This window comes from Argentina silus, assembly GCF_951799395.1.
Source record: "Argentina silus genome assembly, chromosome: 7".
NCBI classification, from domain to species: Eukaryota; Metazoa; Chordata; class Actinopteri; order Argentiniformes; family Argentinidae; genus Argentina; species Argentina silus.
In genome coordinates, this window is record NC_139661.1 from 994,600 (window position 1) to 1,282,957 (window position 288,358).

Below are 288,358 nucleotides of genomic sequence, written 5' to 3' on the forward strand. Positions count from 1 at the left end.
CCAAGATAAACTCCGATCGTTTCCATTGAAATTGATTTGGGTTCCTTGTTTTGTGAGGAACTCATTTTTATTCATTTTTCCGCTGGGAAACCTGTCTTTTTTCGCCTCAAACAGTGGACCTCTCCCGCGTATTCTCTTTGATCGTGTTATAGAGGGCGCTGTTTTGAATAATTCCAAAGTTGCGCTCATGCGTCCGCTACGTTCCACGGTAAAGTCCGATCGTTTCCATTGAAATGGTTTTGGGTTCTTTGTTTTGTTAGGAACACTAGGATATTTCATTTTTATTTCGTTTTTATTCCTCTGGGAACCCTGTCTTTTTTCGCCTCAAACAGTGGACCTCTACCGCGTTTTCTCTTGATCGTGTTAGAGCGGGCGCTGTTTTGAATAATTCCAAAGCCGCGCTCATACGTCCGCCACGTTCCAAGGTAAACTCCGATCGTTTCCATTGGAATGGTTTTGGGTTCCTTGTTTTGTGAGGAACTCATTTTTATTCATTTTTCCGCTGGGAAACCTGTCTTTTTTCGCCTCAAACAGTGGACCTCTCCCGCGTATTCTCTTTGATCGTGTTATAGAGGTCGCTGTCTTGAATAATTCCAAAGCCGCGCTCATGCGTCCGCTACGTTCCACGGTAAAGTCCGATGTTTCCATTGAAATGGTTTTGGGTTCTTTGTTTTGTGAGGAACACTGGGATATTTCATTTTTATTTCGTTTTTATTCCTCTGGGAACCCTGTCTTTTTTCGCCTCAAACAATGGACCTCTCCCGCCGTATTGTCTTTGATCGTGTTAGAGCGGGCGCTGTTTTGAATCATTCCAAAGCCTCGCTCATGCGTCCGCTACGTTCCAAGGTAAAGTCCGATGTTTCCATTGAAATGGTTTTGGGTTCTTTGTTTTGTTAGGAACACTGGGATATTTCATTTTTATTTCGTTTTTATTCCTCTGGGAACATTGTCTTTTTTCGCCTCAAACAGTGGACCTCTCCCGCGTATTCTCTTTGATGTTGTTAGAGCGGGCGCTGTTTTGAATAATTCCAAAGCCGCGCTCATACGTCCGCTACGTTCCAAGGTAAACTCCGATCGTTTCCATTGAAATGGTTTTGGGTTCCTTGTTTTGTGAGGAACTCATTTTTATTCATTTTTCCGCTGGGAACCCTGTCTTTTTTCGCCTCAAACAGTGGACCTCTCCCGCGTATTCTCTTTGATCGTGTTATAGAGGGCGCTGTTTTGAATAATTCCAAAGCCGCGCTCATACGTCCGCTACGTTCCACGGTAAAGTCCGATCGTTTCCATTGAAATAGTTTTGGGTTTTTTGTTTTGTTAGGAACACTGGGATATTTCATTTTTATTTCGTTTTTATTCCTCTGGGAACCCTGTTTTTTTTCGCCTCAAACAGTGGACCTCTACCGCGTATTCTCTTTGATCGTGTTAGAGCGGGCGCTGTTTTGAATAATTCCAAAGCCGCGCTCATACGTCCGCTACGTTCCAAGGTAAACTCCAATCGTTTCCATTGATATGGTTTTCGGTTCCTTGTTTTGTGAGGCACTCATTTTTCTTCATTTTTCCGCTGGGAACCCTGTCTTTTTTCGCCTCAAACAGTGGACCTCTCCTGCGTATTCTCTTTGATCGTGTTACAGCGGGCGCTGTTTTGAATAATTCCAAAGCCGCGCTCATACGTCCGCTATTGTTCTTGATGCAGGTTAACCTCGAAAAGCTCAGTTCACACACATATGTCGTGGAAAAGGGTAACAGTATGTCAACGACACTACTTGACACTATCGGTTATTCCTTTTCCAATGATATCCAAAATGTATCCAATGTCATATCTTGAAATTTCATCCTTATTGTACGATCTTCTTTCATCTCTGCCAGTTGCTCCTGTGCCTGCATTGGCAGGTCGGCTGCGCTCTCCAAAGCGCACGAATTCCAAGGGTCACGGACCCAGTCAAAACCAGCAAAGGTCTCAGCTGGAAAATACTTATTAAATCTCTCGTCAAGGGTTTGCAGATGCTGAGAGATTTTCCTTTTTACCTTGCATTTTAGAATTAAGTTCATTGAGGTGCTTAAATATATCGGCCAGGTATGCGAGTTTCGCGCACCATTGCGCATCTGCAATGAACTCTTTATATGCAGAATTCTCTCCCGCTAGAAACACTCTGACTTCTTCTCTTAACTCGTACAGTCGGTCCAAGCACTTTCCGCGTGAGAGCCAGCGGACATCCGTGTGCAGCAACAAGCTCTGATGCTCGGCTCCCATTTCCTCGCATTGAATGGAAAAAAGACGGGACTTTAACGGTCGCGCCTTTATGAAATTAACTATGTCCACTGCCCTGTCCAGTACATCTGAAATATATTTCGGTAAATTCTTGGCAACCAGTGCCTCCCTGTGAAGGAAACAATGCGTTGTCCGAACATTTTGGTTTTGCGCTCTGATCCTGCTGATGAAACCTTTGACATTGCCGGTCATCGCAACAGCGATCGGTGCACACTGATACAATTTTTCCAACTTAGACCTCCCTGTTCAAGGTACTCTGTTGTGACACGGTATATTTCCTCTCCCGTTGTTTTGTGCGGCAAACACTTGCAAAATAAAAAATTCTCACGAATTTCTCCTCCGTCAATAAATCTCACAAATCCCAAAAGTTGTGCGTGACCACTCACGTCTGTTGATTCATCAACTTGCAGAGAGAATTTCCCACATAGCCTTATTTTCTCTAAGACCACGTCTTCTATGTCTGCCGACATGTCATTTATACGCCTTCCAATGGTAGAGTTCGAAAGTGGTACCTTTGCGATCTCTTTAGCTGCTTGTGGGCCTATCATTTTGTTTACAATAGCCGTGCAGTCTGGCATTATTACTGATTTGGCAATGGTGTGAGGCTTTTTAGCCTTAGCTATTATTTCGGCTACCAGATAGCTAGCCTCCAGTGCATTGTTTGAGACTTTCGCACACTTGAACATCACCTGCTCCTGTCGGCTGTGTTCGCTTTTCAAACGAACAAAGTATTCCCTACTTTGGTTGGCATGTGATGGGTGATTGGTTGTCAGATGTCTTTTCAACTTGCTGGGTACCATTGCCTGGTTGGACAATTTCATACCACATAACAGGCACAGGGGGAGAGGACATGACAGCTCTCCAGTGAAGATGAATCCAAACGTGAGGTAATTGTCATCATACTGTCGTTTCTTCATCTTGCTGGAGGTGCCTACCTCCTTCACTGACTGACCACACGATGACGATGTTGAGGGCTCAGATTCATATATATCAGACTGTGGAGCTTTTCTTTTCAAAAACTTGTCCATGCTGCTGGCTAATTAACCGCTGCACAACGGTATGACAACTCATCCGATATCGCGCGCTGTAAATAAAAGTATTTGCCTACGTCATGCAGCCTACTTTCCAAACACTGATTGCAGCGTCGGTAGGCTACTAGAAAATTAATCCGAACTATTTTCTCTGATGTGTGCCTCGATTTACTTAACTGTATGATACAGCTAAAAGAAAGATTCCAAAATGATGCATTCATTTATTTCAATTTCACTATATTAGCCTAGTGTCAGCCACGTTTCTGCGGCACCCCTAAGGATGCCAGACGGCACCCAAGGGTGCCGCGGCACCCCTGTTGAGAAACACTGCATTTGGCTACACTCCCAGCTCTCCACTTTGCACCCTATTATGACGTTTTTAATGATTCATCTCGAAACAAAACAATTTCTAAGGCGTATCTTTCACCGTAGTTTTGTCAAAATTGGGCCAATCAGTGTAATTTCGTACATGTCCTATCTGCATGGCAAGACCCATCATTCATCCAACTTTCATCAAAACTGTCCCAGTGGTTTTGGAGAAAAAGCGTGCGAAAACATACGAACGGACTGTAACGGGGTAGTATGGTGTGGAGGCAAGTGCAGGAAGGATGCAGGAGTCAAGGTTTGCAATAATCAAAAAAACATAGGTACTTTACTTGGAAACTCAGGTAACGCCGTACATCCAGTGGTGAAAGCTCAAGACAGAACAAACAGACGCCTTTATCCAAAGCGACTTACAGCAAATACATTTGTTTAAGTAAGTGAATCATCTATCCATCAGTCATCATAAGATAAAGTAATCAATGCTCAGACCAGGGGCCATTGGCAGTCACAATGCTAGAAGAAGATTTTGAAACTTGTACAGGGGGGTAGTGGGGGTGAAGAGGTCTCTAGGGTTAGGGTTAGGGTTAGTACAGGGGGTAGTGGGGGTGAATAGATCTTTAGGAGGGACTGTTAAGAGATGGGATTTCAATCTACGGCGGAAGATTGGTAGTGACTCTGTCATGACAGCAGTGGGAAGCTCGTTCCACCAGCGGGGCGCCAGGACAGTGAAAAGCTGCATCCACGTAGAGGCGGCAGTGCCAGGCGGCCAGCCGAGGTGGAAGAACGGAGTGATCGTGCAGGGGTTTGAGGGTAACCATTGCTTGCAAGTAGGGAGGGGCTGTTCCCTTTGCCGCCCGGTAGGCGAGCACCAGGATCTTAAATCAGGAATAGATGTCAAAATAAAAGTCCCCCCAAACTATACATTTTTCTGTCAGAATTCGGCTTGCAACCCATAATTGGTCTTTGCCCCGCTATCACAATTTTGTAATTAACTGAATTATGATAAATACTTACTTGAATGAAATGTGCTTTGGATGGAGCTCTCGGACTGAAAGATTGATGAACAATACATGGAGGGCCAGCATGTTCAACATTTATGAAAACCGAGCAAGTCGCCTTAATGTTCATTGTTATAAGTATAATTGTAGGCTAAGGGCCATTACAATACACTTATATAAGGGTCAAAATTAATTGTTCATAACAAACATATAAAGCATGTATCGCCCCTACAGTATAAAGTGACGTGCAAAGCAATACTCATGATTAGCATATTGTGGGGGGACATGCAGCGTTCGGCCTGTAGAGGGAGCTACAGGACCGTGGCCAGGGTTATGTCGGCGAGGCTCCGTTGCACACCTGTTGCAAATGAAGCCTCGTTGACTAAATGGTTTAAGATGTGTGTGCCTCTGTTTGGGAAAGGATGGGGACTGGAAAGTCGCTGAGTGTTTTGAGGAGGCTGGAAAGCCAACGAACTAATACAACGAACGAACTATAACTACTGACTTTATGAATAAACGGGACCTTTCCCTCACCGACACGCTGCGTCTGCCTCTCTGTGTACACGGACATTGTTACATTGGCGCCCAACGTGGGGCACAGAGATGGAGGCGTTAAGCACGGCCATCGGAAAGATGGCCCGCATATTGAAACAGAGGCACACACATCTTAAACCATTTAGTCAACGAGGCTTCATTTGCAACAGGTGTGCAACGGAGCCTCGCCGACATAACCCTGGCCACGGTCCTGTAGCTCCCTCTACAGGCCGAACGCTGCATGTCCCCCCACACATATCTATAGGGGTTTTTGGATACCACATTAAAGTGACTTAAAATTCTATCGATGAATACTTAAAAAAACTGAGGGGAATTTGGCGTGAGACTACAGGGGGCAGGTAAGTTTAAAAAAGGGTGTAGTAAGAGTTAATAAATACCACCAGAAAAAAGTTTTTATTTTTAACATGCCATGATAAAAGAAAACACCAGGGCTCACTTTGAGACACAGTAAACAGATGCAGGAAACAACTCAAACAAATAATTCTCAAAGGGTACAGGGCACGAAGTTCCGGCTGGTTTTAGATAAATTATACGTCATCAACGAATTCTTCAGGGATCCCAGGATAATGATCTGGTTGTGAGTAACCCTGCCATACTGTGACTGCAGCCAATTCCAAAGTACACAACACTTCTCTCTATCTTTCTAGCGCTAAAGGAGCCTTGTTTACACTTCATTCTTTATTTACAGCATTGTGATTCCAGACTGAATAACGGGGACCAGAAAGGCCAGTGGCAGTAGCCGGGATGTAGCTAATACAGATACAGGCTACCGCAAACTACCCAAATGTCCTTCTGCATGTCGGGGGGTGTGTGGGCACGAAATCAACCACAGCATAGAAAGGCCCTCATTGTTTGGCCTCATTAGGCTCAGGAGGTTTAAGACAGAAACGAAATAGAGCTTCGGAAAGGACCATTATCATGACATCCAGAAAAGAAGACAAACGTAAACATATTTAGTGAATTTAAGCTACAATAATTGTTTGGCTTAATGTTTCAGACATCAGACTGTAGTGTTCATGTTTGTGTTTGTGTTTGTGTTTGTGTTTGTAGGTCCAAGACATCCCTGCAGAGGGCTCCTGTGAGGGAACCCCTCAAGGTTTTCTTTGGGGTGACAGTGGACACCATACTCCAGGCTCTGGATGACAAAGAGTAAAGTTCTTTAACACAGGCTCTGCCACCAGTGGAGCAGATTTGGTGACGTCATCGCCCCTCGAGGAGCCTCGGCAGGAAGTCAAATCTAAAAGCATAACAAGAGCAGGATACTTTGTTTCATTTGAAAACAGTAACATTTTGTAAAAGCAGAATATTCTGTAGTCATCCAACCGAACGTAGAAACCCTCTCTCTGAGCAAGTGTTCCCAGCAACTTAGGGCTGGATGTGACTCCCAAACTCCTTGATGAGAGCACCACGGAAGTCATTGGGGGGATACTGACTACTTTTCAATTAATGGCAAAAGTGGAGTCTGAGTCCTATCGGGAGGAGGTCTTCTAAGGAATCCCTCGCGGCTGGTGTTTTGTTTTTGTAGAGGATGTGCTATCCCAGCTCAGGATTTTCACACCCTCAAACAGCCCCTCCCCCTCTGAGGAAATGCTTGCTAGTTCTCAATCCTCTTACAGATTGTCCCCTGAACTCGGTGAAAAGCTGACTTATACCAGCACCAAACTCCAAAGCAAAACCACTGCCCCCTCGAGTCCAGCTATTGATAGACTCTAGCGAGGGGTTTAAAACTAAGGCCACTAAGTCTGTGAGCGAGGTGCTTCTTAGATCTCCCAGAGATGTATCCGCCCATGTCTTGACCAATAGGTCTGAGCCCTCAATCCGTCTGCCCAGCCAAACCAGTCTGAGCCCCCTGGTTGTGGAACGTGAGGCCTCAGAAATCATGGAGATGTTCGCCTCTGATTTTAAGGCGGTTTCACAGTCAGCTTGGCCTGGTAAAATGATCAAATCTTTACCCGCCGCTATCAGTCTCTTTAAGAGACTACAGGATGGGGCGCTTAGTGGCGTAGCACACTAATGCGCATACCACATAATCGCAAGGTTCCTGGTTCGATTCCGACCCTCGACATATCTTGCATGTCATCCCTCCTCTCTCTCACCCATCCTTCCTGTCAACCTCTACTGTCTCTATCCCAATAAAGCAGAAATGCCCTAAAAACTAATTTAAAAAAAAGGATAAGCTTAGAGGGTTTCATGAGTGGGTTATGGCTCAGGATTGGGTCCCACTTCAGGGAGAGGAGTCTCTGGCATTGGCAGAAGTTAATGCTGCCTCTGTTTTAAATTCAAATGCAAAGTCCCCTCAGTCTAGCATGAGCCAGCCTATTCTCTCAGGGGTGGGGTCAGGGGTCATGAGGGGTCAGAGGTCCGTAGGGGGCGTAGCGAGCCTCTCAGAGGGTCCTCCCAGGTCAGTCAGGTGTTCCTGGACACCCAGACCAAAGAGGTGGTCCGGTCCGCAGGCTTGTGGTGTTGGCTACGTCTGATGTGTCAAAGGAGGAGAGGTCCTCCTCTGTGTCAGTGACATGGTCAAATGAATCCCTGGTGATCTCATGATTTGTAGAGTGTATTATTGGCTGGCTCGAGGACATCTCCTCCTCCGAGTCGATGTCATCGGAGAGTGTGAATGTCACTCCAAATGAGGTCATTAGAGAGCTGACGTCCTATAGGTTTAAGAGGAGGGTGCTTAGACTCTGAGTCCCTCAGCAGTGGAGTCAGCCGCTCCCATTTGGACCTTTTACAAGGTTTCTCCACCACGTCCACTGCCAGCACAGACTGCGACAGCGGATATTTTTGGCACCATTGTTGGTGGTGTAAAAGGCCTTTTCCAGAGAGGCGAGTCTCCTACCCCTGCTGGGCCCACAGATTTGTCCTGCTGGGCAGCTTTAGAGACCCGGAGGCCTCGGAGAGTGGGGTTAGTGTGTCTGAGATGGATATTTGGTCCATGGCACAAAGGCTATACAAGAATCTGCAGCATAAGTTGAGCGATTTTCTGTCTTTGCGTAAGCGGCCCCAGCCCAAAACCCAAATAGCAATGTTAGCGCAGGCCAAGAAAAGCATTAGCCAGATCCTGGGTGTAGTTCAGGATGAAATATCCAAGTCAGACCTGTTGAATAGGACAGGGGAGCTCTCTGGGTTATATGGCTTGGTGGGAACTATGCTGGAGAAATACTCCTATATTTACAGCTTAAAGCCACCAGAGGGTGGTACCACTACATGATTGTGTGGGTCCATGCATTAAGGGTTAAACATAGAGCATTTACCATTACTCACCAATAGGTGGCAGTAGATCCATTCTGACCCTGCCACAGTGAGCCTCACACACATAACACTGGTATATACAGTAGAACCACAGTCAAGGAGGTTGGTAATCTTCATGCCTCACGTCACGCAGGATGTATGTGGTATGAGATGAGGTAACATTAACATTGAACAGTCTAAAGAGCAAACAGAAGAAGAAACTTTGTGGGCTTGCAAAGTCTTTTTTGGAAGTAGAAAGAGTAGTGGAAAAGGTTTAAAGATGTTTCGAGAGATACATAGATAGATAGATAGATAGATAGATAGATAGATAGATAGATAGATAGACAGATAGATAGATAGATAGATAGATAGATAGATAGATAGATAGATAGATAGATAGATAGATAGATAGATAGATAAACAGATAGACAGATAGATAGATAGATTTGCTGGGTAGTTGAAAGAAAGTGAGAGTCATATTATGGTAGCGGATAATGTTAGAGATTTGGTTTGGTTGGTTGGTTGAATGGTGGAATGTTAGATAGATAGATAGGTTACTTTCTTGAGTGGTTGAGAGTGGTAGAGTTGGTTGGTTAACTGGATGAGAGTTTTTGGAGTTACAAAAAGTGTAATAGTTTTAAAGATTTAATGGTTATCAGAAAGATTTTATCTGGGTTGATGATGATTTTCTGGGTAGTTGAAAGAAAGTGAGATAGGTTGGTTAACTGGATGGATGAATGGATAAATAAAAGAGTTGATGGATAGATGAGAGAGGGGAGGTATAGAAATATCAAAACAATTAAGAGGTTAATCAATATGGGTTATACTGAGTGAAGCAGTCATGATTGGTGAAAGGATGATGGCCAGGTAGTTGAAATGTTAGATAGATATAAGGTTGGAAAGATAGAACGTTAGATAGATAGTATGTTAGAAGGTCCTACATAGAATGAATTGCATCTTTTGGTTTCCATAGACCTCTATGTTAGAAAGTGCACTTTCAAGTTTGTAACGTTTAAAAAGTTTAATAGGTATCAAAACCAAAAGTCAAAGCAATGCGATTTAAACCTCTCTGCACGTTGGATTGGTGGGAATAGCTTAAAAGTTGTAGGAGAAGTAGTAGGTGGAAGAATTGGAATAGTAATAATAAGAAGTATGTCAAACAACAATAGTTGGACTCGCTGAAGCAAGCCCACCTAATTATAATAGAAACCTGTGTATTAATATGGTAATTGGTGAAATGTTAGATGAATGTTTTGAAGAACAATAGTTGGACCTGCTTAAGCAAGCCTACCTAATAAGTATGTTGAAGAACAATAGTTGGACTTGCTGAAGCAAACCCACCTAATTATAATAGAAACCTGTGTATTATTATGGTAATTGGTGAAATAAGTATAGCTAGCTATAACTGTAACGGTTTAGCAGAAAAGAAGAGCAGTTTTTACGTGGTCGAAGGAGAAACAGTATCAGATGTATTGTTTATAAGAAACCCATTCCACAGTGTTAGATTAAGTTCCATGGAAAAGGGACTGGGGGTTAGAACTGACTTTTGTCATGGCCAAAAAAATTCAGAAGGGGTGGCTATATTATTTAAAAACAACTTTGATCCTAAAATAGATTGTTAGGTAGGTGGATCCTCTTGACGATGCTGTTGGACATTAAACAGATTTGGCTTGTTAATCTATATGGTCCAAATAATGATGATTCACACTTATTTGAGAATATCTATAACACTCTATTGAGCTCACAAGCAACAAATTATCCTGTTATTATGGTCGGGGACTACAATACAGTTTTAAGTACATCAATGAACCGTAAAGGAAATCATACTGTAAATTATCACCCTCTCGCGCTCAAGGAGATCACAACTATTATGGATGCATTAGAACTAGTTGATATGGAGATTTAAAAACCCTGACTTGGTGAGATACACACGGAGGAGGCTAAATCAAGCTAGTCGTCTTGACTATTTCCTTGTGTTTTTCTCTTTCGCACCAAAAGTTTAAAAGATGTTGATAGGTGACAGAAAGCGATGGGGATACTGGACATTTTTATCAAAATCTTTTGAATGACAGTATCTTCTTAACTAGGACAAAATAATTTATAACTGACTTTTTCTTACATAATGTTGTGTGTACAATTATGGGGTGTGTCCATCTCATGTTTATGTATGCAATTGTTGATGTATACCTTTCCCTATCCGGTGTGTGCTCAGTACCGTGTTTGACATACTGATGGCTTGCGTCTTGCTCTACATTGCGGTGGATCCTATCCCGTAGTGTTGGAGCTAGCAGCCTTGTTGTATTGTGGTACACGTTGTTATTATCAGTAAACCGGAGATAAACAGAACAACGGGTTGTCGTGCATATCCTTCGTCTCCTGTGAGTATTCTTATATCAAGACCAGAAGATCCTGACAGCTATTGGATAAAGCTACCTTTATTTGCTAGGCTACAGTATAAGAGAATAATAACTCATCATCATCATCATAACCCAAAGCACGAGAATAATATAGCTACAGCTGATCCTCTTATTGTGTGGGACACTTTCATTCAGTTCAATACTCATAATTAAAACAAAAACAATTCTGATTAAAAGAGCTTATAACAGAAATAGAGAAACTAACAGGACAAGTGGATTTTAACTGTTCCTACAAAGGCAGCAAACTATCAACAAGAGGGTCTGATCTTGCTATTAATAAAACAGGATCCGGGTGGTCAGTATAAAGACCCAGTCTATTTAAAAAAACCTCCAGGCCCCTTACCCTACAGTGGTGTGATGCAAAAATCCTGGCAACATGTATAGCATACAGAATTAAGAAGGTCTTACCAGATATTATTCATCATGATCTGACAGGATTTCTGCATGGACGATACATTGGAGATAACATACGAACATTATGAAACATCACCAGTCCTGGTCTTCATAGCGGATTTCAAAAAGGCTTTTGAGAAAGTGCGATTAGAATTTATTTATAAATGCCTTGACTTCTTTAATTATGGAGAATCTCTTATAAAATGGGTTAAAGTGATGTATAGCAACCCCAGGTGGAAAATAATTAATAATGGATACTTCTCAGAGAATATTGAACTGTCAAGAGGTGTTAAACGAAGGTTGTCCGTTGTCACCATATTTGTTTGTTATGGCCATCGAAACACTAGCAACTATAATCAGATCCAATAATATGATCAAGGGGTTAGATATGCAGGGCTTGAGCACACAACTGTAAATGTAATATAATATATATAATATATGCCATTTAGCTGACGCTTTTATCCAAAGCTACTTACACTGCAGTGAGTGCATACATTTTTCAGTATATATGGTCCCAGTGGATGATTCAAGCTTTTTCTTCAGTCCACAATCACAGCTAGGTCTTATTAAGGACTTGGACAACTTCTCGAGTATCTTGGACAACTTCTTGAGTATCTCCACCTAATTATGAAAAATGTACTATACTACATATTGGATGGCTGAAAGATAGAAAGTTTGATAGAAAGTGCAGTTTACTATAGTTAGCAAAAGACATACTTGGTATTCAGATGAAGTGCCGTCCAATGAGTTTGGAGGCATTTGCTTGTACTTGGGCTGACAAGATATTTCTGTACACTTCACAATTCATCCTGCTGCTGCCGTCAGCAGTTACATCATCAAAGAAGACAAGTGAGCCAGTTCCAGTGGAAGCCATACATGCCCAAGCCATAACACCACCTCCACCATATTTCACAGATGAGGTGGTATGCTGTGGATATTGGGCAGTTCCTTTATAGTAATGTAGTTATTTTTGCTACCTTATATTATCTTTGGCCAATATGATTTGTTGTTTCCATAGGAGGAGCTACAGCTACCAAAGAGCTAGTGGAGATCTCCTCTGGGCAGACCATGGGGAACGTTTCATGGGAGAGCAAAGGGTCCAAGGCAAAAGGGCATAGCCTATACTCAGTCTTGTTAATTTTGTTTGTTTTATTTCTGTTGTGTTACCCTTCACTGTAAATATTCTCATCTGGGACTGGGACTCCACATTTGTGAAACATATTTTAATCTCATAATTATCTCAGCGACACTTTATCATGAGTCGATATATTGCAACATATGTCATATCTAATAGTGCGTGATTTGCATAGCTGAAATATGGAAGTGCCTCAATGCATAAATGTATTTTATCCAGCAGATGTCAGTGTTTGCCTAGGATTTAGTGCGTGGATCCTAACATACTTGGATCCAGAATGCCATGAAGGAGCAGTACAGGGACTGGGGACGAGGTTGTGTTGTTTGGATGTGGAGGATTAAAGATGGCCACCAGCAGAAGGAGCAGGAGCAGTAACCACTTTGGGATTATGGCATCATTTGTTATATATGGATGAAAAGAGGGCAAAGAAGGCGCTATCGATATTTTACAGATTAAACATCTACTATTTGCCAGGAATATTCTAATATAACACACGTTTATTGGTAAGTTGAGACTGATATCCAAATACATTGCTATCTACGTTAGCATTATGCTAGCTCGTAAACCGAACCCTTTTCTGTGCTCGCGCTAGCTATCTTTGCCGAAGACTAGTACTCTTTTTAGCAAGTTAGCTATGCGAGCCAGACACACATCTCATAGCTTGCAAGCTCGCTACCTGCAGAAGAGAAAATATATGGCTAACTATAACCAGCAACATTCTATGCACACTCGTCCTGTTTACAGGGCTAAGATATACCCAGCCAGCTCATTTTCTATCAAGGCTCTATCGTGTCTGCCTCGCTCATTGAGTTTCCTGAATAACAGACAAATGTAAGATCAATGAATATGTTTTGCTTGAGGACAATTTCAACCCTATTGGCTAGCTAGCTATATATCCATGGGTGTGTGCAGTTAGCTAGCTCGCACAAATCTGTTCAACAGCGGCAACGGGTGTCACGGACTGCAGCTAGCAGACTAGCTTTGGTTATTGTTGTGATGCGATGACCGCTGTGCCTTCTGCTGAATTTTCACTCCTCGGTTTTGTTTCTAAACTGATTTGGTGTCGTTCCTCCTTGAACACAGCATCATCTTAGGTGATATGTGGTACTGGCTATTGTTCATGCCGAAATACCTTAATTTGCTTTGCAAATGCTCAAATCATCTTCAACATCAGGTATTGGATATCAGATTGGTTATTTCGAAACCATGTTGAAATGATAAACAATGCTTCGTAAATCGTTTCTAGTTAGTGTCTAGAGAACGAGGGTTAGTCAAATTGTGTGAAACTTCACATTATTATACGAACCAAATACCCTATCCTTGTTCTGCACGATCTGTCATTTGTGCAATCAACCCATTACAATTATTAACTGATTGCAATCCTGTTATATGAGTCTAAAGTAAACAAACACTAGACTTATGTGCAAGACCTATTTGCTTTCCTCTGGCACAGCACAATACCAGCTTGGTGAGGACTGACATGCTCTCCTGCCCTTGTGACAGTTTTGATTGAGCTATGGGTCTCATTGTCCTCCAATAATAATAATGATAATTTATTACATTTATACAGCGCATTTCAATATACAAGAATAATCTCAAAGTGCATAAAATAAAAAACAACATAGAAAAATTGTTAAAACAAACAAAAACAAAAAACCCCAACAAAAAAACCCTGAAACAAATATATATATGACCATATCATACAAGCAGCAATAAAAGTCTTGTAGGAAGGGTAGGCCAGCCGATAAAGATGCGTCTTAAGGCCTTCTTTAAAAGCCCCAGCAGTCTGAACAGCCCTCAGATTGTCAGGAAGAGAGTTCCAAAGGCGTGGTGCATGGGAGGAAAAGGCACCATTGTGGGGAGCCTGGTTCTGGGTGTATGAAGAAGTTTGGCGTGGCTTGACCGTAGGGTGCGTGGAGGTTCATAGGGGGGAGAGTAGATCCGACAGGTAGGCAGGTCCGATGACATTTAGGGTTTTGTAGACCAGGAGGAGAATTTTAAAGTCAATTCGTTGAGCGACAGGTAGCCAATGGAGGTCAGCAAGGATGGGGGTGATGTGGGCAGACTTTTTGTTTTGTGTCAGAATCCATATACACACATTGTCCCAAGTAATTCAATTAGCATCTCATTCAGCCATAGTCAATGCAAGGAAGAGGCATGCAGACACTAGACCGGGTTAAGATCTGCTGGGCTATAACCAGTTTTAAATGCATTGCTCTTTACAGTGATAAGCCTTCAAATATCTCACTTTATAGAGAGTATGGGAAGTTATTGCCTATAGGTGTCTGGTTTTTCTCGTTTGTGTCCACTTGTTTTTGTCAAAGTGTGCCATCTTCATGAAGGCCAATAAGATACAATCACTCCATGCCCTCTCACTTAAGCTGTAACTACTGTCATTGATGATGTAAACAACTAAAGTGGTGGTTTGCTGTTTCAGGACCACTGATGCACTAGTGCTCATTTTGTGATGCAATTTGTGTTTGGCCTGAGATTACTTTAACTTGATTTAGCTTGTCTTCTGTTTTACACCTCACTGGAATAGCGTTGTTAGCCCAAGTATTGTTTTTGCCAACGCCTTTGGGTTAGGTCATCATCTGGCGTCTCCTTTTTAATTTTCTTCTGCAAGTAATTTTATGCATGATACACTGTGGCATGCAATCAGTGTCTGGTTTGAATGAAATTACTGCATAAATCAAGACAACAGTGTGTAGTAGGCTACACTACAGCAATACCAAAAGCAGTAGGCCTATAGTTCTCATAGGGTAGTACACGATTGTTGAAATTTGAACCACAGAAACATCCCTTGAATCAACCCAAAGTAAACATGGCCACCAAAGGTTGGATACCAGGTCCCCAACCAGAAACTTCTCAACGATTAGCCTCTATTTGTTAAGAGTTGTGAATGTTCTGCACAGATTAATCACAAGGGTCCCCTCCAGGGCTTCCTGCCCCAGCACCCCTTCGGTCTTCCCTGTGCCTCTCCAAGTGCTGGTATCAGCTGCCAGTGTGAGAGTGACAGCTGATTACCACTAATCAGAGAAGCTGCAGTCTGCAGCTCCAAGAACCTCACTTTGAATTTACAAAAAGAGGAAACTGAATGGCGGCCATTTCAAAACTCAGAAAGCCCGGCCTCAAATCATAATCATGAATACAATTATTCACACAATTTGTTTGTCTGTATGATTAGGCTACTAAGCAAAAAATTGGTGTACTTTCGCGCAATTTAGGACAACCTGGATAATATCATTTTAGCAGGTGCCTAAGAGGTAGGCTAATTCAAACATAATTTGCTTCCTGCAGACTTCAAGGTAATGGCTCGGTTTGACCAAAGAAATCTATGCAACAGTAATTGAAGTAGACAGCTTGAGATGAACTCAACTTTGTATTAAACATCAATGTTGGTCAGTTGGGCTATGGTTTGTCATGAGTTTTACAGTTGAATTCTAAATTACTTTACACAGGAAGGCTAAATAAATGTGGCTTGGATTTTATACAGTGCATAGAATTAAAGTGTCAGGTGTAAGCTACTGAAGGCTAGATACATCCTATAGGCCTAGCCTTTCTCTACCACATAGCGATATTGTAGAGCTCTCCTTACAAAGCTAATTACAGCATGTCTTGAGGATGACTGTAAAAAAATATACTAATAAATGAATTTTTAATGTTGCCTGCAGTAGGTAGTAGGAAGATGTCCTCTGTCATCAAACCCAGATGGTGTGTTTCTCTCCTGGTGTGATGGAGGCCACCCCAGCCCCCATACCCCACCCCAGCCCCCGTACCCCCCCACGTGGTGAAGCTGGTGACAGTAGGGATGGACTGTGCCAGTCCCTGCAGGCCGCCCTGTATGCTGCTGGCACACAAAGCCCTTGGCACCGCCAGCACAGAGCCATGCCCCCGTACTTTCTCCTGTTCTGCTTTCACAAATGCTTTTGTAAACGGAGATTGCAAACTGTTTTCATTATTGTTTTTTAACAAGAACCAGTTAGCGGAGTCGTCTTGGTTGGTGGAATATTTCTCTCTCAGGGGTGACATCTTGAGATGCTGGCAGGGCATCGGGAGAACAGTAGGTATGGAAATGTTTTTATTTTATTTGTGATGAGCCTGTCTCCGCGGTGACCTAGGTTTGTTTACTGCTTAGTGAGCTGTCCATTGAAGATTTATTTACAGAGACGGTCGCGATGAAATGGCTTTTCAGTGTCTGTGTAACAGGAATTGTCGAGGACATTTTTGCAACAAGTGTGGCAGGGTTGGATTAGGGTTAGATGAAATGTATGATGGGATGGTTGACGCATTTTCCTATTCACACAACATTACTGCATGACACAGCCAGAATAACCTCGTGGTCGACTGCTTTTGCTATTTCTGAATAACTAATGAATAGTCATACACATGAAACTTTTAAATAGAAGATCTATTTATTTATTCAACAGAAAGCAAGAACTTCTGGCATAAAATAAAGCGCATGCAACATAAATATAACGTTTTAATAAATACGCAAATAAAATGACAATAGGCAGCTGCAGCTTGATATGTAACCTATAGCATGTCCTTTGATGAACGCCCCAATGAAGGTCTGTTGACTGAAACATAAATGTGAAGTAGTAAGAAAGCCAGTGTGCTCAAGATTTGTGCTTTTCTACGTTTATGCATTTACTCTGAGCACCTGGAGTAAACTAAGGTGTGCAAACTTTTCTGAAACACTCCTTCTAAAATAACAGAAAAATAGGCTACACAGTATTTTTTGCAGTATGTTTTATGTGTTTGTATTAAAAGTACTGTACTGCATACCAGTCCTTATGAACAAAAGCAGCACTGTGAGAGTGAAACCTGAAGCATTCAAATGTTGATGCTGATCTCCTGTGTATGCATACAGTATATGTATCTTTTTGCCTTGACTGATTATCAAGAAAAATATCAAAATTTGTTGTAACTGTTGTGTGCCATAACTCATATTTTCTTGCACACTGTTAATATTTTGAGGATATTGCTGTAAAGAGATGATGAAAGATGATATCGGAAAAGTAGATACGAGAATATGAATAAATGAATAAAAAGATTATATAATAATACAAAATGAAAATAAAAAAAGGCTTTACATTTGGAACTGTTAGGTCAAAATGTTAAACAGGCTAAATGCCTCAAAATGGCCTCTCTTTGGGAGGAGAGGGAGACTTGATTGATTGATAGACAGGTAAGGTAGCAAAATAATTGCTAATAATCGTTCGTTTCAGGAGTGTCCTGCTTTTGGGTAAAGTATATGAAAATTACAATTAAAAAATTCTAAAATCTGGTTTTGACGGTTGTTTTATTTTTTCATATTCATAGTTATAATCAATGGTCACTGTGTAACCGTCAGAGCTCTAAAAAAGGCTCAGGCTTTTTCTTGGAGACAGGCTTAGACAAATAAGAGTAGGAATAAACACATTACTTAACACTAACCTCCATCCTGCAGAACCATATTTAATGCATAGTGTATTTGGCAACATATTTCTGCATCTGTATTCTTCACAGCCACACACTATCTTTCTTTAAACAGATCAACGTTTTCCCTCAAATGTTGGAATTGTGACCGTGTCAATATAATATCAACCCCTTTCTATACAACAAACCAAAACAAAGATCTACCTTTGCCAGCTGTGAGTCAGTGGTTTTGTTCCAGGCAGAGTGCATCACGTTAGAATTCCGTTGCATTGACAAGCACGAGGGGTCGTGGGACAAGTCATTGATTAATTTATTTTGAGAATAAAGTGCATAGCCGAGTGCGCATTTGTTAGCTGATATTCTTTGTAAGTTATGGGTTTCATCAAATTTTTGATCAGCAATTGGGAAACCATTGCTTCCTAAAAGAGCACAAAAGCAGTACACTTCCAGCTCACTTTGAAAAGCAAGTCAGGTAAAGTGCTGTTTTTGTTAAAGGTCCAGTATATAACATTTGTGCTTTCTAAAAGCTTCATAATGGCTGTAATGACTATGTTTAATCGGTAGTGATCAGGGAATGAGATCTCTTGAAAAAAATATTTCATTTACGAATGCTGCTTTGGTCCAGAAAAAGCACTTTCTAAAATTAAGTGTCCTATCTGACACTCGGTTTGCATATAAACATGTTCTTACTGCCAGGGGTGTTCTAGGGGAGAGACTCAGAGTTTTGCCTTTCTGTCTCTGGTGCCTACCTCGTCGAAATGCGTGTGCATGCAGAAACACAAGAGCTAATGTCCAACACTGCAAGTCCATTTCGGGGGGAGGTGGGTTTATAATATAATAATAATAATAATAATAATTAGGTAGAATGTTGTTATTAATGTACGGTATTAATCATGATTAAGTGCTTTCTTAGACCCACAACTAAAGGCTACAAATGCCCAGGTTCTCTGAAGGAGATGAGGGATACCCCCCACTATGGGACACGTACCTTTCATTGAATCACGCCTGGTACAGGCTGGTGATGCTTGCAAGTGACGCCATTTTATCCAACCATTGTTCATGAGCTCAGTGTGAGAGGGGCAATGAGGTGAGGGGTCTCCCACATCTCCTTCCGAAAACCTGGGTTACTGTTGTAACTTTTAGTTCTCTTTCAGTCGACTCGTTTCGACCACTCACTATGGGATCCTATAAAACGCCCCGATTGCCTGGTGCAACTGGAAACCTGTACGGATACAATGCTGTACCCCTTCTACATTACGCAGTCTCCAAACCAGTGCTAAGGACGGTATGCGCCATGGAAGGCACAGTCACGTCCAGGCTGTAGAACTTTTGAAAGGTATTAGGAGAAACCCAGCTGGCAGCAGCACATATCTCAGAAACTGAGACACCCTTGAACAGGGCCCAGGACGCTGCCACAGGAGGCTGCTATCCCCTAGAATTGTAAGCCTCAACAATTGTTGTTGTGTAGACAACACCTTACCCCTGGCAGGGTTCGCAAAGCAGGCGAACAACTAGTGAATGATGCCGTCCTGTCCATGTAGAGCAGGCACACTGGACAGAGGGTGTTCAAACGCTCCTGTTCTGGTGAGGAAAAGGGCGGGGAATGGAAAGGGAGCAGTAGTAGAGGATGGCATCATTTCCCCAAAGTATAGACTCTTAACTTTCCTCTGACACCCAATTTGATATGCTCTGATGTATTTTATGTTTTGGTCCTCATGGATCCTTTTACCTGGAACTGCCCGTATACAATTAAGTCTATACATACAAGTAATTTGTTGATTATATTGCACACAATATTGTGCCCTCCTCCTTTCAATGGGCTATGCACCTTTACACACACACACACACACACACACACAGGTGATTTTATGATGTAACACGCTTTGGTGGCAGCAATGACTATAAAATAATTATAAAATATTTCACTCCAAAAGTGTGATTTTAAAATTCTAACATGTAAAAAAACAAAACAATTATTGAGGGAAAATCTGGGAAGGGGGGGATGTTGCTTTCACAGTGGCAAAGTTATTAAATTATAAAAAAAAGGCAAAGTGTGAAAACAGGCAAAGGCACTCTAGTGTTAAATCATTAGCTTAATATTAAAGTATTTCTCTATAGTGATAATGCAGGTGTGAGTCCATATGCTCCATCTAAGATTGTATTCAGGCCCACAGATTCAAATGTCATAACTGTTTATGCCTAAAGGGATAATATTTATGGTTTCTATGAAGTAGGTTAGGCGTGTGTGGCTGCCTCAGGTACATGACGTGGAATGTTAATGTGTTGATAGAAACATGATTATGATGGAAGTCAGACTGGATGTAGTGTGACACCCCAGGCCTTCTTGACTTCCAATGAGGGACCTGTCATCTCTGATTGAGTCCTGACTTATTTGGCATGAGATGATTTCCTGTACTGGCTCTTACAAGTGTACATGTGTTATACACATCGGCGAGTTAAAGGACTGGATGCTATATTTAGCAGCAAGGAGCTGTATTATTTGTTCCTACCTGCATTTGAGATGTCTGTAATGTAGGGTTAATCTTAATGAGTTATTAACCCCAAAAGGATTATCATAGCTGCTTATTGTAAAGGTGCTGTTTACTCAACCTGACCAATTGCTTGGGTTGAAATATCTCCTCCATTGTTGACACCCAGCAAGTCTGTTCTGAATTTACATATTTTGTCACCAGTTATTTTTTTGCGGTGTTCCCAGCCTCTACCAACCCCTGAACTGTCAGAGAAGTGACTGCTTTGTGTGATTACATCACTGAATGTACTCCAGAGGAACCAAACAAGCCTTTGAAGAGTGTTTTCCAGGGCACTGCCTTCATCTCAAAGGAGTTTGTGCTAACTCTGCTATTTCAGACACTCATTGAAGCTGGCGTCCCTCTAAGAGAATGCTGTGAAAAGACTGGAGGGCAAAAAAGCTGAGCTACACTTGGTTGAGGAGTCAACTTTCCAACAACTCTTTTGTCTTGTTCACTTCCTATTCTTAAGCCTATTCCTGGACCAAGTCGTTGGCTTACATAATGAGTGACACTGTTGGACATTGTCAATTGATTTCATTTTACAGAATTGATTGATTTGTATTTTGCTGTTGATTGTATTTTCATGGAGTGAACAACAAAGCCTCTTAATTCAGGACATGGATTTTATAGTTCTCCTCCAGGCTGGTACAGTTGACTGTGGATTAGCAATCCTGAAAATGTTTGCAATAACCACTAATTTAAATGTCATCTCTAGATCAATTAAACCAAAAAACTAAACAATTATTTCCATCCCTTTCTCTAGCACTGTGGCTGCTACTACAGTATGCTTATCGAAAGTTGGTTGCGATGATTGTCATGTACTATTGTTTCACTTGCTTAAGGCCTTACAAATTTGATTAACAAAACCAAAAACTACAGATTTCATATTTTGTAGCTCAGCTAGCTTACAGCGTTGAAGGCAAGACACACTGGTTGGCTGAAGTCTGACTGAGGTCTTAAAGGGGCAGTGTTGTATTTTAGGAAAGACAGAAGTACAACTTATTTCACAATTTGGCTACACATGAATATGCTTTATAGGTTTCAGGTCAAACATGGCCGATGTTTAAATAGCAGCATTTTCATTAAAGCCACAGTCTTGTTATTGTTTATTCATGATAAACAATGACAAGATTGATAAACAATTGATGTTTATCCATCGAAGCTGGATATTCGTACACTTGGTAGACTTTGATCGTTTTTTTGTTGTTGTTTTTTAGCTCACTTGCCTCACTTTTCTATAAATGAAATTTGTTAAACAATTAATCAAGTTTGCGTGGCCTTATTTACTCACTGTATATCGCTCTGGATTTGAGCTTCTACTAAATTACTTGAATGTAAAAATGTAAGTAATTCCTCAATGATGGTATTGTGTGAATCTTGCCTTTGACAAATACGTGCACAGTTGTATTGTTATCATCACAGGCTATATTGGTAATATTCTAGTCGTTCAAGCAGAAGTTGGCATACAGACCTAGCCTATACTTATTGTAGATGACAGTAGAGCATGCAGTAGCTTGACAGTAGTAACCACATGGTCCATATAGAGTACTCACAGACAACAGCTGAGACCACTGACCAGGAAACAAAGACACAGATATTTTTTATACCTGTCTTTCAACCATCAGTATTTAAATGAAGTTGTTTATAACAAAGAACCAATCAGACATCTTATCAGTTTCAGTCAACTGACAAATGAGTATTCAAACAACATTCTAAGAGCCACTCAAAATCAAAGCGAGTGAATTCACAATAGCCATCTGGCCCGTCGGGAGAAGGGATCTCAAGAAGGGGGTCAGATTTGGTGTCTCTCCCTTCACTTTCATTCCAAAATGTTCTCCATATGTTTTCCCAATACGTAAACTGCAGCCATAAAGAATATCTGATATATGCTTCTATCCAGGCTATGTATCACTTTCAAAAGCTAGCAAAGATCCATTGAGACCCTCATAACAATTACAAGGCTTTAACAAAGTGGTTTCCACAAGTCACATTATGTCTATTGTCTGCCTGGGAGGCTTCAACAATAACTCAGGAACCTAGTACATCGAGGTGGATATTTTTAGCCAGGAAACCGCTTCTGCTTTTGGCCTCGGGTTTCTCCTCTCCAAACAAAGTGTTGCTGGTCTGGTCTTTTCAGTATCGTCTGGTTGTCTGTGGTTCTTCTTTGTTTTAGGATCTGTTTCACCCCAACAGATGTAGCCGTCTTTTCTGCTGATGGCATGACGAGGCCTACAACTTGTTGGTTGTATAACCCTGCTGGTGTGCTTGCTCTGCAAAATGTGTGTCAGTATGTGGACCTTGTGTGGTGTTGTGATTTCTGTGTCCAACGCCCAACAGAGAATTTTGTTTACTTATGAAACCACTGTTTGGTTGGAATTGATGCTATGATGTGACCTTGTTTGCATTATGAAATGGGACGAGTCATTTTGGAGTATAGCGCCAAAGCGATGATGCTCTTGTTTAGGCAGAAGGGGAAGGATATTGGTCGTGGAAATACCAGATTTTGCTGCAATGTGCTGAGAATAGACCTTTTTGATAGTTAGGAATTTGGGGCTGTGCAGTGTTCCCTTGATCTTGCTTTGTTAACAGAGGAGATTTGTGAAAATATGTGGGTCTCGGCACACGTTTATGTCATGTATATTTTCATGTTATGAGGCAGCCATAACCCAGTTGTTGCTCTACTGAGTGATTTGGCTTTTGAACTTGTCCTTAAGTGGCCTTTTCTTGTACTCCCTGCTGCTTATCTAGACATATGGTTTTAGTAAATTGTCATGATAAACAATGGAGTCATTGAATGTCCCTATCACATCCAGTAAAAACATTCCAGGTCAGCCTATGAAAGTTCAGTTTTCATGTTGCTGCTTGTCAGGATATGAGCCGTTTTCTGGCTTAGACATGAACACAAACACCAGACGTAGCCTCTTTAGGCTTCTTTCCAAACCAGTTTGGTACCCTACTGAGTCATCGACTATAAACATTGTCATCGCTTTATTAATAATCTTTAACATCATGTTCGTCAACTACTTCTTATCACATTTTGCAGGCCCTGGTACTATTTTGTTGTCCTCAAATAAATAGGCTTAGTAAAGACTCTGTTTATCTCAGACAAGCAGAGCTATTGGTTAGAAATAGGAACGTTGCTGAGAGTTGCATTGTTCTCTCTTGCAGTAAAACAACAGATCTCAGCCAATGGAGCGTCATAAATATGGGACCTGACCCACTCCGGTCTTGTATAGTGTAGCCTAACCTTAGACCAAACTCCCACCTACAAAGCATTTTTATGGCTTTAGCCTAACCTCTGTGTACAGTTTCCATTTACTTCAATGGAGATCTATGTGAAAGTTGCAATTTGTGTATTTCAAACAAAGATTTGCCCTGAGTGAACCCACTAAAACTTTATTTATCATCAGTGATCACATTGCAATTGCATGTGATGGAGTCTTGATATTGTGGGCTTGGTCTTGATTACGTCATGGTTTCAACACACTGCGTAATGGTCTGGTCTTGGTCTCTGCGTACTGGTCTTTCTAGTCTCTCAACTCATGTGGTCAAGATGCACCACAGTACTTTTTTTTGTCAGAGTGAATACAACACAAATAACACAACACAAACAGTTGTTTGGGATAGCACAACACAAACTGTTCCAGGGCACTTTGCTGTATGGGGATGCAACAGCTAGTTTAAGGAAAATTAAGTTTGTACGTTTTAGATGGTTGATCTTAGATAGATAGATAGATAGATAGACAGGTAGGTACTTTATTGATCCCTGAGGGGAAATAAGGTGTTACAGCAGCTCACATCACAAACAACAACAACAAAATAAAGTGCAACAAAATAAAATACAATGGAAAATCTGTATTGTCCAGAGTGACACCGAGGACAGAACCAGCTTTCCTAATAAGCTTATTCAGCCTCTTGGTGTCACCTTCCTTGATGCTGCCCCTCCAGCATACCTCCGTGTACAGCACTGCACTGGCCACAACTGACTGGTTCTGCACACGCCAAAGGACCTGAGCCTCCTCAGGAAATAAAGCCGGCTATAGCCCCTCTTGTACAGGACATCTGTGTTACCAGTTCAGTCCAGTTTATTGTCCAGGTGCACCCCCAGGTACTTATAGCTCTGGACCACCTCCACGTCCTCTCCCTGGATGGAAACAGGAGACAGCGGGACCCTAGTCCTCCTAAAGTCTACCACCATCTCCTTTGTCTTGCTGATGTTGAGTAGCAGGCAGTTCTGCTCATACCACTCAACAAAAGTGTCCACCAGTCCTCGGTACTTGGTCTCCTGGCCTCCACTGACACATCCCACAATAGCAGAATCGTCCGAGAGCTTCTGCAGGTGACAAGTATCTGTGTTGTGCCTGAAGTCCAAGGTATAGAGGGTGAAGAGGAAGGGAGCCAGAACTGCCCCCTGGGGGGAGCCAGTGCTGCTCACCACCCAGTCCGACACACTCTCTGCAGTCATAAAACTGTGGCCTGTTGGTCAGTTGTTCATAATCCAGGAAACAATGGGGGAGTCCACCTGCATTCTCAGCAGCTTATCTGCAAGTAATAAGGGCTGTATGGTGTTAAATGCACTGGAGAAGTAAAAAAACATTACCCTCACAGTGCTGCCAGCCTTATCTAAATGGGAGTGAGCTCTGTGTAGCAGGTAGATGATGGCATTATCCACACCAATGTCTTTGCCTGGTAGGCAAACTGCAGGAGGTCCAAGGATGTCTTCAACAGGGGCCTCAAGTGTGCTAGCACCAGTCTTTCCATGGTCTTCCTGATGTGGGATGTCAAGGCTACCGGTCTATAGGCATTCAAAGGGTTCCTTTTCTTTGGTACCGGTACCAGGCAAGATGTTTTCCACATTGATGGGACCTTTTCCAGACTGAGGCTCAGGTTAAAGAGGTACTGGAGTATTCCACACAGCTGGTCCATGCAGACTTTGAGCACCCTTGGGCTCACACCATCAGGGCCCGCAGCCTTCCTGGTGCGGAGTTTCCCCAGCTCTCTCTTCACCTGAGCCGTATTGATGAAGACACTGGAGCGGGGGGTGATGGGGGGGGGGGGGGGGGGGTCGTTGGCTATGGCAGTGTTTCGAGGGTCAGAATAATGGGGGGCACTGAAGAGTTGTAAAGTGAGGAAATGGTGGGGCTGGAGGAGGATGGGTACTGGATGGGACAAAGGGGTAGGTGAGAGGTGTGAATGACAGAATTGGTCCAGACAGGGCAGGGGGAGGGGAGAGGGGTTTGGTCCGGTAGCTGAGCAGGGCTGGAAGAGCTGGGGGGAGGAGAAGGAGAAGGAGGACGGAGTGGGGAGTCGTTGGTGGAGCTAGGGGGAGGGAGAGAATGAGCCCCCGAGTCAAACTTGTTGAAGAACTGGTTCAGCTCGTTGGCCCTGTCCAGGCTGTCTTCTTGTTGTTGAGGAGGGCCTTTAGGTCACTTGTAATCCAAGGCTTGTTGTTGGGAACACACTGCACCCTCCTAGTAGGTACAGTGTTCTCCACATAGAAGTTAATGTAGTCTGAGATGCAATGTGAAAGACCATCAATGTCCTCCCCATGTGACTCACAGAGAACTTCTCAGTCCGTTGTCTCAAAACAGTCCTGCAGAGCATCATCAGCCTCCTGTGTCCATCTCTTCACAGTCCTAGTGGTCACAGAGTGCTGCTGGACTAGAGGCTCATACATGGGCTTGAGGTGGACTAGGTTGTGCTCCGATCTGCCCGGGTGGGGGGAGGGATGAGTGCTGTAGAGATGTAGGCGTCCTTCACATTAGCATATAACAGGTCTAGTGTTTTTGTCAGGGTGAAATGGTTAAAATCCGTGGAGATTGCAATGAATGCACTGGGGTGCTGGGTCTGTAGTCTCGTGATAACAGCATGCAAAGTCTCACACGCTGCCTCCACATCGGCAGAGGGGGATCTATGCAACCACAACAATAACATGTGAGAACTCACGTGGCAAATAATATGGGCGAAGTCCTACGGCCAAAAGTTTGATGTCCGGGCTACAAACACTTTCCTTCACGTGAATATGGCCAGGATTGCACCATCTGTTGTTGACAAATACAGCAACTCCTCCACCTTGCTTTTTGCCACACTGATGGTGAATCCTGTCCTCTCGCACTGTCTGAAAGCCCTCAATGGTGGTGTTTGTGTCGGGAATAACCTCCTGCAGCCATGTCTCTGTAAAACACATAAGCCTGCATTCACGGTATTCCCTCTGTCCTCTCGCCAGTGCCGTAAACTCCTCCAACTTATTGCTCAGAGATCTCACGTTGCCCATGATGATAGCAGGAAGATACGGTATATATCTCCTTTTCTTCATCCGTCGCTTCACCCGCTCTCTGCTTCCTTATGCCGTCTCCTTATTTCCTCCGGTACTGTGGGACGCTCGCCAACAACCATTGCCAGCTGAGCCAAGGCGATCAGCTGTTCTCGAAAGTAAACAGTAGCGGTCCCGCAGCATGCAAATCCACCAGGAATAAAAACAGTCCCCATGAGTATAAACAGTATAAAAACGACTATAAACTACTATAAATAACTAAAAAAGACAGAGCTGCTGAAACAGGCAGCCAGCTCTACCGGCGCCGGAAGGTAGACTCAAAGTGTGGTCTGCGTTTTGTTTGTTCACATTTTAACTGGTCTTCGTCTAATTGTCATGGTTGTTACAGTGGGCCTTGGTCCAAATAGCAGTATTATGCTAGATTTAAGTGTACAGGGTATTTCAAACGTGTAAAGAAAATGGGAGCTTCAGATTTTGTCAACAGGCTTGCAGATTATAACAGTAAATTTGAGAGTGCAATAGAACAAGATTCAAGACAGGCTGTTCTCTTCTTTATTCTTGACAATTCCATGGTAACAGAATGACCCTAGGACTAAATGTTTCACTTTCAAACGTATGCCAAACAGAAACCTCTGACAGCAAACTTGAACAAACTATACAACTCTATACCCGAGGACTACTTCTAACAATTCCATTTGAAAATGAAAAAAAAACACTTTACTTAAGAAGGTAGAAATATAATATTAACACTTATTATAATATACATTCTCATTATGGCTATAGTGTATGATTTTATCAACTTATACAGTGCCCTGCATAAGTAATGGGACAGTGCATCATTGTATCTTCTTTTAGCTCTACACTCCAATCAAACAATTACTATCAGGTTAAAGTAGAGAGTGTCAGCTTTTGTTTGATGGCATTTGTGTACATATTGGTTTCACCACTCAGAAATGATAACCCTTTTTATACATAGTCCCCCTATTTCAGAGAACCAGTTGTGTTGGAAAATTGGCTTGAAAGGTGCTTCTGGTTAGTCAGGTGTGTTCCGTCACATCGGAGGAAGCCATTATTGGGCGTGTATGGCTGCAACTGGAACTGGCTCACTTGACTTCCTTGATGATGTAACTGCTGATGGCAGCAGCAGAAGGAATTCCGAAGTGTACAGAAACATTTTGTCTGCTAAAGTACGTGCAATGCTTCCAATCTCATTGGACGGCGCTTCATCATACAGCAAGACAATGACCCCAAACATACTGCCATAGCAACCTTTTCCAGGGCCAAAAAGTAGAAAGTTCTAGAGTGGCCAAGTCAATCTCCAGATTTAAATCCAATTGAACATGCATTTCATTTGCTGAAGAGGGAACTTAAGGCAAAAAGACCTCCAAACAAACAACAACTGAAGATTGCTGCAGTACAGGCCTGGCAGAGCATCACAAGAGAATATACCCAGCAGGTGGGGTGAGGTGGGGTCAATGGGTTGCAGACTTCAGGCAGTTATTGCATGCAAAGGATTGACGACCAAATACCAACATGAGTGCTTTATTTTGACAATAGGATTTGTTTTGTATGATGTATTTTCCAATACTTTTGGAGCCCAGCTGGAGACGGACCAGTAAGAGAGCAGGAAAGATCATCGCTGATCCTTCCCATCCTGGTCACCACCTCTTCTATAGACTTCCATCCGGCAAAAGGTTTCGATCTATCAAGACCAAAACCTCACGCCACATGAACAGTTTTTTCCCCATGGCAGTGGGGCTCACAAACAAGCTCCCTGCCTCTCACTGACTTTGGGACTCCCCCCCCCCCCACCCCACCATGTCACACACACACACACACACACACATTTATTATTGCTATTTTGTAAATTTTTTGTTCATATTTTGCTTATATATTGTTTTTTGTAAATTGTTTCTTCTGTCACATGCACCAGCCTCACCAAGTCAATTTCCCGTATGTGCAAATATACTTGGCCAAATAAAATAATTCTGATTCTGATTTCCCTCACAATAATGGGATTAGCTGCCTACATAATCACTAACAAAAGCACGTACAGTCAAGGCTATGTAACAAAAGTTGATAGGAGTGTGCCAGGACAGACTGCAAACTGAACAGCAGGCTCTTAAATGCTACAGAGCTAGTGTTAAAGACCATGAAGTGGGAATAATCTGCACACTTCCTCCAGAGGGAAGAAGGGATTCTGCACTGTATGGTAGTCAATGTCTTTACTGTCCTGGTAGCTACTCCTTTCAGAGAAGATTCAAAGTAAACCATCAGTCCTGCTTAACTGCAAGCTTCCGCAGTCCAGCTCAGCCAAGTGTGGAGTGTTCAATGTGCAGTTCAGTGCTATTGCTTTAAATTGGCTTCAGATGTGTTTAAAACAAAAACAAAAAATGGTTTCATCAAAAGTGTCTGGGGCACTAGAGCCTCAATGTTGGATTCAGAGCTTCTTGTTCATACCATTTAAGGATTGTCCATTTTCATGGGCAGTAGCCTATTTATCTTAGTTTTCTGAAAAATAAAAGTTTGTTTATTTTACCACAGTTAAAACATTAACATTAATAAGCGTACACAGTACTCAGTACTCAGAGGAAACACAGGCTACTTATACAGGGGGCAAGAAGTGTTGTGTGATGTTTTGTGTATGTTTAATGTATTTTACATATTGGAAACATAGAAGACACATGAAAATAGAAATATATCTGAAGCAGAAGTTAACTTTTTCTCTATTCAGTGTATTTACTAGGCTAAAACCTCAATAACAAAGAACCACTATCTTTGCATTCTATGCCCTAAATTCAGAACAGGAAGCCGAGATCAAAATTGTGACTGACTAAAAAAGAAATACAGTGCGTAAGTAATGGGATAGTGAAGTGAAGATAGTGATTTTTTTTTTCTTCTTTTGGCTCTACACTCCAAAAGTTTGGGTTTGGGTTAGTTTGAAATCAAACAATTACTATAAGGTTAAAGAATAGATTTTCAGCTTTTATTTGATGGTATTTGTATACATATTGTTTTAACCATTCAGAAATTACACCACTTTTTATACATAGTACCCCTATTTCAGGGTCCCCAAAAGTAATGGGACAGATTTATGAAATGTCCAAATTAAGCACTCATGTTTAGTATTTGGTCGACAATCCTTTGCATGCAATAACTGCCTGAAGTCTGCGACCCATTGACCCCACCAGACGCTGGGTATCTCTTCAGTTGTTTGTTTTGAGGTATTTTTGCCTAAAGTCTTATCAGGAAATGAAATGCATGTTCAATTGGATTTAAATGTGAAGATTGACTTGGCCAGTCAAGACCTTTCCACTTTTGCCCCTGAAAAAATCCCTAGTTGCTATGGCAGTATGTTTTTGGTCATTGTCTTACGTATGATGAAGCACCATCCGATGAATTTGGAGGCTTGAGCAGACAAGATGTTTCTGTACACTTCAGAATACATTCTGCTGCTGCCATCAGCAATTACAATCATCAATAAAGACAAGTGAGCCAGTTCTAATGGCAGCTATATATTCCCAAACCTAACACCCCCTTCACTATGTTTCACAGATGAGGTTGTATGCTGTAAATTTTGGGCAGATCCTTTTTTCTCCGAACGTTCCCCTTGCAATGACTTTGGTACATGATAAGATTAATCTTATCTGTCCACAAGATCTTTTTCCAGACCTCTGCAGGCTTTTTAGGTACTTGTTAGCAAACTGTCACCTGACCGATGAATACCGTGGGGACCTTGGATCTTTGTTAAAGTCCCATACAGTGCACCATTACTCCCTATTTGTGTGCAAAGCCCTACTGCATAAGCTCCCATCTTACCTCACCTCATCATTGAAGTAGCATCAGTTACCAAACTTGTTCTCAGGGTTGGTTAACTCTTGATGTTCCTTGGGTCTACACCGAATTGGGTAAATCCGCTTTTAGTTTTGGTACACCTCACTCCTGCACTACATTACAGTTGGTTGTCAAGGCAATTTAGGTGTTGATTGACTACCGTTGGTGAATGATGTTTCTCTTGATAGAACATAATATTGTGCTCTTATATTATGTATTGATTTCTGTATTTTACTATGTTGTATTTTTGTATGTGTTGTTTTATAATTGTATTGAGTTTTAGTGTGTTTCCGCTGTATAAATGTAAAAAGACTGGGCAATGATTCTTAAATTTACAGAAGCCAAATTATTTCCTCAAAAAGAAATATAAGTGTTGATATTAGTTGACCGTGATCTATACTTGAACATTAATGAAGTGTGATGCTTTTTCTAGAAGATGTTTTCTTAGACACTTTCCCATTTGTTTGACCACAAGTCAAAGCCTTTTCTTATCGCTGTTGTTATGGTCGAATATGGTTGAGAAATTTATTTCTGATTTCATTTCCCATAAATATATACTCTTAGCTTTAATTTGGCGCCCAATGTGATATGCTCCGATGAATTTCACATTTTGAACCTCATGGTTCCTTTTACAAGGAACTGCCCTTAAGTGGTATCAAACATTCATAACGCCTTATCTTGGTGTCTTGGGGTTGAGACGAATGAATAGCGCGTGGCCATTTCCAGGTTCTAGTCATATAGGCCGAATCTACTATTTAGTGTGAGGATTAGATCAAATTGTGTACAATAGTATTTTTCGGCATGTATTGTAATCTAAGATCATCTTAGACCACAGTATGATGATGAAGCATGTTCTCTACCTTCTACACAGCAAGGCCAAAGACTAGTAAGTGGATAATATCCGAATATCATTCTCTCCCCTTCCCAGGGCTGGCTTTGGCCTGACGAAGCCGCTCAAGATGAACATGGTGAAGAGGATCATGGGCCGGCCACGGCAGGAGGAGTGCAGTCCCCAGGACAACGCGCTGGGCCTGATGCACCTGCGCCGCCTCTTCTCCGAGCTCTGCCACCCACCCCGACACATGACCCAGAAGGAGCAGGAGGAGAAGCTGTACATGATGCTGCCCGTCTTCAACAGGGTGAGGGTTTCCGAGATTGTTGATTGATAATGCAAGTATACAATTAAAGTAGGGGTGTAACGGTTTACGAAAGCCACAGTTCAGTTCATACCTCGATTTTCGGGTCACGGTTCGGTTTGTACTATACTCAATATAGTATTCTTATAAACTTTCAACTGGTGATCATTTTTATAAATGCAATACATTGAGTATAGCTACCACAAATCCAACAATACAGGCACACTACAAGGTTCTGTCAGTGGAATTAACATGCCAACTCTGAGCACATGCCCCGTCCATAACCTAATAATCATATTATCAGTCATTTCAGGAAAGGTAGCCTGTTGAAATCCATTCATGTCAAAACTTGAACTTTAAACTTGCTTTATTTTTTTGTCTTTCATTCAGTTAAATGGGCAATCTGTAATAAATGTTTATTCTGTCATATTGGCAAACAAAGTGCAACCCCTCCTGAGGAGAGGAGCAGAGGAGGGGAACAGGTGACAATGCACCAGTTAGAAGCCCATCTTACTTACAATAGCATAAAAAACAATGTGATATAGTATCTACAGATGGAGCCAAATAGATTGCATGGAAATTTCTGTGGACCACTGCAGCGCTACTCAAATAGCTGGGAAGCTCTGCAGAGCTTAAACACATGAGATTATTTAAAACTCCTCCTTTCGTGCCAAGGTGTACTTCTGTTTGCATCCACCAGAAGTCTTTTTTTTTACGGTACAGAAATGAGCATGCATAGATGCAATTGTATTGCATTTAATTAATTGTCTAAGCACAAGGTTTTCCTTGCATTTGTTGGTTGCCTCTTGCACAGCATTCTATGGAACAGTAAAAGTTAGCTGTCATTAATATTATTCTGTAGGCTATAATATATAAAACTCACTAATGTTAATCTGTAAACAAATTACATTTTCACAGTCTTACTGCTATATCCAGAGAGTCATTTATAGTTACCTACAGTCTGTATTTCTTCGCCCCTGTCCAACGTGTCGGCTCCGTTCCCCTAAAACAGCCATTCATTCCGCTCCCAAGCGGTACAATATGGGGTCGTAGTAATGAGCACACCTCCCGTTGCATTTGAATTTAAATTGGCCTGCCTTATCACCATCGATAGGGTAATAGTATGACCAGGATGAAAAACGCTCAGAGCAAAGATAAAATGCAACCCAATAAAAGCCTCTAGTTTTTTATCTGAATGTAAACTTTTGAGCACAAATCACAGCATGAGCACAAATCACGAAACGCCAGAATATTACAGAAAAAACGGACTGCCGATATAGGAACGGAATGTTCACATTTGAATTTCAGGTAAAGTATGGTAGTGGGATACAAACTCGATCATTGCATTAGTTCTAAGAAACCGGCCCAAGCATGACTTACTAGCGCCATCTAGCAACAACTTACAAAACGTGCACAAGGTCAGTTTTAGTTTGCCTCAATTCACATTCACTGCGACCCTCCGCAGAGGCACGATTGAAGCGCGCATGATTGCCCCATCGTCACACAATATATTTGGCTTCATCTGTATCTGCCAATTCTCTGTACAACAAAAACAACAAGGTAACAGTGGGAAATGACGTGAATGTTCACACAAAGGAGCAAAATAGTCTGGCACCTGTCTGTCATTTGAAATGGCAAGCACAAAGACATCATCCTTAGTACGCTGTGCAATTTATCACGTTGTATGGATTAGTTAACAGGTAGCCCATACCAAAAAATAAATAGTTAACTGAAAATAGAAAAATTCTTAAAGATGCATTACAGAACTTTTGTCAGTAATTCTTTATCAAATTTGAGCTTGAATGTTGACCGTATGGTTTATGATATAATGTTAATCGATTTCTTAGCTCATTAGACCACAAAATCTTTTGTTTAAGGCTAAGAAACTTTTGAAACACAGTATAAGCTTTTGCTTAGGGGAACCTGTTAAGACTGTGATTCGCACAGTTCCAATGATCAGTGGAGCAGTGTGGGGGGTAGACTTACAGTGCCTTCGGAAAGTATTCAGACCCCCTTCACTTTTTCCACATTTTGTTGTGTTATAGACTCAATTTAAAATGGATTAAATTAAATAATTTGCCATCAATCCACACACAATACCCCAGAATGACAAAGCGAAAACACATTTTTTGAAATTTCAGGAAATGTATTAAAATTTAAAGATAGAAATACCTCATGTACGTAAGTATTCAGACCCTTTGCTGTGACTCTCTTAAAATTAGCTAAAATGCAAAAATGTCATCAACAAATCACTTAATAAAGATCATTCTGTGCTTTGTAGTAAAACCAAATAAATATATTTCCAGCCACTTTCTTTGCTGCATCACTTGAATTCATTGTTGCAAACACAATTATGGATATGAGAGACATTATTTTCCATTAAGGGATTCTTTTTGGCCACTTGGTTATAGACCAGTTTTGTAGAGTGACTGAGATGATGTTGTCCCATCGACTGCTTTTTCCTCTCCACCGTTCAACTTTGTAGATTTTTGTAAGTCTCCCCAGGCCTCAGGGTTGCGTTGATTCCTATGCAAATCAGAGTGAAAAAGTGAAGGGATCTGAATACTTTCTGAAGGCACTGTAAGTATTCTGTATGTGGATTGATGGCAAATTCTTTTAATATAATCCATTTTAAATTGAGTCTATAACACAACAAAATATCGAAAAAGTGAAGGGGTCTGAATACTTTCCGAAGGCATTGTATATAGACTAGTTTTATATTATTCTCCTCTTCCAATATTACCATGGATTGAATAAGTGGAATTTGAAGACTTTCAGGTTGATTCTAACAACCATCTTTTTAGGTTGTGCGTAAAGGCTCCCCAAACATATTTTTTATGAAGTAGGTATGGATATTTTCCTATAATCTACAGTAAAATGTAAAGATATTCTCCTATTTAGATTTTATACCCTATGCATGGTTGCATGATTTAATTATTCTGAAGTTGCAATTGATACAGAGAGCGAAGGCAATTGATGTATGCAACATTGGCCATCCAATGTTTTAGGCAATATAGCTGACAGAATTTAGTAGCCTAATGTGTATTTTGTGAATACACTAGGCCTAATTCCACATATTTGTAGAGGATGACAGCAGTGGTCGTGTACTTATGTTACGAAAGCATGAAAATGCGATGTACATCGCTAGTTACTGTGATTTGGAGTCACGTTTAGAAGCATTTTTTTAATGTTTTAATTTATTTATTCAGGGAGACAGGTGTCTTTTGTGGGTGTGCCCTGATTACAAAACAACATCTTGTCTGATCACCACTAGGTTGCCATAAAAGCAATGATGTGAGGATAAATGGGAGTTTTAAAAGAACTGCTTTATATACAAATAAAATCCAATGATAAGCCCTTATCAAAGTCAAAGAATCCCAATCCAAATCTTGATACAAAAGACAATGGTGGTTGTGGAAACTATCCCTGGAGATTAACTGCAGAGCAGAGTGATAAACTGAGTAACGGTTTGAGAATTCATATGCAATGTTAGGTTTGCTCAGCTGCAGGTAAGTATCCATTTTGTTTCAATGGAAATGTGACTGGCTCATCTGGCTGCATAACTGAACAATCTATTTTGTGTGTACATTTACAAGTTAAATAAATGCTACACCTTCAACCACAAAAGTCCTTACCTAGTTTTAAAGTAATGTTACTAAGAAATTAACTGGAGAAAAACCTAAAGTTACAAGTAGTCATGCTGGTTTGAGGGTGAAAGTCAGACCTAATGTGTTTCTGACATCATCGATAGTTTGCTACTCCCTGCTTGTCCCAAGTCCTCAGAATCACCCTCGATGGTGGAAACACAACATACAAAAACCCCCACCAGTGCTTTCACCCCAAAAAAGCATTAGGGGACCCACCTAGCTCAAGAGCTCCCTCATAGGTTGGAAGTTCTAAATAGTAACTTTAATTTACTTTCTCCACAGTTTACATGTTTTTGGATCCATTCCATTCATGAAGCACTACCCTAACCATTTGGATTGGTACAATGATCTCTGAGCCAGACAAAAACTGTCAGTTGCATGTGCTCAGCATACTCTGTGGGAACTAATAGGGTGTCTGAGTGTGTTAATATTACAGCAAATGCAAACAGATAACTAATGGCTAACGACTTAAACTCATTGTAGGCCTACTGTAGGTAGGGGTTTAATAGGTACAGGTTGACATTTCAGTGGGGTACGTCTTATAAGTCCTGTCGCTGCAGAAATGTTACGGTGCGCTGCCAAATGCCACCACAACGAGCTGTGAAGGATGGGATATGCCTCTTGCACTTGCAAATGTCCAAGTTTGTTTACATTTGTCAGCGTGCATTTCACATAGCGCACAAACAATAACCACCATCAGATTATTTTCATCTTCTGGAAAGTGTTTTAGTCAATTATTTTTTATCACTAACGAGCTCACGTTTAAATTATGAATTGTAATCACGTGAGGGGGTGCTGCCTAAAATGTTGCAAGGGGGTGAAGGGGGGGCTTTGTTGCATATCAAAATAAGCAATTCTGTTAAATAAGCAATTCTGGTGTCTTTTGACGGGAGAATAACGTAGTGGTTAGTGTGAGTGAAAAGCATGAAATGATCGGATCTCAGGTTTATGACACAAGGCCTACAAACAGCTCTCTGCAGGCGCCTATTGTCACCGCGCACCGCCTCGTATTTTGGTTATTTGTCCCGATTCTGCCACCCCACAGCACGCTCACAAAGCAAAGACCGTTTAACACTAGCATTAACACTTACTCTGCTCAAATACTTGAGGGATGTACTGCATAAAGAGACGTACTGTAGGAAGTCTATTTCGCGAGAAGGAATAGTACGAGTTATGCAGTATGGGTTCGCTGTAATCAGTAGTGGACCGGTCGATCTGTCAGTTGACACCCCCCCCCCCCCCCCCCCCCATTCACCCATTCTCCTTGTCAAAAGTCACCAGAATTGCTTGTTATATTTATTGTTAATTTGACATTAATTTGTTGGATATCCAATACAGGCAAAATTTAAGAAAGTCAAACGACTGTATACAAGCTATACCAACCTTTTTAGTCTACCGAGGCTATGACGAAGAGAATGGTTTGCCTTCTCACAGGCGAGGAGCAGCAGATGAGAAAGCCTCGTCACCCATAGTACGGAGGCTGGTTCTGGGAACAGTGAGGAGGCCAGAGTCAGCGGAGCGGAGGGAGCGGGTAGGGCATTATGGCATGAGGAGCTCAGACAGATAGGCTTGGGCAGAGCCATGTAGGGCCTTATAAGTGAGGAGCAGGACTTTGAAGTCAATCCTTTGATGGACAGGTAGCCATGGGAGGTCCTGGAGTACAGGGGTGATGTGATGGCAGGTGGGGGTGGATGTGAGGAGACGGGCAGCAGAGTTTTGTACATGTTGTAGTCTTAATCTGTCAGTGCCCGTTTAACTACTTATTAATTTGGCCTGGCCTAATAAACGCAGAGTAGAATTGCTTGTCAAGCTTGTTGATGATAAAATCGATATCTTATGTTTACTTGTGGGCTTGTACCTAATGATACAGGTAGTACCCGCAAACTTTTACACCCCTAATTTAAAGTCAAAGGATAACACATGAAAACATAGCCTAACACGAGCCTACATTCATTTTCATTCTTTCACTGTTGCATGTTGGAGAGAGGGCTGTCTGTCTCTACCGGTTTGAGCTGCCCTGGTTGTGAAGAGTTCTCGTTAAAGTGGAGTACCTTACTGAGAGACTCTTGACATGTCAGCTAATTGCTCAGCAATGGTGATGATTCACCCACTGGTGGCATAATCAAATTCAGAATTCACACACTTAAGATATAGTGCTAAGCAGTAGCATGTGTTAAGTCTGATAACATCCATGTTTGACTCGTTTTTGGAAACGGTCAGACAGTGGTCTGGGGTTGTAAATGAAACGATGCTTGGTTCAGTGCATCTTTTTCTTTTAGGTGATTAGTTTGTAGAGACCAAAGGGGCATTTTGATTATACTTCATGAAACAAAGTCATGATACAAATGTAAACACCTGGAGTATTTAATTGTAAGCCAGATTCAGACTCTAGAGTGGATGTCTTGAGTTGAAGGTTTGCAGTTGCAACCTTTTTTTCTCCTCTAGTCTTCAGGGTCTGTTTGTGCCGATAATGCACAAGCCCTTATGGCCTCTGGAAGCTTGAATGTGTTTGTATGTACACGTGTTTGTGACTGAGTTACCTTCCTTTGTGCTGCAGGTATTTGGGAACGCTCCCCCCAGCACAATGACAGAGAAGTTCTCCGACCTGCTGCAGTTCACCCCCCAGGTGTCCCGGCTCATGGTGACGGAGATCAGACGGAGAGCATCCAACAAATCCACAGGTAGGCTATGTGTGGCCCATCTGTCTTATAGCACTCTGCTATATGACCACTGTATTTAAATCTGTAGGTAATCACACCTCACACTGGATCCAAAGAACTCCAGAACAGTGTTGAACATTGATGAAAATCATCGATTGGACAGAGATTCCAGCCAGTCACTGAATAAATGAAGTCATGAAAACCAGCTGACACTGCCGCTTGCATTTTCCATAATTAGGGATAACTACAGACTATATTCTTGCTGATGGAAAATGTGTGCAACATTATCAAAATGACAAGTAGTTTCATAGGCTACATATTTTTAAACAATTGTGAAACTTAACACAAAGATTATTGTTGTTGCACTCTCATATCGGGTTCTGTTGATATGATAGGGGAAATATCTGTGTCAGCCTAGAATTGTTTGATATGTGCATTTTCTAATACATACTAGACTTTATTACAACAACACTAAAGCGTTAGTTATGTCCAGCTCACTCCTCCTTGAGCACTACAGTACACAATAATGTCATATACAGTGCCCTGTGTAAGTAATGGGACAGTGAAGCCTATTTTCTTCTTTTGGCTTCTACACTCCAAACAATTACTATGAGGTTAAAAGGGATTCTCAGCTTTTATTTGATGGTATTGGTGTACATATTGGTTTCACCATTCAAACTTTTTTAGACATAGTCCCTTTTTGTTAGGCCACCAAAAGTGATGTACACACCTCCACTCCTCCGCTCTAAGCCTTTTGTAATGTATGTAAATCAAAGTGTTTTATAATGAACAGCATACAATCACATTTTTATTGTGGGAATCCTTAGGCTGCATTTTACATTTTTGACATTTAAAAGACTGTTATATGTTTTATTCAAAGCGACTTACAAACATGTACATTTGTCTAAAGTAAATGAATCATCTATACATCAGCCATCATAAGAAAAAAATCTATGCTAGGACCAGGTGCCATTGGCAGTCACAATGCTAGAGGACTGAAGGATTATTTTTTATATATTTTTTTTTTTGTTTCATTCATTTGTCAGGGAAGATGCCAAGATTGGCCTACAGTATTCAATGGATTTAATAAAAAAAAAAAAAAAGGATTTTCCTTCTGTTCCGTCCATCTTGTATTTCCTAAGCTGTTGCGTGTCGATTTACAAAAAAGAGTGGTGCCATTTCGGACGGTATTAGCTTAATAAAATATGACCACAATTTAATTTGCAAAAGGCTATATGGTGTGAGATCTGTCCGTTAACTGATCATCAGAGACGGGGGAGAGGGAAGGCTATCAACAGTATCTTGGCCCTTGGTGTGTGGCCTGCAATTATTATGACGCTGGGTGACAATTGCTGGTAGTTGTGTGGCTGGTATAGGCTAACTGTAATCAGTAAGTAAGCAGTCATTTTGATATCCTGTCATTCATATTATTGTGTAGGCGATAATATATAAAACTCACAAATGTGCATTTTGACATGAATAAACGGGTTTTGATACAATCCAGTGCTACACTGTTAAAAAACATCCTGGGGAGAACTCTGAAATTTGTTCATTTGTGCATTTAAAATGATTTTTTACGCAACGCAGCTTGGAAGTGCAGGCTTACAAGTAGCCTAACCAGTGTGATATCTACCAGAGCGCAAGTTGCTAAGGAGTGAGCTAAAATAGAGGGATTTATAGATAAATTCGTCATCATCAAGGCCCAGTAGTAACTCAAGGCCCAGAGTATTGGGGACATCAGCCAGCTTGATCTGATCCTGTATACCAAAAAATAATCCAGACCATTCTGATCCAGATTAAGAGTGACGGGGAAAACAATCCGAAGACATTGCCGCCAGAGCCCAGTATTGAACTCCCAGACCCTCCTCATTATTATTACGCCACAGGTTTAGCTGAAACGTTAACACTGAGTATATAGGGGGCATGCTCTTACAGAATTTCAGTCAATGTACAAATGAAGTACAGTGCCTTTAGTCAGTATTCACCCCCTGGACTTTTTCCACATTTTGTTGTGTTACAAGATTTAATAGATTTTCTTTTGTCACTGATCTACACAAAATACCACATAATGTCAGTTAATATTATTTTTTAGAAATGTTTACTCATTAAATAAAAATGAAAAGCTGATATGTCTTGTCAATAAGTATTTTCCCCTTTGCTATAACACTCCTAAAATTTGCTCAAATGCAAAAGTGTCAACAAGTCACTCAATAAGTTGAATTGAGTCCATCTGAGTGCAAGGATAATATTTCATTTGATTTCAGAATGAATATCTGTTTTTATAGGGTCTCTGATTTGCATAGGAATCATTGACACACTGTGTAAAAATGACTGTTCATATGTGAGGTACAAACTGGGTCATAAGCTCCAGGCTTGTAAACAAAGTGGGTAAATGTGGCCCTCTTACTCATCTTCTCCCATGTTTATGCATCTTTGACTCATCTATCTATCTATCTGTGTGTGTGTGTGTTTACACAGAGGCTGCCAGTAGAGCCATAGTCCAGTTTCTGGAGGTCAACCAGAGTGAGGAGGCAAGCCGAGGATGGATGCTGCTCACCACCATCAACCTGCTAGCCTCTTCTGGCCAGGTGTGTGTTTCTCTGTGTTTGTGTGTTTCTCTGTGTTTGTGTTTCTCATGTTTTAAAGCAGTTACATGTGAAAAGAATCCCAGTCAGTGAAGAACAGACATGTAACCTTCATCTCACCCGTATTTCAAAACTTGATTGCTTCTTATAAGCCAGGAGACACCATCAATATTTATTTAATATGGTTTGCATGGTGGAGCCTAAGAGTCGACGGCCACCGAAAGAAGAAGCGATTTTTTTTTTATACAGAAGGGCATGTACAGTTACACCAATTATGTCTGTCATTATGTTATATTCAATCGGTTCAATTCTTAAGTCCTGACTAAACACAGCCATCTATTTCAATGATTACACTGTTACACAAAGGTCAACAAGTGGAGGTCTCCAGACTCACTCTGGCTACCTTGGTCAGTAATGAGGCCTGGGCCTTCTAGTCTTAACCACTTGTTTTTGTCCTGATGCATTCCTCTAACTGGGAAGAAATTCTTTGAACTTCATTTCAATTTCATTGGAAGTCTTCAGGGGAGAGCTGCAGGTTGCCTTTCTTGCTTGAATGCAGATTAGAAATGCACTCTTGTCGACATGGAGCCTTTCCTTGCTTGCTTGGTGAATCTAAAAGGCTGTGTCCTTCCCCTCTCTCTTGGTCTGTCCCTATATCTTGTTAGTATGGCAATAAATCCCACATTTGGCATAGCCAAATCTTGATGGGACCAAATATGTAGGCTTATTTCCTTAACCTAATATGCTTATATACTTAAATACTTTTTGCACTCATCTGAAGTGGCTTCGCAATGCCTACAGCTAACCAATGGTGATTTAGCACACCAAGTGTGTTAATGGTTTTACATTTAATGCAAGAATTCTGCCCAAAAATTATGATTTAAAGGGATGTTCCATTCTAATTACATTGTATAGTTGTCTAGCAAAACTCAATTAGTCAAAGTAGTATGCCACCCCAGTGTTTTTTTATCATATATTTAGATTATCTCCCATTCTGTCTGAATCAATCATATTTAAAACATGTCCATGGAGTCCAAACACTCAAACTGAACTCTGAAATACTTTACCACGGGCAATGTAAAATATGTCAGTTTTAGTCATGTTCTCTTCTGTTTCAAATATACTCAATACATCAGACTTATTTCCTGACAAATGCGCAAGTAGACCTCTGGTCTTGTCGACATTATCGGCCCATTACTTTGCCTCGGGCGTGCAATACGATCAGAGAGAAACTGATCAAGCAAAACTTGCCTATTGGATTGGAACTTCTTGCAATAAAATGTGATTAATTGTTTAACGTATGCTCCGCTTCACTTAAAAAAAAGAAGAAAGAAATTATTAATAATAGACCTATGGTTAATGCATCGTTTTCTGATCGGGCCAGTTCAAGTTGGAATAGATGTGGAATGCATCAACTTTGGCTTCTCAACCTTCTCTCTTGGAGCGTTCCAGATTTTCTTGGTAGTTACTGTATCTGGTGTTTATGACACAATCATGTGGTAACAATGGTTATCTTCTGGTACCTATTTCAAATAGGCTTGGGCCAGTATTATACTTCTCAAACCGGTATACCGTCCCTCCGAAATACCCATGTTATACGGTAATACCTTTTAGCAGACTTTCAACATGACTCATTCTTTGGCCATTGTTATCAGCCCAAAAGTATGATTTATGACCTCCTCCACCCCATCCCCTCAGACAAGAGTTATTGATCATGCCTTGTGATGCTTGTGTGCAAGTTTAATTTGGAAGATGTTTATTAAACAACAATTGCTATAATGGCAAAATATAGGTGGAGATGGTATTGACAGAAATAAACTGGTATAAGCTTAAATATGTTATTCACCCAGTAATACCTTATACACTTAAAAGTATAAATGTAACTATTATGTAATTATTATGCAAATGAGTGATTTCTAAATACATGCCACAATGTTAAGTGTTGTAGAACCACTTCTGTCTGTGTCTATCTGTGTCTCTGGGCTGTGACTGGGGGAATGGATCTGTATTCCCTGCTCCACCATTTCAGACAGCAAAACAAAGGGCCCCCTGGCACCCACCCTCCCACGTGACGTCAGAGCAACAACAGAGCGCTCTCTTCTTTCTCACTCGCTTGCTCTCTTTCTCTCTCTCTCTCTTTCTCTCTTTCTCTTTCTTAACAGATGCCCTTCATGCTCCACATTCCCAATGCACTCTCTTCTGTTCAGCCTCTGACACATTTTACATCTCCCCGCCCTCTCTCTCTCTCTCCCTCTCTCTCTGTCTCTGTCTGGGGAAAAAATATCAGAAGCCTGTATACACACACAGCCAGATAGAGACACACACACAGTACAATCTATATTTAAGAGAACCCCTTCCCCCTTCCCCTCCATCACTCTCTGTGACTGACCCACCAGTCAGGTGGAATCTCTCTTGTGTCAGCCACTCTAATTGAGTGCTGAAATAACCTTGACCTCAGCCACATAGGGGTCCACACACACATACGTCATTGAGGGAATGGAGAGGAAGCTGATCTTGATGCTGTTGCTCATGATGGTTTCTCTTTCTAAATGACTTGTATTTTAAATGTAGTCTAGTGGTTTGTAGTGAGATGTTTAAGTACATATTGAAGAATTCAGTCTTATTCATCAGGTTGATGAAATTATTCAACTGTCCAAGTTGAAACAGAAGGACATAAATGTCCTCTTGATTTCAGCATCCAGTGTACGTTTCTTGCATCTCGCTACCACTGGCTTTAATGTCTAGCTTTGCGAGGGCCTTTTTGATTCCTTGTGACTTGGTCAGCCATGATTGCCTCCCCACAGCCTTCCTCCTTCTCCATGCCTCACTCACTGCTCATCAGCTGAGCTCAGGGAAACAATAGTTTTTTCCCCCCTTAATCTGTGTGCCACACACAGTCTCTCTCACTCTCGCACACACACACACACACACACACACACACACACACACACACACACACACACACACACACACACACACACACACCTGAGGCCTAACCCATGAATGAATAACATCACACCTAGTTTGACCAAGGGAGGGAATGACTATTAAAACTTGTTTTTAGGAAACAGCAGGAGTGGTACCTGATACCTAGAGCAGTCACGTATGACCAAGATTAAGACAATTCTGAGAAGTAAGCCCTTTTAGTCTAACCAAATAGTAGCCTAATTTCTTGATAAAACAACTGTACAATAAGCAACCCCCACGCATTATGTAGTGCCCCTCCTTGTGTGAATTGGTGACAATTCTAAAGCATATGACAGAAAAGTTACTAGAATGTGTAGTGCTTTGCGTTCATTCACATTTCAAGGCAGTCCACGGATTTGATGTAGGCTGAAAAGTAACCAAAGCTTGTTGTGCATTTTCAAAACTCCTCATGGATCTCTATGTCAAGATGCATCATTCACCCAAGTTTCATAAATGGCAAATCAGTGTAATTTTATAAATGCCACATCTGTATGGCAAGATGCATAGTCCAAGATGGTGCCTCGTATGGCTGCAATCGGATCTGCTCCTGCTCAACGTTGCTTTTACTTACTATTTTGCTACTTATTATTGCTTTTTGTGAGCAGCACGTTGCTGCGTCTATTTCCTATGACTGACAAGTTGTGCTGGACATAAGATCCATTTTTACTCACCATAATTTTGACCTACTGCACACGGATCCCGTGGCTGCATCTCTCTCTGACCTACAGGGCCTTTGTTTACCTGGTGGGTGCCAGCAAAAGAAACGCCGCAGGGGACAGAGGGCTGGTGTCATGGTCAGAGTGAGACGCCGCAAGAAGCCTTGGGTTAATTTATGAGATCCATGCTCTGTTAAAAGCACGGACCAACGCATTTAATTCCAGCGATTTCGATGAGGACAAGAAATCCAGAATCAAACTGCATAAGGCCTACATACGATTACAGACTACAAACAGAAAGCTGACGGCTTGGGTAACGATGCTGCGCTACCATACGCGCTTAACAAGTTCTATGCTTGGTTCGATGGCAAGTTCTATGCTCGGTTCGAACACTGAGCCCCCCATCAATGCTTCCACTGCTCGCGAGGACAATGTGCTAGCAATTAACGCGGCCGACGTAAGGAAGGCTTTTAAGCGCATCAGCACCCGCAAAGCTGCCAGACGGCATAAGTCTATAATCCCCACCTGTTTCAAAGCACCCACTATCATCCCAGTCCCCAAGAAGAACAAGCTAACCTGTCTCAATGACTACCGCCCCGTTGCACTCACCGAGAAGCTGGGTAAGTTGCACATCAACTCATCATTACCTGCCACTCTAGACCCTCTTCAGTTAGCATACCGCCCCAATAGATCCACAGATGACGCCATCGCCTATGCCCTGCACAATGCCCTATCCCACCTGGACAAGAGGGACACCTACGTGAGAATGCTGTTCATCGACTACAGCTCAGCATTCAACACCATTGACCCCTCCAAGCTCATCACCAAGCTCAGGCACCCTGGTCTCAACACCTCCCTGTGTAATTGGATCCTGGACTTCCTGACATGTAGACCCAAGGTAGTGAAGGTAGGGCAGCATCACCTCAACCACTCTGACTTGCAACACAGGCCCCCCCCCCCCCCCCCCCGTGCTCAGCCCCCTGCTGTACTCGTTGTTCACCTATGACTGTGTGGCCATGCACAGTTCCAACTCCATCATAAAGTTTGCTGATGATGTCAGCCTACAGGGATGAGGTAAGAGTCCTGACGGACTGGTGCCAGCACAAAAACCTCTCCCTGAACATCAGTAAAACTAAAGAGCTGATCATGGACTTCAGGAAGAAAAAGGGGGGGGACCACACCCCCATCCACATTGGCGGGGCTGCAGTGGAGAGAGTCAGCAGCAGCAAGTTCCTTGGTGTCCACATCACCGAGGACTTAACATGGTCACAACCACTCACTCTGTGATCAAGATGGCATGCCAGCGCCTGTTTTTCCTCAGGCGGCTGAGGAATGGTATGGACCCCCAGACCCTTACAAACTTCTACAGATGCACCACAGAGAGTATCCTGACCGGCAGATTCACCGCCTGGTATGGCAGCTGCACCGCCCGGTATGGCAGCTGCACCGCCCTTGACCGTAAGGCTCTTCAGAGGGTGGTGAAAACGGCCCAGTACATCACGGGCCGCAAGCTACCTGCCATTCAGGACCTCTACTCTGAGAGGTGCAAGAGGAAGGCTGGCAGATCATCAGGGACCCCAACCATGCCCCTGCTCAACTGACCCCCCCCCCCCATCAGAAGACATCGGAAGCCATTTTATTCCTTTATTGTTGACTTGTTGCTGACTGTTGTCATTGAGCAAGGAGCAAGATCCCAAAGCATTTTACTGTCAATTATGGCTGTATGTGATGTACATGACAAATAAAAATGTATTTGATTTGAAAATGCATCATTCACCCAAGTTCAGTGACCTCACCTCACTGTGTTCTTCAGAGGATGTAACTGAACTCATTAAGCTGTCCAAGGTTTCTTTACATGCCCGTAGAAAAGTCAATATGTCTGGATGACTCAGGTGACTTGAAGGTTGTTGTTGTTGGAGCTTTGTGTGTGTGCCTGTGTGCATGCATGCTTATTATGTTTATATTTATTATGACATTTGGATTCAAATGAAACATCATGCAACCTGCTGTTTATCTTTGCAGTTAGGATTCTGATCCATCTTTGGAACTGTCTATGACCTGACGTGTGTGTGTATGTGTGTGTGTGCGCGTGCGCATTCTCTCTCGCATATCTGCAGAAAACGGTGGACTGCATGACGACCATGTCGGTGCCGTCCACGCTGGTGAAGTGTCTGTACCTGTTCTTTGACCTGCCCCACATGCCCGACGTGCCGGGGGCCACGCAGACCCAGCCAGAGCTGCCCCTGGCCGACCGCCGTGCCCTGCTGCAGAAGGTCTTCGTACAGGTCAGTCAGGACCTCCTGCTGCTCTCTTCTACTCCTCCTCTTGTTGTTTTATTTTTATTATTATTATTATTATTATTTATTTACCAATCTGAACTGGCCAGCCTATCCATTTGGCTAGAAAGCTGTGTTTAGCTAACTAGCTTGTTATGCATCAGCTCTAGCTAGGCCTACTGTATAACACAAAGTCAAACAATTACTATGAGGTTAAAGTAGAGATTCTCATCTTTAATCAAATTTTTGCTTTTTTAAAAAAAAAATGTTATTTTATTTTATATAAATACTGTCCATGGAAATAAGATTGTCATTTAATATCTCTAAATGATTTTCGTTTTTTTTAATCTCTATTGGAGCCCATGTAGTTCTCCTGTATATCGGTTCTCTGCTTGCATCCTCTCCATCTTCCTCTCCCTCGCTGTCCCAAGCTCAGTCTATCCGTATTTCTCTTGAACCTTCCTTTTCTCCATCTCTCCCCCTTTATCTGTCTAGCACTCTTTCTCTCTATGTCTCTTGCTTTCTCACTCACTCTGTTGCCCCCTCTTCCCCTCTCTTGCTGGTCATGTCTCTCAAGTTGTTTATTTCTGCATGCGTTACAGCCTTATGTGGTCCCTTCACCAAATGGTTATTGTGGACATGATCACAACCCCCCCCCCCCCCCCTCTAACCCTAACCCCAGATCCTGGTGAAGCTGTGCAGCTTTGTGTCCCCGGCGGAGGAGCTGGCCCTGAAGGACGACCTGCAGCTGCTGTTCAGCGCCATCACCTCCTGGTGCCCACCCCACAATCTTCCCTGGAGGAAGAGCGCCGGCGAGGTGCTCACCACCATCTCCCGCCACGGCCTCAGCGTTAACGTAGTCAAGTACATCCACGGTAAGTGTGTGGAGTGGTGTGTGTATGTGTGTGTGTGACAGCTGAAACAAACACACACAAACAGTGTCTGGTTAACAAAGTGTCTAAAAATACATTGTTGTCGTCAGACCAGGAAATAATAAGGACTGCTTTTATTCTCGCACCATATGATACTTTACTTCATATTGGTATGAAGTAGTGGTGGTCAGCTCCAAATTCTTCATAACTGCACTCTCATTTCCTACTTCCTGTGTAACATTTACAGTCCATGGGTTCACTCAATTCCTTACAACCCCCTCTCATAACGTCTCCACAGAGAAAGAATGCCTGGCCACGTGTATCCAGAACATGCAGCAGTCAGACGACCTCTCACCTCTGGAGATAGTAGAAATGTTCGCTGGTCTCTCCTGCTTCCTGAAAGACTCGAGCGATGTATCTCAGGCGCTGCTGGACGACTTCCGCATGTGTCAGGGATATACCTTCCTCTGTGATCTCACACTCAGGTGTGTGTATGTGTGTGTTAGCAACTCTGTCCTAAAGGGCGGCAATGTACTGTATGCTGGTTTTCATTCTCACCATGTAATCAGACTTCAGATACCAGGTGTGTGATATATCATTTAATGTGTTAAGTTAGTGTACAGTATGATAGTATGATAATTGATTGTGTACAGTGTGTGTGTATAGAGCATTATGAACCCGCATTCCTACTTTGTCCCCCAGATTGGAGCAGGCCAAAGAGGACGACTCCAAAGACTCGCTGAAGGACCTGGTCAACCTGGTGACCTGTCTGACCACCTACGGTGTGTGTGAACTCAAACCAGCTGGACTCACCACTGGAGCGCCCTTCCTCCTGCCCGGCTTTGTCCTCCCCCAGCCCTCTGGGAAAGGTCAGTCCTCCAAGGGTTATCAGGAGCTCCAAGTTTTGAAAATACCCTCAAGACATTGTTAACAAAAAGCTGTGTTTCTGCTTGGTTTGAGAGTTACATACATAATGTATACTCAAATGGATAGTTAGTTTATTGTTAATTCAATATGACTGCATATTCAGTTCTAGGTATTTGTAGGCTACTTCAATCTGCATATCTAGCAAAAACAAACATTAATACCCCTTATTATTCAATACAAAACACTTTTCTTATTGCCTCATCCAGATGTCGTGGTAGAAGATAGATAGTCACGTTAGCCAAAACTAAACTAAAAATAGCTTCTTCAAATTCATACCTGAAATATTCACTAGCAACAGTACAAACCAACCTTTTAATGGTTTGATTGGAAGTTCATTGTTTGTTCATGATGATGAAGAACTGCTAGCCAGCCTCAGCTTCAGCTGGGCTCAGAGTGTCTGCCGGCAGTGCCCGGTACGCACATTTGGAATGGATAGCAGGTCAGGGTGGCGAGAACTTACAATTCTCCAGGGGAATCAGCCAAAAAGGCTTCTGGGACAATAGAACTGTAATTCACACACATGGACAGTGCACAAACACAAACTGTACCGCATCCCTGCCACTAAGGCCTGAACCTCTGGTAAGCCTCACACCACCAATGTGTTAAAAATCGAACCCATGGTATGTGGAAGTGTCATGCGAGTGTGTGTTGACCCATGGGCTGGAACAAAGAAGTGACACATTGTATGTTGACCTGGTGCAGTGAACTAGGAAATGTAGTTGTCTGGGTGAAGCATCAGGGCTATAATTTGAGCCTTCAGTTGAATTCTGACCTGGTTTTGAAACCTCACCCTACTGTAGACCTTTTGTTGCAATTTTTCTGGTATTGAAGTAATTTACCAGGTTTCATTAAAAACGGGCAATTCCACACACTTCCACCCATGCACATACACTTAGAAAAGCTTAAAACATATGGTAGAAAAATACATTACACAGTATAAAAAATAGTCAGTCTAAGTGACAATGCTAAAGTGCAACATGAGTATAAGGGAAGTTCAAGCACAAGGCTAAGTTGAGTTCATAGAGCGCACAGCCACCGGGTAGGTGCTGTTACAGCGTGCTGTTTATATTTTAATAGCCCTCAGCTGAGGCCGTTTGCTGGGTGGGAATGTTTGGATGAAGTCTTCAAAGCCTTACGGTGCGTGTGTGTCATTCAGTGAGGGCAGATGGCGACCGGTGAGCTCCACTTTCTCTAGACACTTCCTGTTGTGGGCAGTTGTATTTGCCATACCACATTGTGATTGAGACGGTGACACGGTTCAGTAGAAGTGAGTCATTGACACCTGGGACGCACCAAATATCCTTAAGAAGTACAGTTTTTTGGTGGGAATTTTTAATTATTGCACAGATGTTAAGATGCTAACCCTATTTCATGATGCTTGAAATGGTGGTACCAAGATACCTATCGCACTGTATAATGGGACATTACACGCACAACTTCAATCACTAATATCTTTTGACTAGCCAGCCTACAGGTATCTCTACTCTTGTCTGGTCAAGGGATGCTAAGCTGTCTAAAAGTTTCTGCAACTAGTCTGGATGTGTGTATTAACGTGAGAAGTCAGAGTATGTGGACGGTGTTGGGTGTACATGGTCCTGGGGAGAGACAGAGAAAACTGCTTACCCGGGTCCAGGAACAGCTCAAGTGAGGTGTCTGTGCTGGCCAGCCCCAGCGGATCGTCGATGTTCAGATGGAGACAAATAATAAATCATAACCCCAAAAGAATTCAATAACAAAACGAACATTCAAATTTCCCAGGAGCTCGTGTGGACTGTGTCTGTCCACACAGAATCTTCCCTTCCTGGGGCATCACACTGACGTCTTAAACATTTTGTCATAGCCATTCCCACCCTGGGTCCTGGCCGCACTGGTTTTGGTTTTGGACCCCATCACTAGCATTGCTAGTAAAGGCTACAAAGAGGCGACTGCTGTTTTGTCAGTAAACAAAACACTGGTGTAAAAACTGATTGAAAGGAGATTTCGCTAGTGGTAAATTTAACTTATTGCGAAAACATGATCCAACTCTGTTCAGAAAAGGAACAAATTAATCTCCAGTTCCATGGTTGAAAAGTAGTGGTTTTAGTAGTCAGATGTAACATGGACAACAACACTACAACTTGGCCGTCAGCTGTTTTTCTTGGCATATATTTATCATGATATTTTAGCCTCATAATGGCTTCGTTGACTTTCATTGATGTCTCTTTGGTCCTAATTTTGACAACCACCAATAGCAGACTCCAAAGGCAAATGCAAAGCCTAGAATCAATACTAGACATTGACAGCTCTCTTATGCCTGCACAAATCATGTGACAGAACAATCCAGAAATACCTGTCAAGCCAATTTTCCAGTACTTTTGGTGCCCTAAAATAGGAACACTATGTATAAAAAGGGTTGTAATTTCTAAATGGTGAAACCAATCTGAAAAAGGGAAACATTGAATTAAAGCTGGGAATCTACTTTAACCTCATGATTGCATTGCAAATAATGTTTGATTTCAAATCCAAACTGTTGGGAGTATAAAGCTACAAGAAGACAAAATGCTTCCAAAACTGTACTCAATTTCCAAAAACATACCAAAATGCACTGCGAAAAGCATTCTTAAAATATACCCCCTGCAGCCAACCACTGTTTCCAGTAATGGTTACTTTCTTCACAAGAGTAAACAAACCTGTGTTCTGCAGTCCATGCTGATATGGTTGATTGGAATACTCAGCCAAGCTGCTTACGAAAAAAAATAAGAATGTCTCTGACTCAATTTATGGATACAAGCTAGCCATGTTAACTGGTGAAATAAATGATTGGTAAATAATATCTTACTGTGTGACTCCTTATTCCGATAAACTCTCGTCACATCCTTTTCGTTAGCTACTGTGCAAATTGTCTGCAGTCCAAAGAGCGTTACTTTGCTAAATTAAGCTACTTTAGTATGCACTCCAGTAACAGCAAACGCCAATAAACAAGTTTGTTTTGTTAATTTATGTATATATAGTGCCCTGCATAAGTACTGGGACAGTGAAGCATTTTTTCTATATTTGGCTCTACATTTCAAAAGTTTGGATTTTAAATAAAACAATTATTGTGAGGTTAAAGTATATATTCTCAGCTTTTATTTTATGATATTTGTCTACATGGGTCATAACATAAATTGTGTTACATACGACCGATCCATGTGGGGGACAGTACAATCTAATGATAAACCAAAGTCGAAGAATCCCAACCCACAGACTGATACAAAAGACAATGGTGAGTGCATAAACTGTCCCGAGAAATAAATCACAGAGCAGAGGGATTGATTCATTTTTCAACATGCATTGAAAGGACAGTTTCTCATCTTGTTCAATTTGGGCTCCTTTCAGGGTATAAATATGTAGATCACTTTAAACAATATAACAGGATCTAGAGAAAAAACATAAACATAATTTTGTCCGAATTTAGCACCAGCTTAAGACGGACAAGCGGCCTGCTGAGTTGAGAACGCAGTCGTAGAGAACAGTATCATCAGCATTAAGATGTTATTTACAATTGGACAAACCAACATAATTTATGTTTTGCCAGGAATGATGGTTGTTGATAATGTAGTCAGTAAATGTGCTGAAACTGGATAATGCTACTGCAGCAGAGTGGGAACTTCTCACACCCTAACATTTGTGTTCAATGGCCTTGACCCCCATTGCAGGATTTATCATTCAACAGTTTGTTTTGGAAAATGTACTTTTCCTGGCTGTTGATGTGTTTATTGTTTTGTCTGTCATCATCTCTCCAGGCCACACGGTGCGCAACATCCAGGCCTTCTCCGTCCTTCAGAACGCCTTCCTGCGCGCCAAGACCAGCCGCCTCGCCCGCACCCTACTGGATGCCATCGGCAACATATACACTGCCGATCCTGCCAACTACTTCATCCTCGAGGCCCAGCACACACTCTCGCAGTTCGCTGAAAAAGTCGGCAAACTCCCTGAGGCTCAGACCAAATACTTTGAGCTCCTTGAGTTTGTGGTTTTCAGCCTCAACTACGTGCCATGTAAGGAGCTATTTAGCGTTAGCGTGTTGCTAAAGTCGAGCACGTCTTACGCGTGCAGCATCACAGCCACACGGACTCTGTTGAAGTTCAGTCGACACGACACAGTGTTCAGTGACGTGCTGAGAGAAGTGGGACTGCTGGAGGTGCTTGTAAATCTTCTACACAAGTACGCTGCGCTGCTTAAGGACCCCGCTACACAACAGCAACAGCAAGCACTGTCCCAAAACCATGAGCAAGGTGAGTACCCAGGGTGTCCTTTTGGTGTAGTATGCAGACATACAGTACATGTTACGCCTTGCCAGGTGCCGGATTGAGTAACCAGCTCCATGAAAATGTAATGTACCTCTATGCTCCCTAAGTGATATTTATGTTCTGATAAATACCTAATCAGTTAATTTATTCAATTTCAAGTTTTGACTTGGAGACAACATAATTTAGAAACGGTTACCAGAACCCAATGCTGTTTAATCAGAAAAGATAATGTCCAAGAAACGTTTAGCCAACATGTTACACAGCACTTATATTAGCGAGCTCCCCACCCTCAAGACAGTTTTCGCCAACATAATACACAACACTTATATTAACTATTTGAAAATATCCAAATGGGGAAAATCTATCAGGATTTTTGTCTTGAATCAGACTACTGTACATTTTGACGAAGCCACTGCGCCTTGTGGGTCAAACTGCTGTTCGTACATTTTAGAAAAACACTTGTTAGAGAATGTTCAGGTCGTTTTCAGGTTGGAAGAATGAGGGTTGGAAGAATTTACCAACTGTCAAAAGGACACAAATGTTCACTTCCGTTATATATATTCAGTTTGTCCTTTAGTACAGTAATAATCCAAAGGGCAGAGAGTCAAAGGATGCACTTGTGTAGCTAATTCGTCAGGTATTCTTCCTTTTTTTGTATGATTGACTCTTCGTAAGATGTTGACAGACCTGCTCTAGTGCTAGCTAACCACTTCTCTGAGGACGTGAGGGTTGGAAAGGGCGAGTGAATTATAAAGAGTATTTGATTAAAACCTTGTGTTGTAAGTATTTTCGTTCTCAGACCATTATTATGACTGTTCGGCAATAGCTGTCGATAACTGCCTGTCATCTTTCACTCCAACAAAAGGAGCAAGGAACAAGAGGCCTCACCGAAATGCAAATACAAAGTATGTGAGAACCAATCAATACGCCCGCTAAGATGCTGACTCGAATATATGGGCCATTTAACATGGGAGTTAATGAGGGTGAGGAAAGTAGGGTTACCAGATCAGTGGATGCAGCGCTCGCGTGTACCACGCTGGTCTGCATGTCAGCCAGGCAACTCAATTGCTACAATGACACTGTGAAAGAGCTTTGCAGACTGAAATTAATGATGGGGTTATTTGCTTCATCTTATTGCTAATAGCTCCTCAAAGAGGCTGTCAAAATCCTCAAATCCTCAACACAAACAATGGTAATCATAGACTGAGACGTGTGAATGGAATAGAGGCTTTTCAAGATGATGCTCACATTGTTCTCTCTCGCTCTCTCTCTCTCCCCCCTCTTACCCTAACAATCTCCCTTTCACCTCTTTCTCTGTGTCGCTTTCTTTTTCTGTCTCGCTCCCCTTCTCTCCGCCCCCTTTTCTCTTTCTCTCTCTCTCTCTAGGTGACTCAAAGAACAACACAGTAGCAGAGGAACAGAAACAGTTGGCGTGGTTGGTGATGGAGACACTGACTGTCCTCCTGCAAGGCTCCAACACTAATGCAGGTTTGTCACACACACACACACACACCTAGTCTGGATTAACCAACCCCTAATCCCAGACAGAATCATTAAAACCTTGCAGTTATATTTCAACTACATTTTCAACTACAAATCTCTGGTTAGAACTGGAGTAAAATATATGACACACAGACTTGACTCGACTCCTTGGCCAAAGGTTATGCAAATTAAATCTTCTGTTATGAACCATTAGCACTGACATAACGTCCAAATCTCTCTCTCCTTTTTGTTTGCTTAACCCCGATTTTTTCTTTATCTTGGGTTAAGGCCAAACTGTCTGGGCTGCTTTTCCTTCTCTCTCTCTCTCTGTTTGAGGGAGAGAAAGAGGGAATGGCATGTATCCACCAGGGACCCAGGCAGGCTGAGTTCGTGGTTTCCTTTCTGCTGTCACTCCTGATTAGGTGACTCTGGCCAGTACAGTGAACTGGGAGGTCCACATGAGAACGGACATTTCTTTCTCTATTTCTGTTCACCTGTCTCCTCTTCTTCCTTCTCCTCTATCCTTTCCTATTTCTCCCTTCTTCCTCACTGTTTTTCTCTGTCTTTCTCCCCCTCTCTCACTGCCATAAGGAATTATACAACCCCTATACTCCTCTCAGAAAGTGCCAAGTCACTGGCATCCATTTGTGCACTGTAATAGAGGCCAGTCTAATTGTGATGAGTCAGTGTTCTCCAACAGTCAGCTAGAGAAAGAGCAGAGAGCCTCTAAAACCTCGTCATCACTACTTCTCTGGCCTGCCAAACACAGTTGTCATTGATATTAATTTACATGTTTAGTTTGAACACAGCATAAATATACCCTGATGCAGTTTGGAATACATGTATGCCATTTTGCATTTGTACATTTCTGTAATGATTGTTCATCATTTGTATGATCCCCCCCAATGGTTTATCCCTCCTTCCCCCCTCCATTCTTCCTCTCCTAGGTCTGTTCAGAGAGTTTGGTGGCGCTCGATGCGTCCACAACATTGTGAAGTACCGTCAGTGTCGGGAGCACGCCCTGATGATCATCCAGCAGCTGGTGCTGTCGCCCAGCGGGGAGGATGACATGGGAACACTACTAGGCTTGATGCACTCTGCCCCCTCGACAGAGCTACAGCTCAAAACGGACATACTACGGGTGAGACGCGCGCGCGAGCACACATATACGCACGCACACATATACGCACACACACACGCACACACACACACATATACACACACACACACACACACATACAGCCCCCTCTACACAGCTACAGCTCAAAATGCCTCAAATACATTTTTTAAAGGTTATTTTTTTTAAAGGTTATTTTTTTTAAAGGTTATTTTACAGAAGTTTTATTGGACAGAGACAGTAGAGAAAGGCAGGAAGTAAGGATGAGTGAATATGTCAGCAGGGCATGGGCCGGATTCGAACCCATGCCGACATGGGCATATGTGTGCACTGTAGGCCGTGGTGCTAGACCGAAAACAGAAAACTGTTATCCAATAAACAACAGGCAGGCACCATTCCGAAAAATATTAAACATTTATTTGACAAATATAGGCCTATAAACATAACAACAACAATCATGACAACGCATAGGAAATGTCCCAACGAGGGTTCTAAACGTAAAAGTACTGCACTCAACAAGGTTGACCACTGTATTAGGCTTAACATTTACAGTAGTGCAGCTACCTCTATGTTATCTGAAATCTGCTATAGGACTAAATATAACTAGCTGGCTGTGTGTGAATATTTTCTGGTAGTGTCAAACAAAGAGGTGACATCTAAGATCACTGCTCCAGATCAATGAAAAAGTTGGAGACATGGCACAATCTTATGGTAGGCCTTGCTGCAGTAACTACAGGCTAATTATTACTGTCTGAACTTCTGAATTCTGAAGTAGGCTACATTGGCTTGTTGCTGACTTCACCTGTCATTCAACTAGCTAAAGTTAGTGATAATTCAGTGCCACAGGCAGTGAGTAGTAATCACACTGCTGGCTGAGGATGTCTCCCTCCAGGTGCATATCTTATTGATGCATAATAGTGCCCGTCTGGTATACAAGAGGGGTTAGGGTTAGTAAGCCAATGGATCTCAAGTATGAAGACAGCGGGAGAAAAATACCATCTTTTCTGAGTCGGTATGTTTGTGGCTGCCCAACCTGAAGTTTTCAAAAGGGCTCCTGGACGGTCAAAAAAAAAAGACAATTAACCTTCACATGAATATCCCAAACCATAGCTGGTATTACCACACATGGATGCAGTGTAGGTCATAGCTGTCCACCCGCATGGATATTGGTGGGGGAGGGGAGATGAAGAGGATTTCCCTTGTTTGCAGTTGTACTGTTGGAACTCATGTGTCATTCTTAAAATATCCACTGTGTGCTGAGATGAGCATTATTTTTGTCGGGCAGAAATCATTTCTCAGCAGACCAATTTATCTCTACTTTCTTCTCAAGTCTTTCCTCCTCCAGTATTTTCCACCCTCTCTCTATATGGGCCATATTAAGCTGTGCTCTGCTCCCCTCTTGCATAACTGCAGCCAGAGAACAGATGAATATGGCCCAGAGAGTGTGGAAAGATAAGATAGGATGGTACACTATTGATCCCCAAAAGGAAAATGATATATCACTAGCTAATAGCTAATGCTAATTGTGCTCTGTAGGCCCCTAGAAGCTCAATCATTTTACAAGGTCCTCAAATCCACCTTATCCTCCTGCATATAACACACTGTGTAATCTCCTCTCTTCTCCTCCCTCTCTCCTCCCCTCAGGCCCTGCTGGCAGTGCTGCGTGAGAGTCATCGTACGCGCACTGTCTTCCGTAAGGTGGGCGGCTTCGTCTATGTCACATCGCTGCTGGTGGCAATGGAGCGCTCCTTGTGCCAGCCGCCGCGCCATGGCTGGGAGCGGGCCAACCAGAACCAGGTGTTTGAGTTGCTGCACACCGTCTTCTGCACGCTAACGGCCGCTATGCGCTACGAACCCGCCAACTCCCATTTCTTCCGCACCGAGATCCAGTACGAGAAGCTGGCCGACGCCGTCAGGTACGGTAGAGAACATTGTCTATAAATGTTGACTTATTGTTGTTTTGTTTCTTGCTGTTATGAAAAGTAAACGCATCATAAACAAAGGTGTTCATCTTAGATTGTGCAAAAGATTCTGCAAAAGATGTCAATAACTATACTCAGACCCAACTCTGTACGTCACACAGACATTCATGGGTACTGTCGTTCATCACATGACCTATCTGACCGACAGACCCATGTAAAGAGCTAACAAAGCAAAGCATGGTAATAACTTTGATGACCCCCCAGGTTGCTAGGGTGTTTCTCGGAGGCCAAGAAGGTGGGTCCGACGGGGGTGTTCCCCTCCAACGCCCAGCCCTTCCAGAGGCTGCTGGAGGACGAGGCGGCCCCGGGGGGATGTGCCGGAGACAGCGTCTGCCCCACCCTCAAACACTGCAGCAAGCTCTTCATCTACCTGTACAAGATGGCCACCGACTCTTTCGATAGGTCAGTTGGTGATGTACACAGGGATAGGAGGGGGGAGAGATGGTCTCCCGATTCCGAAATCAATGGTGGTTTCGGAGGCTTTTTTTAACGTTTTCCATGCTAATCAAGCACACAATGACACTTGAATTAGCACTTGGCAGTATAGTTCACAGTCGCAGAGAGTTCCTCACAATACATCTTTTCAGAGACACACAAACAACAGCTTTTTAGCTAAGACTCGCATTGCAGCCCACACTCAATGACATTCTGACATGGCGTACTATAACTGACACACATGCATGTGCTGTAGCTGTAGCCGGTTGGTAGTGCTAGCTATGCTCTGAGCCTCTTCTTTCAGCCTTCTGACTAACAGATTCTCTTCCTCTTTTCTCTCTCTGTCTTTCTCTTCAAACCTTTGGCATTGCCTGGCTGTGTGTTTGGGGGTTTGGTCCGGTCTGCGTGTGTGTGTGTGTGTGCGTCCTGATTTGTCCCTGTGTGTGTTTGTGTGTGTGTGTGTGTGTGTGTGTGTGTGTGCACGTGCAGTCGTGCGGAGCAGGTGCCCCCCTGCCTGACTCACGAGACCTCCCTGCCCTCCCCCTGGGGCACGCCAGCGCTCGCCAGAAAGAGGTAGCTACTGCACTGCACTTCTCTCCTTGTCCCCCACTCCTCCTCTTGTCATGCTTCTCGTCCTCTTCACATCCTCCTCTTACTGTATGTCAACTATTACTGCTATGTCATGCTCCTACCAGCCGCCAAACCCCTCATCCCCCGAAGGCACCAAACTGCAAACTCCCCTTCCGCAAATTCTGCTGACGCTTTCCTTTAAGCCTCTCACTTCTCCAAGCTCTGTGGGGGGGAAAGCAGCAGCCCGTAATTTGCATCCCATCAACGTGGCTATTTTGTGTAATTGCTTGAATAGAGGGCTTGGGTGGATCTCTTGTCTATATTCCCAAAGCAAGGAAAGGAGAAACTTTGTGGAAGGGTAAACAATGCTAGAAGTGAACACAACGTTAGGAGATCTCTGAAGGGTGAGGAATGCTGATTCAGGGACTGATTCTTTAAGCGTTTGCACCATAATGCAAATTAAATCTAAAAATCAGAACAAAAGGGTAAAGATAAAGGTTAGGAGAAGGATATAGACAAATAAAGACAGTTTCATGTTCCGTTTGTGCGTATACTTAACAGGTGCAAAACGCTTAATGTCTTCAGTCTGGTGATGAGCAGGAGTCAGCAGAGCAAGGGAAAGAATTCAAAGTTAGGAATTTGGATTATATAAGGAAAGACCTGATTAACAAAAACTACAGATTTCATATTTTGTAGGTCAACTAGCTTACACTTGTGTTTAGTGCTGTTCAATGCAAGAAAGACACACTGGCTCACTGAGGTCTGACTGAGGTCTTAAAACGGCAATGTTATATTTTAGGAAAGACAGAAGTACAACTTATTTCATCATTTGGCTCCAATTGAATATGCTTTATAGGTTTCAGGTCAAACATGGCATATGTTTAAATAGCAGCATTTTAATTTAAATAATGTATACTATATAGGCCTACCTCTGGATTTGGATAAATATGACTTATAAATAGCATAATGAGGTAATTACAATTGTCTCACCTTCCCATAACCAAAACACCAATAACTTAAGCTAAGATTTCTTTGGTTCCCCAAATTCATTAATGTTAATGTATTTAATAGACTGAAATAATATTTTTCATTCTTTTCTTTATCCGTCTAAGCTGGATATTCGTACACTCAATACACTTGATGCTGTTCTTGTATTTTTCTTTTTTTCCGCTTGCTTGCCTCAATTTTCTGAATTGCCTAACTTTTCAAATCAAGTTTGTATGGCTTAATGCTTAATATCGCTTGAGTTTAGGCTGTCCTGCTGCTTTCTTTTTGCTCTGGTTGTTCCATCCTCCCTCACCAAAAGGACGACATACAGTGCACTGTGTAAGTAATGGGACAGTGAAACATTTTCTCTTCTTTTGGCTCTACACTCCAAAAAGTTGGAATTTAAATCAAATAATTACTAGGAGGTAGATATTCTCACCTTTTTTTGATGGTATTTATATGGTTCCATTACATTCACTAACGTCACTAGAGAGCTTTCAATGTCTAGTATTGATTCTAGAGTTTGTGTTTGCCTTTGCAGTCTGCTTATTCATGTCTGTCAACATGAGGACGTCAATGAAAGTCAGGGAAGCCATTATAAGGCTGAAATATGCAAACAAATCTATCAGAAATATAGCCAAAACAATCTACAACCTTCAACCTACCGAAATCATTTGGAAAATCATTAAAAGCACTGATGAGCTCAGAAATTGCAAATGGCCTGGTATGCCAAGGAGGATTTCTACAGTGGATGACCGAAGAATGCTCACCATGATTAAGAAAAGACCCAAAACGGCTGTCCTACAGATCAGGAACACTCTCCAGGAGGTAGGCGTGAATGTGTCAGAGACTACTATCTGCAGAAGACTTCACCAGAACTACAGAGGCTACACTGCAATGTGCAAACCACGAGTTAGCCACAAAAACAGGACGGCCTGGTTATGGTTTGCTAAAAAATATCTCAAAGAGCTTGCAGAGTTATGGAAAAAGGTATTGTGGACAGATGAGACAAAGATTAACATGTGCCAGAGTGATTGCAAGTGTGGAGAAAATAAGGAACTGCCCAATATCCACAGCATACCACCTCATCTGTGAAATGTGGTGGAGGGGGGTGTATGGCTTCCACTGGAACTGTCTCACTTGTCGTCAATGATGATGTAACTGCCGACAGCAGCAGCAGAATGAAGTGTATATATAAAACATACTGCCATAGCAACTAGGGAGTTTTTCAAAGCCAAAAAGTAGAAAGTTGTTGATTGGCCAAGTCAATCTCCAGACTTAAATCCTATTGAACTTGCATTTAATTTGCTTTAACTTCCTCAAAACAAACAACTGAAATTGGCTGCAGTACAGGCCTGGCAGAGCATCACCTGAGGAGACACCCAGTGTCTGATGGGGTCAATGGGTCGCAGACAAAGGATTGTCAACCAAATGTTAAACATGAATGCTTAATTTGGACATTTGATAAATCTATCCCATCACTTTTGGTGGCCTTTAGACTATGTCTAAAAAGTGTTGTAATTTCTGAATGGTGAAACCAATATATACACACACACTGATGGTGTCTGTGTGTATGTATATATATATATATATATATATACAGTGGGGGAAATAATTATTTGATCCCCTGCTGATTTTGTTAGTTTGCCCGATTACAAAGAAATGAGCGGTCTATAATTTTTATGGTACTTTTAGTAATAGAGACAGAATATCAACAAAGAAGTCCAGAAAAAACACATTATATAAAGTTATAAATTCATTTGTATTTGATCGAAGGAAATAAGTATTTGATCCCCAAGCAAAACATGACTTAGTACTTGGTGGAGAAACCCTTGCTGGCAAGCACAGAAGTCAGACGTTTCTTATAGTTGGTCACCAGGTTTGTACACATCTCAGGAGGGATTTTGGTCCACTCCTCTTTACAGATCCTCTCCAAATCCTGAAGGTTTCAAGGCTTTTGCTTGGCAACTCGAAGCTTCAGCTCCCTCCACAAATTTTCGATAGGATTAAGGTCTGGAGACTAGCTAGGCCACTCCATGACCTTAGTGTGCTTCTTCTTGAGCCACTCCTTTGTTGCCTTGGCTGTATGTTTTGGGTCATTGTCATGCTGGAAGACCCATCCACGACCCATCCTCAGTGCTCTGGCCGTCCATTGGCCCCTCAATGCAGTGAAGTCGTCCTGTACCCTTAGCAGAGAAACAACCCCAAAGCATAATGTTTCCACCTCCGTGTTTGACGGTGGGGATGGTGTTCTTGGGATTGTAGCATTCAGCATTTCTCTCCCTCCAAACACAAAGAGTCGAATTTATACCAAAGAGTTCAATTTTGGTCTCATCTGACCACATCACCTTCTCCCAAGCCTTCTCTGAATCATTTAGGTGTTCATTGGCAAACTTCAGATGGGCCTGTACATGTGCCTTCTTGAGCAGGGGGACCTTGCGGGCACTGCAGGATTTCAATCCGTTACGGTGTAGTGTGTTACCAATGGTTTTCTTGGTGACTGTGGTCCCAGTTGCCTTGAGATCATTACCAAGCTCCTCCCGTGTAGTTCTGGGCTGATCCCTCACCCTTCTCATGATCATCCTTACCCCACGAGGCAAGATCTTGCATGGAGCTCCAGGCCGAGGGCGATTGATGGTTATTTTGTATTTCTTCCATTTTCTAATAATTGCACCAACCTTTATCTCCTTCTCACCAAGCTTCTTGCTGATGGTCTTGTAGCCCATTCCAGCCTTGTGCAGGTCTTCAACTCTTACCCTGATGTCCTTTGAATGTTCTTTGGTCTTGCCCATGGTGGTGGAGAGGTTGGAATGGAAGAGATTGATTCTATTGACAGGTGTCTTTTATACCCATAACAAGCAGAGATTAGGAGTACTTTTCCTAAAGTGACAGGACTAATCTGTGTGCCTCATGGGAATATAACCGGTCTGTATGAGCCAGAATTCTTGTTGGTTTGTCGGGGATCAAATACTTATTTCCTTCGATCAAATGCAAATTAATTAATAACTTTATATAACGTGTTTTTTCTGGACTTCTTTGTTGATATTCTGTCTCTATTTGTTAAACTAAAAGTACCATAAAAATTATAGACCGCTCATTTCTTTGTAATCGGGCAAACTAACAAAATCAGCAGGGGATCAAATAATTATTTCCCCCACTGTATATATATATATATATATATATATATATATATATATGTGTGTATGTGTATATATATATGTATTTATATATATATACACACACACACACACACACACTATATATATATACATACATACACACTCACCATATATATATATATATATATATATATACATACATACACACTCACCGGCCACTTTATTAGGTGCACCTTGCTAGTACCGGGTTGGAACCCCTTTTGCCTTCAGAACTGCCTTAATTCTTTGTGGCATAGATTCAACAAGGTGCTGGAAACATTCCTCAGAGATTTTGGTCCATATTGACATGATAGCATTACGCAGTCGCTGCAGATTTGTTGACTGCACATCCATGATGCGAATCTCCCATTCCACCACATCCCAAAGGTGCTCTATTGCAGTATTTTTCAACCTTTTTTGAGCCACGGCACATTTTTTACATTGAAAGAATCTTGCGGCACACCACCAACCAAAAATGTTACAAAATGACACTCTGTAGCCTGATACAATAATATCCGTAGACTCATCAAGTTGCAACGCAAATTTCCTACTGATGCGTATCTTTCCCAAAACATGACTTTCGATGTCTGTAGACATGTCATCAATACGCCTGGCAATTGTGTTATCTGAGAGCGGGACTTTAGCTATGTCTTTAACCGCGTCAGGGCCGAGCATCTCGTTGACAATGGCTTTGCAGGCAGGTAGTATTAATGTCTCCGCCACAGAGTGGGAATTTTTTGATTTAGCTCAGCAACTAGGTAACTAGCTTTGAGTGCTTTCTCATTTACCTTTGTGGTTTTTCCTCATAAAAGTTGCCTGTTTCTCTGTGTTTTCACGCAGGCGAACAAAATAGTCCATCGGCTTGTTTTGAAGCGACGGGTTTTTCGTTTGGAGATGGCGTTTAAGCTTGCTTGGCACCATGGCGCTGTTGAACAGCTTCTCGCCACACACCAAGCATAATGGAGTCGGTGTCGTCTCATCCCCGGTGAAAGTAAATCCGAACGAAAGATAGCTTTCGCTGTATTGCCTCAAGCTCACCGTCTTTGCGTTCTTATTACCACCACTCATACTAGGGCCTTCACCTGGGTCAGAATCTTGTCCAGGGCCCAGTTCGGAGTTTGCATTTTTCCTTTTTAAAAACTTCTCCATCACTGTCACCACGACCTGTCGCATGCGTCACTAATTATCTTGTCTCTAAGAAGGAACGAGGCAATTAGCTACCTGCTGCCACCCGGACGAATATTACATTACTCTGCCAGTCACTATATTACAGCACAGACACTCGACAATGGCATATTATTTGCAGATAATAATTAATAAATGTTAATTAAAAAAAAGTGAAATTGGATAATTTCTCACGGCACACCCAACGATCTCTCACGGCACACTAGTGTGCCGCGGCACAGCGGTTGGGAAACGCTGCTCTATTGGATTGAGATCTGGTGACTGTGGAGGCCATTGGAGTACAGTGAACTCATTGTCATGTTCAAGAAACCAGTTTGAGATGATGCGAGCTTTGTGACATGGCGCGTTATCCTGCTGGAAGTAGCCATCAGAAGATGGGTACACTGTGGTCATATAGGGATGGACATGGTCAGCAACAATACTCAGGTAGGCTGTGGCCTTTAAACAATGCTTAATTGGTACTAAGGGGCCCAAAGTATGCCAAGAAAATATCCCCCACACCATTACACCACCACCACCAGCTTGAACTGTTGATACAAGGCAGGATGGATCCATGCTTTCATGTTGTTTATGCCAAATTCTGACCCTACCATCTGAATGTCGCAGCAGAAATCGAGACTCATCAGACCAGGCAACGTTTTTGCAATCTTCTATTGTCCAATTTTGGTGAGCCCGTGCGAATTGTAGCCTCACTTTCCTGTTCTTAGCTGACAGGAGTGGCACCCGGTGTGGTCTTCTGCTGCTGGAGCCCATCTGCTTCAAGGTTCGACGTGTTGTGCGTTCAGAGATAGTTTTCTGCATACCTTGGTTGTAACGAGTGGTTATTTGAGTTACTGTTGCCTTTCTATCATCTCGAACCAATCTGGCCATTCTCCTCTGACCTCTGGCATCAACAAGGCATTTTCGCCCAGAGAACTGCCGCTCACTGGATATTTTCTCTTTTTCGGACCATTCTCTGTAAACCCTAGAGATGGTTGTGCGTGAAAATCCCAGTAGATCAGCAGTTTCTGAAATACTCAGACCAGCCCGTCTGGCACCAACAACCATGCCACGTTCAGTCACTTAAATCACCTTTCTTCCCCATTCTGATGCTCAGTTTGAACTTCAGCAGGTCGTCTTGACCATGTCTCCATGCCTAAATGCATTGAGTTGCTGCCATGTGATTGGCTGATTAGATATTTGTGTTAACGAGCAGTTGAACAGGTGTACCTAATAAAGTGGCCTGTGAGTGTGTGTGTGTGTGTGTGTGTATATATATATATATATATATATATATATATATATATATATATATACACCATCAGTATCAAGCTGAGAATCTCTACTTTAACCTCATAGTAATTTGATTTCTGTCTGCTTCACTGTCCCATTACTTACACTGTGCACTGTAGCACCCTCTTAATAGATAGATAATCTTTTGCTCGGGGTACACTGCGTTTGGGGAAGGTTAAACTGTGGGGACTGTAGAAGTGCCTTGAGGATAAACTTTGAATAACATGTTAATGATGTGACAGGTCAGGTGGTTAAGAAGTTAGTCCAGTTACGATATCTACATAGATTTTACTTTGAAATGTTTGCATTTTTGTTGTTCTGTAGATTTTCTTCCCATCTCTGTTAACCAACCTGCGAAACCTCTTTCCAAACTACCAACCCACAAACTCACGGTTGACACTCTTTTTTAGATCTGATGAATTAACTCAAATTATTCAATACCCCTTTTCCCTCCCTCCGTCCACCCATAGACAAACCAAAGTCTTTACATTCCCAGTTCACTGAGTAGAACAACGTTCGAGAATACTGTACTTGAACCTGTACCTTGAATTATTCCTCTTGATCATTGACCGTTTTGATCCTCTCACCATTCAGACATGGCTACCAGGGAACGTCCGGTCCTCCAGCACCTGTCAAAGCCCTGACTGACCTCAAGCTTCACCTGGCCAACCCCACTCAGTACTCCTCCTCCGATGACAGTGTTGTCATCCACCCGGGGGCTGGCCTGGCCATGCTGGACCTGCTGGCATCCGTCAGCTCTGACAGCCAACCAGAAGTAAGCAAAATGCAGGAAACACCGCCCCACTTTTCGGTGTCCTCTGTCTGGGCTGTAGGAGGTGTGAATGGTTAGGTGTTTACCTAAACATCTCCTCTTTCACAATCACCACACAGAATGCCACGACTCAGATTTAGGTGAAATGGTATATAGTTCGTATGAAGGGCAAAAGCAGAGATTTGGCTATGGGTGCGCAGCCTGCAGTGCAACCTCCACTATTTCCCTGTAGCTTCATCATAATGTATGGTAAAAGTTTATAAATCACTTAAATAACTTCAAGTTGAAGCCAGTCCAACCAAGGTGCATCAATGTTAATGTGCAAGAGGTCACCTACTCAGTCACCTCTTTCTCAATGATCTGACTCGCCAAAGGCCAAACTTAACAAATTTCATCTTCATCCTTCATCCTCTAGCATGCTCTGGACCTCCAGCTTGCCGTAGCCAACATTCTACAGCTCCTGGTGCACTCAGAAAGGAATCAGCAGATTCTGTGTGAGGCGGGCCTGCACTCTCGCCTGCTGCAGCGTTGCAGTCAGGCCCTGGGCAATGAGGACCACCCCCTCCACCCACCGCTGCAGAGGATGTTTGAGAGGCTGGCCTCGCAAGCCCTGCAGCCCATGGCCCTCAGGTGAGAGAAGGTTATCAATGGTATATAGAAGGCTTATATACACACACGCACACACACACACACACACACACACAAACCCTTCAGTAGGCTGTATCAAAATCACGCTTTATCAAAAGTACTACTTACAAGTCCCACAAAATCAAGTGATTGTACCATATACACTCATTGTTTTAGGTGAGAGTACCTGCATACCAGATGTGGCATGTCAATACAAGTCCATTTACCTACAGATGGTCCAAAATGATGACCTCATTATAAATGTGATTTCACCAGCGCAAACAAAGCCTATTGCCGGGGCTTAAACCTCTGATGCGTTATCCTGACGACTAAGGGTGTGAACATGTACTTGAGAACATCTGGACTCATAATTAATTAGGGAAAATTATTTTTCATTATTATTATTATTTTTTATAACAAAAGCTTTGTCTAAGCCTTGTGTGGCACTACTTTGACCTGGCAGATGAGGGAGAATGTGCCTTTTTTCCTCAGCTGTGAGCGCACGAAAGGGAGAGGGGAAAGGCTGGAGCGCTCACTCACACAAGCACACACACAACATTGCGCTGGAAGAGTAAGGAAGAGAGATCTGTTCATTTTCTGTTTGTTTTTTCAATTTTGTTATGGATGATAAAGTTGGTGAGGTCACTGTAGCCAGTTTGTGTTTTTTTTACCAGTCACCAGGTAAAAAAATTGCTCACTTTCCAGCTAAATTTGCTTGCTTGTACACAATAAGAAAATTGACGATTATTCGTGTAGGGGACAAGATGATTTTTTAGCAGGCCACTTTAGCAAGTTCCCTGCTTGGCTCGTCAACTGGATGGAGGTTGTAGAGACTTGGGGGACTAGAGAATAGCAGTAGTTTGTCTTCCTTGGTTGGTGCCTTTCATATGAAAATAAGGCTGTAGACCTCCTGTCAACACACATGTATGTAAAACCTTCTCTCTCTCCTACTTGATCTCTTGTCAGTCTTTTTTCTTTAACTTAACCCCGCTCTCACCCCCCCCCCCCCCCCCTTAAATCTTTTTTCTTGTTCTCTCTGTTCCTCTTCTTTCTGTTACTCCCTCTCCCTTGCTGCCTCTCTCTCACCCTTGCCCTTTCTCTCTTTGCCGCTCTCTCTTTCTCTCCTCTCTGTCACTCACCATAGAAACGTGTCACGCGCTTGGCAAGCCAGTAGTCTCCCTCACTCACACTGTCAACATTGAAAGCACTTAAATGCAAAGTTCCCATTGTTGTTTTGTTAGCAGTAGCTTAAGTTAGCTGAAGTTAGTGGTGGCTATTTAAATAAATCTGAACCACTGAGTACAGTATCTCCTGGCCTCCGGGTAAGGAACCATCTGACTATAAGGTGTAAAATAGCTCAGTGTGTGTGTGTGTGTATATATATATATATATATATATATATATATATATATATATATATATATATATAGGCACAATACAAACAATAAACAATATTTACAGAAAAAGCATGCCATCGGAGTAAAACAACAAACAGTAGTTCCTATGCAATACTATCTATTGTGTTAATAGCCCCTGGTCAGATGACCAGTAACCTTGATGAGTTACTGTAAAGCTCACTAAGGGCGGAATACTAAATCATGTTAGGCAGACTTGATTTGCACACTTCTGTCTCCAGCAGATCCTAACTTCACATACTTAATTCATTTTCAGTCAGATGTACTGTTGGGATGGAGTTGACCAAAAACAGAGGGCTTTCACATTGATAGATCAGATAAGTGCATCCTAACTCCATTCTAACACCATTTCCCCCGCTACCCTAGTTCATGTGAAAAATATATCTAGCCTACAGGTAAAGCATGGCAAAGCAGCTAAATATAGATATAGCTACGTACGAAGATCTATAGAAGTATATGTTTTTCCGGTCTTTTCTTGTGGTAGTGTAGGCCTGTGTGTATCAGTGAGATGGTTTTGCCCCATCGTATCATTGAGGAGGCGTGTGCAGCTCCTCAGACTTTCCTGCGCCAGTTTATCTGCATCAGCACCAGTCTCACTGGGACAGTATCTTGTTTTTGGCTTTACAGTCAATAAGGAAAGACACACAGTTGTCATTCATGTTGGCAGAAACAACACTAAGCTGCATGAATCAGAGGTGCTGAGGAGAATTTTGCAGTGCTTATTGACAGGTTGCAGAGCTCAGGAAAGCATGCTTTCGTCTCCGGGCCAATACCAACTGTGGCATGGAAACATTCAGCGACCTATTGCACTTGCATACCTGGCTGGAATCCTACTGCTCTTTGAAAAATCTGGAGAATATTGACAACATTAATCTTTATTGGATGGGCTACATCCAAATGGAAGAGGAGCTGGCATCTTGTCCGGCAATATCAGAGACAACATGATACTGGCCTAAATGGTAACTGGCCATTCTCTTTCACCATAAGCTGATTCCTCGTTTCAGACAGACCAAATAGTGTGTCTGTAAACAACCTTGTATTAGTACCAATCCGAGTTACAGTCGTTCTGTAGTACAGAGACATGCTAGTGAGGTGGATGCTCCTAGCGTGGTGCATGTTTCTTGTTCACACCTTCCACCATGATGGATATGTTAACATTGCAAGACTACTGTACTGTAGCTTGCTGTATGAGTTGTTTCAAACGTGCTGCGTTTTGTATAGTATCATTGCCTTGGTAGGCTAAAAGGTTTGTACAGTAGCTTAACTTTAAAGTGGTGATAAGAGCTGTGAAGGATGTTTGAAAAGAGAATGGTTGTTGCGCCATATGCGTATGCACTGCGGCGCGTTTTGAGCCATATAGCCTCTGGAGGCTAAAAAAGTTTGTTCTAGCTTGTAAAGCTTAACATTATCTTATCTTTCAAATTTTGCCTGTATTGGATATCTGACAAATGTATTCAGCCCAACACACCAGCAGTCGCCACAAAAAATTACTGACAGATCGACTGGTCCACTACTGATTACAGCTAACCCCTAGTGCATGACTTGTAGTATTATTCCTTCTCATGAAATAGTTTTTCTACAGTACGTCCCTTCCCCCAAGTATTTGAGCGGAGTGGGAGTGGGAGTGGGAGTGTTAAACACTTTTTGCTTTGTGAGCGTGCTGTGGGGTGGCGGAATCGGGACAAATAGCCAAAATACGAGGTGGTGTAGATACTGTAGATTGCAGAGCATGATTGGATGAGTTGGGATTGACATACTGATAAATATATATCAGAGCTGGTTATAGGCCTTGTGTCAAACCTGAGATCCGATCATATCATGCTTTTCACTCACACTAACCACTACGTTATTCTCCCAGCTGAAGTCACCAGAATTGGTGTCACCAGCTTGTTTAGACACTCACTGTAGCCCCATCACATCTTTTTCTGTCCTTGATGCTGTTTATTAGCTTCAAAACATGGTGTTACAGTAAAACTGCAATTTGATTACAATTCACAATTCATCACATTATGTGTGAGCTCATTAGTGATAACAAATTATTGACTAAAACACTTTCCAGAAGATGAAAATAATCTAATAGTGGTTATTGTTTGTGCGCGCTGTGAAATGCGCCCTGACAAATGTAAACAAACATAGATGTTTGCAAGTGCAATAGGCATATCCCATCCTTCGCAGCTCTTGTCACCACCTTGTGGTGGCTTTTGGCAGCACTTCACACTGTGAAATTTCTGTTTCTATTAAACCCCTACCTACTGTACTACAATTACTATGGGGTCAAAGTAGAGATTCTCAGTTTTAATTCAATGAGGGGTATTTTTTTGATTGGTTTCACCATTTAGAAAGTCAATCTTCAGATTTAAATCCAATTGAACATTTCATTTCATTTCCTGCTAAGATTTTAGGCAACAACTGAAGATAGCTGCAGTACAGGCCTGGCAGAGCATCACCAGAGAATATACCCAGCATCTGGTGGGGTCAATGGGGGTTGCAGACTTCAGGCAGTTATAGCATGCAAAGGATTGTTGAACAAATACTAAACATGAGTACTTTATTTGGATATTATATGACTTTTTCCAATACTTTTGGACCCCTGAAATAGGGGGAATATGTTTTAAAAATATTGTACTTTCTAAATGGTGAAACCTATTTGAAAGAAAAAAACATTGAATTAAAGCTGAGAATCTCTACTCTGACCCCAGAGTAATTGTTTGATTTCAAATCCAAACTGTTGTAGTCTAGAGCTAAAAGAAAATGCTTCCTCTTTCCAAAACATATGGAGGGCACTGTAGATTATGAAAGCAAGTATACAACCATCCATAGAGTTACACATTATGTGTTAACATTGGAGATACAACTCTCTAGAATCACATTTTAAAAACATTGATGATTACTAGTTATTACTGGAGTATACTTGCATCACAGCAGAGATTTGTCGGGAGAAGCTGAGAGGGAGAACCGCAGAGTTCCATTGATCAGTTGGGCTATCATGCATGGAGGGTAGCCTTACATATGCCTATTGTATGCTTGTTTATATTATCTCCCCTCACAACTTTCCGGATGACAACCATCTTTTTAGTTTGTGCATAAAGGCTCTCCAGACATATTTTCTATGAAGTAGTTATGCATATTTTCCTGTAATCTGTACAGTATATAATGTTTAAGATATTCTCCTATTTGATTTCATACCCTATCAAAGACATGCACAGTTGCATGATTTCATCAGTAATTGGCACAGAGCGTGGAGGCGATCATATGCAACATTGGTCATTCTATGTTTTAGGGAATATAGCGTACATCATTTCATAATGAGAGTATACGCTAGGCCTACTTCCATATATGTTGTAGAGGATGTACTGTTGGTATGAGGGATTTTCCCCGACAACTGCTATGCCGGTTATGATTAAATAAGTGTCTATTTTTGCCAATTGGTAATTATTGAACATGGAATGGATAATTGTCCCACTCCCCTTAACAACCCTCTTAACACTCCACTTTACTGCCTATATTTGTGCAAAGTTTGTGTTGGTCGTGGCAGATGCACTTTACACCAAATTACCAAAACAGCCTTTGCACAAGGTTTTAGTGGTGCACAGCGGAAGCAAATTGTGGCCCTTTTATTTTTTTAATTGGGGCCTATAGTGTGACTAATTCTTACGGTATGTATTAGCTACGGTATGTATTAGCTAGTAAATATTCTACATTTTGGCAGAGAAACTAGCTAGCTTACATTAGCAGAAAAAAAGATATCCATCTGATTCAGATGGATATCTAGCTGAAGACTCATTACACAAGATATTTGTGTCAGGGTAAATGAAAACTTACCAGGCATGAAATGTCCATTACTGTTTTATAATTAAGCGGTCAGACACAAATCTCATCAATTGAGAAAACGGTCGGTTGTGATGGAATATTGAGCGACCTCAGCTGCGAGGCTCCTCCCACTAACTCTGTTTGCACAATGCACGAGACGAGCTGCTCTGGCTAGAGTGGGACTTCCATCAGTCAAACATGCTGTCCATAGACAGAATAGATATATTATACAGTGCCACCAGATGTCTTGGCTGTGGTGCCAGTCACTAGTGCATGTTACTGATTATGATAATAAGTGATAATGTAGGTTGCAAAGAAAATGAAAGTCCCAACTTCAAAATGATGATTTTTTAAAATGATATTTTACATACATTTTGAAAGTGCAAATAATGCTTATTTCTAGCGGTATATAAGATGTATAGTGTATAATAGATGTATAATATCATCATTACTTGCTTTCTCATGGACTGACATTAATACCTTGAGGACAACTAATTATATTGAATGATATTACGTTATGCCAACCCTCTCTACTGGTTAGCATTAATTTATAATAAAATCCAACATCACTGTCATCAACCATTACCAGCATGACCAGCCAACATTCAGCTGGTCAACCAGCTTAACCTCATTACCAGTTTGACTAGCCAACATTTAGCTGGTCAACCAGACACTGATCACCTTTGACCAGCTAACATTCAAATGATTCAGCAGGGTTGTAATTGTATTTATATATGGACAGGGTGCACCTGCAAAATAAACTTTGGTCTGTGTTAATTCACTTGATAAATAAAGGTTAAATATTTAAAAAGAAATTCCTCCAATTATTCCTACCATTATTGGGTTTTAGTATTGTTGAATTTCACTGCAGATAAGTTTCAACAAATATTGTGCAGAGTATGTTGAATTAAAGGTGCATGTTCTTAGAGGTCAGAGCCGACACTTTCAACTGCAAATGAGAATATGTCCTCAGTGAACTTACCTGGTAAAATAAAGGTTACATAAATACATAAAAATGTTGTTGACCAAAAACATGAAGACATTTTCAATTCATTTTGGGCTTTCAAAAACTGCATGGAAATTTCACATATTTTGCTAGTATCTCCCATATACTGAGATGAGCGATTGTGTAGTCAGCGTTAGAATATTAATAATCTCGAAACTCAGAAACACATCTCTCGATTTAAATTTTGCCGACAAAGGAAGCAAAATGTGGGAACGGAAGTTGTCAGCAAGTCTTCACCCCCCTAAACTTTCCTCTGTTTTATCACTCACGATGACCCTCCTTCCGTCCGTGCCCTCTTGTATACAACCTGAAATGCACGAGATATAAATAAATAAACTTAACTTTTAATAAAATAACTTTGATAATTTAAAAATTATCAGTGTATTGTACTGAATGCAACAATGACCCATTATAGTCTGGTATCACACACACACACACAGTACATACACACTTTACACACAACCACGCACACACCGTACATACAACCATGCACATATACGATGGTGAGGCATTGTGAATGACCATGCATGTGTTCTTTCCTCAGGGAGTTCTTGCGTCTGGGGAACCCATTGAACTGTGGTGCCTGGGATAAGAAGCTGCTCAAACAGTATCGCGTTCACAAACCCAGCTCTCTCAGCTACGAGGCCGAGATGAGAAGTAAGTAATTTTTTACTTAGGAATGCCTAAGAATGTTTAAGAGACGTTTAAGACCGCTTGAGAACGTTTTTACCGTACAGTAAGTTTCATTGTCTCAGCTGTTTTAATGACCCTTCTATTTCAGGACATTAGATGCAAAATGAATGGTTTTCTGACAGTAAGTGCTTTAGGCTAAAAGGTGATAGAAACATACTGCTGCTGCACATCCAGACTTGTGAATTGGATGGTCACTAAGGACAGATTAATATAATACAGGGCTCCAGTCTAAACATTTATATATTTTGGAGTCAGATATAACGTAACTTGCGTTAGTAGGTCATGTGACCTCTAGCATGTAAAGTCCGCTTTATCATGTCCATAACCGTATTAAGTTTATTCTTTATCCCTATCCCGTCCAGTCTCTGTTTGTCAAGTCTTTACATCACTCCTCATCAACTCATGGCAGATCTGTCATCATACGTAGTAGGTCCTATAGGACGCAACTTTAAAGCATTCAAACTGCAGCATAAATGAGGCAATTTGTCTCTGGCTAATATCCAGTCTCAGTAGGGAGAGAGAGGTCACAGTGTAATTTAGAGACTAATGTTACAGCTCAATAGGTATCACTAAATTACACAAAATTACCTTTCTAAACATTAACTTAACAATAAGGCCAATAACAATAATTATAAAATTAAAATAAATCGCTCTAATGCAAGTTAACTACAGCGTTCACACTACAACAATAGTTGTAATAGTGAATGTATAATTTCACATGGAGCATCAGTCATATGAAATGACAACGAGAGGGCTGAATGAATATTAAACATGCTGTGTTATAAAAACAGGTTAATGAGAACTCTCAGCAGCACTTTTTGCAGCTCGTACCCAGTGCGACCAACACATTCGCACAGCAAAGTCAAATGGTCGCAACATGCCACCAAATGGTAGTATCCCTGCAATATCATAGTCATTTACAAAGTACAGAGACACTTTGGGGGAATTGCCTCAGGTGAAACCGCTAAAAAGCATTAATTGTGATGAGTTGGTAGGTCATCTATTTTGATGAAATTCAGAGATAGTTCAACAACCTCTTGAATAAGGCAGATGAGGTTTCCAATTTACAACTCAAGCACAAGAATAAAAACACAACATCTAAGCAGAACAGGAAGCCAAAAGTGCAAGCCATAGGCTCTGAGCAGCACAAAAAGATATTTGTATCCCCTTGTTCATTTCTTGTAAATTGCCAGTCTAATGAAAGAACAGGGAGCACTGAGTATGTGAAACTAATGGTATCGTCTGACTCAAGGCCCATTTCCACTAGGGCCTATAACTCTCAACTGCAACTAAAGCAGGAGTGCCCAACCTTTTTTGACCCAAGATCTACTTTTCAAGTCACCAACCTCCCGAGATCTACTAGTCCAGTGTCAACATCGCAAACCCACACACATCGTTTCCAGCCTGCAGTAACTAACCTCACAACACTTTTTCTTGTTGTCACACAACCACTAGACATCACATCACAAACCCTCCCTCTCTCAAACACACACACACAGACAAATTCCTCTCACACAGTTGCCAGTTTGCACAGTGTGCTGTAGCACAAACCCGCTCTATCTCTCACACACACACGCCAATCTGCATGATGAGCAATAGCCATAACTGACCTTAATATGAACCAAACAGAAAAATAAACCAGATACAAAACAGGTAGATCTCTGTGTTACGACTCCAGATGAAAACTCGTCTACATCTAGGGGCGGTAGAGGAGTCGCAACAAAAAGGTAGTACATCAGACTTATTGTAGGAATTAAACAACCACAAACCACAATTCAACTATGTACAGTTATTTATTTCCTCAGGGAAAACACAACACAAGACACACGCCAAGGAGAAAAGGGAACTACGAGCGGTGCCAAAGCAAAGAAATCATAAACAAAAGTGATGTCCTAAACTAGTGCAATAGTAAGCTATACTATCAGGGCTATGCTAAAGTGCTATGCTACACTAGACTAGAACATACATGGGGCGGCACCCACTCCTAACCTGGTGAATTGTAACAGAGGTGAGCCTACGTGTTGGAAATGTAAACCCATGGGTCTCTTACCTATTCACCTTACCCCTATGGCGTACAATTAACAGACAGACAAATTATGAGAAAAACAATAAGTAAACAATGACGTAATATATAACAAAAGAAAACTAGATGTAAACAAGTACGTCGGAGGTTTCGATCAACCAGGCAACAGCGAGTCGACAGCAAACACAAGACTACGGTGAAAATGGGTTGACTCCCGAGGGGAAGTCCAGCGGAGCTTTTAAATGACACGGACAGCCCTCTGATTGGTCAGGAACAGTGATGAGTGATGGGGACGAATGGCCAATTGCTGACGGACACCTGAATGTAGAGTGACAGGGTAAGGGAAAAACAGAAGGAAACACAAAACACAACAAGGATACACACACATGTAGGAGTGGGAACGTAACACTCTGAGTTTGAAAAAAGGAAATCACTTCCTACCTTAGTGGGAGACCTGGCACTGGGAGGAGGAGGCTAGCTTCTCGTAGTCAGGAGTGTAGGAGCTGGTTGCAAGGCGTAGGCAGGCTGCAAGGTGGTCATCAGTCATTGTTGATCTGTACTTGGACTTCATGATTTTCATGTGCGAGAAAGCAGACTCGCACAAATAAGTTGATCCAAAAAGAGCTGTCAGGTTCAAGGCACATCTTCTGAGATTGGGATACTTCTCCTCCACCAGAACACTACATGCTCTCCAGGTTGAGCGGATGTTGATCTGGCTTTGATCTCAATGTAATTTTGCAATGTCAAAATCTCATCCTCAAGAGTGGAGCTTTCCAAGTCGAAAAGTGATTTGACTTTGTCGGCAATGTCACCAACATCAATACTTGCACCAAATGGATAACACATATAGCTGGCTACAGGCTCGATGGATGCAAAGTCAGTAAAACGCCTCTCAAACTCTGACGAGATGCTCTGAACATGCTCCTCATAACGTGCACTGTCAAGCTGTGTCACACCTTTACCTTGACGTTGTAGTTCTGCTTGCATGTGAGGGAAGTTGCGCAGGTTACCACGCTGCAGCCTGCTTGACATCAGCTGTAGCTTGCTTTTAAACGTGTTCACTGAACTCATCATGTTGACTACATCTTTATCCTTACCCTGCAGCTCTAAATTCAATTCATTGAGCTCGCCAGTGAGATCAGTGAGGAAAGATAAATCTAAAAGCCACTGGTGGTCCTCTAGCTTTGTATGGTAATCCACATGTTTTGAAAGCTTCAGGAAGTCCTTGATTTCAGGCAACAGCTCCGTAAATCTGGCCAAAAATTTACCTCTGCTTAACCACCTAACATCCGTGTGAAGCAGCAGGTCTGTGCTCAGCATCATTCTCCTCCAAGTGAGCACGGAAAAGCCTTCTCTGCAGACTCCTGGCCCGAACTCAACACACAATCTTCATTGCAATATCCATCACTTCTTTCATATTTGAAATCTTTCCACACAACGCTTGCTGGTGAATTATACAATGATAATTCAGGATATCTGGGAAAGATTCACTTTCTTTGCACAGTGCAATGAACCCACTGGTGCGGCCCATCATAGCAGGCGCCCCATCAGTTGTGATGGAGATCAGCTTGAAGAGCGGCAGTTTTGTCTCGCTAACAAATCCCATGAAAGCATTAAACATATCCTCACCTCTGGTGTGTCCTTTTAATGGCAAAATGGTGAGTAGCTCTTCCTTGGCGCTCATGTCTTCAAAAACCATCCTGATGAAAACACAATTGTGCCACATCCACCATATCAGTCGACTCGTCAAATTGGAGGGAAAAGCACTCACGCGTCAATATCCTTCCTCAGTTGCTCCTCCACGTCCACAGCCATTCCCTCACATCGCCTTGTAGTCGTATTGCGGGAGAGTTGCACTTCTTTAATGGCCTTCACGATCTCTGTTTTATTTTTAAAGTCGGCAAAAAGGCTATCCGCTGCCTCGAGAAAGGCTTCCTTCACAATATCGCCGTCTTTGAATGGCTTCTTGTGTTTAGCAAGGACGTGACTGACGCGATAGGAAGCAATAGTTGCGGCCTTTGGTGAAGATTGACTGCCGTGCTGCTAGCTCTGCTTTCAAATCCCGCACTTTTGTGGCGCGTAAAGGCGTTTTTGCAGGGAAATCCCTCTCGTAGCTCCCGTGTACCGTTTTAAAATGCCGCTCCAGATTCCCTTTCTTTGCCAACGCCACCGTTGCATTGCAGATCAAACAAACAGGCTTTGAATGAGAATAAACAAAAAAATAATCTTCCTCCCATTCAGGGTGAAAATGGTAGGTCTTGGCTCGTTTTACCTCAGACATGTTAAAGTTTTACCTCAGACACGTAACCGCTCTGATCGCTAGCTGCTAGCTACTGTTGACAGCTGTCAACTTACTATCATGCATGTCACGCGCTACAGTAGGTTAAACGTGACCTACTTTTTTCATTTTTTTAATACTTTTTTTGTGGACGTGTTTAAGAGACTGATAGGGTGCGCAGGCACTCATGATAGGCTGTAGTGTACATTTAATACAAAATATAACACACACACACCCACAAAACAAAACATATCCAACAACGCATAACTACTGTGGGAAAACGTGTTCTTTATTTGAAGGAGAAGACAAACTACTTCTTAATTTTAGCTATTTATTTATATGTCAAAATTCTAGACTTGTACAAGGACCACCTTTGGCGAAGAAAATCACAGTCAGCAAGCTGTTAATCTGTAACCAACCTTCCAAAAATGGATGCATTCAAACAGTCAAACAAGGCATTTTACAGTAAACAGAATGATTGTGATTGGCTATTTGGTTGGGGAGGAGCCGCGGTTTAGACTTGGCTCTCCTCTCGTTGGTGCTTTAGGCTGGTCCTGGTCCTGGTCCCAGCCCCTGACACTCGATCCGTTCCAGGTAGAGATATCGCCGGTCCGTTCCCTCTGGGGAACGAGTTGACCTGCTGAAGAAAACATACACCTACTCTGATTTGTTCTTTCCTACCCTAGTATTTTTCCATTACATCATTCTTATGTTATGTGTGTGTTGCAGCATCTATCTTGATGACCTGACCCTTACCTCTTCATGTATTAATCCAAGTACCATGGAACTAATGCTTGATTCATCTCATTTAATGCTTGATTCATCTCAACAGGCCATCACATTAGTAAATTTCAGATGATTAAAAAACATATAAATTCAATTGATTTGCATATGGAATATCAAATACAATTAGTAAATTTAATCACCCTAAATAAAGAACTGAATAGCTTTATTTACTCGTCTGCTATTGAGCATTATGATGCAACTGTTTTTATAAAAATAATTTCTAACAAAACCCTCCTTTCACACCTTTTAAGGTGTGAACCAAAAATAAACTGTTTTTTATAAAAAATTCTCAACAAAACCCTCCTTTCACACCCCTTAAGGTGTGAACTAAACCTTTACCACAGGAGTCTTGGGTGTTGCGGTCTCAGGCTCTGCCTCCACCTGCCGTACCTGGTTAGACAAAACTCGAGACAAGTTAGTCAATGCATTCATGTAGTCATTGCAATTTATGTGCCAAATGTCTAAGGACGGCAGGTGGCCTCCATGTCTTGGAGGACCTGGCATTTGAGCGACCTGTCAACAACTCATGGGGCGTTAGATGTGTTTTGCTGTTTGATGAGTTCCTCATTAACATCAGTGCTAGGGGAAGTGCATCTAGCCAATGTTAATCTTGTGTCGTGGCATACTGGTTGGGAATGAGTTCATTCCTTAGCCATTTTACTTCAGTGCTGGCTGTCTCTTTTTTACAGGGAGTGGCTTCCACCCACTTAGTGAGCCTATCCACCATTACCAGTAGGTATCTGTAGCCTTTCACTCTGTTGTCTGCACCCATATCTGATGTCCTTGAATGGTGCGTCTGGTACTGGGAACTTTCCCATGGGACACTTGTAGACCATCTTTGGGTCGTGGTCATTGCATGTGTCACATTCTGTCATATAGTTTTCCACCATGCTGGTCATGTGTGGATGAATTTTGATTTTAATCAAATTAGTGTCAATCAGCGGCCTGTATAGATGGGGTCAAGCAGTAGTTCCAAAACTTGAACACTATATGGAGCTAATCAGTAATTGCTGAACATAAACATTAAATGGAGCTTAATCATTAATTACTGAACATGAACACTAGTTGGAGCTAATCAATAATTGCTAAACATGAACATTAAATGGAGCTAATCAATAAAGCTGAACTTGAACACTAGATGAAGCCAAAACACTAGTTGCTCTGCTTTAAGGAAGTAACGAGACAAAGAAAACTTTTCAGGGTGGGGCCGGCCTCCCACTTACTGAACAACCACAACAACAGTAGAGCGAACGCTCGCACAATTTTTATAACAGTTTACACCAACATGTTTTCATCAGTATGTCACTTTCTTTTACTTTCAAACACAATTACTCTCCAAACGCTCTCACCTCCCTCAGCTTCAATGCTTTACTTACTCACACAACCTGGTCCCATACGCTCTCCACTCACAACAAGATTAACTCTAACACACAAGTCCTGATAAAACAATATAATTTATCAGGACTTTAACCTGAATGGGACTTTAACCCAAAACAAAAAATTTACAGGGACTTTAACCCTGAGGGCCTCTAACCCAGAACAATAGAATTTACAGGGACTTTAACCCTGAGGGCCTCCAACCCAGAACAATAGAATTTACAGGGACTCTAACCCTGAGGGCCTCCAACCCAGAACAATAGAATTTACAGGGACTCTAACCCTGAGGGCCTCCAACCCAGAACAATAGAATTTACAGGGACTCTAACCCTGAGGGCCTCCAACCCAGAACAATAGAATTTACAGGGACTCTAACCCTGAGGGCCTCCAACCCAGAACAATAGAATTTACAGGGACTCTAACCCTGAGGGCCTCCAACCCAGAACAATAGAATTTACAGGGACTTTAACCCTGAGGGCCTCCAACCCATTTATCAGGACTTTAACCTGAAAGGACTTGAACCTAAAACAAAAGATTTACAGGGACTTTAACCCTGAGGGCCTCTAACCCATTTATCAGGACTTTAACCTGAAAGGACTTGAACCTAAAACAAAAAATTTACAGGGACTTTAACCCTGAGGGCCTCTAACCCATTTATCAGGACTTTAACCTGAAAGGACTTGAACCTAAAACAAAAAATTTACAGGGACTTTAACCCTGAGGGCCTCTAACCCATTTATCAGGACTTTAACCTGAAAGGACTTGAACCTAAAACAAAAAATTTACAGGGACTTTAACCCTGAGGGCCTCTAACCCATTTATCAGGACTTTAACCTGAAAGGACTTGAACCTAAAACAAAAAATTTACAGGGACTTTAACCCTGAGGGCCTCTAACCCATTTATCAGGACTTTAACCTGAAAGGACTTGAACCTAAAACAAAAAATTTACAGGGACTTTAACCCTGAGGGCCTCTAACCCATTTATCAGGACTTTAACCTGAAAGGACTTGAACCTAAAACAAAAAATTTACAGGGACTTTAACCCTGAGGGCCTCTAACCCATTTATCAGGACTTTAACCTGAAAGGACTTGAACCTAAAACAAAAAATGTACAGGGACTTTAACCCTGAACAATAGAATTCTGACATATATTACTTTGATTGTTAAATTTTCATTAACGGTTTCATTACGTATACATAGATTTGTAAATTTGGTAGTTGGTTTACTCTTACCTCCTCCACACTCACAGTCTACAGTATTCAAAGTTAACTATGCAGAATTCGGTTTATAACAACAGGTTTCTGCTTACCTTTTTGTTTTTGGCGCCTCTGTGAGTGTTGAGGGGTTACAAGAAAACAACTCCGTCTGGCTTCCGTCTCCCGGACTTCGCCGTCGGTTCAATTCGGTCCAATTTCTTCTCTTCAAATCACGTCGGGACGTCACCAAATTTGTGGGAAAACGTGTTCTTTATTTGAAGGAGAAGACAAACTACTTCTTAATTTTAGCTATTTATTTATATGTCAAAATTCTAGACTTGTACAAGGACCACCTTTGGCGAAGAAAATCACAGTCAGCAAGCTGTTAATCTGTAACCAACCTTCCAAAAATGGATGCATTCAAACAGTCAAACAAGGCATTTTACAGTAAACAGAATGATTGTGATTGGCTATTTGGTTGGGGAGGAGCCGCGGTTTAGACTTGGCTCTCCTCTCGTTGGTGCTTTAGGCTGGTCCTGGTCCTGGTCCCAGCCCCTGACACTCGATCCGTTCCAGGTAGAGATATCGCCGGTCCGTTCCCTCTGGGGAACGAGTTGACCTGCTGAAGAAAACATACACCTACTCTGATTTGTTCTTTCCTACCCTAGTATTTTTCCATTACATCATTCTTATGTTATGTGTGTGTTGCAGCATCTATCTTGATGACCTGACCCTTACCTCTTCATGTATTAATCCAAGTACCATGGAACTAATGCTTGATTCATCTCATTTAATGCTTGATTCATCTCAACAGGCCATCACATTAGTAAATTTCAGATGATTAAAAAACATATAAATTCAATTGATTTGCATATGGAATATCAAATACAATTAGTAAATTTAATCACCCTAAATAAAGAACTGAATAGCTTTATTTACTCGTCTGCTATTGAGCATTATGATGCAACTGTTTTTATAAAAATAATTTCTAACACTACAACAAAACAAAACATACAGTTACACATAAAAAAAACTTTTTTTTTTTTCTTTTTTTCCTACACCCCTCGCTATCGACTTGGGATCAGTCCGCGGTCTACCAGTAGACCGCGATCGACTGGTTGGGCACTCCTGAACTAAAGCAATCAACTACAAATCTTTGGCGAGCATTCATTTGAACATTCAATTACGCGTTGTCGTTTACACCTCACAAACAGATGATAATTCTGAGAATTCTATTTAGTTAATTGCATGCTTTCCAAAGGTAATCTCTGACTATTCAGTTGCTTTTTTCACGTGTCTGTTTGTTTGTAGTCTTACTCCGAATCATAAGGGCATATATATACATAAAAAGCCAATTCAAATAGCAATTTCTTGGAAAATCTAAAATCAAAACTCTTGAAATGTCCCAATAGCCTAATCTATTGAATAAAATGTTGAAGCTGATGAATTGGACTGAAAATATACACTCAGACTATATACAGTGGGGGAAATAATTATTTGATCCCCTGCTGATTTTGTTAGTTTGCCCGATCACAAAGAAATGAGCGGCCTATAATTTTTATGGTACTTTTAGTTGAACAAATAGAGACAGAATATCAACAAAGAAGTCCAGAAAAAACACATGATATAAAATTATAAATTAATTTGCATTTGATCGAAGGAAATAAGTATTTGATCCCCAAGCAAAACATGACTTAGTACTTGGTGGAGAAACCCTTGCTGGCAAGCACAGAAGTCAGACGTTTCTTATAGTTGGTCACCAGGTTTGTACACATCTCAGGAGGGATTTTGGTCCACTCCTCTTTACAGATCCTCTCCAAATCCTGAAGGTTTTCAAGGCTTTTGCTTGGCAACTCGAAGCTTCAGCACCCTCCACAAATTTTCTATAGGATTAAGGTCTGGAGACTAGCTAGGCCACTCCATGACCTTAGTGTGCTTCTTCTTGAGCCACTCCTTTGTTGCCTTGGCCGTATGTTTTGGGTCATTGTCATGCTGGAAGACCCATCCACGACCCATCCTCAGTGCTCTGGCTGAGGGAAGGAGGTTCTCGTCCAAGATCTTACGGTACATGGCCCCGTCCATTGGCCCCTCAATGCAGTGAAGTCGTCCTGCACCCTTAGCAGAGAAACAACCCCAAAGCATAATGTTTCCACCTCCGTGTTTGACGGTGGGGATGGTGTTCTTGGGATTGTAGCATTCAGCATTTCTCTCCCTCCAAACACGAAGAGTCAAATTTATGCCAAAGAGTTCAATTTTGGTCTCATCTGACCACATCACCTTCTCCCAAGCCTTCTCTGAATCATTTAGGTGTTCATTGGCAAACTTCAGATGGGCCTGTACATGTGCCTTCTTGAGCAGGGGGACCTTGCGGGCACTGCAGGATTTCAATCCATTACGGTGTAGTGTGTTACCAATGGTTTTCTTGGTGACTGTGGTCCCAGCTGCCTTGAGATCATTACCAAGCTCCTCCCGTGTAGTTCTGGGCTGATCCCTCACCCTTCTCATGATCATCCTTACCCCACGAGGCAAGATCTTGCATGGAGCTCCAGGCCGAGGGCGATTGATGGTTATTTTGTATTTCTTCCATTTTCTAATAATTGCACCAACAGTTATCTCCTTCTCACCAAGCTTCTTGCTGATGGTCTTGTAGCCCATTCCAGCCTTGTGCAGGTCTACAACTCTTACCCTGATGTCCTTTGAATGTTCTTTGGTCTTGCCCATGGTGGTGGAGAGGTTGGAATGGAAGAGATTGATTCTATTGACAGGTGTCTTTTATACCCATAACAAGCAGAGATTAGGAGTACTTTTCCTAATGTGACAGGACTAATCTGTGTGCCTCATGGGCATATAACCGGTCTGTATGAGCCAGAATTCTTGCTGGTTTGTAGGGGATCAAATACTTATTTCCTTCGAACAAATGCAAATGAATTTATAACTTTATATAATGTGTTTTTTCTGGACTTCTTTGTTGATATTCTGTCTCTATTTGTTCAACTAAAAGTACCATAAAAATTATAGACCGCTCATTTCTTTGTAATCGGGCAAACTAACAAAATCAGCAGGGGATCAAATAATTATTTCCCCCACTGTATATATATATATATATATATATATATATATATATATATATATATATATATATATATATATATATATATATAATCACCCACTAATCAACTTTTGACAGTTGGCAAGGTCAAACTGTGTATGTGACTCATCAGAGAGGCAGAAAGCATTACAAGTTATTGTGCATTATTTCTAGGAGGCTTGATTGCCTGTCTTATAAATCATTCTTCTCTTTAGTCTCCCTATTTATAAAACAAACTCAAAGCTTACCTGCTTTCCAAATTGAAACAGCCTCTATGCGCGCATGCAACCTTTGGTGGAATGCAATGTTTTATCGTTGAAGACGCATAAAAAAATCTCAACGATATATTGTCATAGTACATCCTGTTTTTCTAGTTATGGTTGTAGTGTGAACACTGTAGTTAACTTGCATTAGACAAATTGCCTCATTTACGCTGCAGTTTGAATGCTTTAAAGTTGCGTCCTATAGGACCTACTACGTATGATGACAGATCTGCCATGACTTGATGAGGAGTGATGTAAAGACTTGACAAACAGAGACTGGACGGGATAGGGATAAAGAATTGTACATATATCCCCTAATAAACTTCATACGGTTATGGACATGATAAATCGGACTCTACATGCTAGAGGTCACATGACCTACTAACGCAAGTTAACATTACATTATATCTGATTCCAAAAGACATAAAATGATTAATCGTGATTGATAATGATTCACTCATCCCTGATCCTAGATTTAGAGTAAGAATCGCAATTTGCTATGACCATGCATAAGTTCCAAGAAATAGTGAGGAGTTTATGCATTGTACAATACCTGATGTTGATGATTCTATGTGTTGTCAACTATGCACATAAACATTAAACCTGGTCATGAGAATGTCATGCTGTTTTAACAGAACTGTTTGCATATTACATTGAGGCAAATAGGAAGAATGAGAATTGCGTATTACACCAAAACAACCAATTTAATCGTTCAAAGAAACATACAAAATAAACAAACTGTTGTAAATGAATTAAAGTTTAAACATAAGTCTAAAGCTATGTGTGTCAAGGACACACATGACATGGTTCTTACCAGGATTTTTGAATAGCATAACGCTGGGTTGCATTATCAAAACCTGACTCGCATTTCTTCATGTCAAAATGCGCAAGAAATACTGCTAAAACGCTGAATTCACAGAGGAACATCATAACGCTTTCGTTATCATTACTTTACATGTTTACATAGTAGGGTGGCAAAGTTCACAGCGTGCAGGAGATGCCCGCAGGCCTAAACCAAAGCTAAAATAATGGTTTTTACTTAAATACATTACCCAACAATCAAGCAGTCCAGCAATACAATACAATGGCATTTACCAACAGGCGAGGCACGATGTCCACCAGGCATGCCCATTCAACTGTCAATAAGTGTTCTGGGCTGAGAGAGGGAGACATTGATAACCACTCCCAAATGGAAGATCAAAGATCAAACAGCACTGTCATTGTGTCAGACATGTAAACACAGGTAAATAGTAAAAAAGTGGTAAAAAGTTCTGTTCCCACACACAAGCACATGACTAAATGAAATGTCTCCACCAAATTCGTTTACAATTGGTTAAAGCCTTATGGTGGACACCTTACTTCAACCTATCTAACGCTGTGATAATTGTGGTAGATACTTGCTGGGATGGAACATATTGGTGGTGGTACTATTCAAGATACTCAAAGAATAAAGCTTTTGTTAGTGCTTCATCTTATAGTCCTTTTCAACTGGTATTTCCCAGCTATTTTTTTTAAGAAACCATGTGGTAAGAATAGGTACATTCTGGTATTAAGGCTAATTCAAAGCATTTAACTCCAATTGGCACCAAATGGTACATAATGGTGTCTGTTTTCTTGAATCCCCCTGAAGAAAAAAGAAAATACCAGGTCTGTAATACTGGACTGTAATATAAAGCATAATCAAATCTCTCACACCAAACCATGTTATTCCTCTCCTCTCCTGTCTGCCCAAACAGACAGCATGACCATGTCCATGGAGGGCTTCGGGCCGGACAGCGTGTTCACCATGGCAGGAGAGGACAACGGCCAGTACCGCATCAGCCGCAGCCTGGTGCGCTCTGCGGAGGGCAGCACTGTGCCCCTCACCCGGGTCAAGTGCTTGGTCTCCATGACTACGCCCCACGACATCCGCCTGCACGGCTCGGCCGTCACGCCCGCCTTCGTGGAGTTTGATACCTCGCTGGAAGGCTTTGGGTGAGTCGCAGTGATTACATTTAGTTTTTTGAATAGCCTAATCAAAGATCCATACACCCTAATTTTTGCTGGCTTTCTTGGAGTGAGAGACAAGCTCAAATCATCATTTTTACTGTAGTCTTTGTCATGTTTTTTCTTGGGGTAGGTTATTATGGGGGAGTACTGAAAAAATGCCACTAACCGCAGATTCTCCAAACACCTTTTAGTACTGTAGCTGGGTATAAATGCTGGTCTCTCCAATACATGTAGGCCTCCTATAATCACAGTTTTACGGTACCGGTCAGACAGTGCTGCCAACAGATTGGCTATCTAGAAACACCAGATGCATAACACAAAACCTTTTTAACTATGCAAATCCCATTTTGGACAGATGAGACACAATCTACTGGAATATAAAATACGTTTAGCATAGTTTTTTTAAGCTAGTGAAATGTAGCTTGTCCCTTTTTTTTTTTTTTTTTTACCTTCTAGCATACAGCATACTTTGGAACATCTGCCAATGTTTCTCAGCATCGAGGGTTTTTCACAGCCTACTGTTGAGACGTCTATACACATGCGCTTTTTTCCTGCATGTTATGTCCTCCTAAAGGGTTTCTGGGTACCACTGACAGGCCCATTGAGAGTGTGTTGTGCCTTGTAGGATTCCAGGCAGTCGTCTTGGGTTACGCTGGGGGACCCCCTTCCACACTTTCCTTTTTCCACAGACATTTACACACACACACACACACACAGAACAGTCTTGGTCTGATCCACAAAAAGATTTTGCACACACAAAACCGTTTGATGCTAACAGTTTGAGTATTTTTATTATGCATGAAGAAATAAAGGAATGAATAATTGAGTAAAGATTAACAGTCAAGACAACAATGAAAAAAAATTGCATTGGTCACTTTGACAGGGAAAATGAATAATCTGAAAAAGACAGGAGAACTGCTGTTAGTGTGATAGGAAATTCTCTCTTCCAAAAAAAGATTGTCTGTGATGTGTGTTGGAATAGTTCATTCTAATTGGATGCTTAGGATATCAATAATCATTGAAGACAAATTGTTGGGATTGTTGACACTGACAATCCATATGGTGGTGAAATAAATAACAAGTATCTTTTGACGCAAATGTTTGCATTCGGCAACTGTTTTCCATTTGAAATCTACAAAAATATGTCATTATTATGTGTGCAGTTGTACATTTTGTGCTTGCCACAACTTTGATGAATGTTGAAAAGTACTCTGCTCTGCTGAGTACTGGCTGTCCATTAGTTCAACTTGACAGCCCTGGAACAAGTGGAAAAAGAGGTCAGCTAAATATCAATGTTTCTTTCAAGTCTAGTTTCACGTTTCTTCTGCCATCCTTTCATCATTCTGCTTATTTAGGTTTTCCTCTTTCTAAGTATAGCAAAACAGAGAACCATATTTGCTGGTTACTATGTAAGAAAAGGATGAGAATTATGAAATGTGAACTGTTCCTTTAACACTCTCACTATTAGCACCGTCTGTCCATTCTTCATCACTCTCATTTTCTTTGATCCCAATATCAAGCCAAATCACAGGTAATTTGGCTGTTTGTCAGTGAAAGAGCAGCGCAGAGCAGAATGACTGATTGTAGCAGCAGGTGTGTTTTAAGTTGGTAGATACTTGCTGGGATTGCCTGGACTTGCTGGGATTGCCTGGACATTGTCTTATTGTTATCCACCCCGGTGAGCTGCTCTGCGCCTCTGCATTGTAACATCATAGCGCGTCATCTGACAAATAACCATTGTAAACCATAGCATATTACCTCATTGACAGGGTGCGCATTGGGGAGTTTCAAATGACACTCATAGGCCCTGAAGCTTGTGGTGATTGGTTGCATACATGTTCTATAGCCTATCCACATTTATTGATATTGTTATATCATTTGTCAAAAATGTGTTTTTATATGTTTTTGTATTGTATGGATCCTCTCTCTTGTGGCACTGTCAACTCTAGTCCTGGGGAACCACAGGCTTTAACTTTTCCCAGCCAACGACCATAGCATCTGATTCAACTAATCAAAAGATAATTGGACGGGTGCGTGTGTGTGTTGCATTTCTGATCCCCTCACCGTTTCCCCCAAAGCTGTTTTAGAATAGAACATGGCGTCTCAGATGACAGCACAGCACTGTCCCACTTTTGTTCGCCACAAAATACAGAAAGATGCACATGAGATTGCATGGGCGCGCACACACGCTCTCCCCACATCTGTCACATGAAATATTAATGCCCGAGCCCCAATTAGGACACACACACACACACACACACACACACACACACAGCCACAGGAGAGGAGTGGGTTTGGAAAACAGGGAAGCTATCTGTTGGGGTGGGTTCTTACAGAGGGAAGATGGAGAGGCTTATGTGGCATTCACATATTTGTTGTCCTCAACCAAACCAGCCCCATGTTTGCAGTTGTATTATGGGAGTAGTGCATGTCAGCGTTTGTGTGTGTGCGTATATCGTATTGTAATTTTAGGGTTTTTTATTATTATTATTCTGCCGTTTGCCATATTTCGCAAGAACCGGCTTCTGAAAAATGTTCTAATTGGGCAATATCAAAGTCAAAATGAATACTGCAATACTGCAAATCAAAATGAACACTGTATTTCATGTAGCCAAATTCAAACACAAGGTCACTTTGTTCAATTCACATGAAAGTTGCTATGCTTGTTTTTGTTTTATGTTGAAATGGGCTAAAACATTTGACACCCATCTTCATATTTTTTGGTCCTACAGACAACTTTTCTCCCAGTGGAGAGAAGAAAATTCAGCTTTATTTGATGGTATTTGTGTATATATTGGTTTGTTTCACCACTTTAATTTACAACACCTTTTATACGTAGTCCCCCTATTTCAGGGCACCAAAAGTAATGGGGATTCATAAAATGACCAAATTAGGCACTCATGTTTAGTACTTAGTCGACAATCCTTTGCATGCAATAACTGCCTGTAGTCTGCGAACCATTCACCCCACCAGACACTGGGTATCTTCTCTGGTGATGCTCTTTTTGACTTAAATGTTATCTTCACGAAGTTAAATGAATATTCAATTGGAATTAAATCTAAAGATTGACTGGGCCAGTCAAGAACACTTTTTGACCTTGAAAAAGTCCCTAGTTGCTATGGTAGAATGTTTTGGGTCATTGTCTTACTATATGAAGAAGCGCCACCCAAAAAATTTGGAAGCATTTGCTTGTACTTGAGCAGACAATATGTTTCTGTACACTTCAGAATACATTCTCCTGCTGCTGCCGTCAGCAGTTATATCAATTGTTAAGTGTATAGAGCCAAAAGAAGAAAAAATGATTTACTGTCCCATTACTTACGCAGGACACTGTATGTTCTTCTTCTTCTTCCCCTCATAGCTGTCTGTTCCTGCCCAGCCTGGCGCCTCACAACACTCCCTCCAACAACGCCAACACGTCAGGAGTCAGCGACGGGGCCGTGGTCAGTGGGATGGGAGCAGGTCAGTGTCCTGTCCAGCCACCATGACTGTGTTTAGCACAGTACAGTTGGACTGTCGTGAGTCGCTATTTGTTCAGAGCAGATGTTTTTAGTGCTGATAAAAGTAGAGGTACAATGCTACGAAATGCTTAGTGGTTTTTGAGGGGTCTACAGTCCATCCACAGTTCAGTCCCAGTGTCAGTAGCCCCCTTCTCAGTTCACAGTCTAAATCCTGACCAAATCCATATCCCTAGCCTTTATTCAATGTCCACAGTTTTAGTCCACACTCTACAAGGCAACCCTGATCTTGGGTCATCTCTGTGTTTCCCCCACTAATGGGTAATGTCAGAATTTGGAGAAAGTGAGTTGATCCAAGATCTGTGCCTGCAGCACCCTGGAGCTTCTGCCCAGCTCTAGCCACAGTTTACACTCTCTGACTCCGAGCCCTAACTCTTAGCCCTCTCTCCTTCTCCTCCCTATGTAGTATTAATGAAGCACTGCAGGGCTGCTGCCTCTCTCTCTCTCTCTGTCTCTCTGTCTCTCAGTCTCCCTCTCACATGCTGCTGTCGTCGTCGTCATCATTGTCGTCGTCCCCTTCCCCTCCCCTCCCAGAGACTCCAAGTTCTCTCTGATATACAATGGGGGAAATAATTATTTGATCCCCTGCTGATTTTGTTAGTTTGCCCGATTACAAAGAAATGAGCGGTCTATAATTTTTATGGTACTTTTATTTTAACAAATAGAGACAGAATATCAACAAAGAAGTCCAGAAAAAACACATTATATAAAGTTATAAATTCATTTGCATTTGATCGAAGGAAATAAGTATTTGATCCCCAAGCAAAACATGACTTAGTCCTTGGTGGAGAAACCCTTGCTGGCAAGCACAGAAGTCAGGTTTGCACACATCTCAGGAGGGATTTTGGTCCACTCCTCTTTACAGATCCTCTCCAAATCCTGAAGGTTTCAAGGCTTTTGCTTGGCAACTCGAAGCTTCAGCTCCCTCCACAAATTTTCTATAGGATTAAGGTCTGGAGACTAGCTAGGCCACTCCATGACCTTAGTGTGCTTCTTCTTGAGCCACTCCTTTGTTGCCTTGGCTGTATGTTTTGGGTCATTGTCATCCACGACCCATCCTCAGTGCTCTGGCTGAGGGAAGGAGGTTCTCGTCCAAGATCTTATGGTACATGGCCCCATCCATTGGCCCCTCAATGCGGTGAAGTCGTCCTGTACCCTTAGCAGAGAAACAACCCCAAAGCATAATGTTTCCACCTCCGTGTTTGACGGTGGGGATGGTGTTCTTGGGATTGTAGCATTCAGCATTTCTCTCCCTCCAAACACGAAGAGTCAAATTTATGCCAAAGAGTTCAATTTTGGTCTCATCTGACCACATCACCTTCTCCCAAGCCTTCTCTGAATTATTTAGGTGTTCATTGGCAAACTTCAGATGGGCCTGTACATGTGCCTTCTTGAGCAGGGGGACCTTGCGGGCACTGCAGGATTTCAATCCGTTACGGTGTAGTGTGTTACCAATGGTTTTCTTGGTGACTGTGGTCCCAGCTGCCTTGAGATCATTACCAAGCTTCTCCCGTGTAGTTCTGGGCTGATCCCTCACCCTTCTCATGATCATCCTTACCCCACGAGGCAAGATCTTGCATGGAGCTCCAGGCCGAGGGTGATTGATGGTTATTTTGTATTTCTTCCATTTTCTAATAATTGCACCAACAGTTGTCTCCTTCTCACCAAGCTTCTTGCTGATGGTCTTGTAGCCCATTCCAGCCTTGTGCAGGTCTTCAACTCTTACCCTGATGTCCTTTGAATGTTCTTTGGTCTTGCCCATGGTGGTGGAGAGGTTGGAATGGAAGAGATTGATTCTATTGACAGGTGTCTTTTATACCCATAACAAGCAGAGATTAGGAGTACTTTTCCTAAAGTGACAGGACTAATCTGTGTGCCTCATGGCCATATAACCGGTTTGTATGAGCCAGAATTCTTGCTGGTTTGTAGGGGATCAAATACTTATTTCCTTCGATCAAATGCAAATTAATTTATAACTTTATATAATGTGTTTTTTCTGGACTTCTTTGTTGATATTCTGTCTATTTGTTCAACTAAAAGCTTCGAGTTGCCAAGCAAAAGCCTTGAAACCTTCAGGATTTGGAGAGGATCTGTAAAGAGGAGTGGACCAAAATCCCTCCTGAGATGTGTGCAAACCTGACTTCTGTGCTTGCCAGCAAGGGTTTCTCCACCAAGGACTAAGTCATGTTTTGCTTGGGGATCAAATACTTATTTCCTTCGATCAAATGCAAATTAATTTATAACTTTATATAATGTGTTTTTTCTGGACTACTTTGTTGATATTCTGTCTCTATTTGTTCAACTAAAACTCCATAAATATTATAGACCGCTCATTTCTTTGTAATCGGGCAAACTAACAAAATCAGCAGGGGATCAAATAATTATTTCCCCCACTGTGTGTGTGTGTGTGTATATATATATATATATATATATATATATATATATATATATATATATATATATATATACACATACATACATACACACACACACACATACATACATATATCTATATCTACACATATATATATGTATATGTATATATGTGTGTATATATATATATATATATATATATATATATCTCACCGGCCACTTTATTAGGTACACCTGTTCAACTGCTCGGTAACGTAAATATCTAATCAGCCAATTACATGGCAGCAACTCAATGCATTTAGGCATGTAGACATGGTCAAGACGACCTGCTGAAGTTCAAACCAAGCATCAGAATGGGGAAGAAAGGTGATTTTAGTGACTTTGATCGTGGCATGGTTGTTGGTGCCAGACGGGCTGGTCTGAGTATTTCAGAAACTGCTGATCTACTGGGATTTTCACGCACAATATATATATATATACACACAGTATATCCTGCCCAGATCCGATTATTTGTATACAGTGTGTAACTGGTTCTGTGACTCTCGGACCACATAATAGTGGAGAGTAGTTCAGTGAACAGATTGTGCATGACATCATCATGGCTCATACATGGTTTCAATGGAGCACTTCCTCTTCCGACCCTAGTGGAAAATGATAACGGCCGTCAATGAACAAGAGCCGCAACGTGAATAACGCATATTCTCCCAGGAGACCAAAACTCAGATCCAGTTGTCATACGTGCTGTGTCCAATTCATGAACTCTGTTGGGCCAAAGGGTATCAAAGAATAGCTCATAACATGTAAGTATGTGACATCATCAGGTCTCATTCATGTCTGACCTGAAAACCCAGACCCATTCAGGACCTGTTGTCCTCATCTCACACAAGACATTGTGTTGATTTACAGTCAAAATGAGCAGTTAAGGGTGCATTTTTTTTTTTTTTTTGCTGATACGGACTGCCATAACCCTCCGTTGGAGTGAACAATAGGTTTTGTGTTACATTCAAAAGAATATGTTATGTTGTCTTACGTCCTCCAACTTACGTTGTTTATGTCCTCCTCATTCTGTCTTTAGGAAACAATGGGTTCTTACAATGGGTTCTGACAATGGGTTCTTACACTGGGTACAATGTTACAGTAGCATTGACATCCCTCAATGATGAATGTCTAATGGTTGGGCTCTGAGTATTAGCAAAGCTTTTTTTCAGAACAGCTCCTGGAGGCTAGGACTAGGGATATAGTAGTTTTATATGATGAATAGCATATACCCACCGATATATCAGACTAGTAGTGTTAGCATCATAGGTGTTTTGAGTTTCTCCACCATTTTTACCACTACATCCCTTGCTTGGAGTAAGTAGGAATACAGTATGGCGACTGTAACAGGGCTGATTCTCAAAGATGCTATAGATATTTACCCACCTGTTACCATACTCAAGCGTCTTTAGCATCACCGCTTTCAGTTTCTCCACCTTTTTTTTTATACCACGACCGCAACACCATAACAGTGCTGTTTACTACAACAGTAAATGCATCATTAAGCTATCCTGAGGATGTAAATTAATCTCACCCACCCCTCCTCCTCTCCCACAGGCGAGCGTCTGTTCCCCCCTCCCTCAGGCCTGAGCTACTCCACCTGGTTCTGTGTGGAGCGTTTCAGCACAGCCCCCCACAACCACCCTGTGCGGCTGCTGACAGTGGTCCGCAGGGCCACCTCCTCAGAGCAGCACTACGTGTGTCTGGCCGTGGTACTGTCTGCCAAGGACCGGTCTCTCACAGTATCCACTAAAGAGGAGCTTCTGCAGAGCTACGGTGGGACACACACACACACACACACACACACACACACACACTTGTGTATGTTCATATGCTTACACACACACAAAATCCATGCAAAATGCAGATGCAGTATTGCTTCTCTTTTAACCTATGAGAGATTTGCAATGGTAATGAAGTAATGAAGGACAAATTGAAGAATATTCTCTCTTGCTACCTCCTTTCCCTTAAACCTCCCAGGATTAACATCTTTACATAATTCAGCCATGGGGTGTCCTCCAATTAAATAATTGAGTTCAAAACATTCACACAGCGACACATTCTGACGGTCTTACACCAAATGTACCACAGCACATATAGCCAGCCATCAGTCACCCAAACCGTCCGGAAACCCTATTGCCAACATTTCTATTTCTGTAACATTTGCACAATGTTTCCCCTTCCTCAGTGGACGACTTCAGTGAGGAGTCATCCTTCTATGAGATCCTGCCGTGCTGCGCGCGCTTCCGCTGTGGGGACCTGATCGCAGAGGGCCAGTGGCACCATCTGGTGTTGGTGATGAGTAAAGGCATGCTGAAGAACAGCATGGCCACACTCTATATCGACGGCCAGCTGGTCAGCACTGTCAAGGTAAGGGAAGGAGCAGATCCTGAACACATACAGTATACACACCTACATGTATGTACTACACACACACACAAACGCACAGACACACCAGCCTACATTTCAGCACTGTCATGGTAAAGGGGGGTTGTAATGTAATTTTATTTATGACAAGCCTTGATACAGGAAACCTTATTCACTGAAATGCAGATACTGTACCGTGTGTCAGAAAAAACCGAGGGATTACCTTTAAACCAAAAAAAATGTTTTATGCAAAGCTATTCAGTATGTGCAATTGCAAGGCCTTTCATTATGAAAGCCAAAGAAAACTACATGCTTTTTTAGTGTATGTGCGTGTGCATGCGTTTGTGTGTGCTGTTACGCTTGTGTGAAGGGTGATACTGCTGCACCTGTGTTTAACCCCCTAGTCCTACTCGGTGATCTTAACACCTGAGAGGCTGTGCCCTGAAGACAAGGGTAGATGTAGTGTCAGTGGTAGATGTAAGTACAGCTATGACAAAAACAGCCATCTGTTATAACGGCAAGGTGCCAAGGGAGGCTAGTGGTGAATACAGCATCACAGTGATTGCCTATTGCGGTTGTGTCACATGTGGTTTCGTTACTTAGATTACCTCGAGATAAGAGAGAGTGAAACAGTCAGTCGACCACAAATCTCTCCTCCCACAAACCACTTCCCCTCACCGCTGCTGATAAGGAGCTTTCATTTCCTGTGTGACACTGTGTATGTGCCCAGTCCTCTGACCTAACACTCTCTCCCTCTCCCCACCTCTTTCCTTCCACCGCTTCTCTGTCCTTCCCCCACAGCTTCACTACGTCCACAGCGCACCTGGAGGTTCAGGGTCCACCAACCCCCCGGTAGTGAGTACGGTGTACAGCTACGTGGGCACGCCACCTGCCCAGCGCCAGCTCTCCTCCCTGGTGTGGCGGCTGGGCCCCACCCACTTCCTGGAGGAGGTGCTGCCCGCCGCCAGCATAGGACCCATCTACGAACTTGGTCCCAACTACGTGGGCAGCTTCCAGGCCGTCTACCTGCCCTGTGAGTCCCCCTGACAACTCTCTCCTCAGACTGGGAGTGTAAAGTGTGACATTCTGAAAAAGTTATTTATGTATGTGTCGTATTCACATTTACATTTACATTTATGGCATTTAGCAGACGCCTTTATCCAAAGCGATGTACAACAATACATTTGTTTAAGTAAGTGAATCATCTATCCAACAGTCATCATAAGACAAAGTAATCAATGCTCACACCAGGGGCCATTGGCAGTAAAAAAAAGAATTTAATAAGTATATTTTATTAGCAGGAGATAACTTGTTGTACAGGGGGGTAGCAGGGGAGAAGAGGTCTCGGGGTTAGGGTTAATATAGGGGGGGTAGTGAGGGTGACGCGGTCTTTTAAGATGTAAGGGACTGTTAAGATGTAGCTTGAAGAGATGGGTTTTCAATCTACGGTGGAAGATCGGAAGTGACTCTGCAGTCCTGACCGTTGTGGGAAGCTCATTCCACCAGCGGGGCGCCAGGACAGTGAACAGCCGTGACCGAGTAGCACGGCCACTGCATCCACGTAGAGGTGGTGGTGCCAGGCGGGCAGCTGAGGTGGACGAGCGGAGTAATCTTGCAGGGATTTGGGGGCTAACCATTGCTTGCAAGTAGGGAGGGGCTGTTCCCTTTGCCGCCCGGTAGGCAAGCACCAGGGTCTTGAATTTGATGCGAGCTGCTACAAATTAATTAAGACAAATGGAATGCTCCCTATGTTTCATATGTATATTGTATCTTCTGTGTCCTTAGAAATATGTCTTTGAAAACATCCTATCGTCGTTATCAAAAACATGACCTGATAGGACTATTTTTGGAGAGTTGTTGCTAGATGCTTACAACATTGAAGAAAACCTGAAGGAAAAACTGAATTATGTACCAGAAGTGTGTTCTATAAAAAAATAGTCGATGAAGGCATTAGGTATCTGATTGGTTTTACGTGTGGCGAGGCGTCTCTCATTTCAAACCGGTTTCCACCCCTTTGTAGCTACCATCTGCAAAGAATTTCGTCTCAATGAGGTTAGGTGAAGGATATGTAATTGTATGTATCACATGTAAAACAAAATGTATTATCTGATTTATAATTTGCTGTTTCCTTTAAAATGGCGTGAGAGGCTTAACAAGGTTGGTATTTACTTAATGGTATTGACTGCACTGCAGAGGCTGATTCTTTTTTACGTCTCTCTCTCTCCAAGGTAAGGACACCAAAGCTGAGGCTGTCCTTCCATCTCCAGTAGCCCTGGTCCCTGAGGAGAAGGTGTCCTTCAGCCTCTATGCTCTCTCTGTGTCTTCCCTGACTGTGGCCAAGATAAGGAAGGTCTACAACAAGCTGGACAGCAAGGCCATCGCCAAACAGGTTAGTCTATCCTAGAAGACAGCAAGGCCATCGCCAAACAGGTTAGCCTAGCCTACTGTAGCCTAGAAGACTGCAAGGCCATCGCCAAACAGGTTAGCCTATCCTAGAAGACAGCAAGGCCATCGCCAAACAGGTTAGCCTAGCCTACTGTAGCCTAGAAGACAGCAAGGCCATCGCCAAACAGGTTAGCCTAACCTAGCCGGGTAGACCATAAGGCTATCTGCAAACAGGTTAGCCTACACACACAAACATTCAAGAAGACACATAAGGTTACGCACACACACACGTTCAAAGATACATATGTATGAGTGCCTGTCAAGTCATTTCCCAGGTGAACCCTCCCACCTCCCTCCCAGCCGGTGAGTGGTACTATAGGCCATCACTGTAGAGAACAGTAGTGCAGCAGTTGTGTAGTTCTGCAAGAGTAACTCATCTATGGGTCAGAGTAAATCTTAGTGAATGTAAAAGAGGCCAGCTAATTTTTCACATTTTTCATGAAGGTGAATTCTCCTGCTCTCTGTTACTGATAGCACTGGTATGTAAATCAGGGATGTGCATATCTCTCACACAGCCTTGATACTGATATTTACAATAGTTATTTTCTCCTACCTCAGCGAGCTATGAGCTTTGAGTGGCGAGGGTCAGATCAGAACCGATACTAAGCTCATGGACAAAAAAGGTTTTGTATATTAGTGTATTCGTAGTTCCTTGTGCCCATTCACTTAAATGTTATCACTCTCTCTCCCATCCAGTCTGAGACAGGAGATCGATCTATTAGAACATAACTACACCTAAACATTCTACACCTATGTTTCCTCTCTGAAAGAATGTCTTCTTGTTTTCGTTTGTCTTGTCTTCGTTTTTGAAGTTGGATTTGACCTCTTCTTTGCTCTCTCTGCAGTTGGCTGTATCCTCACATGAAAACGCCACACCGGTCAAGCTCATCCACAATGCAGCTGGTCACCTCAATGGCCCGGCACGCACCATAGGAGCTGCAGTCATTGGTTACCTGGGTAAGAGCCTCAAACAATATAGAAGCTGCATCAGAGTTATTCATCTGTGATTCAGTGACTAGCACAGAGGCTGAGTTTAGTGAGGTATATTGTGGGGAGGGAGAAATGACGGTAAGGTCTGGTCAGGAAACTTTGGTCAGTCAGTCCGACAATTATTTAGCAACAATAACACTCATCCTCATCATTGATAGAACCTGAGTGTCAAGCTTTTGCAGATAATCACAACTAAACTCTCTCATAGATAATTCAAATTACGTTCTGTCCCTTTAATCTACCTTTCCTCAGGTGTGCGTGCATTTGTACCCAAGCCTGTGGCCACCAACCTGCAGTACGTGGGAGGGGCGGCCGCCATCTTAGGCCTTGTCGCCATGGCGTCAGATGTAGAGGGGCTCTACGCGGCCGTGAAGGCACTGGTGTGCGTCGTCAAGAGCAACCCGCTGGCTAGCAAAGAGATGGAGCGCATCAAAGGCTACCAGGTGAAACCTCTGTTCCCATAATGCAGACTTTCAACGCTGTTCCTTATTTCATTTTTGTCTCAAATAAGTTGAACAGCTGCCTCTTACTTACACAGGTGGTGTTTTTTTCTAGTTCTATTCTGGAACATGACTTTGGAAATTTTTTATTAAAAAATACTTTAACGCTGAAAGTATCAGAATGTTGTCAAGCTTAGAAGATGAAAGTGGAGATCCTTTTTAAAATGTAACATAGTAATTCATGCAACTTAAAAAAAAGTTTAAATAGTATCAAATTCTGGATTGAAGTTATTTCAGTAGAGTCAGTCTTAAAATATGAAAAAGTGGAAACATTTTGAAATGTCCCAATTCAGAAGGAATAGCAATGAATGGGATTTCAGGCGAATATCAAGTAAAGCTCAAAAAGTATAAATAGTATGAATCATCTGAATGGAAGTTCCTTATTTGCAGTCAGTATACACAGAGATAGAGAGAGAGATCGATAGGATGGACCTTGGATAGTTTAGTGGAGTGGGTAGAGAGTTGGTTAAGTGGTTGAGAGTGGTTTCAGTGGGGTAGAATTGGTTGCCAAGAGAGTGCATTATTGTGTAATCTGTACTGTTGGTCTCCTGCTATTTTTATTGAAGAGTTCTGAAAGTCTCATGGCAGTTGCAGTAATGAATGGTTCTCAGAATGTTGGCCTAGGGATGTTAATGTTAGGGCATGCATAGCTGTCACAAGAACTGTCGAACTTGTCTTAATTGATGATGTTACTGCTGTCAGCAGTGACCGAATGTATTCTGAAATGTACAGAAACATCTTGTCTGCTCGAGTACAAGCAAATGCCTCCAAATTCATTGGATGGCACTTCATCATACAGTAAGACAATGACCCCAAACATACTGCCATAGCAACTAGGGAGTTTTTCAGGGCCAAAAAGCGGAAGGTTTTTTACTGGCCAAGTCAATCTTCAGATTTAAATCAAATTGAACATGCATTACATTTCCTGATGAAATTTTAGGCAAAGAGACCTCAAAACGAACACCTGCTTGGGGTCGTACTACCTTCTCGATCAACTGAGCCACACACAAAACCAAATGTTCTAAGACAATGGTCTTACCTTTGGCCGTTGTCAAGTGTTTCTCAGCTGATGAAGAAGGGTTCAGTCCACTCCGGGGTATCCGCGTCACAGCAGCAATTGAAGGAATCACATTTTTCACTTGAATTAAGGAACATGAGACTGACATCAGTGTATCAATAATTTCAATCAATCAATGAATCATTTGTTAACATTCATATAAAAATCAAATGAGTATTACAATACACCACTCACCAAAACTTGCAAGGACAGAGCAACAACATACTATAGGTGAATAGAACAGTTGTTTACTGTAAGGCCCCGCTCCCAAAAACTTGCTGACCAAGAGCTCAACAATATCCTTCTTATATGCTCATATCTCTCCCTGGGGGCGCCACAGTTGTTTAATTTCCCCATATGTTATGTTCTCAAAACATGGCTTCCGACGTACAATGCTCTACTTAGTTATACATCACACAGACAACATTAGATGTCCCTGAGTATTCCCAGAGGCACAAAAATGTGATATACGTCGACCCATCTGTTACGTAAGTTGGTCACAGTACTGAGAGTTCTGACTGAGAGTTCCATGGGGGTTCAGAAAGGAGAGGCTCACAGGACTAATTCCTGAGATCCAGATTCCTTCATGACCCTCCCTTCTTATTAGTTTCCTTTTTTGTTTCTTATTAGTTTCCTTAATTGCTAAGTTCCAGTTTTAAGTCAAGTTTCGTTTTTAACACCATGTTAACTAATGTTTTTTGAGTTACAACAAGTTGGATAGTTTCCAAAGGTAATATAATTATTTGATAATTTTGAGTTTTCTGCACATTTTACAGTTGGATTGGTGTGAATAGCTTAAAAGGTGTAAGAACAGCAGTGGTTCAAAAATGGCATCTTTTGGTTTCCATAGATCTCTGTTAAAATGTGCACTTTTTAAGTTTTTATAGTTTAAAAAGTATTTAAGTATGAGCAAGAACAATAGTTGGTCTTACTGAAGCAAGCCCACTCATACAATATGTAGGGGTTTAATAGGTCCAAGCCGACACTTCAGCAGGGTCTAAGTCCCGCCACTGCAGAAATTTCATGGTGTGAAGTGCTGCCAAAAGCCACCACAAGGTGGTGACGAGCTGTGAAGGATGGGATATGTGTCTTGCACTTCAAAACATCCATGTTTGTTTACATTTGTCAGCACACATTTCACAGCGCGCACAAACAATAACATCATCGGATAATCATCGGATTATTTAAATTTTCTGGAAAGTGTTTTAGTCAATTATTTTGATCACTAATGAGTTGACACGTAATGTGCTAAATTATGAATTGTAATCGCTACAGCACAAACGGATAATGCATTTATTTTGTATAGAACTTATAGATGGATAAATTGTCACGCCTTTTTTTTTATAAACATACACATATATATATATATATGTTGACACAGGTCCGTTTGCTACAGTTGTCATAGAGAACAACTATCAGTCGGCTAAATCTTGATTTTCGTTAAAATATGGAACAAATAAAATAATGTAATATAATCTTGTTTTGTTCACATATTATTCATCATAATGCCATTTGCTATTTGGGAGGAGCGCACCGGCATACAAAAAAATGCACCTCTAGTTTTGGACACGCTCTGCTGTATCCCCCTCTCTCCCGCTCTCTTGCTTGATCGCGACTGTGTGAGCGAGTCCCCTCTCCCTCCCCCTCCCATTGTGATACCTATAACTGCTCTGCTTTGATTGTTAATCTGAAACGATCAAGTGATTGCGAAAGGCTATCTTATTATGATGAGTACAACCTTCAATTGTTTATACATATCACGTGTCCAATACAATGTATGCACAAATAACAAAAAGAAAAGATTTGTCAGCAGTAATTGAAAATATGTGAATAAGACTGTGAATAAAAAATCACAAACCTGTCAGTGATCTTTTTGTTGATAAAAGTGGCGACTGCCAGTGTTTTGGGCTCAATAAATTCATCGGACATCCAAGTTAAACTATACAAGCTAGACCAAACTTTTTTTGCCTACCAAGGCTATATGGATCAAAAGGCAGCGCAAACATTCTTCACAGCTCTTATCACCACCATAAAGTGAAGCCACTCTATAAAGCTAGACCAAACTACCCTACCGAGGCTATGATACTGTACAAAACGCAGCACGTTTGAAACAACTCAAGCTACAGGTCCATCATGCTCAACGATGCCCCCTGGTGGTTGTTTTGCGAGGTGAATGACCAAAAAAATAAACATGCGTCATTGGAATGTCAACAGTTGTACTTACTGATGCAAACCCACTTGCTATAGTCCTTGCAAACGTAGTTATGTAGAACCGTGATGTAACAGAGTTTGTTGTTGTGACTCTGCTCTAGCTGTTGGCCATGCTGCTGAAGAAGAAGCGCTCTCTATTGAACAGTCATATCCTCCACCTGACCTTCTCCCTGGTGGGCACGGTGGACAGCGGCCACGAGACCTCCATTATCCCCAACTCCACCGCGTTCCAGGACCTGCTCTGTGACTTTGAGGTGAGGCTTGGTCTAATGGACTTAAGTGTAACTGCTCCAAACAGAGCCAAGATGGCATCTCTGGAGCCAAAACCATATTATTGAGCACGGTGCGGCATTGAGGGGGTCAGTTTTCTATTAGCTAACGCCTGTCACATGGTTTATGGAGTCTAAATAGTTCCTTTACATTATACCAATGGAGCATGTTCCTAAGCAGCCATGTTTGCCTGGCTAAGCCAGTCTGACAGTATTGCTAACTTAAACTCACTTGACTTTCAAAGTTAAAAAATCCAATCCAAACCAAAGGCATATCCGAGATGGGAGGAAAAGATTACACTGTAGAGTTGACCCATGCACTCTGCCATCTTACTGTATGTCGGAGAGCAGTGAATCGTTCGCTCTTTTTCACTACAATATCTTTGATGAAGGTGCTGTTTTCAATACCTTTATGAGAGTAGAACAAGTATTTTCATCAAAGAATCAAAGAAATAAGGGCTTATTTACTGTATTGTTTGTGTAAACAAATGATGTATAGCTCCAAATCATGTTTTGAAGAGAAATGCTACTCAAGGAATTCCTTGAGTACAATAAATCATAAAAATCTGGTGCTATTTGCGTTTTAAAATGCATTTTCACAATAGTTTATATTTTATTGATGATCCTTCTTTCATAAGTCACTGATAGATGCTTTAAGACTAGCCAATCATTTGAATGTAGCCACTCTCACATATGCTACCACTCTGGTATTGAGTATGTAGCATCAAGACATTTTCTGACAGTTTTCTGCCTCTCTCAGGTTTGGCTCCATGCACCCTATGAGCTGCATTTGTCTCTGTTTGAGCATTTCATCGAGCTCCTCACTGAGTCTAGGTAAGTGCTGGAGTTTACGTACCTATTAACCCCATTAAAATGAATTAAGTTTGTACCCCCACTAGTGAACTGGTATTATTACTGTATTATTGATAAAAACAAGGGGTTTTGGAAGGAGGTTCTTAAATGTTGACTTTGTAGCCATAAGGCCTTTTTCAAGAAAACTGCGTGTAGTGTGCTGTATGCTTTCTAAGTGTATACAAACTGTCTCTACCCTTCCTCCCTTCCCCCGTTCACAGTGAGGCAGCCAAGAACGCCAAGCTCCTGCGGGAGTTCCAGCTGATCCCCAAGCTGCTACTGACCCTGAGAGACACGTCCCTGTCCCAGCCCACCATCGCTGCCATCAGCAATGTGCTCAGCCTGCTGCTGCAGGGCTTCCCCAACCCCTACGACCTGCTCCGGTAAGACCACCAAAGACCCTCACCACAGATGCATGCAGGAGACATGCATCTGAAATATTTGTGTATTTATTTTTAAAGGATTTTTTTTTATTTTTTTTTACCTTTAATGCTGTCCTTGAGCTTTGAAATTAAGCAAAGCTTAATTATTCAAAGCTTATCTCCATGATAGAGTAATGGAGGTAATTGTGTTTTTCTTTTACTGAACAAATCCTTAGTTTTGTTTTTTTCAGACCCAGTTTTGAGTTTTTTCAGACCCATTTGTATCAATGCCTTTGTCGATCAATCACGTAAGCTTGTATCATTCATAGGAGACAACATCTGTCTACAGCCCCAATTAACCCAGACCCAGTTTTCCTTGCGTGAAAATTGAGCAGTGGTTATGACTGCCCAAGGAGACCTCACATAACACGTCTCGAAAATTTCTTAAAATGTTGACACTCATTGCAATAGTTATGCAATGTTGCATTTTTTCATCTGTCTATGGTTTTTTAATGGGAAAAAAGTCTCTCTTTATTTTAAGATATAGTTAACACTCTCATATGTGTGATGAAGAGATCCGGATGAGTTGTCATTCATCCTATGAGGCACAAACATATTATTTTCCATGAAAGTGTGATTACAGTCCTTAATGTCTAATGTTGCGTATATGCAACATTTTAATTTCAAGTGACTATACTTTTTTTTTTTTTTTTTTTTTTTTCTTTTTTTAACAAAATGTATTCTTGCATCTCTGGACATCTTATGAGCATTTTACATCGATTGAATTTCAGACACTCACCCCTTTGACCACGTACAAGACTCTTTCAGAGGAGCAGAATTTCTTTGTTTACAGACTTGTGATTTCCACCTTTTTTCAGAGAAAACTTCCTTCTGTGAATTGATCGCGTACAGACATTTTACCAGGTGTTTATGCAACATCGGGTGTTAAAGGGTTAAATCTCCTTGTGGTTCACCTATGGGTCTTTGCTTTCTTTTTTGCAGGTTTGGCCAGTTCATCTCCTCCACTCTGCCTACATTTGCTGTGTGTGAGAAGTTTGTGGTCATGGAGATCAACAATGAGGAGAAGATAGATGGAGGTAACATACTGCAGACAGAGAACACATCTTGATATTTAGGCCACTTAAAGCTCAAATGTAAGTTGACTATAGTTACTGTATTATATTATCTGTGGACAGTACAGTAGTATTCTGTGTTTCCAGGGAACGATGATGACTTTGGTGGTCTCCTCTCAGCCAATCTCATCCTGCTGAGAAACCGACTGCTGGATATCCTGCTCAAACTGCTCTTCACCTCCAAAGAGAAGTGCACAGTTAACGCACAGTAAGTCTACGTACATCTCTGGTACTTCCACCACATATCAATGTACTTCAACTTCAGAGGGACTTTTTAATAGTTCTGTATTTATATGCACTGCATCCAAAAATGCATCCCATTTTAACCCTAAATGAACACCTGCCACCGGCCAAATGCAGGTACATTGTGCTGTTGATGGGTAAATCTGTCAATCTTACCAGGGCTTTTGAATACTTCAGTTTTAAAGCAGTCCCACTGGTGCAAGCCACAATTACACAGACTGATAAAGTTCTCAGAGGTGTGCCTGCCTCCCTCCAGCTGACTGTCACTGCTGCTACCGACCATATATAGAGCATAGGCCTGACCACATTCTGCCACATTCTCACACTAAAACACTTTTACTGACTTTTAAACAAAGCCCCAAGTCCATGAACTTTCTTATTTACAATCATATAATGCAATTAAAATAAGCATTCAAGTAAAAGCAAGTACACACAACATTGTGAGATAGACCACATGCAGGGAAAGTAGCTGTATTTTGATACAGGGATAGGCACAAGACTTGAACAAACGATTGATAAACGAGTTTGATAATGACTGGAGGGCCTAATGGAGTACTTTTCAATGGGACAGGATTCAGGTGTTTTTTATGTGTGATTTTATTTATTCTAACCCTTCATTTTGGTGCAAGCTGGTACTAGATCATCACTTTGGGAACCTCAATATGCAAATTTATATCAGGCCTTCACAGTTTGAGCCTCTGGCTCCCCCGCCCCCCATGTCACCTTACTGGTGCGTATGTCGCCCCCTGCAGGGCTTGCGATGAGTTGGTGCGCACGCTGGGCTTCGACTGGCTGCTGATGTTCATGGAGGAGCACCTGCACTCCAGCAGCGTGACCGCCGCCCTCTGGATCCTGGTGGTGCTGCTCAGCAACCAAGCCATCCCCAGCCGCTTCAAGGAGGGCCTGACCGGAGGGGGCTGGCTGGACCACACTGACTCTGTGCTCACCAACAAGATAGGCACTGTGCTGGGTGAGTGTCTGGAAATGACAGACAGAATGAAGCCATGTCTTGGATATGCTGACTGCTGTGTCCTTTGATTGACTTCAATCCACCTTTCTCTTCTGCCCAATTTCCCCTTTCTCTCTCATTCCTTTTCTCTCCCCCCTTTTTTTCCTGACTGTAATTCTCCCTTTGTTCACTCCTACCTATCTCTTGCTCCTCTCTTCGTTGCTGGCATATCTCACTCTTTCATCTATTGTACCGCCCTTCCTTTCCTCTCCTTTTCACTTGTACTCTTGATTCTCGCCACCTCTGCTCCTCAACTCTTGCTTCCACTCATATCTATTCCCTCTCCTCCCCTGTACCCCCCTTCCCTCGCCTCTTCTCAGGGTTCAACGTAGGCCGCAGTGCCGGAGGCCGCTCCACAGTGCGGGAGATAAACCGAGACGCGTGCCACTTCCCAGGTTTCCCCGTGCTGCAGACTCTCCTGCCCAAGCACACCAACGTGCCTGAACTCTATTTCCTGCTTATGGCGCTGTTCCTGCAGCAGCCTGTCACAGAGCTGCCAGACAGCCTGCAGGTACATGTTAGTACACAAGCCTTTTTTCATTCTACTAAACTTTCCGGAATATTCATCCTGTACTTTTTAGCTCACTTTTCAGTTTACTAACCGCTCTTGCTGAAGGTGTGTATACAGTAATAGTTACATGGTCGTATACAGTAGCCCCTTTTCCTTGCTAATCTACCATTTGACCTATTTATCCCTAATAAAGGTGCATGCTAGTCCTGTATACAACCCCACCCCCCCCCCCCCTTAGGAGGTGCATGCTAGTTAGTACCATATATATCCACTACATGCCTTTCATTGTGTGTGTGTGTGTGTGTGCGTGACTATGTATTACCCTACCCTATCTCTCTGTCCCTCTCAGTTTGACCTGGACTCTATCTGGACGTTCATCTTTGGCGTGCCGGCTTCCAGCGGCACGGTGGTGGGCTCCATCCACAGTGTGTGCACCGAAGCTGCCTTCCTCCTGCTGGCCATGCTGCGCAGCATGCTCAACCTGGTGAGTGAGGATGAGGAGCAGGTGGAGAATGTAGCCCTCATGGCTGTTTCATGGTAGTTAATAGGATCCCACTGCTACCACCAAGTGTTGGTGCATTATGATTACTGATGTCACGATTGTAGAATTTTGAACTTCGATACCAGTTCAGTATCACGATATTCGGTACCGATATAATACCACAACAGAGGAAAAAAAGCCTGATCAACAACTACAGTAGCCTGAATTATATTTATATTATTATTATTTATATATTTAGTTTAATTGATGGCTACATACATGGGGAAACTCAAAGTAAATATAGAGCCCTGTGCAAATGGGACAGTGAAGTGTTTTTTTCTTCTTTTGCCTCTGTACTCCAAAATCTTGAAATCAAACAATTACTATGAGGTTAAAGTATCGGTTTCAGCTTTTATATGATGGTATTAGTGTACATATTGGTTTCACCATTTAAAAATTAAAACCTGTTTTATACATAGTCCCCCTATTTCAGGGCACCAAAAGTAATGGGGCAGATTCATATAATGTCCAAATTAAGCACTCATGTTTAAGTATTTGGTCGACAATCCTTTGCATGTTATAACTGCCTGAAGTCTGTGACCCATTGATCCCACCTGACGCTGGGTATTTTCCCTGATGATGCTCTGCCAGGCCTGTACTGCAGCCATCTTCAGTTGTTGTTTGTTCTGAGGTCTTTTTGCCTAAAATCGTATGATCAGGAAATTAAATTCATGTTCAATTGGATTTAAATCTGAATATTGATTTGGCCAGTCAAGAACTTTCCACTTTTTGATTCTGAAAAACTCCCTTTTGGGGTCATTGTCTTACTGTATGATGAAGTGCCGTCCAATGAGTTTGGAGGCATTTGCTTGTACTTGATTCATGTACACATTCTGCTGCCGTCAGCAGTTACATCATCAATTAAGACAGGTAAGCCAGTTCTAATGGCAGCTGTTCATGCCAAAATCATAACCCCCCCCCCCTCCCCCGAACCATGAGTACCATGAGTACATGATAATATTCATCTCATATGTCTACAAGACCTTTTTCCAGACTTCTGCAGGCTTTTTATGTACTTTTTAGCAAACTGTAACCTGACCATCCTTTTTGAGGATAACTAGTGGTTTGCAACTTACAGTGAAGTGTCTGTAGTTTGTCTGGTGACATATTCTGCAGATGGTAGTCTCAGACACATTCACGCCTACTTCCTGGAGAGTGTTCCTGAACTGTGGGACAGTTGTTTTGGGGGTTTTCTTAATTATCGTGGGCATTCTTCGGTCATTCACTGTAGAAATCTTCCTTGGCCTACCAGCCCATGATTGCTGAGCTCACCAGTGCTTTTTTTGGCACTGTATGTGTACTCTTTATAGCACTACACTAGTTACAATATATACTTTTATTTTATTTTTTTTACGTTAAGGTACTGGTATACCACTTCAACATAATGCTGTCCACTTCTGACACAAAGATTATGTTTTTTATAACTTTTATAAGAAAGCTATCTGCACCCTACTTCCACCACCATCCCACTTCTACCACCAAATGTGTGTTGATTTGAAAAAACATCAGTGCAAAGCTCACAATCATTGCTCAGTCACAGTTGAAAGAGTATTGTTATCACAGCTATTCAAACCTATTGAACTGTCTCTTTGTGTATCATGGTTGTGTGTCCCCAGCCCTGGCAGTCTGAGGAGGAGGGTTCCTGGCTGAGAGAGTACCCCGTCACACTGATGCAGTTCTTCCGGTACCTCTACCACAACGTGCCTGACCTGGCACCCATGTGGCACAGCCCAGAGTTCCTGTGTGCCCTGGCTGCCAGTGTCTTCCCCTTCAACATCAGGCCCTACTCTGAGATGGTATGCCCATTGTCTCTGTGTGTGTGTGTGTGTGTGTATGTGTGTGTGCGTGCGGAAAAACAAACACACATACTCAACTATTTTCTTGTTAGATTATAACTTTTATGAAATAATTGAAATATGATTGAATTTGATTATTTATTCATTAGTTCATTATCTGATTAAAAATAAATGTTATTTAATGATGTTTCGATGTTTTGGAAAGAAATGTTTTAATGTGAAAAAATTAGTAATGGTGTTATGTGTAGGTGAGGTGTGTAAGGCATGTTGTCAATTCTGCATACAATGACTTCTATTCCTGAAACTAGACATACAGAGCTACTTACTGAACATTTTATCTGTGATTTTATCTTTGACATTTTGACCCAAATGGTCACACCTTTTGCCCCCTCATTTAAGGAATGACCCATATGTAGTTTGTCTAGCTTTACTTGAAGGCCTCCTCCTCCCTCCCTTCAGGTGAGTGACCTGGATGATGAGGCTGGCTCTCCCACCGAGGAGTTCAAAGCCTTCGCCGCCGATACAGGTATGAACCGCAGCCAATCAGAATACTGTAACGTTGGCTCCAAGACCTACCTGACCAATCACCCTGCCAAGAAGTACGTGTTTGACTTCATGAGGGTTCTGATCATGGACAATCTGTGCATAACCCCGGCCAGCAAGCAGACTCCCATCATAGACCTGCTGCTAGAGGTAAGACTGGAAGAATGTTAATAACCTTTAGCTGTTATCTGTTGTGAGTATTTCAGTGTCAATTCACCTTCATGTGGACAAAAACTTGGACTTGATTATTGATAATTTCTCCTTTCAGCTAAGGATTTCTCTTTCCTTTGAGAAATCAGGAGACTGCTTGACCACTCAATTTAGTCCATTAAATATTCAATGGATCTTAGCCTACATTTTTGTGTAAAATCCATTGATAATTATTTAACTTCTTTTTAGCAGGGGTGTCCCACTGAGACCAAGGACTCTCTTTCAGGGGAGCTATGCTTGCTTACATTAAAAGCATTCAATCAATCAAATACATTTTTACAAATGTCTCAAAGTGCTTTACAATGAGAACAATACTAAACAATATAAACAATAAACAGTCAATACACATACACTCCTCAGATGACAGATCTTTTATCAAGGTCTTAAACCGACTGAGTCACAAGATGATCGAGTTTGAGCACGTTTTGAAAGTTATTCCAGGTATTAGGGGCACAAAAACGAAAGGCCGATTTGATGGAACATGTGGAACTTTAAGGGTTAGCTGAGCTTGGGACCTGGCCCGGTACTCTGAAAAGTGTGTCTGCCATAAAAGCAACTATGTGAGTTAAAATGGGAGTTTTATATTAACTACTTTATAAACAAATAAAAACCAATGATAGGCCCTTCTTGAAGTTAAAGACTCCCAACCCACCCAGACTGACTAAAAGACAATGGTGGTTGCACCATCCCACGTATGAAGAATAGTGGTAGCTGCATCATGTTATGGGTATTCTTGTCACCTGCAGGGACTGGGATGTTTGTCAGGATCAAGAGAAAATTATGAAAATGATTTTCACTTTGACATTATGGGGTATTTTGTGTAGACCAGTGACAAAAAGATGTAAATTAAATCTAAATGTGAACCTTAACAGCTGCGTGTGTCTCTCTCTGTCCAGGCATCTCCTGAGCGCTCCACTAGGACCCAGCAGAAAGAGTTCCAGTCGTACATTCTTGACAGCGTCATGGAGCACCTGCTGGCTGCTGACGTCCTGTTAGGTGAGGCCTGGAGCTCAACACAGCACCTGCTCTTTATTCATCTACACCCACTGAGCACTTTATTAGGAACACTATACTCACACTGGGTAGGGCCTCCCTTTGCTCTCAAAACAGCCTGAATTATTTGTGGCATTGATTCCACAAGATGTTGTAAACATTTCTTTCAGATTCTGGTCCATGATTACATCACGCAATTCCTGCAGATTTTTCATGTGCACTTTCAAGCTGTTTTACATTTACATTTCTGGCATTTAGCAGACGCCTTTATCCAAAGCGACTTACAACAAATACATTTGTTTAAGTAAGTGAATCATCTGTCCAACAGTCATCATAAGACAAAGTAATCAATGCTCACACCAGGGGCCATTGGCAGTCGTAATGCCAGAAGGCATTTTTTATTTTTTATTAATAGGAGAAAATTTGTACAGGAGGGAAGTGGGGTTTAAGAGGTCTCAAGGGTTGGGGTTAGGGTTAGTACAGGGAGGGTAGTGGGGGTGAAGAGGTCTTAGGAAGGACTGTTAAGATGTAGCCTGAAGAGATGGGTTTTCAATCTACGGCGGAAGATCGGTAGTGACACTGCAGTCCTGACAGTGGTGGGAAGCTCATTCCACCAGCGGGGCGCCAGGACAGTGAAAAGCCGTGACCGAGTGGCGCGGCATCCACGTAGAGGCGGCGGTGCCAGGCGGGCAGCCGAGGTGGAAGAGCAAAGTGATCGTGCAGGGGTTTGGGGACTACCTTTGCTTGCAAGTAGGGAGGGGCTCTTCCCTTTACCGCCCTGTAGGTGAGCACCAGGGTCTTGAATCTGATGCGAGCTGCTACTGGGAGCCAGTGGAGGGTGCGGAGAAGGGGCGTGACATGGGAGAATTTGGGGAGGTTGAACACCAGACGAGCAGCAGCGTTGAGCTGCAGAGGTCTGATGGCGGAGGCGGGGAGTCCGGCCAAGAGTGCGTTGCAGTAGTCAAGGCAAGAGATTACAAGTGTTTGGACCAAAAGTTGTGCTGCTTCTCTGGTGAGGAATGGGCGTATCCTTCTGATGTTGTAGAGGAAGAATCTACAGGAGCGTGCTGTCGCCGTGATGTTCACCGCACAGGATAAGTGGTTGTCAAGGATCACCCCAAGGTTCTTGGCTGTATGGGAGAAGTTTTGGAGAGGGCAGACTTTCCCTGGGAGGAAAAGCAGCTCAGTCTTGTCAATTTTGAGCTTGAGGTGGTGGGCTGACATCCAAGCAGAAATGTCAGCAAGACATGCCAAGACACGTGTTGCCACCTGTGAGTCAGAAGGGGGGGAAAGAGAGAAAAAGTTGAGTGTCATCTGCGTAGGTGTGGTAGGAGAAACCATGTGAAGAAATTACAGAGCCGAGAGATTTGGTATAGAGAGAGAACAGTAAAGGCCCAAGAACAGAGCCCTGGGGGACACCAGTGGTTAGGGCTCTCCACGTCACCTGGTAGGAGCGACCGGCCAGGTAGGATGCAAACCAGGAGAGTGCAGAGCCAGAGATGCCCAATTCTGAGAGGGTGGAGCGAAGGATCGGGTGGTTTACTGTGTTGAATGCAGCGGACAGGTCCAGAAGAATTAGAACAGAGGAGAGGGAGGAAGCTCGAGCGGAGTGGAGGGCCTCTGTGACAGCGAGGAGAGCAGTTTCAGTTGAGTGCCCAGCTTTAAAGCCGAATTGGTGAGGGTCGAGGAAGTTGTTCGGAAGGAGGTAGTTAGACAGTTGGTTAGAGACAGCACGTTCAAGGGTTTTAGATAAGAAGGAGAGAAGGGATACCGGTCTGTAGTTATGGACAGCAGACAGGTCAAGAGTTGGTTTCTTGAGAAGAGGCTTGACTCTGGCTGTCTTGAAGGCAGCTGGGACAGATCCTGTGGATAGAGAGGAATTGATTAAAGTGGTAAGGAACGGAAGGAGGTCTTTGGAGATGGACTGGAGAGGGGGGAGAGGGTAGGATCGAGGGGGCAGGTGGTTGCCCGCTTGGATGTGACCAGTTTTAGAACATCGTCAGGGGAGAGGGGGGAGAAATCTGATAAACCAGAGACTGGGTGTTGCACAGTGGGTTTGGGAGGAAAGGTAGCATTGTTGGTGAGAGGTAGAGGGACGGAGCTGCTAATGTCATCAACCTTCTTTTCAAAGTAGGTGACAAAGTCATCGGCAGATGACAAAGATGACAAAGTCTGATGCAGATGAGGTATAGTTGAGGAGGAGAGAGAGATAAGGGTCAGATTTTCTCCATTTCCTCTCAGCTGCCCGGAGCCCTATTCTTCAAGCTTGCAGGGTTTCAGACAGCCAGGGAACATGAGGAGTGGATGATGCCAGCTTTGAGATCTGTGGACAGAGAGAGTCGAAGGATGAGGAGAGAGAGGACAGGAGGGTGTAGGAAGCTGCATCAGTGGAAAGAAGAGAGAAGGATTCAGAGGGTAGGGCGGATAAGACAGAGGAAGAGAGAGCAGTGAGTGAGAGGGTGCGCAGGTTGCGACGAGAGGATACAGTGTGGGTAGAGACTGGCTGGGAGGGTGAGCATTTGAGAGGGAGGGAGAAGGATACGAAATGATGATCAGAAACCGGAAGAGGGGTAACAGTGAGGTTTGAGGTATGGGAGGATCTTGTGAAGACAAGGTCGAGCTGGTTGCCCGCCTTATGAGTGGGAGGAGAGTGGGACAGGGTGAGGCCGAAGGAGGAGAGAGCTCGAGTGCTCCAGACGAGTGAAGCTTCTTCGACTGGATGTTGAAGTCACCCAGTAGTGTGAGCGGTGTGCCGTCCTCAGGGAAGAAGCTGAGAAGGACATCCATCTCATCTAAGAAGTGGCCAAGCTGACCTGAAGGACTATAGATAACAACAATGTGAAGTTTGACAGGGGAGGTGATAGAAACAGCATGGAATTCAAAGGTGGAAATGGACAGGTGTGGCAGGGGAAGGACATTATGTGACCACTTAGGCGAGATGAGGAGTCATGTTCCTCCTTCTTGACCAGAGAGTCTAGGGGAATGAGTAAAGGAGTAGGCATCAGAGAGGGCTGCCGGAGTAGCTGTGTTATCCGGTGTAATCCATGTCTCTTTGAGAGCAAGGAAATGGAGAGACATGAAGCAGGCATAGGCTGAGATAGCCTCTGCTTTCCGGACCGCAGACTGGCAGTTCCAAGGTCCTCCCGTGACAGTGAGGTCGTGGTCAGTTGAGCATGGTGGGTAAATTAGATTGGAAGGGTTGCGGTTGGAGGTGTAGCGTTGATGTGTCCTCCTGATGGATGAAATAACAGGAATGGGGAGAAAGCACATTGTGATTTTTTTGCCGGTATAGAGGGAGAGGGTTTGTGGGAAAAGTAGGATATAGGTAGGCTCAATACACTCTAAGACTAAGAAATTATCAAAATAGAATTAAAATACTTAGTAGTATGGCCTTCCTCTCAGGCCTTCCTCGATGGACTCCACAGATAGACTCCTTCGTCGTAGTGTCAGGAGGCTGTCACAGAGGTTGTCGCTCTGCGATCATCACGATATAAATGCAGATTCTGTGATTGCTGATGACTAGCAGGGTAGCAACCCCTCCCACCTGACGATCAGTTAACGACCAGACAGGTTTCACCACTCACTCAATCCCAAATGTATTAGTCCTGGTCCAGGGTGAGCAGGAGTTAAATACCTGGCAGGATAGTGTTTAGGCCCTCCCACTGGAGATTGACAGCACTTCACAGCTATTGACTTTAAACAGATGGCTTTCAATAGAAACTACTTATCAGAGCTTAAGGCAGGATAGCCACAACAAAACAAACAACTCAACAGCACTTTGATTAGAACAAGATTAAACTAACTTACTCAGACTGGAGAACAGGCTTCACCACTCACTCAGTCCCAAATTTATTGCTATGAATCTCCCATTCTATCACATCCCAAAGGTGTTCTATTGGATTCAGATCCGGTGACTGGGAAAGTCAATGAAGAACACTGAACTCATTGTCATGTTCATGAAGCCAGTTTGAGACGACCTTTGCATGGTGTATTATCATGCTGGAAGTAGCCATTAGAAGATGGGTAAATTGTGGCCATGAAGGGATGCACATGGTCAGCAACAATACTCAATTAGGCTGTGGCATTCAAGCGATGATTGATTGGTATTAACGGGCCCAAAGTGTACCAAGAAAACATTCACCACACCATTACACCATCTCCACCATGAGAAGGTGTACAGGTGTTCCTAATATAGTGTTCAGTGAGTGTATATCTGCCTGTATTAGAACTGTCATCTTCTCATTTGAAAGCATAACAAGCTATTCTACATTGACACAGTGAGCAAGCCCATTGATGATTGCATAATATGTCCATACATAACATGTCCATACATAATATGTTCATGATATGTGAACAAGAGGAGTGCAGCGGTAGCACTAACAATAAGGATACATTCAAGAGATCTTTTTCTTTTCATAAACACTCTACGGCCATTAATTTAATTCATTAATTGTTGCCAAAAGAGTCCACAAAATGGCATAACTAATACATTATTTTCGTTAAATAACATTTAACAAAAATTTAGGTTAATAAATTGAGGTGAATTTGTAATTTCAGGGGACTATCCTTTTTATATTTGACGCATTTGAATGAACCATTTAATGTAATAACAGGTTAAGTCTAGATACTTTTTCACCCCTTTATTTATAAAAATTTGTCTTATATTAATAGTGTAGTAAACATGCATTAGAATGTGTTATGCATTGTAAATGCATTACTCAATGGTTTATACATGTTAATTCTCTCTCTCTCTCTCTCTCCCTCCCTCCCTTATCCAGGCGAGGACGCGTCTCTGCCTATCACCAGCGGGGGGAGCTACCAGATCCTGGTGAACAATGTATTCTACTTCACCCAGCGCGTGGTGGACAAGCTATGGCAGGGCATGTTCAACAAGGAGTCCAAAATGGTGGTGGAGTTCATTGTACAGCTCATAAGCCAGGTGAGGCCAGCAAGCCATACTGACAATAGAGGAACACATCAATCACAGAGGGTGGTGTAGCGATGGTGCTCCCGCCTCTCACATAGGGGGCACGTGTTTGAATTCATCCATTTCTCTACTGTGATCCCTACAATTCAAAGGTGACAATCACAGTTTCAAACGCTCTTAATTAAGGATGAAGGAGAGGACTTTTGGTGTCTTTCTACCTTTTACTCCTACCATCTTTTTCAACAGCAAACGTCTGCTTAGCTTTTGTACAACCAGCTAGTTGACCCACACTCTGCATCACTCTTTTTGTCCTCAAGGAAAATTGACCAGAAGGTCGACCAAGTCTTTCTTAAAAAAGGAGATTTGACCTCAATGAGACCAAGTTTAATTGCCATTTTGTATGTATTTAAAATAAATATAAACCTGGGTATATAAATAAAAGACATAGCATTCACATTAACATTATGTCTTGCAATGCAGTATATGTGCAGTATGATGGCACACAGAAGGATTTCCTTGTTCTCAAATCCCTCGTTTTCCGGTTAACATCTTTGTTCATCAGCCTTGGTTGGGAACATTAATTGTCACTTTGTTTTCTCATCCAGCTCACAGGCGAGACAGAAGGATCTGTGCGTAGCCTATATAAGAAGCAACATTACAGTAGATTACACTACAGTAGAGTTAGCTTCAGCTAACAAGCAAATATAGATCAAGTTATGATCAAATGACCCACACTGCCACTCACTCAATATAGCCAATAGAGACCCAGAATTAAATGTATGCCATGATGTGCTTTAGAACTGAATACAGGCTGTGTGCATGCGTGCCATGTATGTACTTTCCTCAGGGGCTTCCCTTTAGTGGTCACATATTCGTATTTAGTTACTTAGAATTTCTATGAAACACTTACATTGAAATTAAATAGAACAACTATAACCCTTACCCTTCCAGTCTCAGACCATCTTTTCAGTCATGAATGCTAGGAGGTAAACTAAGGTTTTGACGTCTTTTTATGTTATTTCTTGTGGACCTTGTATACTGTGGCTCACATACTATTTTCCAGAAAAGCAGTGCACCTTTATTTTAGCCATGAACTGGATATCTTTGCCCTCATACAATGACCCCTAGAACGCCTTAACTCCAGTCAACCCCCTTGCTCAAAGCAAGCTTCTGGTTGCAACTATGTGTAACAGAGTTGAGATGGCTCACTCCTCAACTTCAAATACCCCCACCCGATAGTGTAGCTGATTTACATCGGGTATTTGAGGAGACGGTCACGTGTGTTGGCAAACCAGAGGTCGCAAGTTCTAGGCTCGGTCAGAGCAAATGGAATTGCGGGGTTACTGTTTGCAGCAACTTGACGTCTGTTTCACATATTTCCCCTTTCAGTCCGAAAGAAACATTACAATCACACTCCTAAAGAGCGACTTATCCCTGCTCTACCCCCTGGCCCAAACAAAGCTGAAACCACATTACGTCTTTAGGCATAGACCATAAGACTCCCACTAGGCCATCACTCTCTCACAAGCGGACTTAACTACCTTGCTCAAACAAAGCCTCTTTCGGCAACCACATTTTCCCTTTCTCTCCTTTCAGTCCAAGAGGCGGTCCCAAGGCTTGTCCCTGGACTCCATCTACCACTGTCTGAACCGCACGGTCCTCTACCAGCTCTCTCGACCACACAAGACCGTGCCACAGCAGGTGGCTCTGCTGGACTCGCTGCGTGTGCTGACGGTCAACCGCAACCTGGTGCTGGGACCAGGCAACCACGACCAGGAGTTTGTCGCCTGCCTGGCTCACTGCTTCATCAACCTGCACGTTGGAAGGTAGGTTTAGGCCAAGTGTGTGTCAGTGGGGGGTTGGGGTTAAAGTGGGGTGGTAGTTGCATTGTTTGCCCTTTGGTCCATGCGCCTATGACTGTATGTGTCGGCTTCTTGGGTGAGTGTGTTTGAGGGCAGTGTGTTGGTGTAGTTGTGAGTTTAAGCATGTGCATGTTTTTTTTTTTCCTTTCTATATGTTATGTGAACGGTTTAGTTTCAAAATGTCCCTGAAGTGAATCAAACCCACAAACCTAGCAGATACTTTAGCCCCAGAGGAGATGGGGCTATTTTAAGTGTAGAGACTGTCAGAGTTTGCGTGGACATGGCTGAGTCGTGAAGTGTGTGCGTGTGCGTGCATGTGTGTGCTCGATTTGCATGTAGTCAAGGCTCAGTAACCATGCTGACTCAAATACACACCGCTGTCACAGTGACTGTGAAATGTTCCCTTGCTGAGAGAGAGTTCACATTGCAACTGAACCATATAATGATATGAATGAAGTTTTTGTGAATATGTATGAGATATGTTGGAATGGTATCACTAAATGATATTACATGGTTTTGAATTGCGCAGTTATTAGTCAAAACATGACAAGACCGCAATCCATTTAATATCCAATATTCACCAGATCACCAGATATTAAATCATCCACTTAAATATCTTAAAGGCCCACTCCAATGATATGTCAACTTTTCAAGCTGTGAATTGAAGCCTTGTGCTTATCATGATGTTCTACACTATGATGATTTTCATCAGAGACAGTGTCCTCAAGCCAAAAGTCTCACGCCATGCCATAAGTTTGATTAATGGGAGGAATTGTCTGCTACTAAAGTGATGGGATTCTATAAGATTTAAACAGGGCCTAAGATGTCAGCACAGTGTTGGGGAAGCTACTCAGAAAATGCAGTTAACTAAATTACCAATTACCTTACAATTGAAGAAGTTAAACTATACCAAAGCTACCCTTGAGATAAATATAGTTTGTCAAACTAAAGCTACTTTGAAAAAGTAGTTCAATAGATCGAAACCACTTTATGAAATTATAAAAAATTAAGAAACAACAGATCACTCTGGAGTCAAATGTTAACAGGATGTTTAATTTATTACACAAAGAGGCAAATTGTTGAAACACTTTGTAGAACTTGTTTCTAGGCCAATAACAACATGTTGTCCTTATCTGACACTGAAATGCTGCTCACATGCAACACACAGACCTGTGTTGAATTTGAAGAATAAGTATTTGTAGACTAGACAAAGTCTTTGTCTTTTCCGGTAACTGCAATGTATCCATTTCCTAAAATTGTGATGGATGTATCCACATAATGATGATGATAATAATAATAATAATAATAATAATAAAAGCGATTTCTATATATCTATATACTATATATATACTATATCTAAAATAACCTAGTTTCCTTTGTCCCAGGGTAGGTCCACCAAAGCCATGGCCCCAGGTCAGGGTAGGTACACCAAAGGCCATGGCCCCAGGTCAGGGTAGGTCCACCAAGGTCATGGCCCCAGGTCAGGTGGTCCTCAGATATGGAAACACAGAAGTCTGAGACTTTAGGCCAAGCACTGATGTTAAAAGTGACAGTGGAAGTGCACACTAAAGCTGCTGTGCTGCTGCTTCATAGAACAAGATTGGGGGTGGGCCTTTCTGACTCATTATAATCTGCATGTTCAGCCCCCTCTGCTCTCAACTATGACTTCAAAGGGGTCGAGCTCCATGCCAATGGTGAAGCCAGCTTTCTACACCAGCTTGTTGACACCCAACACACAATAGCATACTGTAAATAAAGACACTGGCCATAAAACTGTGTGTGTGTGTCCCTCTACTACAGCAGTGTGGAGGGCTTTGGTCTGGAGGCGGAGGCTCGAATGACAACCTGGCACATCATGATGCCCGCCGAGAATGAGTCTGACGCAGTCCACAGCCAAGATGTCAGCGAAGGTAACATACACTGTGTGTGTGTGTGTGTGTGTGTGTGTGTGTGTGTGTGTGTGTGTGTGTGTGTGTGTGTGTGTGTGTGTGTGTGTGTGTGAATTTTGGTTTTGTTTGAGGAAGATCTTCGACAGTGGCCAGCCCTTACACAGGGCTACGCATGTGACTTCATTTAGCTACTAGCTAAAGACTGTAGTAGAATACAGACTCACAATTAAAAGAGATACACTGGTGTGCTGCATAGTAGATTTTTTTATGATACGTGTCTGTGTGTGTGTTCTCTCCCTAGGTCGCCAGCTCCTGCTGAAGGCGGTGAATCGTGTGTGGACAGAGCTAATGCACAGTAAAAGACAGATGTTGGAGGATATCTTTAAAGTGTCCCTGCCCACCAATGATAGAGGACACGTGGACATCGCCACTGCACGCCCTGCCCTGGAGGAGCCTGCCTTGAAGAGCTGGCAGAACCACCTGGGTAAGCACAGACACACACGTGCACAATTATACACATACTCACCAGAGCTGCCCTAGCCTCGTTCCGAGACAATTTCGCCCAAATGTGCAAAAGGTCTGGTGGTCCAATGAGTAAACTTGGCCTTCATTAATAGAAAGAGCATCGAAAACGGACGGCGCATAGCTATTGGCTTTACTCCCCTGCACCCCACCCCCCCCAGTAAATTCACTCCCACTAAGGCCAGGTTTGAGTCGTTGTTATTCCAGGCTTGCATGTGCTGTGTGCAATAGCCTGGGGACGAGGTAACAGCTGCACAAACCTCCTGCATGAGCCGTATCTTAAATTTCTATTGATACAAAGATATACACACACACACACACACAGACACACGGAACAGCTGGCAAAGAACAGCCTCATGAGCTCTCTCTCCTTCCCTCAGTTCATGAGAAGAAGTGTATCAGTCGAGGGGAGGGGGTGGCCCCGGCCACCCAGTCTAAGCTCTCCAGGGTCAGCAGTGGCTTTGGCCTGTCCAAGCTGACGGGGGCACGACGCGGCAAGAAGGAGAACAGCCTCAACAAGAACAACCTGTCCGCACAGGTACAACACACACACACACACACACCATTTTACAACAGGGTTAGGTAAACTTCTTGTTATTTCAGGCACAGATACACATACTGTATATTTTATGAAATTCAGTTAATAAATATAAAACACCTGCATTGCAAAAATATATATGTATATTTGTATTTTCTAAGTTATGACATATGCATCTGAGTACTACATCTGAATTAACTTTGTCTGTCAAAACTGTATGTAACTGTATGATCAATGGAATGGAATGTAGATAGTGATGTGTGTAGATGATATAATCATAAACACTTGAAAAAGAGACCCTGGTCTCAAAGTGCTTTCCCCTTTATCAATAAATGATACAACAACAAAGTAAATGTATGCCTAACTCTCTCTACTCTCTCCACCAATAGGAAACATTCCAGTGGATGTTCACCCACATAGCTGTGGTCCGAGACCTTGTGGCCATGCAATACAAAGAATATCAAGAGGTAAGGAATGCAGAGTGACATTTATTTCTTAGTATGAGGCTCTCATTGAGAGTGACGTTACATGTACAGCCCAAGTATGTCCAAGTCACTTGAAATTATAACCACTGTAAAGAGATCCTTATTTACTACCAACTTAGACCTGATCTCAGCAAGACATAATTATAGGCAGCAAGAAACCAAATGATTTATAGCTACAGATACGTCTATTGATTATTTGTTATAAGTCCTTTATAAACCGTTAACATGCAGTTATAACTCATTCGTTTAAATAGTTTGATAGCTAAATAATTAGCTTACTTAGTTCAAGTGTCTAACGAACACTATAAATAATGAGTTGAATATGATTGTTTGGTTTATACATGATTTCCACCTTTCACACTAGAAGCCTGGACCCTTATTACTAATGAAAGTATCCAGAGTGAGGTCTGGAGATGTCAATGTGTTGGAGTTAGTGTGACAGTGTAATCATTGAATTAGATCAATACCATGAAAAATAATAATTCATTTGAATTTAAAATTTTAAAGAACTTACGTATTGAAAATAACCTATTGACATAGGCTTTGTACTAGGGCTGGGCGATATGGCCAAAAAATCATATTGTGATTATTTTGCTAGATATTGCGATTTCACTTGCGATATGATAAACAAACACATTGGTCAATATTCAACACCTCACAGTTCCTTGTGACATAGTTAAAAGCACAAGTTTGCCAACTTCTAAGATCGTAGGATTAAATACACCATAATGTCATAATAACTGAAACCAATTAGGCTGTTTCCAGCAGGAGTTTATTTAACTGAACAGTTGCCATCATCTGGAATTAACATAATGTGACATGAATACATTTAAAACATAATTGAAAATAAATAAATAGAAAAAGTGTTTACTCAAAGCCTCTTTGCCTCTTACTAAGAAAACCAGCATGTGCACCTTTGCCTTTTTCAAGCATGAACGGTGACATGTCACCACACTTCCTCCCGTATTAAATACCCTCTCTGACGGTGAGCTGGTTGCAGGTATGCAGAGATATTTTCGCGCAAGCTTGCTCAGTCTTGGGAAGTTTATCTGGTGGAGTTTTCCACTAAGCCAGAGAATCTTCCTCACTGTCAATGGATGGGGAAAGCAGATAGCCTCCTCAAGTTGCAGAGAGGAATCTGATGCTGGGGTGGCTCTTGAAGAAGTAGCCCAATGACTTCTTTGCCTTTTTTGCTTGGGGTGGATCTGTGTTTTCGGGCCCAATATTTGTGGTGCTCACAGAAGGCCTCATCTCCTACAACAAAGATAGTCATTTCATCACCTGATCACCATCAGCATTCTGTAGCCACTCCAAGGCTGCGTTTGCATCAAATGTCTTTCCAGCCTTTGTGGATTGCATCTGACAAAGCCTCTGGCTAACTCCATCACACCTGAGCTGACTGACTATGTATGAACGATACACCTGCACCTGCTCATCTAATCAATCGCACTTCATTGTATCTTCTGATCTCTGCGTCCCACTACCATGATACATCACCACACACCCAGCATAGGCATCTCTAGAGAGAAACCGAACTAGTGAATGTCAATAAAAACAAAAAAACGTGTCTGACTTCACAGGCTGCGTGTGCGCTGTGCAGGCTTCTATTCACATAATATAACTGGTATTGACTTTCTGTATGTGTGCAACTCATTAAGGTTGAAATGGGTAAGCCATTCATAACTGTAAGGTCACTTTAAATTCACCATGATGAGGGTTAAAGCTTTTGTTAGCTTTAAGTGCAGATGTTAATCGCGCTTCAGGACGTGACTTGGTGCTTTCAGATTTTTTTCTGTGTGATTTTGTAAATGTAACAACACTATTATGTTAAAAACAGACATTTCGGGAAAGAGGAGGGCATGGGTTTCACAACGGCAGAATTATTTTTTTATTATATTATATATTTTTTATTAATGTACTCAAAACTCCCCACTTTTTAATCCCCCCCCCCCTAACCCTAACCCCCGGCAGAGACAGCAGAACTCTCTGAAGTATGTGACGGAGGAGTGGGCATCCATTGAGTATGAGCTCCTGCGGGAGAGGGGCCTGTGGGGCCCCCCCATTGGCTCCCACCTGGACAAGTTCCTGCTTGAGATGACCGAGGGGCCCTGCCGCATGAGGAAGAAAATGGTTCGCAACGACATGTTCTACATCCACTACCCCTATGTGCCGGAGCCCGAGCCCAACACCACCTCAGCACAGGTACTGGACCAGTGTGTGGAGGACAGTATGGGGGCAGTAATGTCCCTGGTTAAACCTCTTAACCAGCAAATATTCATACACAGTGTGTTTAAAAGGTTCATACTTCCGCAACGGTGGTCTACCTCAATGTCGCTGCTGCAGCAGATGTGAAGATATGCTGCCAAAAGCCACCACAAAGTGGTGACGAGCTGTGAAGGATGTTTGAAAAGAGAAAGTTTGCCTTAGATAATCAGATAGATTGGCAAGATCAAGTTTATTATAGCAACTCATGAATTACAGAGATGAAGACTGGAAATAATATCTGGGTTTTTTAAAATATGTTTTTAGGGCATTTCTGTTTTATTGGGATGGAGACCATAGGAATTGACAGGAAGGGTGGGAGAGAGAGGAGGGATGACATGCAAGACGTGTCGAGGGTCGGAATCGAACCAGGAACCTTGCGATGATGTGGTATGTGCATTAGTGTGCTACGCCACTAAGCACCTTAAATATCAGGTTATTTTAACTAGAACCAAGCCAATGGCACCAACTCCTATCTACTTTCATATCGTCATCACGCATTCTCTCACAGCGCAGAAAAGTGGGTGAAATGTTTTCGAGCAATCTGACATGAATAAGCGGGAGTCGCGAGACAGGAGTAATTTATGTTTCAGTGGGATTGAGACTGGATAGAAAAGTAGCCTACATTGAAACCGTCATAATAGGGTGTGAACGTCAGCCTTCTTTCGTCCACTCAATGTAAAACACTGCTCAATCAAAGACCTTTCTATCATCACTGGCGACATGACTTCATATTTGGGGTATATTAAATAAAAGTGTACCAGCCGGTGATAACTGACAAATCCACTATTGACAGTTGAAGTTCATTTTTTATACTTTTTGACATGTCATTGTAGATAGTCGGTAGTCAGCTTTCCAATAAAGTCTGCATGGATTTACTGTGTAGGCTATGTCTAGCCTATGTGGAACTAGCCATCAACTACAGAAGCCACTACTGTATATGCCGAAAGCATTTTGTTTGCTTAACATGTGGCTAAATTGGCCACAACGTCGCTGTAGCATGTCCCAAAAAATATTGAGTGATCGAATGTGTCATAAATCTGGCAATTTTTCATTGTGAATTCATGTGTAGAGAGGCCAATGCCATATATCAGATAATAGTGGCTAGACAGATTGTCATGCTTTTGTTTGTTAATGGGAAACGATTTGAGCTTGTTGGAAGCGGAGCTCAAGCATTACTTACGCAGGGCACTGTATATGCATACAGTACTATTCCATCTTGCATATGTTTTTCCGCAGTGAGACGGTCGAAAATGCTATGTAATCTTGTAATTACTTAACCCCCCCGACCCCCCCTTTCCATCTTCTACAGAAGCCAGTGCGCTACCGTAGGGCTATCAGCTATGACAGTAAGGATTACTACATGCGTCTGCTATCTGGTAACCCTGGCATGTACCAGCACTCTATAGAACAGAACACTGAGGGAGAGACGACCCCACACGAGCCTGAGCATGGCGAAGACACCATCGCCAGGGTCAAAGGTATAAATCATAATAATGCATACACACACTCACACACCATTTGTCCACTTGCATACTGTACATACACATGTGGTACATCAGCCAGTATTTTGGTTCAAATCCTCTCACCCTTGCTACAAAGCTATGGTCATTTTAATTTAAAAAAAAACTGCAATCTTTTTGTGGCTTTGCAGAGCTGTTGCAATTCTGACATGCATGTTCTCCTCTCTCCCCTCTGTTCTCCGCTATCTCTCTACTCACAGGCTTGGTGAAGGCCCCTCTGAAGCGTTCCCGCTCCACAGCGGATGGTGCTGACGAGGACAGTCAGGATCTGCTCCAGGAGCAGCTGCTGGAGTCAGGAGGACTGGACGAAGAGCAGAGGACCGACAACACCACCCTGCTCCGCTTGCTGGAGGAGGGAGAGAAGGTCAGAGGACGCAATTATAGAAGTATAGGATACTCAAACTCTTGTACAATTAATAAGGCCCTGTGGTGAGATTCCAGAAAGCTTTGTACTATTAAGATAATTTGAAGTCATGTGTTGGAAATGAATGCTCACAATACTATGTGTCACAAATGCTTTCAGGAAACTCTGTACACTTATCCACTGGGGTACAATACAATTACTGTAAAAAAAAAAAAAAAGACATGGGAATAGAAATTGGACTTTGTCTGGTTATGTCTGTTTTTAGCAGTGTTCAATCTGTACATGCAAACCATTTTAAATGAGGCCTTGCAGCTGAAACATTGATCAAGTAAATAAACAATTATTTAATAACCACTATGTCCACCCCCAGATCCAGCATATGTACCGATGCGCCAGAGTCCAGGGTCTGGACACTAGTGAGGGGCTGCTGCTGTTTGGGAAGGAGCACTTCTACGTCATTGACGGCTTCACCATGACTGTCACCCGTGAGATCAGAGACATTGAGACGCTTCCTGCCAAGTGAGTCTCAATCTTTTGTTCTCCCTCCTTTCAGGTAACTCTGTGTTATGCATGACTCAAGGGTTTTAAGGACATAATGCTATTTTTTCTTGTGTGCCAATTTGGGGTGGTTGGTAGAGGTAGAAATCGGAGGACGAGATCATTGTAATACATGGAATGAAAACACGTGTGTTTGATTCATTCCAAACCATGTATTACAATGAGCCTGTCCTCTGATTTCTACCAATGTGCCTACCTATATGAATCAAATAAGCACTACATGTTCCAGTACAGTAACTTTTCATACATCATTATACATTTGAGTAATTGTCAGCAATTCACACAAGGAGGGTTGCAACATCATTGGTTGGGGACAACATGTTTACTGTACACTTGTTCACCACTGGTACTGCAGTTTCAGTGTAATATGTCACCATTCACCACTTACTGCACTATCACTGTAGTACATCATTCACTACTGTGACTTCAGTATCACTATATGACATAATTTACCACAGTTTTTTTATCTTTACACTAAGAAGATATGGCAGCACAGACCGCTGTACAGCCATAGAATTCTGTGTAAAGATGAGAAGTCGTCCAAACGCTGTCCTAAAAACGTTGCTCTGAACCACCTCACCACCGAGAACCAGAGACACCTTTTATAGTGGCATTTTGTCAGTGGAAATGAAAGATGCTACAGTGCAGCTTTAAATGTCATGGGTAACCAATGTGCGCAGAGTTCACATTCTATCAGCTGTGGGTGCGTGTCGATGGGCTAACATTTGGGCCAACAGTTTGCTACATCGTTCTTCTGTTATACGGCACCATCTAGTTTGACCTCCAAACCTTGTCTGTCCCCAGTATGCACGAGACCATCATCCCTAGAGGAGCACGGCAGGGTCAGAGCCAGTTGAAGAGGACCTGCAGCATCTTCGCCTATGAGGACATCAAGGAGGTGCACAAGAGACGCTACCTGCTACAGGTGAGCACAGAGATGGAGAACCATCCATTTAATAGTCTGTCAAAGCTATTGTGGTGTTGTCTTTATGCTGACACTGACACTTGACTTATTTGACGTGAGAATTAATGATGAATGATTTTAAAGTCAAATTTGCTATCAGTGAACCTTCTTTCATGCTTCATCTGTAGCTGATTATGTCCCGCAAGTTAGCTAGATCCTATGTCAGTCTTAACGTCCACTCTAGCTTCATGTAAAGGGTTTTTCTCTCTCACCAGCCCATGGCAGTGGAGGTGTTCTCAGGAGATGGGAGGAACTACCTGTTGGCATTCCAGAAAGGAGTCCGCAACAAAGTCTACCAGAGGTACGCTACATCGATTTTGTCTTCCCTTTATTCATGTAATCAATTAAGAAATACAGAGGACATGAACAAACATGAACATGGCATCCAAACTGAGAGCTTCACATACCACAGCTCCCCTGTTTATCATGACAGTGATGACACCTCTCAATTTGGCCTTGTGTCTCTCTTTCCCTCTGTGTCTCCAGGTTCTTAGCTGTGGTTCCCTCACTGGCAGACAGCTCAGAGTCTGTCTCAGGCCAGCGGCCTAACACCAGCGTGGAACAGGGGTAGGTCCTCCTATTCCATGCTCACTAAAATGACTTACTAAAATAAGCAGACTTGGGTTTAAATAGTGCTTAAAATCATTTCACATACTTGGCTGTGCTTGATTGAGTTTTCCTGTCCAATGGAACCAATGGAATATTCCCAGAAATGCAGACCCGGCCCATCTGGCACTCCAGGCAGACTCAAGCAAATGCTCTTTTCAAAAGTATTTGAAAGCATCTCAAAGCATCTGCTTTTCGACCCAGGTCAGACAGTAAGTCCTCTGTTCTCTCTACTCAAACTCTGTTATACTTCTATTCCCTGTCTTCAATCAGGTCTGGCCTGCTAAGCACTCTGGTGGGTGAGAAATCTGTTACCCAGAGATGGGAGGTAGGTACCATCTACACTCCAATGCTATAACTATCAAATGTCTTCTCATGTTACCATAGTTTTACATTTTCTGTCCTAAAGGTGTCTCATCTCACTATTTTGTCCTCTCTTCCCTGCCAAAGCGAGGAGAGATCAGTAACTTCCAGTACCTAATGCATCTGAACACGCTGGCGGGGCGCTCCTACAACGACCTGATGCAGTACCCTGTCTTCCCCTGGATCCTGGCTGACTATGACTCAGAGGTAACAATCACAGGACTCCTAATCATGCAATAATATGTTTACTGGTGCAAGTGAAATCTATCAAGGCAAAATAACGCAGATAATCCTGCTTAGAGTATTGCTGCTTGTAAATTAAAAATAATAATAATTTTGACTGAAAGTCTTCAACCAAAATGATAAGAATGAAATAAAGTGTTGACGTGTTCTCGTCCACAGGAACTGGACTTAAACAACCCCAAGGCATTCCGTAACCTGGCCAAGCCCATGGGTGCTCAGACGGACAACAGGCTGACCCAGTACAAGAAGAGGTTCAAGGACTGGGAGGACCCCAGTGGTAAGACCATCCTCTTGCTTGATATGTTAGAAGACAACCCTTATCTGTAGGAGAGATATCATATACCCTGATTCTCTCTTTTTGCATTCTTGACAATGCGTGGGTGGGGACAATGTGTAGTACATGTCCTAGATGCACGCGTCAGAATACATGAACAAGCCATGCTTTCTTCTGACAGGCTGCTGTCTGATGTCTTGATGGGAGGGAGTGGGGTTTGGTGGGGATATTTTGATTATCATTCAATTAAATGTTATTTAATGTATATATTTTCCGGCAGCTGTTGTACATTTTTGATATTTATACTATTGATAATGACACTGATGATTTATACATTTAGCTTAGCAGTATTGATTGAGTAGGCCTACACATGCTAATGATTTAATCGCCACCAGTGCGTTATTTAGTAAGACGATGATGGGATACGGCATGATGAATATGGTGTTGATTATGATTACTGACACTTTGTATAAAAAGGGTTGTTTATAATGGTGAAACCAATATAAAATTAAATACCCTTAAATAAAAGCTCACAATCTGTAATTTAACCTCCTCATATTCACTGTTTTCACTTCTTCACGGTCTAAATACTTACTAGGTCTATTTCTTATTGCTAGAGTGTTAACATGTGCTTGTCTCTCTCTCTGTTTCTTTATTAGGTGAAACCCCAGCATATCACTATGGCACACACTACTCCTCTGCCATGATTGTGGCTTCCTACCTGGTCAGAATGGAGCCCTTCACACAGATCTTCCTCAGGTTACAGGTATGACTCTACTTCTCTCTATGGCAGCTTCACAACTGCAAACATAGAGAATGGTGGAACCCAGGAAGCAAAAAAAAAAGGCAAAATGCCAGGAGGAATTTAACGCAAAGAAATGGTACAGAAAAGTACTTGGCTTTGTGAATCGCCTAAGTGTTGAACATTGTCATCTTTTAGCACTTTTTGCATTTTTTTAGTACAAGTGGACACTCTGGGCTTCAATTTTCTTGGGCAATGAAGCAAAAACCTTTCAACTCAGAATACACTACAGCATGTTTTTTATTGTACCTTGTCAATCAAAAACGTGATTATTCGACCAGTAAACAGTCTAAAAATGAATTGCACAACATGCAAATGCTACTTGCATTTTTCATAACTATTGGATTATGTCTCATCGCATCTTATAGAAATATAAGAAATATTATATATCGATTTCCTCATGCAAATTCTAGCCCTATTTCTGCACCTAAAGGCTGCCATAGCTTAATATTCTTTCCTAACAACTTACTACATCTTTTCCTTAAAGTTAGTAGGCCTGTTTTATTTAACCACAGAAAAGAAGCTTCAGAGGTATTTTTTTAAACAAGTGAGAGGCATGTGATAGGATGTGTTGTTTTTCTCTGGACAAATGTATTCTTACCTCCTTTCCTTAATTTTTCCTTTTGATTTACAATTTTCTTTTATTTCCAACTGTTACAGCGTCCTGTGTAATTATTGGGACAGTGATGTATGTTTTCCTCTTTTGGCTCTATACACCAATAGCACCTTAAATAAAAGTTGATAGTCTGTACTGCCTCATAGTAACTGTTTTAAATCAACTTAAAGTATAGAGTCAAAATAAGAAAAAATGCTTCACCCAATAATTACAGGGCTGCAAACAGATAAAGACGACCTAAGGTGTGTGTGTGTGCGCGTGTGATAATGCCTATTTTTGTGTCTGTTTGTGTCATCTCTCCCTCTGCCCCACAGGGAGGTCACTTTGACCTGGCTGACAGGATGTTCCACAGCGTGCGTGAGGCCTGGCTCTCCGCCTCCAAACACAACATGGCCGACGTCAAGGAACTTATCCCTGAGTTCTTCTACCTCCCTGAGTTCATGCTTAACTCCAACAACTTTGACTTAGGTCAGGACAGCACCAGCTCTGCACTCTTGTTTTTTTCTGACTTACGTCACTATTTATTCTTTATTCATGTATGTTCTATCCATTCAGCTTGTTTGGATGAGCTTGGAATAGATACAGTATGTATGCATATAGTAAGGATGCATATACTTGATAGCTTATACTTGCAATGTAATACAACTCAATAATGTTGAATGACCAGATAAAAAGCTCAATGCTTAAATTTTCAATGCAAAGTACATATTATCCCTTAAAGGTCCAGTATGTAATATTCAAGCTTTCTAAATACTTCCAAATGGTTGTAATGACTATGTTTAATCGATTGTTGCGATTTGGAACTTCTGAACTGAATTTCGCCGTGATGGCCAGAGATGGCAGATTTCCGACAAACATACTCCTCCTTTAATTGACAATAATTCATAGTATTCCTATGACATGTAAGTGAGCTTCTTCAAGGTCAAGTTCACCAATGTCGCAGCTAGTGCCATAGTGAGTGACACATCTTTGGCAAAACTATTGACTGTATATCAATTGTGTATTTTTTTTGTTCCATATTAACAAAAACTGATCAACGGCTAAATGAATAAACTAGTTTCCTACAAATACAGTGGTGAAAAGACTTGCGCGACTCTAAATACTATGAATTCTTTATAGTATCAAATTAACTTCTATTTTGACATCTGTTACATTATCATAAGACGCTTTAGAGAGAAAATATTTTTCCTTATTGTTTCCTTGACTTCTTTTCACCCTAACAGGTGCTAAACAGAACGGCACCAGGCTAGGAGACGTGATCCTGCCTCCATGGGCCAAAGGAGACCCCCGAGAGTTCATCAGAGTTCACCGACAGGTGGGAAATACTCCACATTGTGTACAATAATCCGTGTGTGTGTGAGAGACAGACAGACAGACAGACAGAGTTTGGCCTATTTGCTTTGTGTTTATGTCCATAGAGTACATGTCTTTCTTTACCAGGTTGGTGGTGTCTGTTGAATTTACATTTTCCTTCAATTTAAATGATGCTCTGAATTGACCCCAACTCTGTTCTGTATCTTCAACATCTCCATGCACCCTCCTCCCACCCAGGCGTTGGAGTGTGACTATGTCAGCGCCCACCTCCACGAGTGGATCGACCTGATCTTTGGCTTCAAGCAGCAGGGCCCTCCTGCGGTCGAAGCAGTCAACGTGTTCCACCACCTCTTCTATGAGGGTCAGGTGGACATCTACAACATCAACGACCCCCTCAAAGAGACTGCCACCATCGGCTTCATCAACAACTTCGGACAGATCCCAAAACAGGTACTGTGACAGATCCTCAAACAGGTACTGTGACATCCAAATGACAGAAATGCTGCCAATGGCCTTCATAGATGAACAAGGTGCTAATAGGCTTAACTATGAAACTACAGATTAATCAGGGAAACTTTTTTTTTTAAATAAATATATTTCCCTTTTGTTTTAATAACCGCAACACATTAGGGATTCTTACATCTTATGAACGTTTCATCTTATCATGGATTTTTACATTTTATTATGACCATTACATCCATGGAACATAACATGCGTGCGTCTGTCTGTCTGTCTGTCTGTCTCTCTCTGTTTTCAGCTGTTTAAGAAGCCTCACCCTCCCAAGCGTGTTCGCAGTAAGTCTAACGGAGAACTCCCAGGCATGCCTGTCTCTCTCAGTGCCACAGCCGATAAGATCTTCTTCCATCACCTGGACAACCTGCGCCCCTCTCTTACCCCGGTCAAAGGTAGGTCAGCGGAACATAACAACACACACACACACACACACACACAGTCGCAAGGGGGGTCCGTGGGCATTCCCCCGGGGAAGACAACTATTGAATGGTAAATTCTGGTGGCTTGAAATGCATCCTAGACATGAATCGAGGACAATTTGATTGACATGAAGTTGGATTATAGACACTTAACACTGAAATAGGAGCTGGTCTGACATCCTTGCTTTAGAATGACTAAAAACCTGAATTATAATCTATCCCAGCCTTACTCTGTAAAGAAAAAAAAAAAGCAGTCAGAACAGTGCACATATCACTTTTTTCCACTCTAGGTCAAATACAAAAGTTAGCAAATAGAGAGCATGTTTTTTTAATATTTTTTTGTGCATTTATGGACATTTTCATTCAGGTAGGCCGCCCAAAGATTCTCCATGCAGGAAAAACCCTGATGTCTGTCTGTGCCTGTGTCTGCTTGTGTATGTTTGTTTATTCCTATCTGCTTGCATATTCCAGAGCTGAAGGATCCGGTGGGGCAGATTGTGTGCACTGACAAGGGCATCCTGGCGGTGGAGCAGAACAAGGTCCTGGTGCCCCCAGCCTGGAACAAGACCTTCGCCTGGGGCTATGCTGACCTCAGCTGCCGGCTGGCCAACTACGAGTCTGACAAGGTCAGGAGAAGCCACAGTCCCACTCACACCTGTGTGTGTGTGTGTGTGTGTGTGTGTGTGTGTGTGTGTGTGTGTGTGTCTGTGTGTGTGTCTGTGTGTGTGTCTGTGTGTGTGTCTGTGTGTGTGTCTGTGTGTGTCTGTGTGTGTCTGTGTGTGTCTGTGTGTGTGTGTGTGTGTGTGTCTGTCAGTGTGTGGCCCAGTCAACGCATGGCCATGCATCTTAATCAATGAGTTGGACAGTCTTTTGATTGCTGAAAGCACACATAATATAATCTAAGGCATATCCCATGTGTCGTTGAGCTGATTTTTAAATATGTTTTAGTTTAGTTGTTTTTGGTAAGCAGTTGCTAGATGGAGCTCGTAAGTCACGCTTGACTTACAGACAGATGGACAGGCAAGATCTCAAAGCTGGCCGGTTTTACTGTAAGCAACATTGGATAATCTTCTTAGGCTGGTGCTGCTTAGGCCATGTCCCCATGTCTGCACTGCATGACTATAACATTCAACCATAGCTCTCATCTGTAAAATAACCAGCATTTCATACACACAATGGGCAGCGTGAAATAGTGGAGATTACAACAAATACAAAATAAATAAATGTCATTTTTTTCAGACTGTTCAAATAGTCTTGTGTTTGTTTTATGTACAATGTAAATTAAGTAAAAATTAGGCTGCTTTCGACATGTTTTGCTTGGGGAGAGATCTGGGCACAGAGGAAAGTGTAGTATGACCACTCACTCCAACCATTCTGAATGCATCTGAAGTAACTCCAGATTTCCTTAGCATGAGAAATGTACTGGAAAAGTTTACATTCAGATAAAAAACGAGACATGGGGTTTGTATCTGAGCATTTTTTCATCTTTGCTCTGAGCCTTCCATTTCATCTAGGTCTTACTAAGCCATTACCCTATCCACGGAGAAGTGATTAGGCCCATTGAGATGTGTCCTCCGACTGCTTGGCAAATCTAGTAAATAGTTCATGGCTACGACAGACATTGCACACCAAATCGCATGTCTTCAGACTGTTCAGATAGGCCAGTGTTCATTTCATATGCAAGGCAAATTATTTAAAAAATTAGCCTATGTTCCCAGTTTTCATAGAGAACATCAATCACCACTTACTTAATCGAGACTTTTTGCATGGGCCGTCCCAATTTCTGCCTAAGCTGTGTAGCTATTCATTGAATAATAAATCTGAATACTGACACCAAGTCACTGACTAGTTAATACTGTAATATGTTCATGAATACTGTAATATTACTGATGAACAAGGTATTTATACAGCGATAGAATGATTGCCTCCAAAGGTTTTTGATCACTGTAAAGTTGGTCAAGTGGAGTGCACTGTATTTAGAATAAAAACATTAGATTTTCGTAATGTTAGGCTATCAAATGTGAATTTATTACAGCACTCTAAATGTGGCTAACATGTTGCTAACCATGGGCTCTGAAATTACAAACCATCCTCTTTCTCTCTCTTTTGTTGTAATGGTTATTACTGTAGAAACCATAAAACTTTACAGCATTACCATGCTCATCCCAATCAATTCTTAATTTCATGTGGCTGGTAATAATTAAACAAGCACATTATGAACACGTGAAGGCTTAGCTGCCTGCCATGTGACTGAGGGTCACTGGTGGGGTCCTGGCTTTATAGGCTCTTCAAAAGACTTGAATATGTTGTACACCAGTGAGAACAAGAATAAACTTTCAGGATCTTTGTTTCGATGCCTGGGAGACCACATACACCACACAAATTACGGTGACACTTGAAATCCCTTCACAGCATGGCTAAATTTAATATTTTTAAGTGCTTAATTGTATTATTATACTGTATTACATATCACCTTCATGGTGCTTAGTGTTAATAATGCACTTCCCCCAAAATTAAACAGCTACATTGTGTAGGTTGTAGCGATCATAATACATTTTTATCCATGTGGTGGTTTTCACCAGGCAACTACTTGCTGTTTGTTTAAGCTTCAGTATTGTACCCACAATACAAAAATCTATGTAAAGTGTGAGCTGTCTTGATTCTTTGATTGATCAAGTCTGTTGGGATTTACACATTTTAACATTTCCTCCTCAAACATTTCAGATTCCTACAGCAGTCTATGATCAGTGTTTTATTGGCTAACATTACCCCCCTGGTCTTTGTTAGACAAGCATTCTCTTGGCTCTGTTATTGGTTACAGAATGTAATTGGTTGCAGAATCCCTGTAGTCTCCACTTGCACCCAATCGCTTGTCTCTTCTCCCTCCAGCTGTTAGGGGCTGTGATAGTCCCATGTCTCCTCTCCATCTTGAATGACCAATCCCCCTGTCTCCTTTTTCCTCGAGGCTCTGATAGTGTAGAGGTGACACATCTCCTTTCTCTCTACAGGCGGTGATAGTGTACGAGTGTCTTTCGGAGTGGGGCCAGATCCTGTGTGCCATCTGCCCCAACCCTAAGCTGGTCATCACCGGTGGTACCAGCACAGCCATCTGTGTGTGGGAGACGGGCACCTCCAAGGAGAGGGCCAAGACACTCACACTTAAACAGGTAGGCAGCCCTTCTCTACCATAGTGTGCAATACTCTTTACAGATATAAAATATTCAAGTGTACTGCATACTGCAAGACACTATGAGCAATCATGGATAAGATTTACTGAGTACATCAATTCTCATGCTTTTTGGCTACATTTGTGAGTATAATTACAAAGCCTATATCAAAGTACAGCAAGCTGCTATTTGTGTCCAGAAGGATTTTAATTCAATATTACTGAAGATTGTACCATTGTATGTAAATATCACAGACTGTAAACTATGACTAACTATAACATGACAATAGCTTGTTGTGGCTGTGCTTTCATTGTAGAAACAGCCTCAAACTTTCGCAATATTGAGTTGTAGCTCCAATAACTAAACACATGCAAAACTACTATACGTGCCCCACACAGACACACGCACAGCTGGATAGTAGCATTGCCATAATGTAACATGTATTTGTCTCCCCCTCTTCCCTAGGCATTGTTAGGACACACAGATGCGGTGACGTGTCTGACAGCTTCCTTGGCCTACCACATCATAGTGAGCGGCTCGCGGGATCGTACCTGTATAATCTGGGACCTCAACAAGCTGTCCTTCGTCACCCAGCTCAGGGGACACCGAGCGCCCGTCTCAGCCCTTTGTATCAACGAGCTCACAGTGCGTGGTTTATGCACACACTCGCGCGCACACACACACACACACACACACACACACACACACACACACACAAACAAACACTATAAACACACTGTTTGTTTTTGTGAGTGTAAGTCTGTGTTTTTTCATCCCTGTGTGTGTGTGTGTGTGTGTGTGTGTGTGTGTGTGTGTGTGTGTGTGTGTGTGTGTGTGTATAGGGAGATATAGTGTCCAGTGCAGGTACATACATCCACGTGTGGAGCATCAATGGCAGCCCCATAGCCAGTGCCAACACCTTCACGGGCCGCAGCCAGCAGATACTATGCTGCTGTGTGTCCGAAATGAACGAATGGGACACCCAGAATGTCATTGTCACCGGGCACTCTGATGGCGTCGTCAGGGTAACAGCCACTTCCTCCTATCTTTTGGTCTCCTTGCGTTTCTATGCATTTTGCTTCAACTGTCACAAATGACACCCTATTCCTTATTACTTTTGGCCGAAGGGACACTATGAGGGCAATGGGGTGTCATTTAAGACTTGCCCTAGATCTGTTGGGTTTTTCTGAGAAGTTAATTGGAAGCAGTTCAGACTTTGCTTTTGGAAAAAAACTAAAGCAAAGACAGACTTAACAGCAAGTACACAAAGGTGTTTTAACACATTATATGAATTTCTTGTTGTAGTTCTGGAGAATGGAGTTCCTACAAGTTCCAGAAACCCCTGCTCCAGAGCCAGTGGAGCCTCTAGATGTACCTGACTGCTGTGGGGAGGAGAAGATTGGTAAGACACTCCCTTGTCTCTATAGATACACTGCCCTCCATAAGTATTTAGACTCCATAAGTGTCATTGCATGCAAAGGATTGTCAACTAAATACTAAACATGAGTGCTTTATTTGCTTTTAAATCCAATCTGTTGGAGTATAGAGCTAGACAAAATGCTTCCTCTTTCCAATACTTATGGAGAGCACTGTATATTCTTCATCACAGCTATTACTTGTAAACAAGTTTTCAAGGTTGCGTATGTTGTAGTACAATGAAAAGGTCATGTGTAGCCCCTTTAACAACATCATTCTTAGTATATCTGTAATTTGACCGCCTTATGAATGGGCATATAGGCATCCTGTTTTGGCATGGTAATGTCATGCACCACTTGTTGAACTATGCTTTGTAGAATAATTCAAGTAGATGTTTTGTTCGTGCCATAGCTTGTAGTTATACACACACACTAATCAAAACAGGGAGAGAGTATTATGTTAATAATAATAATAATATTAATAATAATACATTTCATTTGAAAGAGTCTTTCAGAGCAACAAGGACATTGAATAAGGTATATAAAAAAAACAATGCAAAGCATGAGTCAGTAGCCTAAACATACACAAAAATGAAAGAAATAACACATCTAAAAAAAGGCCAATGTGAAAATATTAGTTTTTTGTCTATTTTTAAATGCTTGTGGAATCAGAGTCTCTGATGTTGCTGAAGGCACCGTCACCCATGGAACGCAGCTTGGTGGGGGGCAGTCAATGGAGTGTGATGAGGGTAGGGGTTATGTGTTCTCTCTGAGAACATCAACGAGAACATCAAAGCTGCTGTCAACAATAGTCTCATTGATGAGCAAAGCTTCTGTTGTTGAGTGAGTGAGTATTGAACAGTGAAAATGTAATTCGATACATTTGAGAACACAGGCAAAACAGGACACAGATTCAGTTAGGGAACTCAAATTCCCACCCCTGGGCACGGTGCGTTTTGGGGGGTAGTAGGTGGACCAGAACGAGCGGATGGTGTTCGGTACATTGCTATAGTCAAACGACCCGTTCGTGCCCCTTAGGCAATATCTCACCCGAAGCACAGTTCTCGGATCGCAATAAGCCCATGGAGGTAGTGGGACAGTGGGGTGTAGAGATTGAATTCAGTATGTTGTCGTCATGTTTAGGCCAACAGCTGGGGGGTTTGCAGGTAGCCCGGTGCGACACTGAAGCACGCAGCAGTGAAGCAGCTAAAGCAAAGATTGTAATCCAAGCGCAGATCCATCCAGACAGTTGGAAGCACTGGAAACACTGCTGTTGTTGTGACAGCTGAGCAGCTAGCTAGCTCACAAACTGGGCACTTCAGTTGTGTTGCTTGCTTGTTAAACTTTGAGCGAGGCAAGTGAGAGGGATAAAAATGCTAGACAAAAAAGCCATCTAAGAGTCTGATCTTGCAAAAAAGCTTAATGTTCCGAAGGAGAAACTGCAGCTAAACGCGCCAGCGAGTTCTCCATCTAACAATGCTGCTGGTACTCGTACTCTCTTGTCTGTCAGAACAGGATGTGGTATCTGTGTAACGTAGGTAGTCTTAGTCCTTTGCAGTAGATGGAATAATAGTCCACCAATATATTCTAGTAGCTAATGTAGACCATAGTAGAATGTCTAAACATGATGTTTACATGTAACTCAGTCCCAAACACTGCACTGACATCATGGAGGAGACTGTCTGCTAACCCTGCCCGGGGTAATGGGGTACTGTATTGTAGGCTTTATGGTTATCTAGGCACTCTGCATTGTGTTGTGTATTGTTGTTTGACAGGCTGTGTTGATTCCCATGCTGCATAGCCACACACAAAGACTCTGTGATGATGGTCAAAGGGTTTTCTATTTATTGCTCTCCAATAAGCACTTCAGGTTCTGGGGGATACACTCATAATATATTTAAACACTAAATGATCTCATGACAGTATTACATACATCAACATGTAACCATATAGCCTAGGACAGTAGCTGGTGCAGTAAACACACTAGCTGGTACATTAAGTACAGTGGGATTCTAGCTCTACGAAGCTCTCGAGCTATCAACTTCACCTCAACCCTTATCTGCTATCAATATCAACATTCTAAAAAAAAAAAAAAAGATCCATGTCATCTAGAATACATAGACACTCAAAATGCAACCAAATAGAATACATATGACAAATTCCTCTCAGAAAGTGGTTAGATGTATGCTTATTCACTGTAGGCACTCACCAGGAAGATACAAGCCCAGACCCCTGACCCCACAATTTGATACCAGAAAATATTTCAAACTTGGATCAGATGTGCTCAGAATTACTAATTTCACTATAACCATATTAATTATCTAAAAACCATAAAAACTATTGAAAGTACACTGGGGGTCAACACTCAAAGTGAATAGACTTAATGTAACAGTGCATTCACATTGCACCTATTACCCCAGCCTGAAAACAAACATTTTGATGGCTAATCTAAAACTCAGTGAAACATAGTAGTGTTAAGATTTCTTGAGATCCAAGTCAAAAGATCAGATCAGATCACCGGAGTCTTTCAACATTTGAATACAATATCCTCACAAGGGAGAGATGCAGCATGCAATTAATCTCAGAGGAGCCTAGGGCTGGTTCCCAGTTTGAAGCTAAACTACAAGCAGTGGAATCAGAGTAAATACCAGAGACAGCAAATTTAATGACTTCGCTCAGTCCCTATCTTGCTTTTTGTCTTATATGGGCTGCCAGTGCCAAGCTCACCGTGTTTACCATGAGAATGGCACCAGCAGGGCCTAAGACAAGACAAAACAAATCCTTCTGGGGACAGAGAAACGAGAGGGCCTCATGCAGTGTTTAACTGATCTGTCAACTGTAATACTAATGCATCATGTAAATGGAATCACTTTTGGCATCAGTAGATAGCACCCCTGACCGTGTCACTAAACTTCCATTCTCCAGCAGAGGGGCCGGAGACTCACAACGGCGATGACGACAGCAGTGAGTCGGACGGCGATGAGCCCAGTCTCAGCCAGGAGCCCAAACAACCCCCTCCAACATCCGGTGGAGGTGGAGGAGGAGGCAGCCAACCAGGCAGCACTGTCCACAGGCCCAAAGGCACTTTTACCTTTTCCATCTTTTCAATTCATCATGAACATTCACAAATCATGGATGGACCTCTAGGCCTAATTCTTGTTAGAATGTTTTTGTCAAAATTGTGCATTTTTATTTGTGAATTTTAAACGCAACAATTATACCCACGGGCAGAAACAATGACAGAGACGAAGCGAACACACTTGTGTGTTGTTTTAGATGTACTGTATGTTCTACATCTAAATGTTCTGTAATGTTTGTATATATGTTGAGTGTGAATATGTGTACTCTCTTTGCAATAAGAATAGAACATTCTAACGTTATTTAATCTGGTCTAGGTCCTGCCGGTCCGGCTGGTCGCCCGGGGGCCTCCTGGTCAGTGAACAGCAACTCGGACGACTCGAGGCGCTGGTCAGACACCCTGAGCATAGACGAGAAGGACGGCTTTGTCTTCGTCAACTACTCAGAGGGTCAGACCAAGCCTGGGGTTAACCCTCACCCTCACATCCAGCATCCTCACCCGCCTCACCCACCTCCCCAGGCTCAGGGTCATCCAGGGGCCGTACCCCAGCCTCTCCAGCCCACTACCATGGAAGCAAGGCCCTACAACCAGCTCAGGGCAGGTAGGTGTCTATCAGCTAGCTATGGCTCGTAGCATCAGTGGATCGGTGAGTGTATATACAGTGCCTATAGAAAGTCATCATACCCTGTGAAATCTTTACCTTTTGTCACATTACACATTACAAATAAATCAAATCTAACTGTTTTGAGCTGTATGTACACATTATAACCCTCATCATCAAGGTGAAAATACACATTTTAAAAATTCTGGACAATTATTAAAAATGTATTAGTGAAATACCTGGTTTGGTTAAGTGATCAGCCCCTTAGAGTATACCATTATAAACTTGCTCAGGTGCAACCAATCAACTTCCAGATCAAACACCAGGCTAATTGCCCCCCACCTGACATCAATTGTGGTTTTGATTACTTCAGAATAAAACCAGCTGTTTCTTGAGGATTCCATTACTAGAAGTGCATGGTTCTGCAAAGAATTCACCATGGTTGGAAAAGTACTTTCAAAAGGCCTCCAGGATAAAGTTGTAGGAAGGCACAAGTTAGGTGAAGGCTACAAAAAGATTTCGAAGGCTTTAGCTATCCCTCTGAGTACCGTTCAGAGCATCATTAAGAAGTGTAAGGCGTATGGCACCACCAACCTTGCCTAGATCAGGCCGTCCGTCCGTCCAAACTGGATGACGGAGCTAGGAGGACATTGATCAGAGAAGCTACCAAGAGGCCAAAGGCAACTTTGAAGGACTTACAAGTCTTTATGGCTGGGACTGGTCTGTCTGTGCATGTGACAACAATCTCACAAGCTTTACACAAAGCTGGCCTGTATGGCAGGGTAGCAAGAAATAAGCCTTTTCTGAAAAAGTGCCACAGTCAGTCTCGTTTGTGCTATGCAAAAACACACCTGGAAGATTCTGTTGCCATGTGGAAAAAGGTTTTATGGTCAGACGAGACTAAGATTGAACTTTTTGGACTGAACTCCAAGCGCTATGTTTGGCGAAAACCAAACACAGCACACCACCCAAAACACACCATACCTACTGTGAAGCATGGTGGTGGCAACATTATGCTGTGGGGATGTTTCTCTTCAGCGGGGACTGGGCAATTGGTCAGGATTGAAGGGAAAATGGATGCTGCCAAGTACACCCAAATTCTTGAGGACAACCTGCGTCCCTCTGCTAGACAGCTGAAGATGGGCAGGTCATTCACCTTCCAACACGACAACGATCCTAAATATACCGCCAAAAGAACAACGCAGTGGCTTAAGGATAGAAAGGTGAATGTCCTTGAGTGGCCAAGTCAGAGTCTTGACTTAAATCCGATAGAAAATCTGTGGATGGACTTGAAGAGAGCAGTTCATCGCCGCTCACCACGGAATTTGACTGAACTCGAACAATTCTGCAAGGAAGAATGGGCAAATATTCTCCAATCTAGGTATGCAAAGCTAGTAGAGACATATCCAAACAGATTGATGGCTGTAATTGCAGCAAAATGTGGCTCTACAAAGTATTAAATCAGGGGACTGATGACTTTTTCAACCCTGTTATTCTTGTTTTTCATTTTTTATCCATTTTCAGAACTGTCGCCTTTTTTTCATTAGTTTGATGTTGTATGGCTAAATTTGTACAAAAAGCTGGAAAAAGTATTTTTTTAATGGGTTTTGATTTCAGGCTGTACGACAAATATAGTAACTATTTCAAAGGGGTATAATGACTTTCTATAGGCACTGTATATATATAGAGAGAAATTTAGCCTACTGGTGATACTTCTCTATGGTAACTATAGCAAACAGACCTGTGTCATTACAACAGAGATCCGAGCAAAACAAATCTCAGTTTTGGCACGTCTCTATTCACAGACTTCACTCAAAGTTGTGGCTGATGTAGGCCTATGTTGATGGGGGGAGGGTAATCTTTTTCATTACAGTGAGTGTGAAAGAGCGAGGAAAAAAAATTAACAAAAAAAAACATTACATGTTTGACATCATTTTATCAAGTGACCATGAATACATTATTTCTGAATTATCATTTTGAATAATTTGACCTTTTCCAAATTGGAACAACAACTCAGGCTACTCCTGAGGCTAACCCTCACGTCGTGCATCCAAGCCGCCATTATTCTTCATTCAGAATGAAAAAAATATTAATTACAACAATACAAATTAAATAAAAATATATAATTGATGTCAGCTCACAAATTGGGCAGGTTAAGACGCAGATATTAGCTACTGTTTCACAAGCCCATCCATTAGAATTGCTCAACCATGGCCCCTGGCCAAGGTGAATTACCTCAAATGAAGTGTGGCAAAGGCCAGTTGACTGTTGCGCTACCTCCACGATACCATTGTTTAAACATGAACCTTTTAAACACTGCCATACTGTATTATCCCTGTGTGTGTGTGTGTGTGTGTGTGTGTGTGTGTGGGTGGACTTTTGTTGTGTGACTTTGCCAATTGTGTAATGTGTTTCCTGGCTGATGCATTGTTGAAGTGCTACTGTGCTCCTGTTGTGTCCATGGAGCAGGCTACAGATGGGAGCGCCAGCTGGTGTTCCGGAGCAAACTGACCATGCATACAGCGTTTGACCGCAAGGACAACGCTCACCCAGCCGAAATCACATCTCTCGCCATCTCCAAGTAGGTTGTGTGTGTGTGTGTGTGTGTGTGTGTGTGTGTGTGTGTGTGTGTATATATATATACAGTTGTCAACTACATTAAGCTGCGGATAATTTCTACATAGAAAATGTACCTACATTTTTCACCCATATGACAATTTAATATATTGACAACTGTAGTAGGTTGATTTCACTGTAAGCCCATATCTTTGTATTTTGAATAATGTTTTACTCAACTTCACCGTGCGTTGATTAGTGAAAAACAACAAACAGGTTTATGTTGAGGATGAAAACCGCACTTTTTAGAATAAATATACGATAATTGCTAGCATTCTCTAATGCCAAACTAATGTGTCTGGTATGCAATTAAACTGTTGCTGTTGGCAAAGAATTTATTCTGAGGCGCTATTTTGAATCTAAGCATGGAATTTTCAAAGTTTCCTTTCCACACAATCAAAGGGCAGATGCATAATGATTGAAGCTTTAACAGCTGCCTATACACACATCTTCTAAAGATTTTAGTGTGAGTAAAACACTGTTGATGGGATGACCGTTATTACTATGTTCCCTTTTTACTCACCCTCTCCCATCCCCATCTGCAGGGACCACAGTAAGATTCTGGTGGGTGATTCGCGGGGACGGGTGTTCAGCTGGTCGGTGAGTGACCAGCCAGGGCGCTCAGCAGCAGACCACTGGGTGAAGGATGAAGTGGTAGACAGCTGCTCAGGCTGCACCGTGCGCTTTTCCCTTGCAGAGCGACGCCATCACTGCAGGAACTGTGGCCAGCTCTTCTGCCAGAAGTAAGACAGAAGGGGGGACAGTAATGGGGGGGGAAGGGTAAAACTAACCTGTCTCACGACGGTCTAAACCCAGCTCACGTTCCCTATTAGTGGGTGAACAATCCAACGCTTGGTGAATTCTGCTTCACAATGATAGGAAGAGCCGACATCGAAGGATCAAAAAGCGACGTCGCTATGAACCACATAATTCTTATGCACGGAATTATAAGTAATAACAACCGCAGTGTATAATGCTGTTTAATGCTGTTTTCGAGGTTTTACCATTGTAGCAAAACTATTTGATAGTTTTTCATGTAACATGAAGAGGTGCTGAAGAGTCATATTAGATTTGTTTATGAGGAGCTAAACCATTATAGAGTGTGGTCCGTCTCAAGTCATTCTGTTTAACATTATTGCAGTATTTATGATAATACCTAACATGATAGTACCTAATTAATAACTAGTACCTAATAATTAATTAATTAATTAATTATTAGGTACTAAGTATTAATTACATTAGGAAGGCATTAACTATGCACTATAGGGGTCCACTAAATGCTAAGTTAATAGTGCAAGCAATTATTGGGTGATGTGTGAAGTCACCAGTGTCTTTCAATCATTTAATGCAATGTGGGCACAAGGGAGAGATGCAGCCCACAGCAAAGTAGGAAGGATCTCTTTGAGGAGAGGAAGCCCAGTCCTCAGTTTTAAGACAAAGCAGCCTCGGTCAGCCTTGCTGAGCTGTCTGTCTTATTATATGGGCTGCCATTGACCCTCCTGAGGTTAAGGTGTTGAAGATGGCCTGCTGACTGATACAGAGTGATTAGTAAGGAAGCAGCATGGTCTAGTGTTGGTATAGTGTGTCTAATGTGTGCAAGTAAGAACCTGTGGAGCGCTCTGGGCTGGTTTAGAAATGAGTACAACCATGTCATGTGACATGTCATGTGAGTACTCTCCAAGTTTCAAGTTTATTTGTTACGTCTCATACACGAGTGCAGGGAGTAAAATTCTTGGGCTCGGTCCCTTGACAATGCAGCATACATAATACAAATACACAGTAGTGCAATGAGGTCAGGACAAGACAATAAGTGACATAGTACAAAATAAGTGAGACAGACAATAAGTGACACAGTACAATATAAGTGAGACGGTTGGACAGTGACGATTGTTGGGGACACAAGACAATAGACATGACACAATTGCAGTATAAATAGTAGAGTAAAAAATGTAAAGTGGTTCAGTGGAATGTCATTATTATTGCACTGTGCCGTTGGCGTAAGAGGTGTTGTTAAAGTGACTGTGTGCTAGTAGAGTCCATTATGTGGGTGTGCTGGGGGTAAAGTCATGGGTTTGTGGTAGGCTTGTTCATGAGCCTGATGGCCTGGGGGAAGTAGCTGTTGGAGAGCCTCATCTGTACTTCAATCATCTGTACTTGAGTAGAAAGCCTCATGCCATTTGTTAATAAGTTACCGACATTAGTAACCTCAGCTCTGGTCTTCCTTCTCACCTTGTTTGGAAAGTCGATGCAGAAAGTCTGTTAAAGAGGGGTGCAGACCCATAACATGATTGCCAGACTCCCAACCAGTCAAAGGCAGCTCAAAACGAAACAGCCAAGCAATTTCACTGGTCCCCACATGGGTAGTGTTCCAACAAACAAATTATAATTCCAGTAATAAAATCTAGCAAAGTGCATCACTCAGTCAGCATCATCCCTAGCTTTAAGAATGATGATGGCAGCATCATGGTATGGGGAATGGAGGTCATTGGCAGGGACTGAGGAGTTCAGGATAAAGAGGAAAGTGGATAAAGCAAAGTTGAGACAAAGTCTTAAGGGGTGAAACCGCTAATCACTGAGAGAGAAACCTTACCGTTGGAAAAATAGACAAGCATCAGTCCAAAGCTACACTGGAATGCTTAACATAAAGAGAGTGAATGACTGCGAGTGTCCCATTTACAGTTAGAACATAAACCAAGTTGAAAATCTGAGGGGAGACTAGAAGATCACTGTCCAACAACAATCCCCAACCAGTTTGATAAAGCTTGGGCAATTCACCAAGAAGAATGGGTTAATATTGTTGAGTCTGGTGTGCAATGTTGGTAGAGACTTATCTGAAAAGGCCTTTTCTCTGTCCATAAGAAGACTATGGCTACAGCCGAAAGTTTGTACTAATTCATGGCCAGCACCATTTTTTCTGTGGTCCTGGCAATGAACAAACATTAAAAGGGAGGTGTGAGAGCTACCATCTGGTCTGCTTGTGCAGTGTACATCAAGACAGTGTGACGTGGAGAATTTGTCTTAAAGTATGACATTCTCATACACTCTCATAGATTGCTCATGGGTCCTCTTTCTCTCTGTTTCTTTCTCACTCCCTCTTACAGGTGCAGTCGCTTCCAGTCAGAGATTAAGAGGCTGAAGATTTCCTCTCCGGTGAGGGTCTGTCAGAACTGTTACTATAACCTGCAGCATGAACGCAGTGCTGAAGACGGCTGCAGAAATTGAGGTCCCTCCTGTTCTGACATCACCTGAGCAGGAAGCCTGTGTCTCTCAACCCCGACCTGCCCTGCTGTAACCTCGCTCTCTCACCCCCACTTTCCCAAAATACCCCACCCCCACCCTTCCCCCACACAAGTCTAGTAACCACATGTAATGCACACAAAAGGGATCACCTGAATAAAGAGTGTCAATTGTTCCATAACTGCGGCGGTTAAGCATATTGAGGAAAGAGGGGCAGATTGAAAGACGAATAAAATATAGAAAAGGGTTTGTTAACAGTCTTATTCCCTGCATCACAGTTAATGCTCGTAAAAAAAAAAAAAGAAACGCTATCCTCAGTGTATCACCGGCAACTTAGCTTTTAGACCAACAGTATGGGAAAGCCTCTTTGGGAACATGAGATAAACTTGTTTATATTGTAAATACTTACAATGGCCTTTTTAACTAGAACAGGAAAATTAAGAAAAAAAGAATTATGGTTATTGAAAAAAAGTCATTACCTGTAACATAGCATTGTGACTAACCACTTCTGGCTTTAAAACAAAAAGATTGTGTGTAGTCTAATATGTCACTAGTACGGAAGCCCAGAGGGAATAGTATGGGGGACTATGAATGTTAATAATACATGTTTGTAGGTTGACATTACTAGCCCGTCTAGTTATGCAATTACTTAATTTCTATGTTCGTTTTTTTTTTTGTTTACAACGTGATTTATTTGTGTTGCCCACAGTATCAAGCCATTTCCATCAAAGAGAGATTGTTTTGATTTAGTTTTTGCCAAATTGCTTTGATATATCATGTATGTATGAATTACTATGATGTTGATTTTTACTCACCATGCAGTCTGTTGTTTGTAATACTTATTACCCATTGTAGATCCTAATTTCTTTGTCCTTGCTTATCAAAACTGGAGATATTATCAAGTTTGTTGTTCCTTTTACCATATCAAGTTTTATTTGATACTTTAGCCGTGAGATGTAAGTTAGTTGTGTGTCTCTAAGAGGGAAAACATCTGTGAAATATAATACTAATATATGAATATTATATGAAATATACAAACTTTACATTTCACTCTTTTATATACGGTATAGCATTGCTTCATCATATGACTGCCCACAAACAAGTGATTCTGTATTTCTCTTTTTGTGGTTAATTTCAACGTGCACATCTGCCATTTTGTGCTGTCAGTACATTTTCTGTGACAACTGAGTGTAGCATTAGAACATAACATTTTGTTCAATGCTTTCAAGGATTTACTGTGTAACACTTCAAGCCACTAATTTCTGGATTTTTGGACCCAGTTAACAGCAAGACTTCATAGTAGCAATTGAGCATTACAACCTTATAGGAGCAGTAGAAAATGTTCCTCCAGTACTACAGTACTGTACCTGTAAGCACCTTTGATTCATTAATTTCACAGTTCTGTTCTTTATGGAGATGGTCTGTTTCGTAGATGTCCAGTGATGTGTAAATAATATGTTTATGATAATCCCTACAAGGTTTTATAACCTCCAAATTCTTGAACCTCAAAAGGACAACATCCAGTAGAACATCTGTGGTAGTGACAGAAGTTTGAAGTGCAAACTTGTAGAGTGGCTGTAGATACATTGAAAAGTTGTTACCGGAACACTTAGGGAAATAAGGATCACCTCTATATCTGAATGAGGATTGTAGCATGAAATCCATCCCATCTGTCAAGAGAAAGTGATTAGTTTTCACATTTCACACTTGATGTCGTTAGCTTTGTAGTGTATGTTAGAAATATTAAGTGCAAGGTTTTCTCTATGTATGTGTGGAGACCATGAAAGCCGATAGTCTTTTTTATCAACAATCTATAACCCAACCCCTAACCCTAAGAGTGTCCTTTTGTCTGTGATGCTGTGGGCAACGTGCATTGAAAAAGTGCATTGAAGTGCTGCTTTCATTACTAGAAAGAACTTTGTTTTCCACTTTCTTTCAGCAGTTTTGAGTCTTTTGACACGTAAAACACTTTTTAAGAGCTGTCACACTAGTGCAGTAGTTTATATTTCACAGTCTGTAACCCCCCCACCCCCCCTTCCCGCCATATAACATGCACTCTTATTATTATTGTTATATCATTCTACATTCATGTACTGTATCTAGCGTGCAATCATAACATCTAGCTGATAAGATTTGGCTGTCACCAAGCAGCTTCTAAAACCAGATGGCTTATATCAATCTGAGTTCTTTTGCACCTTCAGATGTACAAAACGTTTAAATGAATCATGATTTTTATCAAATTAAATGTTATGTTGTGGGCTATCATTTTAAAAAAAGGGTGCATTTCTTCACAGAGAAATGAACTGTATAAAGTATTTATGCAATTATACTGGTTTTAAAGATTTTTTTTATGATTATTGTAATTTCAGCAAGTTTTGTTACTTGTTGCATGTCTATTAACACAGCTGACTTTCTGTGTCAGTGCATTGTACATGTTTTGGCATTATTATTGTTTTTTTTTGTTTTGTTTTTCAAGGCATTGTCTTATAAATTGTTATAAGCCCCGAGCGACAGATATGTGTACAGTTATGACAGGAGTGCTGGAGAAATGCCCTGACTCTGGGTGGACTTTTGTACTCTTTATGGAAAATAAGGACTGATCAAAAAAATCATGGATTATTTTGGTAGTCTTGTATACGACTGCATTACTACAGTATCTAGTGTGCAATCCGTGATAGCTGAATGTTTCTTGTATATTTGTTCAGTAGGCTACAACAACAAGAAAACCGTAGAATAACCCCTACAGAAACAATGTTACAATAATGCAATAGATCTGGTACTTATTATTTTAATTTCATTTCAATTAAATACTTGCTGTTTACCACCAAAAGCCTGATTTGTTTGTTTTTTAATCTAAAATATGCACAATTATATGCTATTGAAAATGTTGAACAATGTCTAATCCAAGGGAAACGTTATTGCCTATCACTAATGGCTGGTGATAGGAATGTGATTTAGTGCCAATAATAGGACAATCATGTAGTCAAATAAGGGACACTAAATACAGTGACACATTAAACCTTTTGTATACAGGGGTGTCCCACTGAGACCAGGGGAGACCTGTTTACATTATGAACAATCAAAAGTACATTTAAAATTAAAAATAATTTCCACAATATAATCAATTAGAACATTTACATTCCTCAGATGACAGATCATTTATCATGGTCTTAAATTGACCGATAGACACAAGATACTCAAATTAGATTATGTTTTGAAGGTCGTTCCAAGTACTCAGGGCGGAGAAACTAAAGGCTGATTTCCCTAGTTCAGACGAAACGTGTGGAACTGCGGTCACGCTTGGGACCGGTTTTGTTACTCTGGAGAGCGTGTCTGCCATACATGTAGGTTACGTAATGAAATGTAAAAGTACTGTACATTCATAGATCAATGCTCTACTGTATAGAAAATGCATTAATGAATGAGAGGATATGCATTAGTATCCATATACACATACAAACTTAGATATATACTGTAGATAGCCGATAGATGAAAGAGGGGATGGGATAGCTGAGGAAGGGATAGATATGAAGAAAAGATGATAGCTACAGTAGGTAGTAGGATGGACAGATGAATAAAAGATGACCAGAGGGTAGCATATAGGCAGATAGATGAGAAGGTTGGAAGATAAATAGATCCGGTAGATAGATACAGGGAATAATATTAACTTTTGTCAAGGTGTTTGTTGGATGAGCCAAGGTGTTTGTTGAATGAGAAAATTCACCAGCACCCTCATTTTCTTTTACCAGACACGTTCTTTTAAACCAACATTAAGGCGCAGATCACAAAAACACATTAGCATGACTTCTGACGCATTGAACATTACTCCCTGCACAGAATGAACCTCCAGTAGGCTTTAGGTTTCACGCCTGTCCCTGTATCAAAATATTTCTGAATATTTTCTACTGTATGTTTTCTATCTCGTGCTGTCGCGTATAGTTGAATTTGACTGTTATGCTTTATTTTAGGTTGTAACCAGAGACGTTGTTGCAACTAAGAAAGCTCATAGACTCAGGGGTTAGTTTGAATGTCAGGAGAAGCGTGAATGAGATGCGCAACCGTTACAGTCAGCTGGACGAGGCAGGAGTGTTGAATCAACGGTGACCAATTGCGGATCGCACCAGTTTCGTTTTTAAATTGAAGCGTAGTATTCGCGAACCTTTGTTGAACCCGCCAAAGTGGCTGGTAAAATTTAGAGATTTCCCGGCCACTGCCAAAATCGATGGATAGATACGTACATAGATACAGTGCCTTCAGACCCCTTCACTTTTTCCACTCTAAAACTAGCTAAAATGCTAAAATGTCAACAACAAATCACTCTTTAAGTTGAATTGAGTCCATCTTTATGCAAGGATAATAGTTCATGTAATTTTGTAATTAATATCTTTGTTTTTATAGGGTCTCTGATTTGCATAGGAATCAATTACACTGTAGATTAGGATGTCACTACCAACTCAGAAAATTTCATAATTTTCTCTTGATCCTGACAAACTCCCCAGTCCCTGCCAGTGAGTCTCCCCAGGCCTCAGGGTCACATTCCTGAGCAGTTTTGTTCCTCTCCATTTGCTCAGTTTGTAATGACAACCTGATCCACACAGTGTGTAATTGATTCCTATGCAAATCAGAGACCCTATAAAAACAAAGATATTCATTCCAAAATTACATGAACTATTATCCTTGCATTAAGATAGACACAATTCATCTTATTGAGTGATTTGTTGATGATATTTTTGCATTTTAGCTAATTTTAAGAGTGTCATAGCAAAGTGTCTGAGTACTTATGGACATGAGGTATTTTTGTGTTTCAATTTTAATAAACTTACTGAAATTTCTAAAAACCAGTTTTTGTTTTGTCACTCTGGGGTATTGTGTGTGGATTGATGGCAGATTCTTTTAATTTAATACATTTTAAATTGAGTCTATAACCAAACAAAATGTGGAAAAAGTGAAAAGGGGTCTGAATACTTTCCGAAGGTACTGTATATGAAAGATGGGATGGATATATACAAATTACCCTCAAATCCTTACTGGTTGAAGAGGTCAATACTTATGGGTTATACTAGAGTAAAACAATAGTGACTGGTGAAAGGAAGAAATGATGATAGCTTAGTTGAGAGGAAGTTAGATAGTAGGATGGACATGGATAAATGTGAAAATTTTATTTTCTATTCATTTTAATTAGGCCTACGTTGCATGACAGCTAATAGGAGCATCAAATAAATCCTTACTAGTTGAAGACGTCAATAAGTAAGGGTTATACTGAGTAAAGCAATAGTGACTGGTGAAAGGAAGAAATGATGATGGCTGAGTAGTTTAAACTAAACTTTTCATGCACAATATTTGGCCATCAGAATGAATTCATTCAACAACAAAAACTGTTGATATGATCCCAAATACAAGTGGCTTTTTTGAAGTAACTGTTCCAAACATATAATCTGAATATAATAATACTAATAAATAAAATAAATAAGAATTCTGAATAGAAAGCAGTTTCTGACTTGCGCAGTGACCTTTTCTTCGTACGTACCTCGCAAGCTTTGCAAACTCACGTTCAGAATTTGCTCTGCCAGTTTGACAGAGACACCAACAAATCATCCTCCGACTCTTGACCAGCGGATCTGAGTAGAGACTGGGAAGAAAGAAGCGCTCCTGGTATTTACTGATGAGGAATGGATGGAGAACTTTCGAATGACCCGCTCGTCCTTTATGAAATTGTGCACACTTATAGAGTTATGGCCAAATGTGACTGTGAGCGCGCCTTTATCCCGTTGATGATGCGTTTGGCAATTGTTTTGTCTGCTTTTGGAAGCTGCGCCCAGTAACGATTCTTGCGCATTAGAAACTTGGTTATTCTGATTGAGTAAGCTGAATGAGCGTTTACATGCCTAATATTAGCTAATATTCTCCTATCAATGGTGTTATGTTTGAATAACGGAGACTGAAGCCAGAGCTAACTTAGGAGCGTGCTCTCCGTTTATTAACCAAAATGCCACTAACAGAAAACAGGTACGTTCACGTGAATCGCACGTTGCCGTAAAACACATTGCACTGACGCAGCAGTGCCAGATGTAACAATTCCACCCCCCTCACAGAACTAGGAGTGATACTCAGTCACAAAGTCACGCAGGTGCTCGGGCCTGCCGCGTGCCCGAGCTGGGCGGGGTTCAGGTGCAGCAACAACCACTGGCCCGTCGGGCTGGGCCGGAGGAGCTGGGATTGGTGCAGCCTCTAACCATGCAGCCGGCAGAACTCTAGCAGCGGGCACCACCAGGTCTGGGCTCGGGGGGGCGTGTACCTTGCCCAGGCGGTTATCATGCCAGCGTGTGCCGTCGGCGAGCCTGAATGTAGCCGGGCCAAGCTGTTGGCTGACCTGGACCGGGTCCGACCAAAACGACTGGAGCTTGTTGTCCCGATGAGGTCGACGAATCCTGACCCAGTCCAAGACAGCGATGGCAGGTGGCTTAGCACGTCGGGCCCTGTCGAAACGGTCCTTCATCCGATGCTGGCGTGTGTCGACGGCGGCTCGAACCGGGTGGGCTGGGGCCCAAGCTGCTGTAGGGCGGAGCCTATCCAGAGGCAGCTGAAGCTCCCGCCCCAGCATAAGGGAGGCTGGGGAGACACCTGTGGTGGCGTGTCGGGTGGCCCGGTAATGCAGCAGCGTTTGGAGGAGGCTGGTGGTGAGTGTGCACCCTTGTGTCAGATGGGCCCTGATGCCATTTTTCAATGACTGGTTCAGCCGTTCCACCCCCCCATTCGCAGCCGGGTTGTAGAATGCTGTGCGAATGTGGCGTATTCCTTTCCCCTCCAGATAAGAGGACAGTTCGTGGGAGACCATCTGGGGACCATTGTCGGTCGTGATCCTCTTGGGCAGGCCCCAACGCGCGAACAGAGAGTTGAGAATGTCAACCAACACCTTGGCTGTGACCGAGCCCACAGGCGCTACCTCTGGCCACTTAGAGTGGAGGTCGTAGACAACGACGAGGAACCTCTGGTGATGCGGTACTCCATGCAGCTCGCCGCAGATGTCAAGTTGTAGGTGCTCCCAGGGTTGGGACGGCCAGTCCAGCGGTTGCATGGGCGGGGGTGGGGCTGGGGCCCTGGTCTTACCACTAAGAAGGCAAGCAGTGCAGTCCTTGACCAGGGTCTCGATTTCCCTATCAATGCCTGGCCACCACACCACGTCGCGACACCGCTGTTTGAGCTTGACTATGCCCAAGTGGCCCTCGTGCGCCATAGCAAGGACACGCGCCCGAAGGGCACTCGGGACCACAGTGCAGAGCCCGCGAGCGATGCAGGTGTCGTTCCAACATGACAGTTCATCCCTGACCCTGGAGTAGGGGAGCATCTCATCTGGTACCCTCGCCAGCCAGCCCTGTCTGATGTAGGTCGAGAGTGTAGAGAGGGTGGGGTCGTCAGCTGAGGCGTCCTGGATCTCCCTCAGTGACACTGTCTCCTGGAGGGGTGTGTGGAGGAGCTGGACGAGGTCGTGCTCGGCCTGGTCCTGACCGGGGGCCAAAGATGGATCTGGGGGTGGGTTGGGGATTGCACGTGACAGCAGGTCAGCCACCACGTTGTCCCGACCCGGCGTGAAATGCAGGCGGAAGTTGTACTGCTGCAGGCGGTCGGCCCAACGATGGAGACGGAGTGGTTTGTGGCCGGTGCCAGACGTGGCTAGGAGGGTGGTGAGGGCCTGATGGTCCGTCCTCAGTGTGAATGCGCGTCCGTAGAGGTACATGTGCCAGCGCTCACATGCCCAGAGGCACGCTAGGGCTTCCCGCTCCCCCACCGAGTACCTCTGTTCCGTGGGGCTGAGAGCCCGTGAGGCGAAGGCGATCGGCCTCTCCACACCCCCTTGCAGCTGGGACATCACAGCACCGATGGCCATGGCGGAGGCGTCACATGTGACGAGGGTGGGGCTGGCTGGGTCGAAGTGCGCCAGGACCGGTGGTGTGGTGAGCTGGGACTTCAGGAGGCGCACAGCGTCCGAGCAGGCAGACGTCCAGAGCCAGGGCTCACCATGTTTCAGCAGCTGTCGCAGTGGCGCAGTCGTGGCCGAGTACTGTGGCAGGAAACGTAGGTAGAACGCTGTCATGCCCAGGAAGGAGGCCAACTGAGTGGCTGAGGTGGGCTCCGGGACACGGTGGATGGCGTCTGTGTTCGAGTGGAGTGGGTATATGCCATCAGCCGAGAGACGGAACCCCACAAACTCAATGGCCGGGGCAGCGAAGACACACTTCTCGCCGTTGAGTGTGAGGTGGTGCTTGGCCAGTGCACTGAACACGCTGTGGAGGCGCTCGTCGTGGCTCTCGACAGTGGCCCCGTGAACCACGATATCGTCCAGGTAGATGGCCACACCCGGGATCCCAGCGAAGATGGAGGCCATTATCTTTTGGAAGCAGCTGGGGGCAGAGCTTAGACCAAAAGCCATGCGTTTGTAACGGAAGACCCCTTTGTGGGTGATAAACGCGGTGAGGTTGCGGCTCTCAGGGTGTAGTGGCACCTGGAGGTAACCCTGGCGGAGGTCTAGTTTGGAGAAAGTGGTGGACCCGTGGAACTGGGCGGTGAGCTCCTCTGTCGTTGGCTAGGGTATTTGTCTGGGATGATGGCCTTGTTTACCGCTCTTAGATCCACACAGAGTCGCAGCCCCCCAGACTTCTTCTTTGCCACCACAATGTTGGAGATCCAGGGCGATGCATTCACCTGCTCGATGATGTTGCCATCGAGCATGCTCTGTAGCTCAGAGGAGATGTCATCGCGAAGGGCCAGAGGAGAGCGGCGGAGGGGCTGGATGACAGGCGTCACCTGCGGGTCTAACAAGGGCTGGTGGGCGAAAACATCGAGGCAGCCCACACCGCTGAACAGCATGGGCCACTGTTGCTGCCAGGGGATGGCAACAGTGTGAATCTCTGAGCCAGCGGTGTCTAGCAGAGTGAAACCGAGGCTGTTGAAAAGGTCGAGGCCTAGGAGGTTGGTCCCGTGGCATGCGATATTGAACCTGAAGAGTGGCAGTGTCTTCTCTCCGTATTTCACAGGCAGCTGAAGGGAGCCCACGATGTCAATCTTCGAGTTGGCATAGCCACGCAGGGTGGTGGTGGGCTGCCCCAGTGGCTCGTGGGAGAAAAACTGTGTGTAAGTCGCCAAGTTCAGGAGGGACACCGTGGCTCCAGTGTCTAGGAGGAGCGGTAGAGTAACATCACCAACCATCAACGAGCATGTTTTAAATGGCGCTCGTCCTGAGCTAACATTGTGGATGATTGTGGTAGGTGGCTGGGAGGCTCTAGCTGGGGCAGACCTACAGACTTTGTGAAAGTGGTTGAGTTTCCCGCAGTTGGAGCAGGTTTTACCACGGGCAGGACAGATCTGAGCTCTTGAATTGTGCGCAGAAGAGCCACAATTCCCACATGGCTAGTGTGGGCGGTCACGTGACTGAGAGGCTAGTAATATGTTCTCGCTGCTGTCTGCACTCACGTGGAGGAGGGGCACCCGTGACTCGAGTGGGCCCGCTGCCTTGGCCAGTGCTAGAGAGTTGGAAGAGGTAGATAAACTAGCTGCACATTCCAGAGCAGATTCAACCTGAACTGCAAGGTGTAGAGCTGCTGCTAATGTTAGATCATCATTTTCCAGTAGGAGTCTTTCCCTTATTTTGTCACAGTTCGTGTGCAGTATCAGGTGGTCCCTTATCATTTCGTCCTGTAAGGCCCCGAACTTGCACAAGCTAGCTAAACCTCGTAAATCAGCCACGAACTGCGTCACTGACTCACCCGACCGTTGGTGCCTCCGTCGGAATATGACGCGACGGAGCAGAGCACTTTGTGGAGCTGCGAAATGTGCTTTTAGTAGCTCCACGGCATTTGTGTAAGTTGTTGCATTGCCGAGAGTTCCAAACACGCGCTGTCCCTCCGCTCCTAGGCAGTGCAGCAAGAGTGCACGTTTCCTCACTGCTGAAACATCTTCTAAGCCGGCAGCTAGAATATAAGTTTCGAACGAGGAAATCCAGCGAGGCCACGGCACCGGAGGTTCTCCCGGTAGGGCTAGGAAGGGGGAGGGTGGTGGTAGGGAGCAATCAGCCATCTCTCGTCGCCAATGTTATGTTTGAATAACGGAGACTGAAGCCAGAGCTAACTTAGGAGCGTGCTCTCCGTTTATTAACCAAAATGCCATTAACAGAAAACAGGTACGTTCACGTGAATCGCACGTTGCCGTAAAACACATTGCACTGACGCAGCAGTGCCAGATGTAACAAATGGGTTTATCAAACATATAACCCAGCCCTTCCATTCGCAAATAAATTTAATTCAGAAAGGTCACTCTAATCTGATTGAAGGGTGTTTTATATTGTGGAACGGAATATTAGGCTGCATGTAAACATGGTCACTGAGATAGTATGATGGACCAATTGATTAAAGATAGGCAGATGGATGAGAGAAGGTTGGAGGATATACAGTATACACTCACTAAACACTTTATTAGGAACACCTGTACACCTTCTCATGGTGGAGGTAGTGCAATGGTGTGGGGAATGTTTTCTTGGCACACTTTGGGCCCATTAATACCAATCAATCATCGCTTGAATGCCACAGCCTATTTGAGTATTGTTGCTGACCATGTGCATCCCTTCATTTACCCATCTCCTAATGGCTACTTCCAGCATGATAATGCACTATGTCACAAAGCAAAAGTCGTCTGTTACCCGGACGAGCCCCCAACTCGAATCTCCGACGTATTAGTTTACATCTTATTTTCTTTTGTTATATTTACGTCATTGTTTACTTATTGTTTTTCTCATAATTTGTCTGTTAATTGTATGCCATAGGGGTAAGGTGAATAGGTAAGAGACCCATGGGTTTACATTTCCACCACGTAGGCTCACCTCTGTTACAATTCACCAGGTTAGGAGTGGGTGCCGCCCCATGTATGTTCTAGTCTAGTGTAGCATAGCACTTTAGCATAGCCCTGATAGTATAGACTATTGCACTAGTTTAGGACATCACTTTTGTTTATGATTTCTTTGCTTTGGCACCGCTCGTAGTTCCCTTTTCTCCTTGGCGTGTCTTGTGTTGTGTTTGACCCGAGGAAATAAATAACTGTATATAGTCTAATTGTGGCCTGTGGTTGTTTAATTCCTACAATAAGTCCGATGTACTACCTTTTTGTTGCGACTCCTCTACAGCCCCTAGACGTAGACGAGTTTCCATCTGGAGTCGTAACATAAAAGTGGTTGCTTGTCCGAGATTTTTTATGGCCCAGTACATCGGGTTTATTGTAGGAATTTTGTTAGGTATTTTTTTTCTAGTTGCAGTTAGATTTGGATTTGTGTAGGCGTGTGCTTACTTGTTTGTGTTCGGTAGCTATGGCTTCTTTTCATTTGGATGTCTTTTTGGTGGATCCGTCTATAGATCTCCTTAACCAATGGAGGAAGATTGAGTTGTATACCATAGCGGATCATTTCGGGTTTGCGGTTCAGAGGTCCTTGGTAAAGGCCAAACTGAAAGAACTTGTCGTGGGTATGCTGGTGGATAGGAAGGTGCTTGGGGCGAGTGAGGCTGCGATTGCAGATCCGCTCCCTCCTTCGTCTTCGCCCATAGTGACGGCCGAACATTCGGTGGTTGTGGAGATTAATGCCGGAGCGGATGGGGAGTCCGACGTAGAGGCTAAGCCACCAGCTTACCACGTTTCGAGCCCTTTTCCCCTGCTAGTATGTACTCTGCATCAGGTAATGGTTCCCGCCTCAAGGTACGCCTGGCCCGCCTGCAGATGGAGAGGCAGGAAAAAGAGAGGCAGGCTAAGTACAATCTCCAGTTGGAGATCCGCAGGCTGGAAATTGAGGCAGACAAGGAGGTGAGTGTCCGGAGACTAGAACTTGAAGCTCTAAGTGCGGGGCGTTCTTTGCCCGCCACCTCCACCTCACCTTTTCCACCAGCTCGCTCATCGGACACATTTGATGTGGGGAAAAACATTGCTTTGGTTCCTCAGTTCCGTGAATCGGAAATTGGCTTTTGAACGCATCGCAGTTTCTCTGCGGTGGCCTAAGGAGGTGTGGTCTCTCATACTTCAGTGTAAGTTGTCTGGTAAAGCCCAGGAAGTGTTGTCTTCCCTTTCTATTGAAGAAAGTTTGGATTATAATATTGTTAAAGCTACCGTTCTTCGTGCCTATGAGCTTGTGCCAGAGGCCTATAGGCAGAAATTTAGAAATCATAAAAAGTCACCTCACCGGACATTTATGTAATTTGCTCGAGAGAAGGAAACCCTGTTTGATCGGTGGTGCACCGGTAGCAAGGCTACAGACGTTTCTTTTCTCCGTGAGTTAATTTTACTTGAAGAGTTCAAGAATAGTTTGCCAGAACGTTTGGTAACATATTTAAATGAACAGAAAGTAGCGTCATTGTCTCAGGCTGCTGTACTAGCGGACGAGTTTGTATTAACTCACAAGCCTGTTCAGTCGTTTTCCCGTACTGGGGGTAGGACTGCGACTGATACGTCCTCTCCCACTGCTCAGTCTGGTCAGTCAATAGGGTTTCCCTTACGTTCTAAGGAGGAACGGGAATGATTTTATTGTCATAAGGTTGGCCATGTCATTGCTGATTGTTTAGTTCTTTAGAATAAACAGCCAAGGCCCGTTAAGCAACCCAAAGGGGTTGGATTGATTCGAACAGTGTGACAGTCGTGCCTAGTAGGCCTACTGTGGGTGATTTTGACTCTCCCGATCCCTGCTACCACCCATTCTTTCTTAATGGTCTAGTGTCACTAACCGGCGGCGATCTGAAGGACCAGCGAGAAATTAAGATTCTTAGAGACACTGGTGCGGCGCAGTCATTCATCCTCTCTGACGTGCTACCATGGTCAAATGATTCGTTCTGTGGTACTAGCGTCTTGGTTCAGGGCATAGAAATGGGGTTTGTGCCAGTCCCATTACATCAAGTACATTTACAATGTGACTTGGTCAGTGGAGTTTTCAGAGTTGGTGTACGTCCTACCCTACCGGTGAAAGGCATTCATTTCATTCTGGGTAATGATATTGCTGGGGGTAAAGTGCTGCCTGTTTTAGAGCTGTTGGAATGCCCAGCAGAAGCTCAGACCGACTTAGCCGTGAGTTTCCCGGAGGTTTTCCCAACATGCGCTGTCACGCGAGCTCAGTCCCGAAAATTGAGTGACGCGGTGGACTTGTCTGACTCCGTTCTTGGCACAGTATTGGCAACGGATGAATTTGTTAGTTCTACCCTTGAACCTCCTCCACACCCTGATAAAGACCCCGCCAGAAAGTGCGCTGGCCCCAGTACTGACACATTGAAATTGCCTATCACTCGTGATAAGCTGGTAGCTGCACAGAAAATAGATGCTACTCTTAAGAAATGCTATGTGAACGCTGTTTCTCCGGAGGGAGTTAACAAAACGAATGTAGCGTACTTCATAGTCAAGGACCTTCTCATGCGAAAGTGGACTTCCCGTCTTGATTCAGAACAGGACTGGAGTGTCATCTATCAGACATACCGACAGCATGTTTTATCTCTGGCTCATGATAATCATATCTCTGTTTCATAGCTAAGATTGCTATGAAAGAACTGCATGCTGCCATTAGCAAACAACAGACTCTGCATCCCGAGGCAGCCTTCATTGTCGCGGGTGACTTCAACCACTCCAACTTAAAAACTGTACTGCCCAAATTCCACCGAAATGTCTCATGCCCCACCAGAGGAGACAGGACATTGGACCAAGTATACACCAGCATGGCTGATGCGTACAAAGCCGTTCCCCTCCCCCACCTAGGTCAATCAGACCACCTCTCATTGTTCCTACTGCCCAAGTACTCAGCACTCATCAAACGAGTGAAACCTACAGTGAGGACAGTCAAGGTCTGGCCAGAGGGAGCGGACTCAGCGCTCCAGCAGCGTTTTGGAAACACTGACTGGGGTGTGTTTGCCACTCAGGCCACCCATGACTCCCACACGGACATTGATTCATATGCCTCCTCTGTTTTGGATTACATCAATTCTAACATCAACAGTGTCACCACACTCAAGCGGATCACCACTTTCCCTAATCAGAAGCCATGGATGAACAGTGAGGTCCGACTCCTGCTGAAGGCACGCGACATTGCCTTCAGATCAGGGGATGCTCGGGCCTATAGCTCATCCAGGGCTAATCTGCAGAGGGGCATCAAAAAGGCCAAGCACAACCACAAGCTGAGGATAGAGGATCACTTCAGGAACAACTCTGACCCCCGACGCATGTGGCAGGGCATCCAGGCCATCACAGACTATAAACCAACTAACACCTCACCCCTCTCCGTTGACGCCTCCCTCCCTGATGAGCTGAACCACTTCTATGGCCGCTTTGACAGGGACAACAAGGAGGTGGCCATCAAGGCTGTGCTCCCTGCGGATCACCAGCCCCTCACTCTATCTCCCACCGACGTGTGTGCGGCACTGAGCAGGACTAACGCACGCAAGGCTGCTGGTCCTGATGGGATCCCCGGACGTGTCCTCAGGGCCTGCGCTGTGCAGCTGACTAAGGTTTGGACTGACATATTCAACCTGTCCCTAGCCCAAGCAGCTGTCCCCGCGTGCTTCAAAACCACCTCCATCGTGCCAGTGCCAAAACACTCCACTGCAACGAGCTTAAATGACTTCCGACCAGTGGCACTCACGCCCATCATCATGAAGTGCTTCGAGAGGCTGGTCTTAGCTCAACTCAAGACCTGCCTACCACCCACACTGGACCCCTTTCAATTCGCCTACTGGCAGAACAGGAGTACAGAGGATGCCATTTCAACGGCACTTCACTCCGCCCTGTCCCACCTCGACAAGACTAACTCTTATGTGAGAATGCTGTTTATTGACTTCAGTTCAGCATTCAACACCATCATCCCCTCCAAACTGATCTCCAAACTCAGGCAACTGGGCATCAACTCCTCCCTCTGCAACTGGATTCTGGACTTCCTAACCAACAGGCCGCAGTCTGTTAGGCTTCACAACCACACCTCCTCAACCCTCACCCTGAACACCGGCGTTCCACAAGGCTGTGTGCTGAGCCCCCTCCTTTACTCCCTCTTCACCTACGACTGCACACCTGTACATGGCTCAAACACCATTGTTAAGTTTGCAGACGACACAACGGTGATTGGTCTCATCAGCAACAACGATGAGTCGGCCTACAGGGAGGAGGTCCAGCACCTAACAGTGTGGTGCAACGAAAATAACCTGGCTCTCAACACCAGGAAGACCAAAGAGCTCATTGTGGACTTCAGGAAGTCTAAAGCTGGCGCACACACCCCCATCCTCATCAACGGGACTGAGGTGGAGCGAGTCACCAGCTTCAAGTTTCTGGGTGTCCACATCTCTGAGGACCTCTCCTAGACCCTCAACACCTCCACCCTGATAAAGAAGGCTCACCAGCGTCTCTTCTTCCTGAGGAGACTAAAGAAGGTACATCTGTCTCCTCAGATCCTGGTCAACTTCTACCGCTGCACCATCGAGAGTATCCTTACCAACTGTGTCACAGTATGGTATGGCAACTGCTCGGCATCTGACCGGAAAGCACTGCAGAGGGTGGTGAAAACTGCCCAACGCATCACCGGTTCCTCACTCCCCTCCATCGAAGCTGTCCAGGGCAAACGATGCTTGCGTAAGGCACGCAGCATCGTCAAGGACATTTCTCACCCCAACCACAGACTTTTCACCCCACTCCCCTCCAGGAGGCGCTACAGGTCTCTCCGCACCCGAACCAGCAGGTTCAGAGGCAGCTTCTTCCCTGCGGCTGTCACCCTGCTGAACTTGAACACTGCACCTACCTGACAACCTACTACCCCTGCAACCCCTGCAACCCCCCCCCCCCCCCCCCCCCCACCCGGACAATTGCACTGTCACTCCCCTCCCCTGCTCTTACTCAATACCACTGCTCTTCTGTACATATCTGTCCATACTGTTCATAATGCACATAATGCACATATCTTATATTTTTCTTAATACTACTGTTAATACTCTGCACATACTGTACATACCTGTTTATACTGTTCATACGGCATTCCATATTTATATTTATTCTGCTATCTACCTCATGTTACTGTTAATACATATATATACTGCTAGACTGCATTACTATACAGTTCATATGCTGCTACACTGTTCATACTGTAACTTATTTACTCTGCTATAATGCTAATGCTTACTCATATACTGCTTACACTGCACTACTTATATTATACTGCACTACTTACTGCTCATATATTGCACTACCTGTAAATACTGTTCATTGCACTTTCTGCTATTTTGCACTTCTGGTTAGACGCTAACTGCATTTCGTTGTCTCTGTACTTGTACTCTGCACAATGACAATAAAGTTGAATCTAATCTAATCTAATCTAATGATCACCTATGGTCTGGCGATTTAGGTATCACGAAGACCTACGATAGAATTCTTAGGCATTTCTTTTGGCCAGGTCTAAAACAAGATGTAGCTCATTTCTGTTGTACCTGCCACACCTGTCAGATCACAGGGAAACCAAATCAAGTTATCCGTCCTGCTCCCCTCTGTCCAATACCTGTGCTGGGTGAGCCTTTTGAGCATGTGCTGGTAGATTGTGTTGGCCCGTTACCCAAGTCTAAGACTGGTAACCAGTTTTTATTGACAATTATGTGAGTGGCTACGCGCTATCCAGAAGCTATTCCTCTAAGGAAAATCACTGCTCAGTCAGTGGTCAAGGCCTTGATTAAGTTTTTTTCGACAACGGATCAGGGTTCCAATTTTCTTTCAAATGTGTTTAAGCAAGTGTTAACGTCGCTATCTATTACACACCGAGGTTCTAGTGCCTACCATCCTGAGTCGCAGGGTGCACTGAACGATGGCATCAAACTTTTAAATCCATGCTGCGGAAATACTGTTTTGAGACTGGGATGAGGGTGTTCCTTTTGCTTTGTTTGCAGTTCGTGAGATTGTTCAGGAGTCTTTAGGATTTAGTCCAGCTGACCTTGTCTTCGGACATACGGTACGCGGACCTCTCGAAGTTCTAAAAGATCAGCTATGCTCAGGTAGTGCTTATGTGAGCAGGTTTCGTGAGCGGTTACACAGTGCCTGCGCTCTAGCTAAAGACGCTCTCTCCTCCTCCCAGAAACGGATGAAGCGTCACTTTGATGAGAAGGCAGTCCCACGTTCGTAGCAACCAGGTGACCAGGTTTTAGTTCTGTTACCTATTCCAGGTTCCTCTCTCTCTGCCCGTTTCTCAGGTCTATACTCTGTGGAACGGAAGTTGAGTAATACCGATTACGTTATCCAGACTCCCGATCGGAGACGCAAGTCTCGAGTTTGCCACATTAACATGTTAAAATTATATCATGCCAGAGGCCAACCTCAGAAGGAAACCCCAGATGAGACTGCAGGGCCCGCCGTCAAGTCTGCTGTTCCTGCTGTATTGGTTCCAGGCTCAAGTAATGTTCTTGTGGGTGACGAGGATGGCTTGGAGTTGCGTAATGCTCCCCAACAGACCCCTCGGTTACTCAACTCTGAAATGCTGTTAGCTCTTGACTTGCACTTGTCTTATCTGGATAGTGATCAGAAAGTCAGCATCATAACCTTGATACAAGGGTTCCCTTGTCTGTTCGGTGATGTTCCTACTTGGACCACCGTTCTTGAACATGATATAGGAAGGAAGTTGCTTATTTAGTTGGTAATAATCTGGCCACCTCCAGCTCTAGTCCTTAGAGTTCACCCTGCCTCTTGGTTCCCAAACCAGATGGCACGTTTAGTTTTTGCACGGATTACCGGAAAGTGAACAATGTTACAGTTTCAGACTCATATCCATTACCACGTCTGGATGATTGTGTAGACACCATCGGGTCTGCCCGTTTTGTATCCAAGTTGGATTTATTAAAGAGCTACTGGCAAGTCCCTCTTAGCGCTCGTGCTTCAATTATTTCTGCATTTGTTACCCCTGATCATTTTAGCAATATTCTGTTATGGCGTTTGGAATGCGCAACGCACCTGCCACATTCCAGCGCTTGGTGAATATTGTTTTAGCTAAGGTCCCACACTGTACTGCATACCTGGATGATGTGGTGGTGTATTCCCCAGATTGGGCTGCCCATGTCACCACTTTAAGAACTGTGTTTCAGCGCTTAGCGGAGGCTTCCCTAACGCTGAATTTAGCTAAATGTGAGTTCGGTAAGGCTACTGTAACTCACCTTGGTAAACAGGTTGGGGGAGGTGAAGTGCGCCCTGTGGAAGCTACGGCTCATGCGTTGGGCGCTAGTTGTACAAGGTTATAATTTAGAAATTCATCACAAGAAAGGTTCAGAAAATGTTTGTGCTGATGTCCTTTCGCGTGTGTACTGTTGAGGTCACCTCTGAGTTTTTTTGTTATCATTATATATATATATATTTTTTTTTTATCATTATGCAGTTTATTAGCCGAGTTGTCACAAGCCGATAGATGGTTGTTCTTTTATGTGTGGGGGTGTTACGTTTCCACTCCTACATGTGCGTGTATCCTTGTCATGTTTTGTGTTTCCTTCTGTTTTTCCCTTACCCTGTCACTCTACATTCAGGTGTCCGTCAGCAATTGGCCATTCGTCCCCATCACTCATCACTGTTCCTGACCAATCAGAGGGCTGTCCGTGTCCTTTAAAAGCTCCGCTGGACTTCCCCTCGGGTGTCGACCCATTTTCACAGTAGTCTTGCGTTTGCTGTCGACTCGAATTCCAGCGTATTAGTGTTGCGTTTGCTCTGTTCGAATCTCCGACGTATTAGTTTACATCTTATTTTCTTTTGTTATATTTACGTCATTGTTTACTTATTGTTTTTCTCATAATTTGTCTGTTTGTTAATTGTACGCCATAGGGGTAAGGTGAATAGGTAAGAGACCCATGGGTTTACATCTCCACCACGTCACCTCTGTTACAATTCACCAGGTTAGGAGTGGGTGCCGCCCCATGTATGTTCTAGTCTAGTGTAGCATAGCACTTTAGCATAGCCCTGATAGTATAGACTATTGCACTAGTTTAGGACATCACTTTTGTTTATGATTTCTTTGCTTTGGCACCGCTTGTAGTTCCCTTTTCTCCTTGGCGTGTGTCTTGTGTTGTGTTTGACCCGAGGAAATAAATAGCTGTATATAGTCTAATTGTGGCCTGTGGTTGTTTAATTCCTACAAGAAGTCCAATGTAGTACCTTTTTGTTGCGACTCCTCTACAGCCCCTAGACGTAGACAAGTTTCCATCTGGAGTCGTAACACGTCTCAAACTGGTTTCATGAACATGACAATGAGTTCAGTGTTCTTCAGTGGCCTTCCCAGTCACCGGATCTGAATCCAATAGAACAACTTTGAGATGTGCTCAAGCAAGCACATACAGATATTTAATGACCTTCACCATCCCCCACCCATTTGTTAACAATGGCCAGGTACAGCAAAGGTTGGCAATGGCATTATGATAAATACAAAAATTGTGCACTAAAAACTGATTAAATTACGTTTTTGTATTTGTTCCATGTTTTAATGAAAAATCTCAACCTAATATGAGTGCTGTAACAAACAGACCTGTGTAATTACATCAAAGATCCAAGTGAAACAAATCTATGGCAAAATGTAGTTTATTATAGTGAATTACAATGATGAAGAGTGGAAATGGTTTAAATATCAGGTTATCTTAACGAGGACAAATCAAGGACCACCAACTCGTTTTTTATTTTTTATTTTTTTATATCCTTATCCACTCTCTTATTGTCATTCTCATTCCTCCCAAATACACTACAATTCATTGACCTTCCCCCACTACAATGACCTGTTCTGATAATGGTACACATGTTTCCCACTTAATCATCAACATATGTAGAGTGCATTCGGAAAGTACTCAGACCCCTTCACTTTTTCCACATTTTGTTTATGTTACAGCTTTATTCTGAAATGGATTCAATTAATCTTTTTCCTCATCAATGTACACACAATACCCCATAATGACAAAGCGAAAACAGGGAGGTGAATTGGAACCCAATGGTCACTCTGACAGAGCTCCAGTGTTCCTATGTGGAGATGGGAGAACCTTCCAGAAGGACAACCGTCTCTGCAGCACTCCACCAATCAGGCCTTTATAGTAGAGTCGCCAGACGGAAGCCACTCCTCAGTACTAAAGTACTGAGTAAAGTGTTTGAATACTTATGTAAATGTAATATTTCCGTTTTTTATTTTTAATAAATTAGCAAACATTTCTAAAAACCTGTTTTGGCTTTGTCATTATGGGTTGTTGTGTATAGATTAATGAAGGAAAAAAAATAATTTAATCCATTTTAGAATAAGGCTGTAACATAACAAAATGTGGAAAAAGTGTAGGGGTCTGAATACCCTTCCGAATGCACTGTAAATGCAACTACAGAATTAAAAGTATATATTTCTATCATAACTCACATTTTTATCATCAAAAGTCACCAGAATTGTTTAACAGGTGATACTTAATAAGTACGAGCACAGCCCCCCTTCACCCCCCTCACAACATTTTAGGCGAAATATACTCGAAATATACTTCCTACATCCCAACCATTTTATTCTGTTGTGATGTAAAATGGAATTGATAAAAGTTCTCTAAAATATGTAACATTAAAGGCTAGAGTAAAATCAATGTTTGCATATCAACCTTCTTTTACTGTTACTGCTACTGTTAATACACTGCACATATCTGTACATACTGTACATATCTGTTTATACTGTTCATACTGCATTCCATATTTATTCTGCTTACTTACTCTGCTTTAATGTTACTGTTAATACATCTATGCAACGTAAGTGCTTCAGACATTTATCATAGTTAAGATTTAGTCGGCAAGACCAAAGAACATTCAAAGGACATCAGGGTAAGAGTTGTAGACCTGCACAAGGCTGGAATGGGCTACAAGACCATCAGCAAGAAGCTTGGTGAGAAGGAGACAACTGTTGGTGCAATTATTAGAAAATGGAAGAAATACTAAATAACCATCAATCGCCCTCGGCCTGGAGCTCCATGCAAGATCTCGCCTCGTGAGGTAAGGATGATCATGAGAAGGGTGAGGGATCAGCCCAGAACTACACGGGAGGAGCTTGGTAATGATCTCAAGGCAGCTGGGACCACAGTCACCAAGAAAACCATTGGTAACACACTACACCGTAACGGATTGAAATCCTGCAGTGCCCGAAAGGTCCCCCTGCTCAAGAAGGCACATGTACAGGCCCATCTGAAGTTTGTCAATGAACACCTAAATGATTCAGAGAAGGCTTGGGAGAAGGTGATGTGGTCAGATGAGACCAAAATTGAACTCTTTGGCATAAATTCGACTCATCGTGTTTGGAGGGAGAGAAATGCTGAATGCTACCATCCCCACCATCAAACACGGAGGTGGAAACATTATGCTTTGGGGTTGTTTCTCTGCTAAGGGTGCAGGACGACTTCACTGCATTGAGGGGCCAATGGACGGGGCCATGTACCATAAGATCTTGGACGAGAACCTCCTTCCCTCAGCCAGAGAACTGAGGATGGGTCGTGGATGGGTCTTCCAGCATGACAATGACCCAAAACATACAGCCAAGGCAACAAAGGAGTGGCTCAAGAAGAAGCACACTAAGGTCATGGAGTGGCCTAGCTAGTCTCCAGACCTTAATCCTATAGAAAATTTGTGGAGGGAGCTGAAGCTTCGAGTTGCCAAGCAAAAGCCTTGAAACCTTCAGGATTTGGAGAGGATCTGTAAAGAGGAGTGGATCAAAATCCCTCCTGAGATGTGTGCAAACCTGGTGACCAACTATAAGAAACGTCTGACTTCTGTGCTTGCCAGCAAGGGTTTCTCCACCAAGTACTAAGTCATGTTTTGCTTGGGGATCAAATACTTATTTCCTTCGATCAAATGCAAATGAATTTATAACTTTATATAATGTGTTTTTTCTGGACTTCTTTGATGATATTCTGTCTCTATTTGTTAAAATAAAAGTACCATCAAAATTATAGACAATCATTTCTTTGTAATCGGGCAAGCTAACAAAATCAGCAGGGGATCAAATAATTATTTCCCCCACTGTATATTATGTCCCTATAGTCTAGAGCTGACAGAAAGGTAGACTGGACAATTGTTTTGTTTTTTACGAAGAGGGCTGCACAATGCTGTTTCTTATCTAGAATGATTCCAGTATAATTTATCACTAGGGATGCTGCAGTAACGGTACTATGCCCAGTTCTGAAGCCTGACTGGTGTGGATTCAAAATGCAGTTAATTGACAAGAAGGATCATGCATGTCAGCCCCTGTGGACTTTGTACTGTCAATCTAATACTTCCGAAATGGGAACGCAGTGTATGAAGAATACAGGATCAGTGCTAGTGAATGGGGCACCTTTCAGGCTAACAATTTGCTCAGGTAGACTAGCCAGGCAATCAATCTTGCTAGGACTATTTAATAGGCCTACATAATTTCGTTCAAATAAGTAGCTGCAGCATCACTTATCCCCTTGTTATCTGTGATAGATTGTAAGAATGAATATATAAACACAACGCAGGATACTAACATCATATGGTCAGGGTGTGATTTGTGGAGTGGAAAAGTACGGGAAGGTATGGGGTTCAGGGTCCTGGGCTTTATGGCAGGTGACTTTTTGTTAGGCAACTAGGTATCTGTTATTTTGCCTCATAGGTTACACATTTGGACCTGTGGCCTGTCTCGCAAGGCTGTTTATGACTAAACGGCCCTGATGTCAGATGGGTTGTCTCCTATTCCCCCTCCCCTAACTAGAATACCAGAGGGGTGAGCTATGTACCTGTTTAAAATGGCCACTTTTGAGAGTGATAATCAGAGAAGCTTAGCTATAGTGCTAGTAAGAACATGTATATGCCGACTGTACTGTTTCCTGTCATACTACAATGAAGATCAAGACTCTCCCTGATGTTCGTGGTTCAGACTGTTCATTCAAAAACAATGTAATCTCACATCTGTAATAGTGTTAGAATCAGACAGGACTTGTTGAGGTAGAGAGAGGGAAGAACTATAGTGTTTTAATGAGTTAACTGCTTTCCAAAATATTTGGGGTCACCTCCAGTGATAGAGTCCAGGTAATATCTTGATTTAGCCTTCTTTATCAGGTCAGTGCATTTATTTCGGAGCTGTCTGAACAGTAACCAATCAGAGGCCAGGTCAAAAAATCTGTCTTTTGCCCATGCTTGGTTTCATTCTCTGATAAATTGAGAAAGCTCAGAAGAATACCATGGATTGGTTCTATTCGTAATCCTTAATCTTTTAAAAGGGGCATGTTTGTCAGCAACCAATAAAAAAAACATGGATGAAAATTATTTAGTGCTGACTCAGGAATAAGGGAAACATTAGATCGATCATATTGCAATAATTCATGCAAAAAGACTTGCTCATCAAAATTGTGAGGAATCCTCCTCTCTCCTACTGCTTCCTCCACTGGCCACCAGAGACTGCTCATTGTTTCCCTTGATTCACCTTATTTAGTTAATTGGCTACACCTGTGTCTAGTTATCTGACCAGCATATAAGCCTGGCTCAGTTGTCACCCTGTGTTAAATCCTGAGCCTTCACTGTCATATGGTTCTGTATTACCTGAGTTTTCCTAGTAAAGTGCCTGTGTTTTGGTGCAAACCTTGACTTTGACCCTTGTTGTTGCTGCTCCGGAGCGGCTGGCAAACGCCTCAAGATCCCCCCAGCTAGTCTCAACCAACCTGTCACTGTTAGTGCCTTTGACGGTAGACCTCTGGGTTCTGGACAGGTTCGCCACCTCACCATTCCCCTCCTATGTATGGGAGGCCAGCACCAAGAGATCAGCATCTGGCTTCCAGCCTGAGCCCTAGACGGGCTTCCAGCCCAGCTTCCGGTCCAAGCCCCTGACCGGCTACCAGCCCCAGACCGGCTTCCAGCCCCAGCCCTCACCTTGTGTTCAGTTCTGAGCCTTCAACGTTGTATGTTTCTGTATTACCTGAGTTTTGCTAGTAAAGTACCTACATTTTGGATTATTGCAAACCTTGACTCGTGTTATTGCTGCACTTGGGTCCACACCACTCCACCTCATTACAAAAATCCTTTAAATTTCTCTTCTGAGGTTTAGACTTGGGCAGTTTAGTATCTCTAATGCATGCAATCGGGCAGTGTTCACTGATATCATTAGCAAAAACGCCAGGATATTTATGAGGTCTGTCAATGAGGTCAAATAGAGTGGATTTTTACTAGATCTCCTCTATTATGACGAGTTGTCTTAGATATTAATTGAATGAAATTTAAGGGATTACAGATTTATTTTAGCTTGTCTGAGATTGGGGACAACCAGTTAATGTTTATATAACCAACAATTAGCAATTCCGACATTGCATATTTAGATAACAGACCCGCCAGGATATCCAATGCACAATGAAGAGCAGAAGGCTACACCCCTACCACCGACAACTGGGTGTTATTTCCTAGGCACACATTTATGGATAAACATTAACATTGTTTTTGGTGGAAATCAATACGGAAGCATTAAAACAACTTTTAACAAAGATTATTATTATAAAAATAATAATCATAACTTTTTATTTTTTATTTTGTATAGCACTTTTCTCAGTAATCAAAGACACTACATTCCATGGAGAGAACAAAAATAGATAGATAAATGAAAAGTAAAACAAAAGCACAGTCAGTAAAAACAACAATAAAAATAGTTAAAGATTAAAAGCAAATGCACGTTGTTGAGAGCCCCAGAATGGGTCGAGGTCGGGCTGGAGCCGGGATATAACTGTTCAAAGGGCATTACAGATTTGGGCCAGTTCAGCAGCACTGACAATAGCCAAAAGCGTCAAAATTATGAGAATTATGATGTAAATTTAACTGTCGTTGGAGGAGAACATTTGAATTTAGCCGGTTACCACCGGTTACCACTGAACTGAGGCAGAAACCTCTTCTTCACCGCAGGGCTGTCATGAAGACAGAACAGAACTATCTGCTGGATCAAGGTACTTGTCTCTTCTAGCAAACAGGAAACACACAGGGAGGTGACAAAACATTAGAAATGTATATTTTCACTCTTAGTGTACGCTTTTAGCTATTCTTGTATTAAAGTCAGCTATCCATCATCAGCTAATTCTCAGGTCGATGTGTAGGCTAGCTAGTATCTTACAAATGTGTTTGTAGTATTAATCATGATTACTGTACATTATATTGCTATTTCAGGCAAACATTACAAATACTACCACTTTGTGATCAAAGCCATGTGTTTATATAATATTGGTAATTTTATGCATTTTTCACCTCAGTTTTTGCTAGCAACCGTAGCTGTACGTCCTTTATTGGAGTCCACCTGTGGTAAATTCAATTGATTGGACATCATTTGGAATGGACACACCTGTCTATATAAGGTCCCGCAGTTGACAGTGCATGTCAGAGCAAAAACCAGGCCATGAGGTCGAAGGAATTGTCTGTACACCTCCGAGACAGGATTGTGTCGAGGCACAGATCTGGGGAAGGGTACAAAAACAAATCTGCAGTGTTGAAGGTCCCCAAGAACACAGTATCCTCCATCATTCTTAAATGGAAGAAGTTTGGAACCATCAAGACTCTTCCTAGAGTTGGCCGCTCGGCCAAACTGAGCAATAGGGGGAGAAGGGCCATCGTCAGGGAGGTGACCAAGAACCCAATGGTCACTCTGACAGAGCTCCAGAGTTCCTCTGTGGAGATGGGATAACCTTCCAGAAGGACAACCATCTCTGCAGCACTCCACCAATCAGGCTTTTATGATAGAGTGGCCAGATGGAAGCCACTCCTCAGTAAAAAGCACTTGACAGTCTGCTTGGACTCTCAGACCATGAGAAACAAGATTCTCTGGTCTGATGAAACCAAGATTGAACTCTTTGGCCTGAATGCCAAGCGTCATGTCTGGAGGAAACCAGGCACCGCTCATCACTTGGCGATGGTGGCAGCATCATGCTGTGGGGATGTTTTTCAGTGGCAGGGACTGGGAGACTAGTCAGGATCGAGGGAAAGATGAACGGAGCAAAGTACAGAGAGATCCTTGATGAAAACCTCATACCCAAGAAGACTTGAGGCTGTAATCAAAGTACTGAGTAAAGTGTCTGAGAACTTATGTAAATGTGATATTTCAGTTTTTTATTTTGAATAAATTAGCAAACATTTCTAAAAACCTGTTTTGGCTTTATCATTATGGGGTATTGTGTGTAGATTGATGAGGGAAAAAAGTAATTTAATCCATTTTAGAATAAGACTGTAACATAACAAAATATGGAAAAAGTGAAGGGGTCTGAATACTTTCCGAATGCACTGTATATCTCTGTTTCCCTATGCTTTCTCTCAAACCTAGCTGTTCGTTTTTTTTTTTTTTTACCTAGAGACATTGCTGTTGTAAACATACCAAAGTTAGAAGAACACGTTATGATGAATGCTGAAGATACTCTTCCTCCAAGGTACTGTTCACTGCCTCCAGAGGACGAACTCACGCTTTGCTCTTTTGTCTAACTTGTGGTGTAATCATCCCTAGATGAACTGGCTTTGTCCCATTCCCCCTTTTGACCTCTGGAATCCTCCCTTCTACACTGTGAGTAGTCTTCTCATGTGTCTATATGACAGCATCACATTATCACTCAGCCTAACTGCACATCTGTGTGGTTTTTGTCTTCACAGAGACACTGTCAGTACTGAAGTCTAGCCTCTAAACACATCAACCCCTGTCCTGCACTGAAACCTAACCTCTGAACACCTCAACCCCTGTCCTGCACTGAAGCCTTTGAACACCTCAACCCCTGTCCTGCACTGAAGCCTTTGAACACCTCAACCCCTGTCCTGCACTGAAGCATTTGAACACCTCAACCCCTGTCCTGCACTGAAGTCCCAAAGGAGGTGTGAGAACAGTGTGATTTGGAGGTATGGCTATGGGGGACTACTTGTACAACAAGTAAAGTAAAAAATCAAGTAAAAGTCAGGTTCCACGACAAAATGCCTTCCAAACATGGAATTCATAGCTTTACCTGTGACCTCTGATGCTCATTCAGGCAACTTTGTCAAAGTTTGTTCTGCAAACAAGCACACCAAGGAGTTGGTAATAATCAAGAAACTGTTTTGAAACGTGCACATGTGATCATGTTATGAGGATATTTAGTTTTGCAGGCTTATTTATATTTAATTCATGAATGGATGGATAATTAGCAAATTGTGATCATAATGTAGCAGATGGGACACTAGGACCCACCCGAGACCTAATTGAGCTGACGGCAAGAGCCAATAATAGCAGGTAACAAGCTAAAGGTGTGAGAAGCTGAGATTACCAAAGCTCAATACCCACCAACTCTTTGCTCATGCTGTAGTTTGGTAAGAACTGGAAATATATTGTGAATAACTCTAACTCTGAGGTATTCTCATTATGTATTTATCTTCTATCCAGAATCAGATGTACTGGGTCTTGTAGGATGTGAAGTATTAAGCAACGTGCCCAGGGTACTGTATACAACTAATAATTGTATTTTTCATGATTGTGGGTCGGCCATTATATTAAGTGTACTTTCATTGTAGGCTTGTCAGTGCTCCTGTAAGCTCTAGCTGATTGAGGCAGGTAGTCTAAATGTAGACTGGCTCAGGTATGAGAAAAGATTCAGTAATGTTCAATTCATAATTCTAAAATGTATAAAAGTTCACAAACTAATTGTGCTCTGCAGGATTACTGTTTATTCACAATTACTCTGGTCGCATTTTTACCAGCATATTTGTCATCGCCTGTTTTATTATAGCCAACTTCGCTAAGAGTCCCTTTCTCAAACTAAACTTTCTCTCTTTTTCTAGTACCACGGCTGGTGGTGGTCTCTGGGCACGGAGTGGGCCGGTGTGGTGGAGTTCACTTTAGTGGTGTTGGTTTGGTTTGTAGTGGTGCACTATTGGTAAGTTTGGGTGTTTTGATTTGGGCTATAGTAGGTTTACCTTTTAATGCTTTACCTCATTCATTATTATCATTTTTAATCATATTATTTGTAATACACTCCCTGCATCACCTTCCCTGGTGTCTGGGAGTCTCGCCTTGCCATGGTATATCTATCTCTCTGCCAACTTCCTCTTTAACAAGACTCTTCTAGAGTAATCAATTTAATAAATCTGCTCTGTAAATGGCAATTTGACCCACACTGACTGTTGTGCTCCGTAATTGAAGTATACCTGTAATGCTGTTGTTATAGCATAGGTGTCCCCCTTCCTTGTCACAGTAACGTGATGCTATCACCTTCATCTTATGCGCATCACAGTAAACGAAATCCATGTAATATTACAGTAGGCTAAACATTCAGAATTGAGAAAGCTCACGTTTGCTGTGTTGACATGCGCTGTTATAGGTCAAAATAATGTCTCCAAGAGTCCCTGAATGTCTTATTTTTTTTGTTTTTTATGATTGCTTTTGACCTGTACAACATTAAGGGGTTTGGTATATCCTATAATTCAAATTGTTTCGTTTTACCTAGGTCTAAACGTAAGAGAATAATATGGCAATCCTACTGCATTTATGATAATCTCAGATTTATTTTTTTGAATCACCTGTAATACGAACTGGGAGGAATCAATGCTTTTTAAAATGTATAATATGATAAACGAAGCATGGGTGTGTATGTATTGTTGACGAAATATCACAAATAAATGAAGTTTAGCCTGGCATTGTCTACTTCTGGGGAGATGAGGGAAACCGTATCACAACCAGAGATTTACCGAATCAAATCGGAGGTGTAGAGTAGGCTCAAATGAGGACTAGTCCCGGTGCGAGTATATCAGCTATTAATTATTCCATCCAAACAACCAACCAAACCATCTTTAACTTTATCAGCTACCATAATAAGACTTTGCGAGCCCACGACGTTTCTTCTGGAACTTCTTTTTCTAGTTTTGCATGGAATTGACCTCAACCCAGGGATAAAGTGCATGGTTACTGTGTATGGATTGACATTTTCCTTTTCTATTGGAGTGGCCTAACAGAATGTGTGGACAAGGGCTAGATTATAATAATCGAATAATCCCAAACAAATGTATGGGGTAGAACCTTGTCCATTATATGGGCTAATTTTTCAATACACTGCAAATTAATGGAACATTGATAAAGCGATTTTATGAGTTAACACATTTCAGGTCAGTTGCTATTAATAGGAGGAATTAAGTTAATGTGAATAAATAATACTTCATAAAACGGATGCAATCCCTATCCGCCTGTCACCGCCGCCCCTCATCGCAAAACAGTGCTTGAATCTTGGCCAGTCAGCGCTAGGTCGTTTACCGCAGCACCAACTAGCTACCACAGGAGACGTCGGAAAGAAGTCTGCGGTGATAAACAAATGCACGCATACGGTGGAGTGGGATAAGGTGCCTAAATATCTGTCAGAATATAGCACAGCAGGATTTGACGGACCCTTCATGGTAGTTGAACATCTTAAACGGATTAAGAGGGTTGATCAACGTATATTTCAAAACTCACCGTTTTCCCTAGCCTGAGTAGTCTATGTTTTTGTGAGTGAAATAACCGAAGACATGACGGAGCTGAGAAAGCGAGGAGGCGGAGACCCTGAGAGCAACGAAAACATCAGTGACAAGGTAAAAACTTGATAGGCAAACATTTTATTTTGCTGTCCTCAGTCCTCTTCATGTTCTTAAGCTTGCTCTCTGGAGTTAGCGAGATAGCCTATCAAGATAATACAGTGCTAGCAACTCAGCAACCTAGCTAGCTTACCAGCACTGCCAAGCTAGCAGTTGCGAAGTCAAGAACTGACATTGTCATCATGTCATGTCAGTATTTTCTAACCTCTTGTATTCATTTCCACACGTGCGTTTGCGTGTCAATGTACCGCGGGAACGACGCAATGTCTTATTTAGCTGGCTAGCGTGTTTATGACACCCCGTTGGATAGTAATGGTATCAACTCAGCTAGCCAGCTAGCCTACAGAAACGTAACATAACAACATAATACGCTGGCTAGCTGGCTATTGTCATCAAGGCCAGCTGGGTGAGTTATGCCCCGTTCACGTCAGATCAGTTTTCGTAAATATGACTTGTAGACTCGGAGAAACCAGAGGTGTATAATAGAATGAACCTGAAGCTATTAGCTATTGTCAATCAAAGGCATTTCCTTAGTAGGTGACGTCAAAGTTAATGTCGGAGAAATCGGGGAACTGGTGCTGATTTCGACAGTAGATGAAAATGTCAGCAGTGTCAACATCATCTTTCTGTACAATTTCAACATATTTAATTGTTAACAATCACACGTGTATAATATGTTTGTAGTATAACGTTCATTATGGATTGCAAATTGAATGCATTCATGTCACAGTTATGACTTCACCAACTGGAGCTACGATTTCCCGTGAACCAAACAAACATACCATAATACTGCGTTCATGACAAGTCGGAAACTTCCGAAGTAAAGTAAGTTATTTGCGTAGAGCTTCCTATTGGTTGATTCTGCTACATGTGAGTTCCCCACTTGGAGAGTATCATATGGCATGTACAGACCCATCTAGATGAAAACAACACAAGTCTGCCCAAAGCCTCTCTGGTCTGCCACTTGACAAATAACAAAAATGGGTGTATTAGCTAGCAAAATGTTGAGTAAGGGCATGGTAACAGAATGGCGATGGGACTCGATTTTTCACTCTCAAACGTATGTCAAACCAAAACCCTTGATTATCAAAGTTAAACAAACAAACTATACAACTCTATGCACAAGGACTACTTCAAACAATTCCAACTGAAAAAAAAAAAAAAAACACTTTAAGAACTGTGCAGCTTCCAAGTTTGGTAATTGAATGACCCTAAAATCTCCCTGGGTTTTTATGTAACCATGTTTCCCCAAAACTGTTAAATATCTGCTCCAAATTAAGATTAATATATGTCTGTAGAAAGAGTGGGGTGTTAGCTATCATACGGTACCTTGGGTTTGAAAATCTCTTATGGATGTTGAGCTACAGTAAGTGAAGTGGATTTACATCCGGTAACAGAATGACAAAATGGGTCCCCAACAGAAATACATGATTTATGGATTTAGATGTCATTCTGTACATTCTGTGGCAGTTGATCACTGCAAGATTTACTCGCCACAAGGAAAATGTAGGCCTACCCGCATTTAGCACTTGCCAGGTGTTAATTTCGGATCCTCCAAGTTGTGTGGCAAACAAGGATATTGTATCTCGGATAGACATGTCGACAGAGCGGAGGCTTTCAGCAAATCGGCACAAAATGTCCAGTAAGGAAATATTGGCCTAACCCTAGCCCATGATGCTGTGCACATTACATTGTTTTGGGTCTGGGCTTAGGTCATAGGCCTATTTCATCTCAATGGATCAATGCAGAGGAGAATTGCTTACTCTACTCTTCCTGCTAAATTAACTTACACATCTAAAAATGTAGAGAATGTAGAGAACTTTCCATTGTATTCTCTTGACTCTCAGCACAAGATGGGTTAGCCCAGTTACCTCCCTTCACAGGAGACCTACAAACTAGTACAACTAGTTAGGCAAGCAGGTCCCTACAGGTTCTTATGGCCCACATAGTAGCCCGCCAATAGTGCCTGAGAAAATATGTGGTGTGAGGTTGATAGACAAATTCCTGGCCACTGACTCAAGTGAGAGAGAGAGAGAGAGACCTCCCTCTACTATTCCATGTCTAGTAGTGGCAGGTAATGGATTACTAGCACTGCAAAGATTATATCTTGTTTTTCTTAAACTTGTTGTTCTCAACTAGGGTTGTCCCCCCTTTTTTTTATATATATAAACATTGTTTTGTGCATTGTACATTGATTGTGTCTGTCTGGATGTTTCTTTTGTCTACAGGGCTCTTTTGTAAAAGAGAATCAGGTCTTAGTAAGGTCTCCTTGTTTAAATAAATAACTGCAATTATACTTACTGGCTAGCCAACTGGCTGTGTTGAATTCCAGCTTAGCAAAAATCAAGCTGACAAACTCATGAGGTGAACTGTGAACACAGCCAGCTAGCTCTAGCTATGCAATTTGCTCAATGTCAGACAAAAAAATTCCTGTGTTCATTTAGGCCGTGTTGCGAGTATCCATGGTGCCGGTGGAATGTGATATTGTTACCTAAAAAATAGAGTGAACTTCAGGAGTGGATTACTCCAAGTCAGGGTTCAATAATACTCTGACTGTAACCGGCTCTTTCTTACTCATTGGGAGTGGAGACACGGATGTGGCATTAACTCTTCATCTTCCTGTATTTCATGAGCTGACTTCTAATCAACCCGATTTTGCCAAATATAGTAGATATCTTTTCAAACGTTGTACGCAGCTCTTGTCACCAACTTGTGCTGGCTTTCGGCAGCACTTCACACATCTTCACAACTTGTGTCTGCCGGAGCAGTGGCATTGAGGTAGCCCATCAGTATGTACCGTTTAAACACTGACCTACTATATTTGACCTATCCACAGCCCTCTGTTGGCCTATATGGCTGTCAATCTATCAATATTGCTGTAAAAAAATGTTTGCAAAATCAATCAGATTGCAGTCTAAATATCAAACAGGCGGGCCATTCAGTCAAAAGAACAACCCACTTTGATCATTTGTACCTTAACAGTGATGCAGAGTTCACCTCTGTTTTATAGCAGTTTATTCATGATTTATTTTTATTTTTTAGTGTGAGTGTATTTGTTCCTTATGAAGCAAGCAACTGACATGAAAGTTATTCATTTGTTTCACACTATCAACAACATGATTATATCTCTAAATACTATTGTTGGCTGGCGTGCAAAGTCAGCCAAAATAACCTTTTGGAATTGAATATGGGTGATGGAAAGCTTATGCTGAAATACAACCCTCTGAAATACTGCTGAGTGTGAGAGTGCATGACATTTTTGTGTTTTTAAGGTAGGCTACATAAAACTCTGCTTATATTGCTGCCTTCTCGCAGACATACAGTGGCCTCCATAACTATTGGGAAGAGGAAGCATTTTATCTTCTTTTAGCTCTATACTCCAAAAGTTTGGATTTGAAATATCAAACAATTACTATGCGGTTAAAGTAGAGATTCTCAAGTGTAATTCAGTGTTTTATTTTTTTCTGATTGGTTTCACCATTTAGAAATTACAACCTTTTTTATACATAGTCCTCCTATTTCAGGGCACAAAAGGTATTGGAAAATTCTGTGTTCCATCACATCATTTGTGCAGGTATCTACAGTAGTATTGATTCTAGCCTTGGCATTTGCCTGTGGAGTCTGCTATTGGTGTCTGTCAACATGAGGACCAAAGACACGTCAATGAAAGTCAAGGAAACCATTATGAGGCTGATATTTCAGAAAATCTCTCAGAAACATAGCCAAAACCTTAGATTTTTCCAAATCAACAGTTTGTTACATCATTAAAAAAGAAAGAAAACACTGGTGAGCTCAGCAATCACAAACGGGCTGGTAGGATGACCGATGAATGCTGAACATAATTAAGAAAACCCCCAAAACAACGGTCCCACAGAGCAGGAAGGCATGAATATGACAAGAGGACTACCATCCGCAGAATACGTTACCAGCCGAACTAAAGAGCCTTCGCTGCAAGATGTAAACCACTAGTTATGCTCAAAAAGGATGGCTAGGTTACCATTTTCTAAAAAGTACCTAAAAATCTTGCAGAAGTCTGGAAAATGGTCTTGTGGACAGGTGAGACGATTATTATTATGTTCCAGAGTGATTGCAAGAGGGAAAAGGATCTGCCCAAGATTTATAGCATACCACCTCATTTGTGAAACATGGTGGAGGAGGTGCTATGGTTTGGGCATGTATAGCTGCTACAAGAACTGGCCAAATTGTCTTAATTGATGATGTTACTGCTGAGAGCAGTAGCAGAACATATTCTGATTTAATTTATTGCCATATCAGAGGCTTACTGCAGAAAAGATGACTGATGATATATATTATTGTGCTAAAAAATCATCAAAATTATCACTGATACATGTTGGCTGAAAGAGTAAAATAACATAACAATGCATTTGATATTCATTGCATGACCAGTTTATTCAATAAAAAGAAGACATGGTGTAGGAAGTGTCTTGATGGTTATTCCAAACTGCATTCTACCAAGCTAAATTAGCTGACACTCATTGATTTCGGCAACAATGAAAATATGGCATAGACCCACTAATTTCTGCATTGACATTGTGTTTGATCAACGTAGCCTTGACTGAGGGGCACCACAGTGAAAGTCTGGCTTGTATTAGTGGCAGGTGTTGAATCAGGATCCGTGTTTGTGATATAGAGGAACCCTCCTTGGTAATCATCTCTGTCTGTCTGTTTCAATTCACAGGGATTGCCCCTCTCCCTATTATTTTTCTTTTTGGTGCAGAATTTGTTTTGTCCCAGTCACTATTAAGAATAACACAAATATTGTTATCCCAAAGGTTGTATCCTGATTTGGGACTCACAATGCATTGTACATTGCACAATGTGCAATTATTTTGGCACAAGTTAATCGGGCCAATTAGGCTGAAGAAGACTGAAGACTTATTTCAGTCAGCTTCTAGCCTGTATTTCTCCAATGATGACAGTGAGGCAGGATTTGCCTGTATTTCCATGCACTTTGATTCAATACAAATCATAGCTAAATTGTGCAAATCAAGAATGTTTTCCTATCATGATTGTAGTCAAGAAGGCTATTGCAGCAAATGAAGTGCATGTTCAGTTGGATTTAAGTCTGGGGAGATTGACTTGACTAGGGTTAGGACTTCACACTTTCTGGCCCTAGTTGATATGGCAGTATGTTTGTGGTCATTGTCTTGCTGTTGACACCTCTTTGGTCATGTTGACAGAACCCAAAGGCAAATGCAAAGCCTAGAATCAAGACTAAACATTGACAGCTCTCTTATGCCTGCACAAATGATGTGACGGAACACACCAGACTAATCAGAAACACCCATCAAGCCAATTGTCCAAATATTTTTGGTGCCCTGAAATACGGGGACTATGTATGAAAAGTGTTGTTTCTAAATGGAGAAAACAATACCCTCAAATAAAATCTGACAATCTGTACTTGAACCTCATATTGATTGTTTGATTTCAAATCCAAACTCTTCATATGACTGGTGGTGCCAACCAATGCAGATGCAGTCCCTTGCTAGTAGAGGTGCGTTTCAGTGTTTTTCTGACCTGGTAAAATCAATACTGAGATTCAATATTGCAATAACTAACCTTAAAGGCCTCTACATGCTTCTGCGTCACTTGTGCGACGAGTAGCAACACTGTCGCAAGCACTCTGTAATTCAAACTTCTGCGTAGCCTATGCGCAGCCTGTGCGCAGTGGTGTCATGTTCTCTAGAGAGAACTCACATTTGTCTTTCATATTACCGATTACATAATTAATGGTTGAGAATAGGGATGGGCATGATTAATCGACGATCGATTAATTGATCATTAGAATTTTGTCGATGACATAATTCTTTTAGTCGATGAAACTAGGCTTCGCGTCGTGCCAAACAACTCCCCTTACCTGTTGTAAAATCAGCGAAACCCGCGGCCTCTTGGGGCTTATTGCTTAATTTTACCACAAGGGGGCAATATTTGAAAAAAACGCCACAGGCCTACTCAGTTACGCCACTGGTTACGCCACAGGCCAAATCATGAAGAGGTCACGGCGAAGTGTGGTGTGGGACCATTTTGTTTTAAAAAATGACTTAGTTAACTGCAAACACTGCGAAGCTGTGTATAAGTATAACTCGGCCACGACTCAAATGATGTACCACTTGAACAACGCCCATCCGACCCTGGTTAGTGGCGGTGCATCCTCCTCTCAGTCTCAACCTAGCATCAACTCGGTGTTAGCACGGAGGAGCTGCGATGCACAACGCCGAATTCATTGTTGGGTAGGCTAATCTCCCTCTTTCTCGACTTGGTGCCTTTTTTGATAGTTTTGAGTTACATTTGGCAAAACCTGTCCGACCTAAGTATTATATATTTTTGGTTAAGTTATTGTTTAACATGACTGTTTTTTTAAAAATATTATTATTATTTTGGAAAAAAAACGAGGGTCAGTTGTGTTTCTAAGCACTGGCTTAGCTGCAGGCTCCGCTGCTAGAGCACAGCAGCGCTATCTTCAATTGAACGGATCCGGTTTAACTGCCACAAGAGTTGTTCATCTTGTAATAAAGATCTCAATGAGGAAAACACGCTGTTTTTGTATTTTCATTGCATTTTGAATATAGCCTATAAATAGTGAATTTTAATATAAAAATATTAATGATTAATCGAAAATCGATCGTTAATTCTCCCGACGATCGACTAAGACAATTTAGTCGAATGCCCATCCCTAGTTGAGAATAGCTGTAGTCAAAGTAGGGTAGCAGAAGTGGCTAGTTAACAAACAAAGCTGTCTTGAATTGAACGAATGAATTAAATCTTCAATGACGCTAGCATGCTACCGATAGAACTATTTCAGCTCCGCCTCCATTCACTAACCAACCAATGATGTGCAACATCTACATGGCCGGTCGCTCATTGAGAAATCGAGAGAGGTGCACGACCACCTGTGCAACCTCCACTGCAACAGTTGCGCGACCTTCGTGAACCTATGCAGACCCCTGGATGCCTTAACTGTTTTTGACCATGGGAAACATGGGACCATGATTCCGACAACCATGACATAGTACAACACTTCTAACAATATTACTACTAGCCTATTATATACTTAAAATGACACTTTTTAATTAACCTTTTTTTAACACCTTTTAATAAAAAAGCATGTGTCCAATTGTAATTGAAATTCAACTTTGATCAAAGGTAGTTACTCTAAAATACAGCTAAAATGCTGAATTCACTGAGGAATGTCATAACGCTTTCACTTTCCTTTTCGTTTTTAACAACAATGTCGTTGTACGTCAAATGTAGTTACTCTATCATTACGAGATATGTAAAGAAGCAAAAATAACAACAATACACAATGAAGTAAGGCACAATACCAGTATTGTGAGGGTAGTATGTGTGAGAACCAGGTCTAAGACTAAAACGTTGTGACAGAGAGGCATTTTGAAGATTTGTAGCTTTCCCAGACACCAAAGAGGAAGTAAAGGTAGATGAGGATAATTCTGATAATGTGTAAGTAATGTGGACTTCGTTGTTGGTGGCAGGAATAGGTTAATAAAGTCTCTGGGAGGAGAGAGACAAGCACGACAGGGATGACTTTTGAACATGGTAGGTACTTAGATACTGTTAGGGAAGTTTGCAGTGACTACCATGGGGGTTAGTTCAACCAAAGCATCAGAGGTGGTCAACAGGTTGTTTTGGAGGAGCTTGAAGGGTCCCAGATAGGGAGAACCTTTTGTAATTATATATCGACTATTTGCCATGTTTTATTTCAGATATGCTTACAGTGTGTTATAGACCCCTTTCAGTGTTTACAAACATTGCCGCCTGATGAATTACATGAAGAGTAGCTTATCAGTTGTTGTTTCAATTTGGAAAAGGACAAATTATTGTCTGGTCAGAGAAATTCTAAATGATGTCCTTGGGTAGACCATAGTTTAACATTTTGCCAGATATAATGTCAGTCATCATATCATCAAAATTCTTACTCCTGTAAGAACTTCTGTCCCGGCAAACCATTTTATTTTCAAACATCCTTCACAGCTCTTGTCACCACCTTGTGGTGGCTTTCGGCAGCACTTCACACCTTGTGTCTGCTGCTGCACCAGCATTGAGGTAGACTACCACTGTGATAGCGGCGTAAACCTATTAACCACTGGCCCACTGTACCTCTGTCATGAAAATCGTTTTTGAAGTTGATATTTCAATCAGGACACAAAAGTGTTTTCTGCTGGCAACATGATGACTGCATCCCTCTCCCCACCATGTACAGTAGGTTAGGTTATATGTTTATATGATTAATATAATGCATGATTGTTGAAAACCATGGTCACAATTTTATGAGCTATTATGTTGTTAAAAGCTATTACATTTGTTCCTTAACTAATGGCAATAAATGAATAAATGAATAAAAAATGCAATATGTAATAGTATACAGTGGCTTATATTGACTAATAAGAGCTCATGACTAACTTAAAATGGCCATATGGAGAAAAAAAAAAAATGCTCCCAAAAGGAGAAAATTATATGGCATCAAAGTTTTCCATTCATTTCAACAAGACAGCTTGACACGGAATTCCTAAATTAACTAACCCTTAAATCCTTTGGCTGCCTCTCAAATAATACTAAGGCAAAACACTACAACTTTGGCTGCGCAATTCTCTTTCCTGTTAATCATGACTCCCAACCCTAATCTGTGGGCTGCGTTCAAATAATTCTATACATAAAAACAAGGTAAATATTAGCTAACCCTAACCCAAACGTGAGCTATAATTCACAAACCCGGCAACTTTCGATTTGACCAAGAGCATGCGTAAATGTAGTGACTGTTGGATGGAGGGGCCTAGAGACATACTCGTTGCTCTTTTTAATTCATGTCAGAATTCCATGATTCAGACGTTTCCGCATCGCAGAAATTATAGGGCCCTATATTAGAACTTATGTTTTCTAACCTTCTAAGCTGAACTTCATTGTAAGTAGCTCCTCTGTAAGCCGATGCACAATTTCTGGCCCCTCTGGCATATTGATCATTGAATGGCGAGGTGATAAGAGTACTAGTAGCACACATATCAATGTCCTCTGGGTCTGTCTGCAGGCATCAGTGTTTCCCTCATTAAAAGCTGAGTAACAATCTACTATTACCACTCCTCATCTGAACCGAGTCAATCACACGGGTGACCCAACTTGCTCCCAATTACTGTGGTATCCCAGTTAATTAGAACAAGGGACTTATGTCACTGACCTTATTGCTAATTTTAAACCATACTCCCCTCACACCCAATTGGCCTTATTTAGCATGGTTTTAGGTAGGGTAGCCATTAAAGGAAAGAAATGTCCTGAAACATCAGCAATCCTCTCAAGCGCAAGAGGAAACCTAATCTCCCATGATGTTTGTGTGCTAAATCAGAATCCCACTGATGGCTAAAACATAGCCTCGCCTATTGTGCTTACTGCAGAACAATACATCTGTTAGAAAATGTTAGAAAAGGACAGTAATTTCTTTGTTTGTGCTGGTAGTATCTAGAGTCCAACTAGTACATCGGTTCACAGATCTAATCGGCCAGATATGTCTTTCATCGGCACATATTCCATGATACAGCACCAGTCTTCGTATTGCCTGCCACAAATTGCATATGCTCCTGGCATACCGTTTGGAGGTGTATTGTCTTAAAGACAAGACAAGACAAATGGGGAGGGACCTGCATGCGCAGGAAATCTGCCCAAAGTTATTCCTCTTGAGAATCTGCCTAATCGTCAACATCTCCCCTGGACACAAAATGAGTTGCTAACTTCTAAAGTCTTGCCAATGTTAGCTGTTTGCAGTAGCTTTAGAGATTTAATTTATTAAAAGAAAGCACAATTTTCACCTTTTTTATTCTGTGATTTGTCAGTAGGGGTGTCTTGATTATCCTACTGAACTGGTTGAAGCAGTTGAATTGCTGCAGTGTCTCTTCCACCGTTTGGGACAATTCCATTTCAATAAAATTCCTGTTCTAGAATTTAAATGTTAATTAAAAATAAATTACACTTAAATTGGAATTATATTTAATCGTGTGAATTACCTGAACTGAAAGGGAATGGATGCCATCTCTGGTCGTGCCAAAGTAGGCTATGGAAAGCTCTTACCAGTTTGCTAGCACAGTGGTGGCTGGCTTTGTTCAGAGGGTTTATCCAGATTAAAGATTTATTAAACACCAATTAAGATGTTTACCTCCCCAGGTGTAGCCTTTTGAATTTCAACATGGGTGTGTTGCCATTAAAACTTTTCAAGTTTAGCCAATGGTGTGCCAATTACATTTGGATATGGTATGATATTGGATACACATATATATATATATATATATACACACATATGCACACATATGTATGTATATATATATATATATATATATATACACACACACACAAACAAACACACACACACACTCTCACTCAACACTTTATTAGGAACAACTGTACACCTTCTCATGGTGGAGGTGGTGTAATGGTGTGGGGAATGTTTTCTTGGCACACTTTGGGCCTGTTAATACCAATCATCGCTTGAATGCCACAGCCTATTTGAGTATTGTTGCTGACCATGTGCATCCCTTCATGGCCACAATTTACCCATCTTCTAATGGCTACTTCCAGCATGATAATGCACCATGTCACAAAGCAAAAGTCGTCTCAAACTGGTTTCCTGAACATCTTCAGTGGCCTTCCCAGTCACCGGATCTGAATCCAATAGAACACCTTTGGGATATGGTAGAACGGGAGATTCACAGCTTGAAAGTGCACCTGAAAAATCTGCAGGAATTGCGTGATGCAATAATGTCATCATGGACCAGAATCTCAAAGGAATGTTTCCAACATCTTGTGGAGTCAATGCCACGAAGAATTGAGGCTGTTTTGAGAGCTAAGGGAGGCCCTACCCAGTATTTGTGTGTGTGTGTGTATATATATATATATATATATATATATATATATATATATATATATATATATATGTATATGTATATGTACACATACAGCTCTGGAAAAAATTAAAAGACCACTCCAAATGTTTCTTAAATCAGCATCTCCACATGTATGGCAGCCATTCCATTCCAGTGTCTATTGAATTCCAATACAGGCACACCTCATTCTACTTAATGAGGTACTGATTAGGTGATCACCTGAACCAAATCTTATTTAATGAGGAAAAGTATAAAAACCACTGCTGTGGTCATCACTATCCTTTTGCAATAAGACCAGCTGGATGGCAAAAACAGTGCTAGTAGTACCTCAAATGTAATTGGAATAAAAAAATAACTATTGACCATGCCAAAAGAGTTGAAAAGAAAAGTTTTGAGTGAGGAAAAGAAGGGTTCAATTCTGGCTTTACTGGCAGAGGGATACAGTGAGTGTCAGGTTGCTTCCATCCTTAACATTTCAAAGACGGCGGTTCATAAGAATGAGGTCAAGCAGCAGACATTAGGGACAACAAAGCTACAGATCGGCATAGGGCAAAAACGACTCACCGGGATGACCGCCAACTAATTCGAATGTCAATCAACAACCGTAGGACGACATCAACTGACCTCCAAAAAGAATGGCAAACGGCAGCTGGGGTGAAGTGCACAGCGAGGACGGTTTGAAACAGGCCCCTAGGGGCAGGGCTGAAGTCGTGCAAAGCTAGAAAAAAAGCCCTTCATCAATGAGAAGCAAAGAAGAGCCAGGCTGAGGTTTGCAAAAGACCATTAGGATTGGACCGTAGAGGACTGGAGTGGTCACCTTTTCTGATGAGTCCAAATTTCAGCTTTGCCCAACACCTGGTTGTCTAATGGTTAGACAGAGACCTGGAGAGGCCTACAAGCCACAGTGTCTCGCACCTACTGTGAAATTTGGTGGAGGATCTGTGATGATTTGGGGGTGCTTCAGCAAGACTGGAATCGGGCAGATTTGTCTTTGTGAAGGACGCATGAATCAAGCCACGTACAAAGTCGTCCTGGAAGAAAACTTGCTTCCTTCTGCTCTGACAATGTTCCCCAACTCTGAGGATTGGTTTTTCCAGCAGGACAATGCTCCATGCCACACAGCCAGGTCAATCAAGGTGTGGATGGAGGACCACCAGATCAAGACCCTGTCATGGCCAGCCCAATCTCTGGACCTGAACCCCTTTGAAAACCTCTGGAATGTGATCAAGATGAAGATGGATGGTCACAAGCCATCAAACAAAGTCGAGCTGCTTGAATTTTTGCGCCAGGAGTGGCATAAAGTCACCCAACAGCAATGTGAAAGACTGGTGGAGAGCATGCCAAGACACATGAAAGCTATGATTGTAAATCAGGGCTATTCCACCAAATATTGATTTCTGAACTCTGAAAGTTAAAACATTAGTATTGTGTTGTTTAATATTGAACTTGTTTTCTTTGCATTATTTGAGATCTGAAAACACTCCATCTTTTTTGTTACTTTGACCAGTTGTCATTTTCTGCAAAAATGCTCTAAATGACAATATTTTTATTTGGAATTTGGGAGAAATATTGTCAGTAGTTTATAGAATAAAACAAAAATGTTAATTTTACTCAAACACATACCTATAAATAGTAAAACCAGAGAAACTGATAATTTTGCAGTGGTCTCTTATTTTTTTCCAGAGCTGTGTGTATATATATATTTATATATATATATATATCCAAAGTGACTTACAACAAATACATTTGACAAAGTAAGTGAATCAGTCATCATAAAAAAAAAATATTTATTTACAGGAGAGAAACTTGCACAGGGGGGTAGTGGGGATGAAAAGGTCTTTAGGAGGGACAGTTAAGGTGTAGCCTGAAGAGATGGGTCTTCAATCTACGGCGGAGTATTTGATATTTTATAGTATTTGATATTAGTTCACCAGGGGTTTATACTTGAAAATGTTATTACATTTTCCTTGTCCAGGACAAGCGGACAAGCTTTAATGTTGAACCATGCCTCTCACAATGCATCTCCATTTATCATGGAGCTACTAACAGATTAAATGGGTTTCTACCATGTAGCTACTAACAGATTAAATAGTTTTCTACCATGGAAGGCCTACATCTGACATTCAATGTCCAAAGGAGACTACAGAGCCTACATTGTAACATATTTTGGGTGCTCTTGCGTGATCGAGGAGAGAAACTGATTGAATCAGATGGCCTTTTACACTACTCTTTGAATAGGAGCCACGTTTACAACAAATGCCAGTTCCTCTCTCTCCCTCCTCCTGTGTGCTAATCTACTCCCTTCCCTACAGACTGGTCTGTACTACTTTTACGAAGTGCCATTTCACAAATGAGTTGAAGCCAATTTCCCTCACTGACATTTACTTACCATTTGCTTTGAAAGGCTCTGTCAGCATTGAGGGTTGGGGGTTGATTCCCACAAAGTCTGGAAAGAGGTAGACTGGAGTATTGCTTTCAATGCAGGGAATAAAATGGTGATAGAGCCGCCAGACATGCTGTTAAAGATTCTGTGACATGACTGAACTAGACTGGGACAGTAATTGACTGGAAATTATATGAGAATTAAAAAGTAGGAAGAGAGGAAATATTATGATAAAGGTTTAACTGAAACGGATCCAATACATGTTTTCTGCATGTTGAAGCTCCTTGATAGAATTGCACCATTTGCACTTGTTTCTGTAATAAGAGCATGGTAAACCCCATAGTGTGCATGTTATTTCTGCAGTTCCTTGAAAGCAGAATAACTTATTTTTTTCTTTGTGCCACACTAGTTTGTGACACACTAGTATTTCAGTCTAACCACTTTCTTTTTCTCTCTCTCTCTCGTCTGTGTGTGTGTGTGTACGCAGGAGGCAGATGGGGAGGACAGACCGGGCATGCCCGGCGAGGCAGAGGGAGACTGCGATGGTGACTCGAAAGCAGACACTCCAGATGTTCCTCCCTCGGCAGACAACACTCCACAATGTCTCAACAAAGCCCTTGAAGGGCTCTCCTCCAGGTAGGATCCCCAGTTCAAGGTCGATTAGGGGTCAAGGACTGTCTGAGGTGCTGTCTTAATAGTGTAAAATTATTTTATTAAACCTTTATTTAGGCGGTGAGTCCTACTGAGACCGAGGTCTCTTTTGCAGAGGAGCCCTACTTATAAACATAACTACTTTACAGAAGAGCCCTGTAAGGTACATGGGGATAAAAGAAACTACAGACAGACAAAATCACACTGTCAAGGAAATAAAAGGCAAAAAAAAAAAGGAAAGAATAACAACATTAATATAAACCCTTATGACATGAGCACAACCTTGATTAAAAACAGTTAAGATTTTCAGTAAATAAATCCGCTAACATTTTCTTAGTTAATAGTTCCTTCTGAAGGTCATTCCAAGAGGATGGGGCGTGAATGCTAAAAGCCGCTCTACCAGTAACTGTGGAAGCATAGGGAACCTCCCAAACCAGCCAGTCTTGAGATCTTGTGATAATTTGTGACCCTCCAATTCAAAAGTAGGGGAAGGTACAATGGTAGTGACTGGAGAAGTGCTTTCTAAACAAAAGGTAAGACAATGGCATGATCTTTGATTAGCCAGGGAAACCCAACCCACATTCTGGTTTAGAGTACAATGATGAGTGCTATCTATCACTGGTTATAAACTGGGGCACGCTGAGATGTATAGCATCCAAGGATTTGAATATGCTAGTGGGAGCATGCATGTATAAAATATCCCCATACCATGTGAAATGTTCGCTTGAACTTTCATAAGAGAGGCAGGACTTGTTCCTATAAAGAAAGCCAAGTCTGGTTCTAACTCCATTTTCTATATGTAAGAAAAAAAAAAGATCATCAATATAGATGCCCAGGTATTTATAAAGAGGAACTCGTTAAATTGGGGCACCACCCAAATACACTTTGACATTATTGGATATTTTGTGTAGATCAGTGACAAACGAACATCAATTAAATCTATTTTAAAGCCAGGTTGTAACACAACAAAATGTGGAAAAGGTCCAGGTGGGTGAATACTTACTGAAGGCACTGTATATTTATTATAAGTATATGAATCTGTGCCATTACTTTTGGTGCCCTGACATCGTGCAGCCTGAAGCTCAGAAAAAGCCTGTTCAACTGTATCAGCATAAAAATGGAGGTTACAGTTTTGTACAGAAGACCCAATATTATTTATATAAATAGTAAAAAGGACCAGACCAAGAATCGAGCCTTGTGGGACACCCTTTGTTATATCCAGAAAACCTAATTTGACACCATCAGAAGCTATACATTGCATTCAATCCATTAAACATGAAGCCTGGTCGAGACCTGTTTCAGATAACCTCTTGATAAGTAGGTAATGATCGGCCGTATCGAAGGCCTTGAAGAGGTCTATGAATAAGGAAGCACAATGATTTTTTCGGTCTGTGCAATTTAACATATCATCTAAAACAAGTGTAGCAGCTGATATTGTGCTATGTCCAGGTCTAAAGTCAGATTGGTGCACATTTAAAGTAGAATGGGTTAGGGTAAAATGTAATGAACGTGAAATGTTCTTAACTGCAAGTTTACCAGGGAGACTAGTACTTTAGAAAGGCAGGATAACTTCAATATTGGAACATAGTTATCTAGGTCAAGTCACCACCCTTATGGAGAGGGAGCACATGCCTTCCAAACCATGGGGATGATAACTGTCAGATTAAAAATGTGAGTTAATGACTCTGCAATCAGGGGACCAGATAGCTGTAACAGGAAAGAATCAAGCATATCAGCCCCAGTGGATTTCTTAATGTCAGTCTTAAGCAAGGCATCAAGCACATCAGCAATAGGACTCCCAACAAGCCAGCAGAGGGCTGGGAGAGGAAGCACAGTCAACTGAACATCGTCAGCTGAAAAAACATTTATCTCAAACAACAAACATGCCAAGATAAAATATGCATCTGTTCCTCATTTGTCTGAAAAATTGACAATCAACGACTGAATCAGTCTTCCTAGCTTTGGTCCAGGCCTGGTTTCGCATCGTCAAGAGATCTGACCGTTCAGTAGAGTGCTAAGGGTTAGACCTATCCTTAATTCTAAGGTGTTTAAAAGGGACATGTTTGTCTGCTAGAGAAATACATAGGTTAGCCAATCAAGGTTAAATGTAATCAGAGAAGGCATCTCCTCACTTAGAACAGTAGTTCTGGATCCATGCCTAGAGGTGAGAGGGGAAGAGAAAACCTTGTAGGGGAAGGCTGGACTTTAGGGAGTGTCACCTGTGTAGGGCATATTGTCTGAGAGCAGCAAAGCTCCTCTTTTATTAGGGTGTCAGGCATCAGTCTTGGAGAGCTGGGGCTGCTCCCAAAAGGAGTTAAAGTTTTCAATAAAAATGAGTCTCAATAGCTTCACTGTGGCCAGGGGGCCACAGATCAGAACCTTTTTGCCTAGGTCCTGCAGACATGCAATCAGGACCTTGAAGTCCTTCTTAAGGATCTCTGACTAGCGCATTTTAACACCATTTGATCCTACATGGACCGCCACATCTGAAGCCTCAGGGTGTTTGGCCAGAATAGGAGGGATCAGGGGTTTGTGGTGAAAAGATGTATGTCCAAAAGACGTGGCCCAGGAAAGCACAGGGTCTTGGCTCCCTTAACCACCACATCCCTCACAATAGAGGAGCCAATGATGAGGGCCTCCACCTGTGGAGTGGAGTGCCACAGAGCAGGGGAATGGGCATTGGCCCTGGTGTAGGAACCCGACGTATTGGGCCTAGAAGGGAGGATGGTCCGAATGGAGGCCGGTGGGGCATCTGTCACCACAGGGGTCGCCACATCAGCTGCTACTGCTGGAAAGGGGACAGCAGGGGACTGTTCGGGGAAGTGGGGAGGGGCAGGGATGGTGCCACAGCACTGTCATTCATGTATTTTGCAGTCTTGAGTATAAGGGTCTTGATCCTTTATCAAGGTCTTTAACTGACCGAGTAACCCCAAAAAGATGTCATTTTAGTTTGTTTTGAAGGTCATACTCGCAGGCACAGAAACTAAAGGCCAGTTCAGACAAAAACATGTGGAACTTTGAGGGTTAGCCAAGCTTGGGACCTGGTTTGGTGCTCTGGAGAGCATGTCTGCCAGAAAAGCAACTGAGGTAAAATGGGAGTTTTAAAATAATTACTTTATATACAAATAAAATCCAATGATTGGCCCTTTTTTAATTTAGACTCCCAACCCATACAAATATGCAGATCGTTGCAATCAATATTACGGGATCGAGAGAAAAACATACATTTAGTTGGGTCCTCATTCAGCACCAGCTTAAGATCAATCATTGATTTTTGAATAGCCTAGCCAAGAATAGCCTGCTGAGCTGAGGGGACATAGGAGTAAGAACAGTATCACCAGCATGAAAATGCAAAGATGTTCAAGGACAAACCAACATTATTTATGTAAATGTTAAACAGCAGTGGACCTAGAATTGAACCTTGTGGAACACCTTTATTAACCTTGAGAAAACTGGACGAACTCCATCTACTAATGGACTGGTAAATTTGAAACCAATTACAGGCCGACTGATCCAAACCAATGGCAGATAACCTCTGTAATAGGAGGTCATAATAAACAGTATCAAAAGCCTTAGAGAGGTCCATATTAGAGGGCTGCACAATTCGGTTTCTTATCCAGAGAGTTGCCAAAGTCATTTATAACTAGGGAAGCGGCAGCGATGGTCCTATGTCCAGACCTAAAACCTGACTGGTGCGGATTTAAAATGCAATTTATCGATAAAAAGGACCACATCTGATAATTGATCAGGAACTCCATAATGTTTGCTAAGCAGCCGCCTTCCACACTTTGGGAATGGTACCAGAGAGAATTGTCATGTTAAAAATATGAGTCAGAGATTCAGCTATTAAAAGGGTAGAGAGCTGCAGGAGATACAGATCAAGCATGTCAACCCCTGTAGACTGTTTAACATCAGTCTTACACATCAAACAGTTCCCTGGTAGAAACACAATAGACAGAGAATATAGGGTCATTGTTAGCCAGTGGAGCAGCTATCAGGAGACCTAGCCAAGCTATTAGTCTGATCTGGGATATTTAAATCATTGTTTCTTTCAAATGGGCAGGCTGCAGAGATTAAATGTTGGTTAAAAGCTTCACTTATTCTTTTTTATCCATAATGATAGAATTGGATACAACTTTTTGAGGTAGAGTGGGAGAGGAACTATTGCATTTCAGTGATTTTAACTGATTTCACCACAATGTGTTTAAAAAGTAACTTAAAAGTAGCATCCCCTTCCTGTCTCCTCTCCTGCACTGATCCAATAACACAGGATAGGAAAACAATATAGTGGATGACCACAGATAATTTGCTGTTCCATCAACTTCTTTCACGGCAATAAAAGCCAGCTGGGAAAGGGAGCCACTGTTGACGATTGAGATGCACCCCTGGACTCATGGATTCATATGATCCATATGGAGTCAATGGTAAGAGTTGATAATGAAATGCTTTGCTGTTTGTTCTATTTCATTAGTCCTGGTTTTAGTCATAGGATCTACATAGCTGGAAGGGTAGGCTCATCATGCCACCTGCTCTTAAAGACCCCTCCAGAGGGGAGAAAATTGTTGTCATGTGGTATACCTGCAAACTGAACTTTTCAGGTAACTTGATGCTCAAATGAATATGCAAGACAATGAAACAATGGTGAATCAAATCTTCAAATCATGCATGCATGCAGAAACACAACAGCTAATTTCTGACACTCTGGACAGTCCATTTCAGGGGGTTATATTATTATTACTGGGGAGAATGTTGTTGTTTGGAACTTCAAACTGAATTTCGCATCTGTGGCTAACTAGTGCAAATCTGGACATTATTTATGTGTAAATAACCAGATCAACATATCCCTTTGGCTATATGCATCCCTTTGGCTATATGTAGAGAGCTGTGTGTAAAGGATGGCCACATATCGCTCTCCTCTTTCCCCTACGCTGTAGCATTTTCGCAGGAACGTATAGTTCCTTTGATTAATGACTTTCACAAAGTCATTTGATGGTCTTGATAAGAAATTACTGTGCTGTAACAAAATCAGTTGAACTGATGGAACAAATGAAACAGGTTATAATGTAACACTGCCTTTTGGTGGCTCTGCTCTGACCTCAGAGGCTTGCAACACGACATTTTCCTGGTGCATTCCATGAGACAGACAGAGAATCAAGAGATGTGCTTTGACATGTTCTTATTAAACTAATGCACATATTAAAGGAGCAAGAGGTCACAGCAGAAACAGTGCAGGTTATCCTCACAGTAAGACGTTTAATCATCTACAATAAACCAGCAACCACATTACCTCTTTGTTGTCTGTCCCCCCTATAGCTGTCAATCAATGTGGGAGGAAGTGTGCTGATATTGGATATGCAAATGTGAGCAAGGGATAGACCAATGTGGTGGATAGGTCTGTGGGCTTAAAGGCTCATGGGTAGGACAACGGTAATCCCTGTCGGCTTTGCTCCTCTATTGACAGTATTGGCTGCAGCCATGTGCCTCTCTGCCTGTTGGGAAGTGTGTCAACAGACTGCTGAAAGAGAGGGGGAGGGATTGGGAGTGAGAAAGAATGAATGGTCGAGTGTGGAGCAGCAGTGGCAGCAGCAAGCTTTTTCATGATGCAGCTGTTTTTTTCACAATTGACAAATACTGGGCTCCGATCGGGTGTTCTGCTCTCGGCTGTAGCCTATATGTTTGTTTTTTTATTTAAGCTTTATTTATTTAAAAATCAAAACAAAAAAAGAGGATCAAGAGACCCCAATGCGCGAGGGCAGTGAATGGGGCACTGCCTTGCAAAGGATGCCATCCTTCAGATGAAATGTTAAACCGAGGTCCTGACTCCTGAATCGTTAAAGATCCCATGGCACTTATCGCAAGAGTAGGTGTGTTATTGCCGGTGTCCTAGCTAATTTCCGAAAAGAATCGGATTTTAATGAGGGAATAATTATTTGATCCCCTGCTGATTTTGTTAGTTTGCCCGATTACAAAGAAATGAGCGGTCTATAATTTTTATGGTACTTTTAGTTTAACAAATAGAGACAGAATATCAACAAAGAAGTCCAGAAAAAACACATTATATAAAGTTATAAATTGATTTGCATTTGATCGAAGGAAATAAGTATTTGATCCCCTACAAACCAGCAAGAATTCTGACTCATACAGACCGGTTATATGCCCATGAGGCACACAGATTACTCCTGTCACTTTAAGAAAGTACTCCTAATCTCTGCTTGTTATGGGTATAAAAGACACCTGTCAATAGAATCAATCTCTTCCATTCCAACCTCTCCACCACCATGGGCAAGACCAAAGAACATTCAAAGGACATCAAGGTAAAAGTTGTAGACCTGCACAAGGCTGGAATGGGCTACAAGACCATCAGCAAGAAGCTTGGTGAGAAGGAGACAACTGTTGGTGCAATTATTAGAAAATGGAAGAAATACAAAATAACCATCAATCGCCCTCGGCCTGGAGCTCCATGCAAGATCTCGCCTCGTGGGGTAAGGATGATCATGAGAAGGGTGAGGGATCAGCTCAGAACTACACAGGAGGAGCTTGGTAATGATCTTAAGGCAGCTGGGACCACAGTCACCAAGAAAACCATTGGTAACACACTACACCATAACGGATTGAAATCCTGCAGTGCCTGCAAGGTCCCCCTGCTCAAGAAGGCACATGTACAGGCCCATCTGAAGTTTGCCAATGAACACTTAAATGATACCAATATTTTGGCCCGGGAGCCATACATTTACATTCATGGCATTTAGCAGGTGCCTTTATCCAAAGCGACTTACAACAAATACGTTTGTTTAAGTAAGTGAATCATCTATCCATCAGTCATCATAAGAAAAAGTTATCAATCCTCGGACCAGGGGCCATTGGCAGTCATAATGCTAGAAGAAGGAAAAATTAAATTTTTTTTTTTTATAACAGGAGAGAAACTTGTACAGGGGGATAGTGGGGATGAAGAGGTCTTTAGGAGGGACTGTTAAGATGTAGCCTTCGCCGGAATCTAGATGTAATCTACGGCGGAAGATTGGTAGTGACTCTACAGTCATGACAGCAGCGGGAAGCTCATTCCACCAGCGGCACGCGAGGACAGTGAAAAGCTGTGACCGAGTAGTGTGGCTGCTGCATCCACGTAGAGGCAGCGGTGCCAGGTGAGCAGAGTGATCGGGCAGGGGTTTGGGGGCTGACCATTGCTTGCAAGTAAGGAGGGGCTATTCCCTTTGCCGCCCGTTAGGCGAGCACCAGGGTCTTGAATCTGATGTGAGCTGCTACTGGGCGCCAGAGAAGTGTGCGGAGGAGGGGAGTGACATGGGAGAATTTGGGGAGATTGAACACCAGACGGGCGGCAGCATTCTGGAGGAGCTTCAGAGGCCTGATGGTGGAGGCGGGGAGACCGGCCAAGAGTGCGTTGCAGTAGTCAAGGCGAGAGATCACAAGTGTTTGGACCAAAAGTTGTGCTCCTTCTCTGGTGAGGAATGGACGTATCCTTCTGATGTTGTAGATGAAGAATCTACAGGAGCGTGCTGTCACTGTGATGTTCACCACACACGATAAGTGGTCGTCAAGGATCACCCCAAGTTTTCTTGGCTGTATGGGAGGAGGTCACAGTAGAGTTCTCTACTGTGATGGAGAAGTCTTAGAGAGGGCAGGCTTTCCCTGGGAGGAAGAGCAGCTCAGTCTTGTTAAGGTTGAGCTTGAGGTGGTGGGCTGACATCCAAGCAGAAATGTCTGCAAGACACGCAGAGACACATGTTGCCACCTGTGAGTCAGAAGGGGGGAAAGAGAGAAAGAGTTGAGTGTCATCTGTGTAGCTGTAGTAGGAGAAACCATGTGAGGAAATTACAGAGCCAAGAGATTTGGTATATAGGGAGAGCAGTAAGGGCCCTAGGACAGAGCCCTGGGGGACCCCAGTGGTGAGGGCTCATGGAGAGGACAGCGATTCTTACCTGGTAAGAGCGATCGACCAGGAGAGTGCAGAGCCAGAGATGCCCAATTCTGAGAGGGTGGAGAGAAGGATCGGGTAGTTTACTGTGTTGAATGCAGCGGACAGGTCCAGAAGAATGAGAACAGAGTAGAGGGAGGAAGCTTGAGCAGAGTGGAGGGCCTCTGTGACAGCAAGGAGAGCAGTCTCAGTGGAGTGTCCAGCCTTAAAGCCGGATTGGTGAGGGTCAGGGAGGTTGTTCTGAAGGAGGTAGTGAGACAGTTGGTTAGAGACAGCACGTTCAAGGGTTTTAGATAAGAAGGAGAGAAGGGATACCGGTCTGTAGTTATGGACAGCAGACGGGTCAAGAGAGGAATTGATTAAGGTGGTAAGGAATGGAAGGAGGTCTTTGGAGATTGATTGGAGAAAGTTGCCCGCTAGGATGTGTTGCCCGCTAGGATGTGACCAAATCGAGTTGCCCGCTAGGATGTGACCAGTTTTAGAACACCATCAGGGGAGAGGGGGGAAAAATCAGATAAACCAGAGACCGGGTGTAGCGCAGTGGGTTTGGGAGGAGAGGTAGCAGTGTTGGTGAGAGGCAGAGGGAAAGAGCTGCTAATGTCATCAACCTTCTTTTCAAAGTGGGTGACAGTCATCCGCAGACAGGGAGGAGGGAGGAGGGGGAAGGAGGTGGGTTGATGAGTGAGGAAAATGTGGAGAACAGTTTCCTTGTGTCAGAGGCAGAGGATTGAATTTTAGAATGGTAGAAGAAGCTTTAGCAGCTGCAGATGAGGTGTAGTTGATTAGACATTATCCTGAAAACTATGTAGAAGTGCATGAAATGTGGTAGACCACATTTTCCTACAGGCCTCAGACCCTCCGTCCAAATAATGACTGAATTTATGCTCCAATATTCTGACACATATGTTTAGCTGAAATGATGCTTGGTGTAGAGGGCACTCTTACAAATAGCCTAACGATAACGACATGTCGCCTATTTGGGAGGAGGGCACCTCCCAAAAATGAAAATGCACCTCATCACTGGTTTGGAATAGTTTGAACTATTGCCTGTAGGCTAAATCTAGATTTTTCATTAAAAAATGGAACAAATAAAATAATGTAATTTTGTTTTGTGCACACATTTTTTGTCCTAATGCCATTGCCTACCTGTCCCGCCCAGCTTCACCCCACCCAAATAGGGGGTGAAAACCTGAAGCGGCTCGTTAGAGACTATTCGCACCCTGGTCATTGTTAATAAATAGGTGGGGGAAAGTGAAGGGAGAATTAAACATCCAGACAAAAATGTCAGTTTTGCACACTATGCAATATGCACAGGAATCTCTGTCCCAGCTTCTTCATATGCCATATAAAGGCTATTTTTCTTAATTCTGTAATCCATGGGTTCCATTGTCAAAGCTGACTCGCATTTATTCATGTCAAATTATCGTTAAAATATCTTTTTATCGTTGAAAGAGTGCATACATTTTTCAGTATATATGGTCCTAGCAGGAATCAAACCGTTGTTAGCATCATGCTCTACCAACTGAGCCACAGAGGACCACCCTGGTCTCACCCCTGTTGGAGACAGAACCTACTTTCATACAGAGAAGGGGGGGATGCAAAGGATTGTCGACCAAATACTAAACATGAGTACTTTAATTGGACATTTTATTATTTTTCCAATACTTTTGGAGCCCTGAAATAGGGTCTGTTTAAAAAAATGTTGTCCAGTACTTATGGAGGGCATTGTATATACACAAATGCTAGTCAAGTTTTTAATGTGGAATGATAAGCCCTGTGGTATAATTGACAGATTATATGTTAATGTTTTATACACAATGTATTGAGGTAATGTTTGTTGTTCCCCAGATGGAAGAACTGGTGGATACGAGGGATTCTGTCATTAACAATGATAACCGGCTTCTTCCTCATCATCTATCTGGGACCTATAATGCTCATATTTGTGGTAGGTGTCTTTTGCTGAAGCCTAACTGTAAACCATCAAATAAATGACTGAACCCAAGGGTTCACATGCACATACATTAACACACCCACTTACACTTCACAGACAGGCATCCACAATCTTTCTGAAACCGTGTACTTTTCACTTCAATACTTCTCTTGAGGACTAGTAATGACTGATTGCAATTATCGCAATTCTAACCATGCTCTGATTCCTGAAACAATACAACTAAACAACCAAAATCATGTTTTAGTCTTGCCTTGACTCAACCAGCTGTTATATTATCACTCCTTTTGTGTAGGTCATGGGCATCCAAATCAAATGTTTCCAAGAAATCATCACCATTGGGTACAGAGTTTACCGTTCCTATGAGCTTCCATGGTTCAGGACACTAAGCTGGTAAGTATACAGAGTGTAATAGTTTCCATTATCTCTCTCTCTCTCTCAATTTTACCCCCCCAACACACGCACACACATGTATGCATGTACACCAATCCTGTCAACCCTGAGCAAAGGCCACTGTCATGTTGGAACTGAAATAAAAGTCCTGTACTCATTTTAAAATTCCCTCTTTGTATTATCCCCTTTTTTCAGGTACTTCTTGATTTGTGTGAACTACTTTTTCTATGGAGAGACAGTAGCCGATTATTTTGGCGCATTAGTGCAGAGAGAGGAACCGTTGCAGTTCCTCGTCCGCTACCATCGGTTCATCTCTTTTGCACTGTATTTAGCAGGTAAGTCTCTCTGAGTACAATGGATGTGTTATCTATATAGTGTAACAGAACTGCTCTTTGGCCCAAGTCTTCAGACCTTTGAGACAATTAGATTTTATTGCCCTCAAGTTAATCACCAACTGCAGTGCGGACCTAGTTGACACAGTTGTCTATGTTTATCCTTCTCTACTCCTTGAATGAGAGTAGGGAACTATCTACCAACCTGTAAACATAATGGGCCGGATTCACAGACAAGGCATAAGCCTTGCTTTTTAGTCTAGGACTAGGCTTAAGCCTTGTCTGTGAAACCGGCCCTATGTTTCTGATATACTGATTAGTAGTATTGACCAAAGTGTAGTATAGGATTCGATGGAATTACGTCTACGGTGTATTAGCTTGTGTAACTGGTGCCTCAAGTTGCTCAAATCACAGATGGCCAACCTTGATGTTATCAAGATTATAAAAGCCTTATATTAGCCGTTATCAACTATCAAGATGACTTCACATTTGTAAACTTGAAAAAGCATTGCTAGCCAGGGTCCAGAGCAGTTCAGCCATGATAGTGATAGTGATGGCCAAGCAAAAAGTCTCCATTCTCTCCCCCTTTCTCAAAAAGTATAGCCAAGAAGGGGGTTTTCACTGTTTATTTAAAATTTCTAAACACCCCACTAGATTTTGTTTTATTCTTTGTTATATTAGTACTGTATAATGGATGCAACTATGCAGTGTTGTTGTGGAGAGTCTTTAACTTGGCACTGTAAGGTAACTGTCAGCTCTGTTCAACTCAAGAGCTCTGCTGAGCAGACCCAATCTGTCACTCCATTCCATACTGAACGGCTCCCCAGGTGCCTTCCTCAGGCACCATTGCATTTGGTGGTAAATTTGAGACATGGGCTTTCTATTAACATCTCTGGGTCTTTATTCAAACCATTTTTTTGCATTATTGTGTTAATGTCAAACACTGAAAATATCAGTTGAGAGCATGTGAGCCTTTATGTTGACACCCCCACTGCAAAAGGTTCATAAAAATGTACTGTATATGAATGATGATGTGGTTGAAAAAACTGACTGCATGTTATTTACTTTTTCACAGGTTTCTGCATGTTTGTACTGAGTTTAGTGAAGAAACATTACCGCCTGCAGTTTTATATGGTGTGTATCAGCGAAATAACCCCCGCAAGCACTAACTTTCCACCTGTCAGCTGCATATTTCAAATCACTGCTTCTAGAGCCATGTTGTGCAACAGTAATATTTGCTCGAGAGAAGATTCTTGAAAACCCACTTTGCTTATACTTCATCCCAATCCACCTCACACCTCAGGCATCCCTGTTGTGTACTGTATGACGTGTCATTGTGTAACTGGCTTAGAAAAAGAGAAGGCACTGTCTTGACAGTGTGCAACAATATTTAATTGATCCGTTCCAGAGGCAGGTCTTCTATGCTGACATTTTTTTCAAATACATCTCAAACATAGTCAGTCTGGCCTTTGCTTTATGAAAAAAATATTCAATTACCAATTAATATTTGGGGCCTGACACTTCTATATATTAGAGCTAATCTAGAAGTATCCTATCATATCTCCCTTTTAAATGTGTATGTCTATAATATTATGTGTACTTGGTGTGTCTTCAGCACAGGCAAACAGATACAGTATATGTTCTATCATATAAACACATTAGCCTGCTATGTTAAAGTTCTCATCACCCTATAACGTTTGTCTTGTCAGTGGGCGTAGTGCTGTGAATTGTAACTGTCTGGTTCGCCTATACCTCACATCCTGTTTATTGTTTACAATGTATTTGATGTAACCACCATGGTTTCTGAGTGGCCCGGCTACATTCCAGCCAGTGATGCTGTGTTGTGTTTACCATTCCAGTTTGCTTGGACCCATGTTACCCTGTTGATTGTGGTAACTCAGTCCCACCTTGTCATTCAGAACCTGTTTGAAGGAATGATCTGGTAAGCAGGAAGAGCACGCCCAGACCTGAGTAACCGGTCTTTTTTCAGTCAGAACTTTAGCAGCCAGTCAGTACTTTTGATGATGCCACTTGTGAATATTTCAAGATTAAACAAAGTGTTGATTTATTTAAATCATCAGTCCCTCCTTTTACACATATCACCAACACCTTCATATATAGTGCCTTCAGTAAGTATTCACCCCCCTGTACTTTTTCCACATTTGTTCTCCTGTTGATGCCTTGGGAGACAAAAAATAATTTACAAAGTTGAATGTCAGAGGAAAAACAACTGTAGATGGGACAACATCAGCCCAGTCACTCTACAAAACAGTGCAACAATATTTAATGTTGTAGAGTGACTGGGCTGATGTTGTCCCATCTACTGGTCTTTTTGTTTTCTCTCTCAGCTATTCAACTGTAGATTTTAGGGTTAGGGTGTGTGAACTTGATTTATTGAGTAACGTCTTGAAGAAATGTTTGCATTTGAGCCTTAGCAAAGCAATCATAGCAAAGGGCGTGAATACTTATTGACTTAAGACATTTCAGCTTTTCAGACATTTCAGCTTTTCTAGATCAGTGACAAAAAAGTCTATGAAATCTATTTTTAAGTCAGAAAAATGTGGGAAATGTCCAGGGGGGTGAATACTTAATGAAGTCACTGCACATTTTTATTCAGCAAATTGTTTAGATCATGTAGCTAACTCTTCCCCGCAAACATAACTTAAAGATATTGAAGTCTGTGAATCTTGTTTTCCAGGTTTATTGTCCCTATCTCCATTGTGATCTGTAATGACATCATGGCCTACCTGTTTGGCTTCTTTTTTGGAAGAACTCCACTGATTAAGGTAAACAATATATTTGCACAAACCCATATCAGTGCCAAGATTTGAATATTGACTGGGTTTGACAAATTTGTGGGCCATGGATAAATATTATTTTGTAAGGTTGAGATAATGCATTTGTCGACCAAATATTAAACACGAGTGTTTAATTTGAACATTTGATTAAGTAAGTAAGTAATGGGACAGTGAAGCATTTTTTTCTTCTCTTGGCTGAAAAGTTTGGATTTGAAATCAAACAATTACTATGAGATTAAAGTAGATTCACAGCATTCAGAAATTACAACACTTTGTATGCATAGTCCCCCTACCCAAAAGTGATGGGATAGATTTATCAAATGTCCAAATTATCCCCAAAATGCTTCACTGTCCCATTACTTACACAGGGCACTATATATATACACACACACACACACACACACACACACACACAGTGCCCTGTGTAAGTAACGGGACAGTGAAGCATTTTTCTTCTTTCGGCTCTACGTTTTTGTCAAGTAATAACTTGAGTAAGGGGAACCAATATTTCTTGAACGGATCTCTGGATGGATGACAACTAGACTGAAACCCTCAGCTGATTGGTCATTGCAATCTTATTGGTCATCGCAATTTCGCCCTCATTTAAATAATATTCAGCCAGATTCAACAGTTTTCGTAGCGTCGCCCAGCCTACTTCGGATCTGGTGGATTTGCCCCGTGACTCTTGAATGTCTATCACCTAGAGTTCAGTCACATGCAGCGTGTGATGAGGCAGAGCAGAAACACTATGTCATCATGATATCATCATGATGTGAAAGGCAGCCTCTGTTTTTGTCTCTACTCCACAGCTCTCGCCTAAGAAGACCTGGGAGGGGTTCATAGGAGGATTCTTTGGAACGCTGGTCTTTGGCTTCATTGTGAGTGCATGAAAACTAAGTGTGCAAGGCAATATTACAACACTATTACAACGCTTCCTCCATGCCAGAATATCTGAAATAATTGAATAGTACACTAGGTTAAAGCTGTGGTCTCAAACTTTGTTTACACTACCCATGTGAAGTCTCTTTTTTCAGAATGTTGTTGTGCCCCACCCAGTGTTTCTGGATGGAATCTAGTCTTAAGGTGCAACTCCAAAAGGAGCAGCCACAACCCACCAGTGGGACCCAATCTACGATCTGGCCCCAGATCAGCAGCAACACAAACCATGTCCCTCTGAAATCACACCACAAGCCAAACCTTAAAATGGTTTCTGCCTTGATATTATGTACAGTACAGGCTATTGGCAATTTGTTGTGTTGTTCACCAAACTAAATCCTCATCAACTGACACCTCTTTCTTTTCCTCTGTGCTTTCAGCTGGCCTACCTTCTAGCACAGTTCCAGTACTTTGTGTGTCCTGTGGAGTACAACAGCGAGACCAACAGGTTTGCGGTGGAGTGCCAACCCTCTGACATTTTTGTGATGCACGAGTACACCCTCCCAGCCGTGGTACAGAACGTACTGAGATGGGTAAGACCCTCTGGCATTAGCATTAGCCAAGTAATTTATTGCGAAGCTAAATCTCTGACAGGTGGTATGAAAGAATGTGAAATGTGATTCTAATGTGTTCCTCGATGGCTTAGAGACTTGTGTTGTAAATGTACATGGCTTGGCTTTATTTTATTGCTAGGTGCAATATGAATGTTTATTAATCACATTATTGAGCTTTAGTGTAGAGCTGGTTTTGAATAGGGCTGTGCAAAAATATTGATTCAGTTGAGTATCGCAATGCCACTTAGAGCAATACGGTATCTATACAAAGTCCTCCTATGTTGCTTTATCAGTTGAGTATCATGATGCAACTTAAAGCAATACTGTATCAATACAAAGTCCTCCTATGTCACTATTTTGGTATCCACAACATTACATAGTAGATGCTGTTTGTGAGTTGAAGAAACTTAAGTATTTATTAGATAATAGGTCTGTAATTATAATTTTACCTTGTCATTTTTAATGGCCAACTATAAAGTAATCTCTTATCACATCTATTATGAATGTCTTTTGTCTGTGTGCAGGAGACGGTGACCCTGTACCCCTTCCAGATCCACAGCATAGCGCTCTCCTCCTTCGGCTCTCTCATTGGCCCGTTCGGTGGCTTCTTTGCCAGTGGCTTCAAACGAGCCTTTAAAATCAAAGTGAGTAAACGGCACCGAACACCAAACCAGCTACACTCAGCTAGTTTTCTTTGTAAACATTTGCCTGGGATAAACCTCTTTGGAATTAAACATATCCCAGAGGTTCATATGACTGTACTTCACCATCAGGCTATATAAAGGACTACACTTAGGCTATGCAGACTTGATGAATTGTTTAACGGATGTCAGAAAAGTCAGGCGAGTGAAAAAAAACAAAATGTAAGTATCAGTGTGTCGAGTGTACAAATATCCAGCCTAGATGCATGAACATGAAAGCGGAGAAAATGAGAATTATTATTCTACATTTCAGCCTGATTATTAAATACATTCATTCAACACTTCTTGGCTGAAGTCATTGGTGTTTTGATTATGGAAAGGTGAGACAATTGAAATGACCTCATTATTAAAAGTCATATTCATCAAAATCCAGAGGGAGGCCTGTCCCTCTACATTATTTTAAATTAATGTGAAAATGATAGATTGTGGTTTTAATAAAAATGCTGCTATTTAAACATCTATCAACACGTTTGACCTGAAACCTATACAGCATTCAATTGTTGTCTAATGATGAAATAACTTGCACTTCTGTGTCTTCCCTAAAATACAACACCACCCCTTTAAGACCTCATCCAGCCAGTGTGTCTATCTTCCATTGAACAGCTAAACACAGTTGTACACTAGTTGAGTTACAAAATATAAAATATGCAGTGTTTTCGTTTTGTCTTGCCTGGAGAGAATTCAAAGTTGGGAATCTCAGTATGGAAGGATTTTAAAAGAAGGAAGGAACGTGCATCAGTGTGTTACACGGAATAGCACATTATTTGACTCACATATAAAGTTATTGGCTATGACTTGAAATACACCAGTAGGCCTTCATAATTTTTTCTAAAAATGAAAAAAATAAACAAATGAATCCAATGCCAGAAACAGATTCCCATTGTGTTATCGCAGGCTGTCGGCTTTCAGGTGCTGTGCTGTCACTCCACCGGCTCTTGCTGAAGTAGGCACCCTGAACGTGTAGCTCATACCTGACCAAAAGAATAACTAGAAAATATTTAAAAAATAAATCATTTCATTTGGAGGCCATCTCCATCGCCTACTTTGCCTATGCTTCAGGCCGGCCAGATGATTTGTTAATCATATTAATACAAATGTATCATGTTTTTTTAATTATACATTTTTCAAAGTGAAGCGGTTCATCGGTTAAACAATTCACAATTCAAGTTGGCATGGCCTTAGAGATGTAACGTTCCTGAAAGGTTGTGGTTCACCGTAACAGCAACCCTATCTCTCCTACCCCTTCAGGACTTTGCAGACACTATCCCTGGACACGGTGGCATCATGGATCGCTTCGACTGTCAATACCTGATGGCCACATTCACACATGTTTACATAGGAAGCTTTATCAGGTGAGGATCTGAAGGACACATATATGGTCTAGATAAGGGAGGGGTGTGTGTCATGGGTCATGAACAAAGGCAATGATGAAATCGATAAATCAATAGTTGTAAACCTGTCACCCTGTAAATCTTAAATAAGTCACCCTACAGAGTACTTCATGTGGAGGGGTTACTACGGGTTTGTTGACTGCCAGTCCTCTCCTATTCTGTCTGTCCTCCAGGGGCCCCAACCCCAGTAAGGTGTTACAGCAGCTGTTGGTCTTACAGCCAGAGCAGCAGCTCAGCATCTTCAACACACTGCGCTCCCATCTGAGAGACAGGGGGATGCTGCCCCCTGCTGCCACAGAGGTCCAGTGAAGTGTGTGTGTGTGTGTGTGTGTGAGTGAGTGAGTGTATGAGAGAGAGAGAGAGAGACCTTTACCCTCTTCAGGACACACTATCTTCTTCCCCATCTGTTTTTCTTTTTCTTTATCACCAGTCGTCATTACAGTGAACTACGGTGTTAATCCCGACATACAGAATTGTCCTAACAACCACACATGCAGACTTCATTGCTTCCAACGGGACCTGCATGACTACCTACACAAACCAACAGCAGCAACCGCTATGCTAACAAGCTATCAGCAGCATTCTAAAGACTTTGCTGCTCTGAAGAAAATGTCTTCCAGATTTAAAATGTATCCCAAGCACACAGTTTCTGAACAGTAACAAGCGGGTTCCCTGTGGAGGGCAAATATTGCACTGATTTTAGCTGAACCGAAGGAAAAGATGCAAAACTTCTGGGTCTTCGCATTGGGCATGTGACTTGAGCTACAGCAAAGACAGTCTGGGTTTTGGACATATGTTGCTCCAGGTTTTCAACATGCAAACTACAGTAAACACTTGTAACAAAAAAATATCTAAAACATTAAGCATGTTCCTAAGTCCTGCAATTTTGACTCTCTTATGTGAAGTAGTTTTAGGTATAGATTTATCTAGTATCAGTTAACTCATGCAATAGAGCTTGACTGTAGGCATGGATATAGACACTGTAAATGCAGAACTATAGCAACAGCACACGCCGATTCACACTCTACACAGTGTGTTTGTGTGTGTACATATCTCAAATGTATTACTGTAAATAAATATATCATATATATTTAGCTGAATAAAGACCTAATATTAAAAGCACTTCTGTGACTTGTCGGGAAAAATACTATACACTTTTTAAAGCTACGAGAATGATAAAAAATGGGATGTAATTAATTTATTGTCTACAGCATGAATACAACTCATGGGATTAAGTAGGTAGGGATAGAGATGAGTTGAACCGGTTGCTGCTGATTTCGGGATGGGTGTGTGGTGTAACTTACTTGAGATTGTGAAAAAATGACTGTGCTTCCTCTAACCAATGACTTTAGCTGCACTGTAGTTGAGTGAGTGTGTTACTCGCCTAGGTTGAACCACTCCTACGGCTCCAATATTCTTAGACTCAATGTGTGTCAAACTGTCAAGAAGAAGATATTTTAGAGTCCTCTTATTTGTTGAATTGCTCTTTAAGGGGTATAAATTATTAAAGGTAGTGGTAACATGTTATGTTATTATTGCAGTGTGAGATACAATCCAATAGGTGTGTGTGTATATATAAAGCATATTATATTAAAGAGAGTAGTTTTATCTTTCAGCAATATTTTATCTTATGCAAGTGTCGGTTTGAATATATTGATATAGATTGGATTTCTATATTGGGCTGGAATAATATCAAACTACACGACAGGAAACCTGCACTGTGGACAAATAACAGCTATTGTGTCATGTTAAGTAGTTAAATTCATTTGACAATGTTTACTGGGTGAAACAAAACAAAACTCTATTTGATTTTGAGGAAATTGTCTTTGTATGGCGCTTGAGTTTTCCTGAGATGTGGGGTTGATTGAATACAGCCCTTTTATAGCAGAAATCCTTCCAGAAACATTTACCAAAGTACTGTCTGTTTGAAACACTGATTTCACCCTCTATAATAATAACTCCCCCCAGGCTCGCCCTTATCCCTAAGCCCTGGCTAACTGCCCTAGTTAAGGACCTATGTAGTGAGAGCAGGGAGTGATGGGTTTGGGATTGGTCTTATTTTCTGGAGTCCCCTCTTACTATGGCCTGTGCAATGTTGTTGCGTCCCTGATCCAACTACTTTTCCGTCTTTTGTTGGACATGGTTTCCTGGCAGATCAAAGGAAAGGGGATTGCTGTATCGACTTTTTGTATTTAATTTCCTACAGAAGTGGATTTGTTGTGACTCCTCTCCTCATATGAAAATAATGGAGGTGGATTTTGGGACCAGTTCTGTACTGTATAATTTGTGTCGCTTCTTAAGCCCTTCCCCTAGCATAACAGCGTCTCTCGATCGGCTTCTCTCTAGTTTACAGGTACTTCTATACAAAAGCTTTTTAGAACTAACTGAACTAAGACTCACAAGATTAGACAAGCACGTGGATATTGCATGTGCATTTGAAACAACCCAGTCTGACCAAAAATTCAGCAAAACAAAGGACTAAGGTTATGAGACTATCAGAGCTGGAATAAGTATGTAGTCCAAAAGAGGTCTAAGTTATTGTGTAGTTTTAATCATATATAAGCCTGTATACTATTGGTACCGTAGCATTGCAACAAACACAATCTAAAGTGTAGCTCAGATAACTTAACTTAATTGTCAGGTATTATACATTGCAAAGTTTGTCTTTTATTTTAATTATAATTTGTGTCCATTTTTGTTTGATTGCATATGTAGAATTGTTTTCAAATGGAAATGGTCTATAGCTTTTGATGTGGTTAGGGTTGAATAGTAGAAGTTGTATTGAGAAATACATGAAATACAACAGACTAAAAATATGGACAATACAAAGAGTGATGTGTAAAAAAATAAATAAAAAAATAAGCATATTAATATTATAATTATAGGGATATTGTGATTCTATACACTGTATGGAGGTGAATAAATCTTTTTTTTTCTTTACAGTATGTCTTTTGATTTAATTGTCATGTTTTATTAACAATATTCGCCATATAATGAATTTGACTTTCAATAATGCCAAAAGAAATGTGTTTTGCTCTCTAATTGTTGACGATGTTTGTGCTATGAACATTCTCACGGCATTCATTCACATCATATTAACAATTATGAAAGGAGGAAAAGCTTCATGTGTATTTGAGATGAAAGCAGTGTTTTTAAGGTTTATTCACAAAATGAATTTTGTTCTTGACATTTCATTTGTTATTGAAAATTAAACATTGAGTTGCAGTGTTAGAGCTGATGCAGTACTTGTCTGTCGAAGCAAACAATACATAAGCATTTTGAATTAAAGTGCTTTTTGAATTTGATTCCTCACATAAACAACGAAGACACATTTAAATCTAACACTAACACATCAGTAAATGTGGACTTACGCCATGACATTTGACAGGAACAACATTGATCTCTTGTGGAAAATATTTCACATCCAGGGAAGGGCAAACAAAATGTTCTACATAGAAAATAAAATTAAAAATGTTAAGTCTCTAAAATGTATTGGAGTGGCTTTAAATGTTCATTTCATACTTTTGGGTTTAAATAGTCCACTGGCAAGAAATGTAACATTGTACTCTTGATTCATTTTTAGGACATACAAATGGCTGAACAAAATGATAATTGCTATCCACAATTGATGCACATAAATAAAAAGCTTGTCTTCATTTAAAGTCGCAATCCGTACATTGTGAAGCCCTTTCTGAATATATACAGTGCATTCTGAAATATTCAGACCCCTTCACTTTTTCCACATTTTGTTGTTACAGCCTTATTCTAAAATGGATTAAATTAATTTTTTTCCCCCTCATCAATCTACACACAATACCCCATAATGACAAAGCCAAAATAGGTATTTCGAAATGTTTGCTAATTTATTAAAAATAAAAAAACTTTATCACATTAACATAAGTATTCAGACCCTTTACTTAGTACTTTGTTGAAGCATCTTTGGCTGTGATTACAGCCTCAAGTCTTCTTGGGTATGATGCTACAGGCTTGGCAAACCTGTATTTGGGGAGTTTCTCCCATTCTTCTCTGCAGATCCTCTTGAGCTCTGTCAGGTTGGATGGGGAGCGTCGGTGCACAGCTATTTTCAGGTCTCTCCAGAGATGTTTCGATCAGATTCAAGTCCGGGCTCTGGCTGGGCCACTCAAGGACATTCAGAGACTTGTCCCGAAGCCATTCCTGCGTTGTCTTGTCTGTGTGCTTAGGGTCGTTGTCCTGTTGGAAGGTGAACCTTTGCACCAGTCTGAGGTCCTGAGTGCTCTGGAGCAGGTTTTCATCAAGGATCTCTCTGTACTTTGCTCCGTTCATCTTTCTCTCGATCCTGACTAATCTCCCAGTCCCTGCTGCTGAAAAACATCCCCACAGCATGATGCTGCCACCACTATGCTTCACCGTAGGGATGGTATTGGCCAGGTGGTGAGCGGTGCCTGGTTTCCTCCAGACGTGGTGCTTGGCATTCAGGCCAAAGAGTTCAATCTTGGTTTCATCAGTCCAGAGAATCTTGTTTCTCATGGTCTGAGAATCCTTTAGGTGCCTTTTGGCAAACTCCAAGCAGGCTGTCATGTGCTTTTTACTGAGGAGTGGCTTCCGTCTACCATAAAGGCCGGACAAGTGCTGCAGAGATGTTTGTCCTGGAAGGTTCTCTCATCTCCACAGAGGAACTCTGGAGCTCTGTCAGAATGACCATTGGGTTCTTGGTCACCTCCCTGACGATGGCCCTTCTCCCCCTATTGCTCAATTTAGCCGGGTGGCCAGCTCTAGGAAGAGTCTTGGTGGTTACAAACTTCTTCCATTTAAGAATGATGATCGAACATCTCTGGAGAGACCTGAAAATAGCTGTGCACCGACGCTCCCCATCCAACCTGACAGAGCTCAAGAGGATCTGCAGAGAAGAATGGGAGAAACTCCCCAAATACAGGTTTGCCAAGCTTGTAGCATCATACCTACTGTGTTTTTGGGGACCTTCAATACTGCTGAGATTTTTTTGTACTCTTTTGTACCCTGTGCCTTGACACAATACTGTCTTGGAGATCTACAGACAATTCCTTCAACCTCATGGCCTGGTTTTTGCTCTGACATGCACTGTCAATTGTGGGACCTTATATAGACAGGTGTGTGCCGTTCCGAGTCATGTCCAATCAATTGAATTTACCACAGGTGGATTCCAATCAAATCCTAGAAACAATCAATGGAAACAGGATGCACCTGAGCTCAATTTCCAGTGTCATAGCAAAGGGTCTGAATATTTATGTAAATGTGATATTTCAGTTTTTTATTTGTAATAAATTTGCAAACATTTCTGAAAACCTGTTTTCACTTTGTCATTATGGGGTATTGTGTGTAGATTGATGAAGAAAAAAATTAATTTATTCCATTTTAGTATAAGGCTGTAACATAACAAAATGTGGAAAAAGTGGAGGGGTCTGAATACTTTCCGAAGGCACTGTACATTTATTGATTTTTAAGAATATTACTAATAGATTCATCATAAGTTTATGCAACTGTTTGGACCTATCATAACCCATCATATAAGGCTCTTTTACTCCCATGTTTAAAAACGACAGGAACGTAAACAAAGAATAAAGTCGGCCACAGATACAACAGCCGAGGAGACACACAGGTTTTAGAATGCAGTTTCATTGATCTAAACTACCGGGCCAAACGCAAAGATTAATAATGTGTATTAACTAACTTCTTTGGTTTATTACCAGGGCAGTATTGCCTGGACTAAACCCACTAGTAATGAAAATATGTCGGGTCTGTAATAGGATGCACCTGTGCAGTCATGCTGAAGGTTTAATCTCACTTGCAATAATCCACTTTCAGGTAATGGCGAAGGGATATGTTTATGGAGATAGATTACTGCCAATATTATTGTAAATAAATAGATTTTACAACTCGCATGTGTACCATCATCCGTAAACAGAAAACACAAAGCACATATATACTTTACTAGCCACACACAAAGGCTGGTTGATTTGTAAATACATTATTTTAATGCACGCAAAATCATTTATAAACATGGCTTTTGAATTTGAAGGATTTTTGAATAAATGCTCACATTTGCAAACAAATGTCACAATTTTAAACGAAAAATAAATCAGTGACAAACATAACATAAAACTTATGAATAAAAGCATTGCTTTTTTCCAATAATTTGTATACAACACTTCACAATGGAGATAGCCTACTGATATGCATTTGTGAATAATTTCTCCATGAACACACAGAATGTTAGTGCAAATGAAAACAAATCTACAGATGTAATTTGATCCGCAAATGCAGATTTGACAGTTCTGACACAAAAAGTGTTATTATTATTATTGAATACCTCAAAGCAATGTTTTTATTTATGACTGGAAAGATGTTTGCCACTGCTTTTGTTCTTATTCACACATCATGACATTTGTTTGCAAATGTAAGAGCATTTATTCAGATATTTAGCCATATTTACAAATAATTTTGCATTTATTAAAATAATGGTTTACAAATACAAAATGATATGTGCTTTGTTTTTTGTTTACGGGTCATGGTATACATTTGTAAATTTTATTTACAATAATATTGGCAGGAAACTCCAGATCTCCATATATGTTCCCCTAACTTCTGCAACAAATCAGACCTAGGAATTCAAGATTTACAGCACACCTATATAGTCTACAGCTGTGCTATGTTTTGCCCAGGAAATCAACAGCGCACATGCTGTATTTCTAGACTACATGAATATGCTATTAAATATTTCCACATCTGTGCCAATATTGTGCAATATGCTTTGTTATTTTAGGCTATGTGATATTTTTCATTTATAGTTGCTATTATTCCTTGTGTAGCTGAATATATAATGGCATTGTTTTGCTCGCAATAAATGTAGGACTCCGACATCCGTGATCTGTTATTCTCTGAAATTGTTGCAATACATTCATACACATCGCTTCTGTCAGAAATGCAGTCATAATAGATATTATATTAGGTTTCTCATAAGCATACAGTAGGCTACAGCACGAAGCGAGCAACCAATGTTTCTCTAACCTAATCATATTTTTTCAATACATCTTTGCTTGTTTAATGGGTTTAGAAACTTTTATTAAGCCGACTCATCATATATGCTTACATAAGCCCAACACGCCAACAAATCCATAATTGTCCCTTTTGAATTAATTGATTGATAACGCAGTTAGGAATGGTTATGCCAAGTTAAGACATTCGAAATTCCAAGTAAATCGCGCTTATGTTGTAGGCTACACCTTTATTAGGCTACGTGGAGGACTTAATTCAAAGTACATTTCAAACTAACATCAAACTTTTTGATTGCATGTGTACGCACAGAATGATAATAAAGTATGGTGAGCACTAAGACAACTACTGTAAACGGCTTGGCATTAAACACTAGTTTGGCTACAAACAGGGCACATTACAAGCGTTGATCCTTCCACACCTGAACTAGATCTACTCAGACATCGAATTGCGCAAACACCACAACATACTCGGTTTAACTAATCTCTAGTCCTTATCTTTGTTGCAAGTGGGATAAATTGTTACCAGCGCAGTGATTTATACTCGGGGTGTTACCTAACATCAGAAACCCCCCTCCCCATACACAAAAAAAACACTAGCCTACTGGCATTACGACTGCCAATGGCCCCTGGTGTGAGCATTGATTATTTTGTCTTATGATGACTGTTGGATAGATGATTCACTTACTTAAACAAATGTATTTGTTGTACGTAGCTTTGGATAAAGGCGTCTGCTAAATGCCATAAATGTAAATGTAAATGTAGAAGTTACCGCAATTTAGCCGCTAACCTACTAGCGACGTTGCAAGTGGCCCACCATGTATTAGAACATCTCCTGTAACGGCCTGAGTATAACCCATATAGCTGTTGACGTCTCCAAGATGAGGGTCAGGACCATCTGACTATAATATGTAAAAAAGAAAGCTATTCCTTTAATATGAGGTGGAGTTGTTACAGCAATTCTGTAATAACTAGCTTTCTCTGTAGTTTGGATCACTTAGCTAATGCTAGCAAAGTGTGTTGTTGTTTTTGTGAGGGAAATTTGGTGAGCTAGCAAGATAATTTCAGTTAGGCCATGCAAACTTCATTAATTGTTTAACAGATTTCATTTTCAGAAAAGTGAGAAAAAAACATGAAAATTACAGTATGAGAAATATTATACTATTATCTGATTATTAAATACATTAATGAATGAGTCACTAAGTGAGACAGTTGCAGTTACCGCATTATGCTATTTATCAAAATCAAGGGTTAGACCTATACAGTATACATTATTTGAATTACTGGGAAAATTACAGACTGTGGCTTTAATGAAAATGCTGGCCCGGCCGATCAGAAAACAATGCATTCACCACAATAATAATAATTGATCTTCTTTCTTTTTTTTTTCTGAAGTGAAGTGGGCATCTGTTAAACAATTATTCAAGCTTGTATGACCTTACATCATTTTATACAGTTGTGATCAGAACTGTGTTGCTGCGTTTTATCACAACATTCAACTGGTCAGTTTGATCTCGTCTCCTCTTGGCTGTTGTATCCGTACCTGCCTTTATACAACTGGAACTAGAGTTTGAACAGTATTTTGGTGTGTGTCCCCCAAAATAACATTATATGGTATGCCCTGATTTGTTTGAAGTTTCCAGCACCTCTGCAATTCAAACCCCAGTCACAAGTAGCCTGCCATCAAAACACAAGAACTCCATAACCTTTCAGTTTCTTTAAAAGGAAATAAGTTACATACCACATTTTGATTAATAAATTCACAAAATAAGGAAATATATCTGTTTAGGACTCATGACTTATGGAATAACATTAAGTTATGGTTGTTATACATGTATGTTGTCAATGGACGGAGTATGTAGATAGAAATTATTTAAAAGAATACCGACCCTGACATAAACTACAAAGATTTTAAAATTGACACAACACAGGAAGTTGTGTTTTGACTTACCTACTCCTTATACATTTTTACAACTGAAATATACTGTGGTCAAACATCAAAATCATTAATTTGACTCATTGGTGAATTTAAAGTAGCTTATTTTTGTGTTTCAATAAACATTCTCATATGCCTGTGGTATATTTGCAACTGCAACTTTAAGCGATTCTTTTCCCAAAAGATTTAAGAAAATTTGATTAAACCCAAACAAAATTTATTTTTCATTATTACTATTATTATAGTTAATTTAAGAATAATACTAGTTCAGTATTAGCATGCTTTAAAAACTAGCATTTGAAAAATAAAAGGGATCGCCTTTGGATGTCCATATTGCACATAATGGTTGTATTTTCAAAACTTGTCTAGTGTCTTTTCCCAACCAAACACCTAGCACAATTGGGGCCAATTCTATTTCAATTAATTTGAAACGCAAGAATTTTACTGAACCTTTGAAATTAAAATCTCTAATGTAAATGCGATATTTCATTTCAAACTGAATGTACAACTCAATTCCCTTCCTTGAATTAATTCAAATTGAATTGACTCAACAAAAAAAAAAACTTTTGAGACAATGCCTTATTGCACTCTACCTTGAAGTCTCCTTACTTGGCTAAATGTGCTTTCTCAGTTCAGAGGGTGGGCTAAGTGACCAGTGCATTGAAGGGCATCCTCGCCTCTTCCTCCTCCTCCTCCTCCTCCTCCAGTACGCTCCTCTGGTCAGGCCGTTCTGGACAGAAGACAAGCCGTAGCAACGCTAGCCCGCCCCTCACCAACAATCTCAACAGCAAAAAGGCAAAAGGCACTGTAATCTCCATCAGGTGAAAAATGGGCGAACTAAATTTACTCAAAATACACGTAAGAAAAAATGCCCCCAGTGCCACACACGGATACAGAGCTAGCTTGGCAAACATAAACGCGTGCTCGGGTCCGCCGTAGCGCACATACGGGTGCAACGTCTCGCATTCGTTAAACAGCGCCGCCACCCAGATAGCTAGCTGGAAGATGCCAGCGAAAAATAAAATCACGCAGCTAATCTGGATAGCTTCCAGTTCGTTTCGGGAGTTGCGAGGGAATTCATGAGTTAGCTGGTATGCTAGCGGCAAGCCTCCAATGAAAGCAAGGGAGAATGTGTTGAGCAGGCCCATGAAACGTGTAGTCTTGGTGACGTGGAGGAAGAGCGAGTGGTGGACGAACCACAGCAGACCCACGGTGGCGAAGGAGCCGAAGTAGGCCAGGTACTCAGGGCCGTAGTCCTGCAGGGCAGCGACCAGGCTCCCGCCGTACTGTTTCTGCACTATGGCTGGGTCAGGGACGTTGTCCTCACTAGAGAGACACAGAGGAGGGAGACATTACAGCAAGCATAAACGGTGTACCCAAGGTTTGTTGTTGTTGACTCCCACCTCAAATAATGTTGCTTTAATTTAAGGTGTTTAAAGGGATGTTCCACCTTTTTAAAAATGTTTCCTGGTTTGGCCCTGACCTACCTCAGAGAAACACTGCATAGCCCTACTTTTACCTTACTGTACAGTGCCTATAGAACGTCTCGGCCCCCTTTCAAAACGAGCTCAAATGTATAAATATCTTCGAGTCCATCTGCAATAATGATTTAGATTTTTTAAATACATATTTTGTATAAAAATGTTGGTCTTTCTAGGGTCCATCATGTGAATGGGAATCAGTTACATGCTGTGTTTTTCAGGTTGTAACTACAAACTGAGTTGTTGGGGAGGAACAAAACTGCTCATAAATGTCTTAAAAAGAGACACAGAATTCAATGGCTCAGAATTTCACCTTAGACATCTCCACCCTAGTAGCTCTACAAAACTGGTTGAAGTAACAGTGGCCGGAGGGAATTCCAGAATTATAAAAAATGTATTACAAAGCCATAATTCACATTCAGTGAAGAACGCTGTTTTGGTCCAAACAAAGTGCTTTCTAAAATCTGGTGTCGTAGTCAGACAATGGCCATTACAGGCAACAAAAAGTAGAACATTTTGAGTGTAGACTTTCTATAGGCACTGTATGTGTGACATTACAGGGTAGATTCTGCCACGGAAATCATTAGTGTGGAGTCACACACGTGCACTGACTGTCTCTCTATCTGCATTATCTATTGTGCACTCATCTATCTACAGTCTATCAATCTATCCAACCCACAGAGCAGATGCAAAAAGGGGACTCAGACCATATGTCTAAGATAAGGAGCGTGGCTACGATGGCGTACACCCCGTCACTGAAGGCCTCCACGCGTTCCTTGCTGAGTGGTTCATTGGGGTGATAGGTATAGAACAGCATGGAGTCTGGAGTCTCCTCCACCTGGCCTGAGGTAAGCACACAGGAACAGTCTGTTATCAAACAGTATGTTCAATGTTTTCATTTACATATTAAATGGTGCTGCTTACCGATAGCTTTGCTTCGACACCATTTAAGAGACTCTGAGATGTATGGCAGGAAGATGACTATGGCTAATATTACATAGGACTGAAAGACAAATAGAAAACATGTTGTACATGTGCATTTATGAAGACTATTTCCTAAAACTCCACATCCATAACTTGTTTTGCAAGCTGTTTTCTGACAGTATTTGAGTATACAGTATGCTTTAAAATATTTGTTGCTTAGAGAAGCTAGTTTTAGATTATTTCATTGCTGGCCTTGAAATACAGATGATATACTGTCACTTACCAGTTGGAAAGATATGAATGAGAAGATGCTGGCAAAGAAGCAAATGATGGGCACCCTCATGATGACCTTTAGGATATGATGTTTGTAAAAGGCCTGGTTCTCTGAGTTCTGGATCTGGTCATTCAGAAGGAATGGACGACTGAACCCATACACGACAATGACCGCCTGGGGAGGGAGACAGAGCAAGAGCGCAAATGGAATGTATTGTTAAGACAGAATATTATCCTATCCTGGAGTTACTTTATAACTACTTCTGTAATGTACATTACAGAGTGAAATTCCCACACTATTATATACAATCTCAAATGAGCAACTAATGAAGTTACAATTTTATCACTATATAATTGCAGTAATACGTACAATTATTTGGAACTACAGTTAGGTCCATGTATATTTGGACTCTGACACAATCTTTGTTATTTTAGCTGTTTACCAAAACATATTCAAATTACAGTTATATAATAGTATATATAATAATAATATGGTCTTAAAGTGCAGACTCTCAGCTTTAATTTGAGGGTATTCACATCCAAATTGGAGGAAGGGTTTAGGAATTACAGCTCTTTTATATGTAGCCCCCTCTTTTTCAAGGGACCAAAAGTAATTGGACAATTGACTCAAAAGCTGTTTCATGGACAGGTGTGGGCTATTCCTTTGTTATTTCTTCATCAATTAAGCAGGTAAAAGGTCTGAGTTGATTCCAAGTGTGGCATTTGCATTTGGAAGCTGTTGCTGTGAATGCACAACATGCGGTCAAAAGAGCTCTCAATGCAAGTGAAACAGGCCATCCGTAGGCTGCAAAAACAAAACAAATCCATCAGAGAGATAGCGGCGACATTAGGAGTGGCCAAATCAACAGTTTGGTACATTCAGAGAAAAAAAGAACGCACTGGTGAGCTCGGCAACACAAAAAGGCCTGGACGTCCACGGAAGACAACAGTGGTGGATGATCGCAGGAGCCTTCACATGATAAAGAAAAACCCAGCCAAGTGAAGATCATTCTCCAGGAGGTAGGCATATCATTATCCAAGTCTACCATAAAGAGAAGACTTCACAAGAGCAAATACAGAGGGTTCACCACAAGGTGCAAACCATTCATAAGCCTCAAGAATAGAAAGGCCAGATTAGACTTTGCCAAAAAACATCTAAAAAAGCCAGCCCTGTTCTGGAACAGCATTCTTTGGACAGATTAAACTAAGATCAACCTGTACCAGAATGAAGGGAAGAAAAAAGTATGGAGAAGGCTTGGAACTGCTCATGATCCGAAGCATACCACATCATCTATAAAACACGGTGGAGGCAGTGTGATGGCACTGGGTCACTAGTGTTTATTGATGATGTGACAGAAGACAGAAGCAGCCGGATGAATTCTGAAGTGTTTAGGGATATACTGTCTGCTCAGATTCAGCCAAATTCAGCAAAGTTGATTGGATGGCGCTTCACAGGACAGATGGACAATGACCCAAAACATACTGTGAAAGCAACCCAGAAGTTTTTTAAGGCAAAGAAGTGGAATATTCTGCAATGGCCGAGTCAATCACCTGATCTCAACCTGAACGAGCATGCATTTCACTTGCTGAAGACAAAACTAAAGGCAGAAAGACCCACAAACAAACAACAACTGAAGACAGCTGCAGCAAAGGCCTGGCAAAGCATCACAAAGGAGGAAACCCAGCATTTGGTGATGTCCATGGGTTCCAGACTTCATCATCATTGCCTGCAAAGGATTCTCGACAAAGACATAAACATTTTATTTATGATTATGTTAATTTGTCCAATTACATTTGAGCCCCTGAAAATGGGGGACTGTGTATAAAAATGGTTGAAATTCCTAAACGTTTCCTACAATATTTTTGTTCAACCCCTTGAATTAAAGCTGAAAGTCTGCCCTTCAATTGCATCTTGTTTCATTTCAAATCCATTGTGGTGGCGTACAGAGCCAAAATTATGAAAATTGTGTCACTGTCCAAATATTTCCGGACCTAACTGTACATAGGTCTATATAAATGTGACAGATTTTCATTGCAGGCATACACCATGGAAATATGCTTACCTGAATGAGCCCTATCACTATGACACAAACACAGAAGAAGAGCATTCCCAGGATGTTCTCAGGGAAAGCTGCCATGAGAGAGAACTGCAGAGGAAGAAGCATGCACCACACTGAATTGAATTGAATTAAACAAGTTCACTCAACCATCAATATAGTTCTAAAATGTAACAAACTACAAAACACATGAGGATCATTTACATTTTTGGATCATTTACATTTTTTACGTAAAAACATAATATTGGCCACATAACACTAGCAAGATCGTACTGGTGCTAGTATACTTTTCAAACAAATCTCTGATGAAACATTTCCTACCAATCAGTCATATGTATCACAAAGTTCACATTCCCCTTTCACTGAGGGTGGTTCAAATGACTCATACTCACTGTGTATGGTAGAAAGGTTATCAACATCATACAGGCCTAAAATAGACAAGAAAGAGTAACTTGTTAATAGTAAACAAAAAAGGCCAATTGTACTGTCACCTAGCATACCTGCGCTTTAGACAGCTTCTGAACACGTTCCCCAAAAACAGTCAATTTACTGGTTTATGCTGCAGCTGTGAGTGAGTAAATCATGATTGCTCTGTCAAATTATGTATTTAGTTGATTCACATTACATATTTCTACCATTTAACTGTGCTTCTCTACATGCCATTGTTGTGATTGCCTCCAGACAGTGCGTCGGCTGCCACTGCAGATCGTACACATAGCACATTAGATTAAAAACAATCTCGGAACCCACCCAGTGAGGGTACATAGTTGTAACATTTCTAGCATTAGAAACTCCATGATGGTCAAATTCATTGTTATTTTAAGAATTCCGATAGCGAGGGTTGTCATTATTAATGTTTTCAGGATCAATAATCTTTCTAAGTGTGGTGGTTAACCTAGACATACATCATTGGGTTAACCACACATTTTCAAAAAGGAAAGTAAAGAGGGGAAATGTCAATAGCCTAATGCGTGAAGTATCCAATTTGTGAATTTTGTTCACAAAATACGGCAAAACATGGTATTTACTAAATGTTTTCACAAAGAACATTTTGCCATGAAATCATGAAGCTAATACATGACAGTGACACCATTGAACTGAACATTTTAAAATATGATAGCCAATGTGTACTGTTTATATTCCACAATAGCTTTCTCTCTCCTTAAACTGACATGTTTAAGCAAGGAATTAAACTGAGAGGGAGTGTGTGCTAGCCATTTGATGTTGTTGTAGAAAAAGAGTTTGGCCATGCGAACATTCGATTTTAAGCTGAGGAGAGAGGCCTACTCTCATCCATTCACAACATGAATCCCCTGCTCAATCAAACATATTTCTATCATATTTGGCCATTTGATTCAATATTTGGGTGAAATAAAAGTATAGGCCTACCAGCCAGTGATAACTGAAAGGTAGTCTATTGAGAGTTCATACTGCATCCTTACTGACTTGTCTGTCAAACAGCAGCAAACACTGTGTGGATCAGGTTGTCATTACAAACTGAGCAAAACTGCATTGCATGTGCTGGATTTGCACCAAACTTAATGCTTTGTAGTAAAACTAAATAAACACATTTACAGCCACTTTCCTTGCTGTATCACTTGAATTCATTGTTGCAAACACAATTATGGATATGAGAGAGATTATTTTCCATTACGGGATTATTTTTGGCCACTTGGTTATAGACCAATTTTGTAGAGTGATGTTTTTCCTCTCCACAATTCAACTTTGTAGATTTTTGTAAGTCTCCCCAGGCCTCAGGATTGCATTCCTGAGCAGTTTTGTTCCTCTCCATTTCCCCAGTTTGTAAATGACAACCTGATCCACACAGTGTGTAATTGATTCCTATGCAAATCAGAGACCCTATAAAAACAAAGATATTAATTCCAAAATTACATTAACTATTATCCTTGCATTAAGATGGACTCAATTCGACTTAGAGTGATTTGTTGATGACATTTTTGCATTTTAGCTAATTTTAAGAGTGTCATAGCAAAGGGTCTGAATACTTATGTACATGAGGTATTCATGTACATAAATGAATTTACTGAAATTTAAAAAAATGTGTTTTCGCTTTCTCATTCTGGGGTATTGTGTGTGGATTGATGGCAAATTCTTTTAATTTAATCCATTTTAAATTGAGTCTATAACACAACAAAATGTAGAAAAAGTGAAGGGGTCTGAATACTTTCCGAAGGCACTGTAAGTGTAAGGTTTTCAAATTTCTTTGCCTCATGAGGAGCGAGGATAATGAAAGTTAACAAAGGTAAGAAGTATACAGTAGTTCACTGTTCAACATATAAACTTGTCAACGACGGCAAAGCACGGTTACCGCGGCAGCAAAAGTGAGTCTACTGGCCTTTTTTGCACTTTTTTGGGGGCCATTACACCTCAGCAAAACAAACATCAGGAGGCATCTTTGAGCAATTATAATGGATTGCTGTACCTCAATGACACACGCAAGTCGTTAAATTTGTAAAATTATGTTGATAGCATAATATAATATATATAATATAATCAAAGTAAGTAATTTATTCTCACAGTAAACAGGCATTTATTCTTGCAGGAATCGTATTGCCTTCATCTCCTTTACCAACAAATTTAACCGATAGAAGGCAGATAAAATTACATGTATTGCAGAGGGGAACGATCATTTTTGGTTTTCGGGATTGGAACATTGCTGTTTTTGGTGGTTGGAATTCAGAAAGGGTACCCTGCAATGCGCCTACCCCTCTTGGCCAGGCAGCTGCACCATGGTTTCGGTTAATTCTCAGAAATTTGAGAGAGACCCAACCCTGGAGTCCTGTCAGATTCAAGCTGAATCAAAGCTCTCAAAACGTACTCCTAGCCTATTGCATGAAATGCGTTTCTAAAAGGCCCAATTATGTCCTGTTATATGCGTAGAATTGCAGGAAATGTGTTTTGAACAAGGTGGTTAGGATTCAGTCACAATTCGAAGGGCCAGTTGTGGATTTGTCAAAGGTTTAGGTTTAAATATGGTTAGGCCTATTTAATGAGACTGTCACCAAAAAGATTGGCAGATCAACAACCCATTCATCATTAATATTGTTCCTCTCTCCCTCACCCATTATTTTTACAGCATCAAAGTACGCTATTGTTCTCAATCCAATCTCATTATGGGTCTATGACAATAGTTTTGACATGAGTTTTAAGGGTCATTATAAGCTGTTAAGAGAAAAAGCCAGATTGTCCCTACAATAGATGTGACTGTGGGGTACAGTAGGCTACACAATTGTAAGTCTGTATAAATGGTAACTTAAATTGTTTATTGTCGTTACAGTATGGTGTATTTTTTGCTGGATCTGTCCCAAATGTATAAGCGGGTGCCAGACAAAAACGTTTCATGACTCTGACCAGCCCCAATTTCCACACAAACCATCCCAGCTGGAGTTGAAGTTGGGGTAGGCCTGTCAAGGATAGGCACTGAACTTCCAGCTCTCCATCCCCACGTCTCCATCCCTATCTCTGCCTGTCCAAACTTTTGTCATTGTGTATTTTATGATCCTGCTGACAAAACATCATAAATACTAGGCCTACAACACTTTTCTCTTGTCTAGTTGATTGGTTGTGTCAACATAGCTGCGCTGTGTTCACAAAATAAATGGCTCATCACTGATCAGACAGTTGGTGCAGGAAGGGAGCTTGTGCAAGCCCCTTTGTTGAGAGTACAGTAAATACCAGCTGAAACAGGGCTGTAAAATTAAGCATTAGTGATTTATTTAGTACTTACTAAGTTCAGAAGTGCAAGGCAATCATCAATACGCTCAATGACCTGAAATAACCTGTGAAAACAGAGGAATGAGTAAGAAATTGTATGTGATGTGAACAAACGTGGTAATCAAGGATTGTGGGACAAAAGAAACGAATTGATTACAATGACCTCACCTGATATGTGCTGCCCATGCAACAGTGACTATCAAGAATGTCATTAGATACACTGCAATCTTTGTTGTGAGCAGAAGTTGCAAACTCTCTTTTAATTCCTGATAGGTAGAAAGATGTGATTATCATTGAGTGTTCATCTATAAATGTGCAATATGTTTTACATGTCATAATGAATCAATCAAACATTTACCTCATTATCATGAAACTTTGTATGTGCAACCGGTAATATCTGCAAATGAATAGGAAAACAAACAACATATTATGTTGACTCTACTGTAGGCCTACAGAGCTCTTGGCCGGTCTCCCCGTCTCCGCTATCAGACCTCTACAGCTCATCCAAACTACTGCCGCCCGTTTGGTGTTCAATCTCCCCAAATTCTCCCATGTCACCCCCCTCCTTCGGACCCTTCACTGGCTCCCGGTAGCAGCTTGCATCAAATTCAAGACCCTGGTGCTCGCCTACCAGGGGCAAAGGGAACAGCCCCTCCCTACTTGCAAGCAATGGTCAGCCCCCAAACACCTGCCCGATCACTCCGCGCTTCCACCTTGGCTGACCGCCTAGCACCGCCGCCTCTACGTGGATGCAGCAGTTGCGCTACTTGGTCACGGCTTTTCACTGTCCTGGCACACCGCTGGTGGAACGAGCTTCCCACTGCTGTCAGGACTGCAGAGTCACTACCTATGTTGCGCCGTAGACTGAAGACCCATCTCTTCAGGCTACATCTTGACTGTCCCTCCTAAAGAGCTCATCCCCACTACCCCCCTGTATAGTTTCTCTACTGTAAATACATTAAATAATAATAAATCTTCCTTCTTCTAGCATTGTGACTGCCAACGGCCCCTGGTCCTAGCATAGATTTGTTTTTCTTATGATGGCTGATGTATAGATGATTCATTCAGCTACTAGATTTAACCACAAATGTATGGGAGCACTCTCTTGCAGTATAAAGTAAATACTGTTGTATCAATCATAACAAACGTCATAATTATATGTCTTATTAAGGCTTAGGCTGCCATATAGACAGATAGGCCCAATGGTTATACGCGTATCGTTGTTCATATTAACACTTGCATGTAACAGATGTCCCTACCATAACAGTGGCTATGATGGAGATAAGCGCATCACTATACGCAAGTAGTCGATGAGAAGACTGCGTTCTGCTGTGTCCCTCCCTTTCCGATGGTGTGACACTCTCCATAAATGAAGATGCGTCGCTTCTTATCCCTTTCTTCTCCATCTCCTCGTCAACGTGATGCTCAATTATTTCATTGTCATCGTTTCCCCCCATGATAACGGACGTTTCAGGTTACAGAAAGGAGGGCGATGTAGCAAGCATTTAAGCACGGGACATTGGTTTGTTTGCAAACATGAATGACTGTTCCGTGGAGGAAACCGGAAGACAGTTGAGTGAAATCATCGCCTTGCGGAATACTATGCATAGTGCATGAATTGAGAAGCATAAGGATAAACTGCGATCTCGATACACACATTATGTACTTCCCATGTGGATAAGATGTAAGTCTGTGAATTTTTTGCAGTTAGGACTTTTACTTGAAGAGGAAGTGGGACACGTGATAAAGCCTCTTTCGGTTAATCCTGCATTGGCCCTGTATATGTATACAAATGTAATACTACTTTGTATTGAAATTAAATGCTTATTGTTTGGAAACAATATGAATAAAAGCATTGCTTTGTGTAGATATACAATCATTTCAATACAACGCTTTAGCATTAGAACCGTCAAATCTGCATTTCAAATTACGTCTGTGGATTTGTTTTTAGTTGCTTAAAGAATTTTGGAACTAACATTCCGCGTTTTGATATAGAAATGATCAGCAAATTAATCTCAGTTGGCTATCTCGAACATCTTGGCGGAAGCTGTAGACTGGAAAGGCTTCAGCAAAACGTGCTTTTGCGTTGTCTTGGTTCATAACACAGATTTTTATTTTTTACGCGTCTACGGTTTATACTCAGAGGGTGACTCAGAGAACACAGATCTGTCTTTTGACACAACAGGTGTAAAAGTCATGAACATTCCATTGTTGCCCGAGATCATTTTTGGTCGTTGTCGTTTGTAAAAAAAAAAAAAAGTATAAACACAGAACGACAGCTATGCAATAAATAGACGCCAAGTGAGGTTCTTGGGACGGCCCTAAAACCATAACCATTTATGTAAGCTAGCCATGCAACACGGTGTATCTACAAAAATAGTTGATCAACGAGGGCATTAATCTAGATGGCATTTTAGCCAATAATAATTCCCAGCATTGTTTGTCAGTTCAAAGCTTTATTCAGGACATATATATTAGTCCACAGTAAACTTTTCATCGGTAACAGTGTATAAGGCGAACTAATCACGGAAAATGTCTAAACTTACATTTTGAATGTGATGAAATAAAAGCAGGGAATTCCACTGGAGAATTGTAGAACTAAGTGCACCTTCTCAGACTGTCAGGTAACCATGACAACGGACAGGGTTGAGCAAAGATGTTCTAGTTCAGTGGTTCCCAAACCTTTAACAGTCATGTACCCCCTGAGACACTCAATGTAGAGCATCACCAAATGGCGGACCGCGGGCCGGATCCGGACCCAGTGACGGTTCTGTCCGGACCCGTGACGAATTTCAGATAAATGAATTACAATAAAAAAAATAAGTATTGTATGTTTTTTTCCGATGGTCGCAAGCTACCGACCGCAGGCACAGCTAATACAGTCATTACGGCAATAGCTTCCCTCAAATGAGCCAATCAAATGGATTGTTTTCCGATCGCACGGGAAAAGAAATGTGGTAGACTGAGATGTGGTAGTGAAGGAGACGACAGTATGGCTTGCTCGAAAGTAAGAAAAGTAGATACAGAAAACCGATCTTTTAAGGATGAATGGACGGAGAAATATATGTTCATTCTTCCTACAGCCAGTTCCAAACCCATGTGTCTCATATGTAATGACACCATGACAGTAATCAAAAGCGGCAATGTTAAACGGCATTACGAGACCAAACACCGCTCATTTGAGGAGATGTATCCTCAGCAGTCCGAGGTGAGGGCACACAAAATCACCGAACTAACAACTTCATTTACAGTCCAGCAACGTGCAAATGAATCCTCACTAAAGATCGCATGGATTTTGGGGCAACATAAAAAAAACATTTAGTGACGCGACAGTTGTGAAGGAGTGTTTGAACGCCGTTGCCGAAACGTTACTTGAGGATAACGTTAAACAAAAAGATTAAATGTGAGAATATAAAGCAAATCCCAATGTCAGCTACAACCACAACCAGAAAATCTGAAATATTAGCAGATGATGCACTGGCACAGCTTGATGCAGCTATTCAGAGTGCAGTATGCATATCTTTAGCCATTGATGAGTCTACAGATGTAACAGATAATGCCCAGCTTTTGGTGTATGTGCGATTTTTTCATAAAGAGAAGAAAGTGATGTGTGAGGACTTGCTGTGTGTGACACCACTTGAGACACACACAAGAGGAGAGGACATATATGAGGTGATGAAGGAGATGCTGAAAAAGAGGAAGATTGATCTGAAACAAGTGGTCTCAGTCACCACAGATGGCGCCCCTGCCATGGTAGGAAGAGAGAAGGGGGCTGTGTCACGGATTAAACAAGACAACCCTGATCTCATAGCTTACCACTGTATCATCCATCAGACTGTTCTGTGTGCCAGTCTGTCTGAAGAGATTGCTGAAGTAATGAATACAATGATGAAACTCATCAACTTTCTTAGGGCATCCTCATCCCATCAGCACGTCTGCTGAGAGAATTTCTGAAAGAAGTTGGGGCAAATGACCTACTACTGTACAATAATGTACGATGGCTGAGCAAAGGGAATGCATTGGGACGCTTCTGGTCCATTCAAAACGAAATAGCAGATTACTTACAGCAGCTCAAGAGTCAGAACGCAAGTTCTCAATGTTTTTGCAAGATGAGCACAAGATGGATATGGTTGCTTTTTTAGTTGACATCACAGCACACCTTAATGAGCTCAATTTAAAGATGCAGGGTCAGAACACTTTCAGTTTCTGATTTGATGACAGCTGTCCGCTCTTTCCAGAGGAAGCTGGACATTTTCAAAGCTGATATTCAAGGAGAGTGTGCACACTTCCCAAAAGTGCAGGAGCAGATTCGGGGTGAGCGAGACGTTTCTCCATATGTTGTCTTCATAGACAAGCTCATTAGAAACTTCAGTAAACGATTTGACAGCTTCTGCCTTGGGCAGCAGCTCCTCCTGCTAATCCAGAATCCATTTCTATCAGAGAAATCAGAGAATTTTCTAAGGAGGTGACACAGACCTACAGGTGGGCGCGTGCTGGATCTCTACAGCTAGAGCTCACTGATCTGCAAGCAAATGTTGTGCTAAAACAGCATTTTGAAGAAACTGACCCTGCTGCTTTCTGGCTTCAGACTGTGTCTGAGACTGTTTTCCCTGGTCTAACCAAAGTAGCACTACACACCTTGACCATGTTTGGATCGACTTACAGCTGTGAATCAGCTTTCTCGACGATGAACATCATTAAAAAAGTACTGTTCCAGGCTCACCAATGAGCACCTGCACATGTGCATGCGAATGGCACTAATTCCATTCCAGCCAAGATTCAATCTACTGGCAGGGCAGTCGCTGGCACATTTCTCTCACTAGGAAAGAGAGCTCTGTTTGCACTTTTTCTAAACGTGGCACATTTTATTCAGAAGAAATTATTTTGTTTTACCAGAAATCTAGGCCTTATTGTGCCTGTTTTATTTTACCAGAAATGTAGGACTTACATTCATTGTGCCAGGAAAGGAAGTTAAAACACTTTGCACTTTTTTCTTTAAGAGACACTTTTTATTTAAGTTTATTTTCTTCAGAAGAAATATGGTCCTGTTTGTTTTTTGTACTTGAAATATAGGCCTTAAGTTTATTATGCTGGGACTAATTTTATTTATGGTAAAGACAGCTATTTGTTATCCATTTGTTATCCATCCAAGTGCCAAACAAGTTCAATGTGTCTGTATATTAAAAGTATCCAATTTTGAAAATTGACAATTAAATATTGTTGAAATGATGTGGAAATGTACGTTGTTGATGTTATTTGATAGAAATAGAGGTAGGCTATGGACGCAAATTAGAGGTCTGGACCTTTGCTGGGAGGAAATTTTAGTAACTGGACCTCTTGCAGTTTTAATTGAATACCGCTGCTCTACATCCTACTGAGTATCCCAGCACCACAGACAGCTCACTACAATGTTTTTTGTTTGTAATTCTGCTGCATAAACAAAAAGTAAACACACACACACACACACATATATATATATGAATTATAAGTATATGAGACAGAATAACCAATAATTCCTGCTTTTTATTTGGATTTCAAACAGGTGATCAGCACCTAAACTCACGCACAACATAACACATAACACATAACAAGGTCAACAAAACTGGTCAGTAACAAACTGGACTATAGCCATAAACTGTACTGTACCTGCCAATTTTAACTGGGCTATATGGACTATAGTGGACTACAAAACTGTAAAATCTGTAAAAAATGAACACACATGCAATACAACCTGTATACCTGTATTGATAATTCTGTAAATATCCTAAATATCCAGAGACACATCCACTTTACTGTACATAGTACTATTATTTTACCCATAGTATACACACACATTGCACAGTTAGAAAAGGAGTTGGCAGCAGAGCATTTTGCTGCAAGTTGTACTTGTACATTGGGCAAAATAAACTTGAACTTGAACACATAATGCCTCACCTCACCACAGATGTGAGGGATGTGCTTGAATGGCCTCACATAACGCTGCAATGTGGGGTTGTATTGGAGACAGTTTCAGTCTTAGATCATTTTCCACACATAGTCTGTGCCTGTACTTTGTCTTCATGCTGGTGAGAGCTGAGAACCCAGTCTCACATAGGTAAATTGTTGCAAAGGGCATCAAAATATTAATGGCGCGATTTGCCAATTGAGGAGGCTCTGTGCGCAAGGCAATCCAGAAATCTGGCAGCGCCTTCTGATTGAACTCAATTTTCATTGCCCCGTTGGTGGATATCTCAAAGAGGCTTTCTCGCTCAGACATAGGTAGGTGGCATGAGTTGTTGGAAGAAAAGGGATAACGAATCCACTTATCTCTGTCGTCTGTTTCGGGGAAGTACCTGCGTAACTGTACAGCCAGCTCGCCGAGGTGTTTCCCTATGTCACATTTGACACTGTCCGCAAGCCTGAGTTTGTTTGCCCACACAAAATCGTGCTATGATGGGAACACTTGAGTGTCGTTCTTGTTGACAGTCAGACCAGAGTTCCAGCTTTTTAATCATGGCCTCAATCTTGTCCCGCACATTGAATATCGTCGCTGAGATGCCCTGCAGTCCGAGATTCAGTAAAAGATATTTAAAAATATCGTCGTCATGCAACTTGTCCGACAAATGAAAAGGGTGGTCAATGAAGCTCGTCTTTCAATTTAAAAAACCGTGCCAAAACTTTCCCCCTTGATAGCCACCGCACTTCAGTATGGAGTAACAGCGTTAAATGATCGCTGCCCAATTCGTTGCATAAGGCGGAAAAAAGGCGTGAGTTCAGGGGCCTTGCTTTAACAAAGTTACCATTTTCACCGTATTATTCAATACTTAAGTCAGGCTGACAGGCATTCCCTTGGCAGCAAGCGCTTCTCTGTGGATGCTGCAGTGTACCCAAGTGGCATTGGGGGCAACTGCTTGCACTCGAGTGACTACTCCGCTGTGTCTCCCCGTTATGGCTTTTGCACCATCTGTACAGATTCCAACACATTTGGTCCACATAAGTCTATGTGATGTTATAAAGCTGTCTAGTAGTCCAAAAATGTTCTGCTCGGTTGTCCTGGTTTCCAGCGGTTTGCAGAAGAGGATGTCTTCTTGAATAGACCCCCTATGAATATACCTGACGTATACCAATAGCTGAGCAAGCCCCGCTATATCAGTTGATTCGTCCAACTGTTAATGCATAGAATTCACTGGCTTGTATGCAAAGTAGTAGCTGTTTCAAAATGTCTGCTGACATGTCACTGATGCGTCGTGACAGTGTTGTCGGATGAAGGCATCTTCCGAGACGTCCGTTTGGCCTTTTCCCCAACATTTTCTCAGCCATGTCCATAGCAGCGGGGACAATGAGGTCCTCCACAATAGTGTGAGGCTTGCCTGACTTAGCCACTCTATAACTGACCATGTAAGACGCTTCTAGACCTGCCTTATTAATAGTATCTGTCGCGTTAGACATTTCTTGGTGTTAGAAAGTTGTCTCAATTGGCGCTCAAAAAACTCCTGTGGCTTGTTTTTCAAATGGTCATGTTTCGTTTATAAATGTCTGCGCAAGAGCGAAGGTTTCAAACCGTTATTAGACAGAACCTGGGCACATATGACACACTGATGCTGAGGGAAGTCCTTACTCCCAGTGTAAGTGAACCCCATAGTAATATAGTCTTCGTTATATTTGCGTCTCTTTGAGACTCCAACCTCCCTGTCAATTTGGTGTTTTCCTGAGGCAGGGGTCTGTAGCTCTTGGGCTGCTTCGTCATCACTGTCCATATTGGTGGCAGCTTGGCTAGCAGCACCAGTAGAGCTACAGCTAGCATCAGAATTGGTAGCAAGGGCTTCATTTGTAGTACGAGTACAATTTTCTGTTGCCACTCTGGGTGTGGGCTGAACTTTTTTTAGTCATTTATCCATCATCAACGGCAATTTTGTATTCCTTGGCGCGAGAGCATAAACACTGTTGTGATTGGTCAAGAGGTGTCTGCTCTCGTGCACTCATAGGCACAGGAAGATATTTGCGCTAAATTTAAGAATATAAATAAATATTCTATTTTTTATATTCTTAAATTTAGCTACAGCAGTTAAAGTCCATACATTATTTGTTACCGAGGGCATCAGCTGATGCAAGGTTACACAGTGTGTGTGTGTGTGTGTGTGTGTGTGTGTGTGTGTGTGTGTGTGCGTGTGCGCGCGCGCGTGCGAGAGAGACAGAGAGAGGGCATGAGACGAAGCGAGAGAATACTTCCATCACAATACATCTAATCAATGATTAGATGGGGCAAATATAACGAAAAGAGCAACTTAAATGTAGCCGATTCAAGGTTACAATTGTGGCTTTTGCATGGCAGCACCCCTCACTCAAGATGCCTTCCCATGCGCCTACATGCACTCAATCGCCAAAATAATATATATATGTACACTCTTTATTAGGTACACCTTGCTAGTACCGGGTTGGACCCCCTTATGCCTTCAGAACTGCCTTATTTCTTTGTGGCATAGATTCAACAAGGTGCTGGAAACATTCCTCAGAGATTTTAGTCCATATTGACATGATAGCATCACGCAGTTGTTTGCAGATTTGTCGGCTGCACATCCATGATGCGAATCTCCCATTCCACCACATCCCAAAGGTACTCTATTGGATTGAGATCTGGTGACTGTGGAGGCCATTCGTATTGCCCTCCGTAAGTATTGGAAAGAGGGTGCATTTTGTCTTATTTTAGCTCTATACTCCAACAGTTTCAATTTGAAATCAAACAATTGTATTGGAAAACATCATATAATGTCCAAATACAGCACTCATGTTTAGTATTTGGTCGACAATCCTTTGCATGCAATAACTGCATGCAAAGTCCTTTGACCCCACCAGGCGCTGGGTATATTCTCTGGTGATGCTCTACCAGGCCTGTACTGCAGCCATCTTCAGTTGTTGTCTGTTTTGAGGTGTTTTTGAAGTTCCCTCATCAGCCAATGGGATGCATGTTCAGTTGGATTTAAATCTGGAGATTGACTTGGCCACTCAGGAGATTGACTTGGCCATTCTACTTTTTGGCCCTGGAAAAACTTCCTAGTTGCTACGGCAGTATGTTTGGGGTCATTGTCTTGCTGTATGACGAAGCACCATCTAATGATATTGGAAGCATATGCTCCTACTTCAGCAGACAATATGATTCTGTACACTTCAGAATTCATTCTGCTGCTGCCGTCAGCAGTTACATCATCAATGAAGACAAGTGAGCCAGTTCCAGTGACAGCCATACACACCCAAGCCATAACACCCCCTCCACCATATTTCACAGATGAGGTGGTATGCTGTGAATTTTGGGCAGTTCCTTTTTTTCTCCACGTTACTCTTGCCATCACTCTGGTACATGTTAAAATTGGTCTCATCTGTCCGCAAGACCTTTTTCCAGAACTCTGCAGGCTCAGTTGGTAGAGCATGACGGTAACAACGCTTAGGTTGTGGGTTCGATTCCCACTGGGACCATATATACTGAAATGTATGCACTCACTGCAATGTAAGTCTTTTTACTTTTTAGCAAACTGTAATCTGGCCATCTGGTTTCTGTTGGTAACTAGTGGTGCCTCTGTAGTTCTGCTGGTGAAGTCTTCTGCGGATGGTAGTCTCTGACACTTTCACGCCTAACTCCTGGAGAGTGTTTCCTGATCTGTGGGACAGTCGTTTTGGTGTTTTTCTTAATTATGGTGAGCATTCTTCCACTGTAAAAGTCTTCCTTGGCCTACCAGCCTGTTTGCGATTTCTGAGCTCATCAGTGCTTTCTTTCTTTTTGAATGATTTTACAAACTTAACTGTGCTAAGTCTAAGTTTTGGGATATTTTTCTGATATTTCAGCCTCATAATGGCTTCTCTGACTGTCATTGACTTGTCTTTGGTCCTCACCAATAGCAGACTCCAAAGGCAATGCAAAGCCTAGAATCAATACTAAACATTGATAGCTCACTTATGCCAGCACAAATGATGTGAAAGAACACACCTGACTAACAAGAAACACCTGTCACCTGTCAAGTTCCAATACTTTTGGTGCCCTGAAATAGGGTGAGTATGTATAAAAAGGGTTGTAATTTCTAAATGGTGAAACAAATGTGAAAAAATAAACCTTGAATTAAAGTTGAGAATCTCTACTTTGATTTCAAATCCAAACTGTTGGAGTATAGAGCTAAAAGAAGACAAAACGCTTCCTCTTTCCAATACGTATGGAGGGCACTGTATGTTAATGATGATCTTTTCTTTAATTGACATATAGAAAATCTAATCAAGCAAGTTAGAATCAGACTCTGCTGTCTTTACAGGCCTTTATGCCTCTCTTACGAAAGTCGGAAACGGATAGTCCAAGCGACAATGTTACCTGTGATTGACTATGGCGATATTTTATGTACATTAAAATCTTTGGATGCTATAGATCACAGCGCACTCTGGTTTATAACCAGTGACAGATATACCATTCATCATTGTAATCTAAACCAGAATGTGGGTTGGGTTTCCCAGGCTAATCAAAGATCATGCCATTGTCTTACCTTTTATTTTTCTCTTTAACACTTCTCCAGTAAATACCATCATGCCTTACCCTACATTTGAATTGGAGGGTCACAAATTATCACACAAGATCTCAAGACTGGCTGGTTTTCGAGGTTCCCTATGCTTCCAGGGCCGTTTTCAATACATTACAAATGAACATGAGTAATTAAATTGAGGAATGCTCAAGTCCTTTGATAGAGAGGATGAAGTGTCAAGTGGAAATAAATAAATAAATAAAAACAGCTTGCCATAACTTTGACTGGATTTTTGCTTTTAGTGAATAAATACATAACAGTTCAATAAACAGTTCAGAGATAAATAAGAAGAAAACATTTCATCAGATGTAGATAACCTAACAAGTCATAAAACAATGAATGTAATTTGGCCTCCATTGATGCATGCAACAGATATTAGTATAAAAGAATACAGAAGGTTTGCTACCAGTGCTTGGCCACATATGTAAAGATTGTTAATGTTTTGCAATACTGTCTCGAGCATGTGTTACCAGTATCTTAATAAAGGCTTCTGCGGGTTATTTTGCCCTAGAAGATTCCTCATGGGCTTTTGAGTTAAACCAACAGTATGTCATGTGAATTCCATTCAATTGGAGAAAGGATGTTCTTTTTTTTCCCCCATTTAGTTTTGTTTACAAACATAGACCATGGAACATTCAACCCAGGAATCATTATTAAATTAAGACAGAGGTAAATTAATTTCAATTGAAATAATGCATTATTTTTCCGTATGTAAAGTTAGAGAAACTTTCAACAGCTTCCAATTAATTTGCTGTACTCCTGTTTGATACAGCTGTAGACGGTATGGTAGAAGTGCCTGTCCGGTGCCATAAGATCTGTGACAATCTCGGTGTGGTCCATTTTAGGCAGGAGGTAGAAGGACACCTTCACAGAGAGGGAAGTGAGGAGCTCGGAGAACCTGATAGAAGACTCCACAGGGACAATGATGTCATTGGTTCCATGGAGCAAGCAGAACGGGGGCACTCTAAAAAAATTGAGCACAAGGGAAGATTAATGTTATTTAACAAAAATAAGGTAATAATAATAATAAGGTAAGAATATCGCATCAGAAATGATCTTTTCTTTGATTTCATAGACGTGATGTTCTCCTACAGAACAGGTCCTGAAAGAGTGACATTTTTCCATACCTTGCTGCGGTAAGGTAAACGTGATCAGCTCTTTTGCAGAGTGATGCTACAGTGCTGTGACATCAAGCACCAAGTTCATTAGCAGCGTGGTTCACTGCAGTGTGATGTTTCTTTTTTAGGACCTATAACAGTGGTGTTGCATCAGATTTCCTGCAGTACGGGAACTCGTTTTACCATAACCACATAAGGCATACAAATAAGGCTACCCTCGATAAACGACTAGCATTCATCAAAACAGTTAGCATTTTGATCTTCGCCATACATCGTCTATGGGCACGTGAATGCGATATTTTATACATTTAATAAAAACTGTTTTACCTATGAACTTAACTCTGTCTGCTGTCAATGCTCTGGTACATAACCTGATGGGGCCCGAAAGCCACATCTTAATCAGTTGTGTAGAAATTGCTGTAGGGTTAGGGTTATTGCTGAACTAACTGTTTCAATATTCAGGGGGATGTGTAGACATTGGCACGGTGAGCAGACATATGAAATGGCATAGAAATCGGTCAAATGGCTGAGAAATTAGCCGAGGCAATTTGGCATTTTCAATGGTAGCTATAACAAAGTCATAACACAATATATAGTAGATCAGGGGAAAGTAATGTACACCAAGCATCTGAACTCATATGATGATGCAAACATCATTAGCATCTTCAACACTGCAGCATCATTATACCTTCTCAGTTGGTCCTGGTTGAATTTCTTCAGTAAGTGTGTTGGAGAGTAATAAGGAAAGTTCTCCACTCCATTCATGGCTTTGTGCATAGTGGACACGTACTCAACAGCTCTCATCTTCTCGTGCTGGTAGTGGTCCATGATATTGTACACTCCGCTCAAACCTGAATTGAAAACATGATGTAAAAGTGACAAATTGTGTTCAGCTTCTGATAAAACTTTGAAAAACACACACACACACACACACACACCTTAATCCAAAGTGAGTGAGGCATTTGTTCCTTGTCTTCCCATCCAAGCTCAACACATTCTTATTCATTTGGATACCCCCCTCTCCAGTGTGCCTTGCCACACTGATTCAGTATGTTAATCTTTATTAACATAAAAAGATCACCTGTTACTCCTCTGATTGCCATTGTAATCTCCTTCTGCTTGGTCGCCTCTATGAACAGTTCCTCTCTCCCGTCGATCAGAAAGAGTGTGGTCAGTGCAGACAGGTGTGCACCAGCGGAGTGGCCAATTAGCACTATATTGTCCTACACCGAGAAAAGGCTGAGTTACACAAATACAAAATCATATTTTACATATTTTATTTTACCATATGATTATATGTACAGTATGCAGAGGTGGTGAGCGTAAAGGTGCTCTTTATACAGGGTATGAGAAGTTAGTAGTGAATCTACTTTCTATGTTCCTATGTACCAACATAGAAAATATCAAATTTTCATTTTGAACCTTTTCCTTCCTTCTATCACTTACCTTGTCAAAGTTGAACTTACGCCCGCTCTCTCTCGCCCAAAGGAGGCAGTCAGCAATGTCTTGAATCATACATAAAACATTCCCCTGAAAATTAAAAGAAGACAGTCTAAGACATCATGTCAACACTGTCACCATGTATTCTGTTTTGATGGAGTCATACCTTTGGATAGGTGCAATAGTCTGGGCAAATGACAGTTGCACTCAGCTCTTTAGCCATCTGCATGGCCAGTAGACAGTATATGGCCCGGTCTCCTGAGCCCCAGGCACCTCCGTAGATAAAGACAACCACAGGGACCAGCACATCCCCAGACTTGCCCATGGTAGGAGAGTAGTACAAATCCAGCTTGTTGCCTCTACGACCAAAGGGGATGCCCTTTGAAAAGACAGAAAGAACAATGCAGAGAAAAAGCACATGGCTTTGCATAATACTATAAGTAAAAATGTCTGCATGGTCATGCATAGTCAGTTACTTCATATAAATGTATCTGCATTTAACTGCTATTTCAGGTTTTTTTCCTACAGTTTAAATATAATTTTGAAAATAGATTTATTTTTCACTACTTCTAATTCTGCTTGTCTTTATGTCTTAATTTCTAAGACATCTGTCAAATCAACTTACTTTTTCATAATGCTTGTGGTTTTCAACATTCTTGTACCATGATTTCCACTGAAAGTACAGTTTGCCATACTGTAGATACTTCAGTGTTTCCAGCACAGCTCTGGTCAAACAGTATATCCGTCTGGGGGAACAAGAGACAAACATATCACCTGTCCCAACATGAGATCATTGAAAACCCTACAACATACTGCATGGAAGTCAATATTGGATGTGGAATGTTACCTTGGCTTTAGTGCTTCTATGTACTTTTTGTAACCGGGCTTATTGGGCCAGCCATACATCCACTGGGCCACAAGTGAGATGGAATACGGAATGCCCACCAATAGCGCACCTGCTGCCATGGGCAGAGAAACATTGTACTTCAGTCCATTCCTAGATAGAAAACATACAGAGGAGAGGAGTTAGACAATCAATGCTCAACATATTTAGTCAGTGAAATATTTGAGCTTGGTTCTTACATTTTTTTTTGGTCCAAGTTGAGATGTGTTATCTGTGGATATAGGTTCTAGATGAGAGGAGGAAAAAAGATTACACACAATGTACTAATTAGATCCATAATAAGCCAAATGAGAGATTGAGAGGATATGATTGAGTGTGTGTATGTTGCAAAAGGAGGGTGTGTATTCCTTAAAACAGCCTGTGGCAGCATATACCTGTGTGTGTTTTCTATGTACTGTCAATGAAGATGGAGCGTAACAAATAAACGCTCAAAGTATGGAAGTGTAGCAAACAGTGCTGATGTTCGTCAAGCCGGAGAGCATCCTCCTCCATGCAGTCCTATGATAGAGTCAGAGATCCCACCAAGACACAAAAATAAACAAGTGTACAGTCAACATGTTGTCCCCACAAATTATGTAGCGCATATGTTATCAAAACGTATGACTGAAAAGTTACCGGAGATTGTAGTGCTCATTTGATTCATTTCCAAGGATTCCACATATATATATTATATATATATTATTCCACATATATATATTATATAACAGCCAGGTCATTAACCTTGCTGTTATCCTGGACTCCACCCTCTCATTTGAACCTCATGTCAAACACATGGCTGCCTTCTTCCATCTCAGGAATGTTGCCTGTCTCCGACCCTCCCTGCCCTTCAGTGATGCAGAGATCCTCATCCATGCATTTGTTACCTCCAGGGTGGACTACTGCAACAGTGTTGTATTTGGGGCAACCAACAGAGTCCTTAACAGAATTCAACACCTTCAGAACTCAGCTGCCTGCTTGCTCAATAGAACCCTAAACTAAACTTTGATGGCTGCTTTTATGATATGGTTATATATGTTTGTTTTGCTTTGTTCGATTTTATCTTTTATTTTAGGCACTTTGAGATTATTCTTGTATAATGAAAACCGCTTTTTTGGTTAAATGTAACACTTTATATATATATATTTTTTTATATATATATACGTTTGCTCCAACTCCGGATTTGGTCAAAGTTCTCTCGCTAACTCCCTTTACTTAATTACTCTACAAGAGACATTTGGCAGGCTCAGTGGCGTTTCGTCATTCAGGGCCGGTGAGGTCCCCCACCAGCAGATGGCCCTGTTGCGTGAATTAAGCATTACCCTTGTCATATAATTGTATCTTCATTAGCAAATCGAATACATTTAATAAAATAAATGTTTCTCTTTGGTTAATGCACGGCTGTGCTTTAGTTTATTTTCCTTGAGTATGGAAGCTCTGAAATGCGTGAAATTTGTTTTTTTTCGCAGCTGGCTGGCTCAGTGCTACTGTTTTCTGTGGTAGTGGGGCCAGTCCTGTTCGGCGCCTCTGCCAATGAAACGTTGAGTGGTTAAAAATGGTTGTGCGCATGCTCAAAGTATGCCTCTCCGTTGAGTCAAAGCCAAGCTCAAGGGGCCGAGCTCCACCAACCCCACGGTGCTGCAGCCAGAGAAAGACAAAATCCCTGGAGTTTACATTTACGTCGTGACGTGTGGTCATGCGAGCCACTTTGTTGAGAGGCTACACTCTTGCATAGCAAGCTTATTGATTGTTTAGATCAGGCATGTCCAAAGTCCGGCCCGGCGGGCAATCACGGCCCGCGGTCAGATTTCACACGGCCCGCAGCTTCGGTTTTATAATGTATTCTTTATGGCCCGCTAGGACTGTCAAACTGAATAAATAAATCATAAAAGGTTCAAAATGCAATTTCTCCTTTCACCGCATGGTGAACTCTAACTCTATCTGGCTCTGTGACCTTGCTGTGAACACTTCTCGCTAGTTTCTGCCATGGCGCCTGTAAATAAAAAGAGGAAAGTTGACAGTGAGGGCCGACGCTTCCAGGAGAGATGGGAATTACAATATTTTTTCACTGAAAATCGGAGCAATTGTGTTTGTCTAATTTGTCAAGAGACTGTTACCATGTTTAAGGAATTCAATGTAAAGAGACACTACCAGACAAAACATGCTAACGCATACGACAAGCTAACAGGGAGTGAGCGCGCTGAAAAAGTGAAGCAACTCCAAGCTGCTTTGGCCTCACAGAGAGGAGTTGACGATGACATGAACATAACAGAAGAGCTGCTTGACCTCCAAAGCCTTAAAGTCCAAACAAGAGGAACGGATTTATTCGTTTCTGTTTGTACAGCTGTTGACGATATGAAACTACCATGGAGTAAAGGTGGTGGGATTATTACCGGTGGTGCGCCTGCCATAGTTGGTGAACGAAGTGGATTGTCCACGTTGATCTGCAACAAAGTCAGCGAAGAAGGAGGTAACGCTATTAAACTCCACTGTATAATTCACCAGCAGGCTCTCTGCGCAAAACATCTCAAATTTGATCATGTTCTGAAACCCGTGGTAAAGGCAATCAATTCTATTCGCTCTAAAGCCCTATACCACCGCCAGTTTAAGCAGTTCCTGCTTGACTTCCAGGCTGAATACGGAGATGTAGTATATCACAACGATGTGAGGTGGCTCAGTCGGGGGTCCGCACTGCAGCGATTTTTCTCTCTCATAGAAGAAATTAGACATTTTTTGGCTGAAAAGGGACAACCGATGCAAGAACTGTATGGCTGGCAGATTTGGCTTTTTTGGTTGACATAACGAAGCATCTTAATGCGCTGAACGCTAGCCTCCAAGGACAAGACGCAGTGGTATATGCGCACATTAAGGCCTTTGGAATCAAGCTGTAACTTTTCCAAAGACACTTGTCACAAATGGAACCCTGCACCGCACATTTCCCAGCTTTGCAAGAGGCCCTGGACAGTTTTCTACAGGACAACATCGGTGCGCAAACAAAGAGGTATGCAACAGCCATCGCATCTCTTTCTGTGGAGTTTAACGAACGCTTTCGGGATTTTGCAGCTATTGAAAAGGACATGTTGCTTTTGTCTTCTCCCTTCTCCGTGGACCCCGATGATGCTCCGCCACAGCTGCAGCTGGAGCTCAATGAGCTGCAGTGTGACAACGAGTGGCGCGGCAGACACCAGCAGCTTTCTCTTGTTGACTTTTACCGGCAGCTGGATAAAGGCAGGTTTCCAGAAATGCGAACATTTGCAAAGAAAATGCTGAGCTTATTCGGCTCCACATATTTGTGTGAGCAGACGTTCTCTGTCATGAACTTAAACAAGAACTGCTTGAGGTCAAGACTAAGTGACTTCCACCTACGTGACATTTTACACATCTCAACCACTGCCCTCAAACCAGACCTGGCCTGTCTACTGAAATCCAGATCTCATTGTCACCCTTCTCATTAGTGTCGGTAAGTTACCTGTTTCTTTGTCAATCTGAAATTCTGAGTGTTACTTACATATTACTGAGTGTTACTTACATATTACTTTCTGAATGATCTTGTGAAAGACAAGAGCAAGAGTCATATGTTTTAAACTTAAATGTTTGTTGGTAAACAGACTTTGCATTACTCATAATAAGTCATGTTTAAAATGAACATGAGGTTAAGATTTTTATCAACTAAATGGAAGTTTAAGGTATTCCATACAGTTTGTTCTATGTTATCTGACTCCAGATGTGAAAGAAAGGCAGAATTTTTTTTTTTTTAGATTTGTTCATGCCTGAGTGGCTTACATTTGGTTCCATTGCAATTAAAAAAAATGATAATTGTGACAATGAAAATAAAATAGTTATAGAACAGTGCATTTGTATGTAACTTTTATTGTTAAAAAAAAATGTCAGAAGGGACCATTGGCCCCCGGGCATCTTCACATGATCAAATCTGGCCCTCTTTAAAAAAAAGTTTGGACACCCCTGGTTTAGATCATCTTTACTATTGCTTTCCCGCGGGGTCTGCTGCATAGAAGCTGCATGATTGCGCCCACGAGAAAGAAGTCAACATATTTCTTAATATATATTCTGCTGATAGGCTATGTCTTGATGTAGGCTATATGCAACTGCGTTCATGATGGGGTGATGTGTTTTGTTTGACTGTGGTTCCAATGGCATGGCCCCACCAAAATGTTGGGGTTAAAAACCTCACTAAAAGGGACACCCACCCCACGAACCATTAGAGTCAGTGAAGGAAGTTTTATATTATATATCTTATATTGCAACCTGTGTCTTGGCGGAGTGATTTTTATTTTGATACATGACAGTCTATAGTGCATAGGGGAGGATTTTAGGCTAGACCTGTTCCTTCGCAACTGCGTTTAGTGCGACCTCTACTGAACAACTACGTAACTACGTATTAGTCACTGATGGATACATTTTACTGTACATTCTCACATTTGGTAGCTATACATCACTTAGACTAATGTGTTGGTGTTACAGTAGCAACAGGGACTGAGTGGGACAACAAAACAATATTGATTTGGCTGTGCTATTGACATAAATAAGCCTAGGCTTGTTACTGCCTGCTTACTATAAACGCATATACCAATGCACCTGTATAATCCGCATTTTTGGATCTCATACTTACCGTTAACGCAGGGTTTTGGTACAAGTATGGCCTGCTAGTATTCCTGTTAGGGTCAGTTGTATAAAAAAGGTAAGACAATATTGTCTGTCTGAATTTCCAATGACCGTCTTTCTATCATATGTCAAGGTTAGAAAGCATCCGCGCGACAAGAGAGCGACAATTGTAGCAGTTAACCTAGTCTTATAAGTAAAGGCAATGTAGGTATATTAAGGTTCATGCGGTTCCGTGTTATTAAATAAATTGTATCGGCCTAGTGTTTCGAGAGAACAACAGAATGCCGGGTGTCAGGATGTATCCGAGATCAGGCCAAATGAAGAGCAGGGAACCGCGTACTGTACTTTTCCTCGCTTGCCATTGGTGCTCATTCTTAGGAGGCGGAAATGACAACGTGTAAATTGCCAGTTTGCCCACTCTATTGATTTATTTAAAAAGCATTTAGCGTGATCGACACGTATTTCCAAAGGCCGGGTTTGTAGGCGATTCAATTCCCCATTGTGTAATTAATATCATATTATCTGGAATCTAAGTAAGATAAACTGTAAGGTTTATACTTAGATGAGTCAACCAATGAAAACGTAGGAATGTGGTGGTTTGTGGGATATAGATCGGGCCTAGACAATCCATTGTAAGTGAGTCTGCGGGGTAGTATTCCCGCGCGCACAAGGAAAAATCAGCTGGCGGCCTATAAACAATAGCTCATAGCTTGTTGTTGTCTCCCACCGATGAAATCGAGAAGGGGACTATAATTCAGTCTCTATCCGTTCGTATGTCACACGCTTTATCTCCGACACAACTGGGACAATTTTGACAAAACGTGGGTGAATGATGCGTCTTACCATACAGATGCGGCATTTACGAAATTACACTGGCCCAATTTTGACGAAACTGGTGAAAGATAAGTCTTTTGAGAAACAAATCAAAACAGTTGTACAGTCATGTTTTTATCCGTTGAGAAACATTTGCAAAATACATGCTTTCTTGTCATTTGCCGATCTCGTTTAGATTATTGCAACTCACTCCATTCTTCCCTCGCTAAAAAGAGCTGTTCTGTCAAGGACGATAGTGGAACTCCTCCCAATTAGCTCGGGTGTATGTAAATTAGGATTTCTTCAAAATAAAAGCGCCCACGTTAAACTTGTTTAAGCATTTAGAAATAGGGTACGGAATGGATACGGGAACCACACAGGGTCATTACACTATTATTTGTTTTAAGGGTTTGTAATTCTTCTAATATCCTCATTACCCTGATGAAAGACTGCTGCACTTCATGGGGGACATATAATGAACTGTACACAAATCATTTTCCAAGGCTAAACATGATTTTTTACGACCACTCTATTCCTGTAATGCCATGTGTATGTTTAATGTATTGGAAAAATAAAACATTTTTAGAGTTTACGATTGCAAGTTTTCTCCTCAGATCTGCCATCAAAGATAGTTTTAAACATTTTGCTGCCTATGTATCCAACCATTACTTTTCATCTATCAGACCATCCCACCATCGTTCATTTTATTAAAAAAATCTTATAATGTGAATCTGGATTGTTTTGTTGAACTTATTGAGCCAACCTGCAGTAGTTATGGGCAGGAGTAATAGGCTTGTTGTTGATTAACTATTATGCTACCTTACACAATCAATGACAAATACGACTAGATAGCAAAACATAACAAGGGGTAACAGTAAGCTAGCTAAATAGCAGCATGTTCTGGCTAGATTAGATGCTAGTTACCCAATTTGTAAATCGCTCAAAAGCGTTGTGGTTTTCCGACAACACGTATGCTAATTTACGATCCATAAAGCTCGATACAAACCTATGCTAGCTAAATTACACCTAATTTACGATCCATAAAATAAAACGCATTTTAGCTAAATTACGCCCGAAATCATCCGTTAAATACACGTACACTTATACCTCTGATTATTGCGCAATATCAAAACTCGGAAATGACCCGGAAAATGCCTTTTACAATAGGCCTAACTGTTGCAGACCAATTAACCTAAATACCCTAGTCTCGAACCATCGGTACCAGCTATGCCTATGCTACCCGAGTAGATTTTCGCTCACGCTGGCATACCTGGTACGGATTGCTCGAGACCAGGATATTTAGGTTAATTGGTATGCAACAGTTAGGCCTATTGTAAAAGTTAAGCAGTAGCCATAGTAGGTATTGGCCATGAAGACCAAATGCCTCCTCAAACAAGTGAAACTGTTGGGAAAACAATCAGGGGAATTGTTTGGCGATCCATGCCTACTGTCCATGCCTACTGCCCCCCCCCCCCCCCCCCCCATAAAAGTACAGGCATCTTGGTTAGGCTTTAGGGGTTCTACTGAACACAAAAAAGGCGGAGTTAAGAACTGACTGCGGTCGGTGGCAGCGCTGCACTGATCAGAGTAACTTCTGACGAATTCGTGACCAAAATCGCTGCAGTGACCGATATCTCTGTAGTTACAATCAATATGTAAATATGTAATTGTCGGACTACAATCTTGACATATTTCTGAATGGAAAACATGGCATTTAATGTAAGAATCACCAAGAAGCTGTGTTTTTTCGGGTTGCTGTGGTCGCTGATAGTCGAACTCGCAGTAGGAGGTAAGAGTTGAAACTTCTTACTGACGGCGACGTTTGCAGTTTGTATTGTGTTATATGTTTTTGATACTGTGGGGTTGGCTTTTTTATACCACCTACTGTGTGATTGATTAGTGTTGCCATTATTTAGAATTTCACTCGTTTCTTGCTGTCTTTAGACAACAACAGATCCGTATGGGTCTCTGACGAATATTCTTTGTGTTTAGCTTTTTTACAGTGGCCCTATTGATTAGTTAGCAATTATTATAATTATTTGTTTGCTACAGTAATAGCCTATGTAGTTACAGTTAATGTTTGTACCAGACTGATCTGCACATCCATCTCTCTCTCTCTCTCTCTCTCTCATATATATATATATATATATATATATATATATATATATATATATATATATATATATATATATATATATATATTATATGACAGCTAAATATAGTATTCACATTGCGTTATGAAGAAGTTATAATCGGCCTAGTGTCATAAATGTGTACAATGAAATGTACAATGAAATATGTACAATGAAACTTGTACAAGTATGTACAATGAAACTTGATCAACCAGGACTAAAGCATGATGTGGGTGGGGTTGATCTGAACAATGAAAAATTGTTTTCCAGGGAAAATATACTTTCCTATGGATTTAAATAGATATTTGTTCCATATATTTATTTACCCCTGAAGCAATTTCATGATCAGGAAAGAGAAACACTGTCCTGGGTTGCATACACCAACAGAAACACATTTTAACAAATGTAAAGTAAACATGTTGTTCCCCATGAATGATGTAGCGCCTCTATAAAATGAGAGTAATGGAATGACGCCTGTGAATGAAGCAAGACGTTTATTCATTGGACTACTATCATAGGGGAGACCAGGGATGATTGTAACACAGGATAGTTATAACACTCTCAATATTGCCAATCAGTAACAAGTTAGAATCATGTGACTCACTGCACACTTCAATCAATCAATCAATCACATTTATTTGTATAGCACTTTTTACATAGACAAATATCACAAAGTGCTTCACAACAAAAACAATACTAAACAATATAAACAATAAATACAATACAAAGAGTATGATCTAGCACCAAACCATAGACCCCCAAAAGTAAGCCTTTGAGGAGATGGTGACGTGTGTTGGCAATTCATCTGTTTTAGAGTTCAGGTTCATGACAATGGCCTGGAAAATATCACTAATATTTCAGACACACCTGCTACCGCCAGCGTTTGCGCTAAGACAGTTTTTTGCGCCATTAAAATAGTGCCCTCAACCTATGTAAATTTGAAAGATCTCCTATCCCTTATTTAGAATATGCAGCCGCAGGTCAACACATGTTATGATTTTTGAGGAGTATGACTACAGACAGGCCAAATGAATACACTTACGTCTGGTGTGCCTCTCAATGGCCATAACTTTTTTCATGTTGATTGGAATAACAATGGCTAGATAGATAGATAGAAACTTTATTTATCCCAGGGGGAAATTCAGGAATGAGGTCAATGCAATGCAAAGGTCACTGAACTCAGAAGACACAAGATGAGGATAATAAATTTGATCACTGAGTCAGACTGATGTTGGGATGGATGCTGAAATAGCTGGGTGCTAGTTATTTTTCTATTATTCATTTTTGTGACTTGTTATCATATAATCATCATCATATAATGGATTTTCTGCTGCAGTGGCTCCCAAGTAGTGTGTACCCTGACTTACCTAAAGCCTTTGGGATTTCTTGGTACCCTCTAGAAGAAAATAATAATAACCACAACTCAGACTGAAGCCATGACACAGTTTGCCTTAGCTGCGACCCACCAATGGGTCTCAACCCACAATAATAATAATAATAATAATAATAATAATAAAAAACACTGGTCTACTACCATTGTGTATCATTTGAAAGTACCCCATTGGCTATGTATAATCCTCTTACTTAAGTATCAGTTTCACCTATTGATGGCGAAAGCCTTTCTAGATCACAACAAAACCAATTTGCAATCCATCACAGACCAAGCTGTTGTTATAAACAGAGCTACAGTAAGTAAAGTGGATTTGCATTTGGTAACAGAATGACTAAATGTGTCCCCCCACAGAAGTACAGTATTAATGGATTTGAATGTCATCCTGTACATGATGATGTAGCTACAATAGGGAAACAATCAATCAAGTTTATTTGTATAGCACTTTTTACATAGACAAATGTCACAAAGTTCTTCACAACAAAAAATCAACAATAAATACAATACAAACAATATGATCTAACACCAAATCATAGACTCCCCAGGAGTAAGCCAAGGAAAAAACTCCCCAGAGTGGAGAAAAATATAGGGCACAGTGGCAAGGAAAACCTCCCTCGAGAAACCTTGAGAGGAACCAGACTCCAGGGGGACCCATCATCCTCTGGCTGATCAGGCGCTGAAGAGAATCTCTTACAGAGTGACAGAGATATACAATAGACACTCTCATTAAGGTAATAATGTATTGTATTATAAACTTACAAGTAGGTCTGTCATGTACAGACACACACAGAGACACCCAATATGCTCTTAGTTTGCCTCAGAGATAGCCTCTACAAAATGAAAATGTTCTTTTATAGTCTGCAGCTGGTGTGGGAAGGGTCCTAAGAATCTGTCTCAGGGACACCACAACATACACCACAACAAAACTCCCTACTTGCTATGGCAGTGTGTTTGGGGTCATTGCCTTACTGTATGATGAAGCGCCCTCTAATGAATTTGGAGGCATTTGCTTGTACTTGAGTAGACAAGATGTTTCTGTACACTTCAGAATACATCCTGTTGCTGCTGTCGGCAGTAACATCAACTAAGAGTTAGCCAGTTCAGCTATTCATGCCCAAACCATAGCACCCCCTTCACCATGTTTCTCAGATGAGGTGGTATGCTGTAAATCTTGGGCAGATCCTTTTTTCTCCAAACATTCCTCTTGCAATCACTCTAGCACATGATAATCGTCTTATCTATCCACAAGACTGTTTTTCAGACCTCTGCAGGCTTTTTAGCAACTACAGAGGCTACACTGCAAGGTGCAAACCACTACGGTAGTTATCCACAAAAATAGGATGGCCAGGTTATAGTTTGCTAAAAAGTACCTAAAGCCTGCAGAGATCTGGAAAAAGGTTTTGTGGACAGATGAGACAAAGATTAACATGTACCAGAGCGATGGCAAGTGTAAAGTGTGGAGAAAAAAAGGAACTGCCAAATATCCACAGCATACCACCTCATCTGGGTTATGGCTTGGGAATGTATAGCTTCCACAGGAACTGGCTCACTTGTCTTCATTGATGATGTAACTGCTGACGGCAGCAGCAGGATGAATTCTGAAGTGTACAGAGGCATGTTGTCAGCCCAAGTACAAGCACAAATGCCTCAACTCATTGGACAGTGCTTTATCATACAGCAAGACAATGACCCCAAACATACTGCCAGGGCAAAAAAGTGGAAAGTTGTTGACTGGCCAAGTCAGTCTCCAGATTTAAATCCTATTGACCATGCATTTAATTTGCTGAAGTGGAGACTTAAGGCAAAACATCCTAAAAAAAACAACAACAACTGAAGAAGCATCACCAGAGAATATACCCAGCATCTGGTGGGGTCAATGGGTTTCAGACTTCAGGCTTTTATTGCTTGCAAAGGATTGTCGACCAAATACTAACATGAGTGCTTAATTTGGACATTATATGAATCTGTCCCATTACTTTTAGTGTCCTGAAATGGGTGGACTATGTGTTGTAAAAGTGTTGTAATTTCTGAATGGTGAAACCAACATGTACAAAAATACCATCACATAAAAGCTCAGAATCTCTACTTTAACCTCATAGTAATTGTTTGATTTCAAATCCAAACTTTTGGAGTGTAGATCCAAAAGAAGAGAACATTTTTTACTGTCCCATTACTTACACAAGGCACTGTAAGTGTAGATATTAGTACACCAGGGACTATACTTGAACATGAATGAGGTTTTCAGAAAAGGTTTTTAAATACCTTTTCTGTTTGATAGTTTTCTTCGACGCTTTTTCATATGTTTGGCCAGAAGTCAAAGCCTTTGCTTATCCCTATTTCTATCATGGAAGATGGTTGGGAATTGTATTGACTGTATATGACTTAATTTCCCAAAAATATAGACTCTTAGCTTTCATTTGACACCCATTTCACATTTTGGTCCTTATAGGTCCTTCTACATGGAACTGCCCATAGCTATTTCCTCTCAACTTGCCTTTGGTTGATTCAAATGTTTGTACGCATTAAGCGTGGGATTTCAACTGCACAGAGATACAGTAAGCCAGGAATTGGGAGCTAGATGAGAAAACAGCAGAGCACATTAGTCCAGATTACAGGGAGATGTAAAGTGGCAGGGGCGGAAAGAACAGCTGCACCGTCTGCAACGCTCTCTTTGGAACACTGGGCCCGAGACAATGTGGGGACTTCAGGGCCTTTCATGTTCAGGTTGAGGGTGCTTGTCAGGGCAGGGCATGCCCATACACGCAGAACACCCACCACTGTGTTCCTGGGCTGCTGTCCTGAAGCACTACCAGCTACCAGGCTAGGGTTGTGGTGTAAAGTCTGAAGAAGAGATTCCCATCTTGTCCCAGTCAATTTTAGAGGAGGCAAGTAGAATGTAAAGAAAGGGTAGAGAGTTAAAGAGTGTGAGAAAGATTGGAGATGCAGCTTGTATGCTTAACGTTTCATTTTGTGAGAGGAGAGGAGTGTAAACTGTGCTCTTGTAGAATGGAAGCACTCTGGAGATACTGTGTAATATTTGGTCTTGCCTCACTACTGTGAAGCTGATGCAGTTTCAATGCAAGCAAGCTAATTTAGTCCATCTTGTTTTTTCTAAATGTCACACATTTGCCACCATAATGGTGTGTGTGTGTGTGTGTGTTCTGTGTAGTGTCTGTGTTCTATTCACTACATCCCATCCCATTGCAACTCCTTAACAAACATGGATTTGAGTTCAATTTGATTTGTTTATGGTGCACTTCACAGCCCATAAGTCACTGCTGAATCCAGAAGTCAATGTTCAGTCGTGTACATTTCTGTCCCCCATCTCCAGCCTCCTTCTATGGCGATGGCTTTGTGCAGCTCAAGGCAGTGGAGTCGTCCAACCGTAACTCCCTCCGTGTTCGCTTCCGTACCTCCAGCTCCCACGGCCTACTATTCCTAGCTGCTGGCCAGTCTGATTACTTCCTAGTGGAGCTGAATGCTGGTCGCCTGCAGGTGGGTACATCTCACACACACACACACACACACATACACATACGCTGTGTGCACACCAGGTCTTTGCGCTCTGTTACCGTACGTTGTTTTGAGGCAACCCCCCTGCTGGCGGTGCCACAACATAGAAATCCGGAGGATGCAACATGAAACTGAAAGACAAACTTAAACTTAAGTTTCATTTTCAGCCAGTCATGACTAACTAAGCAATAAGACCATAACTGATATTGATGTTTCTCTCTGGCGAATTTCTTAGTTACATGATTGTACGACTAGCAAAGGAGTATTGAAGGTGTGGGTGAAGTATTTATTAAGATTGACAATGAGGATGAAAACTAGCATAGGCAGCCAAAGTGAAACGGATGCTCACCATGCCATTACAAAACAGTGCATATAAATGCTTCTGATACTAAAAGTAGCATTTTGAAGTGTGGCATTTGCATTTGGAAGCTGTTGCTGTGAACGCACAACATGCGGTCAAATGAGCTCTCAGTGCAAATGAAACAGGCTATCCTTAGGCTGCAAAAACAAAAAAATCCATCAGAGAGATAGCGGCAACATTAGGAGTGGCCAAATCAACAGTTTGGTATATTCGGAGGAAAAAGTAATGCACTGGTGAGCTCGGCAACACAAAAAGGCCTGAACGTCCACGGAAGACAATAGTGATGGATGATTACAGGATCCTTCTCATGGTAAAGAAAAAGCCCTTCACAACATCCAGCCAAGTGAAGAACACTCTCCAGGAGGTAGGCATATCATTATCCAAGTCTAAGAGAAGACTTCACGAGAGCAAATACAGAGGGTTCACCACAAGGTGCAAACCATTCATAAGCCTCAAAAATAGAAAGGCCAGATTAGATTTAGATTAGCCAAAAAACATCTAAAAAAGCCAGCCCAGTTCTGGAACAGCATTCTTTGGACAGATGAAACTAAGATCAACCTGTACCAGAATGAAGGGAAGAAAAAAGTATGGAGAAGGCTTGGAACGGCTCATGATCTGAAGCATACCACATAATCTATAAAACACGGTGGAGGCAGTGTGATGGCATGGGCATGCATGGCTTCTAATGGCACTGGGTCACTAGTGTTTATTGATGATGTGACAGAAGACAGAAGCAGCCGAATGAATTCTGAAGTGTTTAGGGACATACTGTCCGCTCAGATTCAACCAAATTCAGCAAAGTTGATTGGACGGCGCTTCACAGTACAGATGGATAATGACCCAAAACATACTGCGAAAGCAACCCAGGAGTTTTTTTAGGCCAAGAAGTGGAATATTCTTCAATGGCTGAGTTAATCACCTGATCTCAATCCAATTGAGCATGCATTTCACTTGCTGAAGACAACTAAAGGCAGAAGGACCCACAAACAAACAACAACTGAAGACAGCTGCAGTAAAGGCCTGGCAAAGCATCACAAAGGAGGAAACCCATCATTTCCATGGATTCCATTATTAAATTAAAAATGAACATTTTATTTATGATTGTTAATTTGTCCAATTACATTTGAGTCCCTGAAAATAGAGGACTGTGTATACAAATGGTTGCAATTCTTAAACATTTCATACAATATTTTTGTTCAACCCCTTGAATTAAAGCTGAAAGTCTGCACTTCAATTGCATTTCGATAGTTTCATATCAAATCCATTGTGGTGGCGTATAGAGCCAAAATTATGAAAATTGTGTCACTGTCCAAATGTTTCTGGACCTAACTGTATTTCTATGTTCTTCGGTGGTTCGACAACTTCCTGTTCTGTTGCTGCATGGTTACTTGTGTAAACTTGCTGCAAAAGATGAGAAAATCTAAAGCATGACGGACACACAACACAACACAGAGACAGTCCGGTAGCATTAATGCAGCGGTGCAGATCACCCCATTGGAGTGAATGACTTCCACCACAACGCAGTTCGTTTTGCCGCTATGGTATGTACCAGGCAATACACGCACGCACGCACACGCATGCGTACACACACACACATAAACACAGAGACACTACCTCCGGCTATGTCTCTCTCCCAGCTGACAGTGTCACTCACTCAACACAACAACGCGAGTAGCGAGGCAAGTTCGAGATGAGTTAGCTTCATACCAGCCGGTGCCTGTCACAATAGAAGCTTGGGAGATTTTAAGGCACCCTCAAAGAAAGTGGAAATATGTCAATGTGTATCAATCTGAGATTTCTTTGTAGGTGCATTGTTTGTTACTTTGGGTACTCAAATAGATTCATTAAAATTCATTAAAAAAAATAACATTCACATATAATCTTGTTCCCGCACAGAAAACATTCCTCCCATATTGCATTAGGAGTTAGAGACAATTATCTGGTTTGTTTTACTGCACTCTCTGTTATGACTCAGAGTCAGGTAAATTATAATTATGGTTATAAGTTAAAATGAAGTTTCATCAGAATATTGTATGAAGGTTTATGTTCCAAGCATGGTGGACACACTACTTCTGGGACAGGAGAGTTTGAGCAATGCTGACAGAGTGAATGGAAAAAATACATCTGTCCCTTGAAGACTTGGGTAAAGCTCTTCCCCAAGCATTTATGTCAGAAGAAATCAACCGACAGAGCCGACAGATATAGAAACTTTCGTAACACAGACGTGTTCAAAATAAACATCTCAGAAAGTCTAAAGATGCATTTTAGCTTTATTTGCACTCTGTGTCACCCTTGACAAATTCTCATGAGGCTATACTTTTCGTGTTGGTAATGAATTGTACTGATTACTGTGTGGTGTGTATTTCTGAGTGATGAGTGAACTGCTTATCCTTGTTCCTTAAACCGACTCAGGTCACCAAACAAAAAATGTTTCTCCCTTAAGTTGTCCATGGATTGGGGTCGCTTTAATCATAGATAAGTATTGCTCTCTTTAAACCCTGCATAAATAGCTGGGACTCAGCAAGCCTTGACAAGCATGTCCTACAAGGGCATCAATACTCAGATGGTGACAGTCATAGTATAGCTAAAGGCAACAAGATAATAATGCTCCTACTGCTTGAAGACAGAAACAAAGCTCACTGTTGTAACTACATGTTACATCATAGAAAATGTTTTCATAAATACATGAAAGTCAGTGTTGTTATTCCTATCACGGTGACACTGTGTTTGAATATATACTATATCAGATGCTGTAAATAAACCTGAAATATTTGTTTTTACTTAAAATGTATGTTTTTGTCTAATATTCATGTCACAGCTGATGGAATTCCTAGCAAGCCTTTATGTTTAGCTACATTTCTTCAATTACCAGTAAGCAGGTTTTGATATAGTACTTGAAATGGGAGTTTATACTTATATGTACAGATCAGATAAAAATTAATGTTTTGTATGTGTTCATGTCACAGCATTCTTGGCTAACTTTTCATTTTATTTTCAGCTTTGTTAAAATTAAACTTACTTTTATTTACAGTAGTACCAGGAGAAACTTTGTGGGCTTGCAAAGTGTTATTTTGGTAGTGGAAAAGGTTTAAAGATGTTTCAATAGATGGATAGATTTGCTGGGTAGTTGAAAGAAAGTGAGAGTCTTATTATGGTAGCGGATAAAGTTAGAGATGGGTTGGTTGGTTGGTTGGATGGATGGAATGTTAGATAGATAGCTCAATAGTTTAAAAGGTTTAAGTTATCAGAAAGCTTTTATCAAGGTTGATGAAGATTTTCTGGGCAGTTGAAAGAAAGTGAGAGGTTGGTTGATTGAATGGATGGATTAAAGAGAGGATGGATAGATGAGAGAGGGGAGGTATAAAACGATCAAAACAATTAAGAGGTTAATCAGTATGGATTATACTGAATGACGCAGTAGTGACTGGTGAAAGGATGATGCTAGGTAGTTGAAAGATTATATAGATATATGGTTGGAAAGATAGAAGTTAGATAGTATGTTAGAAGGTCATAGATAGATAGATAGATAGATAGATAGATAGATAGATCAATAGGATGAGCATGGGGTAGTTCAGTTCAGTGGGTAGAGGGTAGGCTGGTTGAGTTTTTCAGAGTGGTAGAGTTGGTTGGTAAAGTGGTTGAGAGTGATTTCAGTGGGGTAGAACTGGTAGCAAAGAGGGTACATTGTTGTGGAATCATTCTAAGAATGTATTCTGCAGGTCTCCTATTTGTTTTTATTTAAGGGTCCTGAAAGTTCCGTAGTAGATGCAGTAACAATGGTGACTCTCAGAGTGTTGGCCTAAATCAACATTCCACCATGTTAACCAGATGAGAGATTTTGGAGTTACAAAAAGCTTAATAGTTGAAAACTTTAATAGGTATCAAAAAGCTTTTATCAGAGTTGATAATTTGGAGTTTTCAGCTATTTTACAGTTGAAATGGTGTGAATAGCTTAAAAGATGTCAGAGCGGCAGTGGTTCAGAAAGTGCATATTTTGCACTTTCAATTTTGTATCGTTTAAAAAGTTGAATAGATATCAAAACCAAAAGTCATAGCAACGCGAGTTAGACCTCTCTGCACTCTTTACAAATGGATTGTGTGAATAGCTTAAAAGTTGTAGGAGGAGTAGTAGATGAGAGAATTGGAATAATAATAATAATAAATATGTCGAACAATAGTTGGACTTGTTGAAGAAAACCCACTAATGACAATAAATATGAGCAATAACAATAGTTGGACTTGCTGAAGTAAGCCCACTAATAAGAGATTTACTTAAATGTCCAAAGATGCAAGTCATCTTTTTTATGTGTAGTATTTACAGTGCCCTGCGTAAGTAATGGAACAGTGAATTAAGCATTTTTTATTCTTTTGCCTCTACACTCCAAAAATTTGGATTTTAAATCAAACAATTACTGTGAGATTAAAGTATTAAAGAGATTCTCAGCTTTTATTTGATGGTATTTGTGTACATATTGGTTTCACCATTGAGAAATTACAACCCCTTTTGTGTCTGGGTACCCAAAAGTAATGGGACAATTGGCTTGACAGGTGTTTCTTGTAAATCAGGTGTGTTCCATTACATCATTTGTGCAGGCATAAGAGAGCTGTCAATGTCTAGTATTGATTCTAGGCTTTGCGCTTGCCTTTGGAGTACAATAAGTGAATGTAGCCAATTCAATTTTAGTAATTCCTTTACTGATTTGGTCATTCTGTTACCAAATTGGTAAGTGTCAAAAAATTCCCATTACTTACGTAAGCAGGGCACTATATATGTCACAGCTGATTAAATGGTTGGCTAACCTTTCATTATATTTTCAGCAAATCTTTTTTTTAATTAAGCTGGTTTTGATAGCCCTCGCACCCCGCCCAGTTCAGAAAGGATACTGGAATTGTATACTTAAAGGGATGAGGGATGTTCCACCTTTTTAGTACTGTTTGCTGGTCTTGACCGTGGCTGTAGTTTATTAGCCTGACAGGTTTTTGTTACATATTTTGCTTTCTTAGTGGTCATAAATGGTCCCCATTCATTCTGGAAATATGCCCGAAACACCTTGAAGACACTCCAAACCTACTAATAGGAGATTCTGCAAGGTGTTTCTGACATATTTCCAGAAATAATGGGGCTATAAGACTACTCCGTAGCTAAGGAACCAACACAACTGTTTGGGCTAATCAATTACAGCAAAGGCCAGGGCCAAACCAGGATTTTTTTTTATTTTTTAAATGGAACATCCCTTTAAGGGTCAAACAATAACCATTCCTTTACAGTTTCACTCTCAGAATACAGACTTGTAAGTCAAATGATTTACCATAACACAGATCAGCTTTGACAGGTTATACTTGCTAGATTGTAAAGCTGCTTTTTCAATTATATACAATACAATGCATTCACAGGTTAGCAATAGCGTTATAATGTTAAAATATATCATACAAAGATGTACTGCATTGGGGTACTCAATTCTCTTTTTATTTTCAGTTTTGTAATCAGGTGGTTTTATATATTTTCGTCTCTTAGGTGAAGCTGGACCTGGGGTCCGGGGAGAGTCTTCTGCGCTCGGAGAGAGGCACTAAACTCAACGACCTGGCCTGGCACTCCATAGAGGTCCTCCATGAGCGTTACAACATCACTTTGACCGTGGACAAGAACTCCCACACTAGTCTGAGGATGCCAGGGCCCCAGCAGGAGTTTAATATCCAGGCCGGACTCTACGTTGGAGGCTCAGGGGGCCTGGATAAGCTTTACTTGCCCAGGAACCTGGTTGGCTTCCGCGGTTGCATCGATGAGGCGGTCTTCAATGAGCATGACATTCTGTCATCCTTAAGACCTTACACTGGATTTAAGAACGTCTATGAAGTTTCCTTGGGTTGTAGTCCCCAGTTCTTTGCTAATGAGGAGGACCCTGTTAGCTTCTTCAGCTCCAGGGCCTACATTTCCCTACCACCCTGGACTCCCGAACAGGAAGGGATATTTGAGTGTGTGGTGCACACCTCTGCTAAAGAGGGGATCGTCCTGTATAATTCAGCCAGACAGGGTGACTTTGTTGCTGTGGAGATCCAGGAAGGATTGCTAGTGGCCATAGTGGGAAAAGGTGGGACTAAGACAGAACTTCGCTCCCTTACATTCATCAATGACAGGAAATGGCATTCAGTCAAGCTCTACTTCACCTCGAAAAGCCTTCAGCTTACTGTGGATGAAGAGACTGTGAAGACCAGCATCAGTTCTCGTTCGAAGGGGCTTCATTTGAAGGGCTCTCTCTTTGTGGGGGGCATTGATGACAGTACTCGTTCAGAGGTCAGAAAAATAGGCCTGGTCTCTGTGTCTGCAAAGCGTGTCAGAGGAGGCTCTTTCAAGGGCTGTTTGAATAACATCAAAGTCAATAGTGTCAAGATGGGTCTCCTCAATGCTGTGGTCACAAAGGACATCTCAGTGGGTTGTGAGCCAGAGAAAGAACCAGAACCTTTGACGACTATGAACCCAACAACTGTCCCAGAGTTACGCTTCAACTCTATAACCCCTACACCAGCTCTCCACTTGTCCACTCTAGCCAGGGGTTTGGACAAGAGGTATGGGTTAAACTTTGTGCTGCTCAGGAACCTTGTGGTCCCAGAAGGCAGCCGTGCATCTCTAGAGTCTAAACACATCAAGGTTCTCTTGGACTTCAAGAAGCTCGGTGTCCGACAGTCCCAGATAATGTTTCGAATTGAAGAGCAACCAGTGCATGGTCAAATAAGGTTGGATGTGGACCAGGACCATGATGAGAAGACCTTTAGCATGCTAGACCTGTGGCACAGGAGGGTTATTTACATCCATGGTGGCGCAGAGGACCTAGAGGACTTCTTCATGTTCTCCATCTTCTCCAGCAGTAGGAAGGAGGTTCCCACATACCTGAAGGAGAACAAAATATACCGCTACAACATTACCGTGATTCCCACCAATGATGCACCCGAACTGAGTCTGCCTGAGGGGAATCTCTTTGTCCTGCTGGAGAATTCCAGGAAGCACTTGACCACAGAAGTGTTAAAGGCCACCGACATCGACAGCAACCAGACCGAGCTTGTCTATTCTGTGCTGGGGAACCTGAATGTTGATGCAGGGTTTTTGGAGATCGCAGACAACCCTGGCACTGTGGTTACCACATTCTCCCATTCAGACCTGGAAGGAGGGAAGGTGAACTATGTCCACACTGGGGTGAGGAACTCTCGGATAGTGTTGAGGGTTAGTGATGGGGAAAAAGTTAGCAACACGGTGGTTCTAAGGATCATGGCTGTTGGGTTGGAGTACAAGGTCGCCAACAACACAGGGCTTGAAATCACTCAAAGCGAGGCAGGTGTGATTGGAACAAGGCAACTGTCTGTGCAGACCAATGCCATAAAGCAGGTAGTTGACATCCGTTATGACATTATTGAGCCCCCACAGTACGGGGAGCTGCAGAGGCTTCACTCAAGCGGTGAATGGAAGCCCACGAGTTTGTTCTCTCAAAGGCTATTAGAGAAAGAACGCTTGAGGTACCTCAGTACGTTCCAAGAAATCCAGATCATTAATGCTACTGATTACTTCAAATGTAAGGTCACTGTGGCCGCAAGAGCAACGACTGAACTGGTCTTCCCAATTACTGTGAAGTGGGTGCACTATAACTTAGTGAGGAATGTAATGGTGGAGATTGATAAAGTTAGGAAAGTGACATTAGACTCACAGTATGTTTATGCCACAGCAGAAGTTGTGACACTGTCTGAGGATGAACTGCATTTTAGGGTTCTCTCCTCACCAAAGAAAGGAAAGCTTCTGCTTGATAATGAGGTGTTGAAGAAGAACTCAACCTTTAGCCAAAAGAATGTTACTGATCTAAAAGTACAATATGAACTGGTAGACAGACCATATGAAGACACAAGTGATATGTTTAGATTCCTATTGTTCTCCAAGCATGCTCAATCGCAAAGTTATGAGTTTCAGTTTTTTATCAAAGCTGACATCAATAGTGTGTTCATTAGAAATGACGGTCTTTCAATTTTGGAGGGAGAGAGTAAACTTATTACAAAGGATGAGTTGTATGCAGAGACTCTCGGCACCAAGGAAATGTACTATACCATCACAAGTAGCCCTAAACACGGAAAACTGGCTCGTATAAACCTGTCCAACTCCAATGTCAGTTACAGCAACATCTTCACATTCAACAACCAGGACATCCTGGAGGAGCGCATTATGTATATCCATGACGACAGTGAAACGACTCATGACCAATTCACTTTCATAGCCTCCACTATTCAAGAGTTCAAATCCTCCATTACAAAGGATGAAATTGGATCTAAAGAGGGGATGTTCAACATATCCATCCAGCTAGTCAATGATGAAAAACCTGTACGCGTTGTCGATAAAGTGTTCCACGTAGTGAGGGATGGACAAAGGCTGCTGACCCTAGAGGATCTATGTTACCACGACTCAGACTCAGATTTTAGTGATGGCCAATTGATCTACACCCGTCGTGGAATCCCAATGGGGGACCTTGTTCTGGCGAATGACACCAATCATAGGCTTTTCCAGTTCCACCAGAAGGACCTGGAAGAAAAGCGAATGTTGTTCATTCACAAAGGCGTGAGCTCCGGCCGGTTCGTCCTGTTTGTGTCAGACGGGAAGCACTTTGCCTCTACTCTACTGGATGTCAGTGCCCAAAACCCTTTCCTGAAGGTCAGCAACAACACAGGCATTTTGGTTCAGAAAGGCCAATCAGTGACCATGACCACCAGTAACTTCAGTGTTTTCACAAACCTGGACATCAGAGATGACAGTGAGGTCACCTACAAGGTGTCCGAGCCTCCCAAGCAGGGTGGGCTGTACTGCCATGGAGCCACAGTGGACTCATTCACGCAGCACGATCTAAAGAAGGGCTTCATTTCCTATCACCACCACGACAGCAAGAATCTGGCAGATTCATTCAACGTCACAGTAAAAGCCAAAGGCATGCTCTTGGATGCAAGGGTCAACGTCAAGGTTTATCTGGAAAGCCACCAGAGGCCGCCTATTGTCCAGCATAATAATACTTTACTAGTGGAGGAAGGGAAGCCTGTGAAGATTGATGAAAGTAAACTTGAGGTAAGGTTATGTGGTTTTGAATGTGAAAGTGACTATTGTACAGTGTTTTCAGTCCTCCTGCTGATTCATCAATTATTTGACAATAGGGTTGGTTATGAATTCAAATGTTATTCTTTATGTATTTGTTTGTATTTTGTTAAACTAGCACTCCAAGGAATAAACAAAAGTGAATTATAAATCAGCAAATGTAAAACATGGTGACATTGCAAACATCTCAAACTTAAAAATGGTAATATGCTCTGATCAATGTTCCAGGTCACGCATGAGGACAACCTGCCATCAGAGATTGTATTCACAGTGAAGGTGGCCCCCATCCATGGCTACCTTCAACACTTTGACAAAGTTGAAGAGCATTATATTGGATCGGAACAGACCCCTGTTCAGACATTTTCCCAGCTCGACATAATTTCTGGCAACATACAGTACATGCAGGTGAAACCTGATCAAGTCAACGACACCTTCTTCCTAGACGCCACCAACGGGGTCACGGCGGTCAGTGGCATTAGGATGTCTGTTGACATCATCCCCTGCCTCATCCCACTCCAGGTGTCAAACTTCACTCTGAAAGAGGGTGCCTCCAAGGCTTTGACTCAGGAAGTGCTCAGGGTCACCAATCGTCACTTCTCTGGCCTCAACTTCCTGTATAGTGTGTTTGAACCTCCACAGAATGGCTACATTGAGCACTCACGCTACCCTGGTCTACCCATAACATCTTTCACCAGGAGACAGGTGAGCAATTCTCGCATTATTTTTCTTCAAATACAGTAAGTAATAAGTAATGGGACAGTCAAGCATTTTTTCTCCTTTTGGCTCTACACTTGAAAAGTTCAATTACTGTGAGGTTAAAGTAGAGATTCTCAGTTTTATTTGATGGTATTTGTGTACACATCGATTTCATCATTCAGAAATTACAACACACTTTATGCAGTTTACCCAAAAGTGATAGGACAGATTTATCAAATGTCCAAATTAAGCACTCATGTTTAGTATTTGGTTGACAATCCTTTGCGTGCAATAACTGCCTGAAGTTGTTTTTTCTTTTGAGGTATGTTTGCCTAAAATCTTATCATCGGGAAATGAAATGCATATTAAATTGGATTTAAATGTGAAGATTGACTTGGCCAGTCAGGAACCTTCCACTTTTTGGCCCTGAAAAACTCCCTAGTTGCTATGACAGTATGTTTTGGGCCATTGTCTTACTGTATGATGAAGCGCCATCTAATGAATTTGGAGGCATTTGCTTGTACTCAAGCAGACAAGATGGTTCTGTACACTTCAGAATATATTCTGCTGCTGCAGTCAGCAGTTACATCATCAATTAAGACAAGTTAGCCAGTTCTAGTGGCAGCTATACAGCTTTAACACCCCTACACCATGTTTCACAGATGAGGTGGTATGCTGTAAATCTTGGGCAGATTGTTTTTTTCTCCAAACTTTCCACTTCTTCTTTCTAATCACTTATCACAGTACATGATAATATTAATCTTGTCTGTCTACAAGATTGTTTCTAGACTTCTGCAGGCTTTTTAGGTACTTTTTAGCTTTTACCTTTTTGCGGATAACTAGTGGTTTGCACCATGAAGTGAAGCGTCTGTAGTTCGGCTAGTGACATATTCTGCGGATGGTAGTCTCTGACACATTCACGCCTACCTCCTGGAGAGTTTTCCTGACCAGTGGGACAGTTGTTTTGGGGTTTTTCTTAATTATGGAGTGCATTCTTCGGTTATCCACTGTAGAAGTCCGCCTTGGCCTACCAGCCTGTTTGTTTTCTTTTTAATGATTTTCAAAACTGTTGATTTTGGCAAGCCTAAGGTTTTGGTTATGTTTCTGATAGTTATTTTCAGTTTTTTTCAGCCTAATGAAGGCTCCCTTGACTTTCATTGACACCTCTTTGGTCCTCATGTTGAAAGGCACCAATAGCAGACTACAAAGGCAAACGCAAAGCCTAGATTCAATACTAGACATTGACGGGTCTCTTATGCCTGCAAAAATGATGTGACGGAACTCACCTGACTTACCACAAACACCTGTCAAGCCAATTGTCCAGTTACTTTTGGGTACCATGAAATAGGGGGACTATGCATAAAAAGTGTAAAATTAGTACCATCAAATAAAAGCTGAGAATATCTACTTTAACCTCACAGTTTGATATAAAATCCAAGTTTTTTTAGTGTAATAGAGCCCCCCAAAAAATGCTTCACTGTCCCATTGAATACACAAGGCACTGTATATTCATTCATTATATTAACATATGCCGCATGAAAATCTTATATTACTGTTATTTGAAAATATGTCAAAAAGTCTTTGGTGATGTCCATGTTTAGATTTGTGTGGACAATATTAGAGAACAATCTATACCTGTGTCTTAAAAAAACATAAGGCTTTCTTTGTTGTGATTGAGGCCATGAATTTCAGTCTCAGTTGAAGCTATCAATATCCTTTTTCTTTTTCTTTTTTACTCTCCTCATGACCCTAGGTGGAGCAGGAATTCATTTACTACGTCCATGACAGCAGCGAGACCTTAGATGACAACTTCACTGTCATCGCCAATGATACAGGCCTGCGAAAGCAGAGCTCACCCCGGACAGTATACATCCATGTTACAGCTGTCAACGACGAGCCTCCTGTTATTACAGCCAACAGGGTCCTTCGGGTGAGTGTATGATGCACTATATTTAAACCCTATTTCTTTTTTTTATTAGCTGCTCATCATGACTCAGTGTTGAATATCTTTCATGTGGGCAGTGCTGGGACTGGCCATGGCTGGCTGGTGGGAGGGGAAATATGCAAGTTATGTGGAGGAGAGTCACCTCTGGTTAGGAGCCCAAAACAGACACTGTCAGACACTGAGAGATTCCCAGCCTGCTTTGCAGACTGATAGGGTGGACAAACCAATAGGGGTAGTGGAGTTAACTGTATTTAAGTATTTGGTATCAACTTAATTTTGGTATCAGTCATCCAGCTATCTCTATTCAAATATATTCTGAAAAAGAATGGAGAGACTGTTGACTTTATGTAAGAAATGGATATTGGAACATTCAGTTTAATTTTTATATGGTTAGAGAGTAGTATTGTAGTTATCGTATTGGCTTCATTCTGCAATAGTCTGCATTATACTACTAAACTTGTCATATAGGACTGTTAGCATTAACAGTCACCTGTCCATCTGTTGGATATGACTTGACTTGCACACTGCAGGGTTGAGTGGCAGTAGTTGAGAGAAGTCCAGCTGTTCAAAGTGGCTGAAGTACAGCTTTCTTTTCTGATGAAGTGCTTTGCCCCAAATACCTTGAATTCCTTTCAGCTGTCCAGACCCTCTCACCCTCTCATGCCTGCCTTCAACAGTTAATTTAACTACAACTATAACCTAACTTGGGGAGAAGTGATTAAACCTTGGCTCATGGGTTAGAGTGGAGCTTATGATTAGCAAAGTACTTTTTAAAATGAATCTATATTAAAACAATATGTTTTTGTCAATTAGTTACATATAATCATTCAAACACAAACATTAATGAAAAGACAATAGGCTCACAATTGATATGTGTCTTTCTTTGCTTTGGGAAAGGTACTTGATTTTATGTGTCCACAAGGTGGCTCACTGCAACCACAATACATATTATGGATATGGTTCTCAAGAGAGCTGTGGTTACTGTTTAAAATAAGATTGTTATCTCAACTTGTAATACATTAACAACTAAATCTGTACATTTTTTGGTAAAATTTGCAATTGCCCACCACTCCAAGATCCTTGAGGAAGGATTAGTTGAGAAAGGAAAGTTGATTATGTTATATAAGTGACTTCTCCTAAATATGTGTTTATTTGTTCCTGTTATGATATGGAAAATACAGTATTTTAGACACTGTTGTCTATAAACGGTCACTCATTGGACTATAGAGACATTTTATAGAGACATTATTACAGTATTAGACAATTATCATGAAATATTGTTGTTGTTAATCAATCAATTTTCTAAATGTTTTAAATTATTATAAAAGTGTACCCAGCTTGGAGAACTGATCTGCTATTGCTGTTGTCCAATGAGGTCTTGTCATACCAGAAATTAATCCATAAGTGGAGAGTCTCAGTTTCTGGTCTGAGTATTTCAGAAACTGCTGATCTACTGGGATTTTCACACACAACCATCTCTAGGGTTTACAGAGAATGGTCAGAAAGAGAAAATATCTAGTGAGCGGCAGTTCTCTGGGCGAAAATGCCTTGTTGATGCCAGAGGTGAGAGGAGAATGGCCAGACTGGTTCGAGATGATAGAAAGGCAACAGTAACTCAAAGGTTGGTGGTGGTGGTGTAATGGTGTGGGGGATATTTTCTTGGCACACTTTGGGCCCCTTAGTACCAATTGAGTATCGTTTAAACGCCACTGCCTACCTGAGTATTGTTGCTGACCATGTCCATCCCTTTATGACCACAGTGTACCCATCTTCTGATGGCTACTTCCAGCAGGATAACGCGCCATGTCACAAAGCTCACATCATCTCAAACTGGTTTCTTGAACATGACAATGAGTTCACTGTACTCCAATGGCCTCCACAGTCACCAGATCTCAATCCAATAGAGCACCTTTAGGATGTGGTGGAACGGGAAATTTGCAGCATGGATGTGCAGCCGACAAATCTGCAGCAACTGCGTGATGCTCTCATGTCAATATAGACCAAAATACCATACCCCTCCTTACTCCCAGCCGGCTGCCACAACATATTTAGTCTGAACAAATCAGAACAAATTTTAGGTTGGTGAGCAATTTCTGAATTAAGTCGAAGGCAGCCTGCAGATGGTCCATAGCCTGCTGCATCGAGGAAGCAATAACAATTATGTTATCGGCTTACAGGTGTAATTTACAGTTAGTTACAAGGGAACCAATATTGGTAATATAAATAGTGAAGAGCACCGGTCCTTAAATGGAACCTTGAGGTACTTTAGAACTGGAATTGCAAACAGTCAGCCACAATACATTGAGTTCTATGAGTTAGTTAGGTAGTTCTGGAACCAATTACAAGCAATTCTAATCAGTTCTAAGCAGTTCTCTGATCTAAGCCAGTCGAAGAGGGCTTCACATACTAGGTGGGCTTACTTACTTACTACTACACTTAGCTTACTTACCTTTGATTTGTGTACAGTGTGTTCTCCTAAAGATGTCTACTGTCATTATTTATGTTGCTGTGTGCTCTAATATTGATGTGTGTTATATCTACATGTTATGGTCCCCAGGTGTGGGTGGGCTCGGTCACAGAGATGAGGCCTGAGGATCTGAACGTCCAGGACAAGGACACACTCGCTGAGGAGCTCACGTTCATCATCACTCCGCCCAGCAACGGCCACCTGGCTCTCAAGAGCGCCCCCATGAGGCCTGTCTTGAACTTCACACAGGCCCACGTAGAGCAGGGTCAGCTACTGTTTGTGCATAAAGGTAAGTCATATGTCTTATAGCCTTTTTTGTTGCCCTAGACACTGATCTAAGATCAGTTTGGGGTCCTTAAGTTTTTGGTGCCCTGTGAAATACAGTGCTCTGTGTAAGTAATGGGACAGTGAAGCATTTTTTTCTCTTTTTGGCTCTTTTCTCCAAAAGTTTAGATTTGAAATAAATATTAGTACATATTTGTACATATTAGTTTAATCATTTGGAAATGACAACAGTATATATAGTCCCCTTATTTCCGTGCACCAAAAGTAATGGGACAATTCGCTTGACAGGTGTTTCTGGTTAGTCGGGTGTGTTCCGTCACATCATTTGTGCTGGCATAAGAAAGCTGTCAATGTCTTATATTGATTCTTGCCAACATGAAGACCAAAGAGTTGTCACTGCAAGTCAAGGACGCCATTATTGGGCTGAGAAATCAGAAAGAAAGTATCATAAACATATCCAAAACCTTAGGCTTGCCAACAATAACAGTTTGGAACATCATCCAAAAGAAGAAAAACACTGGTGATTTCAGCAATAGCAAATGGCCTGGTAGGCCAAGGAAGACTTCTACAGTGGATGACTGAAGAATGCTCACCATAATTAAGAAAAAAAAAAACTGTCCAGCAGATCAGGAACACTCTCCAGGAGGTAGGCGTGAATGTTTCAGACTGCCATCCAAAGAAGACTTCACCAGCAGAACTACAGAGGCTACATTGCAAGGTGTAACCGCTAGTTCTGGAAAAAATGGCCCAAAATCCCCGGCATACCACCTCAACTGTTTAATATGGTGGAGGGGGTGTTATGGCTTGGGCGTGTATGGCTGCCACTGGAACTGGCTCACTTGTCTTCAGCAGAATGAATTCTTGTCTGCTGAAACAAATGCTTCCAATCTCATTTGACAGCGCTTCATCATACAAGACAATAACCCCAAATATACTGCTATACCAGGGGGGTTTTCAAGGGCAAAAAGTGGAACGTTCTAGTGTGGCCTAGTCAATCTCCAGATTTAAATCCGATTGACCATGCATTTAATTTTCTAAAGAAGGAACTTAAGGCAAAAATACCTCAAAACAAACAACAACTAAAGATGGCTGCAGTACAGGCCTGGCAGAGCATCACCAGAGAATATACCCAGCGTCTGGTGGGGTCAATGGGTCACACACTTCAGGCAGTTATTGCATGCAAAGGATTGTCGACCAAATGCTAAAAATGACTGCTTTATTTGGACATTATCTGATTTCTCCAATACGTTTGGAGCCCTGTAATAGGGGGGAGTATGTTTAAAAAATGTTGTACTTTCTAAATGGTGAAATCAATCTGAAAGAAAAAAACATTGAAATAAAGCTGAGAATCTCTACTTTGACCCCATAGTAATAGTTTGATTTCAAATTCAAACTGTTGGAGTATAGAGGTAAAAGAAGACAAAATGCTTCCTCTTATTTATGTAGGGCACTGTATGTTGTAATGTTTTCTGCTGTCAACAAGCTCCAATTTCATTGGTTAGTCAGTGTTGCATGTGAAATGTGCCATTTCATATTAATATAATGAGTGAATTATAATATTGACAAATAGAGCAAGGTGATTGGGTGAGCCTGGGTTTTATGTGGCTGGGCCTTGGCCTACCTGTAGCTATGCTACTGGCTTAGGGGTCATAACAGTTAAACAGACTGGCAATGCTGACATAAGTTGCCAGGCTGGGTATGTTAACAATGTTGTGTAGTACCTCTGATAAGTCCCTGCTTACTGTTCTGATGTTTATCGTCTCTTCTTTTGCCCCACTAGTAAAGGTTATGATACTTGTCTTATTACCTGCCCACTTGGTAATGAATCTCAGCCACCCCCACAATGATACAGAGGATAGAAATCTCAGGAAGCTTTATTCTAATGATGTCTTTGTGTGGTGTTCTCTATCTACGTTGAGCCTTAAACAACTGACTCAGTTCCAGTTTTATTGTTAACCTCTCAATAGTTCATGTTGGAACAAGACCGGGGTTGGAAAACTGATCTGAAATCTATTGTTTTGGGGGCACAACGTAACCAGTAGTCTTTATGTTGCCAATAAAGGTTCCATGTCCGGAGGGTTCAACTTCCAGGTCAACGACGGTGTGAACTTTGCCCCCAGACAAATCTTCAGCATCACAGCTAGCGCATTGGTCCTAAGCCTCGAGAGGAACCGGCCCCTCAAGGTGTTTCCAGGTAACCGACAGTACTCCTACCCCCTCACCCTGTCCCAATGTACAGTAGCCTATTATAAAACTATTTTGATTATGTTTGTTCTAGACGGTTGTTTGACAGAAGTCTTGGCCACAACATACATACATACATACATACATACATACATACATTTGCATTGATACGAAGTGACTGAAGTTCTATTCTCATAACTCTTTCTTGTCCCTTATACCTACAATCAGTGAAACATGGAATTTATCCCTTGAGATATAGTATGATGAGCCTATATAAATGAATCCCAAAGGCCTGAATTGGTTCTGCACGAAACTGTGTATGAATTGAACTACCTGTGTATGAGCTGTTATCTCTGTTGAGAACAAGCTTCATCATCTCCTAATATAGACATGCATTTCAGGTCTCAGTATGTATTGCTAAATAAACAAGAAGTCTGAAAGAAGTGTAAAAACACAGTTTCACTTCAGTAGGCATATGTGTCATTCATAGAGTGTGTCATTGAATTCTCTCTCAGTCTTTTAAATGTTGGTGCTTGCACTCTGAGACAGACATACAAGAGGAACTAGGATTAATTCTTTGCATTTTAGTTCCTCTTCACTTCTTGTTGCTTCCCTTTCTCCATCAACTTTTCATTGAATGTGGTGTGGGTCTTTTAGATGTTGGTTGAATAAGATAAACACATGTGCAACAAATGCAGATTGAGAGAGAGCAGTTGGCATGGCTGTTGCTCTTACTGTCCACTCTAAGGATATGTAGCCTTGTTATCTATTCAAGCCTCCTAATCTTAGTCAAAAATCCATTTGATTTAATTATTGAGGAACCAACCCTGACTAGACCACTTTGCTTTTAGTCGTTAATTCAGAAAAAGTCCCAGACAGATACATCATGAATTTCACTAGGATACAGTTATTCCTTTTTTTAGGAAGAGTTTAGTCATATAACATATTTGATACCCAGGGCTAAATATAGGAAGGCCCAGCCCCTGCCTTTGTTTGCAAGCAGGCTTAGCCAATCTATGCAAAGGCTAAAGCATCTGGTTTGTGAGTTAGATGGGGTAGCTAACAGCCAGCTGGCACGGTTGACTGGGCTTTCCTGGCAGTGGGTGAGTGGATACTCAAGGGGTTGTGCCACTGTCTGTGCCTCCGTTATTACCCCACAATGCCAGAGTGAAAGCCAGGGCACTGGGATGAAGTTGGTGGGCCCTGGTGAGTTCTGATGACTTTGAGGTTTCACATGGAGAAGAGCTTTCACATTTGTTGAAGAGCTGTGTGTGAGTGTGTTTGTGTGTGTGAGAGAGAGAGAGAGAGAGAGAGAGAGAGAGAGAGAGAGAGAGAGAGAAAAAACTTCCTCAATGCTACTTCTAGTTTCTCTAGCTACATGTAATTTTCCACCAACACATACATTTACTCTACTATTAAGTAATTCTGAATCATAGTGAGTTCTTAGTTTGAATTGCTCCAAAAAGGTTTTATTGGTGCAAAAATACTGTTTTGATTGTGGCTTCTCAGTTCATATTCTTTGGAGCTACTTTCAAAAGTGTGTAGGTTGGCCCGTGTCCTTATTAGCACAAATTGAAAACTCTGGTTGTGACGCACAAGCGGAAAATACATTGTACTTCTCAAGGGTTCAACCTTGTAGGAGGTTTTCTTTTAGACGTATCATGGCGGCCATCACAAATAGTCTGTTCGTGCCTCTAGTTCTGAGGTAAAGAGAATAATAGGCTCTATCTGATTCCGATTTAGTCGTGTCCTTTCTCCCATTGATGAAAGATCTACATATGGCTGGCAATCAAGAGGTGAGCACCCACAGACTATAAATATCTCTCGGTTCGTCGAGGGAGGAGGCACGGCATCAACCTTTGGCTGGGAAAGCCCACCAGCACATTTCCCCTGTCTGCTCATGAAAGATGGAGAAGAATGAGCTCTCCTCCTCCGCCAAGAAGGAAGTGTCCCTTGAGAGAGGGTTGGGGGTGTGTGAACGAAACTTACTGTGCTCACCCATCCGGCTCCCCTCTGTTTCCCACCCACTCCATCATTTCTCACCAGAATGGCGGTAATGTTATATGGCACACAATTCATCTGAAGGATCAAAAAGCTATCAGAATTCCTCATCGGTCATGTTCAGGAGATATTATCTTATATACATATCATCCCTTAGTAAAAACCTTAGAGACTCATGCATTTGAATGTGTTGTTTGTCCTTGACGTAATGTGCTGCACTGTAATTGTGTGCTGCTGCCATAAAGTATTTTGTGATGTCTGCTGTATCACTTTAATTCTTTAAAGGTTATTCCTCTGTCTGTTTCAGACCTTGTTTTGCCTAATTTGGAGTCAATTGGGGTGAAACTTCAAAGCAACCATACATGACTTTAAGCTATGTGCTCACATTTAAGAGTGCCAGACGCTCGTCCTTGTTATTGTCAATGTGAAGTGTACGAGAGAGGTTCACTCATCATAATACTGTAATTTCACATTTTGTAAGGGATACAGACTGAATCAGAACAACATGTTACATTCTTAATTATTGCAAATCTGCACAAGTACAAAAATTTGTAGTTCATATTTGAACAGGTTGTTGTAGGTTATGCTGTGACATAACAACCTTCAGTCATTGACATGAGTGTAAGCATAATGCCTATGTAATTCTATTTATACATGAATAATGAATTTCCATATACTCTCTCACTATTGTTTACACACACTTTTTTACACCCACCAAGGGTCTTCAATACCAATTACCAAGGAGGATTTGCAAGCGGTGACCAACGACAACAGTGACGCATCCAACCGCACCATTACGTTCAGTGTGATCCGTCGTCCCAAGCTGGGAAGGCTGGTGTCGGTGCAGGCTGACAACTCCACTGTGGACATCTCCTCTTTCACACAAGCTATGGTAGGAGCAGGAACTGTTCAATCAAATTTGATATCAAAATCAAATTCTAATTTAAAATGTTCCACTCTTGAAAACCTGATGTCAATTGCCCTCATATATTTAATCAAACAATGTTGATAGTGAGAAACAAAAAGAAACTTAACTTGATATGAATTCAAACTTTTTAAATACTTGATTAAATACTTAATACACACTTAACCATGCCATAATGCAAGCCATGAATTATGAAGATGTTTCTATTCTGAAAATCAACCAGAGACTAAAACATTTCTAGCTGAATGGCTCACATGAATTGTAAATGTCTTGAATTATTCATGTATTTTTTGATAGGACATAACAAAGTTGTGATGTTTAGTGTTTTAGCTACTCAAGCGTTTTTCCCCAAAATATAGATACACTATACACCCCTTTGGTGTTTACAAACATTGCTGATATTGTCACTCAGTGACTCAACCTAAGAGGAAAAGGGCTCTTACCAGTGCAAAGCTCCACTACATCAATGACAATCGCGTGAATGGTGTTGGATTGGTTTGTGTCAGCCAGAGGTGGTCTGTGGGTTGTTTCATCCCTTTTTCTTTTTTTTCTCCAATCTGTTACACACAGAAGGGCGAGTGATCAGTAAAACAAAATCATTTTGGTCTCTATTGCTGACCAAATGTGTTTCACCTGTTTTTCGTTGGGTCTCTTAGTTTCAGTTCGGTTTGAGTAGGCAATATATACCAAGCATTTAGTTTCAATATGGTCACAATATTTTATATTATTTCAACATCAACCAATTTATTGTCGATCTAGCCCACTAAATCAAATTTTATTCTCGACGTAGCCTAATCAGAAAATTATAGGAGTTCGGTAATGTGAGAAACTTGAGTACTGCATTCGAAGTTGACTCAAATGGTAATAATTTGAGACATTAATTAACTGTAAAGTATACTTATAGAAAGCCTTACTTTCAGCCATGATGTGTACAGTGATTATAAACTTGATATCATCATCCAAATGAAATTATCATCCCACAAAAAACGTGGTCCAAATATCACAGAATTTTAAATTGCCAAATAAGCCTTCTTAATACACTCACCAAGAACTTTATTAGGAACACCTGTACACCTTCTCATGGTGGAGGTGGTGTAATGGTGTGGGGAATGTTTTCTTGGCACACTTTGGGCCTGTTAATACCAATCAATCATCGCTTGAATGCCACAGCCACATTTGAATATTGTTGCTGACCATGTGCATCCCTTCATGGCCACAATTTACCCATCTCCTAATGGCTACTTCCAGCATGATAATGGACCATGTCACAAAGCAAAAGTCATCTCAAACTGGTTTCATGAAAATGATGTGTTCTTCAGTGGCCTTCCCAGTCACTGGATCTGAATCCAATAGAACACCTTTGGGATGTGGTAGAACGGGAGATTCACAGCTTGAATGTGCACCTGAAAAATCTGCAGGAATTGTGTGATGCAATCATGTCATCATGGACCAGAATCTCAAAGGAATGTTTCCAATATCTTGTGGAATCAATGGCACGAAGAATTGAGGCTACCCAGTATTAGTATAGTGTTCCTAATAAAGTGTTCAGTTCTTCCATCACGACTGACAAGTTCTTGATCTCATCTCATGATGTACACTCATACCAGCCTCCCTCAGTTCTATCAAGCCTTGAATAGCATTTCACTGTAATTGTGTCAACAGGTATGTAAATACTATGGATTTAGTCGAAGACTAAATTACTGCAGAACTTAAAGCGTATTTTTTCTTATCTCTTCAGGCTTACACAAACCTGGAGACTGGCAAACTCAAGTGTCATTAGAGAGAAACGAACTGCTAACTTCAGTGAACTCAACGACATGTAGTAATTTTTTCAAGTTTCAAGTTTATTGTTACGTCTCATACACGAGTGCAGGGAGTAAAATTCTTTGGCTCGGTTCCATGACAATGCAGCATACAAAATACAAATAATACAATACACAGTAGTGTATTAGTCATCCAAATGAAATTGTGCCTACAATTTGAGATTCAAGGCGACAATTACTCACGTTACCAATAGGCTACTGCTAGCACAGCTCATCAACATCAACAAATGACACACTGAATTACCTGAGCATTATAAGTAGCCAGGCCATAGATCAGTCGGCTGTGTTGTTTAGTTTGTTCCGTCTTTCATGAAAATATTATTGGGCCCCAGTACGATTAATACAATTATAAGCACAACTAGACGGCATTTTGACACTGATCATTTTGAACTATTAAAAGAAATTTACACAATTCTCAAAGCTTTATACTGTACACACATTTCTGTGGGGGCAAATGTGGTAGACCAATGACAAATTGTCTAGCAATTACAGTACAGTAATTACATTATGATACACATGATATGTAGTTCCAAATATTTAGGCATTATTATATTACTTGGACACCATTAATTATTACAACTTTGTGCAGCCTAATCATCGCTGTCACCATTTATTCATTTGATCTCTTTAGCAGGCCAAATCATAATAACAATTTAAATGTCATTGTTCTTTAATTTCGCAGTCATCTTAGGCAACCAAGTAATGGATTGCCATCAAATGATGCCCTTTGCAAATTCTTAATTTATATCACATATCATAACAGTCTCATCATTTTCAACATTAGTGTCTTTACAGTCATAATGAACTATTTAGTATGCGTCATGGTCATCATTAAAATCAATTAATCACCATTACATTTTTATTGGGCTCTTATAGTGTCGTCTTGCATTCATGATCGTGCGGTATAGCTACATGTTTTATTGAGAATATACAAAATAATAATGTATGTACTGGCCTAAACTGCACACACAATGTGATTTTATGTACTTTAGTGTTCAATTGTTGCAGCACTTTGCGCCGAAGTCTAGCATGGTTCATAAGGTTTCCATGCTCGTTCTCAGTGCCTCGCTCGTGCTGATACAATCCCTGCGCTCCTTCTCTGGCTCAGACTCTTCCATATGACGTCAGGACTTTATAGAGGTAAGGGAAATGCTTCTATTGTCTGATCTGGGCTATAAAAATAAAAAAAAGACTCATTTGGCCAGGAACAATACCGACTCCACTATTGGAATTACATTTGTGTGTTTGTGGCATGCCCACTAGACGCCTGATAGATCCCCTGGCCCTAAGTCAATGTCACATCTGTCCGTCAGGTGACAGGACAGCGGCTTCATACATATGTAAACATCATCACATGTTCAAAGGGACAGAGGCTATAAACAGCCAATTAATGCTCCTCCATGGCATTCAACAGTGTGAATATTGCACTGTTTATGGAGTATGATTTGTGTGGTCATACCACCCCCAGCCTCCGACCTCCCAAGCTCGGTTGTTCTGTATGTAGCCTTTCTACGGGGGTTTGATAAACCTTGGGCTCCCTACATATTGTATACTTGTGTGTTGTGGTTGTTTTACTTCAGGCAGGGAACTATACAGAGCGGAGCCATCCAATTATGCCAAGCTTAAATGTATTATCATTTTCAGGAAATAAATGGTTTAACTGATGTGAGGGTCCTGACTGAGGTTCTCGATGTCCATAGAGGCCTCTCCTACAAGATTTCAGTGGCTAATGATACATTTAGGGCTGGTTTCCCGGACACAGATTAAGCCTAATCCTAGACTAAATAGCATCTTCAAATGATATTTTCGATTGAAAGTGTGATTTAGCCTTAAGGCTTAATCTGTGTCGGGGAAACCACCTCTTAGTGTTAGAAAGCAAGATGAGATTGGCAAGCAAATTAGCGAGCTACCAAACCTGGCTAGCAAGCAAGCAATCTTCTACTACTACTTATCTACTAGCTAGTATGCCTAGTACTGAACACAAAGACTACCAGTAAGCATCTTAGTGGGTAAAATTGTCTGAAAATTATTATGACTAGTTTGCACTAGATTCGAATTTATGTTATGGCTATTCAAAGCTAAGACAACAACAATGGTGGCCTGGGGTGGTCCAGTGGTCGAGTACCACGGCCTACAGTGCCCATGTCGGCATGGGTTCAAATCCGGACCATACCCTCTCCTCCTTACTTTCTGTCTTTCTCTACTGTCTCTGTCCAATAAAAAACGTAAAAACATATGAGAGTGGGACTGCCCCACTCAAAAAAATTACCTTAAAAAAAAAAAAAGACAACAACAATGTTGCTAACCTCCTAAGCTCGTATTTATAGCTAAAATCCATACATGGAAATAAATCAACTTCTAGCTAAATGGCCAACAATAATTTTGTAATTTAAGTTATTTTTACCTGATATGAAATTGTTGGTGGTTTGCGCTAAAAGGTTGAAGGTATCCTGTGAAAATGAATTTATTTTGAACTTGAACTTGAACTTTTTTGTTCTGGCACCCAACTGCACAACAGGACATTTTTGTTTTGTTTAAGTGAGAAGCGAGCCTGTACCTATGTGATATTGACTGACGATGACTGCCTTTCTGCATCCAACGTACACACGTATCCATGCGTGACATGAACTCAAAAGTCACTCATCTCTGTTTGCGTATACTTAATATGGATGATAGTGAGGTTTTGTACCTGTGGTCTTTGTTTACCTCAGGTGGACGAGGGGGAGGTTGTGTATGTACAAGCTCCTGTGGACGCAGTGGGATGGGCAGCCTTGGACTCCATGACCTTCACTGTGGCATCACCTCCAGCCTCTCTTGAGACCCAAACCTTCAAGATGGACATCTCTTATGAGAACGCTGGTCCTGACCGCAAGACACTCCTATTTGTAAACACAGGTATGGTTCCTCAGTTGTTAATGCAATATAACTGAATATATTAATGATTATATTATTAATGAGTTGTCATATTCACTGGCACATGCAATGTTATCTTCTGAAATTGAATTGTGCATTTTGAAAGGGTGCATGCTTGTCTCTGGAAGTGAATACATTCCTCATAAAATACAAAATGAAAAGTATGAATAATGGCAATAAAATGAGTTTGAGAAACAGATTATTGTCTGCACTCTCTGTCCCCTAGGTGCTGTGGTTACAGAGGGGGAGAGTGTCATCATCGACAAGTCCAAGCTGGATGCCTCTAACCTCTTGACAAAGCTGCCCTTACTACAGCGGAGCACCCATGAGGTCTGGTTCCAGGTCAAATCCTTGCCCCAGCATGGTGTCATCGTGGTGGGCGAGAGGAACCTCACTAAGGAGAAACCAAACTTCTCACAGTTCATACTCAACAAGTATGGCATCACCTACCGGCACGACAACTCTGAAACCACCCTTGACAGCTTCATCTTCGACACCTGGCTGAACTCCAAGGGCAAGCCGGCACAGCGCCCTCTAGAGGACAGCCAGGTGGTGGAGGAGTGGTTCAACATCACAGTCACCCCTTTGAATGACCAGCCACCAGTGCTGAAGACCAAAGCCCCTAATCTGAGAGTGGTACAAGGGGACACGGTTGTTCTGAGGCCTGAAAACCTCAAAGTTGAAGACTTGGATAACCTACCTGAGGAAATCCAGTACAGCGTGATCAGTAAGCCCAACAATGGCTACCTGGCGCTTAAAGGAAGTCTGAATGAATCAGTACTGGCCTTCAACCAGGCTCAGATCAATAACGGAAAGGTGTACTTTGTCCATGATGGAAGTCCTGCTTCTGGGGTGTTCTATTTCAGTGTCACCGACGGCCACCACAAGCCAGTCTACAAACTCTTCAACCTTGAAGTCACAGAGATCACCATCTCTCTGGTCAGCAACACGGAGCTGATGCTGGAGCAGGGTAAGACTACGGTTTTGTTGACCCAAGAGAATCTAGCTGCAGAGACCAATGGGAGAAACACCACAATTCAGTACAAGGTCACTAGACCTCCACAGTATGGCAAGCTCCTCATGGACAACCAAGAGGTCACTCAGTTTGGGCAGGATGACCTCCAGACAGGAAGCCTGTTCTATCACATGGTGACGCTCACATCAGCCCAAGACAGCATTGAGTTCACTGCCTTCACTTCGGAGGCTAATCTGACGGAGCAGGTGCTCAACATCACAGTCAAACCCCTGATCAGATTTGACGAAGGGGTAAGGATCCCCAATGGCATTGCAGTCAAACTAAACATAGGGTTTCTCAATGCCTCTGAGCTGGCTATTTTAAGTGGCAGCAACCCTCTCTTTGAAGTTGTTTCTCAGCCGAAGTATGGTCATGTGGTCCGTGTAAAACCTAAAGAGGACAAGAAAACTGGGCCAGTAGAGTCTTTCTCCTTTCAAGATGTGAGGCAGGAGAGGCTAGCCATTGAGCTAAATGCTAACATGACTGGGGTGCAAGAGTTGAATGACTCTCTGACATTTGTCCTGAAAGCGGAGAACATCCAACCTGCCAAAGGGGAGTTCCGGTTCATTATCGTTCCATATGATCCAGCACTTGTCAGGACCACAAAGAGTCCCATCCTGACCACCATTCCTGTTTCTGAACCTCTGAACCAAACAGCCAGGCTTGGTACAGCTTTACCATATTTGTCAACCTCCCCCCTCTCCACACAGCGACCAAGCAAGACCCAACAGAAGTTCAAAGCTCGCAACCGCTGGGGAAACCCAAACTGGAATGACTCAGCAAGTACAGCCAAACCCACCATTGGGAGAGAGACTATTCCCTTTCGGAATACGCCAGTACGAGTGGAGTCCTACCCCCAGAGACGCTCCAACCCCCTGATGGTCATCTTGCCACTGTTGGCCCTCTTGCTTCTCATCATTATCTTTGTGGTGCTGGTCATCGTTCTGCAACACAACAGGAAGCAGAAGCACAAGCCTGTTACCCCAAAGCCTTCATCAGGCATGCACAGCAGTCCATCCTATCAGGGCCAGCCGCAGAGGAGTACAACAGTTCCCACGGTGACCGTCACCCCACTGATTCCCAGCTGCCCTGGTAGCCCTATCCTTGACAGGCTTCTTGCACCCAATCAGGGGTCAGCTAGTAACTCCCAGTATGCATCACTGCCTCTCTGTTCCTGGAACAATGAAGACCCAGAGGGTTCTGCTCAGCCTATCAGGACCACCAACCCCACTCTACAGCACAACCAGTACTGGGTATGACCGTCACTAACCCCACTCTACAGCACAACCAGTGCTGGGTTTCACCATCACCAACACCACTCTATACAACAAGAGATAGAGAAGCCTTTCTTTATAATATATGTGTGCCATGTTTTGTATATATGTCCCCAACGGGAATCACTCCTACAATCTTAGCATAGCTGGCGCCATGCTCTACCAACTTGGCTGGAACAAAGACCTGCACGCAATGCAGCCCTCCAGGACTAGGGTTCCTTATCCCTCCGATAGGACAATCGGTGCTGGGTATGGTAACGACAAACACCCTTTCCCTCACCTCCATCAACCACAACTTTTTCTGGCTGGCCGGAATTTTGATACATGTTCAGTATTACTATAAAAGTAATGGCCCTTTCATACATTAGTCCTTCTAATTGTGAGCTACAGTATGATAACCTTGTCCCCATGCTGTTGTGCATATAAGCCTGGAATCACAATGACTCAAACCTGGCCTTATTCGGAGTGAATTTACTGAGTAAAGTATTTGTCATTATTAGATTTCAGCGAATCACACAACAGCAAGGCGTGGCTTCGAATCAGCAACTTGTGGTGCACAAGTACTGGGGGACTGGGGGGAGGCTATGAAGCATCCGGGGACTGGGGGGAGGCTATGGAGCACTGGGGGACTGGGGGGAGGCTATGAAGGCTGATGGCTATGCAGCCGGAAGAGCCTCCCTGCCCTTGTATTGTAAACGAAAGTCAAGTTTGATGCTGGTCCACCAGACATTACGGATGTGTCTGGGAATGAGATTAGGGGTCCTATTTTAACAGCATGAATCCAGTCGCTGGCGGTAGTGCTAGGGGGTGTGTCTGAAATGGCTCATTGTTCTAAATTGTCATAAACAAGGCTCTTTTATTACTTTTATTTTATTTATTACTGCTACTCCACCCACCTGAACACAAAAGAAACAGCACTCCAGCGCAGTGGTAATTTCACCTGTTACTGCCGACACAAATTGCCAATACACCTGCGTTTGGACTTAAAAGAGAGCTGAAAATATAGCCCTAACTGTATGATAACCATAATTATCGATACATGTTTAGGTTGTAGAATGGCTTGATACTGTGAAATACTAAGTTTACTGACGCTGATACAAGAAAACTAATTTCAAAAACTAATTTCATTGATATGATTATGCACATTTTATATGTTTCATATGTATGATCTATTATCCAAAGCAGATATTTTTTTGGGAATCTCAGGTAGGCTATTCTTTAAAAAATTCTTTCTTGGAAATCTGAGGATTTCATTAATTTGTGTCATAGTGTCATGTGACTTTGTTTAACATCACGGCTGTATAGCCAGAAAGTCGTGAGTACAGTCAACATCCCTAGACCTATTACTATGTATTTCTAACATGGTGGTTAATTTCAAGGGACTTTTATTTGAATTGTGGTACATTGTTGTATTCACTCTTGGCAAGTTAGATGTGAATTATTGCATACATTCATGGTCATCAGTTTTTTACGGTTTCATGAGAAATGTTACCACTCTTTTATTAGTGCTTGCTTATTTTAGTTATTTTTTTTATTGTGTACAGTATTTGTATATATTGAACTCATCATTAAGTGTAATATGTGAAGCCAGAGTTGATAAAATGTTTATGAATCCACACTATGGTTCTGGTATTACTATGACTGCTCTGGAATAAATGTTGACACATTTACATTTATACACTGAAAGAATATGGGGTCTTCAAATCACTGTAAATCTGAAGATGTGGTCAATGTGCCCCTTGAAACATTGGTGCTATTCATCATTCATTTTACATGTATAGTTTGGGTTGTTCCATTTTCATGTTTGAGGTGACTAACTGTAGCTATATACATGAACAACATATTTGGGAATATATTGTTTATATATATCTACTGTATATCCACAATACTGCCCTCATTGAGCTTTAGGCTATCAATGCCATATGCTCTGGGAATTGCTCAAAACTACTGTGCCATAAGACTACTATACACTACACTTTCTACTGAAGCTTGTGGTCAACTTGTGTCTGTATACATGATTTATTCTTTGCTGTAACTGATATAACAGAATTGTCCTTCATTTATTTAAACACATTTTTTAATAAATGCATTTAAAGTGTGTGTAAAACTGCCACAATGTTTGAGTTTTATTCTAGTAACCAGTAATATATACAGTGCCCTGCATAAGTAATGGGACAGTGAAGCATTTTTTTCTTCTTTTGGCTCTACACTTCAAAAGTTTGGATGTGAAATCAAAAAAATTATATTAGGTTAAATTACAGATTCTCACCTTTTATTTGATGGTAGTTGTGTACATATTGGTTTCACCACCAACACTTTTATCCATTACCTAAAAGTGATGGGACATGTACCAAATGTCCAAATTAAGCACTCGTGTTTAGTATTTGGTCGACAATCATGCAATAACTGACTGAAGTCTTCTCTGGTGTTGCTCTGCCAGGCCTGTACTGCAGCCATCTTCAGTTGTTGTTTCTTTTGAGGTATTTTTGCCCAAAGTCTCATCATCAGGAAATGAAATGCATATTAAATTGGATTTAAATTTAAAGATTTACTTGGCCAGTCAAGAACTTTACACTTTTTTGGCCATAAAAAACTCCTGAGTTGCTATGGCGGTATGTTTTGCGTCATTGTCTCACTGTATGACAAGTTAGCCGGTTCTAGTAGTAGCTATACACGCCCTAACATTAACACCCCCTCCACCATGTTTCACAGATTAGGTGGTATGCTGTAAATCTTGGGCAGATCCTTTTTTCTCCAAACTTTCCACTTGCAATCACTCTGGTACATTATCATATTCATCGTATCATCGTATCAAGACCCTTTTCAGGCATGTGCAGGCTTTTTAGGTACTTTTTATCCTTTTTGAGGATAACTAGTGATTTGCATCTTGCAGTGAAGCGTCCGTAGTTCAGATGGTGACGTATTTTACGGATGGTAATCTCTGACACATTCACACCTACCTCCTGGAGAGTTCTGATCAGTGGGACAGTTGTTTTGTGTTTTTTCTTAATTATGGTGAGCATTCTTCGGTCACCCAATGTAGAAGTCTGCCTTGGCCTACCAGCCTGTTTGTGATCGCTGAGGATTGTGCTTCTTTTTTTTCTTCTTTTTTTTTTTATGATGCCCCAAACTGATTGTGGCTTCCTTGACTTTCATTAACACCACTTTGGTCCTTATGTTGACAGACACCAATAGCAGACTCCTAAGGTGAACACAAAGCCTATAATCAATACTAGACATTGATTCTAAGCTCTCTTATGCCTGCACAAATGATGTGACGGAACATACCTGACTTACCAGAAACACCTGTCAAGCCAATTGTCCCATTACTTTTGGGTACCTTGAAACTATGCATAGAAAGTGTTGTAATTTCAATGGTGAAACCAATATGTACACAAATATAATCAAATAAAAGCTTTAACCTCTAGTAATAGTTTGATTTCAAATCCAAGTTCTCAACAAGTTCTCTCCTGTTAAAAAAAAAATAATAATACAAAAATAAAATAATAATAATAATAGGTTTCTGGCATTACGACTGCCATTGGCCCCTGGTGTGAGCATTGATTATTTTGTCTTATGATGACTGATGGATAGATGATTCACTTACTTAAACAAATGTATTTGTTGTAAGTCGCTTTGGATAAAGGCGTTTGCTAAATGCCATAAATGTAAATGTAAATCCAAACTTTTGGAGTGCAGCACCAAAGGAAGCAAAAATGCTTCACTGTCCCATTACTTAGGCAGGGCACTGTGTTTACACCAGTGTCAGTCTGAAGAGGGACAAGACATCTCCTTCGCTTTAAAGAGCAGTGAAACATTTAAGTATTCAGCTGTCCACTGTATATTTCAGTCTGTACAGCATCCACCTTCCCCACCAAGACCGGCTAAATATATTTCAAAACGGGTTTGAAAAGGCAGGCGGCCTCAATGCTAACAAATTTTCAATCTGTGCTCAGTCAGGACTTTGTGTAGCATCAATATATTTTTCTACCAGGTTTCTGTATTTTGTAACTAAAACTTGGTTAATTGAAACAAAAGACAATGTCGAGAAAGGATCCAACAGGCAACAGATTAATTACTACTATCACTCCGCTTTGGTTTCCCTTAATTACTATGATTGGGGATTGGGGAAATTAACAGGCCTGAAATTGCACATCCCCATAGAAACCATCTGCAGGGGTGTGTTGATTGAAAACATTTTACATGGTGATTTGTAGAACACAGAGCACAACCCAATCTGAGAATCTCAAAATGAAGTTTTTTTGCTGTCAAAGTAAATACTTTATCTATGGAATGCAGTCAGGAGATAAACATGAAATCTAATAAGTTGTCACATGTTAATATGATATACAAGGATCTTTTCTGCTGCAGAGGGAACTCTGCTTTGAGTCATACATTTCAAGGTAAGAGAGAAAGAAAAGTCAGGAGGCCTCAATACTAAGATGGTTTCTTAAAATATATAAATAACATTCTTCTTCAAATGACAAATCTGTGGGTTTGTACCTACAATATATTGTACGTAGACTACAGTTCAGAAATACAAAAGATACCAATGTGTGCCTGATTTATGAAGGTCCCTCTCTCAGCCAAAGCTCGTTATGATAAATAACATACCAGATAATATTCATTTCAACAGTGGTGGGCTGAACTCCAAAGTAGTAATGTAGTGGATTGGAGTAATGTAGTGGATTTGGAACTTGCAATGATGTCAAATTTAGCACATTGGTGTTAATCTAGAGCCACCAACAGAGTCTGCATCAGGAGTCATGAGCTCAACTCATGACAACACTCTTATATTATATTATGGGGAAACCAGGTGATGTATCTTGTGACAATTATCACCAATTTCACAATTATCATGCTGCCTCATCTTACATTGCGTTCTTGACTCATCAAGCAAGAGATATGACTTGGACTTGGTACTTCTGACCTTCTTGGTCTATAGTCAGATTAACTTAACTAGAGATAGACCAGAAAAATGACTGTTTCCTTCCTCTTCTGTCTCTTTGTCATATCTCTTGTCATGAGAAAGCTAGTAAACAGGCTAATTGGCATAAGAATGAGCTGATTTGAGACCAATGATCTTACACTTCATTTATCAATGCCAGAAACTAGCTCACCAAGGAACAGAGCCCCACATGATATATAATTATATAATAATTACCCCACTTGACTTCTACGATGTATGCCTTGGGATATAAGTACTACTAGACGTGATGAGTACTCTCTCCCAGTGCCTGTTCTGTTCAGCAGATCTTTTCAATGCCTCAATGAGAAGGAACTTGAAAAGGCATAATAATTGTAGTTATTCAGATACACTTTCGATCCAGCACCAGTATATGCCAAGTCTATACTAGCCTCTCTCTACCTCTTTTACAGAGGAGAATGTTGAGGAAATGTATTGCATACTATCATATTTCATCAACACACATATAGCTGTGTAATCATACACTATGATTTATAAGATAAGCATCATCAGCTTTCAGTAAATACTTAAAGCCTATGAATCTGTCATGTCAGATTCATAGGCTTTTGTCTGGTGAGCACGACCAACTGAGAAAAAGGGTGAATCGTTTTGTAAAAGCCAATCAAAATAACTCGGGGACCCATGGAACGAGAGGAGAACTTTTTAAACATGGCTGTGCTAGGATCTCTTGAAACACATTTATTGGCAATTAACAGCTTCATAACTTAAAACAAAATCACAACTTGACACAGTGACCACTTTCCATGTGAAGGATTATGATGATCTTAGGACAGTGCTCAATGCTTGTATTCCAACTGTAAGTTTGGCTCATGAATATGGCTCATGGAGCAGTATGACCTGTCAGAACTTTTGACTTTATAAGAGCATGTTCTAAACCATAAGGTCCTAATAAAATGTCTTGGTAAAAAATAAATTCAGATTTACATACAGTTTGAATTATTTCCTTACAGCATATTGCTATTTCACCCATTATAGTGAGTCTCTACTCCATACATGTAATACATACATTGCTCAACAGTTGAATTAACAATCAGTCTGTAATCACAAATGAAATGAGATGGCGGTGCTCAGCGGCTAGCAGATGTGGAAGAACAGAGTGGTCATGCTGGGGTTTGGGGACTGACCATTGCTTACAGATAGGGAGGGACTGTTCCCTTTACTGCTCTGTAGGCGAGCACAAGGCCTTGAATCTGATACAAACCGCTACTGGGAGCCAGTGTAGGGTGAGGAGGAAGGGGACAATTTGGGAAGATTGAACACCAGATGGGCTGCAACATTCTGGATGAGCTGCAGAGGTCTGAAGGCGGAGGCGGGGAGCCCTGCCAGAAGAGAGTTGAACTAGTCTAGATGGCAGATGATTGTATCTTTCAAATGCTGGAGAGGAAGAAACTACAGGAGCGGATCATCACTGTGATGTTAGCCATACAGGACAGTTGGTTGTCCAGGGTCACCCGAGGTTCTTGGCTGTCTGAGAACAGTGATGGAAATGTGTTGGAGTGGGCAGGCATTCCCAGAGAGGAAGAGCAGCTCAGTCTTGTCAAGATTGAGCTTGAGATGGTGTGCAGACATCCAAGCACAGCTAAAGCACACGAAAGATGAAATGAAGCATAAATAGTGATCCCGAAAACTATATTCATCATGGAAATACCCTCACACTAGCAATGTCAGAATTCTTAAAATGACAATGAATTTGACTGTCAACACACTTCTATTGCTAGAAATGTAAAAATAATGTAGTCTCACTGGGCTCCGACATAAATGTTTATCTAATCTGCTATCTGTATTTTGGCCTATTGGTGGCAGATGATGTGCTGTCACTCGCATTTAGGCAATCACAAGAGTAGAAGAAGAGAACAGTTACTATTGGTTAAGCGGTCGAAAACTAATCAGTTAAAACGCATGATTGATTTAACAGAGCAATCATTTACAGGTGCAGCCAAATCTCAGTTTTTGGGGACCACGCTCAAAGCGCGGCTAAACTCAAGGATGCTAAGTGATTGAGCATTAGCCCCTGCAGTTATTAAAGTCATTATCTATACCCTATTACAACTCTCACACTACAATGTTAGTGTATAATGTGTTGTTCTTTCTCACATTATTGTGTACTTTTTGAGAACTTACTCATGTTTTGCAAAAGTTTAAACCTACAGTAAAGTGTATTATTAGCTATGAAAATCAAGAAGCTGTTGCTGTAGAAATTACAGTATTGTAGTAAATACAGTAAAAACACAGTAAAATGTTTTATAGTACTGTAATGTACAACCGTGGTTCCAGTAAATTACTGTAACGTTTTACAGTGTGCCTTAAAGTGGTAAATGTAAAATTAAACTGGGGTCTGAAGAAAGCGTTGACTTCAGTGCCTGAAGGGTTACCAAATTTAGCCGTCTGGCTGAAGCATCACATGCTCCACATGGAGCAGTCAAGCTGCAAATGTAATTATTTTAGCTGTCTGGAACGTTGCACGCGTATAATGCTGCCAACCTTAGCATCCACCACGCTTTGAGTTCAGCCTGTTGATATTTAAAATGTAATAATAATAATAATAATAATAATAATACATTTATTTTCCAGGTCCGGTGTTTAGTCCTGGTGATGGGGACAAGGAGGTTAGCATCAGCTGACCGGAGACTGCGGGGAGGGGTGTGCTGGAGGAGGAGGTCAGAGAGGTCTCTAAACCCTAGACATCTGTGGTGAAGTGAACTCTCATTTCGTCAATTATCTTTTCTTTTTCTTTTACAGAAAGAGCAATGTCAGACTACCATGGTATCAAGTTGTCTCTTTTAGTGAGTGTGAGAAAATTGGAATGGAGGAGGAATTGGAAAAAGGATGCCCTGTGGTATTAGATTATACCATGTGAGACATGTTAAGACACAAAGAGGTCTTGCCAGAATTAGTTTAGAGAGGTTAACTCAGTACCATACACAGACATACCTAGATGGCTAATTACATTTTTACATTAACATTTACATTTTTGACATTTGACACTTTTATCCAAAGCAATTTACAACAAGTACATTTGTCTAAAGTATGTGACATCTATTTGTCTAAAGTATGTGACATCTGTATCATCTATACAGTCATGATAAGAAAAAAAATCGACGCTAGGACCAGGTGCCATTGGCAGTGACAATGCTAGAAAAAGGAAGGACATTTAAAAAAAAATTATTAACAGTAGAAGAACTGTACAGAGGGGTAGTGGGGGGTGAAGAGGTCTTTAGGAGGGACAGTCAATATGTAGCCTGAAGAGATGGGTCTTCAGTCTACGGCAGAAGATAGGTAATGACTCTGCAGTCCTGACAGCAGTGGGAAGCTCATTCCACCACTGTGGCGTGAAGACAGTGAAAAGCTGTGACTGAACAGCATGACCGTTGCATCCTCGTAGAGGTGGCAGTGCCAGGCGACCAGCCAAGGTGGAAGAACGGAGTGATTGGACTGGGGTTTGGGGGCTGACCATTGCTTGCAAGTAGGGAGGGGCTGTTCCCTTTACCGCCTGGTAGGTGCGCACTAGGGTCTTGAATTTGATGCAAGCTGCTACCGGGAGCCAGTGAAGGGTGCAGAGAAGGGGGGTGACATGGGAGAATTTGGGGAGATTGAACACCAGATGGGCAGCAGCATTCTGGGGGAGTCTGGCCGAGAGTGCGTTGCAGTAGTCAAGACGGGAGATCACAAGTGTCTGGACCAAGAGTTGTGTTGCTTCTCTCGTGAGGAATGGATGTACCCTTCGGATGTTGTAGAGGAAGAATCTACAGGAGCGTGCTGTCGCTGTGATGTTCGCCGCACAGGATAAGTGGTTGTCAAGGATCACCCCAAGATTCTTGGCTTTCTGGGACGAGGTCACAGTGGAGTTGGTCACAGTGGTGAGAGCACGTGAAGAGGACAGCGACCCTCTCCACGTCACCTGGTAACAACAATCAGCCAGGTAGGATGCAAACCAGGATAGTGCAGAGCCAGAGATGCCCAGCTCTGAGAGGGTGGAGAGAAGGTGATGGTTTATTGTGTCAAATACAGCAGACAGGTCCAGAAGAATGAGAACAGAGGAGTGGGAGGAAGCTCGAGCAGAGTGGAGGGTCTCCGTGACAGCAAGGAGAGCAGTCTCAATAGACTGCCCAGCCTTAAAGCCAGATTGGTGAGGGTCAAGGAGGTTGTTCTGAAGGAGATAGTGAGACAGTTGGTTAGAGATAGCACGTTCAAGGGTTTTAGATAAGAAGGAGAGACGGGAACCGGTCTATAGTTATGGACAGCAGACGGGTCAAGAGTTGGCTTCTTGAGAAGAGGCTCTGGTTGTCTTAAAGACAGCTGGGACAGATCCTGTGGATAGAGAGGAATTGATTATGGTGGTAAGGAACTGATTGGAGCTGATTGCCCGCCATATGAGTCGGAGGAGAGTGGGAACGGGTAAGGTCAAATGAGAAGAAAAGGTTAAGAAGGCCAGATGAGTGAAGCTTCTCTGACTGGATGTTGAAGTCACAGAGTAGTAAGAAGAAACCAAGAAGGTGAAACCAAGAATTCACCAAGCTGACCTGGGGGACGATAGATAACAACAATGTGAAGTTTGACAAGGAAGGTAACAGAAACAGCATGGAATTCAAAGGTGGATATGGACAGGTGTGACAGAGCCAGGAAGTAGAGGGACATGAAACAGGCATAGGCTGAGATCGCCTCTGCTTTCCGGAGCACTGACTGGCAGTTCCAAAGTCCTCCCAGGACTCCAGCGAGGTCGTGGCCAGTTAAGCATGGTGGGTAGACTAGATTAGATGGGTTATGGTAGCTATGGTATATGGTAGTTACAGCTATAGAGTTAGAGGGTTTATAAGGCAATATGAGATGCAGGTAGCGCTAAATACACACAAGGGTAGTGAAAACAAATACTTACCATCTGCAGAAGTTCTTGGACAATTCTGCTATTGTGGGATGTGACAGTGGAGGCCAGTACAGAGGACAGTGGACAGTTTTGTTGAGTGGTGTGAGCAGAACCACCTGCTACTCAACATTAGCAAGACAAAAAAGATGGTGGTGGGTTTTAGGAGGACTAGGGTCCCTCTGTCTCCTGTTTCCATCCAGGGAGAGGACGTGGAGGTGGTCCAGAGCTACAAGTTCCTGGGGGTGCACCTGGACAATAAACTGGACTGGTAACACAGATGTCCTGTACAAGAGAGGCCTGAGTCGGCTTTATTTACTGAGGAGGCTCAGGTCCTTTGCCGTGTGCAGGACTCTGCTGAACATGTTCTACCAGTCAGTGGTGGCCAGTGCAGTGCTGTACACGGTGGTATGCTGGGGGGCAGCATCAAGGAAGGTGATACCAAGAGGCTGAACAAGCTTATTAGGAAAGCTGGTTCTGTCCTCGGTGTCACCCTGGACACTGTGGAGGAGGTGGCCAATAGGAGGATGAGGACCAAACTCCTGGCCATCAGGAGTTTGGACAATCCCTCCCATCCCCTACATGACACTGTGGCAGAGCAGAGAAGCTCCTTTAGCAACAGATTATTACAACCACGTTGCACTAAGGAGAGCGATAGGAGATCTTTTCTGCCTGCTGCAATAAGACTGTACAACTCCTCCTCCGGCTGGCTCGATCGGTGGGGGATGTTAAATCATACTGGATTGTTCAACTGCATATAATGTTTCAGATGTCTATTTTATTTTATTATTTCATTTTTCTATTGTAACTTTATTTTGTTGTTGTTGTTTGTGATGTGAGCTGCTGTAACGCCCCCCTCGGGGATCAATAAAGTATCTATCTATCTATCTAGTTACATTCCACGTAGGTTTGTCTGTGTGTGTCTGTGTTTTGTTTTCCCTCTTCCCTTCTAGGGCGACATCACCACTCCCATTGCTGCACCTGCTGCCAATCATCCTAATTACCTGCCATCTCAGTCCGGCCCCAATCAACTCCCTTCATTTTAGTATTTAAGCTGTGTGTTTCTTACCAGTCGCTCTCTTCATGAGCTCATGCCATTTTTGACACATATTGATAGCTCCATTGTTTTCCCCTACTTTGATTGTGTGTGTGTAAGTAGTTGTATGTATGGTCCAGGCAAGACAGAGGCCTCTGTACTCTCACACGTAGGTGGAACTATTGTCTAGACACACTAGGTAAGGGGTGGTTGCCAACCATGTACATTTTGATTTCCTTGGTTAGAGTAGTTTAGTTAGTTATTCAGGCGGATATGGATCCTTAGTTAGGGACAGTTAGTAGCCTCTCCAACTATTTTTGTGTTACTTTTATTCCTTTGGCAACATCCGTGTCCCCTTGGCCTGTGGGCTGCTAGTGTTGTGTGTGTCTGTTGTGTTGTGTGTACACTGCCCGTACCCCCCCCCCTGTTATTATTTACAATATACCACTATTGAATTCAGTCCACCCTTGTCTGGTCTCCTTTATTTCATACCAACACGCTCAAGATTCCTGCTTTCAGTTGGTTCAATCTGTTACGCACTTCCCTTTTACCCTAGTCACAACTGAGTCATAACACTGGCCCTTCTCTCACTCCTTCCTCGATGGAAGCCTCTGTTTTCATTTTCGCCACATTTGTCAAAGCACACTTGTTTTGTTGTCAGAACATGACAGCATGTGTCGAAACCAAATCAGTCATACCTAACCCAATAGTAACATTACACCAATGACCCCACCCCTTCCATTGTACCTAATAGACAGTCAACAAATACGTTTTCTGAAGAATCCTTCAACCCAGAGCAGATTTAGCCTGTTTCCCCCAAAATCACTACAGAAGTGATGACATGGTTGTAAATACAGCATCCGGCCATTTGAGATGTTCATTTGAGGTGGTACCCTCATACTAAAGAGTCCCAAAGAGTTATCTAGTCTATAGATCAGAGCTATGTGACATCTCTTATTGAGAATGTCAAAATCTATGGTAGTGATTTGCTAAGTCATTTTCTGTGCACTTTCAGAAAATGTTCTGTGCACTGACAGAAAATAAAGATCCCTATACTGTCGATATTACTGAGAGAACAATTGAACCCCCTCTTCTA

General features: G+C 41.8%; 5 protein-coding genes across 8 annotated transcripts; 3 read left to right on the forward strand and 2 right to left on the reverse strand.

Moving 5' to 3' along the window:
• The first annotated feature begins 31,345 nt into the window (after positions 1-31,345).
• wdfy3 (WD repeat and FYVE domain containing 3) lies at positions 31,346-147,870 on the forward strand. Its single transcript, XM_083674199.1, has 65 exons — positions 31,346-31,552; positions 37,754-37,877; positions 40,335-40,444; positions 46,182-46,349; positions 47,023-47,215; positions 47,511-47,697; positions 47,915-48,081; positions 51,904-52,395; positions 53,797-53,898; positions 54,840-55,033; positions 56,654-56,925; positions 57,196-57,393; positions 65,193-65,373; positions 65,786-66,000; positions 72,773-72,885; positions 85,670-85,907; positions 89,284-89,384; positions 93,407-93,625; positions 94,038-94,219; positions 95,018-95,249; positions 96,445-96,605; positions 97,507-97,618; positions 97,904-98,094; positions 101,521-101,673; positions 102,449-102,522; positions 102,762-102,923; positions 103,905-103,999; positions 104,123-104,243; positions 105,031-105,248; positions 105,608-105,798; positions 106,148-106,282; positions 107,956-108,135; positions 108,595-108,828; positions 109,785-109,884; positions 114,660-114,820; positions 116,405-116,634; positions 118,471-118,580; positions 118,861-119,043; positions 119,462-119,619; positions 120,009-120,086; positions 122,076-122,306; positions 123,679-123,847; positions 124,090-124,253; positions 124,624-124,772; positions 125,616-125,736; positions 125,991-126,076; positions 126,262-126,342; positions 126,655-126,709; positions 126,832-126,951; positions 127,147-127,264; positions 127,921-128,027; positions 128,994-129,147; positions 129,903-129,994; positions 130,231-130,443; positions 130,751-130,898; positions 131,397-131,551; positions 133,934-134,092; positions 134,558-134,737; positions 134,935-135,117; positions 135,398-135,494; positions 138,433-138,588; positions 138,903-139,187; positions 141,657-141,768; positions 142,349-142,546; positions 144,905-147,870. The coding sequence occupies exons 1-65, from the start codon at positions 31,373-31,375 to the stop codon at positions 145,023-145,025; spliced, it is 10,569 nt and encodes a 3,522-aa protein (XP_083530325.1). The 5' UTR covers positions 31,346-31,372; the 3' UTR covers positions 145,026-147,870.
• A 26,402-nt stretch (positions 147,871-174,272) lies between these two features.
• cds1 (CDP-diacylglycerol synthase (phosphatidate cytidylyltransferase) 1) lies at positions 174,273-208,459 on the forward strand. Its single transcript, XM_083673614.1, has 13 exons — positions 174,273-174,593; positions 188,368-188,516; positions 198,313-198,409; positions 198,708-198,805; positions 199,001-199,140; positions 200,213-200,271; positions 200,997-201,079; positions 201,836-201,923; positions 202,745-202,813; positions 203,252-203,404; positions 203,950-204,069; positions 205,375-205,478; positions 205,691-208,459. Exons 1-13 carry the CDS (start codon positions 174,531-174,533, stop codon positions 205,824-205,826), a joined length of 1,359 nt encoding a protein of 452 aa, XP_083529740.1. The 5' UTR covers positions 174,273-174,530; the 3' UTR covers positions 205,827-208,459.
• A 6,639-nt stretch (positions 208,460-215,098) lies between these two features.
• Positions 215,099-223,198, reverse strand: tmem175 (transmembrane protein 175). The gene is made up of 8 exons (XM_083673613.1): positions 223,102-223,198; positions 222,947-222,998; positions 219,591-219,626; positions 219,205-219,288; positions 217,152-217,316; positions 216,869-216,947; positions 216,652-216,787; positions 215,099-215,789 (listed from the first exon to the last, which is right to left on the reverse strand). The coding sequence occupies exons 1-8, from the start codon at positions 223,143-223,145 to the stop codon at positions 215,108-215,110; spliced, it is 1,278 nt and encodes a 425-aa protein (XP_083529739.1). The 5' UTR covers positions 223,146-223,198; the 3' UTR covers positions 215,099-215,107.
• A 10,251-nt stretch (positions 223,199-233,449) lies between these two features.
• Positions 233,450-242,498, reverse strand: LOC310807295 (uncharacterized protein). 4 transcript variants are annotated; one of them, XM_083673711.1, is made up of 10 exons: positions 242,373-242,498; positions 237,305-237,428; positions 237,110-237,156; positions 236,874-237,023; positions 236,652-236,772; positions 236,193-236,405; positions 236,033-236,116; positions 235,668-235,809; positions 235,275-235,437; positions 233,450-234,432 (listed from the first exon to the last, which is right to left on the reverse strand). In XM_083673711.1, coding segments are annotated over exons 3-10 (1,110 nt in total). In that variant the 5' UTR covers positions 237,112-237,156; positions 237,305-237,428; positions 242,373-242,498; the 3' UTR covers positions 233,450-234,197. The 4 variants fall into 4 exon arrangements, with proteins under 4 accessions (XP_083529837.1, XP_083529836.1, XP_083529838.1 ...); XM_083673710.1 differs by lacking the exon at positions 242,373-242,498 and adding an exon at positions 241,537-241,922; XM_083673712.1 differs by lacking the exon at positions 242,373-242,498 and adding an exon at positions 237,546-240,678.
• A 1,542-nt stretch (positions 242,499-244,040) lies between these two features.
• cspg4ba (chondroitin sulfate proteoglycan 4ba) lies at positions 244,041-276,953 on the forward strand (the record flags this gene model as incomplete). Its single annotated transcript, XM_083672865.1, has 10 exons — positions 244,041-244,131; positions 249,196-249,359; positions 255,254-258,826; positions 259,082-259,555; positions 261,303-261,479; positions 264,052-264,250; positions 266,309-266,440; positions 269,151-269,323; positions 273,891-274,074; positions 274,319-276,953. 10 exons carry the CDS (start codon positions 244,041-244,043, stop codon positions 276,364-276,366), a joined length of 7,215 nt encoding a protein of 2,404 aa, XP_083528991.1. The 3' UTR covers positions 276,367-276,953.
• Positions 276,954-288,358: the final 11,405 nt, after the last annotated feature.

What these genes read in the sequence shown, in the direction of transcription:
- LOC310807295 (XM_083673711.1), bottom strand. An exon ending in ATAGAAGCACTAAAGCCAAG is followed by an intron (nt 236,773 to 236,873) that starts GTAACATTCCAC and finishes TTGTTCCCCCAG; the next exon opens with ACGGATATACTGTTTGACCA. An exon ending in GTAAGTTCAACTTTGACAAG is followed by an intron (nt 235,810 to 236,032) that starts GTAAGTGATAGA and finishes TTCTCGGTGTAG; the next exon opens with GACAATATAGTGCTAATTGG.
- wdfy3 (XM_083674199.1), top strand. Translation starts at nt 31,373, where the DNA reads ATGAACATGGTGAAGAGGATCATGGGCCGGCCACGGCAGGAGGAGTGC. An exon ending in CTCTGTGATCTCACACTCAG is followed by an intron (nt 47,698 to 47,914) that starts GTGTGTGTATGT and finishes TTTGTCCCCCAG; the next exon opens with ATTGGAGCAGGCCAAAGAGG. An exon ending in GCTCTGACAGCCAACCAGAA is followed by an intron (nt 65,374 to 65,785) that starts GTAAGCAAAATG and finishes TTCATCCTCTAG; the next exon opens with CATGCTCTGGACCTCCAGCT.
- tmem175 (XM_083673613.1), bottom strand. Translation starts at nt 223,145, where the DNA reads ATGACATTCTTGATAGTCACTGTTGCATGGGCAGCACATATCAG. An exon ending in TAACCTTTCTACCATACACA is followed by an intron (nt 219,289 to 219,590) that starts GTGAGTATGAGT and finishes CTTCCTCTGCAG; the next exon opens with TTCTCTCTCATGGCAGCTTT. An exon ending in TAGTGATAGGGCTCATTCAG is followed by an intron (nt 217,317 to 219,204) that starts GTAAGCATATTT and finishes CTCCCTCCCCAG; the next exon opens with GCGGTCATTGTCGTGTATGG.
- cds1 (XM_083673614.1), top strand. Translation starts at nt 174,531, where the DNA reads ATGACGGAGCTGAGAAAGCGAGGAGGCGGAGACCCTGAGAGCAACGAA. An exon ending in CGCTGGTCTTTGGCTTCATT is followed by an intron (nt 202,814 to 203,251) that starts GTGAGTGCATGA and finishes CTGTGCTTTCAG; the next exon opens with CTGGCCTACCTTCTAGCACA. An exon ending in TACATAGGAAGCTTTATCAG is followed by an intron (nt 205,479 to 205,690) that starts GTGAGGATCTGA and finishes TCTGTCCTCCAG; the next exon opens with GGGCCCCAACCCCAGTAAGG.